Consider the following 236,884-nt stretch of genomic DNA (forward strand, 5'->3'; position numbering starts at 1 on the left):
CCTGAATGAGATTTATTTCACTCTCCTAGCAATATACTACCGAGTTGCTGTAACCGCAACTTTGACCGCGTGAACTTCGATCGTAAATCCAACGGAAATTTAACCTCGTGCTAAAACGGTCAACTACTTATTGTCAAATTTCTTTTAAATAAATAAAGTATACTTTTATTAAAATATTAATAATTGTTACTACTTTTATTGGTTCTAAATAATACGATTATTTTTTTAATAATTATAATCATTGCTTTGCTTTTTCCCATTTATTTGCGGTGGGCGCAGTATTTTTTTTTCTTTCATAAATCGTTTTATTTTATTAATAAATTTAATTTATATTTTCTGCTTAAATTTATTTCGAATAAATTTTTCTATTTTCTCACAGGATTGAGACATTATAGCTTTTTTTATACTTCGAAGATGGCAAACAAGCATACAGCCCACCAGAAGATGGACAGCCACTACAGCACTAGCACGCCTGATACACTAGGGGTGTCACATGTGTGTTGCTGACCTTCAAGAAATCTTAATATATCCTTTTGAAGAACCCCATACTGTACTCTCTAGGATAAATTCCGGTAAGGAGTAAAAATGTGGACCTAATATCAATGTTTTACAAATTGTGTTATGTCAGAATTTCGCCATATTAATAGTTTTGTCATTTAAATAAAGATAAAAATATTTGCGTCCTGTTGGATAATCAACGTTTAATTACAAAAGAAGAACTTAGAAATATTCAATGAATATTTTTATTTGCCACAAAAAAACATGCCAAGAATGTTTATTAAATATGATAATTATAAAAACAGAATATAAAAACCTCAAACGACATTCATTAAATGTTATTAACATAACAAACATGAGAATTTCAACAATTTAACGATACAATTGACTACAAAAAATGTCCAATAAGTGCAAAATAGCGCAATAACTTTTAAAAACTTCAGTAATTCAAGTATTAAAGTGTGTCTTAGATATTTTACACTTAAATGGTTAATAATAAAGTTTCAACGCGTCAGCTCACATTCTTTCGCCTTTTGTGTTTGCGTTATTTAATTGTGATCAATTTCAACTAATATTACTTCAATTGTATTACTTTTACGATTAATTTTGTATATGGTATGAACATTTATGATTCTATAATTGGTTTGCACTAAATTCTGCACTACATTGTAGTTATTGATTGGGCCCTAAAAAAGAGACTCAAGGCCTGTGCCTACAATAAATACCTTAACCTTCCAATTTTCAATAAATTTTCTGCTAATAGTTATACTTGAATGGTCTTTTTTTATACAACTTAGAATGACAAACAAGCTGATGGTCCACCTGATGGAAAGTGATAACCGTCGCCTATAAACATGAGCAGTACCATGGACATAACAGAGTATACTGTTTCGCCCATGATACCCCCCATGCGTTGCCATTCCTGAGGACTCAGGTGTTATTCCTCTGTACCCTGTAAATTTACGCCATATCCCACCCTTCAAACCGAACCTTTTGTACAAAGTCTCCCTCTGGTAAAAGTTTATATAAATGTATTCTATATATATGATATATATATATATATATATATATATATATATATATATATATATATATATATATATATATATATATATATATATATATATATATATATATATATATATATATATACCATATCAGCTGATAATTGTTTACTGCTGAACACAGGCCTCCCTTTTGGGTTTGTCAGTAGTTGCCACGCTTGGCAGACAGGTTAGCAACCACAGTTAGGCCTTGGAGATGTTTCAAGAGGGACTCTCCTGTCCATCTCTCGACCGTTATGTTCTCTTAGTCGCTTCTTACGACACCCATGGGAAAGGAATGAGTGGCCAATTCTATGCTGCAACCATACGACAATAAGTGTAATATGCTAGTGAAAATATAGAGTGTGGAGACATAACACCATAGTTCTTAGAAATCGCATCACATAAGGATAACACGTGTGCTGTAAAGTGTGATCTGTGATTTCCATGGTGCTGTTTACTCGTATATCCATAAAAGATCGTTAGTTAATTTTAATGTTTTGATGAATTTGATGAATGACCGTGTTAAATAGTGACCTTTGTCCTTCATTCCTTGTGCCGGTAAAATGCCGTTTCACTAATATAATGCATATTAGTAAACAACTCATATTTATTAATTTTTTTTTTCTGTAAACAAGTTGAACACTGCATACTTTATTTAATGATACCATACTATCCTAATATAATACTACTTTGTACAGACTTTGCACTCTGTAACCAAACAGTATATATGTAAAAATTGTCAAAATATTTTAGATGTTTCAATTGTGATTACTTAATCACTTTCAAATGAGTCGAATGAGGTATACATATAGGTCATATATAGAATACATTTATATGAAGAGTTTTAATAGAAAAATAGCGACACAACATTACAAATGTCAGCCAGATACGATCAGGGTAGTATATTTCTCTGTACGTATATACGAGTATTTACATTTGTTCTATATTGTACATGTTTTTATTAACAAAGTCGGAAGTGATGTTTTAATAGGAACAAACAATTTGTGATGTCGTTTAGGATAATCTCACGTAAGGCCAATTTTTTGTCAGCCAAATCGATTTGGCCATATGAATTCTGCACATAGCGTCGTTTTCGTAACACTGGATGCAACTGAATTCACTGAGTTTTTATTCAAGTTACATCCTAAATGTTGTTGCGCCAAATAAATCGGTGCGCAGTTATCTATGTCAATTACGAAATGCCATCGGGCGTCCGTCCGCTAACAAATTTACGTCAACAAAAATTATTCGCAGAGAGTTGAGAACGTTAAAGAAATTTTCAAATTATATTAACATTCCACATACACACACACACACACACATACACACACACACACACACACACTAACTTCTACATACTATATAACTTATACTAGTTCCTTTGCATGCTATATAACTAAACTAATATAATATAATAATATAATGTAAAACTAAATGTCTAAATGTTTATATGTATATTGGGCACATATATATGTGCTCAATACACATACACGCACACACACACACACACATATACAACATACTGCGCACAACAACACAATAATACTGCGTTTCGTTTACATTATAGCTCATTAAAATACCTCTGTATTGGGCAGTATATATCTCTAATATGTGTACATGTAGCAATATCTTTTTAAAATTATATTTGTACATTGCGTGTTATGCACACAACATACATTGACCTTGATGTTGCAGTAGTTTAACACACTGTTTCACCCTCCGATGATTACGGGTTCACTCAAATATTTATAACTACATCAGTTTTCTTTGTATATTTTTAAATGTATTTACCAAAAATATGACACAAAAATATATGTAATATTATGTAATAGATAAGGGGTAATTTATTATTAGATCTAATACCCATCACTCTAACATCAATACATTAAGTTTGATTATACAACATGAATGTCAAAAATTCAAAATTCAAAAATCATTTATTCGAGAATGAATTTGTACATTATAATTTTATATTTCACAGTTCGGTATATAGATCCAATTACTAGCTTTGTGAATTTCATTACAATGTATATATTATTAACATTAAAAAAAAAAAAACTAGCTTTTATCCGCGACTTTGTCCATGTGATCTGGGATATGTTAACTAATAGGAATAAATAGTAACATATATCCTTCTTCATGTCATATAGTATACGCATACAAAACTAAATACATCGGTTAAGTTGTTAAGGCGTTATAAGGTAACAATGTTTACTAGAAAGAGACTACAAAAGTGGATTGCTTGGGTACCTCAGTCTCATTCATGATTCTAACGTCAAGCGGTTGTGTTTGCATGGTTGTGTGTCGGTTTGAAGGGTGGGATATGGCAATGAAATTACAAGGTACAGTGTCATAACGTCTTAGTCCTCAGAAATGGCAACACATTATACTCTGTTATGTCCATAGTACTGTTCATGTCTATTGGTGACGGTTATCACTTTTCATCAGGTGGGCCGTCAGCTTGTTTGGTATTCTAAGTTGTATAAAAAACAAAACAAACTCACTTTCACATTTGCAATATTAGTAAGGATTAACAAAGTTATGTATAATGTTATTTCCAATATAATTATAAGTAGGTTGTATAAAATAACCTTAGATTACATAGATAGAGTGTATCCATAGTAATGCTTAAAGAAAAGGGTCAACTTTTTCATACAATTTTATGTGATACAGAGTTATAAGTTTTTCTTTTATAACTTCTATATTTATGTTGTCTTATAAATGCTGCATCTTTTTAATCCGTAAACACTCATTTTATTTATTAAATAATATGTCAAGATATGTTCATGCGTAAATATATAGAATATAGATAAAAAAAACGAGTAAGCTAATTTGACAATTAGCTGACTAAAAGTTGACCCGTTTTTGGTGCTCGAAGCTCTGTCTATATATATTAAGAAAATAATATATCTTTAACAAACAATAGACTGAATATGAAAATGATAACCTACAATATAATTAAGTAATATATCACGAATATATACTCCGAAACGAGCGATAGGAAGAGATTCTTTAATAAATTGTGTGTATCGAAGCTTTCTCTCTTATGTATACGATGTTCCTTTCACGAGCGCATCACGTGCTCGAGTACACTTCTAGCCCTCTCTAATTTATGGCTCTATAAAAATACTTTTCTATCTTATATCTTAAACACAATTGTGATGTTAACAAAGTAAATAAAACTAATGTAATATGATGATAAAATAAATCATTTTGTAGCTAATACCGTTTTGTAAACCTAATCTATCGCAATTAGATTGTCCACATTCCACGGCATTTATTTGAACTCTATGTAACTTTTTGTTAGCATACTGCTGCCAATTTGAATTATTAATTAGGTTGATCTGTAATATTTATTATCCCTAGCGTAACATATACGCACAAAAAAAAAATTAAAGTGCAATTTAAAAACTTCTCCTTTGTGTGGTCGGTTAAATACAATGTAAGGTTATAATGCCCATTCTTGCTTACAAGTTGTTAAGTTATTCGCTGTACCGGTAAAAAAAAATATTTATCTTTATATATATTGTAGTACTTTAGTATGCACTCTTATACCTTAACGTCAAACTCGAAATATAAAATGAGTGCGACGCGTATATTTACAATTATAATTTAATTAGAAATCGAGAGTGGCCCAGAAATTTAGAATTAAGCGTCTAAATATAGAGACGAGATGAAGTTTATACTGACTTAATTTCTAGGTTCCCCGTATTCAGCGGAGTTGTATCTGTGACACCAATATAAATAATAAAGATTCTTACCTATTATTGTATTTATATTAATGCCATACGTATATAGATTTTATGTGTTTATAAGTTTTACTATAAGTAGTCACTACCAGGCCCTCGTCTGTCGTTTTAGGCAGGAAAGGGATGTATTAAATGTTTAGTCTTGATTTATTTTCATCAAGGAAGTCTCAATTTGAAGGTTTTTTCGCAATAATATCGCGTATGTTACGTATATGTGTGTTCAATTTTAAATCGATTTTGATAATTATTTTCGTAATATTTTGTGGTATAAAAAATTTATAGTACTGGAAGTGAGCTTCCATGTTAATCCAGTAATTTTGTTATGATTCAAGTAGTACTTGAGGTGAAGAAAAAATTTTAATTATCAACTGTGAAACGTGCAATATATACCTACACATTTGTTTATTTTGATATTTGTAGTTTTATCATCAGTTCTGTTTGGAGGATGTTATTATTACGGAAATACATGATATTCACTTGTATTGATATAATATTTTGATTTTATTCTAACTTTTTAAAATTAATGCTGTTTTTTTTTTGTAGAACAGAATCTTTATTAACTTATTAATATTGAATAAATTGTATTAATTACTAAGATTGATATAAAACATTCTATTTGAAATTATAAATCTTTACAGCTTAAGGTACTCGTATATTTGTCAAAAATAGTAACTGAATAGAGGAATGCGAAAGGGAACCTGTTGCGGGGCTCGGCTAATTAAAGCAAACTATCAAACTACCAGTATGTCTATACGAACGTGCATACACGACACACACGGGTTACGAAACACCTGTCCTATAAAACACTTGAATTATCAGCAGCTTTGATTTCGAAAACCTAACATACTAGTATGTTGCATTTGGTCTAGCTAAACGCTACATTTAATCGTTTAATAAAGTTTTTCTACGAATTTTTCTAGCATAGATAATTGTTTATAACTTACAATAGAAATAATTTTGACATACAAAAGAATATTAATTTTAAACACCAGTCTTTTTTTTGTACAACTTAGAATGGCAAACAAGCTGACAGCCCACCTGATGGAAAGTGGTAACCGTCGCCTACAGACATGAGCAGCACCATGGACATAACAGAGTATACTGTTTCGCCCATGATACCCCCCATGCGTTGCCATTCCTGAGGACTATAACTGAGTTTAATAGTAGATCCAGTTCTCGCCGTTTGAAGTACTGATCATTTTAAGAATCAAATTAATATTTTACAACTAAATATCAGTCTCTCTTCATGAGAGGCCGTCTTCTCATTTAATATCGCAATATTACTATCTTGGTTAGGAGAGTAGGAAAACTAGAATAAAGATTATTATTCTACTTTTCTTCTATAACATGAAAAACTTAATTGGTATTGTTGATACGAATGCTTGTTTGCTACCACTGTGACATATAAAAGAGTTCTCATTACCAATAACATACATATACATTATATAAATATACATTGATGCTCCTTTTCATTTTGAGTTTGCTGGAAGAGAACTCTTGTAGAGTTAAGCTCGCCTTTGTACACTTGTTTTCCAATGTCATAAATTAAAATACTTAATTTAAAAAGATAACCAAATCTGAAATACGCTATAAAAATCATCGTAGATGTAAGGAAAGAAATTACTACAGTATTAGTAAAAGTAATTAGTAAAATTAGAAAAATATAAAAAGTAAAAATAAATGAATTAAACATGATTATAATGTTAAAATTGATACAACTCAAATGTAAAAATTTTAAATTTTGGTTTGTTGTTTTTCTATATTTTGCCATGCCTATCCCTTTTATTTAATTTCAGCTCCTAATAGATACAATTTTAATGTTAAATTACAGGCTACTCTTCTTGGTAAATATAAAGTTAATTTTCTAATATCCTCATTGTCCCTAAAAAAGGCATGTCATGCATTCTCAGACATATCTTTGCACATAGTTCGGCTTGCATGCTAAGGCGGGTACCAGACAATTTTGGAGTGAGCATGGCTCACACCGTATGTGACCCGGCATAGAAGGAGCCACCCTTTCCTTTCCTGTGGATATCGTAAGAGGCGACTAAGGGAGGGCGAGGGATGGGCAGCAGCGTCGTTAAAATATCTCTAGCCAACCCGCTTGCCAAGCATGACAAGTACTGGCAAAACTCCGCTTATGGGGAAGGCTTTTATTCAACAGTGGACAGTTAATGGGTAAAATAATAATAATAATAATGGCTCACCCCTTCCCCCTCCCCGGCCCCTTAAATACGCCTATGATTCTTAGACAGGACATTGAAAGGTTAGAATTAAAAATTATAATTAAGGGAATGTGGCATCACTGCAATTGCAACATGCAGAAATTTCCAAATATTTATTTTAGCATAACTTAGAATTATAAATGAGTAAATTGTTTAACTTGTTTTGAAATCTAATTATGTATATTGTTGAATAAAATGAATGAGATAATTGTAATATTACGACAACGCACGTGGGAAGTATCGTTTGTCATGCGATATCTAAAAACAGTTATAAACGACATCCGTAAAACATAATTCACATAATAGAAGATAGAAAAAGTATTCAATCTATTCATTCATTGTTAACAGCTGCCATTATGGGCGTATTCTATGTGCAATTGAGAATACCAAGTGGTCAATCAAATGTAGACATTCTAAAATGTGATGCGTGATATAATACAACAATCACTTTATTCATAATTTTTTCGGTGATATAATATATTAAGGTAATATAGTTTATTTATTTATTCATTAGTATAGGTATGTATAAAAGGCAGACTTAATGGTAAAGGCATTAATTCCCAGTCAACCTTAGGGAAGTGTTAGAATACTCGATTGTGGAACTTGTAATAATTAACATACATATATACTAAAATTTATATATATATATATATATATAAATAAATAATAATAACAAATAATAATACTAAATAATTATACTTCCACATATAAGATATACTATATTTTACTTGAATATTATATATTGGTCGCGTGGTCCTGACATAGAATAGGTCACCCCTTCCTTTCCCGTGGGTGTCTTAAGGGATGAATAAAGGAGGACGAGGGATGAGCAGCAGCGTCCCTCTTAAAATATCTTTAAAGTGTGATTACCAATCCGCTTATTAAGCGTGGTAACTACTGACATAACCCCCAAGGGGATGGCTTATGTTCAGCAGTGGACTGTTAAACGTTGATATGATGATGATGATGATATTATATACGAAGATGAGAATAAAATATAATACTATATAATATTGTCTACTATTAAACAGAAGTCACTTCGACAAACTGCAATAGGTAGATCTCAGTTGCATTACGTGACCGTGTGATTTTATATAAAAGATTAAAAAAAAAACTTTCTTATTTTAATGTTTCATTGAAAAAGTATACTTAATTCCATGTATACTAATATATCTAGACTTCTGTTTTTTGTATGTTTTCCCTTGTATATTGTAAAGACATCAATTTAGTTATAGTTTAGAAAATTTCTTAAATTTTCTAAACACATAGTTTAGAAAATTTAAGAAAGTAATACGAATTAGTATTTTCAAATAATCACAGAATTGTTTTATTTCGAAATGTTAACAGAAACAATTATAAATATAACGAAAGGCATTACTTAACGAGGATTTTGAACGTGGAAGGTTGTAAAGTTATTTATTATATCTAATTAGATAGCTAGACACCTGAAACATGAAATTTCAAAGGATTACTACTATTTTTTTGTATATTAATTTATAGTTTCAATTTAATTGCAGTATAATTAGGTAACATTTAATTAAACTAATATGAATTATTTAAGAAAATAAAATAAATAGTTAATTATGTGTTATAAAAAAGTAAACTAATTATACGATAGGAATATTATATTGACTTTAATAACCTTACGTTTATATAATATTACTTTTAACATTTAATTTATGACCGCAGTGGGGCAGAAACATGTTTGTGGTTGCTAATTATCGAATAAAGTTGTATATATGTAAAGAACTTAGGTTGGAAATAAAATGTTTTAATTAATAAGTACGTTTAATCAAGAATATATATTGATATAAGGACTCTTCCTTCCTTATTACACGAAGACTTTTTGGGTAGTAAGAAGTTAAAGTATTAAATGGAATAGGTAGGTCATTCACACGTACAAATGAATAAGGTAAAAAACATAATGTCCATTAATATTATATAATAATTTTTGTATCTACTTTCCTTGTATAGCGATGTGTAACATTAAACTTGTATATATACATGAATATCTATATCGTGACAAGTTTACAATGCGTCATCTCGCCTTTTATCTTAATATCGTAAATTTTATAAATTAATACATTGATAAAAGCAGGTAATACCAGAATAAAGCCTAAAAGTACTAAGTATTCTTCTTCTTGGGGAAGAGAATTGTGCTTTGAAATCTAAATAAAGTAATAGGATGTATATTGTTACAGATTAAGTCAGGGATATTATGCAGAAACCAGTTTATAATAAACACACTACAATGTGTCTAAGGTACATTATGGTGAATTGAGTCTTATTATATTGGTCCTTGTAAAATGAGGGTAATTGGATTGTTTACGGTGTTAAAAAGACTGTCTCTTTAATAATAATTATGTGCTACTAAATGTGTTATTGTTCTCTTAATTTCAACTATTTAACATGTGTAATGTGAAAAATAAGAAATTTAATATTAAAGTTCTAAATAGGATAGTAGAAGATATTTTGTTGACTGTGGTTGTTCGTTATAGTCTCTAAGTTCATATTGCGTTTGGCTCATTAAAAATTTGCGCAGTGGGCAGTGACTATGTTTCCGCAATTAGATTTATAACGGTGTTTACCTTAAATGAAAACTTAAGCAGTAATATTTATTTAATTAAATACATTATAGTCATTTAAAACCTGAGCATGTTACTCTTAACCGCTAAGTATTTTTATCTATGGTCGTACTTAGATAAAGATATCTAACATTTTGGCTCTGTCAGCCATTACGATATTAATAAAAAAGTCTATAAATATTACGAGTATAACAATGATAATGAAAGTTTGCATAGAATTTAATATGTTATTTATTTCTTAAACAGCAGAACAGATTTGAAGGAAATGCGTTAAGAAAATTTGAAATATTAACTTACAATTTTAATTGCAAATGTTTATACGAGTAACTAGTAAAAAATATATACCTATACTTACCTGCTTTCTGTGTTCATATTACATAGATAGGGCTCTATTACTAGTAATTTGACCATAGATATGATCTGTATGTTTGCCTATGATTATAAATTATCCCAAGATATACATTACTTGAATAAAACAGTTAAACTTCGATCTTTTGAGTATATATGCCTTTAATTTATCTATCTATCCTTTCGGAAGTTGCGCATATTGATAACAAACAATTAAGTATCTTTATGAATATTTATATCTATATTAGAAGAAGTAAATAATGGTTCTTCGTTATTTATTATCTACTGAACTAATGATAGGCCTCGCCTTCGTACATCCGTACGAATTACTATCGTACGGGTAAGTAAGAAGACAGGTAAGTAAGATAGATAAATTAGGATTTTATATTAGTTTTCATTGTCAATTTCTGATATTTTGGGCTACATTATTGTAATGTTTGTAAGACCATATTGTACAATAAGGTAGCTTTGTACAAGTAAACGAATATTTAAAATTAGTTGAGTAGTTTTTGAGTTTATCTATTACAAACAAACAATCAAACTTTTCCTGTTTTATTTAAATACTTATTAATTTGTATACCAACTACAAAATTAATTCAATTGTAGCAGTGCGGATCATAAAATTATAAACGGCGTCTCTTTTGCAAAGTTAAATTTAAATAGGCAGTATTATATTTGCAAATAATTGCTTTATAGCAACACAATGTTTGACCGTGGGATTTTGTGTAATTAAAGTAGTTTTGATAATTATTTAGTTATATAAAGATGACATATTTTTATAATATTTGATCGAAATCGTTGTGACCCAGTAGTTTAATTAACTGCATACTAATGCCTCTAATATAATTACGCATGTTATTATTATTATTATTTATTTACTTTGGCAATATGGTATAGAATATTGATGAATATTTACGTATTACGATTTTATTATTTATTGACCTGAAGATACAATTCATGGTATCTCCTAATTAAGGTGATAAAAAAGATTAAAACAAATTATTGTTCAATTTAACACGAAGTAAAAGTAGTTTACTAAGTTACGTATTTAAAAAAATTATCCACCAATCCCGACTTCTAAATACGATAACGACGTTAATTTGCAAAACAATGATTGGTGTGAACCAGTTTCACAAGCAACTATGGTTAGAAGTTATGCAACCGCATCTCATTGTTACATCTCGCGGATCATCTGACTGATTTACGGCTTTTGTGACGACGTGCGTTTGATATTATCATAATTATTGTTGTCACATTCAATGCCGAAATATGTAGGTATATAGTTGATATCGTATATAATAGATCATGTTCAGTACTATACATATTACGTGCTAGCACGTTAAAATGTGATTTACAAATGTCAAACTGTTTTCACAGGATTACATCACTTTTGGATATTGTACTCTGCGTTATCGCAGAGTACAATAATGATTGTTTTTTTTTTTTGAAATCATTACTATTTACTAATCAATAAAATGTGGACTAAAAACTATCTGCTAACCTATTTAGTGCTTTGTGATCTTATTTAAGTGTGTGTTGGTTTTTTTTAACCATAGTTCGATATGTGACTACATAGATCCCGATAATGATCATAAGAACAAGCATGCGACGCTTGTGATGATTACTATCAAAAATATATCGCCTAAATTTAAATTACCTAGTATCTATATCTATAATAAATAAATGCATAGATACTTTAGTATTTGTTTTTATATCAATACCCGATATTACATAAGTGTATACTGTACCAGAGGGGGACTTTATAAAAAAGTTGTCTACGAGTACCATTCTACCGTTTGTATCTTATATTCTGCTATGAAGTAGTTGTGTCTGTGTGGATTAGTTTAGGTTTGCAAGGTGGGATATAGCAATGAATTGGTAGGGTACAACACTTTAGTTCTCAGGAATAGCAACGCATGAAGGGAATTATGGGCAACAGTATATACTCTACTATGTTAAATATTCTTATATATAGGCCACAGTTACCACTTCCCATCAGGTGGGTTGTCAGCTTGTTTGCTATTATGCTGCATAAAACAGTGAAACTTTTTAATGAAAAAGTATTTAAATCTCATTGAAAAAAATACCATGAATACAATTCATCGATGCCAACATCCAAGGAGAAGAAATTCTTCCCTCAATATCTAACCATTCCATACTAGCTTTCAGTGTTTTTTTCATGGACGCACTTGAAAGGTACCTCTATTATAGAAACAAGGAAACACGTCAAGAAAAAGGCCATTCCAGTCTTTTGGCTTTGCTTACGTAGGAGTATAAATAATATTATTATTTTATTACCTAATTAACGAGTTTCATTTATAGAATATCATTTAAGTACGAATCGATTTCACTCTACTATATTCTGAATTGTGAGATATATTTTTTTAATTTCAGTAGACTTAACTGTGTGTACTAAACTAAGATAAAACTATGTCTGTTCAAATATATTTATGTATTACAAAACAGCTATCACAACAAATCACATTGATGAATGATGAAATGTTTTATAAACATATTACATGGGAAAATATCTGAATTTAAAATGTAAACATGATATGATTACGTGTTGATTAAGTAAGAAAGAAAAACGTATTTAAAGTTTCAAAATATATTGAGACTGAGAAATTAGAACCGCCTTTACAGATTTTATGCTTTATCTATAAATATTAATAGAGTTATTTTAAGGTACACACATGTTAAACGATCTTGGCAACTCGAAGAGATGGAGACAATGACAACAGAATTTAGAAATGTTATTAATGTTATTTTAATTTATTTATAATAAATATTATAATATATTATAATACATACACTATAATGATCTAATTATTTATAATATAATATTCATAGTATAAATCTTAAATTGTGATATTTTAGTTGTACACATGTAAAACGACCTTGGCAACTTGAAGAGATGGAGACAATAGCAACTAAGATGCATGAAATGTATCGATGCCTTCATCTCGGTTGTTAAACTGCATTGTTTCTTGTCGTACAGTTTCAACATCGTTTTCGAACGACTTGTTTCACAGTTATAATAAACATTTGAAGATCACGATTTGCTAGTGCAATAAATATTTGTGTGGGCGGTAACATACAATGTTCAATATATGACCGATGTTCGCGCCATATCCTCACGCCTTCCAACATCGACAGCCTTCATTGAAATCTCTATTAGAATGTTCATTCCAAAACCTAGTATCATGTGTATTATTTTTCGAGTTTTAAGTATATGACTATTATTTATGACTACTATTATTTAAAATAACAAAATTTCAGCAATAATTCGCTATTAGAGTATTTTATAATTTATCGTTATTAAATACATAAAATTTTCCATTTCTTTTTTCAATTTATTTCTTTTAAAATTGAAAAATGTGATAATATGTAATCATATAAAATATTTTTATATATCTTTGTTACTTAATCATGTCTAAACGGCTAATTATAATTTACTATACAGAGAGACAATTCTGGAATATTTTTTTTATACAACTTAGAATGGCAAACAAGCTAACGGTCCACCTGATGGAAAGTGGTAACCGTCATCTATAGATATGAGCACCATGATGAGCGCCTATAGTACCATGGACATAACAGAGTATACTGTTTCGCCCATGATACCCACCATGCGTTGCCATTCCTGAGGATTCAGGTATTATTCCATAGCATATTGTAAACATATTTATATTATTGTATGTAGTTATGCAGAAAAAATAAAAGGATAAAACGTATATCTAGTAGTTAATCGATGTTGCCAATCTTAAGGTATAAAACCTCAGAAAATATCTATAGCACCTTTAGTAATATAGCTAAGTGTATATCCTCTTAATTCAAATAGCTCACACACGATCTGAATCGGCAATGTAGTCCGAGGTCAGTCTGTACTAGCCGTTAAATGCTGATTTGTCTTATCGGCTGTCGTAACCCAGCCCCAGGACATGAGCTCCCAATCGTCATTAATCAAACAATTTGATAAGGTCGCCCAAACCTGCTAACGCTAATGGTTGGGATTACACATGCGCGCGGTATACCCAATTAAAATTATCAACAATAAAATCGCGGCGTACTTTTTACAAGTACTAAATAATTTTTCATAATGCATACTTAAAAGTGTATGAGTTATGGCAGAAATAATTTCTTATCGGGACATGTCTAATGAACGTTTTTATATTTTAACGTGTACGCCACGATATCGTACAATTTTATACTTCACGATAAAATAGTTTTTTTTTACAATTTACTCTCCATTTCTTTTTTTTTTTAATTTTCAGCGACTACAATATTATAATTAAAAATTGTGTTCCAAAAAAAAAAAAAACAACTTTAACTGTGACAATATCAGTTATTTTGATGTAAAAACTAAACTACTAAACCGATTTTGATAGAATTTCTATGAGACCAATGTATAAGTATATCCTTGCAGATGAAAAAAGAATTTTTCAAATCGGTTGTTTGTGGAATAAACATAAAAAAATACAACAGAATTGAGAACCTTCTTCTTTTGAATTCGGTTGAAAACTATTACATATTACTACGTCGAGAAAGGAATACAACTAACAATTAAGAAATAATTATTGACTATAATATATTTTATTGCTATTGTATATTATTATAAAATGTATTAAGTAACTTATTGTATTAAGTAACTGGTCTTCCGTCTGTAACGCCAGCCAAAATATCAATAAAAGCATATTTCTTATTATTATCATCATATCAGCCTTTAACTAACCACTGTTGAACATAAGCCACCACCTTGGGCTATTTTGTTAGTAGTTGCCACACTTGGGAGGCAAATTGGCCTCTACAATTAGGCTTTGAAGTCGTTTTTATAGAGATGCTGCTACCCATTTCTCGACCATTAATTTCCGTTAATCACCTCTTACAATACCCACAGGAAAGGAAGGGGTGACCTATTATGCCGGGACCAAACGACAATTATCATACTAATATTATGTTTGTACCTTTGTTCACGTTTATACACATCACAGAGTAGAAAGACTATGTCTTGAAACACATCCATGATGTATAAATAGCTGAAAAGATTTGAATGAGGTACACGGGTATATTGAATATTAACAACAATTATTTTTAGTGTTAATTATTTTCGTTTGGTGTCGCTCTTGTTGCTACCAATGTCAACTCAAATAGATATACTGTAAAAAGAACCTATCCAAATTATATTTAGGGTAGTTTATATCGTTAATTAATACACAGGATACTTTATGTATTGATGAACACGAGCAAAGCCGCGGGATATGGTTAGCTTTATCGTAATTTACGTTTATATTACAGTAGGTACAGGTACTTATTCGTTTGAATGCTGTGAAGATGTGGTGACTGGTGAGGTGAGAGTGAATGCTCTTTGAATCTTTCAAAAGCATTGGAAACGAATTTACTTCATTTAAACCTTTACTTATATCACGTACTAAGGCATAAGTATAGAATAACTGGTATTATGTAGTAAAAGGCCAAGTGAATGATTAAATTCAAATTATAACCAATAGCTTTAATATAATACGCCTTATTTAATAAGTCATAATTCTTAATTCTAGCGTGTGAATTTAATTTGCCTTAATAAAGATTCAGTATTAAAATACGTAACAACCACATGAAGCAATCGTTGTTTGATATTTTTACTATAGCTTGTATTATTAAATGTTTATAGTTCTTGGAATATGCGGATTTAGTTGTGGTCGTTTTAATTTATTAAGGTTCTATTTAAGAAATTGTATAAGCAACGCAGGATACATATGCAAGTATTTTATATATACCAATACTATATAAAAAAAGATTTGATTGTTTTTAATGAATAAACCGAAACAGAAACTTACATTATTAGAGGATAATATATTATTTTTTTAATTTTATCTACCCGTGTGAAGCCGGGTCGACTTACTACTATAATATAATTAAGATTATGATAAGAAATTTTGTTCTTATTATTTATCTCAATTACATATTTTTTATAGGCAAACGAGCAAATCGCCCACCTAATGGACAATGTTGCTTATAGACAAAACAGCACCAAGAACATCACACAATACACTGTGAGGTCCATAGTAATCCTTATGCAATTTCTGAGGACTAAAGTGGTATGTTACAAAAAATAGCGGAGGCCTATGTCCAGCAGTGGAGAGATAACGGCTGATATGTATAACTCCGTATCCTGTAATTTAGTGATTATATTCCGTAATCTTCAAATAAAATAGCCATATAAACAGATGATTGGTGACTGAAACACTAGTGGAACAGAGGTATACATTCAATTATTCATATACCATACATTGCCTCTCACTCGCAATATAATTTAATATCAATAATACGTACTACAATACCATTGAGAACAAAAAAAAAACAATTGATGACGGATTAATATTGGAAGGACGAGGCAAAGGTACTTTCGATGTAATTTTAAATGGCAACGGCCGAGTCCTTTTTAACTAAACGAGGCCATTAATTTTCTGTCTGTATAAACTATATAGATTTTTTTTCGATTTGTAACATAAATGTAATTTCCAATTATTAAAAATTACATTACAGTTTGTAGACTTGAATAAAAGTAATTGGATACTTTTTCAATTTAAATTTAAATATTCGTACAATTAATTATTAATTTATAAAGAAATCTAAACGTATGTATATGCTTTAATTCAATATTACTACTAGATGTCATTACTTATGTTTTATCAAAAGGAATTAGGGATAATTTATATAAAAGTGTGAAGTTTATATAATAGTGGAGAAGAAAGACGCAGAAATCCTGGCCGATAAGAGAAATCTAAATACAACACGGATTAAAAAACAAACGTAAGGAACCCTCACTAAGTATATGTTTGTACTTGCCTAGTCTCAAATAAATTAATGCAGAGCACTGTAGGCTGTACCGTATAGTACTACTAGGTACTAGTCAAATGTCGTCGACATTGACCTTCTTCGTTGGACCAATTACAGATTTAGCGGCAATGATTTAATGCACGAACAAATTAACGCCCACGTCATTGAAGTAAAATATTATAAAGTGTAAATATTAGGTGGAGTGACCATCGTATCTACGTGTGCGCCATTGGCGGAACCTTTCAATAAGTCGGTGAACTGACTATAAGAAATGTACTTACAGGTTGAGCAATCGTAATGCATTATGGTGATGTCTTAAATTATCGCAAGGAGAGAATGCTTAAGTGGCAAATAAAAAAACTAAAAGAATAAAACAACAGTAATTGGGGAATCAAAGCTCATCTATTTTTTTAAAGTATCTCAAGTAGACAATTTGTGATTTTAAGTCGTAAACATTCTCGTTGTATAATTAATACTACCGTTTATTGCTTTTATTCGAAATAGGTAGACACTATTATCTGCTAATCGTACTCTAAGTAAAGACTATGTAATCTAAATATTTTTATTCTTTCGTTACGTATATACCTATTTGTTGGTTTGAGGTAATACTTACGATACCGTAACCACAGATATTATAATACTAGTACCGTAATAAAATAATAACTAAATGTGAAAAAAAAAAACAAAAACATTTTAAGCGTGAAAAAGGAGAAGAGATATCACGCCAGTTTGACTTGGCGGAGCACTTAGGTACTTTGTGAGAGGATGACAAATGAAGGACATCCGCCCCCATACACGATATAAATACGAGGGCGGTAATAAACTACTTAAATTAATCAATGGAACATATGACATATATATGTGTATCATCATTAGCATTGTTATGTAAATGTTATGGTTGTTTACTATATTAATAAGCGATATAACTCGGGTTGCAAATAAATAACTTCACTTCTTAGTTCCTACTATAAATCACTCTAAATATTAAATACTAGCTGTTACCAGCGACTTCGTCCGCGTTTCCGTCGTTTTTCGTAAAATAGTAGCCTATGTCCTTCCTCACGGTTCAGTGGTTTTGACGTAACAAACACATTTCCCTTCACTGCTCTGTTCCTTTTGATCGTCGCATGATGAAAAGTATACTATAACCTGCCCAAGAGTATGAAGAATAATTGTACCAAGTTTCGTTAAAATCCGTCGAGTAGTTTTTGTTTCTATAACGAACATATAGACAGACAGACAAAAATTTTACTGATTGCATTTTTGGCATCAGTATCGATCACTAATCACCCCCTGATAGTTATTTTGGAAATATATTTCATGTACAGAATTGACCTCTCTACATATTTATTATAAGTATAGATTTATTCATACAAGACTTGCGATAAATCATACCACACAAATGAGTGTTTTAACATGTTATATTAATTTACATTTACTTCAAGTACACCTTGAGAACATCCGCAATAGTAGGTAAGTAAGAAGTAATTTGGTAAAGTATTGGTATGTAATTACGTACAAGTATTACAATATGCCAACAAAGCGCTTAAAAAATAATTTTGAAATGCAAGGTCGCTTTAAGGATTCAAGCAAAAAATAATGTACTTATATTGAAAATTTCTGTTAATGCTGAACATTATAATTACGAGTATATTAAGTTAATTTTAAGCGCGGTCTAAATATAATCTACTCGAATATTTTATTGTATTGAATATATAGTCAATAAACAGTGGATATATATAAAGTATCGTTATATAAAATCGTTCTTATCGAATTAGTCCGGAGATATTTACGTATCTATAAAGATATATTAAAACAATATATTTTGTTAGTGCATCGAAGTAGAATTAAAATGATGACCATTTTTACAAATTATTATGTAGCTTTGTCATTTATTAATAAATTTAAGATATCTAAATCTCTAGTTAGCTCGACTTAGTTTACTCTTACTACAGATTCAATTAAAAATGTAGCTCCACATATCATGTCTAGATCATAATCTGATTATATTGGATACCAAATCGAAACAGTATTTTGACATTCACGAGTAGTAATATAAAAATTTTCTTTTACAAGTCTTTACATCAGCTTCCTATTTGATTACCTAATTTATTGATAGCGGCCTTAATTAATTGAAATAAGAGTTACATAGTTGCATACTTTTTTTAATAATTTCGCAAACGTTTAAACATGTCACTGATCCGTTAATAGCTTGATATGCGATAGATACATGTAGCTATCAATTATAGAAATACTACACAAAAAATATTAGTGTTGATATAATATGATCAAAGAGACATTTACATTAGTAAATGTATCTAGTTAATGTCTCTCTTATTGATAAATATTAATTTACAATAAATGTAAGTAGGAATATTTTTTATATACAACTTAGAATGACAAACAAGCTGACGGCCCACCTGATGGAAAGTGGTAACCGTCGCCTATAGACACAAGCAGTACCATGGACATAATGGAGTATACTGTTTCGTCCATGATACCCCCCATGCGTTGCCATTCCTGAGGACTCAGGTGTTATTCCTCCGTATCCAGTAAATTCACACCATATCCCACCCTTCAAACCGAAACACAGCCATGCAAACATAACTGCTTCACGGTAGAAACACGAATGGGACAGAGGTACCCAAGCAATCAACTTTTATACAAAGTCTCCCTCAGTATCGTCTTATTATAAATGAATATATTAATAATATAAACGGAAGATAAATTTCTTAACTATTTATAACATAGTACAGGTTTTATAATAATTTTTTTTAAGAGTCAACTCAAAAATATCATAAGGGTCACGAGCACGACGAATGCAATTTGTCGTTAGAATGATATAAGCACTTTACAGGTATCATTCGGGAGAAAGTGTAATTCCCAAATCGTTTGATTTGAAACCCTCACTTTCGGTTCGGATGTTGAACGTCATACTTGGTGTGTTGGTATATTTGGTCGCTTTTTCCTTGACGAACAAAGAAGGCACTTTTGAAATAATTGAATTGAAACAATCAAAATATTCACCTATAATATATTTTCATCATCATCATCATCATCATATCAGCCTTGTATAATTATATCATATAAGTGTCCACTGCTGGTCATAAGCCTCCCCTTAGAAGAGTTTTGCCAGTACAGGTAGAAGGCTACGTTTGGCAGGCGATGTTTGTGAGGAGATGTTTTAAGAAGGACGCTGTTGCACAATCCTCGCCCTCCCTTAGTCGCATCTTACGATATCCACAGGACAGGAAGGGATGGCCTGTTCTATGCCGGGACTATACAGCTGATATATTTTAATGAATCATAATTAGTGATATATAATTATCAAATTATACTCAAAGGTGCAATACAAATACTCAACTGTACCATATCAAACAAGACATAACTGCCAATAGACCCGTGATCCGTAACGAATGACGAGAGTTAGAAAATTAATTAACTAGTACGTCATCATGGATTTTCCAGTTTCACTCATTTTATTGGGCGATTTACCGCAATCAGTTTGGGTAAGAGCATGTCTGGGTTACGAAATCACAATGTACAAATAGTGTTCGCGGGACGAACTCGGATTTGTTATGCAAGACGATACAAGCGCCACTGTCTCCGCTGCGATGCTTCTATTGCGGTTGATAGGGTCATTGAGTTTGCTATTCAGAAATAAAACTCGACTGACTGACAATAAATATGATTGTGCCTGTCATCCCAGATGTTGTGGTTAAAGTCATTTAGTTGGTTATTACTGTGGTCAGTTATTAATGCGCATTTCGCCAAATATATTTGAGGCTGACGTGACATGAAGAGAGCACATTACCTATTCACATCACATCAACCGTTAACTGTCTACTGCTGAACAAAAGCCTTTTCCATAAGGATAGTTTTGCTAGTAGTTGTCACGCATGGCAGGCGGGTGGGCAATCGCAGTTAGGCTTTGGTGGTGTTTAAAAAGGGACGCTGCTGTCCATTCGTAGACCATTAAGCTCCTTTAGTCGCCTCTTACGACATCCATGGGGAAGGAAGGGGTGCCCTATTCTATGCCGGGACCACATGACGACATTACCTATATAATTGTTATAAAAATTAATTTTACACTATAGCAGTATCTTGGATTACGATAGCAAAATATTCATTGCATAAAGTGTTACTGTTACTAAAAATAGTATACAGTGTTCCGTTTTACTAATTACTGAATTTAAAATATGTTTTTTAAAAATGAAAGCAGTACGTAATCAAATACCAAGTAAACACAACATGCGAATTCACCTGGTAGTTAAATTAATATATTATTATTTTTTCTATTACGCGGTGTATACAACTATTTATTGTTGCTTTTTTATATACTTGGCACAATTGATTAAAAAATAAGATGAAACTTACATATAATACTATTAATAAATATTTTTTCATGCAACTTAAACTGGCAATCATGTACAAATATTTTCTCTGATACAATCAATTTAAGAAGAATTTTTATTTTAGATATTTGTTTATCTTTATATACTGTTGTTACGATAAAAAAAATCAAAATTGTTAATTAAATACCTATGCTAATGTTAAGTATAGAAAAAAAAAAAACTATTCAAAAGAGAAGGAGTATAGTAACATTAGCACAGTGACATATCTATGGCATATAAAATAATTACAAATATTTACCAGAGGGAGAATTTGTACAAAAGTCGTTTGCTTGGGCACCTCTGCCCCATTCGTGTTTCTACTGTGTAACAGTTATATTTGCATGGCTGTTTCGATTTGAAGGATGGGATATGGCAGTGAATTTACAGGGTACAGAGGAATAACATCTGAGTCCTCAGGAATGGTAACCCATAGGGGGTATCATGGGCGAAAAAGTATACTCTGTTATGTCCATGGTACTGCTCATGTCCATAGGCGACGGTTAGCACTTTCCATCAGGTGGGCCATCAGCTTGTTTCCCATTCTAACTTGCATAAAAAAAATAATGATAAAGAATATATTGTATGATCAATTATTCAGTTATTCTCAGAATGCAAGGCATTCGAAGTGTAATATTTTTTTTTTTAAATAACGACGGATTAATATGTACACCAGTGCAAAAGACAGAAAACTTTACATATTATAAAACCTTACACAAAGTCTATAAGGTTAATGTATATCCATAGTGCTGTCCATGACTATAGGCGACAGTTACCACATTCCATCAGTTGGGCCATCAGCTTGTTTACCATTCTAAGAATCATAAAAAACCTCTTTTAATAAACTGACCCTTGTCCAGCAATATTGCAGTGTTGCTAAAAATGATACATATTTATTTTTATCACTAATTATTGCATGTAACATTAATATTACGTCAGTAGACCATTTAGAAATTGTAATCGTGATCACTTCAAATTGTTAAGTGAAAGGATGAAAGGAACATCACTACACGTCAGTTACATACATTAACTATCTACTTAAATTACCAAAATAATAAAAAAAATACGATGTTACTGATATAGCAAAACAAGATCGTGTATTTTAATTATTGCAATTAATAAATGTATAGTATGTACTTTAAACGTTCGTACTGTGTATGTTCGCAGTGCAGGTACTTCGTTAATGTTTAACTTGCAATACCTATTATTTTGATAACTAAGTACTGTGACGCAGTAGAGCACATGTTACTTGGCTTTAATAACTTCGCGTTTTTGATTTTCGGTTAAGCTAACTTTAGAAATGAAGTTTGTTGAATTGACTCTGGTTTGGTCCGGGTTGTGCCCTCTGATGTTCCTTATGAATTTTCTTTAAAACATTGGGTGTCTTAACTTGAACATCAAGCGATTGGTGTGGTATAAATAATAATATAAATATATAAAATAATTATAATATGTATTTTACATGATAATTATTTTTAACCTTTTAAAGTATACAAGTAGATATGGTATATCATAAACAAAATTGCGAAATAGATGACAACTGTAATAATGACTATTTTGGAAGTATATTTCTACAGCATATTGCATAAAAGGTGCCAAAGACGCATTGTTTCTTTTTACTTTTACAAAAATGAGCTATAATTTACGTGACGATAGATATACAAGGTTGTTCTACTTATTACAAATTTTCAAATTGCTTCAGACTTTTAAATTTAAGTTTGAAAGTATAAAATAATTAGCAAAAAAAAATACATATCAAGTGAGATACCTAGAGCGTAGGTAACGTCACATAAGCGTCTTTTGAAAGGAAAACATTTAAAATATAATAATGTTACGATCGCAAATATAATCCCTTATAGGGTATGGTTTAAGACATATTTGTTGAGTGTTGAATAATGAACAACATTTGACATGCTTATAATGAAGCTGAGAGCTTTCGAATTTACAAGTTTAAAATTCTTTGCTACCATTGTAAATACGAATACCTCTATCTATCGTTTGTTTATTATACAACTAGACTACTGTATTGTTCTGGATGAAATTTGACAAGAGGTAGATTGAAGCATTAATACAAAAAGATTGACAAGTTACATGATATGATCAAAACTTCTATACAGACATAGTCTTTGGATAATCTGTTCATTCTATCTGATAGAAGAAATGATAATGAATGGTGAATGGAATATTGTTATCGCTCTAAAAACATTTTTTTTTTATAAATAGTATTTAAACTTACATAATGGCTAAAATAAGGTAGAGTTTATTGTTTATTTATTTATTACCATTTCATAACAACTTGAAAGTTGTCTCTAAAGTTACAAAAGTTTGTTATGGAATAATATTTTTAATTCATATAACATTGTTATTTGAACATTATGTACTCTTAGTCGCCTCTTAGAGGAAGGGGTGCCGCATTCTATGCTAAGATCACATAGTAGAATAGATAGAGGTCTTTTACCGTGTGTTTTTTAAGACACTTTCTTCCATGTTTAACTACACTTTGGAATTAACTCCCTTTACAGTATTTCCGAACAAATACGACATTATAACCTTCAAGAAAAAAACATATTCCTTTTTAAAAGGCCAGCAGCATACTTGTAATTCCTTCAGTGTTGCCAGTGCTCATAGGCAGCGGTAGTTATTTACCATCAGATGAGCTGCATGTTCGTTTGCCCTCTATGTTGTAAAAAAAAGTGTATTTTGATATAAAAGGGGGTTTGTAGTAACACCTTTGGTTATAAACTTTAATCTCATTGAGAAAACTAATGCTTTACTCGTAAATGTATTGGATTCAAAGTGTGTACATACTTGATTGACATCCGCTTTATAAATCTGATACCGTGAGAAGGCGACCTTCATACACCTTCAGATATGCGAGATATCTACAAGAATAATATTAATAACTGCTACGGAAATTGTGTAAGGGTTGAGCGAGTGCAGTATATTAATTTATAACATCCATACTTAGTTCAGTTCTAATGGCTAAACGGTACAACGAAAACGTCCAATTTTATTGCTATTTTTGGAATGGACAATAATTTCATGGTAAATTGCAACTATCGTAATAATTCATTTTGACTCCTTTTTAATCAAAAAATATTGTATAAAACGGTTAACAGAATAAAGCAGAAAACATTACTATAAGTTTAAAATCACCCTCTCTTACGCCGCTTGGATACCATGGTACACTTGTATCCTTTTCTAATCGGACATATACGAATGCACATATAAAAAAAATGTTTACGACTACAATTAATAATAATGTAGTTAAAGGTATTTGTCGATTGTTTATATTGTATTTTTATATTGTGTATGTACATAATATTCAACATGCCTTCATTTCCATGTGTACCTATGGCAAAGGCGGATATGCCGAAGTCACTATGATGAATTTGATGAGTCATCAGTGTTTACTATTATCGGAAAGCTAAAAAAATAGACAAAATATCGGAAACTGATCGAAAATTTTAATTGTAACACAAAATTTTTGGTGTTGGTTTAACGAATATCTCTTGTATAAATAAGACACATTGAGATGTCAATCCTTACATTGGCCCACATCCCTATTGTATCGTGATCAAGATACATGACGTGGTTGTTTAACATGCATATGTCGTATCCAGTGGCCATGAGATCTGTCTAAATGATAGGTCTGCGATCACTCGGAATTTCGAATGTAGCATTCTGTTAGCTCAGATTAATTCAGATCAATTTCAGATTTGCTTTAATGTATGCAGAGATGAAACCCAGTATGTTATTATTGAATCCTCAGCTTGGTTGCACCCACGGTAATTTTGTACAAGATTTATTTTATGTATAATAATAATTTTGGTATTATAATTTTTTTCTCATCATTTTACTTAATAGGATAAGTTATCGAAGTTAGATTAAAAATATTTTTTTGATTATATAATAGAACAAAGACTTGCGTAATTGCTGCATAAAGAGAAACAAATACATAAGTTACAAAATTAATATGATGGTCTCATATGAATTTTGTGATCGAATACGGAAATAAACCTAATCAAATAACAAAAAGAATTCTAAAAATCAATACAGAATTGACGACAGAATCGTATAACATTCACTATGTTATGGGATGAAAAAAAAAACTAAGAAACTCCTTCTATCGGAAGTCGCATAAAAATAGAATGGCATTAATATAACGCTCGACAAATACGCCATAAGCTATTGCGATAATTTAAAACTAATTAAAATGGCAAATAAGAATGTTATTCAGATTCCTTGAACGTACAAGTGACATAAACAAATAGTTGTAATAACCTTAATTTGCATGCGGCCTAAAGTGGAGTGTTTTAGAGCGTTTTGTTTATGACCCACTGGCGGTTTCATAATTGAATTCTAATCTGATTGAGGTCTACCATAGGTGGTAGACCTTAAAAGCCAGTTAAGTACATTATTATAATAATAAGAACTCATTAAGGACCAACTATGTCGAGCACGGATATCTCTCAATAAGAAGAGGATATAAGTACCCAATACAATCAATCTTATCACACCAACACCCATTGTTCACACGGCTGGGCATAGGTTTCTCTTTATAAAAGGAATATTTAACCTACTCTAACTTCGCTAGCTATACGGTTTGGTAAAAATAATTAATTATTAACGAAATTTAAAAAAACTAAGTTCACGACTATAATTCCAGTGGGGTAGTTAGAGGTATATGTGTATTTCTCCGAGCATATTAAAATACAGCAAGGTAAAGGATAGGATTTCCGTAGTCACTTGGATTAATACCAAATATTACCCGCTTTTTCCAATATCACGTAGTTAATCGGCAGTTTTGTTTGACACACAAAGTATTTGGTAACGGCTTGCTTTCTATTCGCCATCATATCGGTTTATAACAAGGAGTAGTAGTGCATTATGATACTCTCTCACGAAGTGATAAGAAGTAATTTTATGATGATGATATCAGCCGTTACTGTTCACTGCTGAACATAGACCATTAAGTTCCCTTAGTCGTCTCTTACGACACCCACGGGAAAGGAATGGGTAGCCCATTCTATTCGATCACACGGCAAGAAGTAGTTTATTGTTCGTAAATTGTAGCAATTCCTTTTATTAAAATGCAAAAACTTTTATTTTATTTCGTTTAACTACAAATTCCAAAATCGATACAGACCTACATATCCATAAGATACATATGAGTGTATTTACCTAAATAAACATTAAGTCTTAAAACATTTAGCCTTCTAACTGAGCCCACTCTAGTTCAATAGCTAATAATTCTGTTGACTGAAACGATTTAGATTATGGTAATGCCTAAAATAGGTACGTACATGTATTTCATATACAGTAAGTACTTCTAACTTACGACCATTTATTATGTGCTCGTAGCATGCCTACATCCTGATAAAACCGATAAATAAATTGGCAGTAATATGTTAACGCTGTTATTTATTTATTTGGGCGGAGTTGATATCTACTTACATTTTTTTTATACAACTTAGAATGGCAAACAAGATGACGGGCCACCTGATGGAAAGTGGTAACCGTCGCCTATAGACATGAGCAGTATCATGGACATAACAGAGTATACTGTTTCGTCCATTATACCCCCCATGCGTTGCCATTCCTGAGGACTAAGGTGTTATTCCTCTGTAACCTGTAAATTCACGCCATATCTCACCCTTCAAACCGAAACACAGCCATGCAAACACAGCTGCTTCACCTTCCTTCAGAGGTACCCAAGCAATCGGCTTTTGTTCAAAGTCTCCCTCTGGTATATATTTTTTCTACTAATAAATGTAAACGTTTTTAATACGTTTGTTACTTAATTACACTTAAACGGATAAATAGATTTCAAAGAAATTAGATACATCTGTAAGTTACATTCAAACGAAACATTGGATACTTGTTATATACTGATTCATGCAACCAAATTCGCTTGAAACAGCTACTGTTTTTAAATTGGGCAAATGAATTAATTATGATTGATTTCCCATAGACTAATGATGTTGTGCTTATTATATTGTAATAATTTGCGACAGTACGAATTTGAACTATATCAACATGATGGACTTCAAACTCGTATAAAATTTTGGATTTACTGATATACGTTAAAAATCTGTTATGTCCATGATACTGTTCATGTCTATAGGCCACGGTTACCACTTTCCATCAGGTGAGACGTCAGCTTGTTTGCCATTCTAAGTTGCATAAAAAAGTGGTTATTTCGTGACTGTCCGTAAATATTTATTTGCAATAAATAAAGTTATAGCTATAAGATAAGTTAACAGCAACGACGTATAATTTAAATAGGAGTAAATAATTAAACATATTTTTGGATAATTTAAAAATCGATTATGTCTATGATTTTATAAACATTTTTTACCTATAAATGGTTTATAAGTTTACACAAGAAATACTCGTAAGTTTCATTGAATACGTGTACACGAAAGGTACACTAAAATAGTAGAGCCATGTGGATTTCTACATAATTTGGCGGCTACTGATAAAATTCAATTGCAAAGTCAGCCCCATTGCAAAATATACACAGTTCAAGGGTAACAATAAATTTACATATACTCAGTAGCATCTCATTTGAATTTAATATGAACTTTAAAATTACCATATAAACACAACGCTGTTTCATGGAATTTATTGCTGATGAGTTCTAATTTAATTTCACTATGTTGTTATATTAATTTGTTATAATAGAATTTATTTATATTAATTACATACTATAATATGTTTACAACTATAATTATTGATGCCGTAGTGAAATTTATTTACTGCCGTAATGATGAACGTAGCCTAAATCCAAATGCCTACATTTTGTTAAACGGAACGAACTTACTTCAGTCTTACGTATTAATTTTATGTGTTTAATTTGAAATTATATTATTACTAATAATTATAATATAATTATATACTTTTAAATATATATTAAAAAGAATATGTGGAATCTAAAATAAATTACCTTGCTAGGAGAGTAAGACTTCATATTTGCTATATATCCTATCATATCGTATTATTCTATATATCCTACACTATCGTTATGCCACTGAGGGCATAACGATGGGGTGGCAAAAAGGACAAAATTAAACTACAACATTTAGCTTTTTAAATAAAAGGTGGGCCCATTAGATGTAAATTTCACGGGACTCAGATGGTATAGTTACGCCACTGCAAGACAAAATCAGTTTTCATTCTTAACAATAGTGTGTACCTGACCGGGGGGGGAGGTATTGTTAGTAATGCGGATATTATAGTAGCAAGTAGTTGCTACTACAAGTAGTAGTTCTTCTACTTGCTAGCAATATGGGTATACTGATAGGGTTATCAGGTCGACCGACACTTGGTCCCTCCTGGAAACCATCGTGTTGAATTCCTGGTATATTTATCATGATGGATAACTAAATTGACTATCTGACCTATCTTTATCTTCACCTATCATCTATCATTAGTGTTCTGCCAGCGTATACCGTTGGCACGAGCGGAGATACCATTCCATTGTTATTCATTAAAAAAAATACCTGGACTTGCAACTTGTTATAGCACATATAGTGTGTATTGATACAGATAAATGTTTTGTTGTAAAGATATCTTGTGCATGTAATAAATAAATAAATAAATAATTCGTTATAGCACCATTGTTCTACTGTGCTTCTGTAAAAGATGTATAGAAGATTACATACTTAATAAGTCTATCCGCCTACACATTCTAATCCAGCTCAGGATGACATTTCATTTTACAGCAGCATGTATGTAAATATTACAATTATCAAGAACAATAGTCATGGTATATTTTTAAGGTGTTATTTATACTGTCATAAATTTAAAAAGGTTTTTCTTAATATTACGTTGGTCTTGTAAAATTCAGTTTTTAGTTGATGAAAGAGTTACTTGACAATGTTAACAAACTCATAAAAGTTTTAATATATGGACTACAGTGTATTTATTATATATATATATATATATATTAAAATAAATAAATCTATATATGAAACAGGTATTAAAAATAAATAAATATGAGAATAATTCATATCAGTTACTTTTACAATAAAAAATATATTCACAATCAGTGTACATAACTTAAGTATTGTTTTTTAAGAAAATCAATTTTAAATCCACAACAGTTACAAACTCCGACAAAAAAAAACAAAGTTATTGGCTCGCAGTTCATTGATTTATTTCATAACATTACAGAAAGTTTGCATTTACTTGCGGTTAACAAATAATTTATGATTTTAGAAACTGTTCAGTGAATTATAATAATTCATCATATCCTATTAATGTTATAAATTTGTAACAATGAATGGATAGATGGTTGTTATTTTTTCCCACAAACTACTGAACAGATTTAAATAAAATTTAGTACACGGGTAGGTTAAATTCTAACTTAGCATGTATACCTACTGATTCACGTACTTGAACTCACGAAATATAGTTAGTAAGTAAATAATGTTCGCTGAAATAATGCTTAGTTAGAATAATATTCGATTGCGATCGGAGGATCCTAAAATTGAACTAAAGTCTTTAGATCTGAAAAATTTAAAGGGTTACCTCTAGATTTTTCAAGTTCATGTTTGGATTATTTAAAATTGATTGTTTAATAGACACTTGCTTCATTTTTTGGAGAGCACGAAAAGCCGTCTTTGTGGAAAATATAGAGGGTAGTATTATCTGTAACAGAGGCCTTCATGTACAACAAAGGTGACCTAGAAACTCTAGACACGTGCGAGTGGTACGAACAGTAATGGTAGTAGTAGTAAATAGTGATTGAGATCATGAATATGTAAAATAAAAAAACCGTTTTAAATACATTATTAGGATATAAAGCGATGAAAAAATTTGCAGGTAATTAATACCTATATAAACATAGGCAATAAAAAAGCAGGTATATAGGTACTATGTACCTGCAGATTTTTTCATTGCATTAAGTCCTGATAGTGTATTTAAAATAGGTAAATGTTTAAAATTAACTAATAGAACCGTCCTCATACGAATCGTCAAGCGATCGTATTATACAAAATTACTGCTTATTTGTATAGGAAATTTCACTTGCCACTTATTTCTTACTTGTACATCAGTTTTTTCTACTCTACCATCAAGCAGTTACAGTAGCAAATAACTTATGTGTTGGTTTTTTAAATCAGCCATTACTATGTACTCTTCATATAATACATATTCTAACTTTCATCGTGTGAATTTGTTTGGGTGTACCTATACGAGTATGTCTAACAGATTGAATATAGTCAAAATTGTTAAACTAACTACGTAAAGTGCTATTAGAATATTATCGAAGGGCACAGATTACATACATACCATTGGTAAGCGAATGAAAAGTGGATCAATACGAAGCTTGGGCACTCCAATATCAAATCAAGTGATAGTGAAGGCCATAAAAACAGAAGAAGAGCAGTATCAGTTACACCATACCACCTGTCACTTCTCAGTTTGTGAATTGACGTTAATGAAAGTACCTATTAGTAAATTGAATCTGTTACAATCAAATTTTAATATACGAATTGAAACACGATGATGAAGTACGATGATTTACATCATTTAAAATATACCTATATATATATATATATATCTATATATATATATATATATATATATATATATATATATATATATATATATATATATATATATATATATATATATATATATATATATATATTACCCTTTCGAAATAAAAAAAATATAATAAAAAAGTCATCGATCTTTATACATGCACTGATGAGTAATAGTGACAAATATCAAATGCGGCAATAGTTTCAAAATGCAAATTAATGCAATGAAATTGTCCGTGAAATTATCTAATCTCGCCATCATGTTACGATAATAAACGTTTACTTTATTATTGACAATCACAAGGCGTAAGAAAATATCGATTTGAATCGATTTTTTATTGTAATATAATTGCAAATAACTGTTTCATGGTATGCGTATTAGGCTCCAGTCGATCTGAGTTGAAGGAGTATAAATAATATTTTAAAATTATATGTATAGGTAGGTCTAGAATTTGCGCAACGCCGTGCGCCTCGTATTTGCTCATTATTAAATCACGTAGAAATGTACGAACACTTACGAACAAAGATATCATCAGTAACCTTGTTCTACTTGTTGTGCACATCATCGTCAATCATTGATGTCCTACATTATATATAGGTAACAAATTATTTGACTTGCTGTTCAAGCTGTATGTGATTTTATATATTTATTAGATCCTATAATGTACATTTTGAAGTAAGTTTAGAAATACTTTTTAACACAATTATATCTAACTGTACTGATTTCAATCAAAAATCTAGCCAACAGTTTATTGAATAATATTAATACAAAAAATAAGAATAAGACCCTGGTAGATATTTTGTAGGGTTTAATTGATTACCTTTGCCTATATCTGTAAGTTATCAGATTTCTCGATCTGTAGATCGAACTGATGATGTTTATGGTCAATCAACCTCTCTAAAACACAGATAATATGCAGTTTATTTACTTCAGTAAATATATATCTATGCAGTTTTAAGAGAAGTTTTTTTTTAAACAGAGCCATTATATTTTCATGTTTATCTCTTAATTTTATTAAATTAAGAATTATTATACTTACTCGTTACTTGAGACAAGACCTAATTACAGATAATATAATAATACTATAGTGCAATCCAAACAATAAATAAAACAATGTAAATAAGTACTGTCTATTATTCTTATCTTCGTGTATAATATAGTATATCCTATATATGTGTAAGTATATCTATAATTTACATATATCTATTTGTTTATATATGTAAATTTGAGGGTATATGTATATCAATTGTTATTAGTACTGCATTTGAGTATTCTGACACTTGTTGACTGGGGGAGAATGTTTTTAGCATTAAGCCTAGCCTCGCCTTGTACACATACAGGTACTAATAAATAAATATAAAATAAATAAGACTTAAAGAAATCTATAAGCAGGTATGACTTTTACAAAATAAGTGGAACTCGTATGAAAGTATTTTTAAAATATGTAATCTATTTATAACAATAATAAAATAGGTTGCAAAAGTTTGTATAGACGGATGGAAGGATAGAAGTTTATTACTTTTTCACGCAAAAACTATTGAACGGATTTAAATGAAATGTGGCATATAGGTAAGTTATATCCTAATTTAGCACATAAAAAACTTTATCTACTTATGGATTCATGCAGCTAGCCTTAAATAATATATTGAAAAATTTTACGTTAGAATAGCTCGATTTGACGAGATTCGAACCCATATTCGCAAACACTTCAAGCGTAATGATAAAAGAAGTGCGGTGAAGAAAATTGCCAACTGATAGTGTTCTCTTCGTAGTGTACGGGGAACATACTCGACCCGGATAGCTGAAATATGGATTAGAATCCTATCGAATTGAAACGACGGAAGGTAAGATTCTTCAACCATTTAATTAGTTTAAATGGAAATCCGTACTGGATTTCAAGGCTATCACAATTTAATTCGTGATTCTAGATCATTTTAAAACGTCAAAGTGACCGTATAATATCCTTGGTTATTACCGAACACGTGTCGTTATGTCTAATACTGAATGTGTAACATAACAATACATGTAACTGATTGTCAACAGGCGTGCGCGGGCGCGGCTCGCTCGCCCGGTGGGTGGTTAATGTATTTCGCAAGCCCAGATCACGCTGCAGGCTAGATACGGTCACCACTGCAAAATTGGCAAAACAATTCACACTAATCACTAATAATATGTTTCTTTATGTAGGAGATCATCTGTATAATGTAATCATATGTAGGAAATCATTCGTAGACAAGTTTTATTTTATTACTAGTTCTTTTTACCTATCAAATTTTATTTATCTTCATTCAATAGTTTTTGTTTGAAAGAGCAACAAATATTTATCCATACTAATATTGTCACAAACTAGCATTGGAGGGGGGGTGGGAGGAATAGTTAGGAACGGGAACTAGTGAACCCTTTGCTAGAATTACACCCTATCAGGTCGACCTTCATGCGGTTCTTCTGGAAACCATGAGGTTAATTCTAATTCAATTCATTATGACGAGCTAACTGACCTATTTTCATTCTCATCTACTTATATCATCTGTCACTGGTGCCCCCCATACCAGCATATACCAACAGTGCTTAATTAATTATTTAATTAAAAATTTATATTATTACTAATTTATTATTAATTGGGGTTGCCATTTCATTTTCACCTGTACGATGGTAGAAACTGGCCATGGGCATTATGTTAAACAATTTTCCTGAGTGCAGTTTTCCATCTATCCTAATTGTAACAAACATATAAACATATTTAGTAAATAGTTGAAAAAAAAATATGATTACTTATTATTGTGCAAATTGTTATAAATGAATATGTATGTATCTATATCCAGATTAATTATATATTGTAAAATAAGTACCAATACATAAAACAAATTCATAAAGCTTAATGCTCTCTTGGCTAATGGGTAGCCATAAAAATTTATAAGCCGTGCTGGCCTCCTATCAAATTATATACAGCCACTAACAAGTTATTATCTTTGTTGATCTCAATTATATTAATTTGTAAATAGGTACTTAAGTAAAAGTGTTTATATTAATGTCAATATTAAGACTTTTCATATCACGTAAATAAGTTTGACTTCTAAGTTTTAATTTCTATGATAAAATATGTATAATTTAAAATATATAAATTATTTCAATTTCTACTTATTATAATTAATTATCAACCTTTATTTACCTATATTTAAATTTACCTGGTGTAAAAATATTAATAAATGTATGTAAATTTTATATGCAAACTTTGAATGGCAAACAATCTGACGGCCCACCTGATGGAAAGTGGTAACGTCGTCTATAGGACTATATATCGTCATTGCATTCAAACGGATAAATAGATTTACACGAAATATGGTGTCTGTATTGTAATTTAAATTCGGTTATCTTTTCATTAGGTCTATTATTGTAATTTAAAACCATAAATTCCAGGTATTATGATCTGTATTGATGCATAGGATACGTTTTATTTTGATACATATTTATATTTATTAAAACATTTCAATAAGTAACTACTATTCGCGACAGACTTAGGATATGGCAATGAATTTACAGGCTACAGAGGAATACACCTGAGTCCTCAGGAATGGAAACGCGTGGGGGGTATCATGTGTAAAACAGTATACTACGTTATATCCATGGTACTGCTCATGTCTATAGGCGACGGTTACCACTTTCCATCAGGTGAGCCGTCAGCTTGTTTTGCCATTCTAAGTTGCATAAAAAAAAAGATTACATTAATAATACTAAGTCTGTGTAGGCTTACTTGATGGAATATAGTAACATCTGCCTATAAATATAAATAGTAGGTAGTACACAGATCACAAAATATTTTAAAATTCACAAAAATACAATAACTTAACATTGTCTAAAAAAAAAAAACCGACTGCAATTTTGGCAAAACCAGTTATTTTGAACTAAACTACTGCGTCGAAATGGATAAAATTTTTATAGGACCAATCTATAAGTATATTATTTCAGATAAAAAAATGTATAAAAAATACAACCGAATTGAGAACCTTCTTTTTAAAAACGATTAAAAAATAACTAATAAGGGAGTAAATTTATATTGAATTGATAATCTCTTTTTTAAAGTAGTTTAATATAATTTAAGGTTTATTAAAACAGAAATAAATTATAAAATTGGTAACTTTCAGCGTATTGAGGTTTCACTAAGTAGCGATATAATTATAATTGTTTCGTAACTGGCTGACATAGGAGTTGCCGATAGAATCTTTGCATGACATGTCCATGATCGCGTACCTATCTAGTAGTCACAATTTTAACCAAGCATATCATGGCCGATTGAAAAATAATTCTGATTTATTGATATATAACTAACTCTTACTCGCGACTACGTTCGCGTGACCGGAGTATTTTGATTGACCGAGATAAATAAACGCCATGTCCTTCTCCGTCCCAAATAGAAAGATAAATAGATTCTATTTATTGTTTATTCCAAAAGATTACACTAGTAAAATTATTATAAATAGATATAAAAATTTTCAAGAAATGTTCTCACTGAGAAAACAATGGATGACCTTATTGCTAAAAGTGATCTCTTCCAGGCAACCTTTGATTGGAAAGGAGTATTTATAAACAGTTTGATCGAAGGCACAATGAAAATGCTGATACTTTAAATACATATAGAGATGAAATACATGCAATGACATATCTGTATTAAATAGCACATATGTATCAAATTTCTTGATGAATATTCAATAGGCAATAAATGGACTCACCTATTTATAGTATTAATAATTCATTTAATTGTTTATTACTTCTGTTGTAAAGTTATTGGGTACAATATCTAAGCAACTACTTAAGTATATAGATAGTATATTACGAAAGCTAAATAACATTACATTGTCTATGGATCAATTATCAACAACTGTGTTGAAGTGAAATTGTTTTATGTTTTTTTTTGCACTAAAATCTTATAATTTTATTAAATAAATAAATAAAATTACTTATTTACGTATTTATTTATACACAATTTGTGTTTGTTTGTTGTATTTACATTATTTTACCGGTACCTTCCCTGCACTGGATTACCCAAATTATTTTCTCTCTAACTACACTGGGTTGGCTGGAAGAGATCTCTTTTAGAGATAAGCCCTCCCTTGCTAACAAGTTGTTAAACTAATCGTTGTATGTATTGTTAAAGTGCAATATAGAATATATAATAAAACACTCTCAAATTATATACTGATATATGTATCATTTTAACATTTTACATTTGTAACATAAGTGTACCCATAAGAGAAGTTTTGTCAGTAGTTGCCATACTTGAAATGCGTGATGGCAACCGCAGTTAGGCTTTCAGTAATGTTTTAAGAGGGGCGCTGCTTCTCATCCCTCTACCATTAAGTTCCCTTAACCGCATCTTACGACACCCACGGAAAAGGAAAGGGTGGCCTATTCTATACCGGGACCACACGGTCAATGCAATATGCGTTGCGGTTGAATGACAGCGCTTGACTAGTCTTCTACAACATTGGATGCTATATGCTAAGCGTTTGAACATGTTGTATATTGCCTACCTTTTCCACTTCAAAATGATAACAATCGACAAATGCCTCTATTTTTTCCCATTATAATATTAATTTTAAACTTTCATTTGTTTTTCTTTAATGCAAATATGCATTATAATGGTGCGTATGGCGGACTTAACATCTTAAGGTATTTTACATTAATTTCTTTTTTGTTTAAATATTAAATCTCTAATTGAAACTGTACTTAGGTTAATCTTATTCTCATAATTATTACCATATTTCTTTCATACAAGCTGTCGACCTATCTGTCACTTAATGGTAGATAAGATCTTATAAAAGTTTACTCAGCTTTAAAAAGTCAACCTTGTTCTCGTCCTAAACCGGTTCATTTATAATCCTGCCAGTTTTGACAGTTCTATGACTAATACCATTAAAGCTTACTTGTGAAGTAACTAATAGCTACATAATTAGATGCACTTATTTGAACTCATAATTTATTTATTTAAGAGTCGAAGGATGTACGTAGGTGGCGCTGGGTCGTGTTTGCTTTCTATCGAAATGTGAGGGAGACCTATAGTAGAATGATAATGGAATGATAACCCTGCCTGCGCTAACTATATGCTGGCGGAGCACCGTTGAGGGATGATAGGTGAGCAAAAGTAGCAAAAAAAAGCACGTCAGTTAGTCCATCATGATAAATACACTTGGGGATCAGCACGATAGTTTCCAAGGGGGACCACGTTGAGGTCGACCTGATAGGGTATTCTGTTAGCAATGGGACTGGTAGTCCGTATTATTAATAATCCCTTTCTCCATTTTCTGTAGTAGACGATAGATTTTTTTTATACATACACACTTAGAATGGCAAACAAGCTGACGGCCCACCTGATGGAAAGTGGTAACCGTCGCCTATAGACATGAGCAGTACCATGGCCATAACAGAGTATACTGTTTCGCCCATGATACCCCCCATCGTTGCCATTCCTGAGAACTCAGGTGTTATTCCTCTGTACCCAGTAAATTCATGCCATATCTCACCCTTCAAACCGAAACACAGCCATGCAAACACAACTGCTTCACGATTGAAACACGAATGGGACAGAGGTACCCAAGCAATCGACTTTTGTACAAAGTCTCCATCTAATTATAATGATAATCAAGTTACTTTTTTTATACTACAATGTAAATCATATGACTCAAAGTAATTCAATATAGTATGAGGCAAAGTAATTCATATGACTCTTGCTATAACAGGAATGACACATGCGGACATCGGTTATGATAATTTGTATTCATATATGATGATGATGAGTCCTGACCGTTTTCGATCACGGAGATCGCTTTGACTCCGTTATTATTAATTAATTTTCTACATGAGGGCTGTTGTTGGCGTTGCTGTGCTCGGATGTGGTTTACATAGCCAATCTTTTTAATAAAGAGTCTTACACGTAGCGGACATGCAAGTATACCATCGCTGTTGTAATTATAATGATTAATAATTGTTCTATACTCATATTTTTTTTATACAACTTAGAATGGCAAATAAGCTGATGGCCCACCTGATGGAAAGTGGTAACCGTCGCCTATAGACATGAGCAATACTATGGACATAACAGAGTATATTGTTTCGCCCATGATACCCCCCATGCGTTGCCATTCTTGAAGACTCGGGTGTTATTCCTCTGTACCCTGTAACTTCACGCCATATCTTACCCTTCAAACCGAAACACAGCCATGCAAACACAACTGCTTTACGGTTGAAACATGAGTGGGACAGAGGTACCCAAGCAAACGACGTTTGTACAAAGTCTCCCTCTGGTGATCATATATACTGTGATAGCTAATAAAATATATCATTGATTCGTTTGTATAGGGCAATATAATTAATAATAATTTCAAATTGAATACCTGTAGAGATCTATGCGTATATGTAACTAAAAAGCACATTCCTATTAATTTTAAAAAAATTGTTGTACTCTGACGTGTACTAATAAATTCCAAATATGATTAATTTATTGTCGTGCTCGTAGAACCATAGATGAAATATGTCGATAACAAATATTTGTCAACGACCCGGACAGCTCATGTTACTGTGTCAAGTTCATATTCGGCCTGGGGAAATGTATCGTAACAATTAATCCTCTTGCCTTACCACTTAGCATAAAGCGTTAATTTTCTAATACAGATTGATGAAAATGAAAAAAAAAATCGTTATCGACAGTTCTTCTTTCGAGTCTTTTGAGTAATAAGCAACCTAAATACTAAATAATAAATCCATACTACAGACAGAGAACATATATTTTATTACTGCGCTATATACGAGTATGTACTATACTCTAAACTTCAAACTAAACAAAGTTTACAAGGATTACTAGAGTACATTAATAATATGTATTATAAGTGTAAAAATGAGTTTATTTATTAATTACGTCTTGGCGCCTTAATAACTCAATTAATAAATGTACTATGAAATTTAGTATTAGACGTATTATATAGGATGGTGAAGGGCATAAGGTATTCACAGTAGCATATGGTGTCGGCTAAGCATTTATCCGGGTTAGTCAACACATCCCACACCACGTGGTCAAAATCGCTGGTAAAAGCTAATATTTTAATATTTGTGTGGTATTATTATAATTTTAGCCGTTAACTGTTCATTGCTGAACATAAACCTTCCCCATAAGGGGAGCTTTGTCAGTAGTTGCCACTATTGGCAGGCGGGTTAGTAACCGCAGTTAAGCTTTTACAAATGTTTAAAGAAGGACGCTGATGCCCATCCCTCGATCATAAGTACCCTTAGTCGCGTCTTACGACACTCACGGGAAGGGTTCGCCCTATCCATAACGGGACAAACACGGCGAATTGTGTAATACATAGAAAATACCCAAAACAGTAGCTACAAAGTACTTACTTATGGATACAAAAATTTTTGAATTGCGCCCGAATCGAACCCACAACCGTCAGTAGATGAGGCATGCCGTTAAACCGCTACACTGGCAAGGTCGTCAGGTATTATGTAATAATATGACTTGTGCGTGCCGTAGTCGAGTAATGGAATTTGGCATATTATCTGCCCCAGACATTTCATGAACAAGCGCATACCATGACATTTTATACAGACATCAACAGGGTCGAACAACCTAGCCCAAGGTGCATGTAGTTCGAATAATGACTTGAGGGATAAAATGAAAAATATTTTCTTTTGAAATTATTTTATCTAAATTTTGATATGAGTTTCATAGGAGCAGTAGAAACTAAAATCATACTTTTTTGAAATAATATTTTTTAAACAGCACCAAATGGCATACGGTATTGAAAGCTGTGTTCCTGAAGGTTTAACTTATAATCTAATATATATTCGATTTTGATATACTATCTAGAACTGGTCTATTTTATTGGCTTTCCTAGTTCTAAAATCCGCATACGGAGTAGCGGGTTTTAGAACTAACACCTACGTTCTTACTATAAACAATATTTAAAACACTGTTTATCTAAATGATCTTTAACAAAACTCTAAGTGATTAAAAACTGTTTATTTGAATTTTATGTAGTTATATTTTATAATCTATAGATTATTATAATAAAATTTATTATTTTAAATATTTTTTTTATTTTTAATGCCAAAGACGTCATTGTATTTAAACAAAAGATATATTAGACAAGCTTTTGTAGTAAGACGTCAAAACGTATACAACAGTTATCTAATGCAAGTTTAACTTTTTTATAGTAAGATCAAAAATGTTTAGTTATAAATTGATCTACTTCAGTATTGTGTTGAAACATTCTTCGATGTGCGGAGTAATTGTATTTATGCGCTTCTTTATGTTTTCCAATATTTCAAAAGTAACTACCAAGTCACGATCACGAAGGCAATTCCTAATATGTAGGCCGGTATCTAATATTATCAAAACATTAATTAATCATGTTTATTGATGATAGTAGGTACATACCGACGTACAAACGAATGCATACTTATTATAATTCACTACAGCACCTCGTTCCAACACCTTGTTATATATAACCTTTTGACTAACTTTAAGTATTCTGATGTAACTGTTGCGATTTGCGCATCATTCAATGTTGCATAATGACACAAGTAACAAATTTGTTAAATGTGTATTTTTTTCTATCCACCTTGTCGGTACATGATTTGGTTTTATTATTTAATTTATAATAATGAGTAAATAAGTATGCCTGTCTTAATTTGACATAAACAAGGACCAACAAATTATGTAACTAGTGCATTACCTTACATCGTTCAAGTAGATAACATTCTATCTTGTTGGCCTCGGGAGTTAATGAAATATGTAAAAACAGGTAGAAAAGGCCCATAAGTATAAAAATATCACAAATATTACAACGTACCTTGATTAAAATTTATTTAACTATTTATATAAAAATATACTCTATATTGGTATTTATTATAAATTAGTTTTCCTCGCTCGCTTCGCATTGATGTACTATATTTTTCACTTTTCCTTGTGGTTTTTCAAACATTTTCTTTCATTCAAACCTTATTCTAATAAATACAAACACAACAAAAAAGAATAAGCCATATTAGTATAACCGTAATGGATGAGGTTACATTACATTCGTCATCTGTAAGTTATCTTTACTGATTATTCTATTTAATTATAAGATTCAAGCGATTAAGTAAATGACTAGATAATGATTTAATCATTCAATGAAATGTCTTAAAAAAATAACATTTTACATTACATTAACTGATCAGAAATAATATTATGTATCTAAATACAATCAGGAACACATTGTGCGTGTAGCGAAACTGAATATTAAGATCAAGAGTGATAACAAAGATTGTGAATAAGGCCGATATCACAACAGGCTGTGATATGGCGGTACTTGAAAGGTTGCAACCCAGCATACCTACATATTGAAAGAACCAACAAAGTCTACCTGACAGTTCGACTACTTGTCTGACATAAACGTGGCCTTAGGCACTTTATAGCACACCTCAGTGTGGGGCAGTGATTGCTATTAACTATTGCACATTCCTTAACACATTTATGGAGGTACATAAGACTTTATAGAAAACCAATTTATGAAGGTTTCGTTTTTGTGTTTAGTTTTTTTTATGAGACAGACCTGGTATTCTAAAAATGAAATATTTGAAATCAAATTGCTTGTACATCTAAAAAATATGGTCCAGGGCTATGTTACGACATTATTTATTCTCAGCTTGTTAGAGCTAGCGATTGCGATTAGATCAGAAGAGTACATGCTTAGAGGGAAGTCTCACCATTTGCAGATTGCCGATAAACAATCACAGTTAATAAACAATTTCTTTTCCGATAATGTGCATCAACATGGTTAGCGCTTGTTCCTGTTAACAGCATGCGGTCTGAGATTTATCTGATATCAATACTCCGTAATGCTGTTTCATAATAAAGAGCGAATTAATCGTTATATTTTTTTTAGTTGATGCTATTATATTACAAAAGTATATCTAATTACTTAGGGCAATCTTTTTAAGAGCAGGGGGTACTTGCACAAAGTGAGGCTTTTTCTACATTTTTTTATGCAAAAGTAAATTTAGAAAAAAAATTACATATTTATATCAAGTAAATGTCTTATATATACATCTTATATAGTACCTATCCAGATATATGGTACAAGAGATATTTGAGATTAGTGTTGCCTACACTATTAAGTATTTATATTAACAACATCATCAATACGAATGAGTCGTGTATAAGTTCTTAACTAACAATTATCGAGATAGTGTTGATAAATTTTATTTTATATGAAAGTAGTATGACGATAGGTAGAATTCAGGAAAGTTGACAGAGTTTGACAGACTATAATATCTTGACGCGAAGAAATTCACACTAATATTGCTATATTTTATTTTTTGACAAAAATATATAATGTAAAACTAAAATTAGAGTATAATTAATAGCATCATCATCATCATCATTTCAGTCATTATGTGTCCAATGCTGTCTCCGCCATAGATTATAATACCGTACTCATATACCATAGTATCATAGCTGACTGTCACAAAGTATCCTATGATGTTCATGGTACTTTTTGTGTTTATAGGCAACGGTTATTATTTTCCATGAAGTGAGTTTTTTATAACACAGGAAGCAAACAAACATGCGGCACACCTGATGCTAACTACTGTTGCCCAAAATCACGCGCAAAGCCAGAGGCGTTGCTGGTGTGCGCTTTAAAAGTGAGTCATTAGTTTCTTTACTATTCTAAGTTGCATAAAAAAATTTCACATAAGTGCTTGTCTATATTGTAAACATAAGTATTGTTTCTATAAAATTATGAATTTTAATTTTCATACCACTAAAGAATCGAGAGACGTGGGTATCTACAGTTTAATGAACAATACCTAAATCAACCTTTGGTTTAGCAACGGTCAACGATCAAGATAAAATGTACGCAATCGCAAGTTTAGTGTTACGTTGTTTCCAAACGAAACAATCTGTGCGAATTAAAATGAGGAAACTGTTTACAAAACCCTCCTATTTATTTTGGTGGCTCCGCGCTTGCCCTACTTGCTCAAATCTAATGCAAATTTCACGCGCAGATAGCGATAAATTGGTACTCACCACCACTTACCTGAGCACTGTGGGATAAAAAATAATATCCTCAATTATTTATCCCACAGTACCAACCTACTTTTAATTTTTTGCCATTCAATAATAATATATAGTTTCTATTTTTAATTAATTTTGACTGTAAATTTAAAATAGAGGAGATAGGAGAGTAATTATTAGTAACGATCATAAGTGACCTCATTACTAACAATATACCTTGACAGATCGATCTTTACGCGATCCAGTTGATAACCCAAATGTATAAATTAATAGCGCAGGTGGGATCTATCATTCAATTTTCTTTATTAAGATCGAATTATTATAATTTTTTTTTCTAGTGCCTCTTGAGATAAGTCATCGAAATATTAAACCTTTACTATGCACATCATAGAAATATTTATTTATTTCATCGACTAGGGCAGCTTGTTTTTTAAAATGTATATAATACTTAAGAAAGTATCAATATAACAATAAATACAGTAACAAAGATAAAAAATACATATATGACAAATGAATATGAAGCAGTACACAGCAACGTGATAATATAATTGTAGAAATAATAATAATCTATATTTTATTAACTGTACGTAAATATTCTACGACTATCCGACAAAACTTCAGGAAGTTGAAAGCAAACAATTGTGAATACTGGCTCAAAATATCGTTGAATAGTCTTAACGCAAGATTATTACGTATCTTAAACTCACCTTAGTTTCAACTATCTGTCAACATCTCGCTGGTAAACACGGGTTTCTCATCATAAGAGGGCAGGTTTCCTATTTCATGTTTATAAATTTTAAAAGGTTGTAAAGATTTGATTGTTTCTTATTCATTCACACTTCAATGCCTGACTGAAGCAGGCGAGCAGGATACAGCATTAACTGTAAATTCTTAACTCAATATACTATATTAAGAATTTGTAAACATATGCAGAAAGTTAAAAACAAAATGTAGCTACGGAACCCCATAAATGTGTAACATGTTCTTTGCTGTCTATTGTTTTATACATAAATTCAATAAAAAATACAAAACTGACGTACCTACCTACATTAGAATGCTTCTCAAATAGGCATGATAAAATTATAGCAAGCGGAATTAATCGTACCTAACCGTTTATCGTAACTTGCATTATGATTTTGACATACTTAATTGGTATACTTATTTGAAATTACCTGGTAATTAGTAATTGCAGAAAAAACAAATTGAATTCTAATGTGACTTTTTAAGCTTCATAAAGTTATAGATAGGCACCTAGAAATAAATATTTTACCCAACTATCGTATTTAGACTTAGATCATGTTCTTTAATATTTATAGAGCATTGGTAAGGTCCGGTAAATGTCGCGGTATCCGTCAGCGGTTCAGTACATAAACAGTTGAACGAGAATAAATACCTTCATTAGTTTTTTAAATGGATGATAATAGAAAGGTAGCACTAATGGTATATGCTGGTGGGGCACTAGTGAGGGATGACAGGTGAGAAGAAAAGGCAGTCAGTTAGCACATAGTGATGAATAAATCTGGGATAAAGCACGATGGTTTCTAGGGGAGGACACATAGAGACAGGGTATATTGTTAGCAATGGGATTAGTAGTTCGCATTACTAACAATCCTTTGCCCCCTAAATACGTTACTTACATAGCTATAAGAAAAACAAGCTATATCAAATTATAAAGAATTCCATCTAAATATTATGTCGCGTTACAAAGATTTCAACCTACGTAATTTGATCACTGTATTTTTGTTGTTTATTATTCTATGGTAATTCTGTTCTAATTTAGATGATTCATTTTACAATTGGCAAGGTTTATTTTCCCATTAGTCTTACCAACATAATGATTTGAAACAAGTTCTATTTATAAATATTAAGGCTTATGCAGACGATGGTTATTTCTTTCTACAATCAAAATTTCTTTGTGTAAGCCGTATAGGTACTTCCTACTTGTACAACACGAGCGCGTTGTAGCAATGCACTTTTACAACTAGACTATTTAAAACGAGGATATAGTCTCTCGTCGAAAGCCTTGGCGGACGAAGCTAACATAAAGGGAAATTTTGTATGCGATCAATTAAAATGACTTTTAAGTATAAGTTTATGTATAATATTTTCTATATATGGATATATTTGTATATTATACATATCCTTTCTTTTTTACTAGCTTTTACCCGCGATTTCGTCTGCAAGTCCGGGACAAAAAGTAACCTATATCCTTCTCCATCCCCTAACATGTATATCAAATTTAATAGTAATCGGTTAAGCCGTTAAAGCGCTATAAGGTAACGAAACAAACTCACTTTCACATTTATAATATTAGTCAAAATGGTTGTCAGGGAGAGATTGCTTAGCGATAAGACCACATTTTGTATTATTTAGTGTAATCTTTATAACAAGTGCAGTAAAGTGTAAATAAATAAATAACTATCATTCGTCTGCGCAGACTATTATGATTAGATAACGAATTTGCATTTTCCACTTGCTCAATTTGATTCTATAATGAAATTTTTTATTTGACAATATTACTATAGCAATCAGTGTTTTCTTTGACAAAGTAAATCTATTTGCCAATAAATAGAAGTAATCAGACGAACAACAAATCCGTTCTATGGATTCGTTAGTTCAGGTCAAGCAATAAAAAGCTAAGAATCGTGTATCGAAACACAATTGTATAAGAAACGCTAAGCAAATAGTCTAGGAGCTATGTGATTACACGATTAGTTTCGACCGCGTAACAGACTGGCGGCGAGACGTTCCGAACTATTTATTTCTTTATACACCTATACATTCTCCAACAAAATATCCGTATACAGTATGCTAAATATAGCAACCCATTTTTTAAAACTAGTATTAGTATTTATTAATATATTTTTTTTTCCTAGAAAAAGATTTAATATCAACTAAAGTTGAAAAAATCATTAAATACTGGAAAAAAGAATAAATAGCTTTATCTACACCAACAGGTAACAACGACCACATAATGACAGGTAAATAAATACCTTATACATGTAACCTTTTGACAGTCAAAAATTACAAGAATTGTTTCTTTATTCTGCAGGCATTTGTGTACAAGTATTGCGTGTAGTCTAAAAAGGAAGTATTTAAAAAGCGTTTAGTAGGAACCATGCTTTTATTCTGTAACAATAAATATATATCAAAAATATGTCAAATTTGCATAAACAATTGTATATATTATAATAATCGTATAGTCGATAATAAAATGAACTTTATATAATGTTCTATGTAAAACAATTAAAATATATATAATTCTCAATAGAAACATGATTAATAAAAGCTGTTTTATAAATGTAAAATAAAATTAACATTTATTATCTAGTTGCCTTTATTGAAATATTAAAAGTATAAATGCTTGTAAATATTCATATGTATTATTCTATAAATCATATTGGGTATTTATTTTAATAATTAAAATAAACAACAAAAGTGTATAAAATATATTGGATTTTTTTCATAACAGTAGTTATTAAAATTTAAACAATTGTGATAATTTGTATACACACATTATGTTTACCTCTGTAATCTTTGAATCCGTAATTTGTATCAATCTCATCAAAAACATTTCATTTGAAAAGAAGACCAACTTAATGCAAAAAAGATATAGAGGGTTTAATTTATTAATTTGATGTTTGAAAGAAATACAGCACAAAAAAGGGAGTATGTCCTAAGATAGTTGATGCGGTCACTTCTGTGGCTCTAAATTCAATTTCGTCACATTACAAAAGTAATATAATTGCATTTAAAATAAGAAAAAAATTACAATTTATGTCGTCATGTGAATGTCAATTTTTAAATTACAGGTTTAAGAGAAAACCCATTAGAAATGAGAATTAAAGTATTACATAAATGTAATTATTAGCATACAACATAATATTACAACTTATAAAATCTCGAAAAATATATATATATTTTTTTTTATTAAATATGTAGTAATTACGAACTACATGTCTTCATGCCAAATCCCTTAAGAGATAAATCTCACTTATTGAACACTTTGTGTATTAATTGAATATAACTTATAATATAGAGGAACCACTATTTATAAATGCTTAAAATACCATTCTAAATTAAACCATATTCGACACTGGCATTTCTATATTTGTTGATACCATAGAGAAGTTCATAGTAATTTTACCGAATAGTAACATGGGATAGTTGGGCCAAAGAATAACTGTTTTTGTATTTAAGAATCGCTATATAAGATTTTTCAGTATTCTTTATTAAATGATATAGTTTTCATGTATGTTTGTCAAGAATTGTGATAATTTGTTACTATTACTACCGCCGACGAAATTTCTACTGAAATAACAGCGGTTTTATATAAACCTGCTTACTGCACGTAAACAGGTTTATGTGAATCTGCGCAAACGTACATACCGTGCATCGACACGTAGCATGTAAACGATCACTATTTTGAACAATATCATTAACTTTTATAGAGATGCTTGTCAAGAATTTTAACAATTTGCAGGATGTGACAAAAATATTTATGTTCTAGTATCATTATTATATTTTCATTTACACGTGTTCAATGTTTAAATTTGAAATTGTAATAAATTTTATTTCTTTCAAATTTATGTCGAAAGAAATAAAATGGTTTACAATATTTATTTATATATTATATTTTATATTATATTTACTTTAAATGGATATTGCAGAATCTTAGATTTATTCAGCCTCTTCAACATTACTTTTCATCTTCATGCTAATTCCGTTACAAGATAGACAGTGAGAAGTGTGCCAGACGTCTACATGTTTACCTCTACATTTACATAAAATTGTCTTATAGTCGCTAATTTTTAACAATAAAAATTCTGACTGGCAGTGATCGACGAATGTGTTGTGCTTTCCCGAATAGTTTTTATTTTTAAACCTAATGCATATCCCTTGCATCATGAGAGAAATAGGTCTTTTACCTATTTTATTTTTTCATTTGGTGTATCAGATGACAAGCAAATGACGATGACATACTATATATTTGTAGTCTGTGACTAGCACTTAGTATATTAGCTGCGCTAGTTTGAATTTATAATACTGGTTACCTATGTTATATGTTTTATTTAAGCTAAAATAATCACCAGTCTCTCGCGAATTAAATCTTACATAATTTTAACACTGTTAACTGGTTTTTGTGAAGACAAAATAAATTACATACTTTTCAATAATATACGAAATAAATTCACTCATATCTGATGGCAGTGTGATCTAAATATAGAATTTTTTATCGCAATGGCTAGCGCTATACTAGCGGTTGTTAACTTGACGCTCTGCTAAAAGCCTTTGGATTTTGCAATGCAATTAGAATTAGTTTATTTTAAACTTTCGCGTTGTTTACACATATTTTAAATACACAATTGGGACTTAACGCGATGTAAACGTAATGTGGATACCGTGAGTGCGGTCTGTAGGGTTACTCCAGATAATAATGGTGACAATGTGAGGTACCCGAGGAGACTGCACGAGCTGCAGATAAAAACAACGTTCTCTACAGTCCTGCCGTGTCCACGACATGGTGCAATCCACGTTGAAACGTCGGCAATAAAGAAGCAGGTAAGTAGAGACTACTTACCTGTAAAAACTTTTACATCGTACTAAGTCCCGATTGTGTATTTAAAATATGCAATTAAAATTGTTTATACATTGCATATGGCTTGGTAGGCTTCAATGTGATCTCTGTTGGCAGGTGTTAATGTTAATTGGCGACTGGCTTTTAAGAATACGACCACTCCTGGCTTAGCCGTGATAGGTAAAGTATCGCACACCTCTCCAGAGCCTGATGTAATGATTATAAGACTTGGGCTTGGTCTGATTATGGTATTGTATGGTTCACCATCACTCTCCACCTGTATAGTGACGAAAAAATATTGAATTAATACTACATTATGAATATTGTAACATTATCGAATCTTATTATTGTCTCTAAATAAATAAAAATACCGGTTAAAGTCTACTTATGTGCCCTTGTTTCGCCCATATTTATGATATAAAGCAACTATGCTAATATATCGCAAAATAATAATTTAAGAATTTGTTTTACAAAAAATAACAACTTCCACTATAACAAAAGATTTAACAGGGAATTAAATTCCATCGAATACAAAAAAGAATATTCAAAATTAACTCGGAATTGGCAAGGTATCGTGTAACACGTGTATGTTACGCTGTTTGTACAAGAAAGGTATAGGCAAACTGAGAGTCTCCTTGTCTAAGAAATCAGTGAAAAAATACTTTAACAACAACTGATCTTTACATTTTTTTTATTTTAGATACTTTAAATAGTCTTACTCTAATTTTGACTACAGCAAAATCAGCCACTGGTGGTCTCCAAATGCAGCTGTTTGCATCCTCCATATGTGGATTGAATAGCAACTGCTCTTGCGCATAGCTGCTATAGTCTAACATCTCTATGAGAGTTTCTATGTCAATCGGCTTGGGTGTAAGGCCGGCGCGTACTACGTTGTCTGAACAAGCCATACATTCTACGCAGTCTGAAAGTCATAATGAATAATTTTTTTAGATAACTTATTCTATTTATTGTTTACTTTTCAAGCAAGGAAAAATATTTATTTACATTACTCTCCTTCATATAGACTATGTTTGAAGAAATATGTTACTTACATTCTCTATACTAACTAGTCTGTTCATCAATTTACTGGGTAGTGAAGAATAAATAAAATAAAAACATGACAATGTTTTAGACAAGATCAACATCAAAAATAATGTAATGTATTTATGTAATGTAGTATTAGTTACCTCCACTAATATAAGCATGGGGCAAGTTTGATTTAAGAAAAATGGCTTGGCCCGGCCTTAGCTGCATATAGTTCATAAAATAAGGAGCCCAGCAGCCCACGTCACCAGGGTAGTCTTGATGCAGACGTCGTACCAAAGGATACAGCAAGGCTGACTGTGTTTCGAGATCTATAATAAATAAAAAAAAAATTCACCAGTGGAAAAAATTTATGTTCCTAGAATAATAAGTATCATTAGAGTCTAATAGTACTAAGTAAAATTACTCAAATGAATACTATACGGCTAGTATACAAATATTGCAGCATAATAATAATTATACCATATATACCAAGACATATAGTGAAAGGAATTCTCTCAAGATACAAAAAAATTGTTTCTATTTAATTAAATGAAGCAAAAAATAAAATTAATTAGTTGTGAATGTGAAAACCACTATTACAACAAGAAATAAATAAATTTTCAGATTAGGAGTTACTTTATAGTTTAATAAATTATTTTCTTTATAGTTTAATAACATTATTTTTAAGTACTAAATGGCTATGGAATCGAGACTTGTGGTTTCTGTTAATTATTTTGTAATTATAGTTAATTTGAAATAAAATTTCCAAATTAGAAAATGTTTTTATTTACATTTTACTTATATAGTAATAATTTATCATCATTTTTATTCTCTTGTACAATTTTGTAATAATAAATATTACAGACAACATTGAGATTGTGTAGGTTATAATAATAATATATTCATTTGGAACAGATCGCGTATTATCTGCCACTTCTCATTCATACATAACAATATATGCTAATTTAGAAATTTTCCTTCAAATTATCTTTAAGCGCCATCTACATAGTATTTCTTGTACAATTTTGTTTAGTGACCAACCACCTTAATTGATTATTATATACCTAATAATTTATTAAGTATACTTTCATTACATAATCATTCATTACCAGAGAAAGACTTTGTACAAAAGTCGGTTGCTTGAGTACCTCTGTCCCATTCGTGTTTTTACTGTGAAGCAGCTGTGTTTCGGTTTAAAAGGTGGGATATGGCAGTGAATTTACAGGGTACAAAGGAATAACACCTGAGTCCTCAGGAATGGCAACGCATGGGGTATCATGGGCGAAAGAGTTATATACTGTCATGTCCATGGTACTGCTCATGTCTATAGGCGACTGTCATCACTTTCCGTCAGGTGAGCCAACAGCTAGTTCGCCATTCTAAGTTGCATAAAAAAAAAAAAAGAAAACATTACTAATTACCTTCATTTTCTAATCTTGCTAGCAAATTCTTTAAGCTATTAGCTATAGCAGTCTTGTCACATAACATTAGGGCCTGGATAACTTGTTTCAGAACTTTATCACTGTTTCCTTGTTCTTCATGTGCTAAAATAGCATCTACAGCATCTTGAGGCAATATTTGAGTTAGTTCTGGTAGTTCTAGAAATTAAAACAAAGATATACAATATTTTGTACATCTAAAATTATTGAATAATACTAAGTATAGATCTTAGAATTGGCCTTGTGGTCCCGGCATGGAATAGGCTATGTCTTCCTTTCTTGTAAGTTTCATAAAAGGCGACTAAGGCACCTTGCAAGGGATGGGCAGCAGCATTACTCTTAAACATCTCTAAAGCCTAACTGTGGTTACCAATCCGCCTCTCAAGTGTGGCAACTACTGGCAAAACCTCCGAGGGTGGAGGGTGGGGGGGGGGGGGTACTTATGTTCAGCAATGGATAGTTAAAGGCTGATATGATGATGATAGATCTTAAAATACTTTATATGTTATTAAGATGTTGCTATATAAAACAATGAAATAATTAAATATATATAAATATACACTTATGAGCCATTCATATTTTTAATAAATATGATAATCATGAGCATCAGCAACAGCAATTAAATATGTAATTTTATAGTAAAGTACTTACTGGATAAAAATGTTTGAATTTGTGGTAACAGTCTGAATCCACAAAGGGCTTCAAAAGGTGTTAGTGCTATTGAGAGCTCAGGTTTGTGGTTGGGATCAGTGTACCGCTCTGGAAAACTCTGATGAAGTTGTTCAGCATGTTCCTGTAACATTAGAAGCAAAGTATCTCTATATTAAATATCATCTTGAGACACTTAATAGTAAGTATTTTCACATTGTAATTGTAATATTTCAGTAACGATAACTATAAAATCTTACTAGGATTATATACAAATGGTACTCTCAATGCGAATATTATATAAAGCTTAGTTTTATAATTTTTACAAAAATATATGTTGCATTATGTGTTATGATGCTATCATGTTTAATTTAAACTTTGTGAGAAATTTGTGAAATTTTAACATATTCTAATTATGAACCATACACCATTTACTATGACATGGCAATAGGTAATTGGTATTGATCTGAGAAACAGCAAAATAATTGTCATGATCTTGTGACCAGTTTTATCGCTGGATACTTAATACGACATTTGACACACAAAATACTAACTCTACTAAAAGAAAATTCTACTAAAAATGAACAGAACTATATTTTTTATAAATAATTACATTATAGAAAGTACCGTTCTAATATTGTTAAAGATGATAATTATTAAATAAACTTACTTTGTTTGGATGTGCTTGTATCGATAATGCTTTTTCTATTGACAATACTTTCAGCAAAAAGGGCACTTGTATACCAAACTTCTTTTTCACAACAGGTCCTATTGCATCTTGATTGTCTTTAATATATTCCGAAAGTAAGACATCACGTTCAATAATAAGTGAGGGCCCATTAGGGTGTGTACCCATCCACAACTCTGCATAAGGTTTGTTAGATTCAATTACAGAGTTGGCATCTGCACTGGCTATTAATTTTGCAACAGTACTTTTGAGACCCCGTTTGCCCCACTCATAGTTTTGAACTTTGCATTGCAGTTCCATGTCACCTAGAACAAAAATGAAAGCAACTAAGGTTATTTTAATTTACAACTTTAAACAGTGGCTTACCATCTAGGCCCCATGGCAAATTTTCAGATTTTCAAAGAATTTCCCATACATAGAATAGCCAAGTTGTATAGATATTTTTCATCTTGATAGTTTATTTATATAATTTGTGTATGTTAGAGTTAATATTTTAATTTTCAAAGTAAATAAATATTTTTTCACTAATTTATATAATAAATAATTAGATTCTTCCTGTGCTTGCTAGCTCTTGGACCAGGAACCAACATAAGCAGGGGCCTCATTGTTACTGACTTCAAAACCATTACATGTTATAATATAAATAATTTTATCTTTTTAATCTGCTATCGCATTATGCATAACTATTACGCATAATTAATATGGTATAAGAAAATACTACGAATGAATTTAAAGAAACAGTGTAATATAAATTGTTAATAAGTATTTATAGTAATTAAATAATATACACTTGTAATTAGTGTAACAGAATCACCGGTTTTTCATCGCAACTTACTGTTGAGAGCAAATTAAAAAGATAAAAATATATAAGCTATGTCTATAACTATCTAATATACTTACTTTTTAATTTTAGTTTTTAATTGAAAAAATAGAAACAAAATTTCGATAAGATAGAATGGATAAAGGTGTAATTAAATAGCTATTGAAGTGATGACTTAACCCGACAGCTGAACCTGAAAGTCAGCCCGCTGAATGACTGATTGACATATTCAGTTGTCAGTATTACTAACTCCGTACTAGGTTTTCTGCCTACATCAAACTTATAAAAGAATTATATTTTTCTAAATTTAATTACATATATTATTTAACACAATTTTCTAATTTTTACTGTTTTATTCTTTTTACTAAATAACCTAGTCTATTTTTTAAATAAAATACAGAATCCTGGATATATATTTACTAGTAAGAAAATTTCCAAACGGTAAAAAAATATTTAAAAAAGAAAACATTTTATTCACTGTTTCTTTTTTATGCAACTTAGAATGGCAAAGCCGACAGCTCACCTTATGGAATGGTATCCGTCGCTTATAGACATGAGCAGTACCATGGACATAACAAAATATACTGTTTCGTCCATGATACCCCCATGCGTTGAGTCAGGTGTTATTCCTCCATACCCTGTAAATTCAAACCAAAACACATGCAAACACGACTGCTTCACGATAGAAACACGAATGGGACAGAGGTGCTCAAGCAAACAACTTTTATGCAAAGTCTCCCACTAGTAAAATCGATTGAATTTTATATTGAATGATTAAGCTACAACAGCAATATTTAAACCAAAACTGAAGACTAGACAGCATGGTCTTATACTTTCGCCTGTTCCTTATGAAATAAACCTTATTAAAAAAATATTATTAAACTGACTATTGCTGACTACTGAACAAGCAGAACAGTATAACGCAATTGTACACAACAAGGGATTTTGAACCCTAAAGATTTACTATCTATAAAGTTCTGATAAAATTTTTGAATATTATTGACATGATTTTAACAAAGGCTAGTTTTCGCAGGTAATTGCTTTCAGAATTATTATCACAAATTACACAGAAAATTACTATCACAAGAGAATTATGTAAATTGACAGAGTTTCAGTATTAGCTACATTCAAACTATTTTCCTTTTTGCTTTATAAGGCGGCGTAACAAACAGCGTCATAGATCACTAGGTTTCACTTGTTAGCCTTATTTCTCTTGGCAGTACAGTATTAGATGTTCAGTTATAAAATCAAAAGTACCAAGATCGAATTAGATGCGACCCTTTATTGATGTGTAGCTCCTATGGCTAGCCCTGCACGTCAGCAATTTTATAGTCGATTGATACCTCCTATGAAATTTTCAATGGTTTATTTTTATAAAAATCAAGTCTGTCATTATTTCAATTCTGCAAGACTACCTAAAAGTAAAAAAAGAACTTTTGGGGGTAAGTACCTAATTGTGCAAAGAAATATTTTTTTACATATGAATTTGGTATACTATTATATGAGTCATATAGATGCAAAGATAGCAATATCCAGTTTTACCGAAACGGCAGCAAACAATATTTATGGTTTAAAAGCAATGTAGTTACTATAGGATAATTTTTTAAACACTCAAGTTTAGAGAATTACATGGTTATCACAAAGAATAGTTACAATATCATAGTAATATCAACATGTTCCGAGAAACTGCATATATAATTAGGATGTTTCTGTTTCTGCGTCTAACTCGTGGATGTTGTTATCTTTGCAGCTAAATCTCCGGGATGTTGCTGTATTTGCAATCATAAACTTTAGATCATAGTTAATCTAAAGAATTTTGATACTTATCTAATATATTTTTTATTTTTCACCTTTTATATATATATATATATATATATATATATATATATATATATATATATATATATATATATGTGTGTATATATATATATATATATACATATATATACATATGACATATACGCCATAACATAAAAAATAAATTAAAAATAAATATACCTGCACTAACGTTAACTTATGTACTTTGTCAAAATTTTTATTTTGAACTTGTTATTTAGAAAATTAATTAGAAATATATATATATATATATATATATATATATATATATAATGTATATATATATATATACATATATATACCATATACATATATAACATAAAAAATAAATTAAAAATAAATATTATGTACATCAAAATTTTTATTTTGAAAATGGTAAAAATACAAATAATACTACAACTATAATTATTAATTATTAAACATGCATATCATCTATTTCCTCATATTCTTCACATTCTGCATCATATTCTCTATCTTCATTTTCTTCATTTTTATCAATTCTTTCCAGTAAGGGTACAAAAAAGGACAAATCCTCATTTTGTTGCCAGTCATTTCCCCAATGACTTGTAAGCAAAGTCAATATATCTTTTTTTTTACTGCTTGTTATGTAGTTTGAAACATTAATTTTTTGTGGATTTATCATGGAGATTGTTTTATTCCTTTTACAAACGTTTCTAGAAACTCCATCATCATTTTTATAGTGTAGATGTCCTTGGATCAAAATATTTCCAGGTCTTTTTGAACGTGTTAATATGAAACGCTTGCAAAGTTTAAACTGAAAATGCCAGTTACCGACGGGCTTAAAGACTTGCTGCGCAGCAGTCTTCCAATCAAATACTTCAACGTCAGTTCCTAAATTGTTAACTGTGCTAAATTTTGAAATAATATTCAAGTATTGTTATTAACCACTTCATGTTTTCTTAGTTGTTTTTCTATTTGGGCAAACACCCTATCTGGGGGTATGTACGAATTCCAACCACAGGAAAGACAAGCTCTATTGCCTTGACGTTTTGTGGCGCTTCAGTCAACCATTTAGATAGCATTCCCAACATTATCGTATTTTTATTTTGACCTGCGCATCCATCTGCAGCAAGTCTTATTATTTCTGTGGATGACAAGTCTGTATTTTTCAACCTGTGGTAAACGGCTGAAGCTATTTCATTGGCTGCTTTGGGAAATTGGTTTTCGGTCCAACAGTAAGCAAACACATTTTCAGAACGCAATTTACTCTGTGAAGATCCCTCTACTATGGTGAAATTATACAAATAAATATTTCTCAAATAGTATGCAACCTGATCAGGTACTTTGAGCAGATTAAGATTTTTTTGACAATCATACGAGAAAGTCTTTAGTTTAATTTTTTCTTCTTTAACTTTTTCGAAAAAAGCTTTTGCTCGCAATTTATGTAGTCTTTGGGCCACTATTAAATTATTTCTTCTACTAACGTCTTTCTCGCGTTTCATTTGCTCATTGAATTTTAAACAAGTTGCACATACATCAGTTCGAGGAGTGCCAAATGAAAGATTATATTTTGTATTGAATATATGCCTGAAGTAAGACTTCTTTACTTTTAGGCTATCGACAACTTCAGCATTATATGCGTGGTGTAATTTATTTATAGATAATTCTGATGACAAATAATACCTTTTAGTATTTCTCTACAATAATGTGGTTCTTGGCACGGTATTTTATTAATAAAATTGATTATAGCCTCTCGTTTTGCCGCATATTTTATTGAAATACGATGTTCTTTTTTCAGACAATAGTTTTCCAGTCTTATAATATTCTTTCAACACAGTTTGAACTCTATACTTTGTAATTTGTAAGACTGTTAAAAAATAACGTTGACACACTTGCACTCTTTTCTTTAGCGATTGACAATAAATATAAAATTTTGTTTGAAAGTCTTGCTTTCCATATTTTGATTTGACGGCGACGTGATACAGTACAAGGGGTACAATGTTTTAAAATATAAGCATCCTGTTTTCTTTTATCTGGATCTGCATAAAAATTATCATAAAATAGCTTCACATCTTTCATAGATAGTGTCAAACATCCAAAATTTTTCTTGTGCCGACACAGTAACCTTCTTGGAAGAGTCTTTGGAGAATACCTAAAACATAAATACAATTCTACAATTTATGAGAATTTCACCAATCAATCGAATCCGAGAAAAGCTTTATTTAAATTTAGTTCAGTAGTTTAGACATGAAAAGGAAACAAGCTCACTTTTACATGCATGATTTAGGTTTTTTTTTTTATTAAGCAGTATATATCTCGTAATTTTTTTTATAATATTAGTGCAATTGAATTATCAAGCCACCACCGTACCGAAGGTAAGCGGTCATCGTCGTTATGGTATAATCCCTTATATCAATTGCAATAAAGGATCAAAAACAATCAATCGAACTACAACTTACCGCTGCTTTTTCTATATTTCTCTTCCATTTCTTGCCTTTTTCTACTCGACTTTTTATCACAAAGGAAAATTCTCCATTGTGTTGGTTTTTACAATTACTGACAAAAATAATATCTTTTTCGTATTTAATTTTCAAAAATAAAAACAGTACAGAAAAACTAACAAACTGCAATCGCCATACTAAATCGAGTAACATGGTAGCCAAATACAGATACCTGATTGGTCAAATCGGATGTTGCTGTCTTTGGTATTACTAAAGTGGATATTACTGTGTTTGCTACAAACCTATATTTTCTACGGTTATTTTAGACATGATGTTACTATTTTTGCTACAAACTTATTAATTCAAATAATAAACCTGATCTGACACTGACACATTATATTCAAAGTCGCTAGTGTTGAAAAATAGGATGTTGCTGCCTTTGCATCTATATGACTCATATGTACCTATTAGATAATAGATACCTTAGGATCGGGGAGAAAGGGATTGTTTTACTTGAAATTAATCATACTTATATCTCTTATACAAAATTAATGAAACTTAATTTTAGTATATCCTAAAATTCATCCCCTGACTGTATTAAAAAAAGCGTGATGTCTTTTTCGATCCACTATTTGCTGGTGAAAATGTTTAGTTTGACCAGTAGAACACTCCATAGGGTGTTGACTGACGATTTCGATTTCATTGTATACATAAAAAGAGACAACACTGCAATAATAGCTAAAATAGATTTATTAGATGTTTAAGGCTTTATAATATGGGGGGATTAAGTAGTAAAGTAATAAGTGCGAAAGTTTATGAGCATGTATGTTTGTTACTTAAACGTGTGTGCTTAAAGGACTAAAGGGATTTAATTAAGATTTGGTACAAGAGTAGGTTATATTGTAACTTAACACATAATTTATAAGTACATTAATGCACGCGAGCAGCGACATAAGGAACAGCTATTCATTAATAATCTACTTAGATTAAAATCATTTGATCAAAATATCTTTATGAATTTTCGTTTCTTCATATGATATTATATCGGCTTTTAAACTATTTAAAACATCACGGTCGGGCACTTTTGATACATCAATGAGATTTTCAGACATGTTAACTGGATTTTTTAAATTGTTCACTTTCAGTTTATTTTCAACCATGCTCTCACTTTTAATAAGTTTTGGCGGTATAGAGAAACCTGAGAGGCCTCGATTCGATATTTCCACATTAATAATATCGTCTCCTGATTCACAAAGACTAGGATCGTGCCTAAAGTTAGCTTCATCCGGTAAAGCCTGATAACTTTGTCTTGTGTTTTTATTTGACGAAGGGCTAAATTTCTGTTCAATTTCCTTTAAATCTAAGTAAGGATATTTTTTCATAATAACTGACAACTCAAATGAACGGAAATCATCATCACTAAACTTAATTTTACTTTGAGATTTTTTTATTCCATTTATATAAATATCATGAGCGGAATCTTTAATTTTTTTCATTGCATTTTCCATGTTATTAGTCATTTTTTTAGTTCTTTCGGCAATATCTGTATGGTGAAGGGCATTGCATAACCGGGTACCTGTAAATAGCATATCTTTTAAGAATTTATCAAATAAATTTAACTTCGGATGACGCAAGAACGTATTTTTTTTTAACGTTGCGCTGTTGGTTTATTCTGATGGGATACCAGTGAATGATAATAAGTGAAGATAAAGTCAGGTCTCTTAGCCTAAAAATTCACCATGAATTTACCATCATGATTAACTAAATAACCCGAGAGGTTAACATAACAGAATAGATATCTATATTGCTAGCAACTCTATTACTAATTCCCATTGCCAACATTCCCCCGAGAACCTACATATATTACATAAATCATTTTATACTTACGGTTTCTATTTGATCGAATAAATGACCATTTTTTATTAGTATCTCTGCGAAGAGAGAATGTGTAGTTGAAAGCTAGACATAACAAAATACAAACAACTGTTAATACAGCTGTGTTTTTCTGCATTGTATTCACTATTACATTTAACTAAATAGGAAGAAATAAGAATATAATTCAACGGATTAATATTATTGGATGACAAGCAAGCTGTCAAACGTAAATACGTAAAAAGAAAATGTTAAATACGAGTAAGTAGACACTAGTAATCTTTGATTTGATCCATAACAAAAATAATTATCAAAATTAATGACTCTTTTCTCACGTCAGACCCACACATTTTATTACGACTGTAATCTCTACATCACAATAGTTCTTTTTCGCAGGACAAAATTTTACATAATCATATTTTAACTTCTATTTTTGTATATTTTACAAAAAATAATCTAATACATACAAATTGAATTTTATATTATAGCTTCTTTTGTAATACGAATCATATCCTTAATTTAATAAATATATAAAAGTTCCTTGTGGTCCCGGCATAGAATAGTCAGGCATCAAATAGGCATCACTCCTTCCTTTCCCGTGGGCGTCGTAAGAGGCGACTAAGGATGGGCAACAGGATCCTTCTTAAAACATCTCCAAAGCCTAACTGCGGTTGCCAATCCACCTGCTAAGCATAGCAGTTACTGGCAAAACCTCCCAAGTTTCCCCGGCTTATGTTCAGCAGTGGATAGTAAAGTTTATGAATGAATGAATAAATAAAACTTTTATGAAGAATATTCACTATAATAAGAGTAATAAATATTAAAGACGGGCTAAAAGGAAACATCCAAAGCCGTAAAGCTATCTTAAAAGTAAAGACTTGGTCTCTACCAAGTGCCTACTAACTGCATATAGTTTTCAATTTAGATCTTTAATGGAATATTTAAAAAACTTTTTAATGCTTGCCTACACCATACAGTTCCCGTTTTTTAAATGACGTATTTTTTGCTTTAATATTTTTAATTTAATTGTACTCATATATCTAATCTAGTTTTACACATAGGATATTTTGGCCAAGCCGAAAGATAGTAGTTGACATTTGTAAAATATACTATGCCATTTTTGGGAAACTTTCCATATGATATAATTTAACAATGACGTACAGAAAACTTTAGAAATACGCCTATAGGGCAGGCTTTGCGCACAATAAACTCCCGGATTGGTCCGATATATTCGCCACCAACCCCTTTCCACTCGGAGATGAGACAGGGCCGAAGCGCTATAATAATAGGGGCGGAGTTATGTCCTCAAAGGATGTCGGGAAACGCACCTGACGCAACTTCAATACACGTGATCCCTGCGTTTAGACAACACATGTACTTAAAATTTTATTAAAATATACGATACAAAAACGAATTCATTAATAAAACGATGAGTAGCGATAATAAGACCGACAGTAATGTATTAGATCCGCAGACAACTATTCAAATTCCGCGGCCATCGTCACCTCGAAAGTTTTTTGCTCGTATATACGGTCATCTTGAAGAGTCTGGAGTCACAAAACAAACAAATGAAGCGACGGAGAGATTACAATTTGAAAGCGAGTCGTCTTCCGACGTGGAGATTGGAGAAAATGAAGGCATGGGTGCAGAAGTGCGGAGTCCACCACTATGGGTGCCGCCGCCACCCTTGCCGATTTGTCCTCGTCCAATGCTACTACCACATCAACAACTGGCTTTCGGAGCTGGTCTTGCAGCTTTCTGTGAGTAATTATATTAGTTACGAAGTTTAAATATTTATTCTAAATCTTTTTTTGTATAAAACTTCCTTAACCCATCATCATATCAGCTCGTAACTGTCCACTGCTGAACATAGGTGCCCCCTATTAGGGGAGTTTTGCCAGTAACCGCAACACTTGGCAGGCGGGTTGGCAACAGCACCAAAACCTGGTGATATTTTAAGACGCTACATCCCTTAAAATGTGATTTTTAAAACATTATTCCCAGATTAAGGCAACAGTAAAAATATGAAAATAAAAAATATTAAAACTCGATCCTTAAACTACAATCCGTGTGTTTGAAATTGATTTATTTGAATTGTAAATTGAATAAATTTAGTAAAAAAAAGCCAAAGCCGGAAAACAGATATTTAAAATTTATACACGAAATTATATCTGGTACATTTTTCTTTAATCTGTGTTTTTATTTTTAAATTTGATTAAAACTTCTAAAATTGCAAAACGAAAATAATTGTTTGGAATCTACCTACTGCGACCATGATAAAATCGATATACGTAAAAAATGAGAAGAAATAACAATACTTATTCCATACTTCTATTCTTACCATGCAAGTCTCGTATTAAATTTAATATTTTGAAGACTTTTTATCTTTTGTGTTAATTTATGAATGTGGTCTATAATTTTGTTGGCTATTCGGATTTCCCTAATTCTTAATGTAATAATATAAATAAATGCAAAATAAATTAAAAAAATAATAATAAAAAGGCGTATTTTATTTAAAGAGTTTTACTTTAAATAAACTATCAATTACTAGCGACCCGCCCCGGCTTCGCACGGGTGCACATTATATCACATCACATTTGAAACCTCTAAAATTAACAGTTTTTCTCTACTATATTACGCATGTATTATACGAGTACATATAAACCTTTCTCTTAAACCAGTATATCTATTAAAAAAGACCGCATCAAAATCCGTGGCGTAGTTTTAAAAATATAAGCATACATAGTAACGGACAGACAGCGACAGCGAATTTGTTTTATACTATGTAGTGATTATTAAATAGACTATTTGCTGTACTCCATAGTAACCATTCAATGTAGTCCAACCTTAATATCCCTACTAATATAATACGTGAACGTATTTGTTTGTTACGACTCAACTAATTGTCATGAAACTGGCTTTTAATCCCGATTAATAAACATATTCCGGAGACGCAAACGAAGTCTGCTCTAGGGTAAAAACTAATGAAAATTAATTTTGATGACAAGAATTATCTTTGTAATAGACAAAAATTAAATGATAGCCCGATGAGAGGCCCCGCCTGCGCTATTGGTTTAGGTACGCTAGCGGAATACCACTGAGAGGTGATAGGTGAAAATGAATTCTGGTCAGATGGCTCATTGTAACGTATCCACCAGAAATAAACATAATAGTTTCTAAATAATAAATTTTATTATGAAAATCTACCTAATACGATATACTGCTAGCTATGGGGCTACAGTCCTCATTACTGAAAACTGTTTTCTCGATTAGTGTTGATAGGACAATGTTTACGAGAATTTTTTGGAAGGATATTTTTAAACATGTTACTAAACAGTTCAAATGATGTTTTTTTTCTTTTTGGTATGAGGTTCATTCATCGATGTCGAATCGATAATACATTATCTTAGTATTGTCCTCGATAGCTGACAGAATTTTTTATACTGACTTCTAGGCCACGGATGACACTTTGCCCCCTTATGTCAAACTTAGGTACCTATGTTAAATAGAGGTAGTCACCACTTGTTTGCCGAGTTGGTGCGCTCTACTCACTGGTGCCTGATTAGACTCACTGATCACCCAAAACAAATGCTTGCAATATTAAATAGCAGACTGTTACGGTTAAAATTGCGACAGCGTACTTATACGTTTTAAACGAATATAAATGTTAGATATGAAAGCTTTGGTCTACTAATATAATACTAGCAACGAGTTGAGACGTAAGCAGGGAATCAAGTTATCCCCGTGTGTGCAAAAATAGAGAGAGTGGAGGTTCAGATAACCATCTTTTAGAAATACGCCGACAAATTATAAATCCAAAAATACTGTCCAACAAATACAAATACGTAACTTTATTTTGCACAAAGTGGTAAAAAGGATGGTACATAGATAATATTTAAATAATGTTCACACTCTTCAGCAGAATCTGGCCTTAAAAATTAATTTAATTATGCTATTAACACAAACAAAAACCGAATGTCTTCTAGAATATTTTACAGTGGCAATATATTTATTAATTAATAATATATATTCTATACAAATTAAAAATAATATACTTAGTCAAAAATTGGGTTACATTATAAATCAAGATTTAAAATAAGAAAAATATTCATTAATTGAGTAAAAACATATTTCTATTAGCTATCTTTTTTTTTTAATATATTAATTTAATGGTAAAAATGTATAGTTAAGTAAAAATGGTAGTGTTTTCTTCCTTCGTGTTTCTTCTATTTATTCATAGTTTATTATAAATACTCATTGTCATATAGTAGGTATTTCTGTAAGATAATACTACATGGTGAGGATTTCTTACGGTAAAAATACGGAAATTACTTTTCTATTGAAATAAATGCAAATGTGTTGAGATGTTATACACACTCCTTATATATTTCTACATGGGAGAGTCAAAACATTTAGTTCCTTGAATAATTACCAAAAAGATGTACGTGGGCTAACGTTACAAATCGCTCTGTTGCATTGCTTCTGTAAAATAAAGGCACAGTTTTGGATAGATAATATGAGTTACTTTAAATAATAGAATTGAAATAGTTATGGTATGCCTGTGAAGCTGTTTCTTTATGTTTAATCCTTCTTAGTTGCTACAGATGCTCTGTATAAACATACATAAATTAACTTATTTTTTGCATAATTTGTCAATGTGATCAGGCCAGGAACATTTATCATCCAATGAGATACCTAAAAAAGTTGTTGGTGAAGATTCTTTAAATTTATTGCCTGAAAAAGTTACATTTAGTATCTAGTTGTTTTGTCCCGATTTTATTAATAGATTGAATATATGTAGTTTTATTATAGTTAAGATTTAAATTATTACTCTTTAGGCTTTTCATTATCTTACTAATTGTTTCACCGACCACGACCGACCTGTGATCAGCACAGAAGCAGTGTTAGCGGAAATTTTACGTTGGAATTATCTGTCGCTGGCGATTGTAGAATTGGTATTATTAGTTTTTATATTTAATTTGCAGGTTTCTTTCAAGGACTTTTTTTATTCTTTTCGTTTAAGATAGTATATAATAGGGCACCAACTACGCCAGTGTACAGAAAATTTAACAGCAAGTAAGGGAATAGAAAGTAAGGATAACGGATGCTTCATCTCTCCTATACGAGTACTGCGAGGAACACCTCGCATAGTTAACTATGGGAATTTTATTTAATTGACTCGATTCCAAGGAGAAGTCCTACATAACCCATATTTAGATAACAGAAAATTCGAAGGGAAAAGGAAATGTTAGTAATGGAAATCTAATAGATTTATTTCTAGTAATATACCCTATCCGGTCGAACTTTACGCTGTTCTCCCTGGAAACCATCTTGGTTAATTCTTGTGGTATACATCATGATGGGCTAACTGGCCTGATTTGATACCCACCTATCACCCCTTACTGATTTATCGCCAGCGTATATCGAAAGCGTAGGCGGGGTTACCATTTCATTAATTATCATCCATAAAAAAGCAGAAGATTCGAAATGGGTGAATACATTTTCTCTATTTATATAAGAATTCCCTTTCCATGTCTGTCTGTAAGAGTCAGTCCTTAAATATTTTTATGTGTGTATATATACGATTAAATATGATTAGTTGGGGGGGGGGGGGGTATTGCTAGCAATGGAGTTTGAAGCCTCATTGCTAGCAATATACCTTATTAGGTTTACCTCCAGCGTATCCGTAGGCGGGAAACCATTTCATTAATTCTTGTTAAATTCAGTCACGATGGGCTAATACCTACTTCATCCTATTTATCATAAGAATTCACTGGTGCCCCGGATGTCTGATAGCGCGGGTGGGGTTACCATTAATTATTTTTGTGTGTATATATAAAAAATATGATTAGTTATATATAACTCAAGTTTATCTGTATTCCTTCTTGTTTGAAAATTGTCACAATTTTGTACACCGCTCTACACGCTGACATTGCTGCTCCTTTCCACTTTGGGTTTGCTGGAACTCTTTTAGAGCTAAGCTCGCCTTTTTCATTTGCTTATATCTGTAATATTTGTTGTGTATTACACACTAGTGTACAATAAATTACAAATAAATAAATTATATAGATTTAAGAATCTCTTCATGAGAAACTAGCCCGGATAGTCAACAGATAGCAAAACGTATTGAGTGAAAAAACTCTAAAAATGGCCGTAGCATTGTTTTCGTGATATAAGTAAATTCAATAGACTAGCTGTTATCCACGGCTTTACTCTGGTAAATCGGTATATAAAGCATTATCGTCGTCATCATCATGTCAGCCGTTAACTGTCCACTGCTGAACAATTCATCAATAAGAAAGGGGGGGGGTGCTAGTAGTTGCTGCGCTTGCAAGCGGGTTAGCAGCCGCACTTAGGCTTTTGATGTCGTTTTTAACAGAGACAACAGAGGTCGAGACATGACCAAAAACCATGCCGCATCTTTTCATCCAAAATACCCTAAAATTTAAAGGTATTTAACCAGTGCGTGTTGCCAGTGACGACTTATGGAACTCAAACACGGTCCTACACAGTTGCCTGTATGCAAAAGCTTCAAATTATTCAGCTGACTATGGAAAGGGCTGTGCTGAGTTTCTTTGCGTGACACAATTCGAAATGAGGATATTCGTAAAAGAACTTAAGTAACCAACATAGTCCGACGAATAAGCAAGCTAAAGTGGCATTGGATGGGTTGTATAGCTCGAAGAACCGATAACCGATGGGGAAGAAAGATTGTCGAATGGCAAATACGTACGAGCAAAAGCGGTGTAGGGCAACCTCCTCTCCACTAGATGGAGTGACGATCGTAAACGCATTACAGAAAATCAGTGGATGCTGGTGGCTCACGACTGTTCAAAAGTGGACAAATAATGTCTGAGATGATGATGATAATGATGAGTAACAAACATCTTAACATCCAAACATGTTTACAAACTTTCACATTTATAATATTAGTAGTACTTAGTTTATATAACACTATACATGACAAATAAATTGACGGCCAAACTCATCAAAGTAGTGCTGTCCGTTACAACATTTAATCAAATGTGGTAACGATATGGCACTAGTTCCATTGTTAAAGAAATGTATGTTTTCATTGCTAGCAAATATTATTATTATACTATTGTTCGAAATAAAAAAAGTACTACCTGCCTAAGTCTAATAAAGAAGATAAGTTCTATGACCTTCTCTATCAGACGTAAGCATGAGAATTAAACAAATTAATATTAAACAAGTAACTAGTGGTATAGACCTTGGCAAAATAACATCAATCAAAAAATCTTTTTATCTAATATTTACTCATAAGAACCAATAATTAATAAAGACAATGGTTCTCGAATTACTACCTCATACGGCCAAACGTGTTGTTATTAGATAGATAGTCGTTCTATCTCACAAATATGGTAAGCAACGACATATGGGTATAAGCTTTTACTCCGTTATGCAAATCAAATTCGGGTTCTTCTTTTATCATTAAACACGGAACCCTAAAAATCCATTCTCTAGTGTATTTTATCTTGAAAGCTTCAAAACCATAAAATAAGTGAGCAAGATTATTCAATAAAAATAAAGTCTTTAGAAATACTTTTCAGATCCTTATTTCACTATGGAAACAGAGATCAAAGATATATTTGCAGATACGGTCCGTTCTACTTGGTTATAAAAATAAAATATCACAACAAAAATATTTGAATATAATGGAGTTTGTCCACGTAGATAAGCTCAGTCGCAAGGAACACCTACTTAATCCCTTCGACCAACTCTGTAGATACTGGGAGGTTTATTGTACAGGTACCTACTTAATAGAAAACATGTTTATATTATTATAGGGATATATAAATATTACTACTATAGGCGAACGATTTCGTTTTTATAAAAACGTCGATAATCACTAAGAAATATTATTTCTCTCACCGAACAGGGCAATCAATATATGCCTATCACCACGTTAAAATGAACTCTCCTTTCATAACAATTAATCTATTGTCATGACACTGCTCAGGATGATTCGCTTCACATAAAACAAACGTCTATCAATATATTTCCATACTTGCCATTGGTATCTAGGGCTTAATCCATTGTTTAAAATTTCTTTGATTTTCGTATTGTGTTTTGTTCCCATAATCATATTTGTATTTACGCAAAGTGTATACTGACTTTAGTTTCAACTAATTGTGGCTTGTACTCGTATATCTTTATTTTGATTTAACCCTTAAATACCAAGTTTCAAATTTGATACCGGGGTTATAAATTGCATTGGGCGTCTACAATCGATTTTATTTTAATATTTGGCTGTTTACATGTTACCAAATTTTTTTTTTTCAAAATAAATATATAAAAATATCGTTTTAATTTTTATACTATTTTTTCCCCATTAGTAAACACAGTAAAGGGTATATTTATATATTTTTAAATTTGATTTAAAAAATCAGGCTTTTAAGGGTTCAGGATGAAACAAACTTATTGTATAAAGAGGCAAAAAGATCTTAGTCCATAGTGATAACACTAGTATGACGAGTAGTTAAGTTCCTTATTGATAACAGTTGTTCGTGTTTATTCTTTGCTGTTCAATATCGTATACAAATATATTATAAATAGGCATCAATCTTTATTGAATTCTATCCCGTGTGGTCCCAGTATAGAATGGAACCCTTTCCTTTTCCATTATCGTAAGAGGTGACAAGAGAACTTTAGGTCGCGGTATGGACAGCAGCGTTTTTAAAACATTACCAAATCCCAATTGCGATTGCCAATCCGCCTGCCAAGCGTGGCAACAACAGGCAAAGCCTCCAATAATGAGAGGCTTTGACTAGTGGGCAGTTAACGGCTAACATGATGAATATTTATTAAATGCAAAAAAATAGAGACCTTAGTAACAAAGAAATCATCCTCACACGAAATTGTTTTGAATCGTACGTTTAATTACAAATCCTTTGAATAATATGAGATAATATTAATACAAAATTAAAATTAGTAGATAGGTACGTACGCACAATGGAATATTTCCACAAACCGGCAAAATCTCGACAATTTAAATTTAAGCTTATTATCGTGAAAATCGTTTCTCTGTGTGGGGATTCTTATTGCCATGAAAATAGAATCATAATGGTTTGTCGCGTCGGTGAAAAACCGTTTGACAAGGAAGGCGGGCGGCTTGGCGCGGTGTGGTGGCGGTGGCGTGACGTGGGCTGTTCGCTCGCCTACCGCTATGCATGATGCGATTATGACGCCACGATTCAGTGGTCGGCAATAGCGACGAACCGGAGCTCATTCAAACTCGTTCTCATGTGAAAATTGTCGGCACTGTTCGGCTACTTCGCTAGAAAATCTGCCCATTGTTCAACTCAAATAACTATTACGAAACAACAATCCATGAAACATTTAACTGAATAGGTATTATTTGCACCGCCGAAAATTATTTATAGAATTCAAATAAATTATGAAAATGTTTTGCTTAAGATGATATACTTAATTTTGGTTGACTTAAATTGAGTGAGGAGTTCTTTCTTTAGAGTTGATCGAAGTTTTAATCTGTATGTATCTACATCATGCCATTGTAAATAAGTGGAAAATGCTTTCATTACATATAAACAACGCTACAGTCCCTCTAAATGAGAGGTAGAATAACTGTCTGTACATGTTTTCGTTACCGCTCGGATGAGAAAGAACAAGACATCTCATGTACATGGTAGATATCAATAACATATCTGAAGATTAAATATATTTTTATAATGGATGATAATGGAATGGTGACCCCGTCTGCGCTACCAGTATACACTGGCGGGGCCCATCGTAATAAGTGCACCTGGAATTCAGAACGATGGTTTCCAGGGGGAACCACATAGAGATTGACCTAACAGGGTATATTGCTAGAAATGGGACCAGTAGTCCGCATTACTAACAATCTCTCCCCTCGATTAAAGTTATTAAGTTAGTTAGCTCATCGTATTTCACCAAAAATTTACTATGATATTTTCTAAGGGGAAACCAAGTGGAAGTTAATCAAAGAGAGCTAACTGTTAGTTTCCGTTACTAATCATCTAAGCATCCTTTCCCTGGGGAAAGGATAGTTAGTAATAGGGATGTAACAGCTAGCAATATACCCTGTCTGGTCGAACTCCTCGCGGTTCTCCCTTGAAACCGTCTTGGTTAAATCTTGTAAATTCGTCATGATGGGCTAACTGATCTGCTTTCATCCTCACCTGTCATCCTTTACTGGTGTTCCGCCAGCGTATACCGATAACGCAAGTGAGTTTATCACTTCATTTTCTTCCATTAAAAAATCCCTTTTGCATATATTAGTTAATAACACCCTAGTCATTATATCTGTAGGCGTAGGTATTAGTTATTATACAGCGACGCGTGGGAAATAACATCTGTGTGCATCGGATTCATTGCATCGTACGCATTTGCCTGGAAACATAACATTTCGATTTACATTAGCCGCGATCCGCAATTTGTATCGTCCTCGTTTCACATCACATTTGGTTGATAACATCTGTGTCGGATTGAATTGGGTTAAAAAGCCGGTTACTAACTCCCGTTATTTTCATGTAGGTTATAAATAAATGTGTATTTTTATAAAGAATTACAAATTGTACAGAGCTAAAATCAACATTTTTGCTACAAATAAATTACATAGCATTTTGATAAAGTGATTCGCATGCATTGGATAATGAACATAGATATGTAATGACTTTTGTACAGTGCCACAAAAATGTACTTAAATATAAAATACCTAGGCCCTACTTACTAAAATCTTGACAACCATAGTCTCCTTCGTAATCGTTATCATTCGGTCTTTATGGTATGTGCGGTATTCGCACTTTATATTGTGACAGAATAAGAACACAAGCGTCGTATTTTCTTTTCATATATAAGATTAGCATTTTGCCTACTACTTTCATTGATTTCAGATTTCAAAAGTAGAAAAGCCAAGTGTCAAGACAAGACATACACCAGATTTGAAGTTAGACCCTCAGGAATATAACTGTGAAAACGACATTCAATTTGGTGCAGGAGTCTTTGCGTAATACCACAACAAACATACATATAGACATAACGACATATACATCAGTGCAAGAAAAATACCAAATTTATAGCCTCCTTTTTTTTCGCCGTAATGTAAATATTATAGTCTAAATACTATAAATACTAAGTCATCGAGCCAGTATGGCAATATGCTAACGCCACTCTCATTCTAATAGAATAACATTTAAATATCATTAAAACTATTAAAAACAAAGTATTAGTTTGGATGTTAAGTACTTATCTACGTTCGGTTAAATATTTAAAAACTATAGATAAATATCGCAGCAATTTATTGGCATGTAAAAGATTAACAATTTCTTGAAGATATTTCCATCTCCCAAGATTCATTGAGCTATTGACTTCAATTGAAATGTATCGGAGCATGCGTTTTGCAATATCAATATCTATGAATTGTACCTATTGAAAACAAAAAGTAAACAAGTCAGGTGCGGCACCCCCTCCAATCTCGGTCGGTCATGGTCGAATAGGTAAGTAATTAGGGATCTTTGTTAATGAATATTAAAGGGTCCCGACCCCCATGTCCGCTTCGTTTATGGTATTGTAAGATTATAGATTAATCAGTAGGTTTGAGAAAAAAAAAATATTAGTGGGGATTATTAGATTTCAACAGGGAGAAGATAGTTTTTAAACGGTTTCAAGTAAGAGGAGGTTTTCAATTAGATATTTTTTTTAATATTACCCACATCAACTGATATTTTTGCCGATTAATTTGGATGATTTATATTTAATAAAAGTTCTTAATCATGTAGTTTTTTTTAATGTAATGGTTACAATGATGATTGATAACAAATATTTGAAAATTATAAGTTCGTTTCCTACCCATTTACTAATGTACGGCACAGAGATTATAAAATAACCTTATCTTTTTGCAACTAATTGAGTTTTGCAATTAAAGGTGCTTTAAATTTATTACATAATTATTTAAACATGTCAAATTAATAACATATACGATCATACAATAAATGAACGGTTTATTAACATGAAAAATTTAATCCATTTAAAACCCTATTAAATATTAAGTACGAATATCACTTTCAGCTCGATTGAGCGCGTGACGATATGTGACAGCAGTCGGACCCCATAGAGGAGCCATAATGTAGATATAAGGGTATCCACAGCTGACGAATCTCACCGCGAGCCACCCTTTTTAAGTTTATATTGTTAAAGCCAATAACATTATCTCTAGCAGATTGTCCACACTTGATTTCACAATTATTATGGGTGCATCATTGTAATCCACACTAATAATATAATAAAATCGTAATTGACCGATGTCTGTACATAGAAATTAATTACAAATAATGTAAGGGATCTTTCTAAGAGTTATCATCATTATCATATTAGCCGTTGATTGCCCACCGCTGAACATAGTCCCTCCCCCCTCCATAAGGGTACTTTTGCCAGTAGTTGGCACGCTTGGCATGCGTGTTGGTGACTGCAGTTAGGCTTTAGTAATGTTACTTAAAAAGTAGTGTGTGGTATATATAATAAATCATGCAGGTGACCAGACGGAAACTTTGTACAAAACTCGTTTGCTTGGGTACCGTGGTGGTACCTTTGGGAATACCAAAGGTGTTTCTGCCGTAAAGCAGTTGTTTTTGTCTGAAGGGTGAGATAAAATAATAAAATTACAGGGTACAGAGGTAACACCTTAGTCCTCAGGAATGGCAACGCATGGGGGGTATCATGGGCGAAACAGTATACTCTGTTATGTCCATGGTATTGCTCATGGGCGACGGTTACCACTTTCCATCAGGTGGACCGTCAGTTTGTTTGCCATTCTAAGTTGTATAAAAAAATCTACCTAAAGAACCCTAAAATATTGCTGTTTAGATACTATCTCCGTCATATTTCATCATTTATTTGAATCATTAAGCGAATAGTCTGCTCATACTAGTACAATAAACATATATAAACAGTTCCAAACATATATAAACAGAACAAACAAAATGAGAGCAACCTCGCACGCACCGCCTTCACTAACGATCACGTGAACAATAAACAACATCTCTATTAGTGTTTCTCTTACAAAATAAAATCTTTTCAGAGCATTGATGGGAAAAGAAATTGTTTGTTGGTGATTTTATTTTCATTGTATTTATTTACCCCTGTAGTGTAGCGGTTTAACACACTGTCTCACCTTTCAATGATCATAGATTCAAACCGGCAAAATACAATTTGTATTTGTGAGTATGACCAAGTATGTATATTAGCTGTTTAGTACCCGTGGTACAAGTTCTTGTTAAGGGAAATTGGGAGCGGTTCTTAGTAAAGGGGACTAGCGGTCCCATTACCCTGTCATGTTGCTGTCCGCACGGTCATCTCTTGAAATCATCATAGTCAAATTCTTGATGAATTCGTCATTAAAGGCCAATTGATCTGCTGTCATCATCATTTATTATCTCTTAATGGCACTCTGCCAGCGTATATCGATAGTTTAGGCAAAGTTACCATGCCATTGTTGTCCATTAAAAAAAAAACAAGCTCTTAGCTGGGGCGGAACTAGACAGAGATATCTACTTGTAATTATTATATCGTTATTACTTAAACACTAAATTATTACAGCCCTAACTAGGCTGTGATAAACACCTGCATGTAATAAATCTATACGTTTTAAAATTGTAAAGACACGAGATTATGTGGCACCCCTGCTGTCGCAGGCGTCCTTAAGTAACCATATCTCAATAGTGGTGTGCGTCGAATCATAAATCAATCGGTAATTGACCGGTCATGTAATGTAACCGCACCATTGATACGCCATATGGTCACTTGTATTACTTATACACTATAGAGCTTCAATCACATCGGTGACTGATATTAGCACGGATATAACTATGTACGTATGATTCGCTTCATTTCTGTTATATTCATAATTTAAATTTATCGAGCATGATTATATATTTACCCCAAAAAAGGTCTATTCTCCTGTAATAAATACTCATTTATATGAATTTTATGTTTAACTAAGCCGTTCTGTATTGTTTGCAGAATGTAATTTTCATAAATCAGAATAAATAGAATCCCTTTAAAAGATTAAACCTGGAAACTATTGTGGTTAATTCCAACGTTGGGCCAACTAACCTGATTTCATCCTTATCGTTTCAGACTTTACTGGTGGCCCATCATTGCATACCATTAGCGTAGATGGGTGCATCATTCCATCTTCGTTTATAAAAAAAAACTTAGGTACTCATAATTTTTTTCTAACCTCATTGACGTCCCTATTGCTAGGGACTAATCACTCTTTACGGAGACGTCACTATTATGAAACGGGTCAACGTGTGATAATGGTTGATAAAGCTTGCCAAGCCTTATTGGAGTTTTCAGTTTTCCTTCTTTTATATATGTAATACTTATTATAATCTTTACTAATATTATAAATTCGTGTTTCAACCGTGAAGCAGTTGTGTTTGCATGACTGTGTTTCGGTTTGAAGGGTGGGATATGGCGTAAATTTACTGGGTACAGAGAAATAACACCTGAGTTCTCAGGAATGGCAACGCATGGGGGGTTGCCATTGGCGAAATCATGGGCGAAACAGTATACTCTGTTATGTCCATGGTACTGCTCATGTCTATAGGCGACGGTTACCACTTTCCATCAGGTGGGCCGTCAGCTCCTTTGCCATTCTAAGTTGTATAAAAAAAAATATTAAAAAAAAAATGTGAGTTTTTCTGTTACTCCTTAGCGCCTTAATGGCTTCACTAATCACTTTGAAATTTGATATATACCTAGTATATGAGACAGAGAAGGATATAGAGTACTTTTTATCAATAAACATATAGCGGTCACGCGAAATCACGGACAAAAGCTTGTAGATAATAAAAATAATATCTAAATAAATATACATAGTAACAATTGCCTGTTCCTCAAATAAGGCAACGGATATTTGAGGGTATAGTCCACAACAACCAGACCGGAGACCAATTTAGAATTTCACAAAATTCCCAGTGTTCAGTTACATTTTACTTACTAGATGACCAGGTGAAATTCGTACCACCTGTAACGTCATCTATTCAAAGTAATCCGAAGTAACGATTCCCACATAAAATTACCCCTTTTTAATTTTTTGATTTTTAACTGAACTTTAATTCTTGATATTTTTTTCTTTTTAACCTCTGTAGGTATTACAACAAAACAAAAAAAAAACAAATCAGACTAACAAACTATATATATATATATATATATATATATATATATATATATATATATATATAAATGTAGAAAAAAATAGCTTCTTACATTGATTCGACCGAAAATCGAACCTGAGATCTCATAAACAAAACAATTTCCTTAATCCATCACTACTCACAGATCATTTAAATAGACTAGTCTACTTGAATTTTTTACAATAAATGGATATTGTAGCATATCGTGGTATTGAACCCGTCCGGCGCGATTAGGGTTTCACCCGGGAGCAACTTCCGGAGCAATATGGCGTGCAATCCGAGCTCTTACAAGCCTGATTTTCTCAGGACTCAAATCACATAATGATGCCTACAGGAACCACAATGAAACCATACATATATAGGCAATCGAATGGAAATTGTTTATTGTCGATCGGAACGTGAAATATGTAATAATAATAATAAAAATAAGGGGGGAAAGGGATTGTTATCAATTGGGAGGTTAGTCCCCATTGCTAGCAATATACTCTATCAGGTCGACTTCCACGTGATCCCCCTGTAAAAACAATTATGGTTATACCCTGGTGAATTCATCACAATGGGATAAATGACCTGATTTTATCCTTACTTATCATCCCTCATTGAAAATACCGGCACTCCAGCGTGAACAGATAGCGCTGAGGGGATAACATACCATTATTACTAAAAAACATTACCAACTACTACTTTGCCAAAATTCGCAAATTTCCAGAGTGGTCCATAGTTCAAAGACGATTTCGTCTATATAAATCGACATATTTTTTTTTATCTGGAGTATTAAAATATTCAATGTATTTGAATATTTAAATGCAATGTACATTTTTGTATTATAGTGGCACGTCGGAGGCGAAAAGAAAGTCGGCCGAGGCGACAGCGAACAACATTCTCGGCACACCAAACTCTCAGGCTGGAACTAGAGTATGCCAGAGGCGAATACGTGGCTAGAGCAAGAAGGTGAGCTGTGAATTTTTGGATCTAGAGTTTTTAAAGAACTATTTTCATATATGAGGTTTCTAACTAAACCGCACATTCACGAGAAATTACACTTATCATTGTTGTTCGCGACATTATTTGTATATATCGTAATTTATAGTTGTTAAGTCCTAGTTAATCGTTTTGTATTCTGTTATTTATATAGATTTGCATAGATTTAAGATAGTGTAAGTTAAATAAAGTATTTCTTTGTGTGTTGTCATTATTACCTACGAATAGAAATAGAAATTGTAACAATAAATAGAATTAAGAAATTGTAAATTGCAATAAATAAACGCTATAGAGTACCGATCTGAAGAGACACGCGTCTCGTACTTTCTCGCCCCGTCCCGCTCGCGCAGATTCGCTAACGCGAGTTGGAAACGTTATCATGCGAGCGGGCGGGTATAAAGATAGGCCGCCTCTCGTCGAGCGGCATTCGCTTCCGGGCAGCGACGCACTACACTCGAGAAGAAATAGGACAAGAAGAAAAAATACTCTCTTCAGACGGTACCGGAGGCTTCAGAATAGTAATCCCTGTGTTTCACTCCAGCCTGAACCAACGCCCCTACAGTCCACGCTCACCGTACGGCAGTCCACACCGCACATCGTGGTCCTTCGAGAAGCCGGATTGCTGGAGGAACACCGTTGGTACATCGAGAAGCCGGATCGCTGGAGGAAGACCATTCTGAAGCCGGATCGCTGAAATGCCGACTACGAGAAACATGAAGTCGTCGCAACAAAAAGTCGCCGTCACCGAAGCCACAACGTCCGCCGCCACGTCGACTACGGCCGCCGGAACGCTGTCCGTCGCTGCCACGCCGTCCGTTGCTGCCACCACGTCGTCTGCGGCTGTCAGAACGTCATCTGTCGCTGCCACGTCGTCTACCGCCGCCACCACATCGACTACGAACACGTCCGGCGATACGACGACCACAGGAGCCACGGAGACTACCGAAGCCACAGGAACGACAGAGGAGACAGCAAGGAAGAAGGAACCGAAGCACGGCACGGCACGCACGGTTCGCACCACGGCCTCGCAGAAGAAGAAGGCTCTGGCCAAGGCACGGGAGGAGCTACTTCGAAAGGAGGTGGAATTGGCCGCTGCACGTGTCGCCGCCCTGGAAGCCGAATCAGAGGACGACGAGGAAGTAGAAGACGACGACGCTACCGTCAGAAGAGAACGAACGTCAGATTGGGTTCATCGAAGCACGCTGGCACTCACGATGGAGCCGCATGTACCAGAGATAGAAGAAGTCACCGGCAAGCGTCAGGGGTTCGTCCCATCGAGACCCGTTGAAGAGGATTCGAGAGCGCCGCCGCCACAGCCGAGCAGCGACGCACTTCACCGGGACCACGCACGCCACGTTGACCCGCATGCCGCCATGCCTACGATAGCAGCAGCGATGCAGTCGATGAAGAAAGAAGAACCGGTGCTGAAGGTGGGCATCGATTGCAATGAGTTTGCGATCGCCATGCAGATGGCCGCTCGCAACATACTGCCCTCCACAGCGTCAAGAGTCACCGAATTGCCAGTCTTCAATGGATCGTCGAGCTGTTAGGCGGCCGACCCCGTAATGTTTTTTTAAAAAAAAAACAACACTTCACGTCACTAAAATGTCATCAAAGTTCTTTATTAAACCCAAAAATTACCAATTTATAGATAGTAACCTTGCCCCGTTAACGACTGTGTCGCTGAGCGGTTGTATATGGACTGACTAGAAATTTCCGTAAAACAGTTTTATATTAATGTAGATATTCCATAAAAGTGATCGGATATGCAATTTCTCGGTATTGTCTCCCGGCATAACACCTCCCCCCTTAAGACGAAGGTTATCTTTCAAGATGACCGAAGTAAGCAGTGAGATGAGACAAGGTTACTTCACAAGATATAGAAAATTAAACTTAGAACTATATAGAATAAAGAATACAAATGTTGGTAAAGACTAAAACGTATAACAGTTTTCTAGAATAATATTGCATTAAACAAGAATTAGTATACAAGCTATGATTAAGATTACAAACAAAAGTATATCAATGTCAGTATAATGTAAGATTTAAGTGGTACTATGTTTTAATATTATGATTTAACACTAATTCCAATTTTTAATCAATAATACTTATATCTAAGTTACCCTTATATTAATAAATTATAAAGAGACTTAAGAATATAATATGTGTAGGTAAATATACGATTCAATTAATTATTAAATATGTTTCTATTAGGCGTTGATTTACGCACATTTTTCAAGCCTCCCTTCTGATAACTCTCAAAATCTGGTAATGACCTTATAGACAATTGGTCGTGTGAGATTTCGTTTAATTCTAAGCTTTGATTCGATTTGGAATCAATAGTTTGAGTATAACATTGGTTGAATATTTTGATACAATAGCTATCGGGAGTATGACGCTGATTAATTTTCCTTCTACGATTTTGACAGAAACGATACAATTTATAAGTACAATATAAAGACATTGTGGTAATTAGAATGTAGGTGAATGTTGAATAATAAGATCCATATTTAATTATGTGAGGTTGATCCTGTATTTTATTAATTTCTTTCTCTAAACTATCTAGTTTATGAGATGCGTGAGTGAGAGATTCCAAATCGATGTTTGTTAAGGTTATCGGCGATAATAAGTGTACTGAGTCATTAAATATGTCTCTTTTACAACAATCGTCCAACGTGATGTCAAAATTGATCTCTAACTGACTTGCAACAGAAATTGTTTTTGTAGAACTAGGAGTAAGTTGAATTGTTTTGCAAAACCCAACACAGTTGGCGGGTAGGGTAATTACACCTGTACCTGACAGCTGAGTATCTTTAATTTCGTCATCACATTTTACTGTTAATTTTGTGGGTTCGGATTGAACATAAATCCATTTATTGTTATTAACATTCTGCCATATGTCTATGTGGCCATATATTAGCTTATAGTTACATTCTGCTGGTAATTTTAAGTTTACATCGGTTAATAACTTAGTTTCACATATAGGATTGTATATAGTAGAATAAGTAGAAATGTATGGACAAATGGAATATAAGTTGTTTATACTGTGACAATCTCTCATATTATCGAATGAACTGTAACTCAGCCTATCATCGGTTACAGCGAGATACGATTTAGTAGGATGAATAAGCGCAAAGGTCGAAGGCTGGTTCTCATCGTGAGGAGTGGGTAATGGGATACATCTGTAAACATTGTACTTGACCGGAGAGATAAGAGGAATTTGTATTATAAATATAATTTTATTATTGTAATAATAAGAAGTGAGTTGCGAAACGTCTATTATTGTATGTATGTTATTCAAATTAAGAGTAATTGGGAAGTCTAATTTTTTATTGATAGAGTTAGAATATTTTTCCAGTTCTGTTAATAAGTTCGTTGGACTTATTACAGATGGATGCAATATATTTAGCTTAGAAAATAAAATAGAATTAAGAATTGAGTCTAGGATGTTAGATAATGTTAATAAAGAGCTTTCAATTATACTAATGTAGCCATTAATTCTAACTATATTTTCAAGTGCGTTATTATTTTTAGAATAGTTTGATAAGATATTATTCATTAAGTTAATTTGATAATTAAGCTTTTCTTCGTTATCATTGAGCTTATATATGGAAGAGTTAAAACTATTAATCGATGACTGAACAACGTGTATGTTGTCCTTCATAAGGTTAAATATTTGAGTTTCATCCTGCTGGCAGGTTGAAATCGCTGAGTCATATTTACGAGCATCGTCGGCATCCAAAGTGCCGAAAAAGAACTTGAGAATTTCGCCACCGAATTCGAGAGATCTTTTAATTATTCTGTTTGGTGGGTTTACTGAAATAATGTGCGACAAGGATTGCAATTTAATAGTGTTTGATTTTAGTAAGACCTTGGTGGGGTTTAGTATATCACGGCAATCCACAATTTTAGGCTTTAAGGGCTGTGCCCGGTTACAGACATCGAATGTGTTTTCTATATAGAAACTTAATAATTTTAGGCGAGGTTGAATTGAGACTATATCTACATGAGTTACGATTTTCCAGTAATCATTATAAAAATAGATTGGATTCTGTGGATCGAAGTAGACTCCTGGGCTATGAATAATTGGGTTTATCACGGCGTCAGCGCGAGGAGTTGAGGGCCATAGCCTGGAATAGTAAAGAAAAATTCATCTAAGGATGAGCTGGTTTAATTTCGTTTACGTGATATTTTATATACCTCCGACCTATAGATAAGGTTACGTTATGACTGCCATTTATTTTAATTATTTTGTAAGGGCCCTTCCATATCGGAGATAAGGCTTTGCGTAGCCGGTGGTGGTGTTTCAAATATACCATGTCCCCAATTTTGTAATTAGTATTTCGAGATGATCTGTCATAGTAATTTTTTGAAGTTTGTTTGCTTGTTTGTATATACTCTAAGGCTTTTTGCCGAGAAAGTTTCATTCGATATTGAAGAGCTCTAATGTACTCCTGATATGTGTTATTGTCGCCTGTTTCATATAAAGAACTAGGAATAGAGGGTTTATGCCCGTATAGCAATTCGAAAGGAGTAAATTGTGTTGTCGTATGTGGTGTAGTATTATAGGCTAGTATAGCTGTAAATAAGTAACAATGCCAATCATTTTGATTCTCGTTTACGAATGATTTTAAGTACTCCTTGAGTGTAGCATGACTGCGTTCAAGGGCACCATTTGTTTGTGGATGGTAAGGACTGGAAAATATAGATTTAATTTTACAGATATTGGTAACTTGTTTGAACAATTCGAATGTGAAACAGGTGCCTTGATCGGTTAAGATAGTTTTTGGAAATCCGAAAAGTGACATAAAATGTACAAGGTTACCTGCAATTTCTTCTGTGGTTGAAGTAATCATAGGATATGCACTAGAAAATTTAGTTAAGTCGTCTTGCAGCGTCAGTATATATTTAAATTTTTGGGACCCGGATTCGGGTAGTACTCCTACTATGTCGAGAGCAAGTCTCTCGAAAGGTTTAGTACTGGTAGATGTAATTTCCATTGGAGCCTTATTGCTACAACGTAGTGGCTTATTTAATTGACATACTTGGCAAGATTTTACGAATTGTTCAATGTCAGATCGCATTGACTTCCAATAATATTTAACTTTTATACGGTTGAGCATGCGTTTCATACCAGGGTGCCCAGCAATAGGGGTACCGTGATTTTCTTGTAGAATTTTAGAAGTTTCAGCGGGAGTTGGGTAAATTAACGTGTTTTTGTAAATGTGTATTTTTAAGTCAGTATTGTGGAAAATGAATGCAATCATGTTGTATATTTTAGTATATAAGAATTTGGAAAAAGGTTCTGTAAAATCGGATATAGCAAGTACAGATTCGCCTGTATTTTCGGCTAAGATTGTGTCTCGAAGTTTTATTAATAAATTATAAATAGTGCGATAGCAAGTTTCTTCGTAGTGGTTTACTTTTGTATATAGGAAGTAGTAAGTTTTATTATTAGATTTAATTGAGTGCACCGAATGCACTTCACGTTCAGATGATAACACGTCAGCGCTGTTATCTAATTGAGAGAGTATTTGATTACAATGCGGCATTGAACTATCAAAATCCAGTGAGGTGGGACATGCGATTAATTTGTATTTAGATAAATGTAAACTTTCGGAGTGTTCTTCAATTTCAGTGTTATTAGATATAGTATTCGTGAATTGTTTTTTAAAATATTTCTCATACGTGTCCTTATTTAATTTATTGCTTGAATTCAGTGCATGTATAGGGATACGGGACAGCGCGTCTGCATTAGAATTTAGTCTGCCCTGTTTGTATACGATTTCATATTCATACTCCTCAAGTTTGAGGCGCCAGCGGATTAGTCGACTGCCAGGATCTTTGACGTTAAACAACCACACTAGAGGTCGGTGGTCTGTAACGACCTTGAACTTATGCCCGTAGAGATAGGGGCGAAATGTTTTCACCCCAAAGATAATAGCAAGAAGTTCTTTCTCAGTAGTCGAGTAGTTTCCTTCTGCCTTATTTAGGGTACGGGAAGCGTAGGCGATGGGTTTATCCTGTCCTACGATCCCTTGGGATAAAATGGCTCCAACAGCGTAGTTGGATGCGTCTGTCGTTAAGATAAACGGCTCATTGAAATTGGGATATTGGAGCAACGGTGCTGAAGTTAGTTTTTCTTTAAGTATATTGAAAGCTTGTTCCTGTTCTATGGTCCAATGAAATTCGACGTCCTTTTTTAATAGCGTGGTGAGAGGTTTTGTAATACTCGAGAAATTTTCAATGAATCGTCGGTAGTACCCGACTAAACCTAGGAATGATTTTATGTCCTTGGCACATTTTGGTGCTGGATAATCTGTTACAGCCTTGACCTTCTCAGGGTTAGGAGAAACACCTTTGTCGGTAATAATGTGGCCTAAATATGAAACTTCACGACGTAGAAACTCACATTTGTCAGGCTGCAGTTTTAAGTTAAATTGACGAAATCTGTCGAAAACTAATTTTAATTTTTGAATGTGAGACTCAAGGTCGAAACTATATAGAATGCAGTCGTCCAGATAAATATAGCAATGTAAGCCTTGTAGGCCAGATAAGACTGTATTCATAAGTCGTTGAAAAGTACTAGGCGCGTTTTTTAATCCAAAGGGCATTCGGTTAAACTCAAAGTGCCCAGATGTTTTATTAGTAGTTACAGTGAAGCCTGTCTTCTCAGCATCTTTAGGATCTAGAAATATTTGATGAAATCCACTCGCAAGGTCAAGGGTAGTAAAATATTTAGAGTGGCCAAGTTGGTCTAAGATATCAGTGATTAAAGGAATAGGATAAATTTCATTGACAGTAATGTCATTAAGACGTCTGTAGTCGATAACAATTCTCCACTTGCGTTTACCGGATGCATCCATTTTTTTCGGTACCACCCACACAGGGGCGTTCCACGGGGAAACAGAAGGTTTTATTATGTTTTGTTGTAACATTTTTTTTATTTGAGTTTCCACCTCGTCTTTGTGACACTCCGGAAAGCGGTAAGCCTTTACATGAATAGGAGGACTGTTCCCTGTGTTAATCGAGTGTTGTAAAACATTGGTACCGGTTAGTTTGTCTCCGTCTAAATAAAATATATCAGCGTATTGCGCGCAACAATCTAGTAAAACCTTCTTTTCCTCGGAATTTAGATGAGAGTGCCTGATTTGACTAAGTACCTTATCTATTCTATCAGAGTAAGTGATATCGGTAGGTTGTGTGTTATTGATGATGTTGCAGTATTCAAATGGCCTCGAAATATCTTTCTCTAACGGAGTCAAATGAACAGAATAATTTTTTATCTTAATGTCAGATTCGGTGGTGTTTAAGACAGAGACATTCACGCGATCATTAGATTTGAGTGTCACTATACAGTTAGAAACATAGACACCATCTGATATGGTATGGTCTAACACGAGGGATTCCCGTAAATTTGGTAACTGGGATGAATTATTGGATACGGCGCATTCAATTACGGCTTCGCTTCTTGCTGGTATAATGTAAGTTGGTTGTTTGAAGTTAATATGCAGTGTGTGCCCTTGTAAATTCATAGAGTTAGAACTATAATCAATGTTGACCTTGAAGAAACCTAAAAAGTCGCTACCAATGATTCCGTCGTATTCGAGATTTATATCATTTTCGATTACATGGAATTTGTAATTAAGGGTGGTAGAATTGGTGATTTCAAAATCCATTTGGAATGTGCCTAGTGTTTTGCAATAAGATTCGGTGTGATTTATACCTTTTAGTTTAATAACTTCGCGGGAAAGTTCGGGTTGTTTGTTTAAGCATGATTTTTTCACGATACTGACACTCGCGCCAGTGTCAATTAAGAAACATAAAGATTTATTTGAATAACTCGACTGTAGATAAGTGTGAGGTAATGTTATTTTATTTATATTTATTTCGTATATGGGTATCGATTTATTACAATTGTTATAAGATGTAGTATCGTTTGACATAGATTCCGACTGGTTTACCTCACGGTTATCTTGACGTCGTAGCTGAGGGAAAATATTAGTGTCGGTAAGATTCGGTGACCTTGAAGATATAGAATAAGATTCGGCGTATGATTTTGATTTAATAGGATTCGCCGATTTCTGAGAGTTAGCACAAACTTCGGCATAGGATCTAGTATTAATAATATTCGGTGGATTTTGAAATTCTGATGTACAAGATTCAGAGCGAGATGTAGTATTTCTATGATTCAGTGATTTTTGGGATATAGCATAAGATTCAGCGTAAGATTTAGTATTCATAGGATTCAGTAGGTTTTGAGATATAGTATGAGATTCAGTGTAAGGTTTAGTATTTGTAAGGTTCAGTGGTTTTTGAGATTTAGTATAGGATTCAGTGTAAGGTTTAGTACTTGTAAGATTCAGTGGTTTTCGAGATTTAGTATAAGATTCAGTGTAAGATTTTGTATTTGTAAGATTCAGTGGTTTTTGAGATTTAGTATAAGATTCAGTGTAAGATTTTGTATTTGTAAGATTCAGTGGTTTTTGAGATTTAGTATAAGATTCAGTGTAAGATTTTGTATTTGTAAGATTCAGTGGTTTTTGAGATTTAGTATAAGATTCAGTGTAAGATTTTGTATTTGTAAGATTCAGTGGTTTTTGAGATTTAGTATAAGATTCAGTGTAAGATTTTGTATTAGAATATGTGCCTTTATAATATTTGGAGTTCGGCCGGCACTGAACCGAAGTCCCTTTTAGTTTAAATTTTCATTCGGGATATCAGGCTGAACCTCAAGGTCACAGTAATTCATTACATTATTATTACTAGGCGAGTTCCCATGCGAATACGTGGAATTGTAACTGACACCTGGCTGGGAATTAGAGTCACGTTGCGCTGGAGGTTCAAATTGCCGACGTTGCATGTTGTATTGTCTTTTGCGGCATTCATTTATATTGTGACCTATGTTTTTGCAGTATGCACATGTAATAATGTTAGACTTATTTAAAAACCTTGGAGGGTTATTTGGACCTGAATAATTAAGGTGGTGCGTTTTATAAAATGGAGATGGCCTTTCTTTATTCCTATGATAGCATTCAGGAGCTGAGTGTCCTTGTTTCTTACATAAAGAGCAAAATTTGGAAATCCTAGTGGACAATCTTGTCAAATTAAATAATTTCTCCTCCTCTGTGGCTTGCGTAATCGCTTCACCAAGAGTTCTGGGATTCCTACAGCGTACAATGTATCCAAAATTAGGGTTAAGTCCCAAAATAAATGTGTTCAAAGTTAATTCTTCCATGGCAGCTATTCTGCCAGGTAATTCATCGTTGTTGCTACAAGAGTAATATATGTCTGACTGGATTTTTGTCAGACACGCTTCAATCCGGAGAGAGTACTGAGTTACAGTTTCCGAAGGCAGTTGTTTGCATCCTTGGAGTTCTATTAATAAATGTGTAGAATGCTTTTTCTCCCCGAATGTGATTCTGAGAAATTGTTTTAGTTCCGACCAATTTTTAAATGTTTTAAGGCTACAAGCCGTTTGGGCTTTACTTTCTAATTGTGAAATAATATATTTACATAAAATATTTTGTTGTTCGGGAGCGGCTAGAGAAATAGCACTCTCACAATTCGTGAGAAAAGCGGGGAGGGTTTCTCGATCTCCATTATATGGCTTAATAAATTTCGTCAATACATTGAGTGTGACCTTCTCCGTTTTCTCACTGGGTTCCGACTTGGTAGACATTGTGAAATATAGTAACAGTTATAAGATATAGAATAGTTATAGAAATACAAGTAAAATAGTAGTTACAATTAAGGTCAGTAGATCCACTAAAAATTAGCACTGAACTGGCACCTCTTTTTTTCACTGATAACTGATAGTAATAATAAAGCACAAGACACTTACAGGATGATAAAGATGAAGACGATCATGGTTTCGAAATCTGGTGACACGTGGAGTCCAGGACACGTGATGCTAGGTAGAAGGCGAGCTCGGCGTCGCGTAGTTCGCGGAACTCGAACGGGACACCGCTATGGTATCGTGGCAACACGAAGAAAAGCTCGACGTTGACCAGACTTCTGGTATTAGGGCTGTTTGATGACGATGATGAGTGCAGGCTCGGACTACTGTCCGAGGCTAACTGTCGACTCTGGTGATTAGCCTTCGTGAGCTTTCACTCGTGGGGTGGAGACTTACAGACGGCTTGGACGCACTATTACGGGGGCCACGGTTCTGGATGCTGGGGACCTCGGACTGAGATCTACGACAGCATCCCACTTCTGACACCAATTTGTTAGGCGGCCGACCCCGTAATGTTTTTTTTAAAAAAAAAACAACACTTCACGTCACTAAAATGTCATCAAAGTTCTTTATTAAACCCAAAAATTACCAATTTATAGATAGTAACCTTGCCCCGTTAACGACTGTGTCGCTGAGCGGTTGTATATGGACTGACTAGAAATTTCCGTAAAACAGTTTTATATTAATGTAGATATTCCATAAAAGTGATCGGATATGCAATTTCTCGGTATTGTCTCCCGGCATAACAGAGCGAGTGGTTACCATGGAAGATGGCCTATGAAGAGAGCGCAAGTCAACTCACAGAACAAGAGAACCTAGCAAGACTGCGCAGAAGTTTGAAGGGGGCCGCAAAGGACGCGGCACGCTCCCTATTCGTCGGGTCTACGACCGCAGAAGAAGTAATGAAGATGTTAGCCGCGAGGTTCGGCCGCCCTGGAGCACTCGTCACAGCCGAACTGAACAAACTCCGCGCGCTACCACGACTCTCGGACAACGCAAGAGACGTCTGCCTCTTCGCAAGCAAGGTGCAGAACGTCGTCGCCACGATACGAGCGCTGAACAAGAGTCACTACCTCTACAACGAAGAAATAGTGAGAAACGTCACAGAGAAGATGCCGTCGGTACTACGCTTCAAGTACTACGATTTCGCCAACGACCAACCGGAGGGACAACCGGACCTCATAACACTCTCTCAGTTCCTGCAAAGGACCGCCGCACGATGTGGAAACTTCGCCCCCGCCGAGGAGATACCGTCCGCAGACCGGCGGGAGTCCGCTCCTAGGAAGACGGCGAAGACATACACGACGCAGGAGAAACCCGCTACACCACCGTGCCCGATGTGTCGACGAGAGGGACACGCTCCATCGGACTGCAAGACGATGAAGGAAGCAGACACATCGGCGAGATGGGAGTTAGCGAAGACTCATAGGCTGTGTTTCCGTTGCCTCAAAGTGAGAAGATTTCGCCACGCCTGCAAGAGCAAGAGATGTGGAGTAGATGAGTGCACGCAGACTCATCACCCTCTGCTGCACACCACGCGACAACAGCCGGAGAATGAAGTAACGACACACGTCGTCGAGGACAAGTCCGCCGCAGTCACCGCATCGGCAAGGGAAAACGACAAGATCGCGTTCCTGAAGATCCTGCCGATACGAGTCACCGGTCCCACGGGAACGTGCGACACCTACGCGCTACTGGACGACGGGTCGACTTGCACCATCATCGAGACGACGGTGGCGGAGCGAATCGGTGCTACGGGTCCCCCCGCACCATTCTACATGGAAGGTGTGGCCGGGGCACGGATCAACGCAGCTCAATCGACGCGTGTTCACTTCAAGATCCGCGGGCGGAATTCACAAGAATACACAGTGGGGGCACGGACGATGGACAGACTGCAGTTATCACCGCAGTCGGTACCACGCAGCGTCATCAAGGGCTGTCCACATCTGCGGGACATAGAGAGGGAATTGGTCTATGAAGAGGGCAAACCGACGGTGCTGTTGGGGCAAGACAACTGGCACCTACTGCTGGCCCACGAAGTTAGAAGAGGATCCGACACGCAGCCGGTCGCATCACTCACCGACCTGGGATGGGTACTGCACGGTACGAGTCGCGGCAGGACAAGACAGCAGGTGCACAGAATCAGCCACATAGTGACGACACATGAAGAGGAACAATCGATGGAAGAAATGATGAAGCAACATTTCGCGCTCGAATCGCTGGGAATCGCACCGAAGAGGTCTTACAATGAAGAAGAACGTCGCGCCCTGCGCATTTTAGAAGAGAAAACTCGTCCGTTACCGGCGGGAGGATACGAGACGGGGTTACTATGGAAGAAGGACGACCCTGTGCCGCCGGATAACTACGAATCGGCAATGCGACGTCTCCAACTGGTCGAAAGGAAATTCGACAAAAACGAAGAGCAGTGGCCGCGTGAAGATAGTACGAGCGACAATAGTCAAGCGGAAACGGGGGAAGAACGCGTACACAAGCTACAGAACGCGACGCAGTTGTCTATAGCATTACCTGATCCGTCACGTTTTTCTAATTGGTTGAAACTTGTTCGCAGTTCAGCACGGGTGTTGCAGTTCATCGACCTCCTGCGACCGACCAGTCAACGCTGCACCGCCACCCGAAAGAGAAACAAGAAGAAAGAGAGCGCCGACCCCACTTGGACCCGCACGAAGAAAGTCGATAGAGAGAAGACGAAGATGAAAATCAAGAACAGCAATAGTCCATCTGTGTGTTTCATCCCCATAGACACACACTACCTAGATCGCGCGCGACGGCTATGGATTTGCGCGATACAACAAGAGGCGTTCGGCGACGAAATCGCAGTATTGAAACAAGGGAAACAGCTGCCGTCATCCAGTCGACTCATACAGCTGTCGGTCGTCATAGACAACGACGACATTCTGCGACTTCGATCGAGAATAGCGGCCGCCGCCGATTTGTCAGCCGAGCAACGAGAGCCCCCCATCGTCGACGGAAACCACGCCTGGGTGCGCCTATACATCGCATGGGTGCATCGGAAACTTCACCACGGCGGCTTCGAGATCACCACGAACGAGGTGCGACAACACTTGTGGGTGTTGCGCCTACGACACGCCGTCCGCAGTGAACTGAAGAGGTGTCAGCTGTGCCGCCTACGAAGAGCAAGACCGGCGCAGCCGTCAACGGGCAACCATCCACAGAGCAGGCTGGCGCATCATCAACGACCGTTCACGTTCACCGGCCTAGACTACTTCGGGCCTATGACCGTGACAGTGGGCCGCACTCACCAGAAGCGGTACGGAGTGCTCTTCACCTGCTTAACGACGCGCGCAGTCCACCTGGAAATCGCCGGCAGCCTCAGCACGGACTCCGCCATAATGGCCCTGCGGCGCTTCATAAGCCGCAGAGGGTGTCCCACGGAATTATGGTCCGACCAAGGCACCAACCTCAAAGGTGCTGACGTCGAACTGAAGAAAGCGGCCGAGGAAGCCATCCAAGAAGAGTCATCAGTTCATTTCATCCGGTGGCGCTACATTCCCCCGAGCGCACCCTTCATGGGAGGTGCGTGGGAACGGCTGGTGCGTAGCGTGAAGACCGCACTAGCCACTACGTTGAACGAGCGGGCGCCCAAGGAAGAAGTCCTCCACACTCTGCTGGTCGAGGTCGAGCACACCCTCAATAGTCGACCGCTAACCCACGTGTCAACATCGGCAGACGACGACAGCGCCCTAAACCCCAATCACTTCATATTGGGCGGTCCATCGCGCGTCCCACTGCCAGGCAGCTTCACAGAGAGCGACGCGGCGGGACACAAGGAGTGGCGTGCCAGCCAGAGGCTAGCTGACTGCTTCTGGAACCGGTGGGTGAAGGAGTACCTACCCGAGTTGCAACACCGGCGGGAGCCCCGAGCTACACACGGAGCCATCAAAATGGACGACCTGGTCCTGATAGCTGATGGGACCTTGCCTCGCAACAAGTGGCCGCGAGGCGTGGTGGTGGCGACCTACCCTGGACCAGACGGCGAGGTTCGAGCGGTCGACGTGCGGACGAACAAGGGCATCCTACGGCGACCCACTAAGAAGCTGATCATACTGCCCACATCGACATCGAGCGACGCGAACACGAGTTAACTCCAGCTACGAGAGCTGCGGCGGGAGATTATGTTCGCGACATTATTTGTATATATCGTAATTTATAGTTGTTAAGTCCTAGTTAATCGTTTTGTATTCTGTTATTTATATAGATTTGCATAGATTTAAGATAGTGTAAGTTAAATAAAGTATTTCTTTGTGTGTTGTCATTATTACCTACGAATAGAAATAGAATTTGTAACAATAAATAGAATTAAGAAATTGTAAATTGCAATAAATAAACGCTATAGAGTACCGATCTGAAGAGACACGCGTCTCGTTCTTTCTCGCACCGTCCCGCTCGCGCAGATTCGCTAACGCGAGTTGGAAACGTTATCATGCGAGCGGGCGGGTATAAAGATAGGCCGCCTCTCGTCGAGCGGCATTCGCTTCCGGGCAGCGACGCACTACACTCGAGAAGAAATAGGACAAGAAGAAAAAATACTCTCTTCAGACGGTACCGGAGGCTTCAGAATAGTAATCCCTGTGTTTCACTCCAGCCTGAACCAACGCCCCTACAGTCCACGCTCACCGTACGGCAGTCCACACCGCACAATTGTAAAATAAAGTTATTGTAAAACTGTGTTTATATAAATACGAAAGTAAAGTAAATAACACATTAGTTTATAGAAAAACACAAAAAGACAGCGTTAAAGTGGACTTGCTCTCGCAATGGGGTAGTTAATCACTATTACTTACAATCTTTTCCCGTATAAACGTATAGCTTAAAGACATCAGATAACGATGTGCCTGCTGTCTACGAACTGGAATACCTTGTTACATAAAAAAAACAACGAACATGTTGGGTCAAAAACCAATACACATTCTACACTAACTAGTTGTTAGTAGTAGATAGTCTGCACATTTTCAAACGACTCAAAATTCTCATTTCACCTGTTTTATTGTATATGTTCCGCGATATATTCTCTAATTATTTTTGAATTCGACAGGATTTACTCTAATATTGGGCTCACATTAATGTTGAATAATTGTTGCAGATGTGAACTGGCATCAGCATTATCATTGAGTGAAACGCAAGTTAAAATTTGGTTTCAAAATCGAAGAGCGAAAGACAAAAGAATAGAAAAGGCTCATCTTGATCAACAATACAGGTAGAACTTATCCTTAATGCTTTATAAAATATAACACACACAACATGAAACACCTTTTTAATCGGTGTATTAACACACACTGATGTTTTATACGTACGTATCATTCAGAACATTTAAATATAGAGACGGAATGCGTGTTTACACGTACCAAATACAATGAATGTCTAGAAAGATTAACTTTCTTTCAATCTTCTCTAATATAAACTGATCAAGCAATTTATACATTACAGACATTTAGCTGCGGCGTCAGGATTATTTCCATCAGTATTAGGCGCTCCGTATGTCCACCGCCGTGTCCTTGCTTATATACCGTTGGACAAATAATATAATGTATAATAAGATAATTTTTAGACTAGTTGTAGATAGGCCAGCCCCTTGATATTCTACGTACTTAAATAATGAAATGAAAATTAAAAGTGGTGTTAATTATTTCAAATAGTTCTATTGCTTTCTAGTCGCCTTATCACCGTAATAAAAATTTTAAATAAGAAAAATAATACCTAAGTTTCTAAGAATAGATGTTACTTTTGTCCGATTTGTCGATACCGTTATCATTTCATTATAAATGTTCAGCACGGGTACAAATAGGTATACGTATCATTTATAACGGGACACTATTAATTCAATGAATGCAGAACTTCTGAACCAAAACGATACCGGTATTATAACATGCTGTTATTTATTTTCGATATTTTTTTTATTCAAAATACTCGCAGTGAAATTAATTACCTAAAAATACCACCAATACTTGCATTAGCACGTCATAACACTTGTTAAATAATGACCGCCATTGATAAATTACCTATTTATTAAATTGTTAATTAAATAATTAGATTTACATTACACGAAGGTAACAAACAAGCAAAAGCACGACAAACAGTCAAGTCCTTCTGATATGTAGGCACCTATTTATATATACACATAAGGTTTATTATAGAACCGGGGTAAGCAGACACAACTGGGTTGTTCTCTGTTCAGCCTTTGACCTTCAAACACATTTATTATTTCTTCCTAACATATTCAACAGATTTTGTTATTATTTGCCAATTTATTGAAATTGAAAGCTGTAGTAATTGATCACATTATACCAATTAAAAAAAAGGCATTGAAAAATAAAGGAATTTTTATTGTACTCATTATTTTAGTTTATTTGTCATATTTATTCTATATTAATGTACTATCTTTTACTATAAATACAATGAGTTTCATAACATCTAATTTATTAAACTCCATCAAGTCATTTTGATTGTACATTACGCCAAATATCCTGGTAAGATACGATCTACACTTGAAAAACTTAAGTTTCGGTGGGTTTTGATCTATTTTAAACTATCATTAATAATATCAAAACGGGTTAGATTGATTCTATGAAGACATTAGGTTCGTACCTACTTATAAAATATTATCTGATCTATGAAACATAGCATAACGTACTTAAAACTAATCTATGAAATTTGTGACGTGTCCTTTTGAGATCATATCTGTGTAATGAATATTTAAAATTCGCAAACAAATCTCATGTTTGCTTATACTGGCGGAGCACCAGTGAAAGGCATCGGTGAGGATAAAACAGCGGGTCTACCATAAAATGAAATTCCGAAATTTCGGACACAATTTCGTGTTTTTGTTTATACCAAAATCGGACCAATAAATGATGTTTAACATTTCGTTCGTCATACATCCTATCATAAAAGTCCAAAGTAACAATATTTTAACATTTTTAATATTTCCAAACGCCATGTATTATGTAATTTTAACATTAAATTTGTGTTTCGTTTGGTTCCGAAATTTCGGAAAACATTTAATGGTAGGCCCTCTAGTCAGTTCGCCTATAGTGTCGAATTAACCAAGATGATTTCAGAGGAACCGTGTGAAGGTTGACCTGACAGCGTATGTTAGCATTGGGACTGTAAAATCCACATTAAACTACTTACTAATAATCCCTTTCCCCCTTCCTAGGCTGTTGACGAGCTTATGGGAATATTATGCTACAAGCAGGAGTACTTTAGTAACGTCAAGTTTGATAAAAAAAAAATCCAGAGAATGGACACAATAACACGTACGTTCTGCGATAATTATCCATCGATAAAGAAATTTTCAAACAAAGACGTTTGAATCGATTTTGGAAAAAAAAAATTACCTTCTATACCACCATTCTATTCATTCGTCATATACATGCCTTGCGTATGGGGGAACGCCTTAACTTGTACAGCAGTGCACTCTTAATTCAGACCAATCAACTGACGAGCAGAATTGCAAGGATGATCATGAACACTAACATAATAAACACTATTGTAAATAGTTTTACTGAATTATTACTATTGATATGTTATGTAAATATTACAGATGCGTAAGGAATAAAATTGAAATAAAAGTATATTGTAATTTTTTAATATTTTTATTTGGGCAAAGTCCACTTACCATGGCCTTTTCCACTCGAGTCTCTCGTCCGTGTAGAAGAGTCCATGGAAAACACCATATATTTAATTTGATGCACACAAAATAATAATAACTAAAATATTTTACTCCACACATTTAGAATACAACGAAATTAAATGTTTCGCAAGAATATAACAGGAACACATTAGAACAGTATACTATAAGTATAACAACTTTCACATTTTAAATCAATTTACAAGTAAAAAATAATATCTTTACGTTAATTAAATTAGTTATAGTAATGTACCTTTGAGTAATTTTTAAATATAATAATTAAACCACTTATTTAAGTAATATATCTCTACATATAGTAAACTGATATAAATAATTACACTGAAGTCCGTATAAACGATATCAGCTAAAACATTCTCAACAAAATAAGTCATTTTATCTTGTTTAGGTCTTTTCAAATTATTTTGGAATGTCGTAACTAAACGTAGCTGAGCGTCATAAAAAAAATAATAATAAAGTGACCAACATTTATAACATATTCTATATAAAATATAATTCTTATAGACTAGAAATGAAAATATTGCTTTGAAGCCACAGTTTTTACAGTACAAATGGATTCAAGACAAAAATTATTCCTTTGTGTTACATTTAATAAAAGACACAGGTGTGCTTCAACACTTACTTGTTTCAAATGTAAAAACTGTGATGTGCTAAATTGCAAAAACTTAAGAAAAATTGATGTGGTGCCTACACAGTACCTTATTGTGAACAAACCTTACTTGAAGGAGAAATAAAATGTTAAATGACTAATTAAATGTGGTCGCTTCACTAAGTCCGCTTGGCCCTCACTAGCTAGCTGTTGCGTGGCCTACCTTCCGCCTGCTACGTCACTATACTACCGCCTGCCTGCCTGCCTAGCTTCAACTAAGCGTAACTTGAGACCTACACATTGAAAAATATCTTTATAAATTTATAGCACAAATACTTGTCCTGAAAACTTTTTTAATGAATTCAACCGAATAATAAATTTAATATAGATGTTTTTGTTATATGACCTAAGTAACAATTGGTGTAAAGTGTTGATCTACTAAGTTTACAAGTGTGAGTACTTACAAGAGGCTTAGTGATGCTTTAGAACCTGCGCTGATTTCCACCAGAGGACGAGTTGCCCATAGTGTTGTAGCCTGAGCCGCCGCCGCCACCACCACCAGTCGTATATCCGCTACCTCCGCCGCCTAAATTTATAGTTTGTATTATAATTATCTAACTAGCTATGCAACGCGGTAAATAATTTAAATAGAACTGTATACCAGTTTTTTTTATTTAACATTTAGTAAATAATCTTGCTGTGCCTGTAATCAAAATATATAAATATAATCGTAAATAAAATAGGTAAATAACAAGTAAATTAAGTGAAAAAAGGCGACTTTATTTATGAACTCACTGGTAAACGGCGAGATGTTTGCTTGGCACCATACATGCAATGACATGTTTTGTAGATACTTTACCTTCTAAATTTGGCTTCGCAACAGTCAATCTTTTCATACAAAAATTCAGCTCACAAAATTAATACGGGACCAACACGGAAGTAAACCCTGTCAATTGTAAAAATATTTATGGAAATCTGTTCAGAGTTATTGACGTAATCGCGTAACATTGTCGCAAAAAGGGCTCAGTAGAACTGAGAACTTTTTTTTAGATGTCTATTATTATTTTTTATCTGTCCCCTTTATAAACAATTTATTCGAAATTGTCATATATAACAATATATATGACAATTTCGAAAAAAAAAAGCCAATATAAACAATATTGGCTTTACTAAATACGTTCAGAATAAAAAAAAAAAAGAAATCAGATTGGAAATAGTGAAGCTAACAATCTACAAAATGTATGACCAATAAATTGTGTGTGGTTCCATATCCACATATAATCGACATAGGTTTGTATCTTAAAAGCAGGAAAGGATCGTGAATAATTTATATAATTATGATTTGAATTATGTACGTTATAATATATAATAATAATAATACATAATACCAATATTTAGTTATTTATAGATTATTGTATGTTAATAATGGATGAGATGATGATGATGATTATTCCTGGAGCCGCCGGGGACCGGGGGCCTTTTCCTTGCTTAGGATTAGGGGGTTTTGCCAGTAATTGCCACGTTTGGCAGGCGGATTGGCAACTGCAGTTAGAATCTTGGAGATATTTTAAGAAGGATGCTATTGCCCATCCCTCGACCATAAGTTCCCTTAGTCGCCTCTTACAATACCCACGGGAGAGGAAAGAGAGATTATATGCCGACACGGCTGATGATTATTATTAGTTTTAAAGTCATTAACAGTCCTCAAGATACAGATAAATTACTAAAATTGTATGTTTAAAACATAATAATAACTTATTTACATACCTGTATTATAAGGCTGGGACCTTGAAGTGTTGTAGTTACCCCTCATTGGACCACCGCTAAAACCTTGTTGGTAGCCACCACCAAAATTGTTAGAGGACTGACCCCAGCCACCCTGATCGCCGTAGCCTTGATTACCCCAGTTGCCTCCGGAATTGTTGGACTCCCATGGATTATGGTTGCCCCATCCTCCTTGTCCATATCCTGAATTATATCCACCATCATCTATATATAATAGATGTTATGTAATAGGATAGGAAAAATACAAATCTATAAATTCTTATAATGTGTATTGCATATATAAAGTACTGACTTAAGTGGAAGTCTCAGTCTACAAGCACCCAAAGGCACCAATGTTTAAAAAGAACACCATATGATGATGGCAGTAAAGATTCTAGTTCTTGAAAACGAACAGTGGATTACTAAAGACCTTTTTTAACACCAGAAGGTTACCATCAAAAATGTGCCCAGGGACAACAAGTAGACTAAAGCCAGCCTTAAATTTCAAACCTACAGGTAAATCTCATGTGAAAGGTGAGTTATTACATATCTCAGCAAATATCATCAAGAGGGAATGTGTGAAATAGCAGATAGTGGTAACTAATTTCAACTTTGACATACCTGAACCACCCCAGTCCTGGTTCTGCCGGTTACCCCAGCCACCGCCACCACCACCGCCTCTACCTCCACGCCGTCCGCCGCCACCACCACCCCCGCCGCCACCGCCTCCCGACATCTCGGATTTAGACAAGGCTTTCTTCACATCAAGCCGGTTGCCCTTAACCTTGTGATTTTGTTGCACTTTAGGAGATAAATAATATTGTTAATAGGAGAGAATAACCAATTACAGTCTAAATAAGAAAATTACTTCTTTTAAGATATTATTTTTTGGACATTATTCATTTTACTTGTAATTTATTAACTGGATCATAGTCTAAAATTGAACAAAGCTAATACTATTTTTTGTGCTTTTAATGTGTGGTAAAAAGTTAATGCAATTTGTATTTTTACATCCTCTTTCATATCTAGAAGGAGTTTCAAAGGCTTGATTAAAAAAGCCATTACACAACATTGACTCAAAAAGCATTAAAACTAATATAACTAACTTAATGTAACCTCATATAACAGGCCAAAAATGTACAAATACTTACAAACTTTGCCAAACATCTGAGCTTTTAGCAATTATATTTTAATGAGTTAATTATTATGTAACAAGATTATCTCAAAAAATATTTTCTTTCAAGAATTTAATGTGATTATAACTAATACTTACAACATATTCTGTCAACTGGATCATAATCATCAAACTCCACAAATGCAAAACCTCTTTTCTTTCCTGTATCTTTTTCAGTAACCAAGGTAACTGATAGAATATTTCCATAAGAACTAAAGTAGTCTCTTATGTCTTCTTCCTCTATATCTTGTTTAAGGCCTCCAACAAATAATTTTTTGACTGTGGCACTGGCATCTGGTCTATTTATTTCTTCTCTTGGCACTGCCCTCTTTGGTTCAACAACTCTGCAAAAACAAAATATTGTAACTTTGCCACATTAAAGTGTTACCTATTAGTAATGTTGTCTTGTGTATGAATTAGTGACAAATATACTCGTGCCAAAATAATAAATAATATTTACTCAGTCATAGTAAAATTTTACATAATAGGTACTTTATATATATACATATATACATTATTATATACTTTATCAATGTAACATAATGACATATAATATACTTATAATAAACAACAGTTTTACACTTTTTCACTAGTATAATGGGAAATAATTAACGAACTTCTTGTTATATATGTATATAGATGTTATATTAAAATTAGCTGACCGGACGAACTTCTTTCCGCCAAACTGCATGTGGTACAGGACAGTACTTGGACATTGCAACACTACTTTATTTTTCTAAAATAAACATTCTAAGTTAAGACAACAGTCTAAGTTACTCCTTATTACATCAGCTACCTACCAATGAGTCCCATCAAAATCAGTCCAGCCATTTCAGAGATTAGCCGGAACAAACAGACAGACAGACAAAATTTGTAAAAAATGTTATTTTGGTGTATGTACCATATATATATTCATATACATGTAGGAAAAAAAATATGGTTATTTCAATATTACAAACAGACACTCCAATTTTATTTATATGTATAGATACAGATATTACAACCTCATATGTTTGCAGTCTCATTTGTATCAGAATATTTAAAACTAGTGTTAAACATCACATACATAAACATGATTTCTAGAAATCCTCATATTAACTATGAACACTGATGATGGATAGAGATAATTTAAATTACTGAGTTGTAATTGGGATTAATTATTAAAAAAAAAAAGTTATAAACTCACCTTCCATCGATTTTATGAGGTCTGCTATTCTGAGCATCATCAACCATATGAGCTCTAGAATAAGTAATAAAACCAAAACCTCTCGATCTCTTAGTTTGTGGGTCTTTCATTACGACCACATCTACAATTTCACCCCATTGTTCATAAAATTCTTTCAGTGAGGCGTCATTAGTACGGTAATCTAGGCCTCCTATAAACAATTTACGCATATGCTCTGGTTCCTCCTGTGAAACATTTTAGTAATTCATGACTGCAAAATAAACTATAAAATATTTTTTTCTCTTTTATGTATTAGGAAGTTACGTTCATAACATTGAGCATATTAATTCCATCATACTATAAGACATTATTAATTTTAATTAACACATATACCGATTATTTTTTTCAATCGTAAAGACAAAACACAAGTGAATATCAAAAACAATTTACTCAGCAGTTTCTAAATATGCAAGTATAATTTGATTAACCAATTATCATAAGGCAATTAATAAACGCATCTGTGTGTGAGATAAATAGAAAGAAAGGTTAAAATTAATACATTTACTTACATATTCGTCACCGCCACCGCTTGGTTTCATTTTTTTTATAACTGACGACTTATCCCTTCAAAATATTGATAAATTAAATAATGCAAAGTAACTTTTAGTTTATTTTAATTAGATTTTATGTACGTTTAAACAAATACTATGTTAAAACTGGTGTAACAAGACTAATGGGTAAATTCTGTATATATTTGCAAATTTCAAACAAAAATAAGCTCCTTTATCAAAAAGGAAAACACATATGGAGTCACTCCCAGAGCACAGAGAATAGAGCACAAACAGAGCCACAGATTTTGGATAGAGCAGAGCAAATCAAAGCAGTGTTCCTAACTCTAAAATTTTTCCCCCCAAATGCCTAAGTCTAGAACAAAAAATAACATACAAGTATTAACAACGTAAAAACAGTAAATCATATTGTTACCTCGTTCATTCATACGCTAATATAATTAACAAAAAAAGGACGACAGATATAATATTAAATAATATTATCTATATTTATCTTTATTTACATTTTAGATACTTTTAATAAAGGAAATATAAAGAGTTCCCGTGGGATAGTTAAAAAGCTATAGTAACTTATACAACTTAGTACAAAACCTACTTAAGTAAAGTTATTTTGACCTAAGTCAAAGAGTGGGAACGACATGTAATTTATTAATTTTGGTCCAGTATTCTCAGACGTAATAAATAGGCAGGAATATACATCGATACATCAGTATATCATCATCGCCTACGCTTTACGTGTAGATCATCGATGACATTCCAACGTCCCCCCAGACGATCTTAGCGCTGCATGCAGACGACGCAGTCTACATAGCCTTCGTTATATCAGGTAGGGTATCAAGACAACTTGATATCTTACCTGATATTGGCTAAAGACATGGCCACTGTCGGTGAACATGCGCAAAACGCAGGCGACCCTCTTCGGCTACAAAAACCTTCCACCAAAATTATGTCTGGGCAACTTCCCAATCGAGTGATTCACCAACGTCACCTATTATATTTAGGAATGGAGATCGACCGAAAGCTCGTATTCAGCACTCACGCGAAGAAAACGTGCAGCAAGACCAGGGTAGTCAGGCACCTCCTACGGCCCATGCTAACAAGAAAACTCCCTCTCAAGATTAAGCTGATACTCCACAAGACTTACATTGGGCCATGCCTCACGTATATATGCGTCGGCGTGGTACGCCAATACTAGTCAAACTAACAGAAATAAATTTCCAGTGCAACAACATCTCACGCTGCGTACCATTATCGACGCACACAGGAACGTGTGGAGCACGACGCTTGAAGAGACCTCATGATCCCTTCCCTGGATGACCACATGGAGGACCTGGCTACTAGGATGTTTGCGCACGCAGACACATTATCTTGTGACCACCTTGTCGACTTTCGCAAACGTCTTGGACTAGTGTTAATAAACCAACTGGGAATTATCATTTTTTATCTGGTATAGTCATATAGTCCAATAGAAATTTTATTATAATCGCTTCCATAATTCGGTTCTTACAAAAAATCAAAATAAGCTTTTGTCATGATCAACGTATGAATACATTGCCATTATTAGAGTCTGAAGTACTGTACTGTCATATTTATTTTTACCAGGAGAGAGAATTTTTTACAAAAGTCGTCTCCTTAGGAACTTACGACCCATTCGTAATTCTGTAATGAAACAGTTGTATAATATATAAAATAATTTGTGGGATACAGCAGTGAAATTACAGGTTCCAGGCATAACAGCTTAGTCTTAAGGAACGGCAACGCATGAAGGGTATCACGAGCAACATAGTATACTCTGTTATGTCCATAGTACTGTTCATATCTACAGGTTATGGTTATCACATTCCATTAGATGGGTCGTTAACTTGTATGAAAAAAATTTCAATGTCATGCCCTATCATTAAAACCAGAATATACCTTTTTCGATTAATAAAATACTTAACAAAATCGGCTCATAAGTAGCAAAATATTGTTTAATATACACATTAAAAAATTAATGTTTCCTCTTCCTCTAACATACAGGTTATTATATTTTTCGTTTCGTGCATTGCTAATCTATATACTTTATAATCTAAGGGTGATACAAAATGTATGTAGTCGCAATATAGGTACAGGTTGTAATATACCCGTAAGTCATGGATCAAACAGATTCTGGCGACAGGCTGGGGGGAGGGGCGGAAGGAGGATTACCCAATATAAAAAAAAAACAAAAATTAAGTAAACCAATAGTTACAGAATAGTGGGAATATTTTATTTTTCTAAAAATATATCTACCGGAATGACATATTTTTTTATACCACTGAGGTGACAAACAAGCATACGGCCCACCTGATGGTAAGCAGTTACCGTAGCCTATGAACGCCTGCAATACCAGAGGTATTACGCGAGCGGTGCCGACCCTAAAAGAAACCTCTTTACCCCCCTTTTTAAGAACCCCATACTATAGTCTCTTGGGAAAACCTCGGCAGGGAGCTCATTCCATAACCTTAGTGTTCGTGGGAGAAAACATCTCTGAAACCGCGTTGTACGCGACTATTTAGGCTGTAGTATGAGGGTGAACTCCCTGTCGATGGCGAGCAGTACGATGATAGAAAGTGGCCGTAGGCATCATATTGAATAATTCCTCTAAGCATAATCCGTTGTATTTATACATATTTTATAAATATTTAATAAAATTATGCATTCCACAGAATTCTTTTTATGTAAAGGGGAAAACACATCTATGGCTTTCTGGTGCAAATGTTTGTTTAGAATTTTCTTACTGTTACTTCAAAAAACGCAACATTTTTGTAAAAAAGTTCATTTCGAATAATTTTTAGTATGAAATTTAAAAGAAGCCTCTCTAAAGAGGGGAAGGGGGGAGACTTTGTACAAAAGTCATTTGCTTGAGCACCTCTGTCCCATTTGTGTTTCTACCGTGAAGCAGTTGTGTTTGCATGGTTGTGTTTTGGCTTGAAAGGTGGATATGGCAATGAATTTACAGAGTACAGAGGAATAACACCTGAGTCCTCAGGATTGGCAACGTATGGGGATTATTATGGGCGAAACAGTATACACTGTTATGTCCATAGTACTGCGTATGTCTACAAGTGATGGTTACAACTTTTCATCAAGTGGGCTGTCAGCTTGTTTGTATATAATATAGTATAGTGAAGATACATTATAGAAGATAAGGAGAGAAGAAAATAGAAACTGAAAAAAAATCTTTTTTTTTTCGTCGTTAAATTTATGAAAAAAAATTGTTTAACGTTTGGTTAAAAATGAAAATGGTATCTGGCAACTCTGCTGCTGGCTGTCAATAATGTCATTATTTTTTCTGCTCTTAGGGATATCACCTGAAAAATATATCTATATTTTTTTCGATATGATATATCGGATTCTCGTATAGATTTTCAAATATCAATATTTTGATATATAGTATGTAATATAATTATTAATAAAAAAAAAGAAAGATAAAAAGTTAATTAAGAGTAGATAAGTGAAAACACGACCATCTCAAAAAATATATATAAATATCCTAATATTTTTTAACCTTTGCATGAATAAAATTTTAATCTATATTTATGTTACTGTATTTCACTTGAATTATTATCTTGTCATTGTATATTTTTATTTATGGTGCAATAAAGAGTTAAATAAATAAATAAATATTGACCCGTTTAGTTTACAATAAATTTTTCTGTTGTGATTATTGTAAATTTATAAAGTACTCACATACAAATTGTACACTGTAAATAAAAGTGTAAAAACGTTAAAAAAGTGTAAATAAACTATAAATATCGAACACCATTGTATATACAATCAAATTAACTTTTAAATATGATCAGAAACTATGATTTTAATAAAATAACTAATCAATTATTTTTTTTAATTAAAATCGTAGTTTCATAGTAAATATGAATTAATCCTAAATACAAGTCTGAATAAAGTATGTGGGCAGGTTTATTTATTCAACTGTATAGCTATAAACATTTAGATAGTGATTTAATTTATTTTTATTTTATATGTAAATATATAGTTGATGAATCTATTTAGTTTATTATTATTATTTATTTAGATTTAAAACAGGTGACGTTCATCAAGTCGCTAGTTTCGTACGTTTTTTAAAAATGAGGTCACGAGTGGGTCTTTTTTATATTAGAGGCGGCAAACGAGCAAGCAGGTCACCTGATGGTAAGTGATCACCGCCGCCCATGGATATCTGCAACACCGGGGGAATCGCTGATGTGTTACCGGCTTTTAAGAGAGGAGTGGTTGGGCTTCCGGAACTCTGGTTTACGGAACGAAACACAACAGTACAAGAACTGTTATTTCTCGCCAATATTCTGTAAGATGGGGGCACTTCCTCGGTGGAGCTGGCCTTATTCGTGCAGCTACCATAAAGACAACTACGTGGCTGTACTACTCCAAATCATAATGTTACATCATAGTTTAAATCTGTCATAGAGTAAAATCAAATCAGAGCCAGTGTTCGAATAGATTTTTTTCGTGCGAATAAAATATATCGATATTTAGTATTTGTTAATATCGTAACGATTCGATATATCGAAAACTAATATCGATATATATGGAACACTCCTAGTTACTCTTCATTCTCTTTCTTTTTGGCGTGGCGTCACTTCGGAACGGTCGTGCTTTCGCGAAGTCGTCTTATGCTGGAAAGGATAATAAATTTTCATTAAAAATTATAATTAAGGCGTTGTTTAGTTTATTCTATTTTTAATTGTTTAAGAGTGATATCTATCAAAATGAGGCCCCAGCAGAACGGTGATGATGAATTTGTAAGTATGTTTTACTATGTATAAAGATGAATCATCTTACCTGTTATATTTCTATTTATTATTAATTCATAATTTATTTTAATAATTTTTTCTTTAAATATTAAGATCTTCAATTTCAAGTAATGATATAAGTAAATTGTAAACCTTTTTTTGTACTTGCTGTGTAAATGTTTTAAGTTTAAGACCACGCCATCCGCCATTTTGTTCACGTAGCGACCTACTTACAGGATGAACCCGAAGTTCACCGCAAGATATTCATCGGTGGATTAAATTATCGTACCACAGACGACTCGCTCAAGTCTCATTTTGAAAAATGGGGCGAAATTGTGGATGTTGTAGTGATGAAGGATCCAAAACCAAAAGATCTCGCGGTTTTGGTTTTATCACATATTCTAAGGCGCATATGGTGGATGACGCGCAGAACAATAGGCCGCATCGTATCGATGGACGGTGAGTTCACCTCTGTTATTATTGATCGCAAAATATTGCAGTCCAGCTATATGAAAGTGTTTGTGTCATTTTCATATCGTTTTATACTGCAAAAAATAAATGACATTGCTATGGTGAATGTCTCGTTGTCTGTAAACGTGGCATTTTCTGCAGGGTCAACAATGATTATAATTATGTGAGTCTATTATCACTCATTATTAGAGATGTTTTTATCTAATAATATTATTTTTTTTGGATAGTGTCGTTGAAACCAAACGTGCTGTGGCTAGGCAAGACATTAAAAATCCTGAGGCTGGTGCAACAGTAAAGAAACTGTTTATTGGTGGTATCAAGGATGATCATGATGAGGAACAACTTCGTGAATATTTCTCAAACTATGGAAATGTACAAAATGTCAGCATTGTCACTGACAAGGCTACTGGCAAGAAACGTGGCTTTGCATTTGTGGAGTTTGATGATTATGATCCAGTTGACAAAGTTTGCTGTAAGTATTTGTTAATAACTTATTTTATAAATTACTCCCACAGTTTTGCCCCAGAATGGAAGTATGTGTCCAAATCTGGCTTCTCTGACTGTGGATAGTAATTAATAACTTTAGCTATACCATACTACTATTCAAAATAGGAGTTTTGGTACGCAAGTTATTATACATTTAATTTTATTTATTGTGTCTAATTAATTTTAATATGATATCCACAATAATATTGTTTTGTAACAAACAAGTTAAACAAAATTATAGATGATGAAATGCTGCATATGCATTATGTGCAGTATGTATAATTCTATGTCAAAATTACAAAAAAATTTATGTGTTGGTTAATTGGTATCTATAACTTAGTAATTGCAAACCAGTAATTTTAGTTGGATTTTATTTATAAATTTATAATCTTATTACCAGTGAATGCTCCACACAAAATCAGTGGAAAACAATTGGATGTCAAGAAAGCCCTTCCTAAAGATGGCGCAGATCAAAGAGGAGGGGGCGGAAGACAGGGTCGAAATGACAATTGGGGTAATTCAGGTAAATATTTTATTCCATTGTTGTTCACAAATGTTATCAAATCAATAAGAATATAATTGAACAAACTTAACTATTACAGGTGGCTATGGAGGCAATCAGGGTGGTTGGAACAATTCCAATCCATGGGATAATAATCAGGGAGGCTGGGGTGGTGGCAACCAGGGTGGTGGCTATGGGGGTGGAAATACTAGAGGAGGTGGGGGTTGGGGTAATCAGGACTTCGGAAGCTATAACCAACAAGGTTATGGTGGGGGACCAACTCGGAATCAGCAATACAGCAATAACAGGGCTGCCCCTTACAACATGAATCAGGGTGGGGGTGGTGGTGGTAGTGGCAACTATGGCGGTGGGAATTATGGAGGAGGTCAGGGACGAGGGGGCAGATTTTAAACAACGTAAGTACAACTCTTCACTACAATTACAATTTCACATATTTCACACTAATACTATTTTCATGACTATTGTATATTTTTTCTGACTATAGGAAATATAGTTATTTTTCTGAGATATGTTTACTATTTAGGTATTGAGCACTACATAGCATTAATTGAGCTTAGGAAGAGATAGAGATAGTAGATCTATATTGTCCAGTGATAGTTCGATGATTAATGCTATGCAGGTAGCCCCCTTGTGCTAGTGCATTTATTTGTACATGACTTATTAAAGGTTTTTTCAATCTCTAGGTTTCGTGCTAAGTACACTAGTAAAGCAGTGTTAACCGTGCTAGTGTAGGCAGTACGCTCCGGAGCACTCTAGATACACACCTCATGGTCCACACGCGAGACCACCTAGGAGAAGCCGTCAGGAAACCATTAGACATATAGCTGGAGTCCTTGACTCTTACTTTATAAAAAAAATTAAATAGAGTATTTTTAATGTGTACTGATTTGTAAGTTGATCTTCTATTTATTGTAGTACTTAGGTACTTACCGTGACATACTTATTAAGGAAATAGTTATGTATTTTAATGAGATTTAGTTTCGTTTTTACGAGTAATTAAGTACAATTTAGGATAATCCCTGTAAGAGATCCCACTAAATAGCAGTTTCTTAAGATCAGTGTGAATAGACTTGTTCAATCATTTAAAAATTTCTATACATTACTCAGTATTAAGTTCTCAAATAACTGTTAATGAATATAGGTGTAGAATTATGACTTATAGGTTTAAAATTAAATATAATGTAAAAATAAATTTTAATACAAATCAGTAGGGTTGTTTCTTTAGATCTGTGTAAATATTCCTTTAGTTTAATTTTCTTTTTTGTCATTTTGTCAGCAATGCACATAAGAAATGTGTCTATTGAATGTAATATTCAATAAGAAACTGAATGCTGACATTCTATTGTTAAAATTTAGTGAAAAATGTTTTTCTTAATTTAGTACTAAATATTCTATATTAGGTGGTATTTTTATAATGTATTACAAACTAAAATTAAAGTAGATAGGTATTTTACGTCTTTATTATTTGACCTTTATTATTTGGCTTCTCCTAATCACGAATTAGGAGAATTGCGACCGTGTCATTTTTAATCAAATGCTTGACACGCATTAACTGTATTTGGAAGTAAACAGTTATAATGTTGGTAAGAAAATGAGGACACAGGTTAACGGTACCGTCAGCGCCATCTCTATTCTCTTCGAAATGCGCCATCAGGCTTATAGATGTCGCTCATTTATTAAAACGAGATGAATATACCAGAATCTTAAGATTATGGTTAAGTTTCTACCAAACATTTCTAAAATATTTTGATATTAAAGCTGTTTTTTTTTCGTCAATATACTATGTTTAGTACCCGAGTAGTAAATACATAATGCATTATTTTATTGAATATATATATTTTAATAAAATTGTATTTTTAAGACGGCTACCTAATTTATGGTAAAAACTTTATCATGTAAATAGAACACTAGCTAGCGGATTCCTGAAATGTATCAGGTAGGTAGTGATTTGTTCCTGATATAAGTAGGTATAATTTAATTTTACTAGACTAAAATTTATTAGATTAACATATGATTATGTCTCGACTGAGCTCGATAGCATGGAAACAACACAAACACGACGTTTTTGAAATTTGTCAATTTCGGTCTGAATCCAAATTAATTTGTAAAATAAAAAATAATGACTAACTGGGTTCTACCTAAGGTAGGGTCACAAAACTTTTTAGTAATAAATCCGTCAAAATAGGTAGATATGGTTAATACAAAATTATATATATTCTCATTACCCATCGTTTCATGTTATGTAGGTGCAGTACTTTTTTTATACTAGTTTTTTACCCCTACTTCGTATGCATGGATTTTAGAAGTATGAACATGAATTAGTCCACTTCTATATAGATGGTTTATTAAGGTCAAATATACACAAATTTGAAAACCGCATTACATTTAGTGCCGTAGACTTTGCGTGATGCTGGAATAGACAAAATTTATAAATTTTGCTTCTGTTGACCAACTCTGTCTTATTAAGACCCCTCTTCAATTTTTTAAAAACATCCCACGAACATTATATTAGTAAGGTACAATTACAGCATAAATTATAAATAATGTTGAAATAGGACAACTCAATAAATGGGTAGTGTAGGCAGTTTCTGACTATTTAAAAAGTATATTCACTTTACTTTTAAACCATTATATATACAAAATTTACGATTCCACGTCGAAAAAAATCTTGTGAAACAAAGTAAAGTTGAATTTTTGTTTGGTTTGGTTGCAAAAAATAGTTTATTTACAGTACTTCTTAATCTTATATAGTACATAGGTATGTATTTACGTCCCTAGTCTTATATATTATCTACTAGGGTATAATTAGTAACTCCCTTTCCAAGTGGTACTTATGGGCAGTATACTTCAGGTAAATAGGTTTCCTATAGAACCTGATAATTGAAAACAAAACTAAGCAATAAGACTTGTATTATTTGTTTAGACTATTTCTAGATACTACAGAATTATGTCATACATAATTATTGTGTTTTATTAGGCGTGAATCTCATGTTGGTTTTATTTCATTTATATTTGATTACATATTGCAAATTTTTTAATCAATTCACAAGTCAAAGTAAATCGATACAGAGAAGATTCTAGAAAATTTAATTTTATTTTCTAATGTTATAACTTTTATTTACATGGCGAACTTCGGGGACGCCGAGGTCCTTTCAATCTGCCAAGGTTGTTTCAGCCACAGGTAAGTCTTGTGTTCAAAGATTGAAATTGAAATGTATATTGTATTATTTGAATTTTATTTCACAAATAAATATTTTTAAATATTTACGTTTTTTTTTATAATTCTACCTCTCATACATATATATAGGTAATTTTCAAGTACCTAGAAGTTAGCGATGACAGCTTGGTTGGACAACATTCGACTACATACAGTTTAGGGATCCTCAAACTGAAATCTAGCCTAAACATCGAGATTTCTAAGGTCACGTTTGATTTTTGTTTGCTTTGTGCTTCGAAGGGCACATACTAAAGTCGATGTCCGTAATTCGTCACAGATCTTCGTGTGACGAAATCGCTTTTTTTTTAAATGGTTGAAAATGATCCCTATCTGAAAGCAGGTCAGTCCATTGTGAAGAATTCGACAACAATTAACCACGATGGTTTTCAAGGGGAACCGCGTGGAGATGGACTTGATAAGAGTATATTGCTAGCAATGGAGCTGTTAGAACTCATTACTAACAATTTATTTTCCCCTGATGATAATGGAATGGTAACCCCATTCGCGCTATCGGTATACACCGGCGGGGCACTAGTGAAGGATGATAGGTGAGGATGAAGCAGGTCACCCCATCGTGACGAATTCAACAAGAATTAGTCACGATGGTTTCCAGGGGGAGCCATGTGGAGGTCGACCTAATAGGGCATATTGCTAGCAATGGGGCTGTCAAACTCCATTGCTAACAATTCCTTTCCCCTCGACGAATTTGAATTAGATCCAAGACATCAGAGGGTGATATCCTCACACAAGTAATAGAAATATCTGACATATCTACTGTATTTATGGCTGTCAGGATTGAAAAAGGAATATCTATCAAAAATGGTAAGTGAAAATAAAAAAAAACTGGTCAGTTAGTCCATCGTGATAAACACCTAGAATTCAACGCGGTGGTTTCCGTGGTGGATAACGTGGATGCCGACTTGACGGATATTGCTAGCAATGGAACTGGTAATCCGCATTACTAACAATTCCTCTCCCCCTGGCAGGTCAGTTAGCTTATCAGGATATACCTGGAATTCAGCACGATGGTTTTCAAGGGGACCACGTGGACGACCTGACAGGGGGTTATATATTGCTAGCAATGGAATAAAGGTTTGCGATCCGCACGACGCGTGATACCTATGCCGTGTACTCAATGGCGCTTCTTCGTAAGTAATTTCTGTTCGCTTGTGGTATTGATCTTCGCATATGAGGTCAGCTAAGCTGATGCACGTCGACCCATACGGATCTTTTGTGCTAAAATGTGTATTGATCTTACTCGGCTGATTTCTCGCATCGCGATAGGATTTTAATACGTATATTACATTGCTGTAATTTAGTATTTCATTATAAAATATTATTATTTCTTTATATTATGACATAACATCGTAGATTACATGATTTTAAAGGAAAAATATATATATATATATATATATATATATATATATATATATATATATATATATATATATATATATATATATATATATATTTAATGGATAGTCAGAAAATGGTTAAATTATATATTCGCCTGCGCTTATACAAAATACGCTGGCGATAGCACCAGTCATTTTATTATATCGATGAGAATGAACACAGGTCAGTTAGCTCATCATGATAAATTCATCAAGAATTAACCATGATAGTTTTTAGGGAGAACCGCGAGGAGGTCGACCTGGTTGGGTATATTGCTAGCAGTGGGATTTTTTTTTATGTTATATTCAAGTACAACACAGTTCTAACCATAGTAGTTGCTTTGTTCATACTCTCGCCAAATCGTCATAGTCGTAGAATACTGACGGATCTGACGAAGATTACATATAAAGATCCGTCACTATTCTACGACTATGACGAAATGAGCTTTGAGCTTATATTGTATAAGTGATTGTGTTACTTGTCTATCTTGCTCTAATATGTATTTATGTTTTCTTGTTTTTGACGTCAATTTATATACTTTATAATCAAGGGTACTAAGTATACAGAACAAATTCTGTTTGAGGTGTAGTAGGTTACTCACACTCGATTAAAAATATTTATATAATATTCAAATCGTCTATATATTTATTTAACGGCATGCAGTGTGGGAACATCGAGTGCGGACGTTGTAGGATTTTCCGCAGATAAAATGAAAGTGAAATCAACGGTCTCACCGTTTCCGCGTGAATGCTGCACGCTTGATACGACGTCAGCCTTTGCCCTCGCACGTAATCGTGACGTCTTCTACTGAACTGATGGAACGTCGTGTTTAGAACTACATACATTTACTTTGCTTGTTTAGCAGGACTTATTTATGGATTTATGTGAATTATGGAAGTATATTTACTAGATAAATGTGAAAACAATGTTAATCTTTCATTCCAAGTTAAAAGTTTATCAGTTATTAGATTTGTGTTAATAATTAAAGAATCGATCTCAGATGCTATTTGATTCATAAATAAAACTCGACTTGAAAAGTCATTTAATCAATAATGATTGACCGAATGATTCCCCATTTTGCGTGATAATCATGGAGAAATAGAGTCTCTCTGTTTAATAGTGGTTTAATAGTAATTCATATTAAAAATAAGTTTTTCGCCATGATGCCAGCCTTATCATGACGTTGTCTGAAGTCATTATCTTACCGAACCAGTGCACAGAGGAAATTAGGAAACGATAATGCAAACCATTGGGGGGAGAAGAGATTGTAAGTAAAGAGGATTAGTAGCTCCATTGCTAGCAATATATCCTGTCTGGTCGATCTCACGGTTTCCCATGGAAACCACTGCTAAGTTCTAAGTGAATTCGTTACGAGGGGTTAACTGACCTACCTTTACATCCTCATCTATCATTACTTACTGGTGCCCTGCCAGCTTTTGCGCAGGCGGAGTGACCATATCATTACCATCCATTAAAAAAACCCAAAATCATTGAATTTTGATTTTTAATATAATGAAAACTCAATAGTTTGGGTTTGTTGTTCTATTATAGTCTCAAGTTTCGTTACCCAACATTGTTCGTATATTTGAAATCAATTTATTATTAAAATTTGTCCTGTAATAGATTGATACTGTTGATGCGGCGAAAGATTCGATTTGGGGGGGAGGGATTTTTAGTAGTGGGATTTAGCAGCCCCATTGCAATATACCCACCCTGTCAGATTGACTTCTATGCCATTCGCTTTGGAAACCATCGTAGTAGATTCTTGAATTCGTCATGATGGACTGACTTGCTTTCATTCTCATCTATCTCTCCTACTCCCACTGGTCCCACTGGTGTCCTGCCAGTGTATATCAATAGCGCTGGCGCGGTTAAAATTTTTTTTTCATCCATTAAAAAAAAAAATAGATTCGGCAGTTTCATATGGATTTACGTTTTGAAATTTTCAGCATATATGGATTTATAAAGCTACTAAATTTGCTACCAATAATTTATTACTATTATACTTAGCACAAGCTTTGCCAAATTCGAGGATGCTAGTTACATACTACCACGCTAGCAAGGCGGTTTGGGTAGAAATAGAATAGAATAAGGGGGAAAGTGATTGTTAGCAGTGGAGTTTGACAGCCCCATTGCTAGCAATATGCCCTATTAGGAAAACATCGTGAACAATTCTTGTTGAATTTGTCACGATGGGCTAACTGACCTGCTTTATCCTCACCTATCATCCTTCAATGGTGCCCCGCCGGTGTATACCGATAACGCGGGTGGGGTTACCATTCCATTATCACTCATTATAAAAAATAGAATAGAAATTTATTATTTGACAAAAACACAAAGTTACAAATACAAGATACAATGGGCCCCACACTAGGCGAAGCTGTATCGTGGGTACCCGACAAAGATTAATAAATCACAATTTGTTATAGTAAAAAGTATATAGTGGGCGGGTATTAATATAAATAAAATAAAAGGAATATTAAATTGACATAGTGATCATAGGTGATCAGGCAATCACGGAAAATTGTAACTAGTAAAATGAACAATATAAATACACAAGCAATTATAAAACATTAATAATACCTATATGCCTTTAAATGAAGCGAAGTTGTGCAAATAAATGTGGGTATGTTCGTGAGTATGTGTGAATGTGTGTTGTGTAAAGTATGTGAAAGATTTGTACTGTATGTTATTTTCCAGACAACAGTTTTTCAGTTGACTCGTAGCATAATGATAAAAGATAATTATTTGTGTTTCATAATATGTGAACTAAGACCTATGAGTGGACACACTTTGTTTATTTTATATATATTTTTTTATACATTGTTTATATACATTAATGGATATGCAAATGCACCAAAATGGCGGGCAAAAGAAGATGATAGTAGGAATGTTTAGTTTGAGCCTCCTGAAATGCAATAAGGATGATGGATGAGTCATGTAATATAAAGTGATTACTTTTAAAATAAATAACTGTCGAACCGTGAATATTTTGGCCTCAGAATATAAAGAACGTGTGAGATATTGAAATTTTTTCCTAAGCATTACCTTAAGAACAGATCTTTGAGCACGTTTAAGACGGAGCATGTGGGTTTTTGCAGCACCACCCCATGCGGTACTATTTCGTATTATATTTTTATTGCTCTAGAGTATACTGCTTTTTACCATTGTTACTTCTGATAGGACCATTCGGAAACCGTAGGCATGTGCAAGTATCAGTTTCCGTCTACCCTACAGAAAACTGGAGGAATACGTTCACCATCTCTTATTCTATACTATCATAAGAAAGTTAAAAATTTGCTATAGTTATATTACAATTAAATTGTTTACAATAGTTGTTATTCCATTATAGACACTTCTTAATAAGTATGTGTATGTAATGGAATAATTAGATTATTTCGCCAATTATCTACACCTCGTGCTCTTGTTTAAAAATAGTACGATGGTGAAGCAAATAGCGAGTTCGTCGTGGTCGGTGGTGCAGCGCCTAACGGGTGGGGCGCTGGATTGCTGCGAAGTTTTTGGTGTGGAGAGAAAGTACGCGAGGTGGTGGCCGAAGACCCCAACTCGGCACTCGGGGACTCCGCGCGGCCGCGGCCGACACTCGCCCGCCGATTCATGGGCGATACGTTTGCGAAATAATGCCATTGAATCGTCGCCGAATTCGCCAGTGAACGCGGCGTGTTCGGAGATGCCGCTCAAATAAATAGTGGTGCGGAGCAATAATAACATCGCGCCCGACCCCGGATCCCTACGACAATGTGCAGATGGAGAATAGTGACTATAATTTACGTGGTCGCTGCATTCAAATTGACAAATGGCAGGGAAATAAACTCTGTGGACGTCGCTACGCTCGATAACCATGTGAGTATTTTATTGACGATATTAGCATTAGGTTTACGCTAATAATTGTCGTATGGTAGAATCGATCAGTGCTACAAGCCGGTACATTGACTCATACAAGGTAAACGCACTTTTACTTTCCGATGAACAGATTCGCTTCATAAATTGTTGAATTGACAATAGGTAGGTATACCGGAAAAATTACTATAATACCTACAGGAATAAATTAATCGTAGATTCTAATTAGAAATAATATTTGGAAAAAAATATGTTTATTTAATATAGTAATATATATACATAATTAATATAGTAGACAGGTTAGATTGGATGGCAAATATCCTGAGTGAATAATTAAGGTATAAAAGAAATAATTAATGGGTCTAGGAACTTGGAATTTGATACATTTATAGTCATATGTAATGAACATGAGCAGACTAAAATCTACATACAGCATACTACACGTTCACGAGTATAACAAATAAGTCAGCCACCAGCCAGCCAGTAAGGATTTTTTTTAATGGGTGATAATAGAATGACTAATCCGCCTGCGCTTTTGGTATACACTGGTGGGGTACTAATGAGGGATGATAGACGATGATGAAGCAGGCCAATTGGCCCATAACGACGAACGCAACAATAAATCAACCACGATATTTTTCAGGGGGAATCGCGTGGAAATCGACCTAATGTTATGCCTAACAATTTCTCCCTACAGCCAGTAGGGTTATATGTAGAGAGTTAGGATTTATGTAGCTAAAATTCTCTATGATTAATTACATTATGGTCTACAGAAACGCCTTGCCATCGGTCGAGCCATATATTTACAGGTCTTATATTTGATATTGTACAACTATTATTCAGTTAGTTACTATAAAATATTAAAAAAATATTACTTTTATTAAATATCCATAAATAACTTTTTATTTGTATACTTTTAAACTAAATTTAGTACTACATTCATTTTCATTGCAGGCCCTACTTACATTGATAAGTATTACTAGTTGATAGAGCTTAATTATTATAATACAAGTTTGAAGACGGAAAATAGTTTTAAAGAAAAACGGTGGCTTCATTGATCAAAAAATATGGGATGTAGGAGTAATACTGATTGCAAAAATAATTAATAACGTCAATTTAGAATTTGCGTTAGATTTTGTGTAATATTTATATCCACACACACAAATAAATAAAGACGAATTGATAATCTCTTCCTTTTGAAAGTCGCTTAAAAATATTTGAAATCTCGAATCTAATGAGTATTTATTAATGATCGGGGCTTAACATTTGGATATTAATGATAGATGAGGCGGATCTGCACTGCTTTCGCTGGTTACGTGTCTATATCATTTTTATGTAATATCTGACTATAATGTTTCAAACATTTACCCATTTTTCCTTGTATATAATGCTTGTTTCTTTTGATTGTGAAAAATAACAAAGTCAGTACATTAGTGTACTGTGCAGTATAATGTACCCTTTTTCGGCATCAGTAAAAATTTTGGACAGAGGTGCCAGATACAATGCCCTGTTGATAAAAGCAGGTATAGACTGTTACAGTCAGATATTTCGCTACATAAGTACGAGTCCGTACATGCATTGAACTCCATTGTATTACAAAATGGTACACATAAATTGATTTATACGTATACATTCTGAATATATAGTAGATGTGCAACATATATTTAAGTAATATCGAATTTGAGACTATATGTAGAAAAAATGTCAAGATTAGATGATTATAATAAGATAAATACATTATTTTATGTATTGATATATTGGTGGTAGTGCAGTTAAAAGGGCTTTAGGGCGTTTAGAGGAGTGTCGATTGTTGTCAGATTCCTATTTTTTATATCATTGAGGTGGCAATCAAGCATACGACCCACCTGATGGTAAGTGGTCTTTGTGTTAATATTCATAATATACATAATATTCACTAGAAATCTACATGAATGCAGCATAAAATATTTGTGGTGCACTTAATCTGCCAACAACTTAAAAAGGTTTTAGTACATACTTATACATATATACCTAACTTTAAAATGTTTACGATGTTTTTGTGAGACTTTTATAGAGAGAATATTTTTAGTTCTTCTATATCTTTTGTGTTATATTTTTTATTGAAATTGAATTTACTCATAGTTCCTTATATAAACCGTTTTATGTAGAACAAAAATTATGCCAAAAATATGCTCATGTCTGTAAATAATCCCTAATGATGGGAAAGTTGACATGCCCATATTTCGCCGAATATAATAGAATCTATCATATATATATTATAATATTATTTTATTTCTATCATCAGTTAATTGGAATTTAAAATTGACAAAGAGGTTCTCGGTCGACCAGATTCGAATTCACGTTCTTTGCGGTCTATAAGTCAGAGTAACATTATAACTAGTCTAGTTAGGATAAGATGCGCTCTTAAATTATTATTATAATTTGCAGATAATAATATATAAACTTTGAAATTGTCAATTTATATCAACAGGATTTACTATCACTATTTGATATTTTGGAAACGTTTTTGCATCTGAAATGCAACAATTTCCGCGTTGGCGCCATCGCTACTGCGTTACTTTCTTATACTCTGATAAACGACCACGGGGAACAAAACGAGAGCACAACAATTACTTCGTGAAAGGCACCTCGAAATCATACTTTGGAAAGTAGTTTACTTTGCTGACATTATGAATTTGGAGTCATAATAGACGCTTACACAATAGAAAAAAAAAAAAAAGCTAAATCTAAGTTCAGTATGATATACGATAAATTAATTAGCTCTATTTGTTTATTGCCGGCTATTAAGAGGAAACTAAGATTAACCTAATTTGTTTGTGACTGTGTAATATCATTGTGTATTTCCATTAATTGTTAAGAAATTAAACGAATGGAAACTATATCAGTAACACTAATTTTAAAGTATTACGTTTAATATATAGGTATTATTAATATCTACATGTTTTGTTGGGTCTTGCATACGATTTATTTAAAAGTAAAATATATGAGAATTTTACTTGACATATAGATTAGATTGTACTAACTAGTCTTGTTCACGCTCATACTGAATCCATTAAAAAGTTCTAACGCTGTTTCATATCATCAGTTTAAAAGTGTATGGATACCGAAAGAGCGATTTTATTATGTCACTATTGTGCGGGTGGATAGATATGATGAACATATAGATATGTTGTAATGCTTTAAATTGTCTATTCTGTGTGGAGCCTTATGCTGCTATGTTAATGGACATCAGTCACAGCCATTTCTGGTCATGAGAATTTGAGCTTTTTTATGGGTGAAGATGGAATGGTAACCCTGCCTGTACTATCGGTATACGCTGGTAGGGTACCAGTGAAGGGTGACAAGTGAGGATGAAAGCAGGCCAGTTGGCTCACAGAAATTAATGGAACAAGAATTAGCCACTATGGTTTCCAGGGGGAACCAGGTCGACCTGATAGGGTATATTGCTAGTAATGGGGTTGTTAAATCTCATTATTAACTTCTCCCCGAGAATTTGAGCTGTTATGAAACAGAAAAAACAGAGCGGAGCGGGGGTGGGACGACAATGAAAACTCGCTCCTTCTTTACTGCCGAAAATAGGAACAGCGCGAATCATTGATAGTAGCATTGAAATTTTGCGAGAATGAAATGGTAAACCCGCTCGCGCTATCGGTATATGCTTTTTTTAATGGATGATAATGGAGTGTTAACCCAGCGTGCGCTAATGGTATAAGCTGGCGCTGCACCAGTGAGGGATGATAGATGAGAATAAAAAACGTAGATCAGTTAGTCCATCGTGATGAATTCCAATACACTTGGAATTCAGCACGATGGTTTGTAGTGAGGACCACGTAGAGATCGATACTCCCTATCGATATTGTTAGCAATGGGACTGTTAGACGTCAGTTAGATATCACGTTACAAGAGGCATAGTCAAAGTATAAAATAATTTGAATTTTAAAATAAATCGAAAATTTGTCTGAAGGGAGGAAAAGTAAAAAAAAAAAATATTATTCGGTTTGACATACTCATTACTAGCACTATTTATATAAGCACATAGATAGGGTGGGCGACGCAGCAGCGTTCCTCTTCAAATATCTCCAAAGCCTAATTGTGGTTTGCCAATCCGCCTGCTAAACGTGGCAACGTCTGGCAAAACTCCCTTTATGGAGGAGGTCTATTTTCAGCAGTGGATAGATAACGGCTGATATGATGATGATGATACATTATTATATTGTTTTAAGTTTTGTTAACAAATCGGTAGACACAGACATTGAACTTCGGTGACGATCAAAGTTGTTACAGTCAGGGTCAGCGAGTTGCTAAACCAATCCTCTGATAACTGGGTCACGGTATTAATTCTTTCAGTTTCAGATGTGTCCTATGTTTTGTAGAATCCACCTACTTTTTTTTTACCGACTATCTGTTAACCTTCATCTTTAATTAAAGGTTTTTCTTTTGTTAACGATATTTAATTGATACTGAATATTAAATTCAACTTGAAGTTTTTGTACCTACTTACATCCAAAAGTGTAAAAACTTTGTCAAGTTTCAAGTTTCTCAATAGGTCACTTCTTTTATGTTGTGTAACATGTGTTTATGTTTCGTAACTTGATAAAATTTAATAGTATGTATTTAGGGCGACAAACATTTACCAGAATAGTCATATGTGACAATACGTTTCATATTTTGATTTTTTTTTGTAAAATCGGCTAACTTTCGTCACTCTCAACTAATAACGCACGTGTTCAGGTTAGTGTGCATATACTGTGACAACCTTAGCCTCATTAGAACTATTGTGTTATACATAATTGTTATCTAAGAAGTGACGAGCTAATATTTCGTCACAGCGCGTTACGTGAGTCGGTCACACGAGTGAAAGTGCATGAATATTGCATATCTGTTCATAGCGTAGTCAGCCACAGACTGTTCTTATCATATAAGGTAGTTCTCTTACCGAAGATGGCTTAACAAACTAATAGCTTAACAAACTAAATATTGCATACTATACAATTTACGAAAACCTTGGTAATGTACCAGTTTAACATATTGTCTAATATGAAAGTCAAGGGTTCGATCCCAGTACGATACATAAAATTTGTATTCATGAGTATGCCTGTTTGTATAGGTCTGTTTTCTAAGTATATATATGTGTTTATAAAAAAAGTACTTAAGTATGACTGTCAGTTGTTTAGCACCCATAGCAGTGGTACTTTCCTGCCTAAAATATGCAAATCCGACGACATTGTACTCGTACGAGTATATCGTAACCTTGACCTAATGCTGCAACCAGGACAGTCTATAGACTAATCAATTCCTTGAAAGTCCATAACTAGTGTCTTATTTAGGCTCATTGTATGGTAAGCTGCTTATAGATAGAGATCACAGCTAATAATGAAATAGGAAGAATGTACATTTAATTGTATAATTTGATACCTATATTATTATAGTTTCGAGAGTTTACTATATCCAGATATTTGACATCTAATAGTAGAGCAGGATGCGGTTGGTGACAGAATATCAGATACAAGTATACTTTTAAAACTTTAGGTCATAACTCCTTTTCGTTCATTACCAAATTCTTAATTTGTTTTCAATAGAATAAGGAAAAAGCATTGGAAATTGAAATTTCGTACCAATTCTTGAGTATTTTTTTCTATTTAACCTTCTTGTGTGTGACTATTGGACACTTTTAAATCTATCTTTTAAATTCCAACTTTTCCTTTATTCTCTATTTGTTCCATTCTTATGTAAAATTGCTTGGTATTTCTCTGGTTAGACCCAATTATTGTTTTTCGCATCACTTTTGTCTAGTTTGGCTGAGTTGGGAACTAGGAAATTGTCTTTAAATATATTATGAAATATTTCGTTTATATTTTAGTAAAAATTGCAATTAATAAAATAATTATTGTTTTGGTTATATAACAATCTTGCGATTTGTGGAATGCGATAAATTATTTATGGTACATACTATATGTAGATAGAATCTACTTTTCTTCAGTTCTATTTTTATATACTTGTCGACGGAGATAATATTATGTAATTTAATATAACTGTTAGATACCTACAGTACTTTAATCACCTTCAACAGAATTTGACAAAAGGAAAACATCCATGTACAATTAGGTACGTTTGTTACAAAACGTGAATTTCTTGAGGAAACGAGAAAGTACAAGAATTAAGGTAAATAAAACGAAATGAATAGCAGAACGGAGCACCTTTATTAAGATTGTGAAAGTAACATTGACATTACAGCCCAATTAACTCCGGGGCCATTGCGTAATCCCAACGAATGCACGTACACCGCGAAAGTGAAGTGCCGTTGCTGTAGCGTTACCAGCTTTATGCGGTAAACAAAACTTATGTAAGTGCATTTCCGACAGAAAACGTTAGATTAGCTGTGACGTGTTGGAGGCCAATACGTATCGCCCGATTAAAGCTTTATCCACAGAATTATTGACACACTTGCCGTGTTGTGTTATGTAAATATATCTAAACCATTACATTTTTTTTGTTGCGTAATATTATGGCATTTGAATTTAAATATTTTACTCTCGTATTTTGGACAGAGAGTGGCAATGTCATCATAGATAGCCTTCTTGTTTCTTGTATAATTTTCCGTATGTATTTCAATTCTTAACTGAGAGATTTCCACCTAACTGGTTATATTACAATATACGAACGAAGAAAGTTAAATAGAATCTTATTAAAAAAAAAAAACTCACTTTAAAAAATAATTGCTTTGCGGTTAATCCTTTAAGAAATTAGGAATCATCATACTGACAATAACTTCTGAACTATTTCCTCATATTACAGGTAAGACCAAATAACAGATCACAACGCTTTTTGTTCGACGCAATATTTGGTTTGGAAGTGCCGATCCTGGATGAGCAGAGTGTAGAAGATGATGAGGAAGATACACAGGTCAAGAACTGTTCTTGTGGCGAGTATTCAATTACATTTATTGTTATGCCGTTGACAAATACTGAAATTAATTTAAAGGTGAAAATTTATAAACAGAATATCCAATTTGTTCACTTCATATAAATATATCCATGTAGTTATTCCTCCTTTCTTAGAGGTTGTGCCCCTCTTAAAGGATTATTTGGTGTTGTATTATGATTAAGCCTGTCTGATATGTTCGATCCGTTTTGGGCCATTTCGAAAGCATTTACGATTCGATGTATTCACTAATACTGTGCGTATATCTACAAATTAATGTGAAGATTATCACATTTGACAGTTTTTTAAAGACGTTTTGTGCTTCTATAGAAGTAATTGTGAGTTTTTAATTATATTTTTGGTGATTTCTAATTTTCTTTATATTTTAGTCATTTCGATCTTTAAAATCTTGTAATTTTGGAAAGTAGAGCTCTTGATAATGTTAAAGTTACATGAGTCTGTGAGCTCCAACATATTTTTTAATATATAACTGAATTTAGTTTTTCAGATTGTTTTTTTATGGATACTTTTGTCATGCATGTTTAAAAATTTACATAGATATAGATAATTGAAATAAGAAAATAAATCATTGAATGTAAACATACTTTCACTGTATTCTATAAACAAAGCCGAAGAAATTGTGGAAAATTTAAATGACTATTCATTGAAAATCTTTTATTTACTTTAAACTTTATTGTAGATATGTAAACCTATTGATCTATTCTTGTCTTCTTTATTTTTACAAGTCTATGTAATTAGTTTTCTAATTTCTATCTATTTTAAATATTTGTTATTCACGTTCACATTTTAGAGTGCGGCAGAGCAAACCCAATTCCTAGAAAGATGGGTAAGTTAAATGTTTTGCACCGTAGAGTATCCGCACCTAAATTTATAGTAATATGTATGCACCAAATTTGTGTATCCAGTTGTTAATCTAAAATTTACATAATTAAATTAATATATTGCAGTGTCTAACTTCACAAAATATTTAGAACACGTGTACCTACGTCGTACTTGATGGGTTATGAGCATGTATATACCTAAGTTATTTATTTTTTTATTTGCTGTATGTAATGCTAATTAATTATTATATTTATAAAATATAAATTTATAAAATAAATTGTATTTTGCATGTTGTAGATAGAATTATTATGAATAATTATCACAGATAGGTAGATATTTGTTCTGTATCCATTATGGATGATAAGTATCTCCAAATGCCCTTTGCATGGATTTTTGCGTAAATTTATTCCATAATAGTTACAAAATAGTCAATTTGACGTAAGTTAAATTTTATAAAATATATAACTAAAAAACAAAAGATTTTTAGATGTCGAATTACATACTCGTAAATTATTAATTAATAAATATTTAATACTCGTTTGCCTCTTTTATTATAAAAAATGAAAAACTATGTGTAGAAGATACTTTTATAATACCTACTCATTTCCTTAGCATTGTTCGTTTTCTTTAACGCTGTAATCTTATATCAATCACCGACAATTTGTCTCGCTTTAGGTGGGAAACTCACGGAAAATAACTCTGCCTTGTAAAAACTTGTGCATTGAACTATGGAAATGATAGTGAAAGTGTATAGATGTCGCTCTTGATTGCCGCTTGTACATCTTGTAACATTCAAGCCGCTTGTTTGCACACTTACTTTTATCTGTATGAATCTACTGAGTCCATTACGTATAATTGTATTAAACTTGTTTCTAAAATTTGGTAATATTAGATAATAATAGTTCAAAATCAACAATTCTACATTGTTCTTAGATTTCACCGTTCATATACTCTGTATACAGAACTTGAGAAATTTTAGATTTCAGAATCCATTTTTGAAAATGTCAACGAGACATACTTAATTGAATAAATAAATTATTCTTTTTTCTTTTTATCTACTTATATAATGTATCTTGAAAGTGAAAGTATGTGCGGTTGACTGTCCGTCTGTAGGTAATGTTTCATCGTCGGGAGTTCAAAGGCAAACTAACACATTTGGCAAAACTCAACTAGAGCTATTATATTTACGATATAATTAAAAGTACATATTTTGTATATTTATGTAGCTAGCTTTAATTATTTATTAGTAGTATAGTATAATAGATATTCGGAAAATTAACACCTTATTTATAAATGGGTAGATATTTTAAAAAACATCATAACTTTATAAAATTTTCATCACGCGCGCGTAACCTCTTTCAGGCGTTCAAATAGACAATAGGTGGGCCGTTTTTTTGCCACCTCAGTGGTATAAAAAAAAAAATAATATTTTTTGACAAAAAATAATTTAAAACAAAAAAAAATATTTTCTCCACAAAATTTACAGAAAAATACAGTTACATGAAAAAAAAGTATTGCTTTTATAATACATACTCATTGTATAAAATACAATCGAATTGGAAATCTCTCCTTCTTTTTTGATGTAGATCATTGCTCTGTAAAATGAACCCTATTAATTTTTTGATTTTCATTTTGCAAGGGGAAAATTCAAACTGCTAATAGATATTACGTGTACGTCTTAACGGAGAGTCAATTAACCTGTTAATACGAGTAGCAGCCGAGTTTCCACTTCCTTCCGTATAGTTCATTAAACTTACTTTCTCGGATTGGCAGAGTGCGGAGGGGCGAACCAGGAGAACCGCATTGTGGGCGGTTTGCCGGCCAGCCTCAACCGGTACCCGTGGATGGCGAGGATCGTGTACGATGGACAGTTCCATTGCGGCGCGTCGCTGCTCACCAAGGATTATGTGCTTACTGCCGCGCATTGTGTAAAAAAGTAAGTTGTGTTTGATAAATTATGCAAATTTATTACTCGGTTGTTAGTTTTTTTTTTCTATATCTTATCAATCAAACATAATTATGGTTCATCCGATGTAGTTACCGTAGTTTACGTACACATACAGTATAAGAATATTATGAGTGTGTTACTGATCCTCGTAATAAATCGATTCGTCATTATGTTCTTCTAATTTAATTTGATGTTTTCCTTTTCTATTGGTATTCGTTACTTCTTTGCAAGTAATACTTTACATAGTTTTGTAGTACCTATCAATGGCTGATTGTTACGATGTCAGACACTTCGATGCATAATGTACTAGAAATACTTCATACAACTTGCCTGATGGATATATATGTCCCAGTAGCATATTTTTATCGCCAAAAAGCTATGTTTGTATGGCTGAGTTTTTATTTAAAAAGTGGTGGGATATGGCAGCAAAACTACAGGGTCTGGAGTCATAATATCAAAGTCCTCAGAAATTGCAAGGCGTGAGGGTTATTACATGCCATATAGTGTATTCTGAGCTATATATGTATGTTGCTCTTTAATTCTATAGGCGATGGTTACCATTTTACATCAGATGGATTATCAGTTTATTTGTCATTTCAAGTTGCATAAAAAATAATGTAATTGTACATAATTTGTTGTTATAGTTAGAAGATGTTTTGATGATTTTCAAATGCTAGATTATTATTTTTATAAATTGATCAAATTGATTTAATCTTTTTTTATGTTTACACACTAAAACCTACTGTTTACGATCTACACAGTTAATAATAATAAAAAAAAATACTAGAAGGTTTTTGTTCTAGATACACGCAACGTTAGGCGGTTGAATAACTCATTATTCTAAGCACTTGACAATGATAACGATGTAGTGCACTAGTAAACTAAATGACGATTGCAGTAGCTAAGTAGTTCACCACTTATCTCGTCTTATACCGTCTCTAGGCGGTATTTTGTAATTTCGTTATATCAATTAAATGATTTCTTTTTATAGAGTTATTTATTCGAAATGGAAAATCAATATTGTCTATTAAATCCATCGTATATCCTATCGTAATGAAGTGCCTATTATATCATTATCTAGAATGTTCAAGATTTTCCAAATATGCACAAGAGATTATTTTACTAATTTTTCTTACCTATCTAATTTTATTTTAAATACACAATCGATTTAATAGCCTTTACAGGTAAATAATACCTACATACCTGCTTCTTTATTACCGACGTGGATTGCACCACGTCGTGGTCACGACGCAAGGTAAAGAAGCAGGTATGTAGGTACTATTTACCTGTAAAGGCTTTTAAATCACGTTAAGTCCCAATTGTGTTTTTGAAATATGAGTAAACAACACGAAAGTTTTAAATTAACTATCTAGTTTTAATCTATTGCGAATAAATCGTCGTCGTAAAAGATACTCGTTATAAATATAAGGGGTGTCTTGGACAATTAGGGTACATAATGTATTTTGTAGTTATGGAAACTAAGAAATTTATTTATTAAAGTAATTGAGTGTATAATTATGTCTCTAGTGAAAGCGATTGGTTTGTTTCTTTTTTACACTAATAGAATTAAAATAAGCATTGCTGCTCCTCGGTAGATATAGGAAACAGTATTCTTATTTACTCTTCTACCTAGATGAGTCCCTATAACTGTTATTTAATAAGTAAAGTACAAGTACTCTTAGGTCTTGCATGTCGTTTACAAAGATTTAAGTACATATCCTTACTTTTACCTTTAGTACAGAATTGTGACGTAACGTTTCATGAAAGTAAAACTATAAAATATCCGTTTGTTTAAGACTTCCACTATTTATCACTGGCACGCGATATTGCATTCGTGTTCATTTCTATCACGAATATTTAGTATTTTAATGCAAATGTGCTTGTTGTTCCGGTTAACGGTAGGTCAGGTACGTTATAAAAAAATATTACAAGAGATTCAATTCAAAACATTATATTATGAATGTTTTTTGCTGTTTTACGTAATGTTAATTTATGGCTAATGCAGTAAGTATTAGTGTATGCATTAGTCATCAATGTTTCAACATAATTAAAATAGAATTTAAGTAATAGTCGTCATCTATTTAGATGAGCATTATGTGAAACTAAAAGTTTTTTTTATATATGACGGATAGTTATTTAATAAGAGATTTGATAGCAGACTAAAATGGTAATGGTAAATTTTAAGTTTGATATTTTATTTGAAATTTAGGCGAATTTAGAATGACGGTTCTGGATTTTTTCGAATAAATAAGTATCTAATTAATGTCTATAAAAATATTTTAGTGACAATGAACCGGTTATAACTAAAATCACATGATACAAAATTTAACACGTTCATTCCAGATTGAAGAAGTCAAAAATTCGAGTGATCCTCGGCGACCACGATCAGAGTATAACTTCTGAGAGTCCAGCCATTATGCGAGCCGTAGTGCAGGTGGTCAGGCATCGTGGTTTCGATGCAGACACATACAACAACGATATCGCTCTACTCAGGTTACGGAAGCCGGTGAACTTCTCGAGGATCATTAACCCAGTCTGTTTACCATCAGCAGGCAAGTATAATAGTTTGATTTTAAATATAATTTTAACTTAATTCGTCCGTTAGTAGGGTCTAGAAGTTTGTTCGTTAGCCGAGTTTTTTTTATACAACTTAGAATGGCAAACAAGCTGACGGCCCACCTGATGGAAAGTGGTAACCGTCGCCTATAGACATGAGCAGTACCATGGACATAACAGAGTGTATACTCTGTTATGTCCATGGTGAAACAGTATTGTTTCACCCATGATACCCCCATGCGTTGCCATTCCTGAGGACTCAGATGTTATTCCTCTGTACCCTGTAAATTCACGCCATATCCCATTCTTCAAACCGAAACATAGCCATGCAAACACAACTACTTCACAGTAGAAACACGAATGGGACAGAGGTAGCCAAGCAATCGACTTTTGTACGAATTCTCCCTCTAGTTGGCTTTTGTCGAGTTTTTCCTGATTAAACATTTAGAATTTCCCAAAATTCCGACATTAATGTGAGACAGCGGGTTTTGGTGAACAAGCCGTGGAATACGGATTAGAACAACCGGTGCACCTATTCACGCATACTGAGTGTGTTTCCTATTAAGCCACGGCAGGATTAAAAGTAGTATTCCTGCCGTCATTAAACACGTGACAAAAAATTTTACTAATGTTTCATTTTAGATAACATGCTTATTATTGATACAGTGGTTTAGTATATACTAGTTTTACCTGCGATTTCATCCGTGTGAACGGGATATTCACTGACTGGAATAAAAATTATCCTATTACCTTCTCTATACCATATAGTACGTGTATACCATATTTTATAGTGATTTGTTAAGTCGTTAAGGCGTTTTAAAGAAATATACAAATTCATCGTCACATTTATTTTATTAGTAACAATAGTAGTAGTTGGTAGCAGAACATGCTCTATTTACAAATTATACTTTGTTACCATTGGAGAACTATTAAATATTGAATTAGTGGTGAATAAAAACGATTGGGCTGTTTTAATATATTGTTGGAATACAGGCATCGATCCCGCGGGGAAGGATGGCGTTGCGGTGGGCTGGGGACGTACTTCTGAAGGAGGGCAGCTGCCGGGAGTCGTACAAGAAGTACGAGTGCCAATATTGAATTTAACGCAATGTCGAAAAACGAAATATAGAGCCGCAAGAATTACTAGTAATATGGTGAGTAGAAATATTTTCACATTAATTGTATCTCAAAAAAAGTTTAGTAGGTACATTTATAATGCAGGTGATATTTTTGATAGTGGTTTATATCAATACTTTACGCAATATTACACTTGTAGTGTGTTGTATGAGTATATTTATGAGTATGTTTATGCTATTATTATGATTCATGTTATTTTATAAGAACTATACCTCAAGTAAAAATAAATATGCTTACGACTAATAGGTACTGAAATGATCAGAGGTATTTTTTTTCTGTTTTGATACGACACGTTCATTTTGACTACTAAGGGTATTAGTTGTCGACTAAATACACACAGGTGTGTTTATTGGTCGACTATGACGTTGTTGTTTTGCTGTTATGGGGAACGTAATTGAATTGGAGTGAGTCTCTTGTCACTTGGATTAATTTATTTTGTTCATAGTTTTTCTCACAGAGTTTTATTTTAAATGCCATGCAAAGTTTTTTGTATCAGCTAACTCATGGTTTTTAGAGATTTCGATTCAGGCTATCAAAAAAAAATATTATAAGAATACCATATAATATATCAGATGTAAACAACTATGTATCTATCAGTTGTAATTGGAAGTATTTAAAAACTTTACCGTAGATAAAAAAATAACACCGTATATTTTAATTTTTGTATTCTTACAGATATGTGCCGGGCGGGCGGGGACTGATTCATGCCAGGGAGACAGTGGCGGGCCATTGCTAATACAAAATGGGGGCAAGTTCCAGATCGTAGGTGAGTATGACTTTGTATTTCATATTAATAACAAATTCCTTCCCAAGGAGGATTGATGTCAGGCTGGCGGCCAGTCGTAAAACCAAAAGCCAAAATCTTGTATAATACGCCGATCCCAAATAAATAGGATAAGGGCAGGAAGGTAATGATGATTAGAGTAAAGGGTGTTATATATACCTATAACTACTCATTTTTTACAAATGAATTTGAATATAACCATAGACTAGACAGTGGACGCTTTAGACGACGTTGGTAGTGTAGAGTTTAACATGCCGCCTTACCTTTTGATGGTCCCAAGTTCGATATAGGCACAATACAAAGTACAAAGAATTGAAGTCATGATTGTCTATTTGTATTATTCTGGACATTTTCTATGTATAATATGTATTTATAAAAAACATATTTGAGTATTCCTAGCAGTTGTCTAGGACTTATAGCACAAGGTCTGCTCAATTGGGAGTATATGGCACTGTGTATATATTCCCAGTAGTATTTATTATTATTTTTGTTCGTAAAATTGTTTCTCTAAATATAAGATATATACTTAATGATAAACAGAAATTTATTGTAATTTTTTTTTCAGGCATTGTATCGTGGGGTGTTGGTTGCGGTCGGCCTGGGTACCCAGGAGTTTATACTCGAGTACCGCGATATTTAAAGTGGATCAAAGCTAACCTTAACAACAGCTGCCTGTGTGGAAATTGAAATACTCTTAAATAACATTATGAATTTAATAAATATTTATCAAATATTCAAAATAATTTACATTAACAAATTGCCAAATCGAAACGTTTGTTAAACTCTAATTAACAGAAATGCAAGCCCTTTGGAGCAATAAGTATAACAAGATGGCGTTATTTACGTATGCTCCTGAAGATGATTAAATATTAACATAAACATTTTATAGAACAATTGCCGTAGGTAGATTCTTGCTTACTTTATTGTCAGAATACTAATTTATCTTACATTAAAAAATGCCATCGAATCACGTTGCTAGCAATAGCAACATGGAGTATGTACCTAAATATCTTTCAAATTAAGCAACGTTGAATACAAAATAGTTGTTGAATAAAACCATTAATATGGTTACTTTTCAATATACGTACATGCTTTATATAGGCAAGTTTTATTTTGTATATATAGGCATAATGTTATGTTTGTATAGAATATCATTAATATCATATAGTAAGTTTACACACCGAGTTATCGAATAATTTATTTGTAGTTTGTAAATGTAAAAATAGACGCGGAATCTCAATGGTGCCAAGTCAAAATGTGTCATAAAGTACCACGTACCACCATGACTTTAAAACTTTTTGTAGGTACTAATATAGCGTCATAGTATACCTCTTTCATTAGCTTTTCTGACATATATTTGTCATCTTTATCGTTTACAATAGTTTACTAATACATTGATCTTTGTCTAACTGTATTTACAAGTACATATCGTGATAGGAATCTATAGTTTCTTGAGGACCTACCATGAAATATTTTCCGAAATTTCGGGGACGAACGAAATAGAAATTGGATGTTAAAATAACATAATACATGGCGCTTAAAATTATTAAAAATATTAAGATATCGTTTCTGTGGACTATTAGGATAGGATTTATAATGAACGAAACGTTAAGCTTCATTTACTGGGTCGATTTAGGTAGGAACAAAAGCACGAAATTGAGCCCAAAAATTTGGAATTTCATTTCATGGTAGGCCTCCTGGTTTACTAGACGGTCTAGGTTAAAATATAAAAATACTCATTTTATATTTAGATCTCCACAGACTGCTATAGAAAACGGACAATTGACCATAAAGAACGATAGTATTCTTTTCTAAAAAGACGATTCTTTTAAATTAACTACCGCTAATTTAAAAAACTGCATATCAGCTAATCCTTTCTAATGAAAATCTATTCGATAAAATACTAAATGGCTTTGTAACAGAGTTTTTAATACGTTTATGTTATTACTGATATAGCGAGTTGTAAAACAATTCGCTAATAGAATAAGCATATTTTTTAACGTATTGTTAAGTTCGTGTATAATTTTTAAAGATTAAATCATCGAATTAAATTTTAGAATCTATGAGAATATATATGTAAAAATTAAATAAATATTGATTCGTTTTATATATGTAATCTCTTGTACATGAACCGATTTTACATTTATGTACATTTATTAATTAATAAATTTAATTTAAATAATTTAACATGTTTCAAAATTTACATTATTTTAATTTTCATCAAATAAGTCGTATTGTTAATAATCACAGTAACAATTATTTAATTATGTAAATAAGTATCTACATAAATTGATTACACTGTCTCATTAATAATTTATTTCATTTAGTTATCATTTGAAGCAATATATGGGCGGAACTTTTAATCCACTACTACAAAAGAATTGTGTTAAAAATTGAGGTACCTTTATGCTAATTTTGTAACTGAAATTAATAACATATTTTTTATCTTACAATTGTTATAATTATCCATATAACCTGTATTGATTATTGACAATAATTTAATACAGTTTTTAGACAAAATTGATTTTATGAACAAAGTTTGTTCCAAGTACCCAATATGTATATTTTAATAGTTTTTTTATTGGTCATGAATTACTTTTTTTGTAGTTTACAATCCTTCGCCTATGTTGCTTTAAGATTTCGATTCATTAATATATTGATAAGTAAGTTAGTACGTTACTTCGGTCAGGCCGGTGGTGCAGATTACCATTAGTATTTAAGTAATTTGTTGTCAACTACCTAAGTGTTCAATATGATTTATTTGTACATAACATTATTAATACATAAAATTATTAATAGTAACATTATTAATAGTAGTAATAAGTTTTTATTATCTAACAAAACCGTTATACAGAATTTAAAAATTACATTTTTCGTCCAAAAATGCTTAAACAAAATTTTGGTCTTTGCAAAAGTGCACTTTGAAAATAATTTCAGATCTAAGATCTAATTAAATTTAGTGCAAACAATTTTTTCATATGGCAATTCCTTCTTGTTTAAAATAAAAAAAAAAAAATAACAGTATTATGACTAGGCTGTATGGGCCATGTTCCTTGCCTGTCCATTTTGGACGAATTTTAAAACAAACAACAATTAATAGAATTATTTATGGTATTTACGAAAAAATTTGCCGCGGAACCGCGTTTGTTATCAAAATAGCTTTTAACATTCAGTTTTTTTTATATGTGTAAGTTGTCTGCCTCCTTTTATATCAGTTTATCTGCTTACTTCCGTTGTTATGTAAAATGACACAGTATAAATGTTTACAATATAAACACGCTTAAAACTTATAGCTTAATTACTATTTTAATTTAAAATCTATTAACCTGATAAATTAATAATCTATTGGGTTAATAATTATTATTTTTCTACGCTGAAATAGTTACATCCAAAGGCAGATATTGCACAACATATGAATACCTACTTGTATTTATAAAATGCATGGGTATTTCTGTACCTATTGTTAACATACTAAAACGAATGTGTTTTAAATTTTAATAGTATTATTGAATATTTTTTATTTATGATTAGATTAGATATTTGGCAATATACTAATTATGAATTAATGTAGGTAGAAATACTATTAAAATATTAAATTCATATTTCAATAACTATTAAGCGATTGAAAGATTTTGGCAGGCGGGACTTGAACCCATACTTTCTATGCCATTCCAGGGCACAGTGCACTTGTCTTGTCTGCTTCACTGGCCATCAGGTAATTATTGAAATATTATTTTTATATTTTAATTATATTTCTAATTTATTATAGTTTTAAGAACAAATCAACGCTCTTTAGGCTACATCTGTGATCGCTGTCACGATAAAATATTACGCTATTTGGCGGAAATTTATTGCTTTGTTATTTATTTGTATACGTTGTTGTGTAAAATTTATAGCTAATAGATTTTATTGCTATCATAATTCATTTACCTACTTAAGTATAGATGTTAAGGAAATATTTTTATTATTTTATTGTTATTTAATTGTATTGATGATTTTATGGTGCTCTAATTTATTAACTTTTTTAATAAAATAATATATTTTTATTCATGTTGTCTTTAATTTATCTATTTTATTTACTTACAATTTTTAGGCTTTCTTTTTCATGTGATGGAAAGTGGTAACCATCGTCTATAGACGTCACAGTGTTATACTTTGAATATCGCAGAATATACTGTGGCTTTTATGGTATTTTTTATATGCTTCCACTACTGACAAAGGCAAATGAGGTGTATGACGACCCCCTATTAGATGAAACGCATTAAAGGGAGTCAATAGATGCACGTGGCTCAAGACCTTTCCTTATGATAGTCTATGGGAGGCTTATGTTTAGCAGTAGATAGTTAACGGCTGATATGATGATGATGATGATGATGATCATTCCTGAGGAGTAAGCTTATGTTTATGTAGCTGTTTCTGTAATTTCACTTGTACTTGAGAATCTGAGTGTCTCAAGTTGTTGAATATGACGTCTGACGAGGTTTACTAGTTCTAGCGTCGCATAGAAGTGTGATGTTAGTTCTAAGAAATGTGATATGCTTTAGTTTGATGTTTAAATTATTCTTAGTCTTCGGACTATATATGAGTAAATAATTCAGATAACATTCCATGTGTGCCCCGGCATAGAATGGGCCACCCCTTCATTTCCCGAGGGTGTCGTAAGAGACGACTAAGGAAGGGCGAGGCATGGGCGGTAGCGCCCCTCATAAAACATCTCTAAAAGTCTAATTGCGGTTGCCAACGCGCCTGCCAAGCGTGGCAACTACTGGCGAAACTCCCTTTATGGGAAGACTGAAATAATAAAAGATAACATTCAACTAGAGGGAATCTGTATGCAAAAGTTGTCTGTATGGGTAAGTATCCCTTGCTCCATTCATGTTGCTGCCTTCACGGCTGTTGTTTTTTTTTAATGTATGAAAATGAAATAGTAACCCCGCCTGTGGTATCGGTATATACTGGCGGGGCACCCGTGAGACATGATAAGTGAGGGTGAAAGCAGATTATTAGCTAATCATGCTGATTTCGATAAGAATTAATCATAATGGTTTCCAGGTGGAACCACGTGGAGGTCGATCCGATTGGATATTTTACTAGCAATGGAGCTGTTAAACTGCATCACTGATATACTCCTTCCCCTTTACATGGCTGTGTTTTGGTTTGAAGGGCAATGAAATTTTAGGGTACAGAAGCATAACACTGTAGTCTTCAGGCATGGTAAATCATGAAGGATACCATGGCCATCACAGGATACTGTGATGATTACCGTTTTCCATAAGGTGGGCAGTCAGCTTGTTTGCCATTTTAAGTATTATAAAAAAGATACAAAATTTCCAGTCGTATGACTATTTTTAATCTTTTAAAAATATTCTATTTCAAGTGGTGTGTACTAAATTTTATTGAACAAATTGTATTATTCTTTATACTTTAAGTGTTACTGTTTCTTTTTTTTATTATATTTTGTGTCATTATATCATATATGGAAGAACACTGCTCATCGTAAAGTACATGATTTACCTATTTAGGGAACAGGGTTTCATGTATGTTTAAAGATAATTGTATAAAAAATATTATAACAATTAGTCGAAACGGCAAGGCAACAAGAGGCAACAAACACCAACAAACACACATTAATGTTAATTTATAAAATTAGTAAAGGTATAATAATAATTGGTTCCTTTATAATTTCACGTACCACAATGTCGTCACATCGCTATCAGAGAAGTGCACGGAATATTAAAAGCGCCTGCAATCAAACCTAGTATACAATTGGCTTTCCTAAATAATGACGTGACGACAAAATAGTGTCGTACCGTGTCGTCCAAATAAAAGCATCTTTTCGCATTGTTTCTCCCAGATCAATTACAAATTAACAGCTATGTAAGTAAAACGCAGTGAATGGACAAAAAGACAGTGAACCATTGTGACCGTTGGAAAGCGTTACTTTCGCTGGCCACCGAACAACCGGTGGCACCAAAAGGACGTCGGTAGGTATCTACTGCCATCTTGACTCCTTGCTTTTATTGCATACTCAAGCACTGTTTTCTACACTCATTTCCAGTTATGTTCGCTTACTTTTTGAGTTTCAGTATAGTTAAGTAAGTTCTGGTGGTATATCTCTGCAAATAGATGCAGATGTCCACCTGTCAATCAATATACAAATAGTACATAGTATCTGAACGCAAGTTCCATAGATATACAGCATGTACAGAAATGGATTAGGGAGATGGATTTCGAATAGGATTTGAAAGTAGCGACATTTTTGAATGAGCCAACAATTTTTATGCTTTTTCAAATAAGTCAATATAATGATTTTTTTTTGACAACTACTTCCGTGAAGTAGGAGAAGGCAAATCGCTGTATGTGAATAAGGTCCCAGGTCCGAGTTTTGGTCGGGTCAATATACAAAAAAAAATTTCTTCATAGATATTAACATATAATAATTATAAAAAAAAAATCATTAATTTATGTTTGGTGTTCTGTTATGCTCTAGTTGTGCCTTTAGATGTTCCTTATTTTTTTATTTTATTTTTCGTTAAGACCAGTATTAACTATTTTTGTATAATATTAATTTAGTTGCTTTTCATACTCTATTTATATAAGTATTAAAGGAACTTAGCATCTTTAATACTCGTACATGGGAGGCTGAAGAGGTTGAGAGCCTAAATAGGCTCTTAACGTGTAATATACTTTCAAAGTGCAATATATTTCAAAATTCATATTCTGCATTATATAATACTATATATTATTTGATTGGAAAATATTACTTATTTTCCGACAGCTTCGTTTGACGGAACCTAAACTAATAAACATATATATTATTTTTATTTTTGTTTAAGACCATCCAATATAAAGTTTTAAAACTTTTATTATTTTTTAAGACTCAAAGACGCGAATATGAACCAGTTATGAGTATTGTGACCTCTACAAACCCATTAATATATGTCAGAAATCGGTTTAAAGAGGTGACCGTTTAAAAATATACCTACTTAAGTATATATTATGATAAAAAATAGTAAGGCTAATGGACTAGTTAGTGGGGTTTAGGTATATTGACGTATCCAAATCACGTTCATCGATGGCGGGACTGCGGTCGCAACCAAACGCATCTCCTCAGTTTGTGTTCGTTGGTGATAGCGTGCGACAAGTTTAACAACGGTATACGATGCGCTAGCTGTGCGCGGAATTCTGGATTCGACATTCAAATTTGAATTTTTTTCTAATTGTTTTCAAAACTATAGACAACATGTGGAGGTGTGCTTCTATTTTACTGTTTACGACATTAACTTTCACTTGCTCTCAGGTTGGTGTGCAACTCATTAATACTTTCCTTTAATATATTTTTGTGTTGTAATTTAAATAACATGTTGAACTAACATATTAACATTTAAGATTATATTTATTCTTATAATACTGGAATATTTCTACACCATTTAGGTGTTTAGGTTACAACGTACGTAGAACGTATACCTAAATTAAATCAGTAAGAATTTTATCTGAATTACACAATAGATACATAGGGATAATCTTGCTACATATCTTACTTCTTGCACAACCAGGACCTTGATTATCCAAGTTAAAATAACAAGAACCGAAGAATAATATATAGATCAGATGATTAATTAAGAAAGGTGAAGTGAGTAAAAAGAATTGTGGAAGAGAGTAAGTTTTCTTATAAGAAAATGAATTTCAAATTATCTCTAGCATCGACAAGGGGTTTGTTATACATCTAATTCTATATTTTAATTAGGTTAGGAAAATAGAGAGTCAGTCATACATATTCTGTCAAGACTGGTGTCGAATTAGAAATTTGTACATAATAGTAAATAGTAATTACACTAAAAAGTTAAATTATTTGAAAAAATCTCATAAAAATTGTTATACCTCATTCTATCAAATATAATAGTTAAAAAAATTGGTTAAGAAATGGCAAAGGTATTGCGTAACAAAGACACACATAAAAGAAATTAGCAAAGATATATCGTAAAATATATAAAAATTGTGTGCAATTTTTGTATATTTTATAATCACTGAGAAAATTAGAAAAAGTGTATGACTACTTCACTAAACTGAACAACTTTACATAAATATATTTGGGGAAAGATAAAAAATATCGAACCTTTATACTAATCGCGCAATTTACAGTGCACATTTCAAATATTTTCATATTTTGACGAACCCTTCGTTTTGGAGTTTAAAGTAATAAAGGGTTTACTATACATAATACTTATAATTATATATAATACATATATTGTTGCTTTAATATTATGATATAGGTAATATAAAGGAAATTCTATCAATGAAACTAAACACTTTTTCCAAAGAAAACGAACGATCTAAAAACGACCATAAAGAAGCCTCATGCACTAATAACTAATAGTGCATATATATAGAACTGAATGGTGAAAATGGCATTCAACCTTAAAAATTATTACGAGAGGCTCAACTATATTATTTTATTTTTTGACCCATGGTTTGCGGAAAATGTTCAGCTTTATTGGTAATTTAAAAGGATTATGGTAATTTTGATTTTTATTGTGTAGATATTATTCTCATATTAGTTTTTACTCAACAGGCTGACGTGGTTCGGGATGCTCGAGGTGTATTTACGAAAAACTTTTTTGGTGGTGTGTGGGGCAACCGGCCCCCACTCATGGAGAACAATTTACCGAAGACTACGTGCACCTGCAGTTTGTATATTTTGTTTGTTTGTAATAACTTCATTATATTTTATATTCACATGGAATTTTAGTTCTTCGAGTGTTTGACAACAGATAAAGCAAGTAATGAAGTCGTTCTTATTCCTTCATGTTTATGAAATTAATACTGAAGTGGTAGGTTTTGAAATTTGCAATTAAAGAGTAGTATAATAATAATAAATTTGAAGGATTTCTGTTTGAGGATCTGTAGTTCTATCAAATGTTTGAATCTAAGTAGATATCTAGAAAATAATTACGCATAAAAATTACTACATATATGTATATATACTATATATGATAAATATTGTATAAGATCTTGTAACTTTCGTTTCTACTCAATATTCCAAAAGTGTAGTTTTGAGAAAGAAAAGAGAAAACAATGTACAGTTTTACAATTTTATTGCTAAAAATGATCTTTTCCATGCAAACTTTGAATAGCGAAGAGTACCTACGAGAAATTATAAACAGTTTGGCCGGTGCCAAAATGTGTACATATACATTTTTTGAAGAAACACCGTTGTGTTTTTTGGCTTCGTTAAACAAGATGGGATTAAAATCATAAGTATCCTTTGAGGAGAGTATTCTGTCAGTGAAAATAAACATTTACCCATATGACATATAAGTCGAATAGCGGCAAAAAATGTTGAGCTACGAAGTTATTGGGAATTCTGGGTACATCACCGATTCTGAAGAAACTTTATAATTTTTTTAACAATTCCTTTTTATATAGCCTATTGTAAAAACCTTGCCAGAGAACTCGTTCCAAAATTAGTAAGTAAAGCTCTACATTTTTTAGTCGTTTTCAGACTCGTGTTTGTTTCGATAAACTAGTCAATACCACTGACAGAATATTCTTTTAAATGGAAGCTAAAGATTTCGATTTCACTGTATAGAGACTATATAGTGCATAGCATATAAGTACAATTTAATATACAAGCTGTGCTTTCTGTGTGGTGACAGAATGACAATATGATATGTTACAACTTTTTTTTATTTTCAACATTTCAAAATGTATAAGATTTTTTCAGGGTTGACAATGCGCGTGTACCAACCCTAGTATAGCGGGCGTTAGTTACCGTTTACCATCAGACGGGCTGTATACTTGCTTGCTACTTTCGTCATATAAAAAAAGTTACAGTCGACTGTATTACATCGGTATATTTTATAGGAAGATAATTTATCGCAATGTTTCAGAATGCGGTGAAAGAAACGAGGTGTCTCGCATAGTTGGTGGTGAAGAGGCAGGCACGAATGAGTTTCCGTGGATCGCCCGTCTGACTTACTTTAAGAGGTTCTATTGTGGTGGAATGCTCATCAATGATCGATATGTACTCACAGCTGCTCACTGCGTTAAAGGGTATGTACAACGTTTGTTCTTATACCTTACTCAGGATATAATATTATAATGTATTTCAAAATTCGAAGCAGACAACTTAGTTTTTTTTGTTTTTTTTTTTTATACAACTTAGAATGGCAAACAAGCTGACGGCCCACCTAATGTAAAGTGGTAACCGTCGCCTATAGACATGAGCAGTACCATGGACATAACAGAGTATACTGTTTCGCCCATGATACCCCCCATGCATTGCCATTCCTGAGGATTAAGGTGTTATTACTCCGTACCCAGTAATTTCACGCCATATCTCACCCTTCAAACCGAAAAACAGCCATGCAAACACAACTGCTTCACGGTTGAAACACGAATGGGACAGAGGTACCCAAGCAATCGACTTTTGTACAAAGTCTCCCTTTGGTTATATATCAGTCTAGTTATAACTGGTTATATATCAGGTATGAGTTATAGTAGCCTTTTACTCTTTTAAATGATTAATTGTTAGAGGACTTTAGTATATAAGTAATCTGTAACTATCGTGTCTCTACTACAGCTGTACTTGCATGGCTGTGTTTTGGTTTGAGGGATGGGATATAATAGTGAAATTATATACTGCTGGCATCTACCATAGTACTCAGAAGGCAACGCATGAGCGATATCATGAGCATCATAATGTATTCGATGATTTCTATGATGGTACTTATGTTTATAGGCGACGGTTACCTCTTTTCATCTGGTGGGCCGTCAGCTTGTTTGTCTTTCTAAGTATCATAGAAAAAAGTATTTTAACTTTCTACACTATAGCATTTAACTTATTAGGAGTTAATTTATATATATAATATATATTTATATATAAAATTATAGGATACTAGCGACCCGCCCTGACTTCGCACGGGTGCAATGCTGATACTAAATAGCGTCATAGGCCTCTCATTTGAGATCACATTAGAAACCTCTAAAATTATCAGTGTTTCTCTACTATGTTAAGCATGTATTATACATATAAACCTTCCTCTTGAATCACTCTATCTACTAAACTACGCATCAAAACCCGTTAAAGATCTAAGCATACATATGGACAGACAGACTCATTTATATAAACTATTTATAAGGTCTAGTAAAATTTGCAATAATAATTCATGTTCAATTCTTTGTAACCTTTTCGCAATATTGACTCCTTTTAATTGTCGAAAATTGTTATGATAAGGTCTCATTATATTATAATTCACTATTATAAATATATAGATATAGAATGATTTATGTTAATATTTCAATTATTAAAAAAATAAAAAATAAATACAAACGATATTAGAGAGTAATGTTATCTATGAACACTTTCATGAATGTAGAATTTCTTTCTTGAATACGAATCTGTGGGATTTTGAATTATTCATAACGCAATATTGGCTTCTGGATATTTAAATTCCACATCGCTTTGGATAGCACAGATGCATGAAGGTGTTGTCCAAGTGTTCTTAATAGGATATTGACACCTAACGAACTGTCTATATACGGACTGGTGATATTCGACCTACCTATTACAGAAATAAAACTTTTATAAAAACTTTTTATATTTTTTATATATCTTTTTTTAAAACTTAGAATGATTAATGTACTGACGGAGAATTTGACGGAAACTGGTAGCCGTCGCCTGCGTACATAAGTGAATAGCGCCATTGACATCACTACTTAGATCTTACATATTGGGGGGAGAAGGGAATGTTAGTAACGGGAATTACCAGTCCCATTACTAGTAATATACCCTGTCAGGTCGACCTCCACGCGGTTTCCCCTGGAAACCATCGTGATTAATTCTTGTTGAATTTATCACGATAGGCTAACTGACCTGTTTCATCATCTAGCGCCCCTCACTGGTGCTCCGCAAGTGTAAACCGATATCACAGGCTAGACTATCATTCCATTATCATTCTTTAAAAAGAAACCCTCACATAAAGTTTAAAAGTTAAGACTGTTTGAATTATTTATTTAAGAGTAGGGACATATACATCATCTCCTAAACAAACAAAATTTTTGAACTATTGGTGTGTCATTAGTGCACTACTCGAGTCACTGCTGTCAAAGAGCTTTGCTTATGTTTTAGTCTAAAAGGTATTGTTTCAGCCGTCAACTGTCCATTGCTGAACATTGGCCTAACCCATAAGGGAAGTTTTGTCAGTAGTTGCTATGCTTGGTAGGCGAGTTAGCATCCGCAGTTAGACTTTAAGAGAGACCCTGCTCCCTATCCCTCAACTATTAAATTTCTTTAGTCGCCTCTTGAAAGGTATATGGTGGAGAAATTACTTGGTATGGCCACACAATAGCTTAGTTGTTAGGTAAAGCTGCGTATGAGGGATCCGATGGACGTCATAGTATGTTTTGTGTCATTAGGATCGATTTTGAGACGTTATTTATCTAAACGTATTTGTTAACCTAAATTTTAATTTGATAATATCTCGAAATCACTGTTTTATGAATTTTCATAACCTGTAATAATTATAATAATTTTCACATAAAAGTATTAGAAAATCAGTTCATATTAGTTCTTATAATAAAGATATCGCTGTATTTCTCGCGTCGTGATTTCAAATTGAATATTTAATTTAAAAGATAGGTTATGAGAAATAGCATCTCAGAATCGATCTCATTATAGCTACTCATATTTATGTTACGACGGCCACTGCTGCGTGTAGGCGACAATAACTTTTTTAAGCAATTAAAAGTTAGATACTTATTATCACATATAGATAGGAAAAGAGATTGATTAAAATATAAAATTCTACTAGGATATAATTATCAAGTCATCATAGAATTAAGACAGTGTTGAAATTGAAACAGCACCAGTACCACGTACTCATACGAAGTATAATACCACACACTGGCTGATCACAAGATCTCAAAGAACAGTTGATCTATAAAACAAAAATTTCTCAGGTATATCTGGAATCTATAGATTCCATATGTGCTTTAGATTTTACTACTTGACGTAGTTTTCAGAATCAAAATCTGCCGCTGGTTTTTTTTTCTGTTAACTACATAAATGATTTATATCCGTGTTAATGTAATTAAGGTTAATGGATGACCAATAATATTTTTTTTTTTAATTTTATTGTAATTAAATAAAAAATAAAGGTTTTTGACCTTTACAACTAGGCTAATTGAATGATACACTAATTATCTTGTAACCATTATACACCAAATATTTGGTGTGCTGGTGCTACCTATATCTTTAAGTATTATTTCACCGTTTGCAAATCTGTGAAATGTGGATTTACACAAATGACATATATAAATGCAGTTGTTTTTGTTTGATTAAGACTTAGTTAACGGTATTTTGTGGTTTACTATATTTTACTTTATATTTTATACTTTTGATTAATTGAATGCGCATGAAATTGTAATAGGCATTATTATGTGATCTGGTCAATCGAAAACGCTATACGAGTATAAAATAAATTCCTTGTCCAAATTTCTGAATTCCAATCAGTATCAATAAGTACGTTCACCTTGAAACCGGCCCAAAAGCAGGCTCCAAACATAAAGTTCGTTATCCTCGCCAAACATAAATATCAATTGGCGCCTTTGGAGTTTAGTTTTTTTTTTACTTATATCAATTTCTTGGAAAATATTTTTGCATTTCCACGCAATACTTACCTACCATCTAATACGTCAAATGAATTTAATGCGTTGAGGATAAATATTTATTTTAAATTTTTAATAAATTCAACAACATAAAATTTTTTAGCACAGTTTTATTATTGATTCTGAGACTTCGTTTTTGTGATTAGGTATAAAAATAGGAATAATATTCATTTACATCCCACATTCAATACGTGCAGATGCATCTTCTTAATAATAATCCTGGCGGCGCCCATGTAGTAATACCTTTACATAGACAAATTTTAAATAAACAATAAAAACCTTTACACTTGTGAAAGTGCTTATTGGGCCCATTAATGCCCTTTTTTCTTTTTTTTTTATTCTATAATCATAATAATCTCTAAGTTAAATTTGTATCCTTATTTAAGCAATAAATTAGATTTGCATGCCTACAATTTTAAGGCAATTAAACAGATGCCGAAAAAGTTTTGTCACATGGCCCTTGTAATGTCAAATGTCTGTTTAAAGCAAATAAATATTTCATTTCATTTTGACCATGACTATTATGGCCAATAGTGACACTGTCAACATGAACTATAGATGAAGGTACATTATAACGCTAATAGAATTGATGTATTTTAAAAAAACAAAAAAAATAGGTGTTCACCAAACTACTGACTGAGACATTATCACTATCATCGCTACATAGTATAAAACAAAGTCGCTTCTCTATCTGTCCCTATATATGCTTAGATCTTTAAAACTACGCAACGGATTTTGATGCGTTTTTTTAACAGAGTGATTCAAGAGGAAGGTTTACATGCATAATATAGTAGAGAAACACTGACAATTTTATCGTTATAAGTATGTTATGATATATTAAAAAATATATATATTTGAAATTGAATTCTGTAGTATATTTAGTATATATTCGAGTTGCTAGTATACATATTTTTCAGAATATGTATTTGATAATGACGGGAACGGTAACTGTATTATTATTAGCGTCGAAAATTATGAATGAGGTCAATACTCATGAATTGCATGGTTTGGAATATAAGACGACGTTTGTTTCGCCCATTGTAATACTGGATACATATGTGCTAGGAGAAATCTGGGAAAGTCAAATACTACATTCACCATAACAGAAATAGTCGAATATTTGTAACTATTCCATCTGAGATTATAACCGTGAACATATTTGCGAACCTAACTAAAATTTGGCATGAGCAAAGCTATACCTAAGCGCGTTTGCTACTTTCGAAAAATATTTTAAATTTAGCTTTGTCATTCAATTACCAAATAACAGTAATTGAACTCGATGATTTTTCTAGTACTCTTTGCTTAATATTTTTTTCTATTAGAAAGTTACTTTTCATAATTAAGTATATTCATTCAAAATAATATACCTATAATCTGGTAAATAATTTCTAACTGTAGAGTTAGTTTTTCACAATTTAATAGTTTTATATTTATTTGATAAGCAACCTAAATAATTACGGGTATTTAAAACTGTGCATAAAAAAACAGCGTCTTGGAACTACTTGGAAACAAACCGTATACCTAGCATAATAAAATACCAAAATCAGCTGAGAATTGACGAACGTACTAGGTAATTTATGAAAAGTAGATTTTTGCTTTTAGAAATCTCTTAAAAAGGGGTTAAATTAGATAATTATTTGTTTAATGATATTGAAAATAGGTATTCAATGAAACCAAATATTAATACTAATATCATAAAGAGGGAAGACCTGTTTTTTTTAGTTTATTTGTAAAAAATAATCTTAAAAATTATTTAAGCCATTATAAAAATTCTGTTTCCTATAGAAAGCTGCATTATTAACGAGTACCTAACATAGGCTTTATATTATTAAAAAAAAAATATATAGATATCTATGAAAATTACAATAATGAAAGTCAAGGCACTAAAAATTTGCTTTTTAAAGCTAATATGAAATAGTAATTTATTTTTCTATCTATCTACATGTGCAAATGTAAGGCGGATTGCTTTTTATGAAAATATTCACAGTTTTTTCAGTTAGACGCAAATGAAATAAATGATTACAATATTGATATTTAATATGTTTTTTGTTTTCAGCTTTATGTGGTTTATGATAAAAGTGACTTTCGGCGAACATAACCGATGCAACGCGACCATCCGGCCAGAGACTCGGTTCGTCCTGCGCGCCATTGCTAACAAATTCAGTCTATCAAATTTCGATAACGACATAGCGTTGTTACGACTAAATGAACGAGTGCCTATATCTGATGCCATCAAACCAATATGTCTTCCATCTAACAATAGTAAGTATTAATTTAAATCACATTAATATGATCAATTACATATTAAAACTAGATTACACTTGCAGCAACAGCAATGGTATCCACCCAACTCTATCGAGTATTGACTAGAAGTAAAAAAATATTGTTAATCCAAAATTGATAGATAGTGAACTTATGAATAGTGTTTTATTTTTTGATGGGTGAAAATGGAATAGTAACCCAGCCTGCGCTAACGGGATACGCTGGCGGAGCACCAGTGAAGGGTGATAGATGAGAATGAAAACAGGCCAGTTAGCCCATCATGATGAATTCATAAGAAATTAACCATGATAGTTTCCAGGGAGAACCGCGAGGAGGTCGACCTGGCTGGGTATATTGCTAGCAATGGGATTCTTAGTCTTTATTACTAACAATCCCTTTCCCCCCTATGAATAGTGTTTGGATGCATGCTGGCAACTTAGGAACGTAATTTGTTCTAGTTGAGGGAGAGCAGTGGTTAATGTGTAGTTTCTATTGTAATTATTATAATACTGCTGATGATTATCATAGGTAATGATAATGAGACGTCATCAGATCAAAGCTGAATAGAATACAAAAGTTCAATTGCAATAGTTTATAAGCTAATGGATATATCAAAACTTTCAGTGCAGACATGACTATTATTATTTCTTATTATGATGCAGCTGTAATTTGTTTTTGTATGTAGAAGTCATCGTAATAGAATAGAGATATTGATTAATGTTCTTACAACTTATTAAACGAAAGGATTATTTCATTTATTTTTTACTATGTGTATTTATGGAAGAAAAAAAGTAAATATATTATCAAATTTTATTATTAGCGTTCATAACGAAGTGTGGCAACGTCGCAATTATATGTTAATTTTCAAAAACAATTGTATAATTTTTAATGTTTTTGTCAGATTTTATAAAAAGTGCACCGTTCGCAAATTAAAATTAATTCAGGAACAATATATTTATTAAGCTGTCGCTGAAATTTGGATTTTGATGCTTAAAATTTCTGAGCAAAACTTTTTTTTTGTATACCTTTGTGGTATACAAAAAAAGAAAACACTTGTTTGGTGGCAAACAATCATACTGCCCGTCTGATGGTAAACGGTCAATGTAGCCTATGAATGCTTACATAGTTTGTAGGTAAAACACTTTTTAAATAATCAATTGAAAACATTAAAAATTCTTCAAATATTTTTGAAAATTGACAGGTAATAGCGATGTTGCCACATTTCAGTAAGCTAAAGTTCTGAATGCTTTTAAGCATTTGTATTAATTTTCATTAATTTGTATCTTAATTGATGATAATATTAATTATTATACCACAAAATAATGACAATATTGTAAAACTTTGATGTTTGCAAGTAATTTACTCAACTATTATATAACAGTGGTAAGATTATTTCAATATCTCCATTACGACAACTACTATAGGCGTACTTAAATTTATGATTTTCCCCTTTAACATTCAAATAAGAGAAATTGACGAAGTCTTGGAGTTGCCTGCGGCGCTAAATACTTATTTAATTAACAGATAACCTGTACGTTGGTGTGAAAGCGGTCGCTGCCGGGTGGGGCACTCTCACCGAAGAGGGGAAGGTGTCCTGCACACTACAAGAAGTCGAGGTACCCGTCATCAGCAATGAAGATTGCAGGAAAACCAAGTATACAGCATCGATGATCAGTGATAACATGCTTTGCGCAGGATATCCGAAAACTGGAGAGAAGGATTCGTGTCAGGTACTTGTAACATATATATCTCATTTCCATTAGTAATAATATCTCTCGGTGTAATAGTTTAGATGTTGATTGGTCCATCTTTATCTTAATTGGATAAGAGTCTAAACTGTGGACTTTTATCGATACTGATTGGTTTTAATTTATTATGACATATAAAGCATAATAAAAACATTAAGAAACTCAGCTTTACTAAGAAATACATTGTTCAGAAAAAAAAAATCGGATTCAATATGTGAACATACATATCAATAAGTATATCAATAAATGACGGTACATTTCATAGCTACTCTACATTGTAAATATTGGACTTTAAAACGTAGATTCAGATGTTTATATATAAATATCGAAGCAAGCAGTTTTGTGCTCCGTAAAGGTTGCTCTTCATTTGTTACAAAATTAAAATGAGGACAATACAGGAGTAAACCCTATCGACTACAAAAAGAATTATAAAAAACGTAGTTGTACATTTTAGACGAATCAAAAACCTCCTTCTTTTGGAATTCTTTTAGAAAAAAATTGGATTAGATTTTATTTGATCGCTTTCTACGTTTTTTTTTTCAGGGTGACAGCGGCGGTCCACTTATAACTGAGAGAAAGTACGACAAACGCTACGAACTAATAGGTAATGAATATTGATGTATACATTACATGTGTTTAAAGTGACTTGCTCTTCATCCTTGCGCAACTGCGTTGTAGTACCTTTCACCTGTAGCTAATTTAGTTGTTCACAAAACATTAACAACCCATTACCTATATAAGGATATACATAGAAAATACCGACTCTACTATAACTCTGTAGTAGTGAATATCTACAGTTGTTTTACATCGCTCATGGGTCTATTTAATATTCAGTACATATTTTCTTTCTGACAATAGAATATTGTATCTATCTATGCACGTGTTATTGTTACAAGTGACTATATTATGAAGTTATGTTTATTTTACGTAAAACGAAAGCTACTTCGATGAATCAACTTAAAGTAATATTTTTCGCTTTTCGAATGAAATCATAATACGAATCGTATATATTAGATATAGGTTATTTACAGTTAGTAATTATTTTGGTTTTATAGAATATAATGTTTATTTACTTTTACTTATTTATTACATATTTCATGTTGTTTCTTTGTTCCATTATATATATGTTAGAGATATGTACAAATATATAGATTCTAACACAATGTATTAGGAGTTAACCCATATTATGTTCTAGGACAATATATTAAAGTTAAGTAGGTATTGTTTTAATACTCGCCTGTTTGTTTACTACTAGGGTTGTCAAGTACAATAAAAAAAATAAAAAAAAAAATGTATCATTGACTAGCTGATTAGACATAATATTCAAAATGTTATTTCTCTTCCCATAACAATTTGTTCGAACTATTATAATTAACGAATGTTAGAGAAAAATCTGTCTAGTCGTTTTTAAATGATAGGCTTATTAAAAGCTTTTTTTTTATATAGGTACACATAAATGCAATAGTTATCTTTGACAAAGTGTTTAATATTACTAAATAAAAATCTATATTTCATATTTAAAGAATACTCAGTCATTTCAACTAACCATCATTTCGACCCAAAAGTAGAATATATTACACGTATTTATAACAAATGGTTGGCAACCCTAGTTTCTGCCCACATGCAATTGTGAAGTGTGACATGTGCGTGCTTTCTCGTTGAATTATTTAATAATATATAATCAATTTGAAATGTCATGATGCACTGAATTATGTATGATATAACGGTGTTTACTATCATATTTAATTTACTTAATAAATTAGTTATTGTACAAATAATTTTTAAAATAAAAGATAAAATAATATAAAAAATTAAATATATAAGAGCATGAATATATATTTTGATAGAACAAATAGTTCATTATAATGAAGGCAACAATCAATATTCCTTCAATATTATAATTAAAAATATGTTCAATGAAGTATGTGTTGAGTACCTTTTTTTTGTGGTAGACGGCGTGCATACCATATGGTTATATTATGGTATAACGTCTATCGAATTAATTTTGATTATAATAAAAAAAAATCAAATAAGTAAATACTTGTTTAAAGATTTGATTTTAAAACATATATTAATGTTTTAAATTAATGTCTTCTATTTTTTACAGGCGTCGTGTCTTGGGGCAATGGATGCGCGAGAGTTGGTTATCCAGGCGTTTATACAAGGGTTACCAATTATTTAGATTGGATTCGAGAAAATACGAAAGATGCATGTTATTGTACAGATTAAAAAAAATGTTTTGCAATGCTAAAACTTAATGAATACTACAAAATAATCAATTGTGGATTTCGATTATGGTTGGATGTACCTATATTTGTAAATTATTATAATGCTTACTTAAGTACCTATCCATATTATGTACTCTTATTACGTACTTAGTTTATACTAGACTCTACACAAATTTGAAGATATAGGTTTCGAATTTGTGTAGTCTAAATGTTGATATAATTGGTATGGTAAATGTAGATTTAAGGATATTTTGTGAAAACCAATTAGGAGTTACATTTTCACATAATTGTAATAAGTTATTTTTTTTAAATTTATATTTTAATTGTACTATAATAGTTCTACAGAAATATATATAAAAATTGTTTAGTCGGTAAAAATGAACATTACATTGTCATATATATATATATATATATATATATATATGTTAAAGACAATGATTTTCGCGATTTCGTAGTGTATTTACAAACGCAATTTTTCGGTTAATTATTTTATAAAAGGATATAATGTAGTAGCGTAATTATTATATGGAGTACACTGATAGTCAAATATGATATTTAGTAAACATATTTATTTGGGAATGGTTTTAATGCATGTTTGATAGTAATATCCTTTCATCTTCCAATATTGATAATATGTTTAGTTAGTTATAGATAATAGAGTTGGTTTTAGTGGGTGGTTCAAATTGAAACTTATTACAGTATAATTTCGTATTAACTTTTGAGATCACATACATCTGATAGTGATCAAGACCATTGTCAGTCTAGTCATCCGTTCCAAGATGCAGACTCAAGTTCAGACTGAGTATACTCAGATTTATATAGACTACATTTTTTTAAAGAAAGATATAGTTTAATATTTAATTTTAAATTATCGATAGAAATTTATGATTGCATTTCTGTAAATGCATCGTATATGTTGTCATAATCACGAATTTATAGATTTGTATTTATGTATGTGGTAGGTAGACTTTTAAATGATGCATGTAAATTGAAAGGTGACGTCGTCGTAACATAGAATTTAGATACAATATTTTAGTCACACTATACAGTTGTACGTCACAAGACGCCATTCAATTAACATGTACAAACATAAGATACTGATAAGAATGTTAGGAATAGGTACTTTCTTCATTAACGCGATGTTAGTTTCGTTACAAAAAGTATTTGTTCATTTTGTAAGATCACGGATACAGATTGCAATAGATGTCGCAAAATACCTCAGTTATAAAAACTAAATGTGCCATATTTCTTACACATTGTTGTTATTATTCTCATTCAAATATTTAAGATTATTTTACAGGGGGCCTGGACCTTTAAATACAGCATATATGTACACTTCGAAATGTCTTTGTGAAGTTTTGTTCGCGTCATAGGGTTTTTTTTTTGATGGGTGAAAATGGTATGGTAACCCCACCTGAGTTAACGGAATACGCTGGTGGAGCACCAGTGAAGGGTGATAGATGAGAATGAAAACAGGCCAGTTAGCCCATCATGATGAATTCATCAAGAATTAACCATGATAGTTTCCAGAGAGAACCGCGAGGAGGTCGACCTGGTTGGGTATATTGCTAGCAATGGGATTCTCAGTCCCCATTACTAACAATTCCTTTCCCCCCGCGTCGTGAGGTAGGCACTGGACAATTTAGGAGTGATTTCGGCCCATTCAGACACCTTTCCAATACGCCTATGGTTATTTTACAATTTTGTAGTACAAGAGTTGCCTATTCATTGCTTGTTGGGTATACAAACAAACTGACTTTCACACCAAACCGTTTCGACGATATCATCCGTAACAGTGTTTTCGTAAATCACCTAAACTTTCTCTACACAAAATTCATGTAAGTCCGAATCAAAGTTTAGTTACGAGTCTAAGAAGACTCTTCACTTTCTAGTGTAAATAAATATCAAGAAATGTAATTGCAGTAGCGACGTCTATTTGGTCTATGTCTATGGTCTGTATCTGAAACAATACATTTCGACATTTGATAATGAAAATAGGTACCTATGGTTTAAGTTTTTCAAGGCAGATATTAAGTATGTATTTGCAAACGAAGGAAATAAAATTGTTCGTTTTTTAGTTAATGACACTATCTTGCTTATTATATACATATCTCTTCTATTTAAAATTTTTGCCATAAATTTATGTTTTAATCTTAGAATTTAAGAAAGTTCAATTTAATTTTTCAATGTTAATATAAACGTGAAGAATGAAATTAATGAAATTTATATATATAATTAGTTATAAAATATAACGAATCAAATATAAAATGTATACTTAAAGCCGAGTATATGACGATTCGAAATGGATATCAAATTGGTAGTTAGCATCACCTGAAAGATTACCAGAAATAAATAGCATTTAAGTGTGGGTTAATAATTATGTTATTACAAAAAATAAAGTTATTTGTATGTCAAAATTATTTTGAATACATACGCAATATACATACTTAGTACATATTTAAGATGTAGATGCCATAGTTATTATTTATGTTAAATATTACCTTAGATTAATGAAAGTATTATGTAAATTTTGTAATATTCATGACGAAATTAATAAAGTACCTCAAAATTTTATTCGTTTTTAATAACTTATTTAAATATTTTCCATATACGTATAGCATTGTTATTTTCTTAGATTATATAGATAGAGTGTTTCCATACAAATGCTTCGAGAAAAGCGGGTCCACAGTTTCATACAATTTTGCGTGACAAATAGTTATGAGCGATTCTTTTATAATTCTATATTTCGTCTTATAATTTCTGCATCTTTTTAATGCGTAAATACTTATTTTATTTATTAAATAATACGTTAAGATACATTATATGCGTAACACTGATAAAAAAAACGAGTCAGTCTATATAATCTAAGGTTATTTTATTTCTTTTTATATACAATTCTGTAAAAATACTTTAAAAAAAATTTGATTCCAAATTTAAATCTATAATGAAATCACTAAGCCATCAGGAAGTTATGAAAGTGGTTTATATTATATATAATTTGTTTAAATTGTCTATTGTGTTACAATTTAATTCATTCGAAATGTCAACAAGTATAAGATGAGACAAAATTAGAAGAACAGGTATCACAATTGTTGGTAATCGGCTACTTTTTAGCTTTAGTAAACGAATTGTTCGCATTAATTATTTTGGATTATTTTCGTGTAAAATAGTGCTATGAGATTTTTAATGAAATTAGACAATATTATCGTTTGATAGTGATAGTGGAAGACTGGATTAGTTTTTGCTTATTGTATCAGCATAAGCAGTCCAACATGTTTTGCAATATCAATGTGTTATTCGATAATATTAAATTCGATAATAATTTTAAATTGACATTAATATATTGTTCGTAAATTTGCACGTCCATCCGTCAAGTTCGAAATGTATATTTAATAGGTACAAATTTTTAACCATTTATACTATACTATATATTATTAAACTGAATGGTGTATCTAACTTCGATGACAATAGAATAATTTGAAGTGAAGAGGATGTAATGATGAATCTTTGTCTTTTATGTATTCTGGGGTTAAAAAAAATGTAATATAGTGATTATATTTTTTTCACTATTTCTTCGCCTCTTACTCTACTTTCACTTCATTACATTTTTGTTATTATGATATGGGTACCTACTTACCGGAATAGTTTAAAAGTGTCTTTTCAAAAAATAATTCCTAATTTTAGCAGTAAATAATCATCAACATCGATTAAAAGTAACGTACAAATTTTGCAATTTATATCTATACAGTAAATAGGTAAACTTAGTATCTATTTATTGATCGGTCGGTTTATAATCACTTTCGCCGAATTCCTTATAAAAGGAATTGAATCTAGTAATTTGTAAGATAAGATAGTTAAGATGACATTAGTTCATTATTATGGACTTGTTTGCAGTTCAGTCATATGCAGATGAAGCGCATGTTGGTTACACTAATTGTTACCTCTATATACAGCGACCTAAGGTTTAAATTATTATGATGGAATGTAGACAAGAACAAACCACGGTTCAATGACCTGTCAGGTCATTGCCAAATATTACGGTCGTACAGCCTCCGTGGCAGTTAAAATGTCGCTTTTATACGTATTATTCAATGATGTAATAATATTAATTTTAATTTATTTTCTTACACAGAATAAAATGTTGAAGTTTTATTATACAAGTAGATAGGAACTTGCTAATTTAATTACACATTATAAAAAATTAGATACTGTTTATTGTATTATTTACCAGTATAAAAATATATATTGAATTATGAAAATTATAAGGAAATTTTAATCCACTTTAATATTACTTCAAAAGTAAAGAAAGAACCAGAAAGATTATAGTTTGATTAATTATAATCAACTTTGTATAACGTTTCCATATATTTTTCTGATACCTGTAACTGTAAAAACCACATGCGCAACCTTAAAAAAATATGGAATATAAATGACTGTGAATTTTTCAACATTGGTGAGTAAATGTTTTTTTTTTTGCAGTTTAATATCGAAATTCTTAATCTTTGGCTGTGTGTTTTGTTAGCGGTGCTTTGATTTATATGTTCAAGAAGTTACGTGAACGGTGTTACCCGTTTTGCTACATTTTATGGGCTACATAACCATAAAGTACGTTGAGATTCAAGTCATGTGTTAGTGTTTCGAAAACATTGAACCTCGAGCATATGAACTTAATTTTATCGACGTAATATTTTTTCTTTTAGTTAAATAAAAACTTTTTTAAATTATAAAACAATGTGGATTTATTCTTTAATATTCATTTTAGCGTTTGTGTCTGTGGGACTTTCAATGAATAAGGTGAGCATTTTCATTATTGGTTTATTATCGATTAGATTAAATTTAATTACCGTTGAACTCTGTCAAGCAACATTGTACATAGTTTTATAACGATTAGAGTTGCTTTTCTATTGAATCAATCAACTACCAAAACAACTACAAAATTAGGACCGCATTATAAATGGTTTTTAAATTTGGAATAAGTAGAAAAAAAAATTATAACACTTTTAAAATATTCTAACGTGGATTTATTTATATGTTATATATATGTGGATGTCTAACATTTATTACATATATACATATATATGTAATAAATGTTATACATTTTATTTACACTAAATTTCAATATTATTACCAAAACTGAATTAATTTGCTATCCATATAAGGGGGAATATTATCACGCTGGTCAGATGATCTGATATGAGGTTTTATATCGAGTTTAATTTCTTTTGTTTTATTCTAAAAAAAAAATATTCTTTTGTTTTATTCACGTAATCACAGAAATACGGGATTGAAAAGGAGTAGTGATATTTAAGGTAATAATTTATTTACTTAATTATCACACAAAGATATTTTTTCATATTTATTGAATTAATCTAGTACAATTTAAGTAAACACCTGGTATCGGTAGGTTGTTGACACGTTAATTGACATAGGAAGGTATATAATACACATATATATATGTATATAGTATGAATATATACGTATATACGTATACTAAAAGTTATATATTACTATATCAGGTACTTTCTTTTTTTAATAGATAAATGTTACCTTTTTAAAACATATGTATATAAACATTATAAAATATAAGTTGGAGGACTTTATAATTAATTTCCTTGGGGAATTTATTCAATGTTTTATTTGCTATATTATTTTTAATATTGCTGGAATTGTTATGTCTAAATCCTATAGATCTCTGGTTACATCCTATAGTATATTATTTAAATAAAAATATAGGTATATCGTATATTGGTATGTACGCATGCATTTGCGGTTTGCCAATAAAAGTCTCGTTCGTCAAAAGGCCTCGTTTAGGTTATTGACCTTCGTATTATTAAAATACGTAGGCTTAACAACGCCTATAAATTTAAACAACGCTAATAAATTTTATTATTTACTAAGCATAGTATTTTTATGAATATTTCAGGATGCACTACAAGTCACTGAAACTTCATTTCGATCACCTTTACAGTTTGATTACTTTGCAGAAAAAAAAGTTCCAGACTGTCAAAATTGCGGTAAGATTTTTTTAAAAATAATATTTACATCTACTGTAAAATATATAAGTATTAAGGAAGTACTTAAAATTATTGGATGAAATTTTATACGATTTTTGTATTAGCGTAAATATTATAGTACATCCAAGCTATGAAGATTGTGTGACAAAAGAAAACCGACTTCAATTGTGATAAAACCAGTAATTTTGATTTAAAAAGTAAACTATAATCTGTGAATATATTAAAATAAAAAAAAAAATTATAAAGAAAGTTTTTTTTAAGAAAGACTTAAAAATATTCAACCGAATTGAGAATCTCCGTTTTGAAGTCAGTTGTGGCAAAATTAGTTGTTTTAATTTAAAAACAAAGATAATAAAATCGATTTTAATAAAAGTTGTTGTTGGACTAGTTTGTACGTATATCCTTTTAAATAAAAAAAAAAAAAAGAATTTCCCAAATCCTTTACAATGACGGAGTTATAACTCTGTAATAAACATAAAAAATACACCAGAATTGAGAACCTCCTTCCTTTTAAAGTCTGTTGAAAAATTAATTAATACTGAGCTACCAACTATTGAATAGTTTCGCGTACTTTACTTGTACAATTGTTTAATGAAGGAATATCAGAAAAAATAAGAGGTCATTATGTTAATGCAACTAAAATCAACTACATTATGTTCTGTCACTTGTAGTATGATGTGGACGAAAGTTATTATTGTGACAATTTTTATAATGAAAGTGGTTGAGTGACCTTTCAAATCTAATTATTTTAGTAATACTTTCTGATAATCAAATGTATTTAAAGAAATAAAACCGTTTTATTCTGTCAACCGCATCGTGCTATCGTGTACAGAGTATACATGAGTTAGTTAAGTATCGGACAACCTTATGTTTTGTGGGAAATTGATGAATGCGGGTGCCATAAAACCTTTATGACAATTTATGGAGGAAGCTTAAATGATAAAGGGCTAAAATGATGTTGTTAATTAAGATTAATTACAGTACAGTGGATTGCTGTTTTAATATGAACAAGATATTTACCTATTAATAATTTGAATAGTATCAAAATAAGATAATCGCCCATCTAATGAAAAGTGATAAGCGTCGACTAGGATTTAATTAGCAATATGAATATAAAAGATACTGTAATTCCTTCATGATCTTTTTCATGTTTTTTTTTTATACCACGAAAGTGGTCAACAAGCCTACAGCCCGTTTGATGGTAAACGGTCACTGCAGCCTGTGTACGCCTGCAACACTAGGAGTGTCACGTGCGCTTTGCCAACTATGTTTTGCTATTCGTAAAGACGGATACTTTATTATCCCCTCCAAAAGATTACAGCAGTAAAATTAGTAAAAATACAAATATAGAAAATACAACAAAAGGTCACATTGAGAAAACAAGGGGGCATTATTGCTAAAACTTATTATAATATTCCTAAATAAATATTCATCTTATTGATAAGAGTTCATAACTGGTAATTTTAATACCACAACATTTATAAATTGAAAATAAGATATTTGTGGTTGTAGGTTGTGGTGACCGCAACGAAGAACTGCGGGTAGTGGGTGGTGTTGGATCTAATATGAACGCTTACCCATGGCTTGCCCGACTCATTTACCATAAATCCTTTGGTTGTGGAGCTTCGTTGATTAACGACCGATATGTCATATCCGCCGCGCATTGTGTGAAAGGGTAAATAGATATTCATTATATATTTTTATTTTATATTTATTCATTATTTGAAAAAGGAACTTCATGTTAAAAGGCTACCTAAGAACGTTACTTATAAACTAATTGCAGGTATTAGATACTGTTATAGTGTAATCTGAATACCACCGATATGCCACAGATAATATAGAATTTATCTACTTTTTATTATATACCAAGCTATTTTATTATTCGATTATGGCGAAGCGAAAAGGAGGATTATGATTTCGAAATAAGTGTGCTATTGAAATCATCACAGTAAATTACTAGTATTGTAAAAAAATATATATTTTTCAGTTTCATGTGGTTCATGTTTCGAGTAACTTTTGGTGAACATAATCGCTGCGATCGCACGCCGCCACCAGATAGTCGCTTTGTGGTAAAGATAATTGCCCATAATTTCTCCTTGACAACCCTAATGAATGACATCGCCTTGATACATTTGAATAAGCCGATTACTTACTCACATGCTGTAAGGCCTGTCTGCTTACCCACAAATCCAGGTTAGTACTTATATATTATGTACATAGTATAAGTATTATCGTTATAGTAAGAAATCTATATTTTGTTTAGTGCTAGCATTCTAATTATCAATTGTGAAGTGCGTAAGTACACATTATATTTCGAGATTATTCGGGACCTTTACTCATTGAGCGATCCCGAAACTAGGCGAGCGTTCTCGACTAAAATTCACGCAAATTAATCAGGTTTTATATATTAAAATTATTAAATGATCAGATAGTACGAAATTTTATGTAAACATAGGTACAAAAGACTTATCTAACTGAGCCTAGAGCAAGTAAAGAAGTAGCTAGCTATTGTTTGTTTAAAATATTCCGTTTCTTACGTCAGCCTTTTATTATTCACTGTGAAGTAAAATTATGTTTAGTTGTTTTTGTAGTTAGAAAAGTCATTGGCAGAGTACTTTTTAATCTTCACTAATATTATAAACGCGAAACTGACTTTGTTTGTTATCTTATATTGCCTTCACGGTTTAACAAATTCCTATCACATTTGGTATACATGATGTATAATGGGATGTACTCTTTTTATGGAGTAAACATATCGGATCGAAATGAAAGAGTATCGGATGGAGAAGTAAATGGAGCTTAACATTTCATTTGTTAAATCCTACCATAAAAGTTCAAAGGAACGATATTTTAACATTTTTAATGTTTTTAAATCCTGCAAATTTTTACTTGGACGAAAACAAGTTGCGAAGTGCAAGCTATTATTGCATAAATGTAAATCTGTGTTTGAAAATCATGCCTTCATTTATTGCTAGATACTATTAGGTAACTTCATGCTAAAAATGTTAACATTTTAAGCATGAAGTTATAATGTAATGTAACATGATAGTATAATGACATAAGAATTATATGTAATACCTTACCTAGTTTAAAGTAGTGATGGCAAATAGTAAATTAATGGTAGACTCACTATACCTATATTACGATTTCTTTTATGACTATATAAAATTTATGTACTAGATTCCATTAAATGGACCATTAGACGATTATTGTCCTCAGTAACAGTAGTGTAATCTAAGCCAGTTCCTATCTATATAAAAATTTCAAGTAGCTGAAATATTCACTTTGAGTGTCCTTGTCATTATCTAATAATTACTTACAGCGCATTGTTTCAGATAAAGATTATGTAGGTACCATGGCCTTAGTCGCCGGTTGGGGGGCGACAGGAGAGACTGGGAATTGGTCATGTACAGTTCTAGAAGCAGACCTGCCGGTACTTAGCAATGAAGTGTGTCAAAGTACTAATTATAATGCTTCCAAAATCAAAGATGTCATGATGTGTGCTGGATATCCCGCTACAGCGCATAAAGATGCTTGTACGGTAAGTTTGTTTAAACATCCTTTATTCTACACAAAAAACAAGGATTAAATAGTATATAATCAAAACTTTAGCTATTACTGGCTACTGCTAAATATAGTTTATTTCTTTAGACCGCTAATAAGAACAGTCCAGAGCCACTTATAGCCATTGACTCACTGTAACTTTAATTTATTGTTTTAATGTTGTATATTGAGTTCAAAATGGGATAAGACTCTATTGATTGCAAAATAAATTATTAAAAATTTTATCTTACGCTTTCTTTTTTTTCTCGCTTTTCTTATATCGGTATCACCAGGCTGGTGGGGCATTAGTAGGGGATGATAGGCGAGCGATGAATTCATCAAGAATAAATTACGATGTTTTCCAGGAGGAACCGTGGGAAGGTCTGTCAGGATATATTGTTAACAATGGTGACACTAGTTCAAATTACTAATAATTTTTTTCTCCTCTGCTTTTATGTCTTGTTCTAGTTCTAACAGTTAATAAAAATAATATCTGATCGAATCGAGTAAGATTCTTTATCACCATAGGATTTTGGAAACCTAGTTCTAAAATAAGAAATGAACATTAAAATGTAAATTTAAATTTTCTCATGTTATATAGTCATACATGTCATTATAAGGTTATACAAAAATAAATAATATTGTTACAGGGTGACAGTGGTGGTCCTTTGGTTGCAGAAAATAAGGATCATGCATATGAATTAATAGGTAAAAAAAAAAATTATTAAGCAGACTGTTATCACAGAATATAAAGTAAATTTTATTGTAAGTTATAACTACCTCTTTCCACTTAATATTCTAAGCTGGTATATCTGACGCTTAGAGAGTTTTATTTTACTACTGGTTATTATCGCCACTATTTTGTTTATTTAAATAAAATTACAATTAAGCTAACTGCCCACCAGTTCAATCAAAATATGGACATATAAGCACGGCTGTTTCATGACAAAAATACTCATAGAGCAGCAGTATGCAAGCAGACGACTTTTAAACGAACATTTTCTCTGGTAATACTATGTAATTATTGAGCTACGACCTCGTGAATAAGCTGAATTTGGTTGCTAGGATTTCATCATATAGTTCGCAGCAGTGATAACTCTTTCAATTTTATATAGACGATCGAATTCTGCTCAATTTGATTTCAGGTATCGTATCCTGGGGCTATGGTTGTGCAAGAAAAGGTTATCCGGGAGTATACACCAGAGTAACCAAATACCTGGATTGGATTAGAGACAACACTGCAGATGGATGTTACTGTAGTTATTAAGACGTTATTATAGATTAATATATAAAGGATAAAAAAATATTACTATCTATGGCTATTAAATTGAAAGAGGCAATTATATTCAAAATAAATGTAATATAGTTAAATAGAAGTGAAAGCGAACAAATTAAAAGAAGAAGGAACTACTTCAGAACTTCACTGTTAAAATAAAAAAGAAATATTTTCATTTGTTTGATATTTTTATAAGATCTATAAAACGATAAGACTGCAACGAGACAAAAAGGAAGGGAGCTAAACAATAATATGATTTTTATGGGTTCCTTTACCTGTAATCTTAATCCACTAAATTCTTTTTAAATGAGCATTATAAATTAGTTAATATTTCACTACCTGGACTAGTCTGTGTGTCATAAAATCATAACTTGTACAACGAACTTCATGAAATTTGAAGATGTAATTCGGTAGCTAGAAAGACGATAGTAATCAATACTGAGATAGAATTAAAATATAGTGAAATAATATATGACGAGTATAGAGTTTTATCTATTAGTTAAATTTACACACAACATTTTGTTCGTTTATATAAAAGTATTTTATGAAATATATTATAATATAGCAAACAATAAAATATATACTTCAAAATGTACTTCTTTATTTATTATCATAATAAAATATATTTAAGAAAAACACTGAATATATTTTTTAATACTGCAAAGTATTTTAAAAGCAGCGTTTAGAAGTTATTTTAAAAATACGTTGAGATTTTTATAAAATAGGACTTAAAATTAAGAACTTTATAATCTTTTACTTTCTAGTAACTGGAAAAGGTATAGTATAAGTTTATTAAAAAATGTTATAAATTGTCTTTATGCAAAATGCTAATATAATTTGAATGCATTGTGACGTTCCTTGCTAGCTGTATACAAATACATAGAGTGCAATGCCCCCATTACTTCAGCTTCCTTGCGGTCCAGACCAGTTGCATTTTAGCCCTTGAACCTGATCTAAGACTAGCGCATATTTTATTATATGACATAATATTTATTATTACAAAATACATTAAAAACTTCATTGAAGTTTGTGCAATGTTAAAAATATTGATCGTGTTTATTACAAGTGCTTATGTAGTTGGATTGGTGGTAAGATTTGGTTACTGTAAAAATATTTACATGTTTAAAAAATAATCGAAGTGATAGGTTCTCATCGTCAGTAAGGTTTTTGATTTAGCTTAAATTTTTAATTTAGTTTATGTAATATGTTAGCTTGCAAGGTGTATACTTACTTATGTATTAAAGAAAAGTTGCGTAAAATAAACAAATAAAGTAAGTGTTTTTCCCGAAGGTAACCACGAACTTTATGGATAAAGATTTTAAATGTGAGAAGATTGTAAACGGATTAAATTCTCAGTGCAACTGTCGTAAGTAGCTATTATTATTAATATAATTATTTATTATAACTTTAATGCACAGTAACATTCCATGTACATTGCGGACTTAACACCGGACGGCATTCTCTACCAGTCAACCATTGGGCAAACCGAGAAATACGTAGGCGGTGCATTATTGAATAGAAGAAAAATAAAGGAATATTTGATATATTCATAAAATATAAACACATTATTAGACTAATATAAACATACACCTAATATATTAAATAATATACATATTATTATAATAAACACATAAATAAATACATAAAATATTGCTATATAAAACAATTAAATAAATATATATGATGATATTATTCAAATACATTATAGATGAATTCCCAACTGAAATTGAATTTCCATACATTTTTTTATTTATTTTGTAGTTTAGTCACATAATATACAAAATGATTAGAAATTTCTTTAGAAAAAATTCTTTTTAATTTTATTGAGCAATATACTACATATTTTAAAGAAAAGTGAAATGGCCTGTAAATAAAAATTTTAAGAGAATATTGGTGATGTCATCATCATTTACAGGTTGCGGGGAAAGGAACGAAAATTCTCGCATAGTTGATGGTGTAAAGACTGCACAGAACGAATTCCCATGGGTTCTTCGTTTGACATATTTTGACAAGTTCTATTGCGGTGGAATGCTTATCAACGATAGATATGCATTAACAGCGGCGCATTGTGTTATTTAGTTTGTATCACTTTTGGTTTTATAATTTTCTAGTACCTAATCTCTTTGGTGAGTTTTAAGAGAGAGAGAGAGAGAGTTTTATAATGAGGAAATGTCGCACTTGTGACTTATATTATTTAATAAACCCCTAAAAACAAGCAAATACAATTTATTGTTGTGACATATTCCCATCACATGGACGAAGTTGCGAGTTAAACCTAGTTTGTAATAACTTTTTTTTAATGGGTGAAAATGGATTGGTAACCCCGCCCGCGCTATTGGTATACACCGACGAGGCACCAGTGGAAGATGATAGGTAAGAATGAATGCAGGTTAGTTGGCCCACCATGATGAATTCGACAAGAATTAAACATGACGGTTTCCTGTTGAAGGGAATGCGCTGTGGAGAAGTCATCAAACCTGAGAGGTTCGTTATATTGCCAGTAATGGGGCGTATAAAAGTTTTTTATTAGACCTTATTAGGTAACAATTTTTCCCCCCAGTTTGCAATAATAGTAAGGATTTGTTTGAAGTTGATAGTGAAGCACAATCTATAAATGTAACTAACTATATTGTTTTATCACCAGCCTTATGTGGTTTATGATAAAAGTGACCCTTGGAGAGCATAACCATTGCAACGCTACTGTCCGTCCCGTAACGAGATTTGTCGTCGAGGTCACCGCACACAATTTCACGTACCGCAACTTCAGGGACGATATAGCTCTGTTGAAGATGAATGCACCTGTAGAAATCAGCGAAGTCATCAAACCTATATGCTTACCATTTAACGATGGTTTGTTCATTTTTATATTTTCACATATCCAATATCACCTTGTTTTCCACTTTTTGAGAATTAGATTCTCGGATCCAACCAGTTACGTGAAGTGACATTTCTTTGTTTCAACTTATACTGTTAGTGAAAAAGTGAAAAACTAAGATTAGTATCATTAGACGTTTATCATCATCATTGCATTTCATTTTACTATATATTATTATATTTTGCTAAAGTTTTATTCCAACCATCTGGATGTGTGAGGGTCTTCCACTGTGCCTTTTTCAAGGCACTTTCTTTCACGCACAACCACTTTTTGGAATCAACTTCCAGCAGCAGTATTTTCGAATCGATACGACATTATAATCTTCAAGAAAAGAGCATATTCCTTTTTAAAAGACCGGCAGCATACCTGCAATGTCTTTGGTGCTGTGGGTGATCATGGGCGGCGGTAGTCACTTACCATTAGGTGAGCCGCTTGCTCGTTTGCCCTCTGTGTTATAAAACAAAAGATTTTGCTTAGAAAGAAAGAAACATTACATATAGTAAACATTATACACAATAAACAGAAAAAAAAAGAAAAGCACTAAAATAGTGTCACTCAGCTACAACATTTCTTCATTTTGTCCTTTTGAACATGACGCTGATTTTCAGTGGCATCAATTTGCTGGTGAGAGAGCATCACTTAAAATCAAACTAAAAAAAATATTGAACTGAGTTTGTAATAACAAATGGTATGCAAAGTACGTACAAAATTAATAACAGAAACTTTATCTTTTAGGAGGATCTTGGATAAATATGATACATGTGTAGCTAGATATAAATGTTATTTAGAGTTTAAGATTCAATAATATTATTTCTACATATTGACAAGTGTTGAACTCATTTATCTGCTTTTTTATATTTGGTCGAAAATTAACTATAGAGATAGGCCAAATCTGAGATGACATAAAAGGTTGAAAGTGGCAAAGAAAAACTAGGAAAACTGATCCTGACATTATTAGTATATCTAAAAAAAGATAGGGATACTCTTGTTACACTTATCTTTTTATTAAAAAAAAATAAGCATAGTAAAGTTAAAGATAGATATTTAAAATAACAGAATATAATAATCTAAATAGAGTTTAATATATCAAATATGTTAATTTTGCATCTTTCAGACAGTACGTATGTGGAAACTCAAGCTTTTGCATTTGGTTGGGGTACGACATCTGAAAAGAAAAATCACTCTTGTGAGCTATTGGAGGTCGAATTGCCCGTATTAAGTAATGATGATTGTAAAAAGACCAAGTACGAGGCCTCGATGATAGCTGACAGTATGCTGTGCGCTGGATACCCAGATAAGGGCGGGAAGGATACTTGTCAGGTAAACAATTTAGCAGCGATTAAGGTTTTCAGATTTGATTAATTATGTAAAGTAAATTCTTAGTAAACATTTATTTTAGAGTATATAAATTGTAATTACTTACACATGGTAATAAGTAAAAAATAAAAGTGTAAAAGTATCGTGTTTTTGTTTTCAGGGTGATAGTGGTGGACCTCTGTGTGTGGAAAGAAAAGACAAACGATATGAGCTTATAGGTAAGATTTGTTAATATCAAAATTTTATTTTGGTGACTATGTTCATATATATATATATATATATATTTTAATTAGTAATTATAAAGTAATTACATTGCATCATAACCTTAGTAAACTTACGAATAAAGAGATGGATTTCAGATTAAAAATAAGTGAGAATTGTCATTGGATTTTCCTAGTAGATAAATAAAAAGAATGTTTTTACAGGAGTGGTATCGTGGGGGATCGGATGTGCTCGCCCTGGTTATCCTGGCGTGTATACAAGAGTCACTAAGTATCTCGATTGGATTCGAAATAACGGATGTGATGGCTGCTTTTGTAATGCAACCATTACTCCTACTACACATGAAAACTGAAATATATATTAAACATAATCAGGAATTCTAAAGATTATCATTATAACGTAATAACTTTAAACTGAGTATTTTTTTTATTAACTATTAATAAATACATCCCATATGTAAATTGTTTGATGTCGTTATAAAATAACATGTAAGTTCAAAAATGTAAGGTACAATTTTAAATTACTCAGTATTGTTCTTTTTTCTTTAATTACAATTACGTTAATCGATTCACCGAATAACTATTGTTTTTCTTTTATCACTCTTCTGGCCTTGTTATGTTATTTTACTAAGTTTTATCATAATGACGAAATTGTATAACCCGCATGTACCTATTAGGTAGTGTTAATATCAGACGACAGGATTCAAACAACGTCATTGGCAAATTACATTTCTTTATTAACAGATCTTGTTTCGTCTAAAATGTCTACCAGAGTATCGTTATTTTATTTTTCTTTAGCGTACGTATTGGTAAGTTTTAGTATTATAATTTTTTAAAACCGTTATTATCAATTTAAATTTTATTAATCTTTATGCATTTTTCTTTATTAATCACAGTGTTTTGGAGATGCGAGTTTCTTTGGAATACCGAAATTATGTTTATGTAGTAAGTATATTTGTTAACATAGATTTTTAAAGTCAGTTTTAATTGTTGTTTGACTTTTATAACAAATTAGCAACTTTTATAATAAACATTTTAAACAAGGAAAGTTCTGTAAGTTAAATTTGTTCGGTATTATGAACAATATCATAGGGATTTGCACATCTCTTAGTTGATTCATATCTATCACAATAATTACTAGCTGAGACTTTTTAAGCTAATTAATGTAATGTGCTCAAATTTTTTTTTATTTTAATCTATTTTTTTCAGGATGTGGTTTAGTGCAGACTGAAAGACAAGGTATCCTATTTCGAAAAACGGCCGATGTTCCAAGTCAATTTCCATGGGTGGTTACAATAAACACTGGTAACCGAGTTGTTCAAGGATCATTACTAACAGATCAACATATTATTACTGCAGCAGAACCAGTCTATGGGTGAGTTTTCGATTTACGTTCTTATTATTTCAGTTGATAACCTCTAAATGTCCGTATTTATCCTGTTGCGTTCCCGTCAAATAATACAATTAATATTATATAGGTATTATTAAAGTTTTCTTAAATAAACTCACAGAAAAAGTTATTATAATGTTATAAAATTGTCTGAAAGAAAAGCGATAGATATATACGCCCATTAGTTCCTTTCTATTTTGCTTCTTACTCGTAGATATTTGGTTGTCTCTTTATTTTGTGATTAGTTCAATAGCTACTATATTTCATGCATTTTTTCACTAATTTAATTTCATATCTACTTTCAGGGTTCCTATCACAAATTTGACAGTAAATTTAGGAGTATATGATCGTTGTCGCGGCTATTCGGCGCTAAATAGTGATGTGTCAGAGGTGACAATTAACCCAAGTTACGCTCCTGCTAACTTGAATAATAATTTGGCACTGATCAAGTTGCGTTACCCAGTGACATTTAGCGATTCTATATCTCCTGTATGCTTACCCTATTATGGTATGTGAATTAGAGTTTTTATTATTTATTACAATAGGAGTAGATTCTCATTACCACTAAACCATAGAGAAAATCTTAGCTTTATTAAAATAGAAAAGGTAAAGGTCTGGTCTCTTAATTGGTCTCGGATCTGGTATCTTAATCTCAAACTTTTTAAAAGTTATCAATGTAGCTCTTGCCAAATATTCGGAGATAAATTTAGTTACCATTTATTAAATGCAACATTTAAAATTCTTATTTAATTACGAGTAATTTATTAAACAAAAAAGTGAAATAGTAGTCAAAGTAACGTAGAGTACTTTTTATTTATACTCGTAGTAGTGGCTAGCTACATTTTGCACATAATTACGGAGGTATTAATTTTTTTTTTAAATAATTGTATCATATTTATTTATATTTCAGGCTTGCAAGAATATGATCAAGTATGTTGGACGGCTTCCTGGGCATTAAGCTCTGCAAATGCATCGACTTGCATTCCGCGTGTAGCCACCGTTCCCACATTGCCGGCTGCAGGATGTTACCATGGCACTAATGACGATACAGTTACCCAAGACAAAGCTTGCTTCGTTCCTCTTGGTGCTGGAAGCATCCTTTGTAATGTAAGCTAAATATAATTTATTATATTGATAAGAAAAACGAGACAATTTCGCTAGTATAGATAACGTTGTAGATTGCACTAGTGAATTTTTACAGTGCGGTCTTCACTTCAAATCACTTTCTATCAGGTGGGCCTTCAGCTTGTTTGCCATAGTTGTATAAAAATAAAATAAAATTTCTGCATAATAAAAGTAACCTGTGTGGTGACAATTCACTATATTTATATTATAATTATGAAAAAAGGTTCCAATTATAAGACTAATTTTAATATCGAACCACTTTAAGAATTTTTTTTTTGTATTTATTTTGAACATTATTGTTTTCATTCCTAAGATTGACATCGGAGCACCGGTTCTGTGGCGGTTTTCATCGAGCTTTCCCTATCGGTTGGTAGGTGTAATATCATCTTCAACTACGTGTGAAGACACCAAAACACCACTCTATACGAGAGTCATTGACCATATTACTTGGATTAGAGATGTAATACAATCAGATTGTAACTGTATCTAGAATATTAACAGTGATAAGTATTTTAACAGATACCTAAGTTTAATAGGTATGTACTCGTATCTATTAATATTATGCTTTTCTTATCTTTGGGGTAAACAGAGATTATATGTTAATATCACTTTGTTTTTCATATAAATCTTTTTATTAAATAAATATTGGGGGTGTTGGATGCTTTAAGTTAATTTATTATTTATTTATTTATTATATGATAATTTAAATTTGTAATAATTTTATGTTATAAAAGTTTACTGCTTTTATTATTATGTAACTTATTATTTTTAACGAATTTCTACACAATATAAGTAGGTACTTTGTTAATAAAATGAATAAATAACATAAATTAATTTTGTTTTCTTTTTAAAACATATATTATCAAATTTATCAGGAACAAAAGTTTCATAAATATTTAGGTATACTTACGACTAATTATACATTTGATGACTTATATAATAAATTTAATAAGTTCTTTCAACATGCATCAACATTATATTATTATCAGTATTTACTATTTGTTTTATTTAAAACAACATTTTAATAATATCTATACCTGTGTGACTTCATACAGAAAATTATGAATCCAGAACAAAAATTTCATACAAATAATTAAATATTTATAATATCTGCTGTCGTTTAATACACTTGGTTGGTACAACTCTTATGGAATATTTTTAATCTATGATGTATTTAAATTCAATATTTATAATATACATATACTAGAGATAAAATTTTTAATTAATCAGATACCTAAACTCCATAGACACAAATTCCAATATTACTCATATTAAATGAAAATAAATATTTTTAAATACTATAAGGTTGTATAGGTGTGTGAGTGAGTAATATAATCATGTTATTTACTGATATTATGATGGATTGTAAATTATAAAAAAAAATGGGTAAAATACCTTACACGTGTGACGAAACGTAATTATTTCCGAAACATAAATTATGCATGAGTTGGCATCGTATGCCACTTGCAATTTTAATTAACTGAATTGAATTTATCGTCAAAGTAAATGATTGAAATAATATGACGATGAACGAATTCGTCCTTCAATGTGTGATGTTTCGTTAACTAAAAAATAAAGATTCATAATATCATGAATCAGTTATGGTTTTTAATTTGTTTAACTGTTACATTGGTAAGGTTGAATCACGATGATAAAATTTTACTTATTTTAACATTAAGGTAAAAATTTTATTGGTTTTGCAGACTAACTGTCAGAGGTTCAACAATTCGTGTGGTAATTACTGTAAAATTTCATATTTCATTTTGTCATAATTATTTGACATCATAATATTTAACTGACTTTAATTCTGTTTTTATTTGTAATGCATCCCACAATACATGGTGTACAATTAGTGGGGCGTATATCACCTGGGTATGCTCTTTTTACAAGTGGTACATAAGAGTAGATACATTGTATTGCCCAAATCTCTTTTAGTCTCTCCTCAGTTATTCTTGATGTGGTTCTTAGTTTCAATAATTACAATTGTAGAGTACAGTAGTAGATTTGTTTTCTCTATCAAGATCCTCGCAATATGTCTTCTTCAAACTCTGTAACAACATTCCTCTATAGACTGTTGTATGGGCATTATACTGAGGTCTGTTTATTACGTTAGGTATTCTATTAATTCAATAATTTCTGTATAGTTATTTAAGTAAGTATAGAATAGAGGTTTAAATATTTTAGCTTATCACATTTCTCCGCCAGTGAATCCTAAAAGCTAATTATCTAGCTGGTTTATTATATGAATACCAAAGTTTTGAATTATCAAGGACATATTTGGTCGGAACTACCGGTCGGATTTGAAGGTGCATGACAATCAGTTAAGGTCATAGAACATGGTTTGATGAGCTTATATGATGTTTGAAAGTAGATTTTGTTTAGTTTTTATTTTTTTTATCTTAAAAAAGAAACTGAATTTTTTATAGTATGTGTTATTTTTAAATTGGTACAGAATGTGGTATAGCTGGTAAGAACCGTCGTATAGTAGGAGGCACGACGGTGCAACCATATCAGTATCCTTGGCTCGTATCACTTATGTTGGGAGCGAAACTACATTGTGGTGGAGCCATTATAACAGACCTGCATGTATTAACAGCGGGACATTGCATTACATTTGGGTAATACTTAATTTTTTTTAGATAATACAATACAGATACAATAATTATAATTATTAAAAAAAAAACAATACATCTTAGTTCTAAACGCTACGATATACTTTTCTGATGAGACATTAAATCTGGATGAGATGATATTTAATAAAAAAATATATAATGCTGCTGAACAATAAAATACTATCACAAATTCACTTTATAAAATGTGGTACTCTTACTCACTAGTATTTATAGAAATTAAAGGAATTTTATCAATAGAGTTTCAAGAAAACACGAGTTTCAAGAAACAGCTGATAATAACAGTCAGTACTGGGAATGTAAATCAATATATTCTTGTTATTTCCTAGCTAGAAATAATAAAAGTGAGCTGCTATTCATATGACTTCAGAATTTTGTACTACATTCCTTTTCATTGTAAGAGGCGATAGTGGGAACAAAGCGTAAACTTTGGTGCAAGAGAAGGAAATTTTAAAATAAACCGTATAGCAAGCCATCTGGTCAATGTGATGCTATCAGCTTTAATCAAAATTCGGTTTTTAATAGATCAATATAAGTAGAAGACATAAGAAATTCTCTGTAAATGTGGTGATATTCGTTCGGTCGTTTCTGTAGCATAGTTTTTTTTTTATACAACCTAGAATGGCAAACAAGCTGACGGCCCACCTGATGGAAAGTGGTAACTGTCGCCTATAGACATGAGCAGTACCATGAAGATAACAGAGTATACTGTTTTGCCTATGATACCTCCCATGCGTTGCCATTCCTGAGAACTTAGGTGTTATTCCTCTGTACCTAGTAAATTCACGCCATATCCCACCCTTGAAACCGAAACACAGCCATGCAAACACAACTGCTTCACGGTTGAAACACGAATGGGATATTTGGTTATTATTGTTGATCGCAAGCTACTATTTTTATCTTCTTCTCTGATTATTCTAGAGATAGATACATGTCCGTATTACTGAGTAATGGATAGTTATTAAGGTAGTATTTTCATTAAATATTAATTTCAACTTTTAGCGTACATTATCGTGATCTATCAGTGCATGTAGGGATGCACGATCGTTTAGACAATACGTACGCTGTTCTACATGTGGTTAATGGAGTCAAACATCCATCTTTCACTTCAAACGCTGTCCGAGATATAAACGACATCGCCGTGTTAACGTTGAATAAAAGATTGAAGTTTACGGATAAAGTACGACCGATTTGTTTGCCAAGTGAAGGTATTGTGGAATTAATGTGAACCAATGGAGTCATATCTGTGGCGTCACTTGTTTAATCATATTTTTTAATGTAATATTCTATTCAATTCCCAAGGAGGGTTTACGTCAGGCAGGCCGGTCGTAAAACTAAAAACCGAAACTTCGTGTAATATGAATAAAAACAGATTACGCCGACCTCAAATAATTAAGGGCAGAAAAATAATGTGTTTTATGCTACGGTAATCGCTTACCATCAGGAGGGCCGTATGCTTATTTGCCATCTCGGTGGTATAAAAAAATGTGATGATGATTATATTTATACCTAATAAAGTAGTGCTTACTATCACTGAAGATTTAGTCATTAACAGGAATTAACACTTATTTAAAATTTTGGTATCCGCTAGATTGAATTCACGATCTTACAATAACTCAATTCTCAATGCAATAAACTCTAGCCAAATTGCATATATTTACAAAAATAATTTTAATCGTCATATAAAGCATGAAGAATTTATAAAAACTATTCAGAAGCTATTATATTATATATATTGTTATTTATAAAATGTGAATATAAAAGAAAAACAAAATAACGGTTTATTCAGTCTTCTTATCAGAAACCGTTCACGAACAATTAACAGATATTGCTCTATTATCATTTAGTCTGTATAATTTGGTTTCAATATTTGCATTTTGATACTTTTAGACATGGAATTTAAGGACGTGCCTCTGACCGTTGCTGGTTGGGGCAAAACTAGACAAGGGGCTCTGACGTCATCCAGATATTTATTAGAAACCAAAGTGCAAACAGTAGAAAGCGTTAAGTGTCAAAAGTCATCTATATACAAAGAAAATCTAGTTCCTGATACTATGATGTGCGCTTATAGTTTGGGCAAAGATGCATGTCAGGTTAGTATTTCATGACGATCATATTTTACGACGATTATGTATATTTATGTCCATCTTTATTGTCATATCAGCCATTAATTGTCCACTGCTATATAATAATCCCCCATAGACAGCCAAAAGGAACGGTCCCGAGCCACCTGCATCCATTGACTCAATGGATTTGAGGTCGTCTTTTCATCTAGTAGGGTGTCATCCTACACTGCGTTTGTCTGTATAAGAATTTTTCTTCTTCATTGATTGTCGTTATATCCAGTGTAGGCCTATTCTTTACTTGTTTCATTTGTTGTATTAAAACAGAATGAGACTCAGAAACTGTTGTGTATCGATGAGATCATGAGATGAATTATGAAAGTAGATAAAGCAGGAGATGTATTAGGAGAGAAGCCTTTGGTTTCGGTTCTCTTTGCTTGCTTTGTAAGGGATTTGAGATAAATGAATAGGAACAATTAAAATAAATGTCTAATTATAATATAATAATGGGCAATTTATTTACAGGGTGATAGTGGAGGACCTCTGTTTGCAACCAACAAAAAGACACAAAACAAAAAGTGGTATCAAGTTGGTAAGAATGAATTTTATTATTAAATTTTATATTCTGCATTGTCATGTACAGTGAATTTAAAATTTCATTGTAATTTCCATAGGTATCGTATCGTGGGGTATAGATTGTGCCATGCCAGATTATCCAGGTATGATTTTCATATTTGTTGGCAAATTTTTTTGACACAGTGCAGTGTTCTTAATATTACCACTATCCATCTGGTGGGCCGTCAGCTTGTTTGCCTTTCTAAGTTGCATAAAAAAAAAATTCAATTAGCTAAGAAAATGTAATAACAGAAACTTGTCAAAACATATATTATCATCTTGTGTAAATTTTTTGTAGTTGGATAGTTAAGGATCACATCGAAATTCATTATTGCAGTTATTTTACTGTATTCACAGTTTAGGTTTATAACAAAAAAATCTGAAATTAATAATAAGATCAAATTTTAATATATATATATATATACACACACATATATATATATATATATATATATATATATATATATATATATATATATATATATAGAGAGGGCCGAGACAATGTTGATTGTTTTTTTCGATGTTCGGGGGATTGTCCATCAAGAATTCGTCCCTCCAGGCCAGACAGTTGATGGAAAATTCTACGTCGATCAGACGCCTCAAAGCTCGTGTGGCACGAGTTCGTCCAGAATTGGCGCGAGAGGGGCGTTATACAATGCCCCTGCCCACACCTCTCTTGTTGTCCGTGAGTTTTTGAGTAAAAATTCCATTACGGTGACCGAACACCCCCCCTATTCGCCGGATTTGGCCCCGTGTGACTTCTTCTTGTTCCCAAAAACCAAATTGGTACTTCGGGGGCGGCATTTGGGGGACATAAATGAGATAAAAAAAGCTACGACGGGGCAGCTGAGAAACCTACAACCAGAGGACTTTCAAGGAGCCTTCTCACAGTGGAAACGGCGTTGGCACAAGTGCATTATGTCACATATATATATATATATATATAAAAAACTATTTATATATATATACCTCGTATATTAAAATTTGATCTTTAAATGAAATTTTTGTGTTTAAAATTAATTTATTTTAATCATAAGTTACATTTATTAAATAAAGAAAAAGTGTAGTAAGGAGGAAATAATAAACCTACGTCTATACGGCCCAAGGTCAAGAAGCAATGAAGCGTCTTAACGTTTGATTGACGCTCCATCATATTTAAACGGCTGGAAGGATTTGAATGAAATTTAGTATCTATATAGATGGACTATATCATTTAAGGAAAAACCAAGGGACATAGTTGTGACATTAGTATACGTAGAATTTGAACAGATGTTTTATATGGAAGAGTTTTTTAGTTTCGCTAGATTGTGAATTGCAATATCGGTTCTTTTAAACCTTGTTTAATTTTATGTAATGTTTTACTATATTATATTTTTTTTATCTTCAGGTGTTTATACCACTGTGGAAAAGTACATCCCATGGATAAAGCAACAGACTCGTGACGGCATATACTGTGTATAAGTGTATTTTATCGTTGTTTAATTAAATTAGTGTTTCGTAGTTAGGTACCTACATACTGTTATTGCAGTTAACACGAATATTCTATTTAAATATTATCCTGTTAGGAAATACATACAAATATGTTACCTAGAGTTTAATTTATAAGAGAATTTTATGTAATATTAATATTTATTATTTTTTCAATATTTATTATTTACGTAAATACATCACCATGCGGTATAATTTCATGCTGTTTCTTTTAATGAAGAATACAATATGACTGAAAATATTACATGCGTTAAAATATCATAAAGGAATACGATAAGAAAGATTACGAGTCAGAACAACTACAAAAATAAATTAAATTTGCATATTATATTGCGTTTTCATATTGGTTCCTATTGGATAAAAATTGATTAAAATACATATAGATTCTTTATAATTAGAAATATAAAGATTATTCAAATGGATATCATTATACAATTAACGCGGTAATGAATATGACAATTAAAAATTACTATTTCAATGTCCACAATAGAAATTATAACCCTAGGCGTATTAAATTTACAAGGACATTAATGCGTGGATAATTTCTTAGCTTGAAATCCGTATACACAGAACGTAAATAAGCAAAACGTATCCGAGGCAGCTTACAGTGGGTCGCCGATTTTCCTTCGGTGTGAATGCAGTGAATATCTAGGCTTTAATTATGTTATATATCGTTAGTATTGTCATAGGATTCTTTCAGGTTTGTACCGAATTATTGATAATCGATATCGTGTTGAATTTGTTTCAATTTCAATTGATCTTAATAAACTTATTTCTATTACATTAGAAATTAATGAAAACGTTACCAAGTTTTATTAAAATTGTCACAGACAACTCTTTAAATGAAATTGAAACATTCAATCGGTTAATCGAATTATGTTTTTTTTTTTTATAGTTGAAACAATTATTCGTTTGTTTACATTTTCATTATGTTTTATAGAAATAGATTATAGTAACTTTGTAACAGCAGAACTAGTGTTATGTTCTAGGTGGTGTCCACTTTGGATTCAAATGAATGTCGTAAGTAGTGTATTTAGAAACTTGTAAGTAAATACTTATAAGATCAGAAGATTATCATACACTAAAAAATAAATCTATTGAAACATTGGACGTCTATCATAGAAACCATAGTCATACATTAAAGCATACATAACTTTAATTACTTATAAGTAATTAAAGTTACAATTATGTATTCTTTTTAATTGAAAATTTATTTTAAATTAAAGTAACCTATCTATTGAAACATAAAATTTATGTTCAATTAAAATTATATAACATTTCCAATTGGACTTTTCTTATAAATTAAATTTAGAATAAATATTAAATTATATGCAATTATTTGACCAGAATGCGGCAAAGCGTCAGATTCAATAGTATCGATGAGGATAGTAGGCGGCAGGAGAGCGGAGCCCCACTCGTTTCCGTGGGCTGTGGCGACCCTCAAGAACAACCGTATGCACTGTGGAGGCGCCGTTATCACTAGTAAACATGTGCTCAGTGCTGGACATTGTTTTAAATGGTAGGAAATAACAAAATTAAGCATATCAATAGTAATAAAAAAAAAACGATAAAAAATTATGTGTAATATTATCTTTAGACAAGTGATAAACGCATCTAACAATAGATATGATTTCGTTACAATATACATGAGATACTTATTCTACAAGACAGCAATATTCTACGTCTTGTGTGAAAACTTATTCAATTATAGATACGATTGCTACGTATAAAAGGGGGTTATATACGCCCCCCAATAGTGAACTTATTTCAACATTTTGCTCAATGAAATTTGACTCAACTTCAGTTTTAATAATCGTTCATTTGAAATTCAATAAAACTTTATAATATTGTATGAAAATATTATATAAGTTGATATTATTTTTTTCTCTATGATGTCTATTTGTCTGTTTTATTTTCATAACACCTATTGTTAGTTTATTATAATTTCATATGAACATAAATTATAATAGTTTTTGTTTAGGTTAATTTCACATTTAAAAATAAACAAAAATATAAACAGTTTTATGTTATTCTAGGGATAATTTTAACACCATGAAAGTTCTCATAGGTTTGGATAATTTGGACAAATTGAATGGCGTCGTTCAGAGAAATATATCGAACGTGATAATCCATGAGGCTTTTACGTCGACAGCGGTTCGAGATGAAAATGATATAGCCATAGTGACGTTAAATTCACCAGTTTTATTTGGAGATACCATCGTCCCTATTTGTTTACCTAAACCAGGTAAGGCTCTTTTTTATGGGCGTGCAACCCCGCCTGCGTTAACGGTATATGTTGGCGGGGCACCAGTGAGGGATGATAGGTGAGAATGAAAAGGCAGGCCAGTTAGCCCATCGTGATGAATTCACCTGGAATTTGGCACGATGGTTTCCAGGGGGGACCATGTAGTAGTCGACCTGGTTGACCATATTGTTAGCAATGGTACTGGTAGTCCGCATTACTAACAATCCCTTCCCCCCAAACAGATAAGGATGCACGAGTATGTACCTCTTATCTGTTACTGAATAATCTGATGTATCTAATTAAAATGTCTATGCATTCACTCAACGTTATAGGTAGGCATTTGCCATAGCACTTGGATTGTAAATAAATTTTCAATCAAAGATCAAAGAATCTCAAGTTCCTAGAACTCCGTACGTGCTAGTATGGTCAGTATCAAAAGCTAATTAATGTATTAATATTTTTAAAACTTCTATAATCCGTAGTATTTTTTTTTAATGGATGATAATGGAATGGTGACTCCACCCGCGCTATCGGTGTACACCGGCAAGGCACCAGTGAAGGATGATAGGTGAGGATGAAGTAGGTCAGTTAGCCCATCGTGATGAATTCAACAAGAATTGTTTACAATGGTTTCCAGGGGGAAGCACGTGAAGGTCGACCAATCCGTAGTATTCATTTCTTATTTTATATGTTATACTAATTTTGCTTTATACTATATTTATCTAATTTGGATGTTTGTTGGCTGTTGCGTTGTTTAGTTATTTAGACATGTAGGTATGTAATAGTATTTACAGGTGTTAGTCTATTATATATGCCGTTAAGTATATAGGTAATCATCTAAGTATTAATTTATATCACCAACATGCCAGTGGCTAACTATCCAGTGCTGAATATAGGCCTCCTCCTATAAGGAGGTTTTGCCAGTAGTTGCCACGCTTGGCAGGCGGATTGGTAACCGAATTTAAGTTTTGGTGATGTTTTAAGAGGACCGCTGCTGCCCATCCCACATCAATCTATATTATATATATATAAAAAATAGCCACAGAATATGTTTCTATTTAGACAAACCTTTCGTTCATTACGATATATATGTCTTAGTGGAATGTTTTTGGTAGAGGTACTCTCGATCTTTGAGAGGTATTATAATTTAGACTCTATCTAAAATGCCACCAATAGGTTGTACCGTTTATCTATGTACATTCCATGTCTAATTTGTAGAAAAAAGCAACCCTAAATTACACGGAATCCAAATGAAAATATGATTATTAAATTGCGATTTATTGTTTTGTGTCTCGTAGGTATAGGTATATATTGTGTATAATTTTCTGTCCAGGTCAAGACTTTGCCGGTTGGACAGGAACTATTGTGGGGTGGGGTCGTATTGGTGTAGAAAAATCATCCTCGAGGGTACTTTTAATGGCTAGTCTGAAGATTTTGTCTGACGAAGAATGCATGAAGTCACAGTTGGCGCAACATCTGAAGCCTACAATGATGTGCGCTTTCTCTAAAGGAAAGGACGGATGTCAGGTATATTCCTCGTTTAGAATAAGGAATCTACTGGTGCATTTGTCGAGTGTAATTAATTGTCTCTATTCTACTAACAACGGATTCTAGGTTCACGTGCATAGCTTTTTAATGAATGTCTCGTGTTAAGAATCTAAATATAATGTTGGTTGCACTTTGTTTATTGTAGCAAGTAAAGCTTTATTTTATTAAGTATTTAGTGTTCTGTAAGCGAAAGTTAAAATACGTTACGACTTACATCACGACAAGTAATAATGAAAGTCTAGATTAGAAAAAAAAAAAAAATTTGGTGCCCTTTTTAACGGTTTTTGCCTTTGGTTCTCTATGCCTATCCCGTGAGAGACTTGGCGCGAAGATAGACACTTATTAATGTTAGTGGATTTATTATTGCTATATATTACATCATGCTCATTTCTTTTACAGGGAGATAGTGGAGGCCCATTACTGGTGTTTGGGACTGATGGAAGATACATGCAAGCAGGTGATTTAAACAACAAATTTTAATTATTTTATTATATATTTAAATATTTTACATTTTATTTCAATCTTGCTTTATTATTATAATTTTTAGGTATAGTCTCCTGGGGTATCGGTTGTGCAGATCCTAGGTATCCTGGTAAGTTGATATATCAAATAGCTGGTTGTTTTAATTTTATTATTAAGTGCTATAATAATTACAATACCATATACCGTTACTAGTCTATTGTTGGATTTTTCTTTTATACAACAAAATGGCAAACAAGCACGGCTCATCTGATGGAAAGCGGAAACCGTCGCCTATAGACATGAGCAATACCATAGACATAACAGAGATGGATATGACATATCCTTTTCTTATAAGGGTTTATATATAGTTATACCTACTATTTAGTGTATTTTTAATGGGTGATAATGGAATAGTAACTCCGTTAGCGTTAATGTTATATACTAAAGCAGTAGTAAGAGATGACAGGTGAAGGCGAAAGTGGGTCAATTTGCTCATCGTGACAAATTCTTAAAGAATTAACTAAAATAGTTTCCAGAGGAAACCACATGAAGGTAGACCGATAAGTATATTGCTGGTAATAGAGTTAATAAACCCCATTATTAAGAAACTTCCCTCCACTATCTATAGTGTTAGCATAGTATAATAGTACTATAATAAACTAAGAAGAAATTACACAAAACAGGTAAAGCAGTGCAGTACCTATGTGTGGGGGAAGGGGGAGTGTTAGTATATACCCTGTCAGATCTACCTCCATGCGGCTGCCCCAGGAAACCATCGTGATTAATTCTTGTTGAATCCTTCACAATGGGCTGATTGAGTTTCATCTTCATCCATCACTACTAGCTGGTGCCTGGTATACCGACAGCGCAGGCGAAGTTACCATTGCCGTTATCATCAACTAAAAATATATGTACCTATGTGTGCTATATAATTATAGACATATTTTTTATTTATTTAATAGGTACGAATTCATAATTAGAATTTTAATAAGATAATTTACAAACAAAATTCATGTATGAGTCAAGCTGTGAAAGTGAATACGAGTAGGTATGTAGTCTACACCACTTAAGTAAAATACAGGATGGCCCAAAAGTCCTTAGAAAAGTAAAATTTGAATTAAACGAAAACGGCGCGCGTGAGCGGTGCAGGGGAAGCGGGGGCAGTAACTTCGGTTTCTGGGAATTTAGTCGCGATGGAGCGTTTCACCGGAGCGGACCGTGCGTTTTGTGTGCGCGAGTTTTATCAAAACAACAATTCGGCAACCGTTGCGAGGCGTAAATTTCGAGAACACAAAGGTTTACACAACTTTGATGACATCCCAGCTCTCCAAACGATTAAGAATTGGGTTGCTAAGTTCAAGGAGACCGGTTCGACGTTAGATAAACCGCGGTTGGGTCGCCCAAGGACATCACGTACGGAACAAAACATCGACACAGTGGCACAATCTATTCGTGAAAATCCTACACAGTCAACTCGTAAGCGTTCCAGTGCATTAAACGTATCCAGGACATCGTTACAACGGATTTTGAAGAAAGATTTACTTATGCACCCTTACAAAATTCAGTTGGTGCAAGAATTAAAAGAAACTGATGCTATTCAGAGAGTGAATTATGCTAATGAAATGTTTAATCGGTTTACTTCGTTCAATAACATAATGTTCTCTGATGAGGCACACTTCCACATTAACGGACATGTTAGTAAACAAAATTGCCCGATTAATCCAAAACTTAAGCACCAGAAGCCCTTACATAGCCCTAAAGTTACAGTTTGGGCCGCTATGTCAGCCCATGGCATCATAGGGCCTTACTTTTTCGAGGACGGCAGAGGGCGTGCTGTTACTGTTACTTCGGAGCGATATGTGGCCATGATCGAGGAGTTTTTCACACAAAAATTGCAAAACTTTCCAGGCTTTAATGCCCGAACATGGTTTCAACAGGATGGAGCAACTTCCCACACCTCCAATACTGCTATGCCCGTTATCCGTCAACTTTTTCCAAACAAAGTTATCTCTAAGAGAGGAGACATTTCCTGGCCACCACGTAGCCCGGATCTGACTCCAATGGATTTTTTTTTTGTGGGGCTACCTTAAGGCTAAAGTGTACGACTCTAACCCGCGGTCAATTAATGACCTAAAAGAAAACATCCGCAGAGAAATGGCAAGCATTTCAGCAGTGACGTGCCGCGCAGTCATCGACAATTTCAGAAGGCGTTTGCAGGAGCGCCGTGACTGTAACGGATTACATTTGGACGACGTTATTTACAAAAAATAATTCCCGTTTTTCTAGCTATATTTACAAATAAAAATATTATTCATAGTGTAATTAGTTTTATTTTAATTAATTTTTTTCATTACTAAGGACTTATGGGCCACCCTGTATCTAACTTATATAAGTATATTTGTTCTTTAAACTCAATTTTTCTCTCCAGTCTAAGACACCTTTATTGAGGACAGAATATAATATGTTTATTTATAATGTTTTACAGGAGTCTATACAAAAGTTAGCAATTATATCGATTGGATACAACGACATACAAAGGACGGAGACAGGTGTTCATAGCTTTGCTGTTCGAAGGATAAATAATACTTATTTTAAAAATAAAGATATGAAAGTATTTGGCTATCTTATTTTTCTAATAGGTAAATACATTAAACCTCTCAAGGATCCAGCCCAAATAGGTTTCAAATTTTAATTACATATCTGGTTAAAGGAGTAACTATCTATAGATAGATAGATACTCTTAATTGTTTCCTCCAAAAGATTACAATAGTAAACTTATTATAAATATAAATAAAGAAATAATCACAATGAGAAAACAATGGGCGACCTTATCGCTAAGAGCGATAAGGTCGCGCTTACCCTACATAAGAGGGGGGAAATGGATTGTTAGTAATGGAGACTGAGAATCCCATTGCTAGCAATATACCCAACTAGGTCGACTTCCTTGCAGTTCTCCCTGGAAACTATCATGGTTAATTCCTGATGAATTCATCATGATGGGCTAACTGGCCTATTTTCATTCTCATCTATTACCCTTCACTGGTGCTCCACAAGCGTATACCGTTAGCGCAGGCAGGGCTACCATATCATTTTCACCCATCAAAAAAATACCCTACATAAGATCCTAAAATACCGTATATTGTATGTAATATAAAGTATTGAAACACGATCAGAAAGTTTAAAAAATAATACAAAATAAGTAGGTGCATACCTATTTAAAAGGCATAAACTAATTTTAATATGGCTCTGGTATCCTTGGGGTGGACTGAGCAATTGAGGTTGAGGTAGTAATGTACCTACTTGAGTACCTAATGTACGAGTTCAACGATGGCTAAAGTATGTCTGAAATGGCTAAACTGGTAACAGAAAAGGGCACAGTATACGAGGATTTACTTTTAGAGTTCTGTACCTAAGTCCCGTCTTGTCTGACAAGTTGCGTTCTATTTCAATAATTGTTAAAAATGCTGTTTGAAATTTAGAATAATTTTAGACACTGTTGGGTCCTGTTGCAAAATAACATTTTATTTTGCAACAAGATCCAACAAAGTCCAAAAATTACTAGGCATGAAAAGGCCTAGTAGTTTTTCGACTTTTATATAAAAATTTAAAAGAAAAAATTAGGTACCTCCCACCATTGTAGTTTGTGAAGCGAAAAATCTAAAATAACTACTATTTATAAAGGGTACAATAAAAACTTAAATAAAAGTTTTTTCAATTAGAATGACGTCTTTAACAGAACTAGTTCTTGAGAATTTAAGATTTTTTAAATATTAAATGTTAAGTACAGCTTTAAAGTATAGTGTTGTTGTGTTGTGTGCTGTTCAGTGTTGCCAACTTTTCACGTTCCATATCCGGCCTTTTTTCGTTCATCAATTTTCATCTATTTTTAATTTAGCATCTAAACACTAGCATCAATTTTAGCTTTAAATTAAAGCTAGTTAAAGTAATCAGATATGTCATATGAAAAATTCAGGTATCTAACGCGGCTCTTTTCTGTATAATTAGTTCCAAGGAAAAGTATTTATTAAAAAGAAAGTCGTCAAAAATGATTTGAAAATATTTTAAAGCCGTTAATGGTAAATAATGCTTGATATTTTTTAAATATTTTATACCTGTTAGGGAATTATGTGCTAGTAAACATATATTCATGATTTTGTATTGTAATAAAAGGCTAAAGAATAGATAAATAACAATGTCATTCAAATGTAGCTCTTACTTAATTTCGATTAGCTATAAGATTAAATATCAAGTTGGCAACACTGGTACTGTCAATTTAGTGATCTTGTATCTTTGTGTTGATTTAGTCAGTCAAATTAAAATAATTGACTTTCTATGAGTGACTTGCCCAGTGTGTTGTGGTCGTAATAATAAATAATTTAACTGTAAATCAAGAGAATAATTTACAATTTTTATAAATATTATGTTTAAATAACAAGAATACATAAATGTTAAAATGCCTAGCATTAGAAAATATCGACGTGATACAAGTGAAGTCAGCTGTTGTTTAAAATATGTAATATTTGGTGTAAATGTGCTATTCTGGGTAAGTTTATATAAATTTCTGTTCTGAATCGATTATTTACCTATTTGCTTTAATATTGTTTTTAATTTGTATTACATTCCATGATATGATCTGATAATCTGCAAGATCAACAACAATTATTCTCTCAAGGCTATATTCTTTCAAATAGTGACTGCATTCCATTGTAATAATTTTATTTTACATATCTGAATTAATGAGAACTCATAATTTTTATTTTATGAACTGTAGAAAATTTTATATTCAAGAGTTAAACAATTGCATGAAACTAGGCCACCATCATGTAACTGTACTATTGTAAAGAACTGTCAAAATATGTGTTACATTTTCGAACTAAACTACTTATTTCCTAAACATAAACCGAAATTAAATCATAGGTATGAGTATTATACCTAATCAATAGGTAATTTACATGAGGTACACTTTGTATAGAAGCCATTTCCATGGATACTCCTGGTCCATTTGTCTTGTGCTCCTGCTCTCAAACAGCTATGTTTGGATGGCTGTTTTGATTTGATGGGTGGGATGTGGCTGAAATTACAGGGTATGGTACCTACTATATAATTTCAGAGGACTAAGGTCCTTATGGATGGTAACTCATGAGGGTTCAGATAGAAGTCGCTATATATTCTGTGATGTTCATAATGTCTATAGTGCTGTTTATGTCTATAGGCAACAATTACTTCTTTCTATCAGATTTAATTAGGATAAAAAATATTTATTTAATGTTAAATTCAGGTTAATTATGGTTCATCTGTGTGTTTAATAGAAATCTTGGACTGATTTCTATTATTATATGTTATTTAATTTAATCAAATAACATACTGAAATATCTAACAATCTTTAAAAATTTTCATATTAATATTAATTGGTAGGATTAATTTGTATTCTTGTGCTTTGTGTACAAATTCAGTGATAAGTCTCTTATAGAGATGATTTTAATTTTGTACACTGCTTCAAAATAGTCACTACAGGCATTAAATTTATGGATGAAGCCTAGTATGGCTTGAGGAGGATCGCTATTCCTCTACCTGATTATAATTGAGTGTGTATTTGAAATGCTCTTAAATTGAAATGAATTAAATCATTACAAGCAATATGATATTTAGAATCATTTAAATTTTTTTTCTTTTAATATATGGTTTTATAATAAAATTATAAGCAATATGACATTTAGAATCATCTTCATTTTTTTTTCTATTAATATATGGTTTTATAGCAAACATCAGTTTTTCATGATTGTGTCTTTTCCCCCTGAACAAATCTTGTATGTAGGTTCAGTAAATAAAATAATATCAGTCATTTTAAAGTATATAAATCAGGTTTTTTTTTTTATTATGTTTATATATTAATAATTTTTAGATAAATACATCATGATGTTCTTATTATTGTTAAGTGTTTGTATCATAATTTTCCCAGTTCCTTGGACTGATTGTGTTGGCGGTAGGAGTATGGGCTTGGTCTGAAAAGGATACATTTAATAACCTCTCCAGACTTACAAATATAGCTCTGGATCCTGCATTTATATTAATATGTGTTGGTGAGTAATTATAATTCATTCAAGAGTATAAACTATGACCTTTCCATTCTTTTACTTTTCTTTTCTTAGCTTCATTTTGTAATTATACATTTTTGTAATAATAAATGAACTACTTGAGTATATTTTATTAATTTATTTATAACTCATTGAAGATAAAATAGTCATAAAATAAAAAAAAATATTAAATTATATAAGATAAATTGTACATTTAAGTTTTTTGAAAGTACAATGAAAGAATAATAGAAATGATTTTAGGTAAAAGTGTAATTTTGAAAAATGACACTTGGAATAGCACCAGCGAAAGCAATGGAACAACTAACATGAACCTACTTGACCTTTGAATTTTTATGAGATTTATTTATTTTACATAAACAAGTACATTGCATTATTGTGTAGGTGTATTTATTTACAATTATCATGGAACTTTCAAAACAATTGTTTTATCTATAACCATTATTTGAATTAGCATTGTGTTTATAGCAGTCAAGGTTTCTCAGGTGTTATTGTTCAAGGTAGGTATTTTATCAAGTTATGAGTACATTTGTGTATTTGTAACATTAATAAATAATATCATGTAATATGTATAGTTGTCAAACATATTATTTAAATCAGTAGGTTATCTACCTTTTGTTTTTCTTTACTTTAGAACCTTAAAATACTGATATTTATATTGGATTGTAATTCTTATTTATGATTTTTAATCATATATGATATCAAATCAATATCTATAATATTATTATTTTGAATTTTGATTATTGTATGAAAAACTAGCTGTGTCCTATGGCTTTGTTGAACTATAATCCTGTAAGTATGAATAAAGAAAAAGTGCATTCCAATTTCAAAATTAATATTTTGAATACATTAGATTGATAGCTATCACCTCAAACACTATTTTCCAACAAAGGTATATAGTTTCTTTTTATCGTATTAAAAAATAGCAAGATTTTGTACAAAAGTCATCTGCAAGGGTAACTCTACTCATTTTTCAAACACAGCCATGCAAGCACAACTGCGTCACAGCAGCAGTTGTGCTTGCATGGCTGTGTTTCAGTTTGAAGAGCATTTTTTTTATTATTTATTATTTTATCACTCATTAATTGTCCACTGCTGAACATAGGCCTCCCCCATATCAGTAGGTTTTATCAGTAGTAGGGGTTTTATCAATTGTAAGGGTTTTATCAGTTGTAAGGGTTTTATCAGTTATAGGGGGTTTTATTAGTAGTAAGGTGTTTTATCAAAAGAAGGGGGTTTTATCATTAGTAGGGGATTTTATCAGTAATAGGAGGTTTTATCGGTAGTTGCCACACTTAGCAGGCAAATTAGCAACTGCAGTTAGGTTTTAGCGATGTTAAAAAGGGACGCTGCTGCCCATTCTTCGACCGTTAAATTTTACTTCGCCTCTTACGATTTCCACGGGAAAGTGGTGGCCCACATAGGTGGTCCATTCTATGCTGTGGACCCACCACACGGCACGGAAATATAGCAGTGAAATTATAGGGTACGGAGGCATAACACCTTAATCTTCAGGAATGGCAATGATGAAATGTATTATGAATATTATAATATATTCTAAGATGTCCATTGCGCTGTTCATGCCTATAGGACTAGTATAGTATTATATTATCTGTGCTATAGGCGACGGTTACGACTTTCGATCAGGTGAGCCGTCTACATGTTTGTCAATCTAAGTATCATAAAAAAATAATTATCTAATTTGGATGACAATGTGAAAAGTGATGCGTGGCCATACATGTAAAAAAAGAAAATAAAAAAAATACGCTTGAGACCTTTTTCCGTTTTTCGGCAGTTAAAAAACAGTAGACGAGAAGAACTCAAAAGGAAATTTTGTTCGCTTACAAAAAGTCTTGTTTGCTTAGGCTATAATATGTATGTACTTAATAACAAACTCTCTCTTAGTCAATACAAGGAAATTTACTAGGAATTAGTTTTGCAAATTATAGAATTTGCAGCATACAAACTGGAAATAATATTATGTAATTTCTTTGTTGTAGGAACCATAACATTTATAATTGGATTTACTGGCTGCGTTGGCGCATTGCGTGAGAACACTTGTCTGTTGGCTTGCGTGAGTATTAACAGGATCTAAGCTGTACAATGTTATAATTAACTATTATATGTATGTACCTATTTTAACCTTTTATAGAGAATGTATGTACCTATTTAATTGGAGATAGTTATGCAGAAAACGATCATTTCTTATGGACATCTCAAATATGTCTTGTTTTCTTCATAAATAGCTCAAATTATTGTAAAGCAGATAAACAACTAGGCGGTAGAATAATAAATATTTTTTTTTTATGGATGTAAATGGTATGGTAATCCCGCCCGCGCTAACTGGATACGCTGGCGGAGCACCAGTGAAGGGTGATAGATGAAAATGAAAACAGGCCAGTTAGCCCATCATGATGAATTCATCAGGAATTAACCATGATAGTTTCCAGGGGGAACCGCGAGGAGGTGGACTTGGTTGGGTATATTGCTAGCAATGGGATTCTCAGTCTCTATTACTAACAATCCCTTGCTCCCCAATAATTACTATTAAAAAGTCGTGTAATTAAGTTTACTTGAATAATAAAAAAGTCTTATTCTTATGATCTGTGATTAGTTTGCCTTATCTAGATTTTTTTATTTTAGGGTTCATTATACTAACATTGACTTTGTATACTTATTACAATTAGATATGACAGATTATTATATTTTCTGATGAAACGTAGCTGCGAAATTAACTATTTCGTAACTACATGTTTAAAAGTTATATTGAAATTTAATTAATGAAACTTAATGATCAATAAATAATCAAGATTAATTGATTGAAATGTTAATTCCATTTCTTTCTACCAAAGGTTGTCTGGTAGAGAATGAGAGAAATAGCATTAAATTTTTTGTACAATAAATTTTTTTTGTAATGCTCCAAAAATCTCATATAGATGATAGTCATCCAGTAATACAAAAACTTATCATATAAATCAAGTTATATGGATATCTTTAAGAAGTAAATGTATCAATTATTGAAAAGACAAGTGTTCTAGTTTTTCTAATGAGAAATGAGGTCAACATCCAACTCGAATCGCACACGAATGCTATAAATAGAATCTGAATTATTCCATTGTAGGACTTGAATTACTTATAATTAATACTCGTACCGAATGAATTACTTATTATTATTTATTTAATTATTGTTTTATTTTCAGTATGCAGTGTTCCTTGCGCTATTGTTACTGGCAGAGATGACAACGGGAATACTGTTCTTTGTCTTTAAAGATTGGGTAAATTATCCTAATATTTATAATGGGTTATTTTATTTTTATTATTTTATGAATCCACTACAATTTTTCATAAGAAAATAAAGCGATGAACAATAATATGTTTCGCAGACATATTTAATATTTGAATTTAAAACCCTAAATTATGTATCTATAAGTAGATTTTGCTTTGCAACAACTAGTTTTTTTTGCACCGTAAAGAAAAATTACAGCTACAATCGTCATAAAAAAAAATATATAAGAATAAAACTCGTCGATTGATAATTCGAGAGAATTGTCAACATTATCTTGAAATTGGCAGTGTAAATCGCGTAACATAAGTACAAAAAAAAAATACATCTACACATAAATTTTAATTTTATGTTATCAAATAATATAATTAGTAAAAATATTTTTCAGATTAAACAACAAGCTACAAGTGGGTTCCAAACATTCATCACGCATTACAGAGAGGATCCTGACCAACAGAACTTGATAGATTGGATACAGGAGGACTGGGTAATTATGTACTTTTTGTCATTTTGTGACATTATTTTGGCAACGTTGCAATTATTTGTCACAAATATTATTGTTAATAAAATCTTCATTTTAATTATCTCAATTTTTATACACATAATTTGGCATAATTTACATATAATATAATTTAGCCGTATAATCCCAGTATGGAATAGGCCACCTCTTTTTTTCCATGAGTGTTGTAAGAAGCGACTAAGGGAACTTAATGGTCAAGGGATGGGCAGCAGCATATCTCTTAAAACGTCACCAAAACTTAAATTCGGTTACCAACAGAGGGAGGCCTATGTTCAGCAGTGAATAGTTATTGGCTGATATGGTATGTAATTTAGTGTTGTTACCTATTTAAATTTTTACCTGTAGTATATTTGTAGTCATCATAGAAACATGGTGGTTCGAAACTATAAATTGTATTTACTTATCCTCCAACTAGCCAAGCTAAATATCTGATAAGCTCTAATATATTTATATATTAGAGTTAATCACCTGTATATTTTACAATGTTATAATAAGTGGGCGGGTATTAATTAAAAAAGAAATATATATAGGAAAAAAGTAAAACAAAAATCAACAATATAAATACACAAGCAATTATAAATACGAATATACTCAATTCAATATATTTATATATTATTCTATATTTAAAATTAATGTATACATTCAAATAATAATTATTCTTATTTAAAATTGCTTTCGTAAATTTCGATTTTAATCTTCACACAAAACCATATCAATTTAACCTTTTGAGTGCCGACGAGCGCCATCACGCTCGTGCGCATTGCAACTAAAAGTGCCACGAGCGTCATAGCGCTCGTGAGATCAGTCGCTGTTTAGTTTGCTGTAAAAAAATATTAAAATTGGATAATTTTTGGAGGAGATACAGTTTTTTTAGAGATAAGGGTAAATGAAATCAACACGACAAAGATTTCTTTGGCATTTTTAAGTAGATATGAGTAAAAATCAATGGCACTAAATCGATTAATGTAAGAATAACTTTAGTAGCATTTAGTATTTAGAAAAAATATAGTTTGTTTGATTCTTAATATAGATTGAAGTATTCGCTGCATGTATTAAATAACTTTCTCTGGTAACAATCAAAATTACATTCCTGACATTTCATTAATCTATCCATGACCATATACCACATTCATTCATATCAATACATTATGATCATTTATTTATTTATTTAACTCTTTATTGCACCATAAATAAAAATATACAATGACAAGTGAATAAGTCAAGTGAAATCCAGTAACATAAATACACATTGAAATATACACATAAAGGTACAAAAGGCGGTCCTTTCTGTAGAGCAATCTCTTACAGACAACCTTTGGTTAAAGGAAAACAGATAGAAATAGGCAGGTGGCGCAAGAGTGAATTAATAATTTTTTGTAATCATCATCATCATATCAAACTTTGATTGTCCACTGATGAACATAAGCCTCTCTCTTGGGGGGTTTTGCCAGTAGTTGCCACGCTTGGCACACGGGTTGGCAACTGCAGTTAGGCTTTGGAGATGTTTCAAGAGATACGTTATTGCCCATCCCTCGCCCTCCCTTCGTCAATATATCAATACGTACTTTCTTTAAAACTTTACCTTGTACATTTTCTATCGTGTGCATAATATACACGTCATTGGGGCTTCTTTCAAATTGCTTTATTTAAAGTTTTTTTTGTTACAACTTAGAATGGTTAGACATATATATATATATATATATATATATATATATATATATATATATATATATATATATATATATATATATACGAAACACAGCCATATATAGCTTTATGAAACACTTTGTCATTGGTACCCAAGCAATTCTTTTGTACAAAGTCTCTCTCTGGTAAAATAGATATATAAAAGATATTTATTGATCTTTTCCATCCTTGACAAATAAGAGTACTATTAAACATAATCTGAATTTTTAGCTCCAGTGTTGCGGTGTCGAAGGTCCCCGGGATTGGGATCGGAATGCGTACTTCAATTGCTCAAGTGGTGCAGTGGGGTCCAGGGAGGCGTGCGGTGTTCCGTTCAGCTGCTGTCGCAGCAAACCGCAGGATATCATCAGGAATAAACAGTGCGGATATGACGTCAGAAAACCTACTTACGTTAGTATTAATATGATGTTTTTCGCTTAATATTGTCTTACTGATAGTGATGATATAAAAAGAAGGATCCCAGATATGATTTCTTTATCTGAATGTAAACAAACCATAACATGGCTTGTAATATATCGTACAACCCGCCATAAACTAAAATTTCATCCCAACCATCTATTCCTCCACCTTGCGTTTTTCGCACTTTCTCACACGTACAACCCTCTTTGGAATCAACTTCCAGCAGCAGTATTTCCGAACCGATACGACAACATAACCTTGATTTTTTAAAAGGCCGGCAGCACACCTGCAATGCCGTTAAACGATAGTCACTTACCATCAGGTGAGCCGCATGCTCGTTTGCTCCCTGTGTTGTAAAAAAAAAATATTCGAGATTACTTACTGAATTCTGTACTTTTATGAGTCTTTTCTATATAGAAAATTTATGATAATTTTATTTGTTAATGTTACTAGACGTGAAAATATTTGAAATGAACACAAATGAATTAAGACACTGAATATTATTGCAAGAAATTTGTTTTTTGAATTCCATCCGCGTGACCAGTATATATTGTTTAACCACGATGAAATCCACGGTCGCCTGAGTCCTCCGTTCAATTATGACGAGTATAGACAAAAATTACTATTGGTCAAGTGGTAACAAAAACACTATTGAATTTATGGTATCAGTAAGGATATATAGGAATAAGGAATTTACTATTAATCATCGATTTTAATGGGTGAAGATGGAATGGTAATCCCGCCAGCGCTATCGGTATACACGGACCTGCCACTAGTGGAAGATGATAGGTGAGAATGAATGCAGGTCAGTTGGCCCACCATTATGAATTCGACAAGAATTAACCATGATAGTTTGCAGAGGGAACCGCGTGGAGGTCGACCTGAGAGGGTATATTGCTAGCAGTGGAGTTATTAGACCTCATTATTAGTAATCCCTTTCCCTCCAATCATCTAGGTTAAAAAGTCCACCTTGTAATATAAATAAATTTGACTTTATTTTCCACGCTTAACCTCTCATTTGGGCCATTGTGCGAAGCCTGAGCCCACCTTAATGAATTATAGTAATATTCACTTTGTATAATTCATCGAATTTAATAGGCCTTTCGCGCTGTAGGCCTAATATTTACGCAAATCCTATTATGATACATTTACAGCGGGGTTTTTAACCTTTCTGATTTAATAGTGTTGAAGGTTAATTTATTAATGGGCTTCTTAATAATATACATTTGCAAACTTAGCAAGTATCAGAGCGTGTGATCCACGAGCGCGGCTGCCTGGCGGCCGGCGAGGACTGGCTTCAGCGGCACTTCGCGCCAGTCGCCGCCATCCTCCTCGTGCCGCTCGCATTGAAGGTTCAGAACCTTCTAGAATGACCTATAGCTGTGTAGAATTGCGTTTGTGCTGTGTAGTCCTAAAAGAAAATATAAACGATTCAATTGCACCAAGGAAATTGTAACATACAGCCGTTCAACATGAGTATAATAATTTGTGCTTTTTTTTTTTAAAAAAAAAACATTGTGCTGTTTTGTTCGGTCGTTTTACTGTACTGTTATAATATAATACGTATTTTTTTTATTATATCTATTTTTATTACCTTATAGAAGTGATATTAGGTGTTTTGACCTTGTTTATATTTTCTGAATCTGCAACAAAGCACGGTAGATAAATAGAGTGTTACTTATAAATTCCGGGTGACCTTCAATCCGTCTACCGTTCATATTAGTCCTAGCCCGTATATAGCGAGTAGCTTGCAGTTTTTGTACAATAGTTTTTTTTTCTTTTTGTTGTAGAGTTTTGATATAGGTAAGATTATATATGACAAAGGCTGCCTAGAGGCCGCTGAGGAGTGGTTTGACCACAATCTGTTGATTGTAGCTACGTCCGCTGTTTGTACTGCTTTTGCACAAGTAAGTTTTATATTTGCACTACTTTTTTATCAAGTAGCCGATAGAGTTAAGACCGAATCCTAGGAAGAGAGAGAGAGAGATCACTCTCAATTATAATTCGAAGTTTATATATAAAATTTATGTTAAGTAAATTTTTGAGAATGATATAAATTAGTGTCACAGGACTATATCAGTATAGAAGGATTTATTATTTAATTAGCTTATCAACTATTAAGGCATGTAGTTGTATAAACTTTTTTTATACTCCAACAATCTCAGGGTGTCTTTGTATCGAATTTAGTTAGTTAAAAATAAAACAGCCTAATAATTTTATATGTATTAAACTGCAATAACTTTATACAACACACTTTTTCTTTAAACTATTTGTTTATGTTCTGTTATGTCGGTAAAAAGACATGCTGAGATTAAATTTATATTTATGGTAGCCTAACGAAGACATCGTTAGATTTCTAATAAAAAAATGCATTAAATTTGTATTTTTTTATTTTGTAGTTTGCTTCGTATTTTTTTTTGCATTCACATAAGGTTTATTTTACAAATACAAATTTTTATATGTCTTTTAATTTCTTGTATTTTTATGAGATAGGAATTATAAAATGTGTCAAGTCAAGCTTCTGTTTTCTTTGCTTTTGATTCTGTAATTTAGGTTTTTGACTTGACTGCTCTCATGTATATAATACTTTTTGATAAGTAATAATTCTCCATTTGTTAATTCTCTATTGTATTTATGTTAAAAGAGATAGGTTTTAAAGTATACAATGCAATCAAAATATTACTTAATACGAACTTTAGTGATTCAGATTTATCAGTTGTCACTTACACGTCACTTACGTCACACAAATATTAAATCATTTACCAGTGTTTAATCTGAGTTATGTACAATAAAGATTTTACAATACAATAAAAATATAATTTTAGTGGTTTTTCGAAACGGGTACAATTTGAAACCGTATCTTTTACACTGTAGAAGATGCAGTGGTGTAGAGTCTACACTATGCCATAATTTTTTTATATAATATTAATTTAGTAATATTTTTATATCAGCTTGCATTTATGTAGTATATAGTCAAGTATTTAATCTTTAAAAATGTTTAAATTGATATAATGTTTATTATGTGCAGATATTGGGCATCTGTTTCGCTCAGAACTTGCGCGCGGACATTTTCGCGCAGAAAGCGAAGTGGCACTGACAGTCCGCCTCTCCTGCCGCCGTGTGACGTCACAACCACACACTCGACCCCTATACCGCGCTGTACTCCATGTTTCCTCCCCCGTTCAGGAATCCTGTACGAAATTAAACAAGTACTTGATTAAAATATACCTATAAAGTCTCCAACAATTTTACAAATCTTTTCCTTATTGTTTATCAACTAAAATGGTTTACAATAACAATAAATCTACAGCAACCAACTGCTTTATCTTGATATTTGTTCTATTTGATACTAATGGCTAATATTAACTGAACAGCGAATGATGGTTTGTTCTGAGGCGACGCCGCTATAATTGCAAAATATTTTATCTGTACATGTATGTTTTAAAGGGTTGTTTTCCAAGTTTATTTCTCTATATGTCTGGTTAGAATATATGTATTTTATTGCTGAAAGTTTCGTATGTAAATTATAGTTGAACTATAAGAGAACTCGCATTGACTCACGTGTCAAGAATGCGGGTGTAGTTTTGGGACCATACAGAAGGTTTAATTATGTCCCATGCGAGTCAATTTGGTTAGTCTTATTGTTCAAATATGTAATTGTATTTTTTTTTTATATACGATAAACTGATTTTACTTTATCAATCAACTTCATATACTCTTTAAATTTTAATTATTCTTATGAAATATAGCATAACAAATTGCTAATAAAGCAATTTGTTAAAATTTGAAATATGATTTGGTGCTTTTAAAATAAATATGACTGAAAGGATGTCCTGCAAAACGATAGTACCTGACAGTTCTTATTTTTATATATCGATAAAGTTGATTCTAATGGTACTATAAATTTAAATTTTATACTTTGATTGCAAGGCATAAGGTTCATTATGGTTTGCAATCAAATTATATTAAATTATATCGAATAATTACAGATCTGAACTGGTACACACTTCTATCAGTAAAGTGTTTAGTGTTTATTAAAAACAGCGCATGAACTCCGTTTAGTGTAACTTGTTAAGTATAAATGAATTGGGACGTTACTAGTAATACTAAACACTTTAATAAACTCTAGTGTGTAATAGTTATAATACTATTTGTATTTATATATATGTTTTTTTTAATACTTAGCAGATATGGTAAACAATTTTTATCACGCATAAAAACAAATGGCTTGAATAAAAGATTTTTTTATGGATTGATTATGAATGTATTGTTTTCGTAATATTATTTAATAGTTAATTAAAAAAATAACAATGATAGATATGTTCTATTTTTAAATGTCTATATAAAATTTAAAAGAAAAGTTGTGTACTAAATATGCCAAGTATGAGAAAAAATATACACTATCCTTCCGTTTCCGTATTATGTTATGGATTTTCTCATTTAGCAGGTTGCACAATTTAACTACGACTACAAAAACTATTTTTGTTAAGGAGCTTTCTGGATATGTATTTCAATATCTATTTAATACATATGCCAAAATTGTGCGTAAAGCATCAAATAATGTGGATTTATTGTATTCATATAAATCTAAGCAACAAAATTATGTTCCGAAATTGACCAGTGGCTTGAATTCCACAATAATTATTTGAATTCTTATTCATGAATGGTGCCGATTTTAAAGTCGTTTAGTTATAATGTTGAATAACTTCATAATATTTTATTTATTTATTATAATTAATAAATAGTTAATATAGTTTTACATGTATTGAATAGATTGTTATTGTATTAAAACTTAACACAATACAGAGAAATATAAACAGAATTATTTTTAAAAAGGTCGGACAATTGATCCAGACTTTGCAGTTCTTATATGAGGAGTGAAAAGTCGCTTAAAAATTATTCATAATATGTAAAATAAAACTATTATGTACTTTGATAAAATTTATATTTTCTTGACTTTAATTGGTGTACCAAAATCGTTTAGAATTCTCACAAAGTTATTAATTAAAACAACAATGTTAAAATAATTCGACTGATTTATATAATTATGTAAAAAATATTATTTTAAATGTTTCGCTAATGTGGAATGTAAGATCTCAAAATTTGAATCTTAATGGCTTACTTATCACTTTCTGGATCTGAGATGTTAAGATCATTTGGCACTACCTGTCTACTTTCGATCTATCCTGTCATCTTGGACAACCTGAAGAATGTGCCTGTTAAATCGTAAGATGTCAAATATTGTTAGAATTATTCAATGTGTATTGTCCTAATGATGTACAGTCAGCTTTAATATTGCTTTCATAAAAAATGCTTTATTATTCTTATATCAGCCGTTAATTGTACACTGCTGAACATAGGCCTCTCCTATAAGAGGGGAAAAAAAAAACCGTAGGTAATATTAATTCAATGAAATTTATTTGTTGACATATTTGTAAATAATAACGTTATTACAGAAATGTGTATGTATATATTTTTATATTGTAATAACGTATTTCGCTTGAAGATTTTTGACTGAAATTTTGTTTATTTTTTAGCACATTTGTATAGTTTTTATTTATTACCTTTTTATAAATTTATCTTTAATACCTTACTATAAATTTATTTATATTCGTTACTAACGAATTTCGATGAGATTTTATTCTTACTATATGCCTTATGTACGATGTAATTGAAATTTTGTCGATAATTGGACATTTGGATTTCTTAAGAACCAAAGAATTTATTTAACATTTTTTTTTAATGTAATGTTTCTTTTACCCCAATAATAATAATAATATTTTTATTAATTATAATATGAAAGTCTATATTAGAGTTGATTACATTTAAAAGCGATGTGTTCAAACATTGGCCAATTAGCAACTAGCCTTAACGGGAGCTGTGAGATGAATTTAGTATTGGAATTAAAAAAGTATTACGCATTTAAATTAAAACGTTGTACTTTTTTCTGTGTCGAATGGGTTGCCGCTACTCGGATTGTATGTTTAATAATTTAATGTAACATACAGCAACGATGCGTGAGACTGGCATTTATATGTATACATTTATTTTTTTATATTTAATATTAATTGAATAAAAAAGACTAAGTTAATGTGATGATCAAAAAGTATCAGCCGATTTAGTAGTTTTTTTTTTGTAGAGTGGCAACCCTGTTAAACATTAGTATATTTGATGATGAGGGAAATTTGAGTTTGAAGCGCATAAACTGGGTCGTAAGCAAGCAGCAGGAGAATAATAGCTGACAATATAAGTTTTAATGTACTATAGACATAAGAATATTATTAAGATGTGTATTAAGTATTAGAGATTAAGAAATACTCAATGGTATGGTTCCATTAATTATATTATAGTTACTATTTAAATGTTGCCAGATTGTTTAATGGATTAGGCTCTTGAAACATACATATTATCATATGTTATGAATATTCATACGAGGGATTTTTAAACCGAAATACAGGAAACGTCTGTATATGTTAAAGTAAACATATAAAAATAAATACGTCACAACAATTACAGGGTAGTGAAATAATAAACTTTAATTATCGGTTTTTCATTTTTCACTAGAATTTTAAGTGTTTATAGTATGTATAGTAAATTAAAATGATAAATATGCAATAAATTTCCTGTTAATACCATGGAATTTAACCCTCCTTTGCATGTTTTTTTTTATTGGTGCAATCAAAGTCATAATCAAAGTGATATAATTAATGTTTAAATTTAAAGGAAAAATGGTTAAAACAATAAATTTGACAGTTATGTTTTTTCTTTTTGCAATGGACATTAAAAATTTATCCAGACACAATCAACTTAAAGTGAACTTCGTCTTTTATATAAGTTTTAGGGATTCAATGTTATGATGGAAATTTTCACCAGTATGCAATGAAAGGCAAAGAAAACACAATAAAGTATTTCGAAAAACTTCAAAAGCATAATATTTTTTTTTATTATTTAATTATTATATGTTTATATGTGTGACTAGTTATGTAATTAACGTTTTAGGCCAATAAAAAATTTGTCATGATTTTTTTTAATCCATATTTCTTAATTGGTTTTATATGACAGTAAATACAGACGTTGCCAATATTCGGTATGAACGCTCTCGATTCGTAATTGAAAGAAATATTAAATAGCACAAAATTGATAGCTTTATAATGTTAAATATTGTTTGATATTTTGTTGTATCAAGGGCTAAACTTTATTCAGCTCAAATATTTACACAAAAACTTTGATTTGTTATAAAGTTTAATAAATTATTATTTATGCGTAATATATATATGTTGGGAATATATAGAATAAAATCGAAGGAATCTCACGCTGAATCGTGAATAAAGTAGGCATTCATACTTCAATAAACATGTTTCTCGCATGAACGCTTCACGTGCCTGATTGTTACGAAGGAGTTATAATTTGTCGCTCGATATTGTGATACGCAATGTTAAATGGAATATGCATTATATTATTGTTTCCATGTACTATAATTATTGTAACTTTGAGTCACTGCCTTATTAAATTTAATACGCCATTGCTTTTTATAATATTTTGATATGAAATGTTTACGTAATAAGATTATGTCGTGCTAACAGTATGCTTAGAATATAAAGGATAACATTGTACTCTTTTGCTTTGAAATATAGATGGTTCTTGTTAAATTGTAAGTGAACAGTATTCATGATTATGTACTGAAGAAATTATTCCAACTTTATATAATGTATCTATATAGAATAGTGTAGAAGTTTAAATTTATTTTAAAAATGATTTAATGTAAAAGAATAATATTTTATACTCAAATAAAATTATGAGCAAAGTACTTTTTTTTATTGTATTAACCGTTTATTTTAATGGGTGATAATGGAATGGTAACCCCACCCGCGCTATTGGTATATACCGGCGGGGCACCAGTGAGGGATGATAGATGAGGATGAAGCAGGTCAGTTAGCACATCGTGATGAATTCAACAAGAATTGTTCACGATGGTTTCCAGGGGGAACCACGTGGAGGTCGACCTGATGGGGCATATTGCTAGCAATGTCGAACTCCATTGCTAACAATCCCTTTCCCCCTGTATCAATCGTTGACTGTCCACTACTGAACAGAGGTTTTTTTCATAAGGGGATTTTTGCTATTAGTTGCCACGCTTAGCAGGCGGGTTGTCAACCGAAAGGCTCAGATGGTGTTTTAAGAAGGACGCTGCTGCCCATCCCTCGACTATTGATTTCCTTTAGTGCCTCTTACGACACTTACGGGAAAGGAAAGGCTGGTCCATTCTATGCCGGGACCACACGGCAAAGCAAGGGATATGATCGGTTATTCTTCTAAGTATTTTTCATTAAGAATAATATTTACAGTTCTATTCGCTTTCTATGTCTATCGTTTTGCGCAAGTCCTTCATCTCGTTATCTCGAAATATATTTCTAACAATATCAAAGATATGAAAATAGAATGGAAATATTTTAAATCTATGATAATGACTCTTAATAAGGCAGGTATTGGTGACAGTACGTAATTCTCAAGTTTCGGTATTGTATAGAACTAGTTTACCTATTATATATATATATATATATATATATATATATATATATATATATATATATATATATATATATATATATATATATATATATATATATATATATATATAAATATCTTAGTATTTAATGTCCTAAGTTGGGATATTAATATTGATAGATTAGTTAGGATTCCTGATCGAATTATCTATGGACATAATTTTTTTTTTTGTGTGAGGGTATCACTCTGGTGTTGAGTTTCCGGCTTGCTTTTATTAAACATGATGGTGTGATTTACTGGACGATTTTTACGTGCGATGTAAGAATTAAGTGAACGTAATTTTTTTAATTACGTAAATTAAAGAAATCAAGTTTAGATTTAGGATCCTCGGACCGGAGCAGAGCGTTATCCGATTGACTGTTACGGATACGCTTTTGAAAATATCCACGGGACCTCAATATGGTGAATATGCGGGCAAAGCCCCATGGATTTAAATTCGTGAATTCATGGATTAGAGTAATTTATATCCATGGGACAGTATTTTGCTTTTAATGGAAAATACTAATGACAATGGGATCGATTCTGTACTAAACTACCCTAAACTTATCTATAAAATTGTAAATTTTAGGTTTAAAATTTGATGATAGTTTAGTATAACAATTTTTTTACTGGATGATAATGAAATAGTCTGCCCCGCCTGCGTTATCGGTATACCTATACTGGCGAGGCACTCGCCATCCTCACTTATTATCCCTCGCTGAGGGATGATAAGTGAGGATGAATTCAGGTTAGTTGGCTCATCTCGACAAATTTGACAATAATTATTCATGATGGTTTCCAGGTGGAACCGCGTGGAGGTCGATCTGACAGTGTATATTGATAACAATGCTTCCTTTACTAATAATCCTTTCCCCTCTAATAAAACTATTAGGGTATGGACCATTGAAAATTAAATGTAAAACATTTCAGATACAATTCTATTAAAAAAATGTATATACTGTTCCTTAGAATAAACATTTCACTGTAATATAAAAGTAATATAAAAAAAAGTAATGTAATATAAATTATAATTTTAGAAATAAAGAATGGTGCTGCAGAATGACTCCAGTATGTAAATGCTTTGAAAATAGGCACTCTAAATGTTCCTTTTTAGTAGATATATTTAAATAAAACAAAAATTGAGGAAATAGTAGAACGTGCATTTAATTTTCGTAGACTCATTATTTTCTAATATAATATTACACGATTTTTGCAGATTTTATTTTGAACAAATATCAAACGAGTTTTTGCAATCGACATACTTTTCATTTATATTAGTACCGACGATAAATTTTGTCTGGGACATGTATTTTAGTGCAAGTTTTCTTTTCGTCTAAACAGCACGTATCGCATTAAAAGAACAAGATCTGCCACTAAGTATAGTCTAGCTTTAGTTATTTTCGTTACATTATGTTAATTATATTATAAATACACAAAGCGTAGGCAAAATTATCTCGGAATTTTACACAAACTGAGGGTCTTTCAGCAATGTTGTACACAACAGTGTTAGTTGTTCGACACGTACGTACCGTAAAGACTAATATGTGTGACAGAAATGGTGCATTAGTTTTAGTTAGGGCAGCCGCTCCAAATGGACTCGGATGCGACGAATTGTAACTTAAACACCTTCGAGTCACGTAGGGGACACTGGCGACTATATTGGAACAATAAGACACTGAATTGCGTTTATTTTTCTATTAGGTAGATACTTTTCACTTAAGTTGTGTGCGGCAAAGTTTACTCACTCACGTAGACCTTATTTTTTATATTTAATTGGATGAAAATTACCACCTTAATCTTGTTTGTGTTATCGGTATGTACTGGTGGAGTATCAATGAGTGTTATACATATGGAGGAAGTCAAGTGAGCTGGCTCACCGTGACGAGTTCTCCATAGAAATACACAAAGATTAACTTGATAGAGAAGAAGAAGAAGAAGAAGATGGAGCACTTAGATTGTTATTAGATTTATTAATCAAACTTACTCACATAACCAAGTCTATACAGGTTCAGTACCTATCTACCTATATACATTTTTACTTTGGTGCTCGAGTTACGAGTTATACAAAACAAGTGGGAACTTGTTGTTACCGCTAAACAGCTGTATTTACACGGCTGTTTGGATTTGAAATTATAGCTTTACATTTATATCTTAAAGAATATTAGTCAAGAATTTTCCGAATCGGTTTAGAACTGACGGAGTTAAGAGGTATAAAACATAATCGCATTAAGAATCAGCTATTTTTGAAGTCGGTTGAAAATAAATCAAATTTCTCTATGCCCATCCAAAATTTCGTAAGAACAATTGTTTTTACCCAAAATTGTGAAAAAAGTACCCAATTTGGCAACGCTGTTACTTGTAATATCTGTAAGGTGGGGGGGTTGGGTATATTGCTAGCAAATCCCATTGCTAGCAATATATCCAACCAGGTCGACCTCCTCGTGGTTCCCCCTGGAAACTATCATGGTTAATTCCTGATGAATTCATCATGATGGGCTAATTGGCCTGTTTTCATTCTCATCGATCACCCTTCATTGGTGCTCCGCCAGCGTATCCCGTTAGCGCAGACGGGGTTACCATTCCATTGTCACCCATTAAAAAAAATGTAGGCAAGGTATCTATAGGTATATAATAACTAGAAGCATTTTAACTACCTATAAGAGTTTAAGTTGATATGTACCCTAAAAAATCACAGTAATCCCATACTCCTGGAACCAGAACAAAGTCAGAGCCGACCATTATGCATTCATTTTTAATTATTTGGCCCATTAGCCGTCAACATGGCCGCCTTAATCCGCTGTCGGGTTTAAGTCCTGTTACAGATTTTGGGATCACTACCTCTACGGCGGGCAGATGGCACCTAATTTGTTACTACGTTAATTCCAATTGGCAGAGATTCGGATGGGCAATTTCAAATTAACAAAGTTTATTAGGTTTATTTGTTTCCATGTAAATTTGTGTTAAAAGTATTCAATATTATATGCAACCTAAGATATGGTCTGTGTAGCAAACTTTATTCAAATCTGTCCAGTTCTTTAATTGTGATTGAGTGATAATTAAATGTCTTTAGAGATTTTCACTTTATAATAGCAAGATCTATATATTGTTATAGGCAGGTTACAGGAATGGCAACAAATGAAGGGTAGCACGGGCGATACAGTATACTCTGTTATGCCCATGGTACTGTTCATGTCTAAACGTGACGGTTATTGCTTTCTATCTGATCGTCAGCTTGTTTGCCATTTTAAGTTGCATAAAAGAATTAGAATTTTAATTCCAAAGATTATATTTACTATTTGTAGTAGCTTTTTTTTAAGAAATGATAATATAGGGATAATCCCGTGTTTATTGAGTATACGTTAGTAAGGTAACAGTGAAGGATGGTAGGCGAGGATGAAGTTAAAACCGCTGGCACATCGTATTACTAGTTTTTAGGAGAGACCGCGTGAGCAGGTTAGTGATGGAACCAGACCCCCATTACAGAGAATTCTCTTTTTCCAAAATTTTGAGTAGTGGATATAAAAGAAAGATTATATCTACTATGTGGTGATGCTTATGTCTCATGCATCTCAACAAACAAATATATTTTTTCTGCAAATAAAAAAAAATCCTATTGAAAAATGATATTTTCAAGAAAATTATTGCCAGTGTCACTCGGGATGATGTACCGATTTTAACGAAAATCCATACATCCAAATCTGTTTATCATTTGTTAAAGTTATTTTTGTATCTATAAATTAGGATGGAAAAAAGAAAGTTGTAGTAGTAGTAACTCTAAAAATAATACAGTTCTTTTTTAAGCAGTAAAAAAGGTTTTACCGTTTTATCATGCCCTTTTTCGTTGCACGAAATTTTATAGATTACCTAGATAAGTCCTTTTATTTATAATCGTAACATCATCAGTCACTTCTTTATTATTTTTTTCAGAAACCTAGAACGTCTTGAGATTAGACAGAAAGCAATAAATAAAAGATCTTCACTTGTCCCAGATTCGATTACCGGTCGTATTCGATTCGCATCACGGTGACTTCGCATCACATTGGATATGTTGCTTGTCGCCCTGTCACACCGCCATTTGTCAACGCTTACGACATGCGATTACATGTGTTGTCACAGATAAAGTTAAGACAGTGTGCCAACTTCAATTAATGTTTTAATATTTGGGTTTAGTTAATTATATGTAGATAGGTATCGTAACGATAAGTGATAAAATATTACAAGTATAGCTAAGCTTTTACATAATTATTTTAATTTTTTTTTGTGAGAATGACATCCTCTAATGACGAGACTGTTTTAGGTAGCCTGTGTTGTATAGAAAAGTGGCTCACGTCGATGGCTATTGTATTTTCCGAGACATGAAATAAATCTTGCAGATTGCAGTCAAAAGTTTTCAATTGCTATTGGATATACTATTCCTGTCGTGTACCTATTCACTAATAAGTATTAAAACATTATATGCAGCTATTATCTGAAGTGTGTTGCTATATGTAAAAAAAAATATTTTATAAACTAGTCGTAATTCTCTTTATTTGGCTTTATTTGCAAGAATTTGGATAAAAGGTGACCTATTATTTAATCTCCTACCCCATATACTTAATTAATTGATTAATCTGGCTTCACATTTTAATGTTGGTCCCGATTCGTTCTCGGTCCGATTTCGGTTTGGTAAAGTAATATAAATATATCGTAAGAAACAATTTTTAAACTACAGTCCAGTTCTGTTCTGTTTCAGTCACTATAACTAAGTATACTATACCGCGATAGAATCGAGGCTGATATTATAGCGTAAATTGGGCCTTAATGATCCATCCATATGCCAATTTTCTTTTATTTACGTTTAGGAATTTAAGCTTAATTGAGAGAATAATATGTAAATATTTGGACAAAATTTCACATTTGTTATGTTAGTATAGTGTATGTTTATTTGGATTATTAATTTTTTCATTATGGAAATAAAATAAAAATATTTTTAAGAAAACATTCCTTAGATGAACCAACTGATATTATTACTCTATGAGCATGTCACGTATTTAAATTAAGTGTTCAAGTAGCAAACTAAAAATACTAGAATCGAATTTTCGCTAAATAGAATAACACTTTTATGTAAGCTTGTTAGAAACTTGATAAAAATACAGGATAAAGTGATTGATTTGTAATTCCTCCGTATACATGTTTAGTTCAGATATCTATTTAGTTTTTTTTTAAATAGTTAATTCAAGTTTCAAGATTTAAAAATTATCAAGTAATGATAATAATTTAGCATAACAGAGGATGTACTAAATTATCGCCGTATAGTGCCAATCTAGTAATAGAATAGGCCCGGAGAATATGAACAATTTTTCAAGAAAAAAGAAGTTCATGTTTTTTCACGGAATGGGCAACGAGTAGGATTTCGTCAAAAAAAATAGCCGATTAAGGGAAGTCTAATTATTTTAATAAACAAATAAGGTCTTCGACAAAATTAAAACCAGGCATTAAATAAAGAAACTGGAAGATCTAAAATAGCGTAATCAATTTTATTATGATAATAAATTAATAACAACAACAATGATAGAAATATTAATATTTCTTTTGACGTTCTATTGCATCGGTTGTTGTTCGCTTGTCTATCTAAAAATATAAACCTAAATTTAAAAAATCGAAGACCGATGTCTTTTTCTAGGCTTTATATTGTTTTATTAATCGTTTTTCTCTAGCAAAAAACTATTTAAAGATTTCCAAAGACCTATATCATTTTGCCAGTTCTAAGTAAGGTGTTTGAAAAGATAATGTTAAATCATTTCCAGGGTTAACGGACTGCTTCACAGTCAGCAATATGGTTTCACCGCCGGCAAGTCTACCACTGACGCAGGTGTTGCTAATGACACATATTTTCGAATCTTGGGAGGGTCACAGGATGCACTATATATCAAAGGCATTTGATTGTGTGGATCAAAAACGCTTTTGGCTCGAACATTATGGTATAAGATATAATGATCTAAAATTAATTTTTTAGAGGATAGGGTTCAACTGTAGATATTGACGGTGTAAAATCAAACTAATATTAAGATGGGCGTTCCACAAGGGTCAATCTTAGGCCCCTTTCTCTTTTTAATCTACATAAATGACCTTCCCTTTATAGGAAATTGCAGATATAGTGCCGGATGATACGTTAGTGTTTAAAATTGGACGTCAAAGTAATCAATTAGACGATGTAAATTGTGCTATGCTGCAATATTAAATTGGTTTACATGTAATAACCTATTATTAAATTCCAGCAAAACAAAGTGTATAAAATTTACACTTCCTAATGTAAGACTAATAAATACACAGTTATTGCTTAATGACGAAATAGTAAATTTTGTTAATGATCAGTTTTTTTAGGTATAACAGTGGACCCATGATATCAAAATTGGCCAGTAGACCTGCTGCATATGCAATTAGAAGAATTAGGCAATTAACAGACCATTCCTGACTTGTATATTTTAGTTATTTCTCTGTAACCAGCAGCCGATATAAATACTATATTTGTTTTACAAAAGAGAGCCATATCCCACGTCCTTTAAAACTCGAAATACAGCAATACATTTATGAAAATAAATACAACTGCTTTAAAAAACTCAAAGACTGTACAAGTAGAAACACGAATGGTCTGCACAAAATCAGTAATTCATTCTATGGTAATTGCATAAGATTTTATAATAAACTGCCGGAATCTGCATTAAATCGACAGAGAGGCAATTCAAATCTTATATTAAACAATTTTTTGTAAGAAAGCCTCTCTCTCTGGTAATATCAGAGGATATAAGAAAATAATTCATATATTTATTGTATTGTATGTTGTATGGTTACCAGATTTTTAATCTTAGTGGTCTAGTGTTTTTAGTCATGCTCACTAAAATGTCCAACTTGTGGCGGCGTGGTGGGCCGGGTCATTGGGTCCCTAAAATATGGTCGAGCGCAGTGATGGCTATCCGTCATACTCGTGAACGGGTGCTGCTTGTAGGGACTGGTCTGCTCTAATCACTATGACTGATTTCCTCTTATTAATTGTTTAACCAGTTGGTAAAGAAATTTTTTTTTTTCTTTTTTTTTAATTGCTAAGCATTTAGTCACACTTAAACATTTTTAAAAATAATTTTAAAAATTAATTAAAATAGTATATGTTTAAAAAATCGCATCTTCAACTGAGGATCGACCGGGCACAAAATTGAGAAATATCATCCTTACATTTCAATGTAATTAAAACAATGTGTTTACTCAACTGTTTGAAACACGAATGAAATTCATCCAATGATAAAGGATATTAATTCATATATTTATTTTTTGTATGTTGTATGGACCTTTTTAATTTGATTTTCGTTTTTTACACAGTTTTTTAATTAGCATTTAGTCCTTAAACAAAAAATCGCATCTTCAACTGAAACGAGCACAAAATTGAGAAATATCATCCTTACATTTCAATGTAATTAAAACAATGTGTTTCCTCAACTGTTTGCACTGAAATTCATCCAATGAAAATTTTAATGCTTTTTTTCTAGTGGGAAATTTGTTTTTTAAACTTAGAACAGCAATCAATCTAATGGCACACTTGATAGAAAGGGGTAACCGTCGCCGTCGCGTCGCCGTATGCATGTAACAGAACCGCGGAATACATTTTTATTTAAGCCTTCTGTTTTCGCAATGTGACTTTATTTTATTTTTTTAGAATTGAATAGAAAATATTTATTTCTAGAAAAACACAATTACAAAAGAAAAAACAAAAACATTACATACATGAGAAGCGTCTCTTATTAAACAAAAGAAACTGGCTCAGCTAATGCTGTGAGTTCCCCAGTGCACTGTGTACAGCTGCACAGCGCTGGTTTTCAACCAGTCCCTCTCTTAACAAGACCCTCTCTTTTTTTTTCTAAGTTTACTGATGTAATTTTTCGCAGAAAATAAAATGAATTTCTGTATCTAATATAATGATATTTTTAAAATTATACCTATTTGTATATAGAATAGGTAGATACATAAAAACGAATATAAAAGGTTATCTCAGTGAAATTGTATTCGAGTGTATCAGCAGTTTTCAGAAGATATTGCGTTGGTTTGATTAAATTCTAGTGTTTCACTGAAGCCGCCATTGAAGTGAAACTGAGACTGATGAGCTTGGCACTCAATCCCGTTTTAATTATAAACTCAGCGAGACAATAACATCCATTCTATTGCATCTGTAGTTATAGCATTCCAATTTCCAATATAAAAATTGGAAACTTTAATAATCACGATTTCTAAGTATTTAAATTTAAGCTATCAAATAAATGTAAATAAATAATTCGTTTTGGTGTATATTAACTTTTCATTTTGTGTCTATTGATTATGTTTATTTATACTTTATTGTACACAAAATTAAGTTACAGAATTGTTAACTTAGAAAAAAGATTAACAGAAGTTGAATTTAATGCTATATGATTATATATATAAAAGTTTTCTTCGAGTAAACCTACATATATTTATGTATATTAATAATAATCATAACACCTTAATTAATATATACGTAGATACGTACATGTTATGGGTACTTATTTATGAAAAAGAGGCTGCGATCCATAGATCCTTTTAATTATAAATTATATGTAGGTATTAACCTACATACCTATAGCTATTTCATTAATTATAGTGATTTAATTAATATATGAAAATCAAGGTTTTATTTATTTCTAGAATGAAAACATATGCTATTCAAATAAAAGAACATGAAAGACTATAAAAAATCTAAATGTTTCAAAAGTCTAAATAGACATGTTTGTTATACTATTCTATGAGTATCTTCAGCCTTTAACTGCAGTCGCATTAAAAAATGAAAACGTGATTATAATTTCACCGTCAATAACACCGTCGAGGCAGAAAATGTGCAATACACATTTACAAAATAGACCAGTGTAAAATAAGCCCCGGGTGCACCTCGTAGGCCGTTGTTGAAGTGGTTTTACAAGAGGTACGGGAGACCTTGATATAGTGGTTATATTTAGGGCCATGTGTTACCAAGTGCAGAAAATTCATATTTTCAGTGTTATTATGATTTTTGGAAATTCTAAATTTAATATTTTCATATGATTTTTTTTTATTGTTGATAACTTATGTTAATCGCTAATTGTAGATACTTATAGATAATTCTTTTGTACCATACAATGATTTTAAGAACTTATTATTTCACTGTAGTTGGAGTTAAACTACGTGACAGTATCTATTTAATAAAGTCCATTAGATATTGTCTTCTACACTTATTTTTGACAAAATATTCAGTAAAATTTATAAAGGAAAACAGTTTTTCTCTGTAATAACTTTTACAATAATGCGAAAAAGATCTGTGAGAAGGTTACGAGGAGTAAGTTTGTTTGATTGTTTGTTAACTAATACTGATTTAATGGCTTAACTAATTAATATAGTATTTGGTATACATGTACATAATAGTATACATGATAAAAGGAGAAAGTTATAGGCTACTTTTTATCCTGGTCAGGCGAACGAAGTCGTGGGTAGAATCTAGTATTATATATAATCCAGTGCCGCAATATTAAGTTTCTGTTAATTTGGACTCAAGTGAGACTTGAGATAGGATAATTCTTATCCCGATAAGTGATCTTTAGGAGAAATAAAACCGTTTACCGGGTTAGCTAGTATTCTAAACTTTTATATTGTGAACTAGCTATATCTCGTGGCTTTATCCTTGTAAATCAGTGTATAAAGTACATTATATGCTAACTAAGTTAGGATATAACCTACCAGTATATATATTGTCTAGATTAACATGGCACATTTCTCCAAATTTTAATTTCAACGTGTATTTTTTTTATGCAACTTAGAATGGCAAACTAGTTGATGCGGACGGCCCGACCGCTACTGAAGACATTTCCTCACAAACACAAACACCACCACGTCTGTATATGTTCATACACAGAAATATACACACAGAGGAATAACACCTGAGTCCTCAGGAATGGCAACGCATGGGGGATATCATGAGCGAAACAGTATACTCTGTTATGTCCATGGTACTGTTCATGTTTACAGGCGATGGTTATACTTTCCATCGGGTGAGCTGTCAGCTTTTTGCCATTATAAGTTGCATAAAAATATTTTTACTTACATCTTGGTTAAGTCTTTATGAATTCGTCACAATGGGCCATATGACCTGTTTTTATTCTCACCTATCATCTTTCCCTGGTATCCCGCCAGCATATACCGTTAGCACGGTAGAGTTACCATTATCATCCTTAAAGCGGCTGTGCTTGTATTATTGTGTTGTGTTATAAGATACGGAGGTATAATACGAGCATCTTTGTCCTTAGAAATAACAACGCACGAAAGGGCCTACGAGTACTGTTATGTCCATGGTTCATGTCTATAGGCAACGGCTGCCACTTGCCATTGGATGAAAGAGATTATTAATAATGGGGTATAACAACCCCATTGCTAGTAATGTACCTTATCAGGTCGACGTCCACGCGTTTTCCCATGGAAACCATTGTAGTTAATTCTTGTAGAATTCGTCACGGTGGGCCAGCTGGCCTGCTTTCATCCTCACCTATCATCTCTTACTAGTGCCCCACTAGCGTATACCGCAGGTAGATTTAGGTACTATTATCATTTCACTGTTTAAAAAAATCATTTTTCATAAAGTGACTGTCAGCTTGTTTGTTATCCTAAGATGCATAAAAATAAATAACATTTGAATTTCTGTTCTAGGTGACGATACAGCCTAATTCACGGAGGCGAGAGACCTCTTTGTCCGCATTGCACAGTCGTTGCAAAGGCCGACGCTCATTTGCTGAAAGCCCCTGCCTCAAGTGTCGTCAGAAATCCGGCCATTCGCGTTCGCTATTTAAAAATGAGACTTTTGAATTTCGAGCTATGAATAGTTTAAAATATGCAAATAATCGTAACAAATTTACATGCATATAATAACATTAAAAGTGAATAATGTCTGTACATAAGAGATATTTAAGAACAAAATATCTTAATAAGAACAATAGATAAAGTTGTTTTAGAATATTACAACCGACTTCAAGAAGAAGTAGGTTATTAATTCGGTTGTAGTTTTTTATGTTTGTTTGCTCATAACTCTGTCAGTTCTAAACAGATTAGTTTTTTCTTTTATCTGAAAGTTATATACTTACGGATTGGTCCCGAAATTAGTTCAGTAATTTAGTTTTGTCTGGCTCTCTGTCTGTTTGTATATTTATTTGTACAAGCATCATGCATAAATTACTTCAGCAAATTATATGCGGTTTTCACAGGTGTGTTCCTAGAGGTCGTAATTTTGATACGCCGTCTAAAAGTGGTTTATTTCATGGCTTTCCTACTTTCATAATTTATGCGTACAAAATTGTAGGCAAGAGATAGTTAAATACACGTTTAACTAGCTGGTTCCCGCGGATTTGCCCACGTGTCTCAGTGTATAAAGTATCCAATGTATTAAATAAGAATATAACCAATCTATGTATCAAATTTCATTGAAACGCATTCAGCGTGTGATTGATTGAAATATTTTTACAAACTATCACATGTATAAAATTTGTAGGATACATAAATATTTTTATTTTTTTATTTTAATGTTTATTATTTTTTACCAGAGAGAGACTTTATACAATAGTCGTTTACTTAGGTTACTTATTCCATTCCTATATCTGCAGTGAAGAAGTTACATTTTCATGACTGTGTTTCGGTTTGAAGGGTGGGATATGGCAATGAAGTTACTGAGTACAGAGATATAACACCTGTGTTCTTAAGAATGGCAACAGATGGGTACACACAGTATACTCATACTCTTTTATTGTTTTGAGTGATAAAAATAGTTATAATCTGCCTATTGACTATTTTAGTTAGGCAAACTAGATCTTTCGGGTTTTATTAAGATGCCACCACTGGGTACCCATTTTATTATTTAAAATGTACTATGTGTATATATGACGTCAATAACAATTGTAACAGCACGAAACTATCTCCATAGAATTGTACTGGTCTTGGAAAATAAAAATATCTTGTGGACATCTCCAGCCATTTACATAAGAGTCCTGTGGGCGAGCACCCGCTGCGCTGTCGCGCGCATTCTTCACTGAAAGTGGCTTCTTTCTATGACGTTCCAACAATAGTTTTTATAGTCATAAGCTACCCTAAGGAGTAGCTTCACTCTGATTAATTTGAATTTTAATTATTTTACTTGAAACGATTTACAGTTGATTGCTATTATAGCTATGTGTTAATACAATTTATTAGATAAAAATGCTTCAGATTATAGTTAAGAATAGTTTTTCTCAATCGAATTGAATCGAATTGAAAGAAACAAAGAGTTTCAACATTAAAATTTTGTTTGTGTAAGTATGTATCTATAAAAAACTCAATGTTTTTAAATATGTAAGCGTAAAGCGTAATGTAACAAGAATATTGTTTTGTACAGTACAGCATACTACATGAAAAAAGAAAACTCATATATCTATCCAATTTCTTTATTGAAAGGGCAGTCATTTGTTCTTTATTTCATTACAATTATAATGTCAAGGTTAATATTCACTTCTAACTTCTGATCTAAATGCGTAAAAAGTTAAAGAGAACAACAAAATGTTTGTTTCATGACACGAAAAGAAAATGGCCTGTACTTTGTAAATTATATTTAGAACTAATTACATCTAACCTTGCGACAAAGGCATAGTTTGGTAAACAACTTGGTGTCTAGTAACACTAACAAATAAAATATATTTACCTACTTTCGCTGAATAATAAAAATGTATAGGTTAAACCAGTCAAGGTCAGTCAAGGTTATTAATACTACTGTAATGTGTTTTAATAGAATTTAATGTATAAATTTTGTAATTTTACTTCAGATTATCTTTAATTACAAAATAATCAACAAAAACTACAAGTTTCGATTTCAGCGCAATCTAGTATTTCTTGTCTAATTTTGTTTAGTTACCAACCACTTTAATGCAAAGGTAAGCAAATTTTGAAGAATATATCACAGAAAAAGGTCTAATTCCTAACATACAATAATTTAAACAATTTTTTATTTGTATTACTATTGTATATCAGTAAACTGTGTTATGGTTGACTCAATTATTCATTTGTATACATTTTTATTGATTTTTATGCAATGATACAGATCATAGATAAAGGAAACCAGATTAGTTGATAGTAGAGTGCTGGCACTATTTGAGGTATTTGGAAGCGATTTTAAATATATGATTTTGTATTTTTGCGCATTAATGTTAATCTTAGAACTTAGTAGACATGAATTTATCGATTGTACTTTTTTGTTACCGCTCGCATGAGAAACGACAAGATGTCTGACTTTGCTGACTACGAACTGCCTGCTGATTAGTTGATTAATTATTCGATATAGCGAATACGTATCTATAGACATATTCGTTTCCTACTCGTACAGCGGGCTGGTCACAAAAATGTTTATTTTACTAATTCTTAATGATGCTGATGACAGTAGGGACTTCGGAAAATTTAGAGTATAGTAAAGCATTAGATTTCGAAGTAACAAAGTACTCTCATTTATTAAAGTAGAAATTTTTAGTTCAATTAAATAAGTTTGCTGTTATATTTACATAGTAAGTAAGAATACTTTAATATTTTTTATGATACTTAACATACGCTGACGTAAAAGCTATTGGAAAGTGGTAACCGTGTAGTTAAAATATTGCCTCGAAAATAAGTATATTTGTATAAAATTAATTATATGTCAAGACTGGATTAGAACTCGTTACTACTAAGCACTTCGTTTACCGATCCTGTATGTACAACTACCTTTATTATAAAAATGGAGGGATGAGCCGTACCCCGCCAGTGCTCATCTCACAGGTGATAAATCTGACGGTACCCGTGCCATGTCCGTTTGCTAGCTCATTAGTCTTAATAAAATCTCACAAAATGAGAAAGGCATTTATATCAATTCTGGCGGTACTCGCGTTCGCCCAGATCCGGGGATCCGACGTCGGGAAAGACGGGTTCAATTTCTATAAAGGTATTTTTTGTCAATTTGCATATTAATGGCGAGGGAATTTTAATTAGAAAAATGTGTGCTACTTTTGCTATTCGGTACGTTCGCTGTGTAATTAAATTTGATCTTTATTGTTTCGTCTGTATGATGAAGTTATGACAATTGATTGTAATTAAATTAATTGATGCTTTTGAACATTAAAAACGGTTGCACGAGTATGTTATTAAATTTGAATTGTTGAATTGACATTGAAGTATTGTATATTATTTTAATATTTAATAATAGAATACAGTTTAAGAAGGAATCAAATTTATTATAAGTAATTTATGTACAGGTGTCTCTATATTTTGCATCTATGGCACTTCATTATCATCAAATCAGCCGTTAACTCTTTACTGCTAAACATAGGCCTTCCCCATAATAGGGGTTTTGTTAGTAGTTGCCAAATTTGGCAGGCGGGTTGGCAACCTCAGTTAGGCTTTGGTAATTAATGTTTCCTATCTTTGTTAATAGAAATAAAAGGTGTCTGCAATGTTCTGAATGATGACTTTCAACATAGCAATGTAAAGAAGAGTTTTGAATAAAATTACGATAAACAATTTTAATTTCCAGCATTTTATGGATAATGAAGCGAGTGAAGAGAATAATCATATAATATTCTCTTACAAAATTGTGGAAACACTTTGCTTGTTAATTAATATAAGAGTTAATTAAACGATCTGTTGTATAATGGCAGGTTTGATCTTGGAACATAAATTAAATCGGATCTTTCCCTAATAAAATTTATTTACATGTACAATTAATAAATTAAATTTATTATTTATTTAATCTTAAACGATTTCAACATGTAACGGATTGTGTTTATTGTTTTTATTAATAAAATGTAAAATACATTTTATTAATGTGGCAACTTTTGATCGATATGTAGGTAGCTATTAAACATGTAAAATTGTCACCTTAAAACGCAATTCCATTAATTCGAATAGCCTTTTTTAATGGCATTGATGGAATGGTTCACCCTATGTTAATGATGTATAATGGCGGGGCGCCAGTGGAGGATGAAATGATAAGGACGTAATAAGGTCAATTCGCCTACTTAATTCATATTACACTTTGATCTTGGCCAAAAAGCTGAGATGCGACGAGATGATTAATTCATATTAAATCCACTAGGAATTAACCACAATGATTTCAAAAAGAGCTACGTCGTTTATATAGTAATATGTAGGTATATATTGAAGATGCAATATCTATATATTAGTACAATAACTAATATATTATATATCGGTTGAATACGAAGTGACGATACTATACTCGTATCCTGCCACATCGGATTCTAAAACTGTAGTAATTATTTTATTGAATCAAGTGTTATTTTGTAGAATTTTATACCACTTTGAAAAATATATAATATATAAATGGCTGCAGAAATAGAAAAAAAAATATAATCAATCAACCACTGTCTTAATTGTTAAAATCCTCTTAGCTTAGATAATCTATATTAGCAATTACAGTCGTCAGTATATTTATTTTAATTGTTCAAGATAAGGTCTGACATATATATATATATATATATATATATATATATATATATATATATATATATATATATATATATATATATATATATATATATATATATATATATATATATATATATATATATATATATAATGTCTTTACCTTTTCCCCCTCCCAGATGCACTCACATCACTGATAACCTTATGCATATTGCAGTATTGATGATGCTATGTTACTGTTTGCAGATTACTTACGTGCTCGCTCCGACGAAGCGATGCTAGAACCTGGTTCTGAAGAACGGACATTGTGTAAGTATACTCAATTCGACGACTCCGTAGCACTGAGGTAGGCACGTTGTTTTGCGTAGATGAGGTCCCAGGTTCGATACCTAGTCAGGTCATTGTAGAAAACAAACTTCCTAATGTGTCTCTAAGCTTGATATAATATAAAGAGATATTGTTAGTGACCTCTCACTGCCTTCAAGATGCATATTGCATAAAGATACATATATATCTCAAAAGTGTTAACATCATTTTATTTCAATGATATAATGATATTACTGGATGACGAGTTAAGTTTTTAATTTAACTCTAAATACTTGGATATGTGAGATGATGCTTCATTTAATACTTAAGAAAAATGATATTATAAAAAAAATTGTGTGACTGATTAATGCACAGCTAAACTGCTGCTAACATACATAATACGTAAAACATTCCCGTGGACTATAAATGAGTATTAAAAAAGGTTTTCTAGAAAACCCCACGGGAATGATATAGTTAGTTAATAAATAATAACGAGTAGTTTGAAGTGTCTAACGTATATTTAACCTACCTACTGGACCCGAATCCCTCTAAGAGAACATGACCTCTTCTAATACTGAAGGAGGTCATTGACCCTCAATTATTATATTATTACTTTATTATATGGATCATCATTACCTAGATAGAGCTAGATAACTATTTCATTAATATTTTTTAACGATAAACCTTTTTGTCAATAATAATGGGTAGTATGAAGTATTTAACGTACATTTAACCTACCTACTGGGCTCAAGTCTCACTACGGGGACAGGACCTTTTCTAATACCAAAATTATTACATTACTATATAGATCATCATTACCTAGATAGAGCTAGATAACTATTTCATTAAATTTTTTATATTCAATGACGAGCCTTTATGGTAATCAATGCTCCTTTCCACTAATTATTTGCTAGAAGAGAACTCTTACAGAGTTAAGTTCGCCTGTTGTACTTTTTTATTTAATATAAATTATATCATTGTAAATTTTTGTGTACAATAAAGTATAAATAAATAAACCTTTAAAATTGTCTCAGTTCTTTAATTGATGACTTTTTATGTATTCATAATAGCAAACGAGATGACGGCCCAATCAATCAAATGGTAACATGCCATAATTTTATCTTTATATGCTGCCTATGAACATTTAGTGTCATAAAACGATGCGACAGCCAGATAGTTGACTAATCGTTTCTTAAGATATATTTTGACACTTGTTACTCCATCTAAAAGTATAAGATCTATTATATGCCCACCTACAAATTCCCAATAGACCCGTTTATGATATTCTAGTGAATTTGTCCAGTGAGGAGTTCGTATTCTCTCTATAATTCAGCACGTGACTCTCTTTCCGAACCGTTGAACCGCTTAAGCACTTAAAAAAACACTACGTTTTATTATATTTACACCGTTCTTTTGCTAGATACTTTGTATGTGTGAATTTTAGATGAAAAAGAAAAACAATTAAATACACCATTTTTAGAATATAAATTAGACTTTTAGGAACATAACTGTAAAATTTGTATCCAATGTGGTGCAGTTTTATCTTCGTAATGCCAGAACAAACATACAGACAGACGAACAAAATTTCTAAAAATTATTGTTGAGGCCTTTATTGTTCTTATTAAGACCCCTTATATTACTTTTTCTTAAATATCTCTCATGTACAGACATCGTTTACTTACAATTTTATTATATTATTAAAATAATCTTCATATCAGCCTTTAACTGTTTTCTCTGTGTGTCTTTGTATGTCTTTAACATAAACCTCCCCTGTGGGGGTTTTGCCAGTAGTTGCCATGTTTGGCAGGTGGATTGGCAACCGCAATTAGGCTTTAGAAATGTTGTAAGAGGGACGATGCTGACCAGCCCTCGCTCTCCCTTAGTTGGCTCTCATGACACCCACGGGAAGGAAGGGGTGGCCTATTCTATGCCAGGACCACACGGCCAAATTTCAATTTCTTCATAATTCTATTGTATGGACTAATAGTAAAATAAGATTATAATAAATTCATAATAAATGGAAAACTGTAGTCATTAAATATTTTTAGAAATATATCTGTAATGTATGCATGAATAAACGAACTAATAAATATAAATAAGAAATAATGAGTATATTTATGATAAGGATGCTGAAAAAACTATGATATTTGAAATTTTTTACTATGTGAGTGTTAGTGGATTATATTTATATGACGTGAAACGCTAAGTTTTACACAAGAATGGCCCAACTGATTGAGATCAGATTCTTACCGACTTTTTTTTCCGTCATTGACAAAAATAGATCACATCTAGTTAAACGTAATTACGTAATTAATTTCGTTATTTAAATAAGAAGAAATAAATGCTAATAAAGAAGAAATATTTTATTTGTAAAGGATAAACTTAAAAATTACTCTACCGACTTTAAAAATTATTTTACCTGTAGAAAGCTGATCAGCGAGTATATTATTTTCAAATATTCTATCTTTCCCTGCGAAGCGTAATAAATTACGTACTAATTAGTAAAGAATGTTCGTTATTTAATAATTTGTTTTTAAAGTTATTTTATATTGATTGTTTAATTACAGATTTCTACCGAACACCATTACAATTATATCCCGGTTTACTGCCCGTCCTGGATCAAGAATACAGAAAAAGAACAGGAAATGCCTTTAAAAGTATGATTATTAATATCTTTAGTCATTATATATAATTTGAAATTTACTATTTCAATGTCAGAATTGAAATATCCTAAAAGTAATTATATTTTTAATCAACCGACTATATATAGAGACTGAATAACCTTGTATTGTTTTTCATTTTAGATTTACAAATTTTCTGTCGCAACATGTTTTATGTTTATACATGGGTAGATTTTTATTCTTCTTTATATTTTATTTTTCTTAAAAATAGGTACATTTTTTACTATATAGAGAACGGTAATTTAATAAATTTATATATTACAGATCACATGTTGAGCAAGGAGTTAAGGGCAGAAGATGTGCCCGGCAAAAGGAGTTCCAAAACAGCGCTCTCTCTCATGCTACAGGGAAAGCAACATCCATATTATGAGTAAGTTGACTTGTATCTTACTATCCTACTATTGTTATAAACGCGAAAGTTTGTGACAACGTGTGTATGGATGAATAATTGTTACTGTTTCACGCGAAAACTACTGTACGGATTTGAATGAAATTTAGTACACGAATAGGTTATATTATAAAAAAAAAATTATATAGTAATTTGCGCGAGTGAAACCGTGGTAGTTTTAATTAACTTTATAAATCTATATGCAAGTTTTTGGCATAACAGACATCTATAGTTGATCTGTGTGTTAGCGTTTTTGTCTAGTGATAGAAACACAATTCTGATTAAGAAAATTAAATCACGCGCGGAAAGTATGTGTTCATAACAGGACTGATGGATAATTGACGATTGACGATGATGGCGGATCGATTTTAAACGTATTGTTCCATTTATGAATGTAAAGACGCAAAACAGCCAGGTTTTACGAGTTCGTATCGACATTTTTGTTAGTATTTTTTTAAAGAGTTTAATAAAAAGTATCTAGAGCATGTACCAGAAATATATAATATATTCATTACTCTATATATATCCTTTACTCAATATTACAGGAAAATGGGGCATTATTGTCCGTACGGCAAATAATGGTGTTCAGTTGTCATGGGTAGGTTATTTTTTAAACTTCTTACTAATATTATAAATATAAAAGTGAGTTTATTTGTTACTATTTGGAGATTTAATGGCTAAACTAATCGTCATAAGGTATATAGTATTTCAGGTGGAAAAGAACATAGGCAATTTTTAATCACTAGGCTAAAGTTGTGATAAAAAACTAATATTAATTCCTTTATAATATTATTCGTACTAAATGTAATGTAATGTAAATTGGACTCTATTTTCCGCACGTAGTCTCTCATTTGGACCATTGTGCGTATGTGTGATGGCTACTATAGCTAGCCCAGCTCCGCCCAGAAGCATAGAAGCTTCCTGGAATCATCACAGGCGTCATGGAGCGACCTTACTGTTCCACGAATTTATAAACGTTAAGGGACCACAGTTTCACATTCCAGGATTACATGAACAGCTGTTTCTTCGGTGTCAAAACAGCCTCGACATAGAAGGCTGTCTGTGGCTGCTATTGTGTATAAATGTTTGTGTAATGGGCAATGGCCCGTTATTGTCCCTATCATTGTTTTAACGTTTTTTCTGCCTAGATATTATTTGTACTAATATAAAATGTATTTTTTTAACGTAGACCATTCGTTTTGTTTCAGTGCTGACGTCGTACAGAGTGATGACATGAAAATACCCATAGAATAGAAATATTAATTTTTCTAAAGTTTTATTTCTAGAAAATTGTAAGAGAAATTCAATTTATGTAACACTTATTAATTGCTGTATCTAAAATAAAATATTCATTTTTAATTTTTAAATTCCTTATTTAGTCAATCAGAGTATAGAATGTATATAATATATCATTGCTTGCCATAGTTCATATCTACCAAAGATATCTGTATACTACGTCTTTATATACAAAGATCTTCTTCATCTCTTTCTTATCTCTTTTTTTAGCCAATTTTATACACAATATGTCAAATGTGTCTCTACATAACATCTACATAAAAAAAATCTTTTTTTTTATATTTCTGTTTAAACGATCGTAGTTTTTGCAAACTTACCTACATATACATATATAATAACGTATAAGTATTAAAGAATTTATACTGTTATAAATGTTGTGATAAAAAAAAGTATTATTTATCACGACGATCGTTTCCATTAAAATTTGCCACAAATTTTTAGACATATATTCTATATTATAAAAATAGGGAGTAAGAATGAATCTTTTGGATAAAATTGTATTATAAAATTATGTTGAAGACTCAGATGCTGTAAGAATAAGAACTAGGTAGAAGTGACACTCTCGTCAATAATAATATCGAGTTCATCGCTCAAATCGTAGGCACGTACGTTTAGTTCCTTTAATTAGTGCGGTCGTGCGCCACTCAGAGAGCATGTTTAATATTAAGCCACAAGATGGCGTATTTCTTTTATTTAACAACCAAAGTACTAAAATTGACGATTTGTTTACTTAGCAACAAAAAAAAAATATAATTTCACATAATAAAAATAACGTTTATGTTATATGTACTATATATATTATTGATAATTTTATCCATGTCGTGTATGAGTTATCAGATAGCATGTGATGTCGTTACTCCTATGGTAGAGGGAGGAGGTTATTACATTTTATAAAAGGTCGAAAGAAACCATGTTTAATATAGTTATCATTTTCGATGAATTTGGTAGTGTTAAGTTCAAAAATAATAAAAAAGATGACCGTTGTAAAACTTTTTCACAAAAGATTTACTAGCAATTAGTAACACTATATTGCTCAAATTTATTCATGTATAAATTCATAAATTGTATGTATCGGTGTTAATTCTACTGGCAGGTGGGTACCGTACTCTACATTTGTCCATACAAACCTAGAGTACGGTGTACCGGATTGCTTTTTATTATTTATGTACGACAAAGTGATTTATCAAATGATTATAAATTTGTTACCACCCTATTTGAGTGAAGGAATGTGGAGTACATTTTGTTGGTATCGCTACACTTACATAGAAAGTACGTGAGCGTCACTTCTACCCAGACTATTTATTCTTATGCCATGGTATTAAAACATTTATAATATTGCTATAACTATTTCATTTTAATATAATACAATTAAAAATTGAATAAACTTTGACTACTCTCTTAGTGTTCTGTATGTGTAGTATTATTAAAATATATTAAATCCTATAAATAAATAATTATGTATAATAATTGTTGTGATTGTTGATATTTGGTGGAACTTTGTATACATATTGATATTATTAGAAAAATTATTTGTATTCTCCAAGTACAAGTGCTTTTATAATAATACCAAAATAATACGTAATTGCTAAACATACTACATAATTATGTGCTTTAGTAAAAATATTAAAATATGATATTAGAAGGTCCATGAATGTGAGAAATATTAGATGTATTTAAATAAATGCAATATATACTTATACTTGTTTTTATTAATTACTCCCATTATACCGAAATATTAAAATTAACTAGAGTTATAAAATAAACAGGTTACGTCACTGCTTTTGATTTAATAGTGAGGTTTTGTGTTTAATCGCTAATTTAAAATTTCCAATTTGTGGGATGTAATGAATCTAATATTTTTCAACAACAAGTGTTTTAGTTTGAAGGGTAGTGAAATTCTAAGGCACGGCGTACCTATAACAACCTAGTCCTTAGAAATGGCAACATAGGAGGCTTATCTCCGGCGTCATAGTATATTTTGTGACGTTCATGTCTATAGATCATTGTCATAATTTTTTATCCTTATAAAAAGGTGGATAGTGATCTTTTTTATCAATTCTTGATTAATATTAAAAATTACCGAATTTGTTTATGTAATACTACAAGAACTAAACGGATAATAAAATAAACGTTTCTTCAGGGTCAGCATCGCGCGCGTAATACCTTTGGTATTGCAAGCGTTTATAGGCCACCATTAGGTGGGCTGAATGCTAGTTTGCCAACTCAGTGGTAAAAAATAAATATAATAAAATCCGTTTGGTTCTATTGTCTTTAGTGTGATAGAACTAAGTGGTAGAACTATACGAACAATTAAATTTCGGATTTAATATTTAAATTTGTAACATATTTCTTTGAGCACTAGATGGGTGTTGCTGGCAGTTTGATCAACTAACATTTTTATAGTTATATCAATTTATCACCTTATATCAATGTTGTTACTATTTTCGTGTAAATAATTCTTTTTAATAGTGGTAAAGATTTTATTTGGAGAAAATTAGTTTATACGCTTAATTACCTTGCATCCATCGTGGATAGGAGGTATGTACGACATATATATCTATATTCAACAACTTTATTTCTATTTGACTTATTCCTGTCTATGACTGACTATTCATATTGAAGGCCGGCCGTCAACAGTAGTACCAAGAGTTTGATATCGAATGAAATGAAAATGCACGTGAATGATACAGACAAAATTGAATAAAGGTGGATGCACTGGTGAAATATGATTGCTTCAAACTACGCTTGCTTTATGATTTTAAAAAGAATGAATATTTACGAGTATACAGAATAGATTTTTTATCAGCAATATTGATAGTATATGCACATGCCCAAATAGGTGGAATTCACATATACATATTGTTTACGTACGTAATATAGCTTACGATTCTTTAATCAATTTTGGGTTAGATAATAAAATCAAGATTTAGTACCTCAAAAAAATAAAATTCAATTGTGACAAAACCAGTTATTTTGATTTAAAAACTAAACTACTGAACAGATTTTGATAAAATTTCTATGAAACAAAACTGTACGTATAATATCCATTCAAATAAAAAAAGAGTTTCCCAAATCAGTTTACAACTGACGAAGTTATGTTATGGTTTTATAAATATAAAAAAATAGAAGCGAATTAAAAACATTCTTTTTTATCGAAGTCGGTTGAAAAAAATCTGATATTACAATTATTTTAGAATTAGTGTTTAGAGTTAGATCTCTTATTGTGTAATATACACATGGAAATCGATGAAGCCGAATTGAGAACTTCCTCAGGAAAAAAAAATTATGAAAAATTTTTTCATAGTACACACTTCGGTTAGTTATCTGTTGAATAGTTATAATATAGTACAGTCGTAAGAGTCGTAATACATAAGTATATATATATATATATATATATATAATATTATTATGTCTAGTTAAATTTATAATATATATATATATATATATATATATATATATATATATATATATATATATATATATATATATATATATATATATATATATATATATATATATATATATATATATATATATATATATATATATATATATATATATATATATATATATAGCGACGGTCAGTTACTATTATAATATCGAAATCAGTTTTATTTATTATTTATTTATTTATTAATTAGAACATGTACGTGTACAAGGCGGAATTAATGCTAAAATTGATTCCAGTCTACCTTAGGGAAGTTTTAGAAAACTCAAACGTGATATATATATATATATATATATATATATATATATATATATATATATATATATATATATATATATATATATATATATATATATATATATTAAAAACTAGACATAATTACAATGCAGATTAAAAGCTAGTAATGAATTTAGATATTGGTAATCAACACTCACATTATGTTTTATTGCAGTATTGCGCCGTATAAAATTGAAGAAAATAGGTAGTTAGTGTAAAATCCTTTAATTGAATCGAGGAAGCCGATCCAACTTCGAACATACCCGAAAATTTATAACTTTTCATTTCCATTCGATGCTGTAAATTTGACTTTATATTGGTTTGAGTTTTCATTTGTTTGGTGATCGTAGAGCGCAAAGGTACTTATCTAGAGGTCCCGAATTCATTTCTTGTGCCGTCAATCTATCTGATAGATAATATTTTACGTTATTATGTTCTAACATAATTCTGATATCTTTTAAAATTTCTATAATCTATTTTAAAAGGTACCAGAATAAGTCAAGAAAGATAATAACGAGTTATTCTTTTAGTTTTGAAGTATCCACGCTACTTTGTGGTTGGGCTATAAATGACCAACTTATTAAATTTATTCTATTAATGTTATGTGAAATTTTATAAAAATATCTGAATGTTTAAATATTCAAATGACTGAAAAGATTTAGTAATATTTGGGATATATGATTTAACAAATAGTATAACTCATGTGGTTAAAAAGGAACATACATATTTTTAGACACTTATGTGATTTTAGGTTATTAACTATTAACATTTATTATTCTTTGAATATCTTAGTCTATTATTAAGAGTACTCTGATAATGAGTGGACATACTTATTATAAATATTCAGTTATTCAGTTAATATTAAATTTATTTATAAAAAATGGTTAATATATAAACTTATAAAATATTATCTAGTTCCGAAGCAGAGTTTATATTATGGATACTAGATGGGTACTAGTGAACAAATGTAGAGCTTCCTGAACAAATTTTTTAAATAGTAATTTAGATATCTCTATTATATTAGTACAATTTGACATTAATTAAATTAACATAGTTTGTAATTGTAACGAAGTATCATCTAATTCGAAATAATAAAAATAATAAATATGTAATTATTTATTTTGATACTCACAAAAATTTGCCATAAAAGGCAAAACACATAAATATATATGCAATTAACATAAGAGTTATTTAGTCAATTTGGCGTTAATTGCATATACGAGTATGTTATTAAATAAATATGTACAGATTGTTTGTTATACATATCTATAGTATGCACTTATAGAAGATTAACAATGTTTGTTCGCATACATCTTAGTATCTAAAGCTATTCATCGCATCAGCAGTTTAGGTAAACAATCTTGCAAACATTGAGTTCATGGCGTTGTATACTCAGGCCCTATTAAATCAAGTTTCGATCGATTAATTGCCTGATGATGCCTCGTTTAGTGGTGAAAACGTGTCGCAATATGGATATAGGATTAATAACGGTCAGAGATTGATGACTAACAGGAAAGGTCATAGAGTCTCTGCTAATAACAGTTAGAGCTTAGTGTCAAATGTTAGTATGCATACTAACGATTATTCTAATCAAGTAACTATTCAAGTCGTTATCTACTAATTATCATGACTTTCAAGTAATGGTATTGTCATATCTGTGAGATAATAAAATACGATTTCAATGGCAAGTTCACTGGTATGTTTAAATATGTTCAGGCTTCAGTTAATGTCTTTTTTTTTTAAATGAACTAAATAGAATTATCTAAATATAAGAGACAGACTTTGCATAATACTTTAGTCCTCCGGAATGGCAACGCACGAAGGGTACTGCGAACCTTGTAGTGTATTCTGCTGACATATACCAGTTATATTACATTAAGTACGCAGGTATCTACGCAGGCACTGTTATATTTTTCTAATACATTTTATTTGTATTTTCTTTGAACTTTCCACTGAGACGTGTTTATCCTGTACCTAAACAAAGAATACTTTTACACAAAGACGTTTATTAGTCTTAGTGTCAGAATTAACTTTTGAGATCCGAAACCTATCCTTATTTTATTAAATTTTCACTATTATTTATGCCTTGATTTTGTTTTTAAACTTATTAAAGTAGGTAATTATGTAAATTTACAATGTATATTATTTATTTTATATGGTATGTGTTTATTTAAAAATACTCTTTCTTTAAATAAAATAGAAAAAAATATAATTATACGATTTTTCTTATTTTTACCCGGCTACGGTAGAGAAAAAAGGGGTGTTATGATTTTGACTGGTATGTATGTATATATGAACACGTACATATGAGTATATATTCCCGGGGATGATTTTTTTTTTTTTTTTTTTTTTTTTATAGAACTTAGAATGGCAAACAAGCTGACGGCCCACCTGATGGAAAGTGGTAACCGTCGCCTATAGACATGAGCAGTACCATGGACATAACAGAGTATACTGTTTCGCCCATGATACCCCCATGCGTTGCCATTCCTGAGGACTCAGGTGTTATTCCTCTGTACCCAGTAAATTCACGCCATATCCCACCCTTCAAACCGAAACACAGCCATGCAAACACAACTGCTTCACGGTTGAAACACGAATGGGACAGAGGTACCCAAGCAATCGACTTTTGTACAAAGTTTTGAATATTCCCTTATAAATTTTACAAACTACTTATCATAATAGTAGCATTTGGATTGTCCGCTGGTTACAGGATATGTGACGGCAGATTAATTTAATTATGGCGCCCTCTACAGTACATAAAGTCACGAACAAAATTTTTTTAATCATGCGCTATAAAATGAAAGGGCTTAATTAGCACATTTCAAAAACATGTTATAAGCTGTTGCTGTTGCATGTTGGTCATCATCATCATATCAACCTTTAACTGTCCACTGCTGAAGTTAAGCCTTTCCCTTGGAGGGTTTTACCAGTAGTTGCCACGCTTGGCAGGCGGGTTGGCAACCGCAGTTAGGCTTTACAGATGTTTTAAAAGGGACGCTGTTCCTTAGTTGCCTTATAAGCCACCTATGAGAAAGAAAGAGATGGCCCATTCTATGTCAGGACCATACGGCGATTATATATATAGGGCTTTATTATGAATGTTTAAATATTGAGTTTTACGGATTTTATTATACCAGATTAAATTGAGCCGATCTACAAATTGGTATTAAAAATAAAACAGGCCTGTTTGTAATATCGTGACCAAATACCTGTCAAGTTATAATTTAAAAATTTACATTTGTGAATAGAATAGATAAATATTACTCGTAGAATATTATTTTCATATTTTAATGTTTTTTAGAAGATATATATATATATAAAACAACACAACAAAACAACAAGCTTTTTTCATAACGAATTTTGCTTGAAAGTAGGTAATAAGATTTTGGCACAAACAAAATAACAAAAGGTAAGGTCAACTTTTACGTTTTGTAAAAAAAGTTTTGTTTAGTTTCTTGGTTGTACGTAATCGGTTTACATAGAATAATATTCAAAGTGCTGTATCTCTCTAAACATTTATCCGGAGATCTGTCTTATTTCATATAATTTGATTGGTTTGTTTGTTGTAACATTTTCTAGATATTATATTATGTGAATAAAAATTGTATTATGAATGTAAATATGAAATTAATTTGATTTCTATTGATTACTGAAGTTGTAAAAATGTTTTAAAGCGGCGGTCAGATTTTGAGAATTGCATAAATATCCTGTTAGTAATATTTTTTTTTAATGAAATGTAAATAATACAATGATTTAATAAATTTGGACGATTTATCATTGTAAGGATCACAGTTAGAGAAGGGTGTTAAAAGCTACAATATTGGTTTATAGTGAATTCTAGTTAAAGTTGGAAAGTTTCTTAGTATATGTGAGTTGTAGTACTAACTTGGAGATGCCCTTTAAAATATACATTTTTGCATTAATAAATATATAAATATACACAATCTCCTTATTCATAAATTTTGATACGTTACAATGCCTTAACGGCTTAACCAATCACTATGAAATTTGGTATACACATGCTATATGGGATAGAGAAATATAAACATATCTCGGTCACGTAAAGGAAGTCAAGGGTAAAAGTTAGTAAGAAATAAAGTAATGACAAATTGTGTTATTATTTAAGATACAAATATCAGCTATAACAATATTATAACAAGAAAATTGTTATAACTGAGAAAGAACGAAAAAATGTAAAGTAAACACACACGTATTACGTGTGCCTTTTCGAACTTGCTTCAAAAGAAAATATGACAAAAGATAATGTGATCGTTGCGTAAATGCTTTTGAAATGAGTTTTTTACAAGCACCTAATGAAATGTAAAAAGTATAATGTTCAAAGTAGCGTCGTTGTGGCCTAGGGTTGTAGCATTATTAGATTTTTAGAAAGTCTGTAAAAAGTATGTAAACAAAAAGAATTTTATGGTTGGTGATATATTTCACCATGAAGGTAATACCGAAGTTACGGTTTGAGTACACTACATATTTATACCAAAACGACGCCCGTAGATACAAAATAGGTTTTTATTGCTCTAATCACGGGAGATCTGTGATAAAAGAATATTCAGACAGCTTTTTAATGACTTCAAGTTTGTATTTTCATTGGCTTAAAAATATGGGAGATTTTCATGGCAAGTTGGTCATCCCACTTATGTTTTTACCGCTAAGCGGCTGTGGATGAGGTGATAAATCGAAACTAGAAAATTTACATATACGTACATAAATTTACATTTACGTATACTTAAAGCAGTATTATGGGTATTCCAGTATATTGTGTATCTAAAGACCACGGTTTACATTTTTCATCAAGTTGGCCGTCAGCTTGTTACCCGTTTCAAATTGTATAAAAATATACAAATTCCAATTTAGGTCTCACTGTATTCGAATCTATTTTACAGAAATTTAATAAAGGACGTGAGTGGCCTCCCAACTTGGGCGTCAGCATGACGATTTTCCCTAATTTTGCCGGGTGTTCCAAATTTATTGTGTCTTATTAATTATCGTGGTTAAATAATTATAACGAGAAGAAACTTCGCTGCCGCATCCACAGAGATTTATTCCCTAAAACGAAATAATTATATTTCAAGCTATCTATAAATGCGAGATACTGGCGCAAATTTTCTTAGACTTAAGTAAATAGTAATAAGTAATAGTACGCCTTTCTATAGTGTATCTATATTAGAGCAGGGTAACGAAAAAGTCCCATTCACGGACTCGCCTCACGTCCTTGGTATTAATTTTGGGTTTATTGAATAATACGTGACCCACATAGGTGATCTGGGCAGATATTTGATAGAGCATTCACAAAATTGGGTCTAGCCCTTAAGAAAATTGGGTTAGTCTGTTCTAATATTCTTCCAATTATTTTAGAGTTTGAGACTTTAGGTTAATTTTCAATCGATTTAAAAAGATGGACATTCTCTATTTGTCTATATTTTTTTTGTATCTATTTTACATGATATCTTTACTTATTTTGTAGCGTAAGTATGTGCTAACCCTGTACCGATTCTATTCTCATCAGTTCGATTTAAATACCATTTTATTTGAAATAAAGTCATAAATGATATTAATTTAATGTAATTTTTTTAATGAATAATAATGGAATGGTAACCCCGCCTGTGCTAACGGAATACGCTGGCGGGGCACCAGTGAGGGATGATAGGTGAGAATGAAAAGGCAGGTCAGTTAGCCCATCGTGACGAATTCAACCATAAATTTGTCATGATGGTTTTCAGGGGGAACCGCGTAGATGTCGACCTGATAGAATATATTGATAGCAATGGGGACTTACCTCCCAATTGGTAACAATCTCTTTCCCCCCAATTTAATGTAGTTAACATACATTATACGAAACCAAAACCATTAACTGTTTATTAATCGATGTAATATACTGTTATTAGAAACACTGGGTACAGATTAATAAAAGTTTTGTTTCAAAGGCAGTCATCGGAAACAATCACATCGTTTGAGCGCAGGTATTAAAGTAATCTAAGTTTTGAGAGGTTGAAGGGAGTTGAGTACACACAGGGGTCTCACTTACTCGTAAACTTCTACAATTCAATAAATAAACAAGAAAACTTTCATTCCATTTGTCTGTGAAACGGCGTTTGAATTACGGCGTCTCGTAAAGAAAACTCATTCATTTGATTTTCCATTGACTTCCACTCTGGTAAACAAAAGGCACCTACCTACAAAAAAAGAGTTCGATTTTGCATATTGCGAAAAATTCGGACAAGGGCCCTGCAAACTCATTGTATACTTAATGGCGTTAAGCGCCCTCAAACGCGACAGGGTTAAAAGCTTGTTTCGTGAAAGCGCACCTAATGTCAAATAACAACAAGGGCTCTCTGTGAGAGATGAAAAAGTAAATTGTGAAGCTATTCGGAACGGGCGGAGGGCGGCAGCGCGTCCCATTTATTCGGGTAACTTCTGAAAACTCACCGAATGAGCGGGACAAGCAGCTTTTAACGACGTCTGATGGCAATTGACGGCCGAAAGGACTCATGGAACGTTGGTGAAGCTAACTTGTAATATTTATAATGTTAATTTCACGTAGTTTGTTTCAAATCCCACGTTTTAAATGCGAACGTTATAAAATTATATATAATATTTAAAAAAAATATATATTTTATATCTCGCATAGTGTTAGTGTCACATTGTATTAGTGTCATTAATTTCTTGAGATTTGTAATTAGCCTTCATAGAATATTTATTTAATCTGTTTGTAATTGTAATTCTGATTTCCCGTTTGGCGCTTAATTAAGCAAGCGTATCTCTGCGATTGTAATTTAGTTATTCAATAAATTATAGTTAATTATTATTAATATGATATTGTTTAATCAGAATACTTATCAGCGTATTTACAAGAAATAAATCAGAATGTGAATTCAATAATTTTCAGTTTCATTTATACCAAGTCATCAAAACCACGTGTGCCCACAATCAAACATTATTTGAATAACTATTGTATGTTACACATTACAGTATATTATATGTATAAAACATATGAATTCAGCTTACGTATTTAAATGCCACTATTTTTGTAGACTATTGTAGCTATTATATTGCTGTACAAGTATTTCTTAGTTAGTTAAAATTTTTATAATATGCTTTAAATTTCTATGTATTCATGGAAAGTAGACACTTTTCGACTTATTTATTTATAGGATTACCAACATAAGATACAGCTAAACATTTTAGTACAATACACTGGTAGATTAAATTTAATTGTTCTTACATTTATAGGCAACCACAGCATGCCTTGTGTTTGATAAACATTAAAATATAATTAAATTATAAATTGATTTAAAAAAAGGCGCAGGTTTTTAATTCAACTCTTATTTTTCTGTGCGTAATATGATATTTTTATCAATACTATACCGATTGCTCAGTTTTATTTTATACTCGTAATTGACAGTGTTTCCTAAGTTAGTCATATAAAATGCTATCATACAAACTTCTTTTATATGTCTCGGATAACGATATATCGTTTTCCGATATCTAACCTGTTGATATTGCATTTATTCGTATCTATACATAAGTCATTTGTTTGTAGAATATAATGTTAAATTAAAAAACCTTCATTTCCTTTTTTTTTAATCGGTTAAGCTTCTTATGAGATGTATTGTAGATAGAGATTTAGATTGAGATGATTGCCTCTTCTATGTATCATCATCGTCATCAAGATATATTATGTATTTTATGTAGCTGGCATAAAGAAAGAATTTAAATACTTGGGTATTTTTGTAACGTCGGTATAACGTTTATATGAACGAAGTTACAGTTATCATTCTGTTCATAAATAAAAATGCTGTATCACGATAAACGCAGGAACGATTCAACTCGTGAATCTGTTATGTATTAATGAGGTTTAACAAACCTGACTATAAAATATCAGGGGCTATACCATGAAATGCAAAGGGGAGAACATTGGGAGGCAGTGTCCACAATGGGATATGTTTGCTAGTAGTTTGTTGTTTGATAACAATCCTACTGATATTACACATAAATATAAGTGTGTTTGTTACCTCATACCGTCTTATCAACTTAAATAATCATTAGAGAATTTAGTATATAGTTAATATAGGGGATGGGAAAGAATATAGGTTACTTTTTATCTTAGTGAATATATCCCGATCATGCGGATGAAGTTGCAGGTAAAAGTTAGTAAAGAAATAAAGATGGTGATTTTAACCGTGACTGAATAAACATTATATCAATTACAAAAATAATGATAAAGTCTCCTAAGACTTTATCATCATTCCTAATAAAGATCGATTCAGAATTGGAAAAGATGGCGTAACACATACAAAAATATTACAGCAGATTACAAATATTTTTTTTGAAGATGCTAAAAATTACTACTTTAGATGAAAAACTATGTTTTGTTCATTATAAACCTCGTCATTTTAAAGTCTAAACTATATATTTTTTTTTATTTCAATAGCATTTTTTTGGTGATTTTGTATTTCGTTCGAAATGAAAATATCGGACAGATTTTCATGGTAGGTTGGCAGATCGGTTATCTCCGCACACAATCGCAGACGGAATCGAAAACATCCGAAAATGAGCGTCATCACAGTGAGTGGCTCACGTACACTATCAATTTGTGGGAACGTGAGCGAGGTGGTAATCAACGTGGCTTCCCTCAATTAGGGGCTTATTCTTTCTTGCACGCTTGACGGTCACGGTTTAATTTAATATTAGATTATCGTTTGCACTTAACATTATATATAGTTAAGTGGTATTATTAGATGAAAAATAAAAACTAAGACTATAAATAAAAAATATAATCGTTTGAAAATATTATTAATTTGAAAGATAATGTTACTTATAAAGATAATTTACATAAAAGTAAATAAAGTAACAAACACCTAAATGCGTTTTTTTTTATGTAATGGCAAACAAGTGAATTTGCAGTACCATGGACATAAAACCCTGTTTCGCCCATGAATGGCAACTCATGGGGTGTATTATGGACGAAACAGTATACTCTGTTATGACCATGTTACTGCTCATGTCAATTTGTTTGCCATTACATAAAAAAATCTCATTTAGATGTTTGTTGAATTTTATATGTTTGATGATATTTCGTATAGAGCAGGTAATTCGATGCTTTTGTATAAATGAAAAATAAATTTAAGTATCGTTCAACCGTTAACTATCTACTGCTGAACATAGGCCTCGCCAGCAGGTTTTGTCAGTAGTTGCCATGCTTGGCCTGTGGGTTGACAACCGCAGTTAGGCTATTGGTGATATATTAAAAGGGACGCTGCTGCCCATCCCTGAATCATAAAATTTTCTTAGTCGCCTGTTACGATACCCACGGGAAAGGAAAGGGTAGCCATTTCATTACCGGGACCACAAGAAAAAACTTAAGTATGCAAGTATACAATACAAGGATAGTACAACGACATTTGTATTTCTGTCAAAACATGCGTATCAAAAAATGGCAGGCAAAATTTGAAATTGAGTAATGAAAGAGTAAAAAATAAATATTGTTCACTTGTTAGTATTATTTTATGTATTTTGGCACTTATTTAAAGTTACAGAGAATCTACACCTTTTCTATAGTTTACCATTGTTTTACACAGATGTTTATAAGTATAGAAATAATAAACAGAGGCACAAAACATTTTAATAAATTAAAATTTTTTGTTCCTATTATTTTGCTAAGATAAGGTAAGGTCTCAGATTTGATATAATTATAATAGGATAATTAAAAAACCGGACAAGTACGAGGTAAATTAGTGTAGAGAGGGTTCCGTAAGATGATTATCTACGTTTTATAACTTATTTTAAAATTGACCCAAATTTGTTTATGGCAATTAAAAAAATATGTAATGTTATACATTACAATTGCAATGAAATAAATATGCGCTAATATTGAGAATTTTTCTTTATTGTTACTTTAAATATCGTAGATTTCTTAGAAGTTTTTTCTGTAATTTTATTGGTAAAGAATTATTTTATATATTTTTTCTAAATAACACCAAAACTTCTTTTTAAATTATATAAAAAAAATATGTTTGATATTCTCACAAGCCTTTTCATATATGTCACACGTTATTATTTGAAAAACTTTTTTAACTTTTCTAATTTATTTCTCAAGAGTAGCCCACATTTTTAAAATTTATTTATTTATGTTACAACAGGATCGTTGGGTTACCAACTTATATGAGTATCAAATTTTAACTCAATTGGCCCAGTAGTTTCAGAGGAAATTAGCCGTGATAGATGGATGGATAGACAGACACGAGTAGTAGTAGTAGATAAGGATTAGTGTTTTATTTTTGAAGTATGGAACCCTTAAAATATATTGTAAAAATGAAGCCCTGCCTACTATTTTATAAACCAACTGGTGAATATTCAAATCAACTCACTAACAGATTCTTGATCGGAATATCTTAAATTCTTGTTTGTTTAACAAGCGGTCGTTGTAAGGATTTAGGGAGACTTAAGGAGATGTTGGCGGATAACAATTTGATGTTTAATAAGCAAGTTCAAAGAGAAAAAAGTCTCCAATTGCGTGATGTTTTTTTTACGTGTATATGAAGTTATATTTTGCCAATTATTTTTGCAATCGGGTTTTTTTTTCGGAAATATTTATAAATTTTGTTGTCAATATTGAAAATTTTGGTTTTTCTTAAAGACGTATGGCGTTCTTTAAAAAGTGTGTATTAAGGTTTCTTCAGGGTTGGCAACATGTACATGATATTCCTGGTGTCCATAGGCTACGGTGACCGTTTACCATCACAGGACCACCTTCGTGGTATAAAAAATTTGATGTCTATTGAAATATATACATATTTCAATGACTTCAAATTCTTCAAATGACCCCGATTGTAATCTCAAATGGGGAAAGGTTTGCATTTTAGAAAGAAGGTAATATGGTCAAAGATGCACTAAACTGGACTCTATTTTTTCTTTATTTATTTATTCATCTCTACAAAGTTTATTATTTAAATTAATATTATAGAGAGGAAAGATTTGTTTTCTTGTAATAGATAACTAATTTTAAAAATTCTCTAACCTATAGAAAGTTATATTATCAATAGGCGGGGATTATTTTATTAAAAAATAACACAGCACGAAATCAGGGCGCCTCGATAGCTATATATTATCATCATTATCATATCAGCCGTTAGCTGTTATACTGCTGAATAGAGGCCTCCTCCATAGACTGCCATAAAGAACGGTCCTGAACCACCAGCGTCTACTGACTCCCTGCAATGTATTTCAATTCCATCTAGAGCTGGTTCGTCCTGCACTACGTTTGCTTGTGCGGAGTCAGTATTCAAGAACCTTTCTTCCCGATCGGTTGTCAGTTCTTCGAGCTATGTGATCAACTTTTTAGCACTTAAGCTTGCTTATTTTTCTTACTTTCGTCTATATCCTTCGTATTTGTTATATTACTAGCATAAGCGAGATGGTCAGATAATGAGACGATATCTTACAGGCGACCAACCGAATAAATTCACCCCTGTTCTCTTTAGGCCCATATTCATTTATCAAAGCGCCACGTCTTCGTGTGTGGAACTTTCAAATATTAATGTCGTAATTACCACGAGATGGCGCTGCAGTTCCCGCCTCAATGTGAATATTTGGTTAAAACGACGTGGCAATTAATATCGCTTTCTGACATTATTCGCATTAATTTAACTTAACAATACAAAGTTGGCGTTTTGCGTGAGGAAATAGGCAAACGCCTGAGTGTAAGGAGTAGCGAAAAGTGATTAATTATGTCTTATTTAGCAAGGAATTCCTCTATAAAGGGAGTTACCATATTGAATGGTTAACGGCTTTGTGAAGTCATTCTAACTAGGTAGCTTTAGTTGCGAATTTTAGTGCGAAATATATAAGCACGGTAGTCAACGTCTCTCTAAAATTACTTTACTGAATGTATAAACATCTAGACTTATTAGTACCTACTATTAAGGTAGATATAGAGTTACATATTAATATAAAGTACTTTTAAAATAGAGGTTGTCTGATTAAATTTACTGAATTAAATATTTTAATGTAAGTGTATTTCTTATTTTATCAGATAATCTTACTCTTTTGTAATATTGTCTATTAATTTAGTAATAATAATAAATCATTTATTCAGCCACAATACAACAATATTAATCACAATTTATTATTATTATTGTAGCAGCTGAAATGGTCCCCACTCAGCATAAGTTGCAGCGTGGTGCTACAGCGCTGGTTTTCAGTTTTACATAAATTTTTATTACTATTTATACTAGTGATCCGGCCCGGCGTCGCACGGGTATATAATAGATAAATAAGTTTATCATAAATCTTTTAGATACCAGGTATGTGGTGATCTGTATGTGGAATACTGCTTTAACAATGGGATTATTTATTTTCATAATTATTCTATGAAAATTTTATTAAAAATTTATATACAATCACAAAAAAATTATAAACTCTATATTCATCGAACAAGTCAAATGCACTACATCGACATAGCAAGTTCGAAAAACGATATTGAACTGCATACAAAGTGTGGCAAATTATAAGCTCTCTTTGTGATATCAAACCGTGATTGACCGGTATAAAAGACATTGACCAGACCCCTTTGTTCATAAAATTTAAAATCTTCTACAAATTTATTTTAATTATTACAATGTTTTGTTGTTTTTTTCAAATTGGGAATTTAACTTAATAGAAAGAGACGAAACAGTTTAATAGCTAAAATAGATTTGACTTTTTTATGAATAAGGATGTAATTGGACTTGGTATGGACACGATTGTCCGTATGCAAAAGCTTCAAATTTTTCAGCGGGCTATGGAGAAGGCTAGGGGTCGATGGGGAAGAAAGGTTCTCGAGTGGCGACCGCGTATGGTTAAACGCAGTGTAGGACGACCCCCCACTAGATGGAGTGACGACCTGAAATTCATTGCAGGGAGTCAGTAAATGCAGGTGGCTCAGGACAGTTCTTTATGGCATTCTATGGGGGAGGCTTATGTCCAGCAGTGGACAGATAATGGCTGAAATGATGATGATGATGAATGACACGTAATGCACAGGGATAAGGAGCATGTTTAAGTTCAAGGTATTAAGTATGAATGTAAATGGCAGAGGAAGACTTGAAAAGACATGGGTGGATTGTGTGAAAGATGATATGGCCAAAATGTGGGTTATTGTTGAAATGATTAAATGTTAGACTAGTGAATGGAAAAGCAACACATATTACACTAACCTCAAAAATTTGGATAAGGGTTATGTATACAAACTTGCGGGTAAAAGCTAGTCATATTTAATTAGTTGTATACCGCAGCTTTGCTTGCCTGATTCAGTATATAAATTATCCCAAGTGCTAAGTTAGGATATACCTACACATATGCTAAATTTCATTGAAATTTGTTTAAAAGTTTTTGCGTAAAAGAGTTACAAACATTCATCCATCCTTATACACTTTCGCATTTATAATATTAATAGGATTTAAAACAACTTTCTAAAAACGTAATACAAATATATAGTATTATTTTGTTGATTAATTCACGGCAATGCATTTCGTTTTAAATGCCTTCTAAATATTAATTATAACGAGAATTTCACGCAATAACTGGACACTTAATTAGTTTTATTTGCGCGTTATTTCCCTCATGTAAGATAAACCTTGTAATTGTGTTTACAGTGGTTAACACCTCTAAAATTGAACTTAATTTATTTATACAATTTGCATCGGTTAGAGCTTTAACCTTTGAAAAAAGTAGTTGAAAATTTATCAACAATTAGTATTCTTTCTGTGCTGTTATTGGGGATATTAGTCTGGATTACGATCCTATCGGATTGGGTTGTAGGAAACACTTTTTTAACTTGATGATAAGTCATACTTGTCCGTGTGGTCTCGGCATAGAATAGGCCATCCCTTCTTTTCCTGTGGGTGTCGTATGAGGCGACTAAGGGAACTTAATATAAAAGGAAAAAGTAGCAGCGTCCCTCTTAAAGTATCTCTAAAAGCCTAACTGCAGTTGTCAACCCGTCTGCCAAACATGGCAACTACTGGCAAAACTCCCCTTATAGAGAAAACGTTCAGCAGTGAACGGTTAATAGATGAAATGATGTAAATGACGAATAACTATAATATTTATTACGTTATTTTGTTACCAGTATATATCTTTAGTGATGAACTTAAAACCTCAGCATGTAGTTTTAACCTACGTGTAATTGCAGAACATTTTTGGAACACTAACAAAGTTTCCATTCGTGCAGGACAAAGAGGCAACTCTGAATGTTAATTGAACTAAAATCAACGCTTCTGTTTTAATGAGCAACTGTACGGGTCGGCCATTCTGCGAATTAATTAAAAATGGTGGTTTTCATTCTCAGTTTAAGCTGGCCCAGTGTAATAAAGTTTAAAACGGTCGTTTTTATTTGTTGAGCGCTAAAATATTATCTGCATCTGTTTATGTAATAGATAATATAATATCTGCATATAAGTTTGAAGTAGATATACTGTGATACTTTATTTGTTTAATTTAGGTATGCATTACATTATACTGCACATTTCCGTGCATATCCGTGAGACCGATGTATAATAAATAAATTTTATTATAGAAATCTCTTAATATACAAGTCCACCCGTGCTCACAATTTTTATAAATGTATTATTTGTGTAATTTATAAGTGCGATAAAGACTGTATATGATGATTTATATATATATATATATATATATATAAATCATGCTGTGCCGAATGGTATATAATAACAATGCCCATAATTTTGTTTGTATTGTTTAGGTTTTTATTTGATGAATAAAATTCCGGATTGAGTATAAACGGAAATTTGTAGATACAGTGTTCATTCCACGAAATGAAGAGTTGCGGATTAGAACTAGTAATAATCCTATTAATATTGCAAATGTGGAAGTTTGTGGAGATATTTTATAGTAGATATGTGTTAATTAATCATGTTTAAATAAAATTCGTACATTATACTTATAGATGAATATGATATATAAGTTATGCGGATAAAGCTGTGTGACACAACTAGTAAACAACAATTGGAAATTATCGATAGAGGTAATAATATTGTTATTAGACGAACAGAAGAGCGTTTCAAGGTATATTTTCTGACCCCTTAAGATGTGTTGTTCTGAAGTACTTCTGTAAAATTTACTTTACCCGTAGTTGTTATTCCCAAATTTTGTAACTTTAGAGATATAACTTTATAAATACAAAGTATTATAAACAGTACAAATTTCCAACACAGACATTTACGGCGTATCAGATTTGAATGTAGTCGCCTACATACATACATATATATACATTTTCAAGTTCTTAGGTACGACCATGACATTTCGATTATAAAGTTTTGCAGAAGGCAGTTTAAACTCGCGGAGTGACTTATGGATTACTAGATATGATTCTAGTTCATACAATGCAAACAGTTCAAATCTAGACTGGATATCCATGTCTAGATTTGAACACCTCTGTGTCTTACTACAACAAGTAATCATCGGTGACACTCTGGGGGTCCCTTGTTTTAGTTAATAGATCTTTGCTTTGTAAGTGACCCTATAGAGAATACTTACTTTATAAATACCTTACCTTCGTCAATGTAACATTCTGTTTCCCTCAGTGTTTACTATATTAGCTGTATCTCAAGCGTTAAATCTGGCTGAATATTTATTTATACTTTTTATTTATTATTCATTTAAATCCCTATTTATCTTTATTACCTCAATAGTGTTTCTCAACAGGTAGAGGTCTTAAGATAAACATGGGCAAGACTAAAATCATGTCTAACGTCCATGTTACAGCTATACCGGCTTCGATTGGTAACACTACGCTCAAGTTTTTGACGAGTATGTACATATATCTGGGACAAGTTGTCCGAAGAAGGAAGAAGTCCAACTTCGACCGAGAGGTCAACCGACGAATCCAACTCGGCTGGGCAGCGTTCGGAAAATTACGATACATCCTTTTATCCAAAATACCTTAGAGTTTAAAGACGAAGGTCTTTAACCAGTGCGTGTTGCCAGTGATGATTTATGGAACAGAAACATGGTTCTACACGATTGTCTGTATCCAAAAGCTTCAAATTACTCAGCGGGCTATGGAGAGGGCTATGCCCGAAACGAGGATATCTGCAAAAGAACAAAAATAACCGACATAGCCGAAGGATAAGCAAGCTGAAGTGGCAATGGGCTGGTCACATAGTTCGAAGAACTGATAACCGATGGGGAAAAAAGGTTTTTGACTGACAATCCTGCACGAGCATACGCAGTGTAGGACAATCCCCACTAGATGGAGTGACGACCTGAAATGCATTGCAGGGAGTTAGTGGATGTAGGAGGCTCTGGACCGTTCTTTATGACAATCTATGAGGGAGGCTTTTGTCCAGCAGTG

At 32.2% G+C, this 236,884-nt stretch overlaps 11 protein-coding genes across 17 annotated transcripts; 8 read left to right on the top strand and 3 right to left on the bottom strand.

Annotated features, from left to right (window-relative positions):
* Positions 1–46,717: 46,717 nt before the first annotated feature.
* On the bottom strand, positions 46,718–54,119 carry LOC128199947 (mannose-6-phosphate isomerase-like). 3 transcript variants are annotated; one of them, XM_052892602.1, is made up of 7 exons: positions 54,006–54,119; positions 52,645–52,967; positions 51,978–52,119; positions 51,309–51,485; positions 50,049–50,216; positions 49,581–49,783; positions 46,718–49,138 (listed from the first exon to the last, which is right to left on the bottom strand). In XM_052892602.1, the coding sequence occupies exons 2-7, from the start codon at positions 52,960–52,962 to the stop codon at positions 48,929–48,931; spliced, it is 1,218 nt and encodes a 405-aa protein (XP_052748562.1). In that variant the 5' UTR covers positions 52,963–52,967; positions 54,006–54,119; the 3' UTR covers positions 46,718–48,928. The 3 variants fall into 3 exon arrangements, with proteins under 3 accessions (XP_052748562.1, XP_052748561.1, XP_052748560.1); XM_052892601.1 differs by lacking the exon at positions 54,006–54,119 and adding an exon at positions 53,563–53,684; XM_052892600.1 differs by lacking the exon at positions 54,006–54,119 and adding an exon at positions 53,078–53,327.
* Positions 54,120–58,599: 4,480 nt separating this feature from the next.
* On the bottom strand, positions 58,600–59,787 carry LOC113519059 (uncharacterized). Its single transcript, XM_026904105.3, has 2 exons — positions 59,608–59,787; positions 58,600–59,296 (listed from the first exon to the last, which is right to left on the bottom strand). Exons 1-2 carry the CDS (start codon positions 59,729–59,731, stop codon positions 58,713–58,715), a joined length of 708 nt encoding a protein of 235 aa, XP_026759906.2. The 5' UTR covers positions 59,732–59,787; the 3' UTR covers positions 58,600–58,712.
* A 33,343-nt stretch (positions 59,788–93,130) lies between these two features.
* Positions 93,131–98,744, bottom strand: LOC113518784 (heterogeneous nuclear ribonucleoprotein A1, A2/B1 homolog). 2 transcript variants are annotated; one of them, XM_026903774.3, is made up of 7 exons: positions 98,461–98,744; positions 97,913–98,136; positions 96,826–97,070; positions 96,174–96,353; positions 95,556–95,756; positions 94,253–94,374; positions 93,131–94,081 (listed from the first exon to the last, which is right to left on the bottom strand). In XM_026903774.3, exons 1-6 carry the CDS (start codon positions 98,488–98,490, stop codon positions 94,271–94,273), a joined length of 984 nt encoding a protein of 327 aa, XP_026759575.2. In that variant the 5' UTR covers positions 98,491–98,744; the 3' UTR covers positions 93,131–94,081; positions 94,253–94,270. The 2 variants fall into 2 exon arrangements, with proteins under 2 accessions (XP_026759575.2, XP_026759574.2); XM_026903773.3 differs by having other exon boundaries at positions 95,556–95,777.
* Positions 98,745–103,058: 4,314 nt separating this feature from the next.
* LOC128200153 (heterogeneous nuclear ribonucleoprotein 87F-like) lies at positions 103,059–105,917 on the top strand. Its single transcript, XM_052892586.1, is given in 7 exon segments — positions 103,059–103,238; positions 103,466–103,589; positions 103,592–103,688; positions 103,928–104,172; positions 104,587–104,709; positions 104,789–105,104; positions 105,393–105,917. Coding segments are annotated over 6 exon segments (933 nt in total). The 5' UTR covers positions 103,059–103,205; the 3' UTR covers positions 105,100–105,104; positions 105,393–105,917.
* Positions 105,918–112,886: 6,969 nt separating this feature from the next.
* LOC113518752 (trypsin-1-like) lies at positions 112,887–131,373 on the top strand. Of its 2 annotated transcripts, XM_026903725.3 has the most exons (8): positions 112,887–113,185; positions 119,978–120,104; positions 120,915–120,950; positions 122,720–122,882; positions 125,238–125,446; positions 126,444–126,604; positions 127,263–127,353; positions 127,937–131,373. In XM_026903725.3, exons 1-8 carry the CDS (start codon positions 113,081–113,083, stop codon positions 128,056–128,058), a joined length of 1,014 nt encoding a protein of 337 aa, XP_026759526.1. In that variant the 5' UTR covers positions 112,887–113,080; the 3' UTR covers positions 128,059–131,373. The 2 variants fall into 2 exon arrangements, with proteins under 2 accessions (XP_026759526.1, XP_031763173.1); XM_031907313.2 differs by lacking the exon at positions 120,915–120,950 and having other exon boundaries at positions 112,895–113,185.
* A 3,077-nt stretch (positions 131,374–134,450) lies between these two features.
* On the top strand, positions 134,451–158,684 carry LOC113521021 (transmembrane protease serine 9). Its single transcript, XM_052892547.1, has 14 exons — positions 134,451–134,671; positions 135,944–136,058; positions 137,262–137,424; positions 143,096–143,301; positions 144,826–145,031; positions 145,593–145,653; positions 147,157–147,267; positions 152,019–152,071; positions 153,201–153,291; positions 154,804–154,966; positions 155,279–155,484; positions 156,627–156,832; positions 157,485–157,542; positions 157,980–158,684. The coding sequence occupies exons 1-14, from the start codon at positions 134,615–134,617 to the stop codon at positions 158,099–158,101; spliced, it is 1,818 nt and encodes a 605-aa protein (XP_052748507.1). The 5' UTR covers positions 134,451–134,614; the 3' UTR covers positions 158,102–158,684.
* A 338-nt stretch (positions 158,685–159,022) lies between these two features.
* LOC113519054 (trypsin-1-like) lies at positions 159,023–163,041 on the top strand. Its single transcript, XM_031907728.2, has 7 exons — positions 159,023–159,198; positions 159,401–159,476; positions 160,026–160,188; positions 160,755–160,960; positions 162,100–162,305; positions 162,463–162,520; positions 162,728–163,041. The coding sequence occupies exons 1-7, from the start codon at positions 159,145–159,147 to the stop codon at positions 162,874–162,876; spliced, it is 912 nt and encodes a 303-aa protein (XP_031763588.2). The 5' UTR covers positions 159,023–159,144; the 3' UTR covers positions 162,877–163,041.
* A 138-nt stretch (positions 163,042–163,179) lies between these two features.
* Positions 163,180–165,972, top strand: LOC116412754 (chymotrypsinogen B-like). The gene is made up of 6 exons (XM_052892558.1): positions 163,180–163,332; positions 163,420–163,468; positions 163,733–163,898; positions 164,219–164,421; positions 164,824–165,020; positions 165,352–165,972. Exons 1-6 carry the CDS (start codon positions 163,285–163,287, stop codon positions 165,526–165,528), a joined length of 840 nt encoding a protein of 279 aa, XP_052748518.1. The 5' UTR covers positions 163,180–163,284; the 3' UTR covers positions 165,529–165,972.
* Positions 165,973–166,524: 552 nt separating this feature from the next.
* On the top strand, positions 166,525–178,703 carry LOC113519055 (prostasin-like). The gene is made up of 13 exons (XM_052892559.1): positions 166,525–166,670; positions 166,742–166,772; positions 167,491–167,656; positions 168,671–168,876; positions 169,559–169,761; positions 170,257–170,323; positions 170,406–170,450; positions 173,182–173,353; positions 173,871–174,079; positions 175,413–175,606; positions 176,027–176,084; positions 176,175–176,219; positions 178,575–178,703. The coding sequence occupies exons 1-13, from the start codon at positions 166,629–166,631 to the stop codon at positions 178,646–178,648; spliced, it is 1,512 nt and encodes a 503-aa protein (XP_052748519.1). The 5' UTR covers positions 166,525–166,628; the 3' UTR covers positions 178,649–178,703.
* A 1,659-nt stretch (positions 178,704–180,362) lies between these two features.
* On the top strand, positions 180,363–195,897 carry LOC113519056 (tetraspanin-5). Of its 2 annotated transcripts, XM_052892589.1 has the most exons (9): positions 180,363–180,632; positions 182,049–182,169; positions 184,182–184,255; positions 185,382–185,456; positions 185,853–185,951; positions 187,902–188,081; positions 189,329–189,442; positions 189,881–189,997; positions 191,119–195,897. In XM_052892589.1, the coding sequence occupies exons 1-9, from the start codon at positions 180,543–180,545 to the stop codon at positions 191,185–191,187; spliced, it is 939 nt and encodes a 312-aa protein (XP_052748549.1). In that variant the 5' UTR covers positions 180,363–180,542; the 3' UTR covers positions 191,188–195,897. The 2 variants fall into 2 exon arrangements, with proteins under 2 accessions (XP_052748549.1, XP_052748548.1); XM_052892588.1 differs by lacking the exon at positions 189,329–189,442.
* A 14,563-nt stretch (positions 195,898–210,460) lies between these two features.
* On the top strand, positions 210,461–218,446 carry LOC113519043 (uncharacterized). 2 transcript variants are annotated; one of them, XM_052892578.1, is made up of 6 exons: positions 210,461–210,627; positions 212,370–212,432; positions 214,997–215,086; positions 215,375–215,480; positions 216,044–216,096; positions 216,707–218,446. In XM_052892578.1, the coding sequence occupies exons 1-5, from the start codon at positions 210,534–210,536 to the stop codon at positions 216,075–216,077; spliced, it is 387 nt and encodes a 128-aa protein (XP_052748538.1). In that variant the 5' UTR covers positions 210,461–210,533; the 3' UTR covers positions 216,078–216,096; positions 216,707–218,446. The 2 variants fall into 2 exon arrangements, with proteins under 2 accessions (XP_052748538.1, XP_052748537.1); XM_052892577.1 differs by lacking the exon at positions 216,044–216,096.
* Positions 218,447–236,884: the final 18,438 nt, after the last annotated feature.

This window comes from Galleria mellonella, unplaced genomic scaffold (genome assembly GCF_026898425.1).
Source record: "Galleria mellonella isolate WM207_F2 unplaced genomic scaffold, CSIRO_AGI_GalMel_v1 utg159, whole genome shotgun sequence".
In the NCBI taxonomy this organism is placed as follows: Eukaryota; Metazoa; Arthropoda; class Insecta; order Lepidoptera; family Pyralidae; genus Galleria; species Galleria mellonella.

Coding starts and splice junctions, on each gene's coding strand:
- LOC113519043 (XM_052892577.1), top strand. CDS start 210,534: ATGAGAAAGGCATTTATATCAATTCTGGCGGTACTCGCGTTCGCCCAG. Junction 215,087..215,374: donor AACAGGAAATGCCTTTAAAA/GTATGATTATTA, acceptor TATATATTACAG/ATCACATGTTGAGCAAGGAG. Junction 215,481..216,706: donor AAGCAACATCCATATTATGA/GTAAGTTGACTT, acceptor GTTTTGTTTCAG/TGCTGACGTCGTACAGAGTG.
- LOC116412754 (XM_052892558.1), top strand. CDS start 163,285: ATGTCTACCAGAGTATCGTTATTTTATTTTTCTTTAGCGTACGTATTG. Junction 163,469..163,732: donor ACCGAAATTATGTTTATGTA/GTAAGTATATTT, acceptor TATTTTTTTCAG/GATGTGGTTTAGTGCAGACT. Junction 163,899..164,218: donor GCAGCAGAACCAGTCTATGG/GTGAGTTTTCGA, acceptor ATCTACTTTCAG/GGTTCCTATCACAAATTTGA.
- LOC113519056 (XM_052892589.1), top strand. CDS start 180,543: ATGCCTAGCATTAGAAAATATCGACGTGATACAAGTGAAGTCAGCTGT. Junction 184,256..185,381: donor ACACTTGTCTGTTGGCTTGC/GTGAGTATTAAC, acceptor TTTTATTTTCAG/TATGCAGTGTTCCTTGCGCT. Junction 185,952..187,901: donor ATTGGATACAGGAGGACTGG/GTAATTATGTAC, acceptor CTGAATTTTTAG/CTCCAGTGTTGCGGTGTCGA.
- LOC113519059 (XM_026904105.3), bottom strand. CDS start 59,731: ATGCAGAAAAACACAGCTGTATTAACAGTTGTTTGTATTTTGTTATGT. Junction 59,297..59,607: donor TATTCGATCAAATAGAAACC/GTAAGTATAAAA, acceptor TGCTATTTACAG/GTACCCGGTTATGCAATGCC.
- LOC113519055 (XM_052892559.1), top strand. CDS start 166,629: ATGAATCAGTTATGGTTTTTAATTTGTTTAACTGTTACATTG. Junction 167,657..168,670: donor GGACATTGCATTACATTTGG/GTAATACTTAAT, acceptor TTCAACTTTTAG/CGTACATTATCGTGATCTAT. Junction 176,085..176,174: donor TGGAAGATACATGCAAGCAG/GTGATTTAAACA, acceptor TATAATTTTTAG/GTATAGTCTCCTGGGGTATC.
- LOC113518784 (XM_026903773.3), bottom strand. CDS start 98,490: ATGAAACCAAGCGGTGGCGGTGACGAATAT. Junction 96,354..96,825: donor TCCAGTTGACAGAATATGTT/GTAAGTATTAGT, acceptor TATCTCCTAAAG/TGCAACAAAATCACAAGGTT. Junction 94,375..95,555: donor GTCCCAGCCTTATAATACAG/GTATGTAAATAA, acceptor CTATAAATTTAG/GCGGCGGAGGTAGCGGATAT.
- LOC128199947 (XM_052892602.1), bottom strand. CDS start 52,962: ATGGAACTGCAATGCAAAGTTCAAAACTATGAGTGGGGCAAACGGGGT. Junction 52,120..52,644: donor TACAAGCACATCCAAACAAA/GTAAGTTTATTT, acceptor CTAATGTTACAG/GAACATGCTGAACAACTTCA. Junction 50,217..51,308: donor AGCAAGATTAGAAAATGAAG/GTAATTAGTAAT, acceptor TATTTATTATAG/ATCTCGAAACACAGTCAGCC.
- LOC113518752 (XM_026903725.3), top strand. CDS start 113,081: ATGTGCAGATGGAGAATAGTGACTATAATTTACGTGGTCGCTGCATTC. Junction 113,186..119,977: donor TCGCTACGCTCGATAACCAT/GTGAGTATTTTA, acceptor CTCATATTACAG/GTAAGACCAAATAACAGATC. Junction 120,105..120,914: donor GGTCAAGAACTGTTCTTGTG/GCGAGTATTCAA, acceptor TTCACATTTTAG/AGTGCGGCAGAGCAAACCCA.
- LOC113521021 (XM_052892547.1), top strand. CDS start 134,615: ATGTGGAGGTGTGCTTCTATTTTACTGTTTACGACATTAACTTTCACT. Junction 137,425..143,095: donor GCTGCTCACTGCGTTAAAGG/GTATGTACAACG, acceptor TTTTGTTTTCAG/CTTTATGTGGTTTATGATAA. Junction 152,072..153,200: donor TGGGACTTTCAATGAATAAG/GTGAGCATTTTC, acceptor TGAATATTTCAG/GATGCACTACAAGTCACTGA.
- LOC113519054 (XM_031907728.2), top strand. CDS start 159,145: ATGTTAAAAATATTGATCGTGTTTATTACAAGTGCTTATGTAGTTGGA. Junction 159,477..160,025: donor AAATTCTCAGTGCAACTGTC/GTAAGTAGCTAT, acceptor CATCATTTACAG/GTTGCGGGGAAAGGAACGAA. Junction 160,189..160,754: donor GCGGCGCATTGTGTTATTTA/GTTTGTATCACT, acceptor TTTTATCACCAG/CCTTATGTGGTTTATGATAA.